The following is a 288,358-nucleotide window of genomic DNA, read 5'->3' as shown; positions in this document are numbered from 1 at the left end:
AGCTGAATAATGGATTAGTAATCAGGCAAGCATTCCCTTGCTTGCTTTCTCTCTTCCTTCTAAAAGACAGTGTAACCTCAGGGTTCCCCACCCTTCCCCCAACCTTCACAGCGATGCTGGCCGGTGCATTAGCAATCATTGCTGTCAGCATAAGGAACAACCCAAGCTGCGATGATGTTACACGAAGAAAACCGTCCTTGATTTGTCAGGCATGGACTGTTTTAACAAATTTGCCATTTAATGGCAGTTACAGAAAACACTTGCTCCTCCGTAGGGTTAGGATCCGGGTCTCCTAGCATCCTGGGCTGCCAATAAAAGCCGAGAGACACCTCGAACTGTCGGCGCAGAAGCAATCTGAAGGCTGTTCTGGGGTGAAGCACCGCCTCTTCCCCTGCAAGTACTATCCCAGATTTGCAAGGACCAATTAATGTGCAACATTATTCGTGTGCTTTAAAAATCATACTCCCAAAGAGCACATTACCCCACCGTGTAGACAAGCCCTAAGTCTCACTGCAAATCAACAGGATTTAGGCTCCTAAGTCACTCAGGCGATTCTGAAAGTTTTACCCTATGTTCAGTTCTAAATAGCTCAAGCCCTGGGGCTGCCCCTACTTCTCATTATTTATATTAAGGTAGCAGCTCGAGGCCCTACCGTGCTAGGTGCTGTACAAACGCATTGCAATAGACAGCTCCCACCTCAGAGTTTATAGTCTAGATTGACAAAGGGTGTAAGGGGAAATAGAGGCACAGAGAGAAGTGACTTGACAAGGCTAATCAACAGATCAGTGGTAAAGACGGGAACTGAACGCAGGTTTACTGGATCAGAGTCCAGGGCCCTGTCCACTAACCACATTCCTCTCATGTACTAGGAGACTCTTCTACACTCTAATAGATGTCACGGTCAGGATATTTTTCTTGCTCTTCAGCCTAATCTTTCTTTCTTTCTTAATTTCATCCCATTAATTCCAATTATTCTCCCCATGTAACACCTTAGTCAATTCCTCTCCTTCTTTGGTATTTGCACCCTTCAAATATCTGTAGATAGTCCTCTAGATTTAAAATATATGAAGCTGCTCTCACCTATAGGTTATTGGTTCAAATCTACCTTGTGTGACAGCTGGGTGGGATTTAAACACAACTGCAATTGGTAGCCTCCACAAAGGAGCCTAGGATTTCCTTTAACCCGGAGGCCTTGTCTACAGTCTACATTAGGTGGGTTTAGCTGGTACGGTTATACTGTTATTGTTACAGTGACAAAACCCGCTAGTGTGGACAAAGTTGTAGCAGTATAAAAGTGCTTATTTTTGGTTCCCTCACCTGGCGTAAGGCTACACTGGTATCACTGCCAGGCTTTTACTGGCATAGCTATGTTAGTAAAAACTCACATCCCTCACTTTTAAGTGTTGACCAGGCCAGAATACAATCAATATGGCATCATTGGCATGACAAGCCCTACAAGTGATAGCAAAGTATCAGAAAAAGACAGATTCCTTGAGTAGGTCATAAGGGGGCTCCATGCTGCGTTTGGGGATTGGTCCACCCGTGTCTATTCACCTGCCTGGCACACCCATCGCATGTCTACACTACGAGTGCTCTACCAGTGTAGGTAGATCACTGGCAAATCACTCCTAGTAAAGATGCAGCTATAGGCAAAGCTGCATTTTGGACCACTATAATAAAACCACCAGCACCACCCTGGCAGATATCTGTAATGTAGACATAGCCACAGGCTCTGCAGGCCCAGAGTTGGGTGGGGAGTGAGCAGTGAATGTGTAGACTGAGGCCTTATCCCCTAGTTCCCTTTCACAGATGGAAGCAGAATAAAAACCAGCAGGAGTCTTGAGTCTGTGTCTTTAAGCCTTGGCTCTCTCCAGCTGGTGAGCCATATTGCAGAGAGATAATAAAGGTCTTATCTGCAAATAGCACGTAGCAATAATTTTATCAATATGGCAGAGTGCCTCTCACTTTCCAATATTACAACTTGCTAGACTTGCTTGGATACTGAGGTGTGGAGAAATGTGAAAGCCAGAACTGCGAGGAGCTGGTACGGAATCACTGGAGTTGGTCTAGTCGACTTTACTGCAATCAGTGCAGAGAAACGTTTGGCTTTGTTGAGAATGAAGACATAGGACCTGGATGAATACATGCCATAGCTATGGCTAGGAGTCTTGTGCGTCCAGGCCCACTAGAATGAAATCAGGGAATGGAAGCAACATAACGTGCCAAACCACAGCTAAGCAATACAAAAAAAATATGAATACCTCTTTGACCATTATTTGTATTTCAGAAGTGCCTAGAGGGTCCAGCTGAGAATGGCGCCCCACTGTGCTGGGAACTGCACATATACAGAGTGATAAACAACTCCAACCTCAGAAAGCTCACATTCTAAATAAACAAGCCAGACATAGGTTGGGAGTGGAACAAGAGGTCCAAAAGAGGTGAAGTGAACTTGCCCAAGGTCACATGACAGGTCAGTGGCAGAGAAAAAACCTAGGTCTCCTAATTCCCAGGCAAGTGTCCTATTCACTAGACCATGCCAGTTCAACTGAGCATTGAATATGCCCAGTGAGCTATTCCCTATAGATCCATAAAGTGAAAACAAATTGTGTTCGCTCAATTTGCATCAGGAACAAATTGTGATAAGTGAGCAGATGTTACACATGTAGAAAAAGAGGCCAATTTGTCTAATAAATTATCTGTTGTCAATTATTCACTTAGCTCCTCAGGAAAGCTATTTCCTTTTGTCCTAGAACAGGTAAAAAAAAAAATCTATAAATAGCACAACATTCTCAAATTCAAACCTGGCAAAATGTTTGAGTTTAAAAAATAAATATCAGGACATCCAAAAATAAGCCCACAAAAACCACAATTCATCTTGGAGGATACCTGTGAATGGGCCCTGGAAGGATGATGAATACCCAGCGAGGCTTTGATGGATTGCTTCTGAGTATTTCTAATTACCTCTCATCAGACTTACAAAGCTCCTTTGTACACTCTTCACTAATTCAGTTTTCAGAGTAGCAGCCGTGTTAGTCTGTATTCGCAAAAAGAACAGGAGGACTTGTGGCACCTTAGAGATTAACAAATTTATTTGAGCATTAAGCTTTTGTGAGCTACAGCATCCAATGAAGTGAGCTCACGAAAGTTTATGCTCAAATAAATTTGTTAGTCTCTAAAGTGCCACAAGTCCTCCTTTTCTTTTCACTAATTCAGACTTTCTGGTTGTCTTTTTATTTCCCCCCTCCTAAGGACAGTTCCCAAGATTTCACTCACACATGACTTCCTGTGCCAGCGAGAGAGAATGAGCCTGGCGAAGAGACAAGATAAATTAAAACCAAGATCAAAAGAAGAAGGATTTGCCAGTGTCTTGTTCTCATTATTCACTAAGGGCCAAACACCTAGGCAAATGTTCGGCCTGACTATCTCCACAACCAGATGAGTTGAAAGAAATCTTCCCTGTTATGCTATTGAGCTTGTCTGGAGTTGTCTAACAGAGGGACTCTACATGGGGCTTAAGTCAACCTGCGACTCGAGATGAGTGCATGATGGGGTGGCCTGCTTGGCAGATAGTCAGATGCTCTTCGCCAAGAGCACGTGGCATCTATGCTTTGAGATCTGCACTGGCTGCCTCTTATTCCCAAGTGGACTTTAAGGCATCAATTTTTAACCTATAAAACCCTGATTGGATTAGGTTCTGCTTTGTTAAAAATCTGACTCTCTCCCCTGTGCAAGACTGCCTCAGGCATGGTTAGCAGGCAAGCCGGGGCTGCACCCCCCTTTCTATAATCAAGAGAGAGCGGCCGGCCAGGCATTCTCTGCAAGAGGCCCTCAGCTTTGGAACCGACTCCCCTGCCCAGTTAACCTGAAAGCTGTTGGCTTTCAGAGCTCTCCCCAGGCCTCTCTCTTCTCCCATGTTTCTGGGGAGGGAGGCCTTGTGATGAGGGCTGGTGTTTGTGATAATGGGAGGGACTGGATGGGTTTTGATTCTCTCTTTGGTTTAATATTTTCTGGTTTGGGGAAAGGAGCAGGCTGCTGCTTCAGCCTCTTTAATGGGATTTGTTTTAATGTATGGCAAAGATGCCTAGAGCCCAGGATCACTGCCCTTGGAGCGGTGGGGCAGGGGGCAAGAACAAAGAGGAATAGTGTACCAGCCTAAGTTATGTGATGTGGGCCTTGGAAATTAACAACAGAAGGTCTTCACAATACTGAATGCCTAGTTCCTGCCCATCCCTGGAGCACTGCTGCAGAGTGGTGGTACACACCATGTCAGTGGCTGCACACACACCCCATCGCCCCCCCTCCCCCCTTCAATTCTGGTTCCTTGCACAACCAAGCTACACAGATTCTACTGCCAGCAATGCAGGAATGCAGCCAATGGCCAGGGCCTTCTGAGCTGTGCATGCATGCAATTGCATGTGTGTGTGTGTACATTTTAACATGTGCAGTTCTGAAAATCTTGACCCTAACCTATTCCTAACTGGGAAAGTCTTCAGGTATGCAGCCTGGATGCCATTGCCAGTTGCACTACTTTGAACTTCAGCGAGCTCAGTGAATACAAAGACAAAACTATAAACTGATCTTCATGGCAGAATGTATCCACTGCAACCAAAGACACCGGCCTAATAATGGGCTATTGATTTCTTGCTCTGCAGAGTTCTTGTGAACAGAAGCTCACTCCAAGGATTTGTGTTTCTACCTCCAAGAAGTCAGCAATAGGGTGAGGGTGTGAAATAGAAACAGATATGATTTGTGCCTGTCCCTGGCCCAACACCCACACACCTCTGTATTGTAATCTGTGACCCACACTCCTAAATGAGAGAGACAAATTAACATTTCAGACAAATCCATGAGAGAACTGCACTCATGGCTGATTTTGTGGTATGTAGAAGGATGAGTTCTAGTTACTTTTGCCTTTCTAATGCAGCTGATGAGGATTGAGATAAAGAGCATTTATCACACTTGTTTACACTCCAGAGCTAAAATCCAGCAAAAATGAGTGACATAGAAGCAGAATAGAGGAAACGCAAACACAGTTACATCACACCCTTCCTTTAGGTTTTTAAAGTATACGGTGCATTAGCTGAGTGACTCCCATTAAAATCAACAGAGGTTGGGCATCTAAAACCTTGCAGATTTTGTGCATATTTAACCACTTATGAAAAGAAAACCAACAAACCCTTGCTCTTTGAATGCATCCACATAGATGGGCATGAACGATTTTGCTCCCTCTGAATTTCATAACACGTAAATCCAACTCTTTGGAAGATATGCGTAAGATAAATATAGAGAAGAGAGCATCTCAGCTAATTAAACTCTTGGCAAGGTGAACTGCTGAAAGTTTAATTAGCTGACTTCTGTGCATCTCTCTGGATGTGCCTGCTACAAGGGGATTTAATAGAAAATCAGCTTGAACTGGATCTAATTTTTTGATATGTAGAAATCCAATGAAATTACCAGTCTTCCCCCTTTTACTAGGAAAGGCACATGGGCACAAGCAGCGAAAGAGATAATGTGGTTGTTCTCTCAGGACTCGGGGTGGAGGAAAGAATTCTGAGTATGCGTGATTTTACATAACAGATACCAGGTTAAACCCTGGAGCTGGTTTCATAGGTCATCCAGGAATGGTCAGCCGAGCAATCCAAGTGCTCAGTTAGCTCCAGATTCTAATGCCAGTTTAATGGAGAGCTTGGCTTGTATGGCGATAATAATGGACGGGTCCATTAGTAGTGACCCTAAATAAAACAAATACACATGAATAAAATAAAACAAAGCCCAAACAGATTTTGCTTGGGGCACGTTGAACTTCTCTGGCTCGTGTTATGAAGGAGGTCAGACTAGATGAGGTAAGGGTCCTTTCTTTGCTTAAAAGCTGCGAATCCATGAACAGGAGCGCCAAAGGTTGACTTATAATAAGAAGTTGAGCAGGATACAATTTTCAGCACTGGATTCTAATTGTGCGTGCTCACTTTTCAGCAAGCACAGGCATTGCTGTGCTAATTTTGAGGGAATAAACGGGCCCAAACAGTCAAAGTATTAACATGGCTCTCACTGTACATTAAACAGTTCTAAAAGTACAGTTTAACACCATTCAGCCTGCTAATACCACAGCAAACACACTATTAAAAATCCTTTTTAAACCCTTTATTAATGATTCAGAAAAAGAAGGAAAAACAGTTTAAAGCATTTGAAATACAAAGTACTAAACAAGGCTTTCATTTTAACAATCTCTCTTTAGCTGGAGAGATTCTATAGAAGAACAATGCCCCTGCCTGACAGTCTTGGAGGTGGAATTAAAGATGGTAATAACTGTCCTTTGGAGAAAAAGAGAAGAAGTTAATTGAGAGTGGCTGAAGCTGTTGTTACAGTCCAATCCCATTTCCTGAAAGACAAAACATGACACAAACACACGCAAGAGGGGAGAGAAAAGAACAAAATGCAGCTTCTGTCTCTGGTGTTGACTCTCACTTGCAGCCTCAGTGCTGGAGAAATACTGGCACGATACATGGTCTTACCAGCCACTCCAAGACCTGGCAAACATGTGCCAGCGTGGGGCTGTTTAGGGCATTACCTTTAGCTGCCTCTTTGGTCACAGGCTCCTGGCACTTTTGCAAAATATATAGTCCTGGCTAGCTAAGCCAGACTCTTATTAGACAGAAGACAAAAGGAAATGGGTAGGAAAAAGAAGGAATAAGGTGGGGAAGGCAAAGGGCACATGGTGGCAGAGGCAGGTGACAGCAGGAACCAAAGGCTCACATCCAAGATGGTGTTCAGGATTTAGCCAGAGCTGATGGAGATGAGGTCCTCTTTTTGGCCCGGAGCAGTCAGGATGTCCCTTGGGATCAAGATGACAAAGGCCCAGTGGTGTCCTGCTGAATCCTGGAGTCCCAGGAGGTGGTGGGAGCAGCAGCAGCCAGGATGGTGAAGCTCGCTCTTTCCAATCCACCTGTCTCCCCGCCAGGAGTTGTTCTCAGACAGCTCCATTCTCCCCATAGAGTCTGTTCTTTTAAGGCCTCCAAAAGGGAGTGATGGGTGGAATAGCCCATCCCCTCATATTTTGTTCACCAATTAGGCCTAATTTCCAACACACCGATTTTGGCTCATTGATTTCCAAACCCACACGTCTCCTGTTTACCAAATATGATTTTAGCACAGTCCTTGAGTTATATCAGCAGGCCCAGTTATCACGGTGGCATGGGGGTCAGGCACTGGACTGGGCCTCAGGAGACCAGGATTCTCTTCTCAGCTCTCACGCAGACCCACTGTGTCACATAACTGGTCTGTGCCTCAGTTCCACCTCTGTGAAATGAGTATAATACTACTTCCCTACAACACAGAATGAGTCGTGAGCACAGATTCACTAATGTTTGCAAGGTGCTCAGGTGCTGTGATGTGGGGCCATCTAAGTACCTAGACAGACATGCATGTGCAAATGCTTGTGTCTACAAAACTGGGGACTACATGCATTTGGCACACACCACACTAATGGCCCTTCTCCCTGTGCACCTAAGGCAGTTGGGCATTCATGTCCCCAGTATGCATGTGCTTGGCTACCTCTGCAGGTACACTTTGTTTGCATATGCAAAGGTGAGCACACAGCAGCAGGAGACCTGCTCGACTGTGGCTGGAAATAGAATTCTCCCAGGGCAAAGACTGGATTTTTTTTATTTATTTGTTTATTTTAAGATCTACTCTAGTTCAAAAGGAATTATTTGGGGGAAGCTCTCTGGCCTGTGTTAAACACAAGGTCAGAGCAGATGAGCACAATGGTCCTTTCTAGACTTGGAACCTACGGCTCAAAGAGGGAACGTGTTGGCTTCAGGGCTGTTTGGTTCCCCCAGGAATATGGTTGAGATTTTTTTCCTTGGAAAACAAGTTATGTGAGAGCAGATGAAAAGGAAAGCAGCTTGTTTTCCCCCAGTGATGGCCATGCATTGTGTATTTCAGCCCAGTCGGCAGGGGAGATGTACCCATGAGGGGGATGAGTTCAAAAGCACCACGCATTATAGGCTCAATCCTACAGAGGTGCTAAGCCTGCTCAACTCCCACTGGCTTCCCTGGACCCGGGAGGGTGCTCAGCAATACGCAGGATCAGGCCATTTCGGCACAAAAGCACATTTAGGGAGGTGATGCAGAAAGGGAAAATGTGTGAAGCGGGAGCAACACAGAGGGAGGGGCCTGTGTGACACTGACATCACAGTAATTGGCCTGTAACAAGAGGGGGCTGCTGCTGAAGCTTAAGGGACAGAAAATTGCAAACTCATTCCAAACACACACAAAAAGGTTTGCTTTCTGTCCAGCAGGAGCTTCCCCTAATGAAATTTTAAACAGGAGACAGATTAGAGTTTAGCCAGCAGAGAGAGAAATCTGAGGCAGACATGAAGGACCCTCAGTGGCCCTCTGCCCTTCCTCGGCACATTCACCTGGCTGGCATTAAGCGTGCTCTGTACGTTGACCAAGCATGGGGCCTCGCTCTGAGTGCTGGAATGGCAAAGTGTACTGTATAGCAAGGTTCCTGGGGTGGGAATTTAGTCGAGACAAAACGAAAAGACCTTTTCTTAAGCATTCATTTCCCAAGCACTAATCTTAATCCTCTCAGGGTTTGGGTTTTTTTTTATTAGTAGTATTATTCTTAAATCTTGAAACTGACAGATATTTTAATGAGGTAGAAAGAAACGCTTATGAGAATCAATTGAAGAATGTCTAGAGCTTCAGAGAATGGGAGTAATCGAATGTATTAACAAATATTACAACTATAAATACTTGCCAGTTAGGTTCTTCCCTTGCTGTGCAATGAACCTCCCCTTTTATAGGTTTAAATCTTTCTTTCAGAGTGGGATATAAATTTAAGCCAACAATTTCAAAGTTGGGTGTAGGCTCCTAAATCCAGATTTAAGGCTGCTAAATAAAAAGGATGTGATTTTTTTTAAAGTGGAGAAATGCACCAGAAGCTCCTACCAACATCTTTGGCTTCCAGTGACTTCTTGCCCTGGGGTGGGGGGGGGGGGGGGGGAGAGGGAGTCCACATTTAGGTACTCACCTGCAAAAATGTTGGCCTAGATTTCCAAGCAGGTGAGACTCAATCTCCCTGGCTGTAGACACAATTTGGCCCAGATTTACAACAGTACATAGGTGCCTAAAGAAGCAGGTAGGTGTCTACAGACCTTTGTGAATCTGGCCCTTTGGGCCTATTCAAAATGCCCCTGTGTTTATGCTAAACTGGGTGCAAGCACAAATGTTCACATACTTACCTGGCTACCTGCTGGATCTTCTCCAGCGAGTTCAGGTGTATGTGAAATTGGTAAGCTTGATTTACCCCTGCAGGTTCTGGCAGGTGAAAAAAAGTATGTAGTTATGTGCATTGTGTGCAGCTCAGATTATACCTTGTTTCATCCGCAAAGTCCATCTGGGGCTCACCCAGGTGGAGAGAAGGGTGTTTGCACAAGGTGAAGGTGTGGAATGGACATTAACAGCTGATTCTAGATATGGTAGAAATGAGGTTGTGAAGCCACATCTTGCATGTGGAATGTCTCCCTGCCCTGTGAAACCATTGGAAAGGAGAAGTCCTAGGTCAAAGCATCTCCCTTTCCCCTTCCGGTGTCTAGAGTAGGCAATATGGTCCAGATCCTCAAAGGTATTTAGGGGCCTAATTCTCATTGCTTTAAATGGGAGTTAAGCACCTAATTATCTTTCAGGATCTGGTGTCTGTGAGCTCCCAAGAGAGATCTGAGGTTGGGCATGGGGGGAAGGGTTGAGGGTAAATTAAGGAGAGAGAAACTTGAGCAGAGGCTTTTAGGAAGAAGAAAGGGAGGGCAGAGACATCCTGTAGGTGGGAGACATGCAGGGGTAGACAAGTCAATTGGACTGGAAAATCAAGGTGGTTAGAGATCTAACTTGTTAGCCTTGCACTCTAATGAATGGACTAAAGAAGCAAAACTGACATCTCTTTGATGAAGTAATCACCATGTAATCCATTACACTGCTTCAGCACAGAACTGCTAAACTGAAGCTTTTCCGGATCAGTGTTTGCACCATAGGCTGAAGGAACCCAAATTCTCTTTCCATCGGTCCTTCACATTAGAGGCTCGCAAGCCCATACCCCCATGTCCCCGGGCACCACCAGATTCTTCAGCTATGGACAGGCTTTGGCTGCATGCATTGGTTTATCAGCATCATGAAATCAAATGATGAGAATATTGTATTTTACTACAACCCCTTACTTCCAGTTACCACAGTTACATCCCCTCAGTATCAGAAACTGTTGCAAAATCTCATCAGTAAGATATCCTATTCTTTTTTTTTCATCATTTTCTTTATAATTTAGCAGAATGTGGGATGCTCTTAAAAATGACAGACGAGTAGAACATGTCACATTTTGAAGAACTGTATGGTCCTTTGGAGATATGGATAAATATCCTCAATGAACAAAGATGAGAAACCACAAAACAGAGTTCATTTGTGATGTAGCAAGGTAAAGTAAACACAGAACAGGATGTACATGGAATATAGTCATTAAAAAAAAATCCCCATACCATTTCCTCGTGGGGAGAAGAAACGAGAAAGAAAGAATGACGTGACAGGCACAGGTCAGGTGACTTAAAGCACTTCTGGAAGATGCTCAGATCCTACAGTGATAACGGCTGTATAAGCATTTGAACAAAACATCAAGTCGTTTCAGTTTATGTAATTTACACAGTTGCTCAGCTAGTGCTTTACTGTTACTGTGGTGAAAGGAGGGGGGAAGCAATTTACAGTTTATGCAGAATGCAAATAGAAAAATAGCTCCAGGATTATCGTTTTCTTAAAAGTCCAAGTTGTGAATAAATAAAAATTACATCAGCGTAACGTTTTCTCCAGGATGAGACATGAAAGCTAGCACAGGAAACAGGTTAAATAAACATAACTTAGTGTAGTTTGAAATATTATACTTTCATTCCTCAAGATTTTCTCACAGGCTGTCGGAAATCTTTGGAGCACGTCTCTAAAAAATGACACAGGCTGTTTTTGCTCATTTAGTAGATCTCACAGTGCCCATGCAATGGGGAACAGCGAGAGGAAACTTCAAAGGGAGCAGAGTGGGAGAGGAGAAGGCAATTATGGAACCACAGTTCCAAAATCCAATGAAAATAACAATCTAAACTCACAAGCCTCCTGCAATTGCTCATGCATATCAGGTAACTGTACGCCCAGATATTTGTACATGCACCTTGATTTGTGCTGGGATTTTAAATTTGGCCTCATTAATCTGGCCGCTGATCCAGGATACTGACAAAGAGACACACCAAATCTAACCGTGTAATCCAGGGGTTCTCAAACTGGAGGTCAGGACCGCTCAGGGGGTCGCAAGGTTATTACATGGGGGGTCACGAGCTGTTAGCCTCCACCCCAAACCCCACTTTGCCTCCAGCATTTATAATGGTGTTAAATATATAAAAAAGTGTTTTTAATGTATAAGGGGGGGTCGCACTCAGAGGCTTGCTGTGTGAAAGGGGTCACCAGTACAAAAGTCTGAGAACCCCTGGTGTAATCCTATATCCAGGTGGCTGACGCTCAGCTTTAGCCAATTGGTTATGATCTCAACCAGGCAAACCTGTGGGGCTTAGGAGTTACTTTTTACGTGAGGAGGGGAACATGGAGATACATGGTGAATTCGCTCGGAATCAGGGGCCAAAATTTTAAGCAAGTTCAGCATTCCATCACAGGGGCGCATGCCATGCACCATGTATGTGTAAAGAGCTAAGTAGGTGCATTTTCCTGAGCTGCCATGCAGTTTACACCCATGTTCATAGTAATTGATTTCCAGGGGCAAATTAAGTGGGCTGCAGATTTCTGCGGGGAGGCTGTTGTGTATGAAACTCAGTCAAACAAGGCAGTTTCTATATCATAGATACACCCTAGGTATACTGGCAATGCACTATATAAGAAGAGCGCAGATACATTAGTGCCAAAGGCTTACTCATTGTAATAATTCAATAGTTTTATTAGGTGCCAACGGGGCTCTTTCTTGTATTTTTATATTCCTCAAAGTGAAGCAGAAAATGACACTGAGGTTCAGTTTGCCCTCGGCCATATTGATTAAAAAAAATCACTTGCCCAGATCTCCTGGTTTCTAGTTCCAGTTTGTGGCTACCAATTCGACCTTTGGTAGCACAGTCAGCCTGTGTTTTAAATATCTGCACGTTGGAAGGCACAGTAGCTTGCTAGTGAGACGCTTCTCTATCTGGATCTATAACAATTTATAGCTCGCTCTGCTTTTTTATTTGGTCTTCTGAGTAAGCAGCAGACTCTCTTTTGGGCTTTGGTCTAGTATTTTGAGATAACGTCCATCTACAAACAAGGCTGTTTGTAGTTTAGGTCTAGATATTAGTTCTGGTGAGATTATAGGCCAAACTCAGCATCATTTATCTTAATGTAATGCCGCACCTTAGGGATTTGAATTAACCGGGATTCAGATCTGGACTACTCCAGTGTTGGATTATCAAAACAGTTTCCCCCCCCTACATGATGTCTCCCCTCCTCCAAGCAGATTTTGGGGCCTTGCATGCCAGCTTCCCAATGGAGGAGAAACCTGGAAACTGGGGATTTTCTTAGTGTAACTTGTTTTATGTACACCAGTCCTTGCCCAGAAGCACTGACAAACAGCACTTCCAGTAACTTCAGCCCTAGTGCAGAGGCCCCAGGATGCAACTCTGCTCCAGGAGTTGACTAGTCAAGGATGTTAAAGTGCTTCAAAGTCTCCTGCCTTAACAGCAACTCTCCTCCACTTCCCCAAAACTAACGACAATAAAGCGTTTTTTCAAGACTGAACAATGCTCATGTGCTAAGAACTTGAAGGACTGTGTGGAACAGCACTGTCTGGTGACTCCTACTGCCTCTCTATTTGCAACCTGGAAGAGATGCCATGTAGAAATGGAGTGGAGCTTCAAGGCCAAAATCTGCTTTCAGTCACATTGGTGTCTATCTGGTAACTCTGTTAAAATGCGTGGCATTACTTTGGATTGACACTGGTGTAACTGAGCAGAATTTGGCACTCACTGCCCTTGGACCTACAAAGTCTTGTGCCTATAAATCCTTATTTAAAAAAAAAACCAAAAACTTAAATTGAGACTTCTGCTTGCTAGTAATTAGAAGTTAGAGACTGATTCTGTATTAATTACAAAGCAAGCAATCATTATATGCTCAGAAATAGCTCAATCAGAGGGTTTTTTTCCTCCCATAGATTCTAAAGCTAGAAGAGACCATTATAATAATTTAGCCTGACCTTCTGTAAAACACAGGCCATAGTAATTCATTCAAAACGTTCAAAATACATGGCAGCGTTTTCATCCAATAGCTCCCCACTTATGTATGCACAAAATACTGCACACATTCTTTAAACTCTCATACTTCCACTTACTGCAGTGAATTTAGCAGCCGCTAGCGTGACTGGGTATTGGCTTAGGGTCCTCCAGAGTTAAAATCATGAGTCTCTACAGCTTGAGCTAAAGAGCCAGACTCTAGCTGGGAACTGTAACACACTCACATCTTCTGTGGATCAGGCACAGAGGGGGACCGGTTCCACAAGCATTTGCATCCACACAGGTGTCAGATTATTTAAAGATGCAGGTGCAATTGTTAGACCATATGTGTGCTGAGCAGAGGCTATGAAGAGGCTTGGCTGAAAACTGATCCCACCACCTTATTTTTTAAAGAGGGTTTATTTTTTCCTTATTACAGGTTATTTTGCATTATGTTGGCACCTACTGGCAAACTGAAATCATGGCCACTTGGTGCTAGGTGCTGCACATATAGTAACAGTTTAGATTCATAGATTATAAAGCCAGGAGGGACCAATGTGATCATCTAGTTTGACCTTCTGCAGAACACGGGCTGCCATAGGACTTCTGTGAATTAATTATGTTTGAAGTACAGCAGATCTTTTAGAAAAACATCCAGTCTTGGATTAAAAACGGTCAGTGATGGAGAATCCACCAACACCCTCGATAAATTGTTCCAGTGATTAATTACCCTCACTATTAAAAATGTACACCTTATTTCCAAGCTGAATTTGTTGAGCTTGAGTTTACAGTAATTGGATCTTGTTAAACCTTTATCAGCTAGAGTGAAGAACCCTCTCTTCTCACATTTCTGTTCTCTCAGACTGTGAAATAAGTATTATTAGCCCCACTTTTCAGGTGGAATAACAGACACAAAGTGGTTAATGACTTGTCCAAGGCCACAAAGAGAATCAGTGGCAGAGTCAGAATAAGACTTCAGGGGTTCCTGGCTTCCAGGCACTCTCAACCGAGCCTTGGAAGAGACTTCAGTCTAACATCTCATTTGAAGAAATGGATCCCAAAACAAGTTAAAAGTGGTGTGGGAGGGGGAGGGAGGAAAGAGAGAGACTATACTGTTATTTGAAACCCTTCCCAAAGATCTGTGCTTAATTGATAGATTTAAGTGAAAGGTCTGATGGCTTCTTGATGGCTCTGTGTTACGTTTATCTGAAAAGCTGGGAAGGCTGTGCTTGCCAGGTGGATGGCGTTTGTCAGCCAGCATCCCGGGTGCAGGTGTGGCATGAAGATAACCACCATCTTTTGCTTTGCTCCTTTTCTCCCAAACAAAAGTCTCGACAAATGATGTAGATAAAATAAAACCATGTAACGTGCACTGGCCCTCTGTGCTAGGGTAGATTTTGGAACATCCCCATGTAAATATACATAGCCGAGTACAAAGGCATCATCCATCAGCATCATGCTCTTCAGAGCTATTGTTGCTACAGTCTGGGCATTAAACTGTGTTACCATTGTCTAGCTGTTTGCTGTGAATTAGGAAGCAATAAGATCGGTAGTACAGCCAGAAATCTCAAAAAGGTTCAGGAACCCACCATAGGGGCGATATCCTCAAACTTGCTCAGCATATTAGGTGCTGAAGTCTTTGGAAAATCTGGTCCCAATCTCTGGTACTAAGCACCTGAAAATTTGGCCCTGAGTTCCTCAGAAATTCTAGCCCCTGAATTTCAGTCAATAACCAATGCAAGATTCGGGTGGATCAGTTGATCTTCTCTGAAGGGGACTTCCAATACTGGAAACACTGGGGGTTAGTGCAGGATGGAAAGGACACCTCCTCCCACACAATAAATAATATAAACAGGCTTGAACCCTTCTCCCCTCAGGTTTGGGTGGACATAGGCTTCATGTCCCTGGTGATTGTCCACCACCAATATTACACTGTCGTGAGCTTTTGTGCATTATCCGCAAAATAAATGTTTATTAAATACGACTTCTTTTGAGGACTAAGAGCTGTGCAATACTGAGATGAACAGCGGACTCTAAATGGAATGTGACCCACCTCTCAGCAGATGACATCTGCCCTCTCAGAATTCTAAGGCCACGGAGGGGGTTGTGGTCCACAGGTGGTTAAAGGAGGTGGGTCGCGGTCCACAGGTGCTCAGATGTGACAGTGATGCAGGCCCTATGCACATATAGGGTACATCTACACTGCAGCTGGGAGGTGTGATTCCCAGCTCAGGTAGACATGCATGCGGCTGGCTTTGATTGAGCTAGCACACAAAGCATAGCAGTGTAGTCGCAGCAGCTCAAGCAGCAGCTTGGGCTAGCCGCCTGACTCTACTCCCAGGGTCCTCCTGAGCAGGTTCATACTCTGGCAGCTAGGCTGAGCCACTACTTGTGTGGCCACAATTACACTGCTATTTTTAGCATGCTCGCTCAATCAAAGCTAGCGCTTGTATGTCTGTCTGTGCTGGGAACCACACCTCCCAGCTGCACTGTGGACGTACCCAGAGAGAGCGAGAAAGGGGCCAGCCGTGGAGGGTTTACAAATGTCATAGCTGGGTGACCCACCTCAACTCATTTTCACAGCGTGACGTACATCTCAAACCCAGGCTGTGTCTGAATGAATAATAATTAAAATGCTTGGTACAGCATTTAGACTAAACCAGATGCAGCCCTAGCAAAGGGAATCCTACCTCCAAATGGAAATAGGGAGTGCTGTTTAAGGTGTTGATATTGCCCATAAAGCTCTAAGTGACTTAGGTTCTTCCTATCTAGAGATCGCTTCTCCCAGTGACCCATTGCCATGGTGGAAATCACCAGGACCCCTTTGGTATCAAGCAGATGAGGAAGCTGGCAGGGCATTCTCTGCTAAGGGCCACTTTCCTCTGGAATGTGCTCCCCTGCACCATTGGTCCCAAACATCCTACATCTGCCAACCTTCTGGGCAAGCTGCGAGGCCCATCTTCTTGCAAGGGTAGCAAATATTTTCAGGGATGATGTGCAGTGGGAGACGGGCATTTGTGGTTTCCTTTCCATGCTGCCAGGTGATTGACTATTATTGTATGTTATGGAGCTGCGATTTCTCTTTCGGTTTATTGTGTTTGTTGGTTAACTGGCACATTCGGAGAGGCACCTGTTGCTTTATAAATCGAAATTATAAAATAATAATCTGTGTTCAGATTCAATCAGGTAAATATTCATCCACACTCAGCAGAAAGCATATAAAAGGGTCTCTATACTGCCCAGTGTCATGTCTTAATCTCACTGGCAGCAGGGCCTAGTGATCAGCCTTTGGCAGCCTCACATGGGAGGTCTGGGTCTGATTCCTTTTCATCTCCTGCTCCTTAAGGTAGACATGGCTACAGACATTTGAGAAGGGGGAGGAATACCTTATTCTCTTCAGCAACCAGTCACCCCTCTGTGTGTAAATACAGGACTTCTTTATCCTCTGTTCTTTGTTTAAAATCCCATATTTTTCCCTTCTTGACAACTGACTCGTGTTAAACATCTCGCTTGAAAGGGAAAAATGCTCAAGATCATTCAGTAAAGCAGCTTGCCAAGGTTCGTTTAACACTGTCACCTGCAATTGGGACCAGCCTCTCTGGTTAATCACCTGTAATTCTCTGAGAGTCTCTCCTACTGATCAATGCAAACAGGGCTGTGCTGCTGTTTGACAGTTTTGAGGAATCTTGTGCCAGACGCCTTCTAGGACCTCATTGGCTTCCAGTCTGGAGTTAAAATGATTTTTTAAATAAGTAGCACTAAATGGTCGGCAGGTCTTTTCTTGTGGGTGGGTGGGGTGGATCGTGACAAGCTGATGCTTGGGGGGAGAGATAGCTCAGTGGTTTGAGCATTGGCCTACTAAACCCAGGATTGTGAGTTCAATCCTTGAGGGGGCCACTTAGGGATGTGGGGCAAAAATTGGGGATTGGTCCTGCTTTGAGCAAGGGGTTGGACTAGATGACCTCCTCAGGTCCCTTCCAACCCTGATATTTTATGATGCAGCAGAGAGTTTGTTATTTTACTTATACGATGCATTGCCTGCCTCAGAAAAATCACCTAGAGATTCCCTGAATGTTCACAGGAGCCTTTCTTAGAGCAAGAGGATTCCTCAGGAAGGGTGAACAACAGGGATCTTTGAAAAGGGTGAGAAAAAGCCGAGTGTCATATTCTTGCACACGATACACACATATATACGGGGGGGGAAGCTTGCTCAATAGGATTTTATTATTTCTGGTGTGGGGTTTAGAAGTGGAACAAATCAATGTGTTGTTAAAGCAAATACTAACATATGCATGGGAGGGGAAATCAATTAGACCGTATCTCCACCTAGCTCTGTTGGTACACATCCCATTATTGGGTTGCAGCTGTGCAGTCCCAACAGTAGACGCACTAACATAGCCTGACTTCGGGGGGTTTTACTGCCGTGTCGTCCAGTGTTGCTCAGAGGAGGCCTAGAGAGGGCAGTGGTATCAAAGGCTTGTGGGCAGCCTGCACTGACGTACCTTGCTAACTGCACAGAGCAGTGGGAGGCACATTTCCCCAAACAGCCCAATATACACAAGCCTCCAATGCCTGTCTGTGTGGCGTTGTGTCTGCTAATTTCTTAAAGGGTGTAGCACAATGTGTGACTACCTTCCTCATGAGCAGTAAAGGAAGAACATGATAGAAGCTGATACTTACCAGCTGGAAAAGAGGAAGATCCAGCAGCTAGCTGCAAAATGGCTACTTTAGGGCTGAAGGAGCTGCTAAATTTAAAGGGCCAGTCACAGAGAGGCATGCTGGGAAAGAAGGTTATATAAGTAGGCAGCCTTGCAGCAGAGTGTAATAATATAGGCTAGGTATTCACAAAGCGAGGGGGTTTCTCCATAAAGGGCTGCTTGTGTGTGTTTTAGGGCATTGCTACCTTATAAGTCAAACACAGGTATCTTAGGGCTGGGTGTACTTGCTTTTCCTACATTCTAATTCTACTGGACATCAGGAGCTTAGAAATTTAAACTGAACTTTCCAAGATGTTTTGTTTTGATTATGAGATTGGGAGAGAAGAGAGCAAAGCAAAAATGGAAGGAGACAAAAAATCTTGCTACCCTGAAAAAGGTGATTAGTGAGAGTAAGAAGGGAGGGTGTAAAAAAGAAGTAGACATTCTGTACGTTAGCCCTCTGCTTGTGCTAGTCTGGCTTAGGAGGAACCCTTATGTCCACTATACAGCCCCTTTAGCTCAAACACTAATTTTATTCCCCCTAAAGAAATATGATGAGTTTAGACACACAGATAGGGGTTGGAATGAACCGTAGGGATCATCTAATCTGACCTCCTTTGTAACACAGGTTATAGACTTTTTCATCCCAGTCCCTGCTTCAAATCCCCTAATGTGGGCTTTAACTAGAGCACATCTTTTAAAAAGTTTAACCGATAGAAAGAACAGTTTGCAAAACCTCAGATTCCACAAGCTTCAGTCTGAATTAGCTTAATTATCCAGCAGATTATCCATCCCAGGGAGTTGAACAGTGGCTCTCCCACTGGTCATGCCTCAGTGGATCTTCAGAATTAATGAATATGTCTGACCTTGAACTGGGATCCCTACAAATAAGAGGTTGCATCAGTATAGGCTAGAGCAGAGTGGCCAATTGAAAATGAATGATTTATTCATTGACTCAGACGATAGCTCTTTCTCTGTTTACCCCTTGTCCACAAACAGAATGGGATATTCTAGACTTTATCTGTTCTTTGAAATTATTTCCTGGATAACTTTTATGAATGATTCTTGGTGTGTAGGATACAGTTTATTGAGAGTATCCATTGCTTTAAATGAACTGTTTCAACTGGAGACATAGATCGCATGATCTTTCTCTTCCCAGATTGGATGTGTCACTCATTAATAAGCTTCCTATGTGAAAAATCACTATGAAGAATTTGAGAATTGTTTTTTATGTGACTATTGTGCAATAATTACTTGAAATTCACTGTTTGGGAAAATAGTGCTCCCCGTAAATTAATTCACTAGAATATTTGAGGAAAGGGAATACAAAAGAGATGTGAAGTCAGTCCGAGTAAATTCATTTAAATATCTGAACTCATGTTCATGGACACTTTTTCTATTTTACTCGCCAGCTTTTGCAGAGATTGGGGAATGAGGGACATTCTGATGCACAGAAGTGTTTTTTCCTCCACCCTTGGTCTCCCAACTGTCATTTTTAAGATCAATACAAAGCTCGCTTTCAGGGTAGAAATTTATGTATCAGAATCTCATCATCCCAGTCTCCAATGACAATGTAACCGAGCCCTTTTGCGAGAGTTCAACTCCCTCCTCAAGCCGTGTTGACTTTGTTCACTTGCTCACATATATTATTTTCCCTAAAAGATATGCTCTAGTTCAAACAAATTTAATTCGGAGAAGTCATATGGCCTGTGTCATGTAGGAGGTCAGACTGGGTGACCACAATGATCCCTTCTGGCTTTATAAGCTATGAATCTATTATAATAAAGAGAGGCATTTGCATTTTCAGGACATTAGGACAGCAAGAGATTCCTGGTGTCGCACCAGAGGTGGGATTATTCCACGTAAATTGGAGAGTGGTTTATTAATTATTATTTATTTAAAGAAAAAAGGCAAATCATCTGAGTGATATGGTTTCTAGAGCTAGGTCCACCCAGCCAAGAATCTAGATCTGAATTCCAGCCAAATTTGGGAGATTTTGGATCCAGAGTTTTGGCCTGAGCTCATTTCAAGCCATTTGAAATGGGCTCAAGTAAGCACATAACAAAAGTGTGGGGAAAACTGAAAAATCTACTAGTTTGAAGGGGCTGGTTTGTACGGACGACATTCTTGATAAGACACGAAGCACACTATATGTAGATTAATCCATTCACTGCTGTTGCAAAGAGATTGTGCTCAGAAACAACACTGCTGATTTTACAAAACCAGTCGGACAAAGAAAAAATGATGGTTTGCTCCAGTTCATGCTGAATAGATTTGGAATGAATATGTTTTTATGCAGCAAAAATAAAATCACAAGTGACTAACATTTTCAGCGCCAGGGGATCTTCTCGTACCACCCCAAAATTCTACAGAACTCAGGCATGTAGGGACTGCAACAACAGGGGCCTACAGACACTCCTTTAATGGTCACTGTGCAGCATGCCAGATACCCACAGAGAAGGGATGAATTAAATTAAAGTGATTCCATACATAGTAGGATAATCAGCTAGAGAAACCAGCTGAATATTGCAGAAATAATGATCACACAGCTCCCAAATATGAAATCGCTCATGTCCAGGATCAGCCACTTAAGAAATCTGTGCTTTTTCAATGCATGGGGCTTTACGCATACAATTCTCTTCCTGTCACAATGAGACTAATTAGTCCTTTTGATCAGACCCTACAAAAGTGAGAAGTTCTTGCTTGGCAGTTACTTCCTCTCTACATTTTGCATATATTTATTTTGGTTCTTGGCACTCAAGAAGTATGTGTTTCCTAGCACTGGCTGCATATGTTTCCACTGCGGGACGGCGTTATACAAGACCCGTTGCACTGTTCTGTCATTACATCTTAATTGTGACCTACACCACCCCCTGATTGATTCACTCCTGGGCAGACACTTCCAATCAGTCTAAGGCAATCATGTCAATTTCCAAAGTGATTTGGTGCAAGGGACAAACATCTGTGAGAGACTTGATCGAAGGAGGCGTCATGCTCATTTCACCTGGCACTTTATCAATATTTGGGTCCAAAGGTCAGCTTTATCAGAGGAGGTAATGAGCATGTCTCTTGGGTTCCTAGAGTTGCTACTCACTGTGCCACTTATTGATGGAGCAATTAAGCTTTGTAAACAGAGAACAAGGAATCACTTATGCATGTGTTCATTCTTCTCAATTTAAAAACTGTTCCCCACCCCTTCTTATAAATTTGTGGTGAATTTTTTGAATTAATTCATGCAGCAAGGACTGATTTGCCATATAGAAATTCCGATTCCTATTCAAGTCATGCTGGCCGAATGAAGAAGGATGCCCAGGTACCTCCCACTTCTGATTTCCTGAGCCCAGGCTCTGCCTTGAAACTGTATGTGGCATTTTCACAAGATACAGAGTCATGGTAATTCTAGTGGTTCTTCTAGCCACCACCTTCCACACACCCCCAGTGTTGTTTGTTGTTTATTTCTACACTTTCTACATTTGTTGTTTATTTCTATACTTCAGCATTAGTCAGTGGATTGGTGTCAGGTGATAATGTAGCACTGAGGCAGTGTTTTTCCCCATGCATTGTCTTTTCAGAACAATTGCAAACATCTGTAGAGCACTCAGCAAGAGCTTCCCCACATGCCAATCTGTACAACTTGCCTGCCCTTGTCCTGGGATAGATAGGGTCAGGTTTTTGGAGGAGATGAAGTCAGTTGGAGTTGTAACTACTCAGCAACTCTGGAAATCAGGTCCTTACACTGCTGGCTGCCAGATTACCATGATAGATCTATTACACGACACCTCATCTGCATGGATGCTCCACCATGCTAAACTGGAGACAACATGTATAATCAGCCTAGCGTATTGGCTCATGTGAGCAGAGTACTCAGCAATGTGAATCCCCAAGAGGTAGGAGAAGGCTCTGAAGAGAGCTCACAGAGACACAGGCCCGTGAAGGAGGGGAAGTTGAGAAGGGGGAGTTGCCTGGAGGAGGGAAAGTGAGTTGACACCTAGTAATAGTCGAAATAGAGAGCAGCTGTTTCTCACCTGTTGCCATACAGTGTGGAAATTTCTTGTCTGATGATTCTGGAACAAGGAGAGAGAGTCCGGAGTCAGAGGCTAAAGCAGGGTCCTACCAAATAACATGCTAGTAAAACCTAGCAGAGATTTGAAAAGATAGAATAGACTCCTAGACTCAGCCATTGTCAGGACCATTCCCATTGTTGCCTTGACTCTCAAATGTCAGGACTGAGACATCTTAATACTGACATCCATCAAAACCGGTGGATACCGAAGAGATGAATCCAAAGAGATCCAACAAGATGAATCTCTGGTGAAATCACTCATTTTCCATTTTTCTCTCCTTTCTTCCCTGTTTCCCCATCACATCACCAGGAGTATTTGCCAGCAGCCGTTAAGACAAATTTTACAGGATTATTGAAATAGTCCATCCCCTGTACCACAGGATGTTGTACAAGTGATAGAACCAAACTTCCTGCACAGAAGAAGAGGCAATCTCATGGTGTGGATGGCACACACCCCTCCTCCTCCCCTCCCCACCCCACATTCTCTCCCTCCAGCTTTTGAAAGGATAATAAAGTGACCCTTGCAAATGTCGTTAGTACTGACTCCAGACATTAATATCATCACAGCTTTGCTGTGTAGAGTCTAAGAGATCCTCACGCAGCCGATGGGTTGGCTGCAGACGATCATTGAATGGAGCTATGGCAGCAGAGGATGTGCTCCTAAGATCCACCGTCATAAATCCTCATTTTCAGAGATTTACAGTAGGACTCGAAAAATCCAAAATCATTAGTTTCCTCTTCCTCCTTTTCTTTCTCTTCATGTATTAATTTCAATTTCTGAAAGGAGACGGCACCTAATCCAAAGCTCTAGGAGCCCTGTTGTTGCTAAAAATCACTCACAGAATTGTACATATTTTGTTGCTTCTTTCTCAAGAAGCTAAATTAATCTTCTAATTAAATTAACTACTCATGGGGGAACTTCAACTGAAAAATCAGGGCCCTAATTGAATGTGTTCCTACATCACTGCCTGAGGGGCCAGCTTTATTGAAAAACCTCGTTCTATTTATCATCACTTGTCTGATTTTTTGGTAAGTTCCCCCCCACCTTTTGACCATGTTTCTATTCCACTGCTCCCTTTCACCTCTCAGGCTTGGACACATTTCCTTTCCCATTGGCGTGTTTATCTCTGTTCCCTTTCCTGCAGCCTGCATTATCGTCAATTCACATCTACGTATGCCTATCTCTTATCCGATCTCTTAAAGGCCTGGTTTACCTTCTGGTTCTCTGCAACTCTGTGTCTCTCAGGTCTCTCCCCTTACTATTCACAACTACCCCTTATATAACAGTTCCCCGGGTTCTCTTCTCCCTATACATTTATATTTCTGTAGCAAAAATAAGGCTTTGCAGACAACGAATCTTGCTTTCTATACCCCGTGTGCATTTTGTTTACCTTTTTCGACATGCATACTCAAAGGCACCCATCATCTGGTTCTGCAAACCGAATGTGCTGGAGTGAGGTTTAAATGCCGTTGTGCACACTCCAACACTTAAATGGCCTCCATGAGCTTTGCTGTGTGTATGGAGTTGGAATTTTCCCCTAGAGGCGGAGGTTGGTGTGGTGTATTGAGGTGTGTGTTGGAATTACAAGGTGGGGAAGGTTTCCTGATTGCAGGCTAGGGGGTTCTATAGGGAAGTGTACTGTCAGTCTGGTATTGTATGTTTTTGTCTAACTTCTTTGTGTGTATCCTGTGAACACAACAGCTGGGAACATAACGACTGGTGGTGGACAAATAGCATGGCCTCTTGAACTCCGAACGTATTGGTGCCATTGTATTATCCGTATGATGACGTTTTCTTGTAAGGTCCACAGAAGTAACAACTAACCGGAAGGGGGAAAAGATAAAGAAGGCAAGCTGGCACTGCAATCTCTTTCCGCTTTTCCTGAAATTCTGCACTGACATGGAAAAACTGTGAGACGGTTTTTGAACACAGGACAGATTGAGTTGTACAAATGATAGGTGGGGCTGTGTTGAGTCGCAGGGATTCATCCTGTTACAATTGGAGCCGGGTGATGAAATGTGTTAGAAGGGTCGGAGAAGGGAAGAATAGGAGAGAGGGACCGAGGAGGTCCAGGCATCTCGGGGTCCAAGAAAGGGATGGGATGCGACAAGGAAAGTAGGTAACATTTCGACAATGTGTTTCCAGGCAGGCGAAGAATAACCTCAGAATCCTGTGTCTGCAAGGCAGCACAGTGCTTGGATGGGGGCAGAAGGCTTGCTTAGCACAAACTGAAAATTAATATTGTTGTTACATCTCTTCAAAGTGACAAATACCAGCCCACAGTTGAGTGGCATCATCAAAAGGATCGAGTCAAGTATGCTGATTGCCCTGACAGTCCTCTCCACATTTTGGTTGTGTTTACTTAAGGGATAATAACTCCTTGTCAGGACTAATTTTTTAAACGGTGTGACAACCATTTATCAGATGATTGGTGTCATCTGCTGTTGCTCACATCCACACCGTGCTCCTTTGTATACAAAATTACTTCAAATTATGCTATGTTTTCTTGGAAGATTTGGAGGAAGGCATGTGGTGGAAATACGGCAGGTCATGTATTTCTAAACCTTCCTGAGATAACTTGGATAAGTGGCAAGTTACTAGAAAAAGATTAAAATAAAATCCAATATTGTGGGTGGGGAAATAAAAGAGGTTGACCATATGTTCTATGGATGGGCAAAGAAGCAATTTATGGTCCAAATTCTGCCCTTAGCTAAAATGTGTAATACCAATGCAATCAGTGAAGTTATTCTGAATTTACCCTAGTGTAACTGAGTGCAGAATATGTCTAGATCTCTGTTTACCTGGCCATTCCCCATTCTTGGAGTCCCACCTATCCATAAAACATCTGTCCTGTGTAAAATGGGGGAAGTAGGTTAAGTCTATTTCTCTACAGTTCTTGTGTTTTTCTTTTTCTTTTCCTTTTTGGGAGACAGAAAGCAGTGAAATGCCCACGGGTATTTACAATTTGTCCAGATTTCCCCACGTAATGATCACTTACATGAAAAGGCACCTTGAACTGTGGGTCTCAAATCCCTAGACGATACCCCCTTTACATTTACAAGGGACCTACGACATCTTCAATGAGCTGCCAATCTGTGGGACCCAATACCAGTTCAGTTGTAAATTTTCTTGCAAAGCTAGTATGGATTCCCCCTTCCAACTCATTTTATGCTCAAATGGCCTTGCCTGTCCTTGGAGGATGTGATTCATTATGCAGGCAGAACGTCATTGAATTCACTGCCTACGATGGATCAGTCTGATTGGGATTAGCTGAGTAATCTTTAATATATAGTTCTTTATATGTGGCGTAATTAGGTCTCATGCAAGGAAGCACCCTCTCCATTAATGAAGGGGGATGGAAGACCGTTGTGGTTAAGCCCACTTCAAACACACTTCTCTACTGACAGCTAAAAAGTTGATGCTGTGAAATGACTTGCCCCTTTGGTCAAATATTCATTACTTATCATTATTCATCTTGCAAAATAAAGACTCTCATAACTCTATTGCATTGGTGTCTGAATGGCCAGCAACGTTTTGCCATAACAAGACCTTGACCTTGATCAAGGACAAATCAAATAGAGTGGCATAGCAAGTTAGACAGGTTGCTATTCTACTAGAGAATACGTATTTGCTTTTCATCTATCTAAAGTTCAGTGGACTAGATGCTCAGCTGGTGTACATCAGCCTTGCTGCTTTTACTTTGAAGGAGTGACTCTGATTTGATCTAAGCTGGACCTGTGTATGCTCTTTCATAGCTCATGTTGTCAGCACGTTAGCAAGATTTACTTTCCTCTGGACAGAATGAAACCATTGTGGGGGGCAAAGCAAACTGCCAGACTGCAGTATGCCTACTAGACCAAGCATGGAATCATGTCACTCTAATTACAGGAAACACTTACAGTATTTTGTCATCTCATTCATATCTGATTGTTGGATGCCAAGTTAAAATGCAGCAGAATGAGGGAATTTGGTTGTTTTCTGACCTTGGGTGTCGAATGGTATTAATAGTGTGTGCCTGTGTCATTTGTCAAGCAGCTCATTTGCTCTGACAACTTTTCAGGATTTCTTTTCCTGAGTTAGATGGGTCCTTAAAATAACTGATTTCAACATCTACCCTGCAATATGCTTGAAATAGAGAAGAGTGAAACTGGGGGAAAATGATTAATCATATTTAATGGTATAAAATCTGTGCGCATAGGAGCAATTATATTGACCTGCCAAAACAAGTCCTGAGAGTATGTGAGGGGATCTCATTACCTCCATAAAGTTGTGGACATTTATTCTGTAAATTGTCTATGGTACACCTGGCCTGATCTTCAGACACTTGAGGATAGGGCTTCCATGATGTATGTTTGACCCATTTGCATACACAATTAGTGCAAATGGTTTCTACTGCAGTTCTCCTCATGGAGGGCTTGCAAGGTTAGATTTAACGTGTATAGACACATGTTAGAGGAACACATTTCAAAACCAAATATATGAACTCTGGGCTTGGCAGGTAAGAAAAGAAGGAATGGCTTTTCCAGTTGTCAGATGAAAGTTAATGTGAACTTGTGAAGCACTGAGTGTAAACCATTGAAGAAGGAACATGAGCTACTATCCAGGGTTCTAGTTGTCACTTAGCAATAATAATTTATGGGGCTAACATGCCAGGGATGACAATCAAAAAAGTGCATGGATAAAGACTTCAGGGCAAATCTTTCTTGAGATTGGAAAGAAAAGTCCTAAGGATGCTAAATGTGAGGTCTGAGTCATTGTGAATGTTGAAATACCTGACAGACAGGCAGGAAGTTCATGAAAGTGTAATGATGGATTATTAAAGCTGTCTCCACTGTTGAGAGAAGAGCTGTCCATGTGCTGAAAAGAGAAATGTCCAGGTGCCAGAGGGAATTAGGCCTCTGATTTGTGACCATGGAGCCATGCTGGAGACTGCATTTAGGTCAGAGATGGGGGGCGGGGGGAAAGGCAAACTGGACTATACAATCTCCTGGATGGAAATTGAGTCTCACCTTGGAGGCAGTGAATTAGCCTTGGGAAGCACAGAGCTTTCACTGACCCTTGTCCCTTAATAAATAAGTTAATAATAATAAAAATTCTTACCTTTGAAATGTATTTTGTTAGATGATCTGAGAAAAGGTATCTAACAACACTTTTGATGTTATTTTCCCTAATTTGCATTACAGTGTAACACAAACTCCGAGGCAGAAGTAAATTCTACTACATGTATTTAGACATGCATAATGAAGCCCGCAGAGAGAGTCATTTTTTATTTGTATCATGGTAGCACCAAGAAGACAGGGCCTCATTGTGCCAAGAACAGTACAAACAGATCAGAAAAATATCTCCCCTGACCAAAAGAATTTCCAGTCCAAACTAATCTCATCTCATTGATCTTTGAAAGGAAGAAGTTTCATTTAATCAAAAACTGTGGTCTTCTAATCCCCCACCCAACTGCTGGAAAGCAGATGTTGATTCAGAGATATAGTCTGACAGATTTTAACTGAGGGGACAATCTGTTTTTAATGCCCATTTTGATCTTCAAACGTAGCATCCCACACATGGATAGAGAGAGCTTCTTCTACAGCTTCATATGACATCACTATTGACGTCCCTAAAGATCTTGCCCCAAGGCCCTCCAGCAAAAAGAGGGATGGGTGGGGAAATTATTTCTAATCTTTTTAAAGTAGAAAAAGTGTGTGCTTTTTTTTTTTTTTTTTTTGGAATACTGAGGCTACCTTTATTCACAAGAGAGAAGAAATCATAAAAAGGGAGGGGAGTAATTTTCCCTTCACAGGTCACTTGGCACTTCTACAGAACTATGTGTCTTAAAAACAGAATCCACATCACCTGAATCCCAGCACTGTGCCTATTCAAGAAGTGCAAGTGGGCAGGGAACGAATGGGTGGAGACTGTTTCACCTCCTGCCCAGTGCAAAATATTTCCCTGTTTGTGTGTGTGGGGGGGGGGGGGCAAAAAGCACATAACTGTGTGCCCAGAACCTCACTAAACTCAAGGGGCCCATGCCTGCAGTCAGTGTCAGCTCTTCTGGTGCAGTGACTGTTAGGTCCAGCATATCTCTGTAACAACCTCAGAATGACACATTCCTTTGCCTGATTGGTCTTCTGTCTGTCTTTCCTCTGCCACCTTTGTCCTCTCCCACTTCTCTTCCTTCCTCTCTCTCTCACTCTCTCATCCTTCCTCCTGCTCCCTTCTTCTTTTCATCCCCCCTTTTCTCTTTTCCCTGACTTCCTTCCCACATCCTCACTCTCCCTCCCCTCTGTCCTTTCTCTGCCCCTCTTTTTCCCCCTCCCACTTCTTCCACTTCCAGATCATCGTAAATCCTTTTTGACATCTCAGTTTTTGTCTCCCTCCTTTCCGCCCCTGCTGGGACTTTACGCTACCTTTCTGTTTACACTCATGTCTATACAAATGCCGCATCTGCTAAACCCAAGAAAAATGCCCCGCTGAGACCAGTTTGCTTTTTGCAGAGCAGACTGTCCTTTTTGACACAACAATGAGTCAGCACCCCCAGGGGAGAAGGACCAGATTTATTCAGAGGGATGGCTTACGGGTTTCCAGAGCAGATGAGTGGCACCGGCTTTTGAATGACACCCTCTTGTAGAAATTAGCTGATGCCAGTCAAGGAAAAGTACAATTAGGCTTCCCTGGGAATAGGAGTGGGATAAGGAAAAGGACCGAACATTTAGTGCAAAATGAATTTTGCTTTGCTTCTGCTCTGCAGTAAGGAACCATATCTCCCCCAACCCCAATGCACTACTTAGAGACTGGCCTGAGGACAGGTTGAGTGTGGCCTTGGACTTCTCAGTTCTCCAGAATCGGGCCCAGAATGACTCTGGGGTCAGAGCAAGGCTTTTATTGTACCACTGGGCACCTCAGAGGGACCTGGGATCTCACCCCGGTGCAAATGAGTCACGGTTCCATTGAAGGCAATGGAGCTATACTGGTGTGTGTGAGATCAAAACGGGGCCCCTGTAATGTCACTCATTCTTTATGAGGCCTTCACTCTGACACCAGAGGTCAGTGCCTTTATTAAAGATATTGGGCCAGACCCTAGCCTCTGATCCAGGAGGAACAGCAGGTAGAAGCCCAGCTTCACTGGCCAGTCAGGGACTTCCCACGCTATTCGGATCCCGACGTGTCATCAACCTAGCTACTGTGCATTATCCCACTGTTGGGGCTCTGATGTAGGGGGCAGGACCAAATGGAGCGCCACGGCAATCTTGAGGGATTGCTGCTGGGTACAAGTTAGAGCAGCCCTGATCCCTTATAGCCACATTTGACCCCTCCTTTGGATTATGCAGCACATGGATGCAGGTTATGAACATATGCAAGTGTCCATAAATAACAGATGAAAAGGCTACATCTCCCATGATAAAACTGTTACTATGGAATGTTCCATTACTATATAGGATCCTGTCCCTATATAAATAAATGGGAATCTTAAGTTAATCACATGGAATTTTGGTGTCATTTGTGGGTCTGTTCATCTTTTTGGCATGTGCCAACCTATATTTTTCTTATTCTGCCTATCTCTGCCGCTTACCTGTGTCTATGCATTTCAGTATTACCCACTTTGTAATCCACCATCAATTTCTCTCTGACTCACTGCATCTCATCTTAAGCAAAAGAAGAAAAATTTAGCAGATCCTTTTTCCCCCCTCTTTGCACAGAGCTAATAAAATTCCTCTTTGCATTTTTTCCACAAGTCACCAAATTGTCCCCTTCACGTCCCACCTAGAGCAAGGAGAGAAATTTTAATGAGTTACCAGCTTCCTAGTCCCAGTTACTTTTTATTATTTAGCTGCATTCTCACCCACTCTGTAGGGGCTGGGGGGGGCGGGAGTTTGCAATTGCATCTTTTGTCAGTTGGCTTCTTATTTTACTTCTGCTAATATTCATTCTAGCCCAGATCCTGTTGTCGTCAGTCTGGTTTAATTTTATTCCTATGGTATCTTCTCTGCTCTTAGTACCTTTGGAAGATGGGTTTGCCCTAATCCCTTTTTGTCCTGGTGGTATAAGTGGAAAGGCTAAGCTAGGATTTCCCAGTAATGTAGCATGAGGACACTACTGTGAAAATAGCGATTTCACCAATACAAGATAAGTATGTGGTAGAGGTGATTAGTAGAACAGATTCATAATGAATCCTCCTGAGTCTATAATTTTGTCCATTGTCATACTAGCAGCACTGAAATGCCTAAGCACAAGAGAGAGAGACTTGCGTGAAGGGAGCTATGGAAGCCATACCTCAAAATTTCCATGTTTTCTGGGTTTATCCCAATCTTACTGACCCTTTCATTTTAATATCATGGGTTCAGATTTAATGTATAGTACTGGGTTTGGAAATGGCTTTGGAAATGGATAATCTCTGCTTATGGTATTTTGATTCAGTTTCTATAGAGATTAAAATAAGTTGTCCCCGAGACTCTCCGACCATGTCTGAGGATGATTATCTCCCCACCTCCCCCAGGACCCCATAAGCTCACCTTGCTTCCACAAAGCCACCTCTCCAGATTTTAATACAGGCTGGATATCGGGCAAGGCACAGGATATTCTCCTGTGGAACGCAATGTGGGATAGCAGCACAATAACAGAAGGAGTAGTTTTAAAAAAAAAAAAAGCAAAAGCACAGAGCCATATCTCTGAGTCCGGCTGACTAGCTCTAAGCCACCTTTCCACTCTCAGGACCCTCAGCCCTCAAAGGCTGAACCAGCTCCTGACATAACTAAGGGCAGCCTTAGAGCTGCTCCAAGTTACACTGGCTGGACCTCTAGTGATCATTCTGCCAACCTGAGAATCAGAGGGGGCTCTGCCCCCTCACATCTTCAGCTTGCCCAGAAGTATCCTCTGTGCTGGGGAGGTGGGGTTGGAGGGGTGGGTACAATAGAACAAGGGGAGGTTGCCGGTGCAGAGAGGTACCACTGAGTATACTGAGGGAATTAATAGTGAACTCTATGTCTGTCTAATCGCACATATATATATATATATATATACATATATATATATACTCAGGGAATTAATAGTGAACTCTATGTCTGTCTAATCGCACATATATATATAAAATAGTTGCTCCCAAAAGACAAATAAGCTTTACCTCCATAAACTGCTACTGCAGCTGGGCATGTCACAGCTGAATTTCATGCCTACATATTAATTTTCAGGTGCCTTTCTGTCTGTTTTTTCAAATACACAATATAAAGGTCATTCAGGTGTTTCCTCACGGGTAATGTTTTGAGTGCCCAGAATTCCTGCATTACCCTAACTTCGTATGCAAACTGAATCCGCAAACAAGGTCTAACAGTGTAGCTGGTAAGGTTTTCACAGCACTGGGAACACTAGGAAAACAAAAGATCATATTTAAATGCAAATCTCCTGAGTGCCCCAAAATATCAGTCAGAGCTATTGTCTTCAGAGTTACAAACCCATGTGCCAGAGAGATGCTTCAGTTTGAAACATGGGTTGTTGGATATAGAGAATGTCATAAAATGTCGGCCAAATGGAACCAGAAAGTTTGAACAGGCTGATGAAGGCAATGGGAAATTTCCCACCAAACTTCAAAATATTTCCTTTTCCCTATTTTCTTTCATCTTTGGTTCTCCCTCCCCTATCCCCACATATGAGGTCCTAGAGGGTAATTGTACATTTCATGGTTCATGGGGGCTACTTAAAAGTCTTAATTATACAAGAAAGGTCCTGGCCCTGAATTTGCAGAGCAGCCCTTTTTCAGTTTTGCTAAACCTCTGTCTTCACAGAGATTGCGCACTAGTATTAATTAGCATGTGGAAGAGGAGAAGAGGAGCTTTTAGCCTGCATTATTCATCTTTGATCTGACTCACTTCCTTTCATTCTGGAAGAAAAACAATTCAAAGACTACCAGGATGCTTGGTCTAATGGGATTGACCAGAGGCACTGTCAGTCTTACTCAAGAGGAGAAAATGCTGTGTTATTGGCAGTTATTCAGAAAGTCTATAATGCCCTTCTTAGTCAGCTAGCACTGATTAGACCCATTTTCAAATGAGGTTGTATGAGCTTTTCTCTAGGTGATTCCCATTTAGGATACCACAATGCCTTTCATCCCTGCAATATTGTTTAGCTTTTTAATCACTGAAAGACTTAAGGTTCACAGACTCTTAAATTAGGTTTAACAAGGCAGTCATCTGTATACATTTTAATAGAATAATAGATTTTTTAAAATAGCCATTATTTAATAAATGCACCCAGGATAAGCATGTCAATTTTAGCCTATGAATGGGGAATGAATTCTCCCTCCAAACCCACACATTTTGGAGGAGTAACTGACACAGTGAATAATGTTGGGAACCATTAGGAAACGGATAGATAATAAGACAGAAAATATCATAATGCCACTGTATAAATCCATGGTAAGCCCACATCTTGACTACTTCATGCAGATGTTGTTGCCCCATTTAAAAAAGATATATTGGAATTGGAAAAGGTTCAGAAAAGGGCAACAAAAATTATTAGGAGTATGAAACAGCTTCCCTCTGAGGAGAGAGTAATAAGACTGGGACTTTTCAGCTTGGAAAATAGGTGACTAAGGGGGGATATGATAGAGGACTATAAAATCATGACTGGTGTGGAGAAAGTAAATAAGGAAGTGTTATTTACTCCTTCTGGTAATATAAAAACAAGGGGTCCCCAAATAAAATTAATAGGCAGCAGGTTTAAAACAAACAAAAGGAAGTATTTCTTCACACAACACACAGTCAACCTGTGGAACTCCTTCCAGAGGATGTTGTGAAGGCCAATACTATCACAGGGTTCAAAAAAGAACTAGATAAGTTCATGGAGGATAGGTTAATTGATGGCTGTTAGCCAGGATGGGCTGGGATGGTGTCCATAGCCTCTGTTTGACAGAAGCTGGGAATGGGTGACAGGGGATGGATCACTTGATGATCACCTGTTCTGTTCATTCCCTCTGAAGCACCTGGCATTCGCCACTGTCGGAAGACAGGATACTGGGCTTGATGGATGTTTGATCCGACCCCGTATGGCCATTCTTATATTAGGACCTGGCTTTATGGCTTAGGTCACAAGTGGGGCTGAGTTTGATGGTCTCATCCCAGTCTCTGGTAAATGTCTGTCCACAGCACAATCACAAAACCACCATACAGTACAACTTGCATGGGATGGCCTTCCACTGACATTACTAGCAGGTTATGTTTGAATCAAAAGTATACATGCATTAGCCAACCAGCATGGGGGAAGACTGCACATTCCCTAGTGCCATCAGGTTGTCACTTTCCACAAAGGGAATTGCTCGGAACAAAAGGGTCATCAACTTTGCATCAAGCTAAGCAATGCTGGAGACTTTCATAGTCACTAACTATAGTATTTTGTTCTTTAGTTTGACGTGTATGATGGAAACTTAACAGGCTTGTGTTTCTGTTTCTTGGTGTTCATGTTTCATGCATCACTGCTTTAGTCATTCTGATGTCCTCCTATCCAGACTGGGTATATAACACGTTATTAACCTCCTCTTTCTGGGCACAAGCAATCAAAAATTAACAAACTCACAGCAAGTATTTCAGTTCAGCTAACTCATTTTGTCCTCTTTTTCCCAACCAGCATTGTCAATACAATGCATTTGTGGAGCTGCCAGAACCTCATTGCAGTGGAAGTGGAATTTTGCCATTAAGTAAAAGGAGGGAATTTTCAGTACAGATGCTTTATCAAAGTTATTACTCAATACTAAAAATACTTCTTTACCAGGAGGATGTCAAATCCTATCTGTCTAGTCAGGAAAATATGGACCTACATCTGAAGTTTTTATGGATCTTTTTTTTTAAAAAATCATCCGAGTATTAGATTCTTGCGTCCCTTTGTGTTCCATATTCTAAGCAGCCAGCTATGGTTCTCCATTCGACTCTCACAAGAGAAGATTAAATTTAAACTCTGCACCTCATCAGTAAATCTTACTCACCTAATTTTTCTCGGGACAATGCCTTGGCAAAAGACCATGTGTGGAATTTGCAAAAGCAGCATTGGCCTAGCTGTGCTCCTGTTCCATGCTAAAACTTGCACTGACTTGCCTGGGCGATGGATTGGGCTAATGCAGAGTGTTTGTGAAAATCTCACCCTGTGAGTGTCCTGGAAAGAAAACGGTCTGACAATTTATAAAACTTTCCCAGTCCTGCTTATCTCCTACCTTTCTCTGACCGTCAAAGCTCCTCTGAACAGAGGAGTTACACTCTCCCGATCAGGGAACAGAAACAATAACACATGGCATACATGACCAGTGATGACTAACCATCACAGCTTGAAGTGTGTGCCCTGGATACTTGCTGATCCATTCATACTGGCCAAAAAAACCCACCATCAAGTGCATTTGAAGAACAAGTAAATTGGGAATAGCTCCCACAGTCTGTGGGCAAGAAAAGACTACATGCTTCATTGTGACTAATTTATTCAACTCTAATTGCAGGGCACAAAAACAGAGACTGGGTTGAGGCCACATTAGAAATCTGGCCATGGATGTGCCAGCCAAATGCTGAACAGTTGTTCATTGCTAAATAACCTGATCCCTGATGGCAATAAAATCCATCTGCTGATGAGATTTAAAACCCGAAGGACAATTGTAAACTGGGCAGGATAAAAGAAGAATTATTTTGACTAATAAGTCACTGTGGAGATCCAGCTGTGCTGCAGCTGAATTACTGGTGGCTTATTTTTTTAAATGTTATAAAATTAACAACACATAACAGGGCTGGATTAAGGCAAGCCTGGGCCCCAGGCCACACTGCAATATGGAGTCCCTTGTGGCTCCATCCCCATGACTGTGCCCCTGCAACATGGTCCCCACTTTCCAATTTGGAGTGCCAGGGGAACCCCTATTCCTGTCCCAGAGATGCAGGGGCAGAAGCACTGAGGACCCTTCTCCTCCAGGAGCACCACTACAGGGCCACCTTCCCTTTGAGAATAGCAAAGGGAGCAGCAAAGATGATCTGCTCTCTGCCTGCTCCGTATGTCCACTTGAGTTAGTAGGCTGAGCCCTCTGCGGTCTCTTCCACATCCTCTGCTGGGGTGGAGTTGGCAGAGCCCCTCCCGCTCCCCCAAAAGCAGTGAACCTTGGAGTTAACCCCTCCAAGTTGGAGGCATGGAGGCATGTATAGGGCAGGTCACACCTCTCAACTCAATTGTCTCAGGCTCTCTGCAGACTCAAGCAGAGGCTCTGCAGACTCAGTTACATGCAGGTCACATTTTCAAGCTTTTCTGCATAACCATGAGGGCTTGAAACTCACTTTTTTTAATTAAAAAAGGAGCTTGAAATTTTGATGCAGTCATGTGAGTCCAGGAGCTGGGCCCCTAGGCATGGACCTATAATGTCTATGCCTTAATGAGGTGCTGCATAATAAAAACAATCAAAGAGGGACATGATAAAGGAATACCCATAATTCCTGTGTGTTTGAAGGCACTATGATTCTCCTGTCATGCCTTAATATCTGTGCATGAAAGTATACTGGCATAACCTCCCCAGGTTGTTTTATTACTCAGAGGTGACACAGAACAGAACTGCAGAGGGACTAGGATTCTGTCAATCAACTGATAGATAAGCCATAGCAGATGTGGTGATGTAACCAGAGAAAAAGGTTTAAACCAGCTAGTTAAGTCTCCTGTCCAGCAAAGCCCTCAAGCATGTGTTTAACTGAAGTAAATGGCTACTCATATGCTTAAAGTAACATATGCTTAAGGGCCTTGCTAAATGAATATAATTCCACATTGTAATTCTTCACTGTTTAACGCCAAAGAGCAGCTTCACCAATGACCCGCAGGTTGAGGGCTGGCCTTTAACATTTCTACCTCAAATGCCAGTTGAGGTCAGCAGCATTTCTGAGTTACTGTGACACGAGCGAGGGTGGAATTTCACAAGGCCGACTGAAATGGAGACTCCCGAAAGTAGAGCTGCGGGAGGAACAAGTAGAAGACATCCAAGGAAGGCAAATCAGGACAGGTCAGAACAAAGGAAGGTGGGAGATTTCCGCTTGGCCTGAAGAATCCTATGCACAAACTCTTATCCTGTGAGGGAATAAACCATTAGGCCTGCTCCTGCTCCCACTGCAATCAGTCAGGACCGGCTCTAGGCACTGGCAAAGCAAGCACCTGCTTGGGGCGGCACAATTCCAGGGGGGACATTCCGCCCCCCCCCTTTTTTTGCTTGGGCTGTTGTGCTCTCGGAGCTCGGGGCAGCAAAAGACTAGAGCCGGCCCTGCAATCAACGGTAACATCCCCATGATCATCATGCACTTTCCCAAGAGCTCATTGAATCCTATTTATAGGACTGCTCGGTTTGGAAGTGATATTTGAACACCATCTTAAGGACAGCTCAGGGCAAAATCTGCCTAGCACAGTGTACAAAAGCTAGAACATTTGAGAGGGTTTTCAGTAGAAGAACTCAACTTGTGTCTTCTGTTCCCTCTGATTCCTTCAATATCTGGCTGACAAATGCCATATTATAAAGCACGTATGAATAAGATATCATCTGAATATATTCATTCAACAGCTTAGGCCAGATTTCAGTTGTCTGACATTTTGAAGAATCATTAAACTGCATATCATGAAGAGATTGTACTGACCATCCAAAGGCCAATGTTACATGAATCAATTATCACTTTCAACAATAGCCTAATATTTGATTCACTCCCTGTTAATATGACCTAACATGTGGATAGATAGGGAAAGTAGCTGGAGAGTGGAAACTTAGAATAGCTCCAGTAGCAACAGACATTTTTCAACATGATATAAACAGATAATGAACAAGGAATTCTTGGGATTTTCTAACAGAGACATAAGAAAATTTGTATATAGAAATTAATAAATTGGGGTGAGTTTCTGTTAGCAGGGCTGACAGCTACAATTTAGTGGCAGATAGATTCTGGGTTTGTAATAAGGAGATAATTGGTAAAGGGAAATATTTATCCTTGAAGAGTTGCCTCAAGAAAGGGGAACTTCATCTTCTGAAATTGACATGTTGGCATACGCAGCACTTTCACATCGGTGCACAGCAAAGGCAAAATTTTGTAACTCAAACTGACTGGCAAACAGGGGACAAGAGAATTCCCAACCATTATGGAGGGGGAAGCTATAGGGGATAAAAGAGGGGACAAATTATTCATGAAAATAGGTGGGGAAGAAATACAAATACTGATTTCCTTCAGTTTGTTTTCCCACCTAAAGAAGGTTTCTGGTTGTGGGATTTTTTTGGTAGGTCATTCCAGAGGGAGTGCGATCTGGTGGCTGAATGGACCAAGGACTGCTGAATTTAACCAAAATCATACTTCTCTATCTAAATTCTATGGTTGTCTCCCTTTGGAATGAATCCTGCTCACCTGAATCATGTAATTCGTCCTATTGAAGTCAATGGGGCTACTCACTGGAGTAAGACCAGCAGGTTTGTACCCCTTACCTTATTGCAGCAACTCTTCTGCATATTGAGCTAGTAACACACCTTTGTCCCAGTTCTGCACCTGACTCTCTGAAGTTCAGCAGTTCTCTCTTCATCAGAACATGCCTCTCTCACCTTCCTGTACCTCACTAATTCTCATTTCAGGATGAGCTCACCTCTGTTATTTTTGGTTTCTCCAAATTCCTTGAATGGTTGTTTTGATCACACCATGAACTCGGATTCATTCCTTAGCACGCTGGGGAAAATAGGGGGCTGGATCTTCCAGGTGGCGTAAATCAGCATAGCTCCATGAAAGATGATGAAACAATGCTGATTTATACTAGCTGGAGCATCTGGCCCAGTATGTCTTGCTGGAACCAAATAAGGTTTTGATACACCTTACACTGTCAGTGTCATGATGACTCAGGATACATGGAGGTGGAAATAACAGTTTGGTTGTAGAAAAAACAATTATTATTATTATTTTAGAAGAAAAGAAAATGATGGGAAAACATTATTCAATGATTTTTCTTTGCATCCCCTCTCACAGTCCATGAAAAGGTGTTTTTCTGGAGGATTAGAAGCTAAGCCTTGTTTGTCTTTAAAATGCCAATCAAGCCAATTTCATCTAATTGTCATGAAAACCTCTATCCTCTGAAAAAAGAAAAGGAGGACTTGTGGCACCTTAGAGACTAACAAATTTATTTGAGCATAAGCTTTTGTGAGCTACAGCTCACTTCATCAGATGCTCACGAAAGCTTATGCTCAAATAAATTTGTTAGTCTCTAAGGTGCCACAAGTCCTCCTTTTCTTTTTGCGGATACAGACTAACATGGCTGCTACTCTGAAATCTATCCTCTGAGTCGATCTAGCAATCTTCCCTCCCCCTTTGTCTTTTTGTACAGTTTGGTCAGTAATACAAATTAAATGGGAGTTTAGGACTCCCATCATCTGCCGTTCATGATGAAAATGAAACGGCAAGAAGAAAGCGAGGAAGCATATTTAAAATTCATAAAGGAGGAAGCAGGGTTAGTAGATGGACCATGTCTTCAGGGGAAAAGCTGGTCCAGTAGCTCAGGATTTGGCAGTACAAAGAGGTGTTGGATAAGCAGTAAAGGCTGAATTAATCCCTAGTGTAACCTCACTGACTTCACAGGAGTTACTCAAGGGTTGTAATTGGACCTTGATGTTTGTTTCAGTCAAGGCAGAATCTCAATTCCACTTTAAATAGGATTTAGAATCACTCAGTGCTGGCTTGGAGTGCAGAAACAGCAAAGCCAGTTTGACTGCACTAATCCAGTGCCACTTACCTTTTAAGTGTTCTGTGAATATAATCTTGTTTTTCCAGACTCTTATCTACCTCCTTATAAACTAAGGATTGGTAAACATTTCAACTCAGCCCAGTAAGTGGGAGGTGTGAGGGGAAGAATAATACATTTATCTTTCAGTTCTAGGATCAATCCCACCTGCGTTATGTGTTTTCAGTGATCAAGTTTGGATCTTTGTAGGAGAACTACTTTACCAGTTCATTGAGTGAATATCACGGCATGGTTTTTCAGAGCACTGTGCAAATATTATCTCATGTAATTAACGCTCACAACACTCCAATGAGGAGTTGCACATAGGCATTGTTTTCCCTAGATTTATAGATGGGGAAACTGAGGTAGACAGGTTAGGTGAATTGGATTTTCATGGAGAGCTTGTAGGATAAATGGGTCAAAAAGTGACTTGTCCAAAATCAATCAATAGAAGAGATGGGGTTATAACCCATTATCTAGGAGCATGGGAATTTCCAGACTGGATCAGACCCAAGGTCCAGTTAGTTCAGCATCCTGTCTTCATCAGTGGCCTGCACCAGATGTTTCCGGGGAAGGTGAAAGGGCTCTCCCCTGAGAATGTCCTGCTCTCAGCCGCCTCCAAGTTTCACTTAGGCCATCTCCATCTTCTCTGTCCCCATTGCTTGTAGCTCCCCTGATGGAAGCAGAAACCTTGACTGTCTAATTTGGGATTTGGAAGATACCTTCATCAGAACACTGTCTTTTTGGGGGTGCAGTCTGGGCTTTCTGAAGTTAACCTGGTTAAACTGAAGCTCTCTATAATGGAATGCAGCTCAAGGTACAGTACCCCTATGATAAGGAACAGGAGACTTCTATAGTATGGGTGGACTGTTCTTTTCTGACGAGATGTTAGCAGCTCCAAACCTGAGCACTGGGCAAGCTGATGCTCAGGAGCTTAGCAAATGCAAAAGAAAGCTGCCGTATTTCTCCCAGCAGGATTCACACAGCTAATAAAAGCCAGCCCTTAGTGGCTGTTTTTGTTTTAAAGGAAAAGGGTAAATCCTCTGATGTCAGCTGTGTGTCCCTGGGCAGTAAATGCCCCTACACCTCAGCCCAGGCAAAGAACTTGCTGCAATGTCTGTTTCCCAGGGCTCAGCCAATTGTTCTTTCCTTTAATGGCATTGGATGTGCCAAGGGCTCTGAAAAAGCAATTGTAAATTCAAATCAGCCATTTCCATCAAGTTGCTAAAAAAAAAGACATCTGCACCAGGGTGTAAACATGCAGGTGTCTGAAAGAGTGGAGGGGGGTGGGGATAGAAAGACAGAAGTGGCTGACTGTAGACAGGGCCTGGAGTCTTGAGATAATGGAACCCCATTTGGGGAGGCATTATTGATGATAATTTGTCAATGGCTTGAGCCTCGATCAGAGAGATCAAGAGCTCTCTCTCCAAATAGAGGGAGAAATATGCACAAAGACCCAGGCCTAGTCAGGAGCAGCCTGCCTGCAATAGATAACTGTTCTGCTAGATTGCTTTGCGTGACCAGCCACGGCTTAAAGGATAAATGTAGAGGCCCTGTATCCATGTAACTTAATGCACTTTTAGAAACAGAGACAGCAGTGATGTCAACCCGCGACTTTCTCTGAGTTTGCACTGCAGACATTTCCACATGGGGTTGTTATTTTTTCTTTAGCAAAATAAAATTTTGGTGCAGGTGCAGAAGGGAGAAGATTCTGTTTCTTGCTACAGAAAGTAACTGGTCCCTGCACAGACAATCTATCTAAGGCCACGTCTACACTACCCGCTGGATCGGCGGGTAGTGATCGCTCTATCGGGGATCGATTTATCGTGTCTAGTGTAAACGTGATAAATCGATCCCTGATCGCTCTGCTGTCGACTCCGGAACTCCACCAGGGCGAGAGGCGGAAGCGGAGTCGACGGAGGAGCAGCGACTGTCGATCCCACGCTGCGAGGACGCGAAGTAAGTGATTCTAAGTTGATCTAAGATACGTTGACTTCAGCTACGCTATTCTCGTAGCTGAAGTTGCGTATCTTAAATCGATCCCCCATCCCCCCGCCAGTGTAGACCAGGCCTGAGGTACTTACATTGCCCATACTACTGTTGTAGCTGAGCGTCAACACCCCTGGAGGCAGGGCCATGTTGTTATCCCCATTTTACAAATAGGGAACCGAGGTGCAGAAAAGCTATGTGATTTGCTCAAGAACACACAGGAAGTCTTTGAGAGTGGGGACTTAATCAGGTGTCCCAAGTCCCAAACTAGCAACCCTTCACCATCCTTCATCTTAATGCCTTCTTGGGTCTAGAAATCAGATTAATTCATGTTCAATACAGTATTAAGCCCTTTAGTATATTCTATTTCTGCACAGTTTGGGGTGTTTCAGATCTAAGGTTTTGCTTTCAATTTTGGATCCTGATTTGAATTTCCCATAGTTGGAGAGAGTTTGGATCTGGGGTTTGGTTTGACCTCGTTCAACTGATAATTCAAAAAAAATCATCCCTCAAAAAAACCCCTAAAGAACTGATAGGTCAGACTGCAACAAGCTAAGCATTGTAGGCCAGGTCCTCAGCTAGGGGAAATTGATGCGACTCCATTCACTTTAGTGGCAAATTAACTCAAAAAATATAGAGACTATAATAGCCGTTATCTTCAGGCAGTTTTGAGCACTTCTTGTTTTTGTTACATTCAAATGGGATCCGCATTCCCTATGCCCTTTTATATCTCTAGACCAACAGTCTGTCAAGAAAGCAGCTATTTGATTGCTAACTGTTGTTTATTTTACTTGAATCAAGACACTTGGAATCTTTTAGTGATTTAAGACCTTTAAAGCCAATGGAACAATTCCCCTTGACTGGAATGAAGGTTGGATCAGGACCCATGTCGATATGTTAATTCAACCTGGCATGGGTTATTATTTACGGAGCACCTTGGATGTACGTAGTGGTTTACAGAACAAAGGAGGACACAATAGTTCATGGAATAAGGACCTCATCCTGCAGCCATTTGCTACCGTGCGTATTCGATGGTACACACAGTGGGGCAGACCCTCAGCTGGTATCGATTGTCACAGCTCCACTGAAATGCAGTGAGTGGCGTGCCAGACAGTAAGTGGTTCTAGGAATAAGCCTTAAATTAGCATGAGAACAATAGCCTTTCCTCTAATTGTTTAGGAGTGAAAGGACAGTCTTGTGGTTAAGGCGCTTCTCTAGGAATCAGGAGATCTAGTTTCAAGTCCCGGTTTTGTCACTCAGCCCCAGTCTGACTTGGACAAGTCATTTATTGCTTTGTGCTTCAGTTTCTCCATCTGTAAAATGGGAATAATGCTGCTTTCTTTCTCCAATCCTATGTCTCTCTTGCCTATTTGGGATGGTGTTCAGATCAGGGACTGTGTCTTATATGTATGTACAGCCTCTAGCACAATGGGGACTGATATTGGTTGAGACCTCTAGGCACTAATATCTAAAGGAGATGATAATAAAGGGAGGGAATGGGAAAGGCTAGGACGAGGAGCTGAACAATAAGATGATCTGGTTACTGGGGATGTTAGTGCATGCCAGTTTTACTGCATTAAGCCGTTGACACTTTTAAGTGTTCTTTGAATATTAGGTTTTTCCTGACTCTTATCTATTATTACTATTATTGACAAAGATAATTTGTATTGTCGTATCCCCTAGAAGCACCAGTCATGGATGGACCCAATCGTGCTACAGTGCTGTACATCCAGAGAGCAAAAAGATGGTCCCTGCCGCAGAGATCTTACAATCTAAGAATAACACAAGAGACAACAAATGGATACCAACAGACAGACAGGGAAGCACAAAGAAACCATGAGACAATATTGATTAGTGCATCTATTAAAAACAAAGGCTTGACAAACACTTTAACTCAATCTAGGTCTTGGTGGTCTGTTCTTTTCTGTTTTCGTTTATGATTAGAAAATACGTTATGTTTTGATGCAATTTTCCTTTACAGGAGGTTTAAGCCAGCACTTGGTATCAGCATGTTAATGTAGGTGGAGATTTTAGGATTAAAGTTCATTTCGATTGAATTGTTTACAGAAGTTTTTCTCCAAGTGGCATTTGGGATGAGTATACCTGACCGGGTTGTGTGAAAGCCTTGCTGGTTTCTGGGGTGCTGGGAAGCATGATGGACAGCCACTGATGGCTCTATGCTCCTTAGATGTTCCAGACAAGTGTTTGGCTCATTGTTCCGGACCAGCAAATCTCACTTGTCCATGTGATTTCCAGCTGCATGAAAGGATGGGGAAGGGACTGACAGGTTTCATTAGCTGTGGCTTTCTGAACACTCAGTTCCTCCCAGGAAGCCTCATTGATCCCAGCAGCCAGTGTAGGCAAGGCTGTGACGCTAATACACTGGTGACCCTAGGAACTTTTAGGAAAAGACTTTTCAAGCTAAGCTTCTAGTCTGTCAAACTTGCTTCCCAGATCACTCATTGTATTTGCACATCTTGTCTGGTCTCTGTCCCCTGGGGTTCCCACAGAGACCATATCTGTCAGACAGAGTGCCAGAAAGCTTTGAATTCTGTCACTTAGGGTGTGAGAAAATAACTGCACACATCAGCAGAGTTTGAAGTCACACCACATTATGTTGCTGGGGACAGTTAAAAATATTTTTCTACTAGCTGTATGGCTACATTATATGACTTGTGGCCAACCTACTCTCATACTGTGTCAGATTGCACTGCCCCTTACCAGAAATCCTTGCACTAAGCATATACACGTGCTCTTTACTGTACTCAGAATATCTATTGCCCATGTTTCTGTAAACAGGCTAGCAATTATTTTCAAGATTACACTTATAAGTCTGGGGAATTTTGGATCAAATATCTCTTGTCCTTTAGAGTAGACACAGAGGAGGAAATGGATGAAAGCTTTGACTTGTTGTGGTAATCATAACTGCAGACAACACCTGGCGTGAAGTTGGTCCAGTGTTCCAAAATCAAAGGAACTGAACTGTCTGTGACAATATACCTGAGGCCTCTGAACATATGCCCTCTTGGTCTGATGAGAACAGCCATTGTGTGGCTGAATGGCTAGCTCAACTTTGAGACAATCAATATATATCTCAGTTGCATACGGTCCCTGGATGTTACGTTCTGTGTTGAGAGAAGAAAGTGGGGTGTGTGTTCTTCCAGATCAATGTTCATTTCAGCACTGGAATGGTCCACTTTTATAAAGAAGGGCGTTTGTAAATTACAGTGCCAGGAAAGTTACCAAAGCATGAAATTCCTTCTTCACCGTAAGTATATTCAAACTGATTCATTGTCATGGGAAATGTGTTCACTCTTGCTCCTACGTCCTTTTTCTTCTGTTTCAATCAGCACCAAACACCTACATGTAAGAATTGTTTTTCTCTGAGTAAATTGAAACTTTGGCATCCATTCCTACTGCAGCATTGTAGTGACACAGGAATTTCACAGGAAACAGGAGATCCTGCAAGAACACTTCCTTATGAAATGGAGCCACAAAATACTCCTTAGAATTTTGACTCCTTGATTTGCATAACACTGGGCCACATTTTGCAAAGTGTCTCCCACTTTGTACTTGCAAACTTGTGCGCACAACCTTTTGTCCACCTCCAAAAACACAGACTTTGCACAATCACATCTCATTTTCCCTCGCAGATCATATTACCTGTGTGAGCAAATGATGGTTTGAACAAATGTAGAGCTGGATTGCTCTTTAAAAAATTGTCCCTAAGGGCTTTCCTATCCCTTATTGCATCACATGGTAGTTATTATTAGTGTTTATTTGTATTTCCATAGCACCTAGTCAGGGACCAGAATCCCATTGTGCTTGGTGCTATACGAAGACAAAACCAAAAGGCCGTCCCTGCCCCAGAGCATCCTGTCTCTTTGTTTTGTCTGGTTTGATTTGAGCAAAAATCCCAGTGGGAATCATGCTGTCATGCAGAAACAAATTTAGGAATATTGGCTGTTAGTAGCATCCTCCATAGCTAATAGTCTGGATTTTATTATAATCTTGAATTCTTTTTTAATATGAACCTGAGTCAGAGAAAACACAAAATCTCTTTGTTTATCCTTGTTGTGTCTTATTTCACAGCTCTGGAGACTGAATAGGGTTGATCTCTTATGACACACCGTGCCCTGCCAGTAGCAGCCTATGCTGGATGGGAATTGGGCCAATCTCATTGCACATACACCTTTCAGAACAGGAGCCAGATGCCATAAGTGTTTGGGTGCTTCAGACAACCAGAAAACTAAGGATGAACCTGCCCCCAAACCCCAGGCCCAAATACCCCTGAATCTGGGGGCTATTTAGAGTGTGGAACCAGATGGATGCACAAGGGGTGCAAAGAACATTTTGGAGGGTGCCACTTCCATAATGGGGGCAATGCAGAGCTTCCCTCTTCCTCAAGGAGTTCAAGAAGCACGTTCCCTCCCTGAGTTAACGGCATGCAGAGGTGGTGTCGAGCCTTCACCATCCGTTGGTCCTATATGCACTCTACCCATTCCTGCCTTCTTTGGAAAGCTCTGCCCCCTGGAGGAGAATGGGGGAGCTGCTTCTTTGCTTCCCTCAGCTCAGGACCCTCAAATGGTGCTGGCTGTTATTTTAGGGTTGCCACCTAGCCAGTTTTTGACTAACCTGGCCAGTTTTTCTAGTGCCTTGCTAGTTGCCGGTCAGAAGAAGTAATTTGCCGGGGCGGGGGGGAGGGGTTGCTGCACACGCAGTGTCTTAACTACCAGATGCACACATCATGGCTGGTAACATGCTGCAGCCACCTAGTCAGCACTCAGGTCCCACTCTGCATGCATGCAGCTTGCCGGGGCAGACACCAGCCAATGGGGAAGTGGCATCCGAGGCCTGCCCCCAACCCTCTCCTAGTCTTGCATAACTTTCTGAGAGCTGAGCCCCCTCCCCATGGTTCCCCCCAGGCCTGGGACCTGGCTCTGCCCACAGACTGGCCCCCCACCCCTGGAACTTGACCAGCCCGCCCCCAGAAAGGCCAGTTTTCCAGTGCCTTGGAGATGGTAGGCCCTACTTGTTATGAGGTGTAGAAGGTTTTTCCTGCAACTTTCCACTCTGTGCATCGATGAGAGGGCCAGCGACAACCTGGCTCTGAGGGTGTCCCTGAAACATTCCAGATCCGGTGTATTGCAGACAGGATGGAGTTAATGGAAATAATTTCAAATGCAAATGTCAAGACAACAGTTTGCACTGAAAATCATCAGCAGCTGAATGTCAACGAATGAGTTCTATAAACGGCATCAGTCTCCACACGTGTCCACATGTGGGCAGAGCTGCTATTTCTGGAGCCCTGTGCTGGAAAGACACAGGTTGGCCACAGCTCAGGAACAATCGGAGAAAGGAGCTCAGCCTGTTTGCACTGGGGGGGCCCAGAATTGGGAAGTTCTCAGACCTCTCGAAAGTGGCATGGACGAGCAGCCCAGAAGAGTGTCAAATGATGAGATTGCGAGGGACAGGGTTACCTGGGAGACGGCTCCCAATGAGAAAGAAGCTATCACAAGCTTATTGACATCTTCCCCCTCCAAACCCTAGTGCTGGCCCTTGGGGCATCAGCCCTACAAAAAACCAAGAAAACAGTCAGTCACCAAGTCCCAGGATCATAGGATTATAGCAACCGGATGGCCTATTGGGATAGATGTGGCTGCACAGGGGACATCTCAATCTGTGACCCCCTGTCAGGCTGAGTCAAGAACTATGCTACAGACTCCCGGGAGAACTGGTTTCCTGTGATGAAATCCTGGAAGACTCTGGGGAAGGAGAGAAGGATTGAATCAAAGGAATGAAAGAGGCACTGGATAAAAATGAAAACTGGCCCAAGCACAATAGAGCTGGAAGCTTGGTGAATTTCTCAAAGTGGGGAAGTTTCAAAAATCTTGTTCAAGTTTGCAATCCAACCAACCCTCGCACCGTATATTGTCCACTCTCCTTTTTTCTTTTTTTTTTTGCGCAAGAGAGATTCAGTTTCAAAGGAAAAATGTGATTTTCTAACAAAACAAATGCAGATGCTACTGCGTATATTTGGATCCACCTCTCCTTGAATGCTGATCTGGCACAAGTAGGTCCTATCCACATGGTGTGTATATCCATGCAATTCTATCCATGTGATCCACTTTCTGTATACACGGAGAAGAAGGCTGGTCTTATGATTAGCATGCAGCACTCTATTAGCATGCAGGGACTCGAACACCCAGGTTCAATGTCCAGCTCTGCTACAGATGTCTTGTGTGACCTTGGACAAGTCACTTATCTCTCTGTACCTCAGTTCCCCCATCTGTCAAATGGGAATAATAATCCCATGTCTTCCCACCCTTGTCTGTTTAAATTATAAACTCTTTTGGGGAGGGAATGCTTCTTAGTATGTGTACGTACAGCATCTACCCTAATGGGGGTGACTCGAGACACTACCATAATAAAACCAATTGTAATATTAAAAATACAAACATTGACTAGGGCCTTCTAATTTATATGGAGAAGTCCGAAAGTTGCATTGTCCATAACATAGAGCTTTAACCAGTTTGCCAGTAATAACCTTCTGATGCAATACAAAAGGCACTTCAAGACGCATGTATAATTTTCAGCTCTAAGGGCCTAATCCAAAAACCACTGACATTTTTCCATTGGCTTCAATAGGCTTTGGACAAGGCCATAAGGCAGCAGATAGGACAGATTGTCACCCATCTGATTTCAGGCTGTCAGCAAGAGAAGAGCAAACTTCTCCACCGAGCAGACGAAGAGTGTAGCATGTTTTGTTTCCTCTCTGCTACCCTCTCCTGTGTTTAGCTTCATTGCAAACAAGTGGCTGTCTCTCTTGGTTGGACGCTGTAGAATTAAACTTCCAAGGGGAGGTGATAACTCTGCTGCCACCACCCAACGGAAAGGACCCAAAGTTCATTTGAAGAAATAAGTCCGAGTGTGTGTCTTTTTCTGATGATTGCTTCCCATCGGTCAAATCTCTTCAGTAAAGCCTTGTGCTGGGGAAGAACTTTGCCATTTGCAGAGAACACCTACAGAGCTTATTAGCAGGAAGTACGACAGACTGTCCGTGCGAAAGCGGTCTATTTATTATTGTGATGGCACCTGTGCCTATCACATGCTCACAGAGCATCTTGCAAGTTAGAAATGTTGTGTCAGGTCCTTAGCTGAGGTGAAGTAGCATGGTGCCATTCCCTTTGATTTACACCAGCTAAGGCTCCCACAGACTTGTGTCAAAATATATCAACAAACCTTTAAGCAAATGCAACAATCCAGACTAACTAAAAATTTCCCTAGCCGCAGAATGACTACCCATCCCAACCTTTGTCTTTCCTATACTCAGCTGTCCTCCCATGCCATAAAAGCCAGTGTTAAACTAGCACCAAATTATATGTCCAGATATCCTGGGGGTTAAATCTGTTGATTTGGTTAGTTAATTGCATCCCTTTTCACTGGAAAGAGACAGTGCAATAATTTGAGAATCAAAATAAACTGCAAATTATTAATTTATCACCCATATTTTCTCTATCCAGTGTGGTGTCTGAAAACTATACTAGACAAGAGAGGACAAGTACTAGCAGAGCGGATATAAAAGAGAACAGGGCAAAGGTCACAGATACAAGATCATGATTTAGCTTTGGTGGTTCTGAATGCAACTCGTTGCTTCCATTTCTTTTAATGCAATTTTTTAAAATTACTGATACAAGAGTTCATGCTTGTACTGTTTGTAACACAGTGGGCAAGTTTTTCTAAAGCACTTATGTGACTTAGGTTCCTAAGACCCATTTCCAAAAGTGACTTAGGCCAGATTTTTAAAAGTATTTCAATGGGAATTAGGAGCCCAAATATCTTTTAAAAATCTAGACCTTAAGGACTTAAGCTCCTAGATGTCCTAAGGGCCAGACATTTTAAATTATTTGGGCACCTGCCGAGTGAGACATCAAAAGCACTTAAGCAACTACTTCCCTTAGATGGGAGTCACACACCTAGACCCTTCTGAAAATCCCACCAGTTACATGATTTATACTGAGGAAAAGCTAGAGACGCTGGATAACCTTTGCTTAAAATTGTTCTGTAAAAGAACCAAATATCCAGGAGCTCATCACCAGAGCAGATGTTAGATCAAAATCCAAACCAATTATTTTTTAAATTGGCTTTTGATTGACTTATCTGAATGCAAAACTTATTATCATGAGAAATCCACGTAGCCCTGCACTGAGTATGTTGTAGCCATCTAATTACTTAGTTAGATGTCTATAACTGATTATGGGTATGCAACAAAGCTATCTGACTGTTTTGGCAAGTAATGGTATGACAATGACCCAGTGAGACTGTTTTCAACTAGACTGCGTCTTCAACTTCACAGGAGTGGGTCTCTAAGGTCTCTCATAATATGGTAAACTTATTGCATTACAGCTAAGGGCTAGACTACCTGGGGCGATTGATCAGCATAGCTATGCCTGGTTTTCTGCAGATGCTTGCTGAGGCAGAGTGCAATTGTATAGGAACTATCGGAAGACACAGAGGTATTTAAATATATTGTATACATAGATCTACAGCTGCAGACGAATAGGTATGTTGGGGAGTGAATGGGAAAATTCTCTGTATTTTAATCAATCAAAGGGAAAAGTGCTTTGACCCTAAGAAACACAATCAAGCCAAGCCAGTATGATGCCTTTCTTTTCTTTTTTTTTTCTTTTTTTTGTATTGTTTGCTGTAGGTTTCTGCACAGAAAATTAATTAAATGCTTTGAAAACCCCCTTTAATGTGAGCAGCATTTTATAACCTCTAGAACCAAGAAAAAACATTTTATACATAAGGGGAAGCAAATGGATTTTTAGCTTTTTCAAAAACACTATGGCTTTCTGAACAGATCTCCCCACAAAAAACAAAGATTGAGCTGCCTTTTTTGTTTTTTTGCCATTGTTATTTAGCACATTTTGGCCAAAGGCAAGAGAACAGAACATTTTTCCCCTCCCTAGAAATTGCTTTTTTTGTTTTGCTTTGCCAGAATGAAGCATTGCACAGAAATGGAAGCTCATGCAACTGTGAATTCTCAGTGCTGTGATAGGAATCACATCAAACATCATGGCACGGCTATATATTTGACACACATGGGAATCTCTTTGACTGCATCACAAGCACTTACACGACTAACTTCATGATTTTAGGACCCGATCCAAAGCCAGCTGAATAGGAGTCTTTACATTGACTTCAGTGGACTCTTGATGGATCAGGCTCCTTGATCGGAAGTTCTACCAAAGCATTACTATGTCCAGTGGTTTACTTCAGTTCTCCCTCCCATACACAAAACCTCTGACGCACCCCAAGTACTGGAGAACATGCAGGACATGTGTTTACTGGCAGGGGCGTGAATGACACTTAAGAATCTATTCATTTAAATGAAAGTGCTCTCCCAGAAGCATGATCCATGAACATGGTGTATTAGGTGTAGTGAGTTTGTCGGGCCTGATAGGAGTTGCTGTTACAGAATAGTGAACCCTTTGCCAGATGGTACTGAGGAGTCCTGAGGGTCATAAGAACAGCACCTGTTACTTTGATTCTCTTATCTATTGCATGTCATTTTAAACTGTCTCATTGTTTCCTTGTATTGTCAGCCTCTCTGTAGCTATTTGCTGCCTCTTGTGTTAAACTGAGATTGTAAAGTCTTTGGGGCGGGGACCATCTTTTTGTTCTGCGTTTGTACAGCGCCTAGCACATTGGGATCCTGCTCCATGACTAGAGCTCCCAGGTGCTATGGTAATACAATAACGGTCGTAAAGGATTATTTTCCTAGAGGGTGACAGAATTGGACACAGAGAAGCACGTATTTCCATGGTTCTGCTGCATTTTACTGGGGTCCTCTGTGCCAATGATGAATTTACCCCTACTGAAATTGTTGGAAACTTCTGGGGTTTTTCCTTGTAACCATATCAGCCATTCACAGGGTTTGTAAAAATCCATTCACGACTTGCTGGAAAATAAAATCACTAAATGGTACCACGATGCCATGCCTGAGATCTGGTGGTTGGCATCTTTCCCACTACTCAGCTGACATTGATAAATCTCTACTTTAGCATGTCTCATTCCTCTTTAGCTCGGGAAAGAGAATGACATGCTGCCAAATCTGAAGTACTGACGCAGCAAGGTACTCGGGTTTCCCTTGAGGGTATCTGTTTTTATGGACTAGCTCCTTAAGTTACCTTTCTTTCTGGGTAAAGAAAACGAATGCTGTGACAAACTGCTATGATTTCATTACTGACTCACCAACCAGTTATTGTGCACAGGGGCATCCATTTCTTTCCTATGGTTAGGGCCCTACCAAATTCATGGTCCATTTTGGTCAATGTCATGGTTATAGGATTTTTAAAATAAAACATTTCATGATTTCAGCTATTTAAATCTGAAATTTCTCGGTGTTGTCCTTCTAGGCGTCCTGACCCAAAAAGGAGTTGTGGGGGTGTCACAACGTTGTTGTAGGGGCGTTGCGGTATGGCTACCCTCACTTCTGGCAGCGGCGCTGCCTTCAGAGCTGGGTGCCCAGCCAACAGCCGCCGCTCTCCGGCCACCCAACGCTGAAGTCATCACAGAAGTAATGGTGATAATACCATGGCTCCCCTAAAATAACCTTGTGACCACCCTGAAAACTCCCTTTTGGGTCAGGACCCCTCATCTGAGAAACGCTGGTTTCCCCCATTAAATCTGTATAGGGTAAAAGTGCAAAAAAGATCAGATTTCACGGCGGGAGACCAGATTTCATGGTCAGTGATGCATTTTTCATGGCTGTGAATTTAGTAGGGGCTTACCTATGGTGTCATGGCTCATCCTTCTGCAGCTGTTTCACTCTGGGCTGTGTGATCATATCCAATTTCACAAGATGGCCTGGGTGTGTGAGATCTCCAAGGGAAGCCCAAGGTGTTACAGGAAGTGATGCCACTATTTTAGCAAGTAGTGCTCTACACTGAGGCCATATTGAACCAACTTACCAACATGATGTCTTGGAGCTCTGCGTTGTTGGAAGTGTCTGTTTCAGATGCAACATAAGACAGCTTCTCTCCACAAGTGGTCACTAAAGATCCACAGCTGCTTTTTGCAGGAGCAAGGGTGTCAGCCCCCATGTCCCTGTGTCACTTACATTCTCCTGGAGTTTTAGCTGGACAAAACATTCTCCTGCACATCTTGTCCTAAATAATTGCACATTGCTGATGTACACAAACTTACTCATCCTCACCCTAGCCACCCCCTTTCTCCAAAGATAAATCATCAGTTTAACGCAACCCTCATAAATTAATAACATCTCCCCTACAGACCATCTCAAATCCACCAAACCCCTTTCCATTATCCAGAGACCAAGAAAACAGATGAGCCTTTCAGCATGCCCTACAGGTCATCAAGTCCAACATCAGCTGGACATGTGACATTACGTTGGAATGTTGCGTCATGTGGTTGCAATGTAGAGTAATCATACTAAGAGCTTACAAAGTGCTTTGCAGCCTCAAGGATCTCTTTGTGCATTAGCTAAATGGCACCATTTATTACAAGTAGGGGGAAAGATCTTTGTTGTGTGCTCTGCAGATTGCCTGCCTGTACCAAAGTTGAGTTGGTCTCGAAGTTTCTTTCATATCCTGCCAAACAGGGTTGCAAGTCTTGGAAGGCAAACAAGGAAATTGGGACTGTCCTGAGTTTGTTTTTCAGGACCAGAGGCAAGCAGCTGCAGCAGAAATAGGGCTTTGGTTAAGTGTAACCCTACTAAATAACATTACCATGCCAAGTGAGACTCTACTGAAACCCTAAAATTATGTGACAGCTCCCCCTCCTGGTGGAGGGATTTACACACATCCATTATCTGTGATATATTTTTACCTTATATGTATAAAAAGGGGATAATTGTTACCCTTAGAGGGAGGCGGTGAGGCTTTGACTATTCATGTTAATAATGTTCTTTGGGATCCCTGGAAGCAGGTTATAATGGAGAGATAAAGTACCATGTACCATCATATATTTGACATACATTTGGAAAACCTCCCCTTGACAGTTTTGCTCCATGAAGACCGCATTCAAATATGGTTTTAAATTAAATGCTTCAAGAGATCCACTTTAAATGGCACTTTAGAGCAGTGGTTCTCAAACTAGGGCGGCCGCTTGTTCAGGAAAAGCCCCGGGCGTGCCAGGCCGGTTTGTTTACCTGCTGCGCCCGCAGGGTCAGCTGATTACGGCTCCCACTGGCCACAGTTCGCTGCTTCAGGCCAACGAGGCCCGCAGGAAGTGACGTGGGCCAAGGGATATGCTGGCCACCGCTTCCCGCAGCCCCCATTGGCCTGGCGTAGCGAACTGCAGCCAGTGGGAGCCGCGATCGGCCGAACCTGCGGACGCAGCAGGTAAACAAATTGGCCCGGCCTGCCAGGGGCTTTCCCTGAACGAGCGTCAGCCCTAGTTTGAGAACCACTGACTTAGAGGAATATACAGAGTACCCTTAAAAAAAAAAAACCCTCACCCTCTGATAAAGGCAACAAGGGTCCAATTACATTTTGTTTTTAAGGTAGGCGCACTCGAAAATAAAGAGCAAAGGTTGGAACCAGCATGGTGAAACAGCAAATCACCAGGCATGCTGCAAAGACTAAAACCTCGAGTAGATTTTTAGAGCTTTCCCAAGACTTTTTTGCTGTCCGTTCCCCTGCTGACTTGAATGACAGTCATGTGGCTTTGTGTCACTTCAAAATGGGGATTAAGCATCCCAGATAAACAGAAGGGAGAAGCATCCAGACAGAAGGAGAATCTATTCCCTGTTTACTCGCAGACCAGTAATCCTTTTATATCCCCCTGGCTTTAAAGGGAGAGGTTCATCACCTCAACAACTTTTGAAGAAATCTCTCATCTGAGGGTTTGCCTGGAGCAGTGTTATTTACAGACTCAGTCATCCATCCTTTACGTGGCTGGTGTCTCGTACACGACATTAAAGAGCACTAAGTAAAGGGTCGGGAGACAGGAGCTGAGGGAAACTCAAAAGTTTCAACCCCTCCCTGAAGCTTTTGCCAGGCAATCTCATCCTGCTTTACTCCTCCTCTTTTTTTCCAAGCTGGCTCTGGGGACACAGGAGCCCAGATTTCCCCCTTCTTTTCTCTTCTTGAGCTTCCCAGCACAGGGGCAGCACATATGGGTCTGTCTGGAACTAACAGTGTGAAGCGCATGGTTTGATTTTCAGCTCTGGGCCTACACCTGTGCACTCGCACGAACATCTACACACACATTTGCTCAGATCAAAGATTTGGGTATTGTGTGTGCAAATGCTGACAGCCACATACACAAGTGCTGGGGTCACTCAGACATGCACAAACGTGTGCGTGTGTGTGTGTGCACGCAGAATTATCCAAGCAGAAACAGAGTCTGGTTGTGGCTTCACTGAAAATCAGGCCCTAAACACGATTAAAACCAAATCCCTTCATTAAAAGTCTTGCCACACTCTTAATGAAAAATCTTGGAAGGCTCTGCACGGTTCCCTGGGAATAAGAAAGCAGCTTCTAAAGCCTGTATCTGAAAAGGATCTATTGCAAGCTTAATTCCTTATGATCTAGTTAAATAAAGACACACTTATCTGATTAACTGTGCCCTGAAGCCCTATGGTGCATCTATCTCAGCACACAAAAACAAGACCCTGGAGATTTAAAAATTGGGCTAGGGAGCAGATTGTCAGCGGGGGAGAGGTCTGACTTGCTAATAACTTCCCAAGGCTCAGACTGATTGTGTCCTAAAGCAGTGGAGCTCCGAGTTCCTTTCCGCAGTGAGATAACTGTGACCAAGCAGCCCGATGGGATCAAATGAAAAACATCAGGTAGGAACTTTCAATCTATTCCTCCCCTCAGGGGAACAGGTCTTGCCATGACCCATCAGAATGCGCCTCGCACAAGATGTATGGTTTATGTGCTAAGAACACGGCTCCCATCATGTAAGCAATTGTGACAGCTGCCACAGGGAAATCATTGAATCACCCATGGGAGGGATGGTGCCCTTTATGCTATGTATGGAAAGGCAAGTGGGGCCATGCACAGTTGTCCATTAAGAGCCAGGAGGTGAGCCAGGTTTTCAGAAAGTTCCCAAAGTTGGAGGAAAGGGGCAGGTGAGAGTGGGCTCAATGCACAATAATAATAATAACTTTGCTTTTAATCTGTAGGTTTCAAAATGCTTTACAAAGGTCAGCGTTGTTATTCCCAGTTATCAGATGGGGAAACTGAGGCACAGAGAAGGGCAGTGACTTGCCAAGTCACCCAGCAGGTCGATGGCAGAGCCAGCACTAGAATTCAGACCTCTTGAGTCCTAGTCCAGTACTTTCTCCACTAGGCCACATTGTCCGTCTTGCTGTTGTTACTTTCCTACAGGAGGGCTCTTTCCAGCCAACATGCCTAATTCACATTGTGCCATTTGTGGTTTTGAATGGAGTAAACCAACGGAGTTACAGCAGCCTGAAGCTCACGTCACCCCCTGGTGAATGAGAGCTAGTCGCTAACACAAATCTGCAGAGAATTGCTCCTGCATTTAAGAGATGTTCAAGGGTGAAGTGTGACAGCCTGAAAGTGACAGAGGTATAAAGGCATTTAAAGTGAAATCAGGTTTGGTTCCCACCCCCTTTCTCCGTCTGCGTGGAACTGGAAAGCAGGTCGCCGCGGTTCAAGAGGAGGCTTTAAATAATACAGCATGCACTATAAATAAATCCTCAAATAAAAGCAAAATGGTGTTTGTCTCCCTCCGCTATCCTTGGTTTGAAGGGAGAGAGGTCAGGCGGGCAGGGCTGGAGGAGCTGAAAAGAGGGCGAGGCCTTTTTCCCACTGCAGAGAACATGCAGGAAACAGATTAAATTAGTTTGTTTGGCTAGCACTTTTAGGGAGTTGCGAAGTGTGTGTATGTGTGTCTCTTAATTCCTGGCACCATGACAAGTCTGCACCCAGTTAGCTGAACACTCTAGTGTGGGAGCTGCATTGTTCAGAGGTATGTTGTTATAAATCTGATAAATATTATCATCCTTGGTAGGGAGCATTTCATGTGCCAACTGTCTGAGAGGGTCATGTGTGGCTAGAGCTGGTAGTTCCTCCCGCCAGCCCTCCTCCCATTGGAGGATGGGGATGCAATTAAAGCAGGGAGCATGCAGGTTGCAGGAGATGGCCCCTGCTGCTGTTGAGCTCAGGGCAGCAGGGTCAGGCCCAGGGAACAGCCTGCCTGCATCGCTGCTATGTATGAGCATGCAACATGCTGCACGCCAGGATCAGCCAGCACCCAAAGGGAAGGAGGTGCCCTGATTGGTAACTCAGGCACGGATGTTGGGGGGGCACTTGGACTGTTTTCATGTGAATTTCTAGGTGAATTCCTGCCTCCCCAAAGGCTGTAGGGCAAGGCACAGGGTAGGAATTTGGGACTAGCCCCACCACATTTGCTATAGCACCTAGAGGCTGTAGGCAGGGGTCATGGCGCCATAGTTCTAGGTGCTATACAGACACTCATCAATGCAAAGTTGGCCCCTGCCCCAAAGAGCTGGTAATCGAATGAAAGTAAAAGACTTAGAGCCATTGCTCCCCTTCCTCCCAGGCAAGGGAAATCATCAGGGGGGTGATAGGAAACCCCAGGCATATGGGAAATGCCCTTCTTTTCTGACTGGCTCCCACAAAATGCAGCCCCTCTTTGACCCTGAGTAACTGAACACACCTGGCTTCTGCTGAGCCTCCTGACCGCAAAGGGTGGGCTCAGCCAATCAGGACACGGGAAGAAATGCCACTTGATTCCAACAATTGACCTCAGGCCATGGAAATAACCCCACATTGAAAGTGCACGGGAAAAAAAAACCAAATATGGGCCCCACTGGAGTAACCACTTGGCCGATGCAAAGCATTTGTCTGCAAGATGGCCTGTGGGTATAAGCTCTGCAACTCCCCCAACGGGCCACAGGAGTCTGTTTTACATTTGGCACTGACTAGCTTGTGACCCTGCCTTGTTGTTGTAATCTGGGGCTCCGCACAGCTGTGTAGAATCCCACATTCCCAGCCTACAAGACTCCTGTCCATCCAGCCGTCCCGAGCTCAGGTTTGCTTCCATTCCATAGCATGGGGTGGTTTTAAGAGGACAAATGAGCAACCACACAGAGACAGCCAGACATGACCTCAGCGGGATTGGAACCCCAATCTCTGGAAAGGCAAGGTCCAGGATTTAAACCTGGGAGCAACCTCGCATCCTTGAGGGAGTATTGATTGTTTTTAATGAAAAAAACTGCATTCCTTTTAGGGAATCAGGTTTTTTTCTCTATCTGTTCATTTTTGCCAGGTTAGGGCTGTTTTTCTGAATGTGTAAGTTACAAAGGAGTAACAGTGTATAGTTACATACAGCAGATGTTTTTGATGTTTACTGGTAATTCAAAGCAAGAATATAGTGAATTCCCTCGCAGCATTTATATCAAGGCAAAAAATCATAGTTTAAACCACTGCTTACTTTGCATGAAGCTGATATCTCTTTGAAAAACCTCCTATTTAAATCCAGCCCATTGATGTAAATGAGAAATCAGCATCAGAGACTATCTTTTGCTTCCTCCTTTGTTGAAAATGCTGCATTTGTGAAATTCAGGTTCTTGGCTCCTTAAGGATTCATCTGTTCCTGCAATTTATGTGCAATCTGAATTCATGAGTAATCCTCTCTTTATGATCTCGTCAATATCTCCTACACAAACATTAATTCTAAGGTACGAGTGGGCTGTGTAATTCCCAAGGAAATCCAATTGAGTTTGGAAATTTGGTCATTTAATTTAAATTATTGAGCAGGGCTAGGTGGCTTTCTGGATTCCTCTGAGCTGATAAAAATAAAAATCAGAAGAGAAAGCAAATGTTTTCAGTTCCTGAGTTTGCATGCTAGTGGTGTTCTGACTTTGCCATAAAAATTCCCTCCATCCCCAAACAGGGAAGGAAAGCCCCTGGAGATAGCGCAAATGGCCATTTAACTGCAAAGGAATGGCTTGATTTTGTTGCCGGTGGACTATGTTAAAACAAATAAAACAGGATATTTTTTTTTTATTATTTAATCAATCGGCTTTTGAAGCCCCAGCTCCTGTAAACTGCGCAAGGCCAAAAGCATGGCTCTGTCCAGCAGCACAAGAGACTTCTGTCTCTTGCACCAGCGTTCCCTCTGAGGCGTGTTAGCTCTGCCATCTAGAGGGCATTCTTGGTGGCTGACTCTTGCAGCTTTAGAATGTGTCGAATGGTATAGGGTTTTTTTAGGAAGGGCTAAGCTAATTTGGGCTTTGATTAACTGTGGAGGAAGGATAGAGAGAGAGTGTGAAGCATTTTTATTATTATTATTTATTTGTATTACTGTGGCACTTAGGTTCCCTGATGATAAACAAGGACCACGTGGTGCTAGGCACTGTATAAACCCAGAACAAAATTATTTAATTACGGCTGGATAATAAGAGGCAAGGGTGATGGGGCTGTTCCATTTATGATATAATGTACGTGATTTAAAGTGGCATCCTGGTGTCCACAGCTTTACAGAGGAAGGGTGCCTTGTTATTTTAGAGAACAAAATGTTGCCAACTCCTGTGTCTTTATAGCGAGCCTTATGATATTTAGGGGTTTGCAAAAAGCTCTAGCTCCTAGATTCATGTGATAATTAGGGGGAAGGGGACGCAAGCCAAAATATAGGGAAAGAACAGATTAACGAATATTTAGATAAGTTTGATGTATTCAGCTCATCAGGGCCTGCTGAAATTCATCACAGGGTACTTAAACATAGATCTGAAGCCATCTTGGAACTGTTAACAATTACCTTTTGAGAATGCATGGAGGACAGGTGAGATCCCAGGCAACTGGAGAAGTGAAAAAATAATCCCTACCTCTAAAAAGCGGAACAAAGAGAACACAGGGAATTATAGGCCTGTCAACCTCACTTCGATACCTGGAAAGATACTGGAACAAATGATAAATAATCCATTTGTAAGCACCTAGAGGATAATAGGGTTATCAGGAACAGCCAGCATGGATTTGTCAAGGATAAATCATGCCAAACCAACCTTCTTTCTTTCTTTCACAAGGTTACTGGCCTAGTAGATGAGGGGAAAACAGTAGATGTGATATATCTTGCTTTTAATAAACCTGTTGACATAGTCCCACATGATATTCTCATAAGCAAACTAGGGGAAAAGACAGTTACCTTTTCTGTAACTGGTGTTCTTCAAGATGTGTTGCTCATGTCCATTCAACTTAGGGGTGTGTGCTCACCACATGCACCAGTGCTGGAAGTTTTTCCCTCAGTAGTATCTGTAGGGGACCGGCTCTGGCGCCCCCTGGAATGGTGCGCACATGCCGCGGTATATAGGGTGCCGCCAGATCCCCCACCCTCAGTTCCTTCTTGCCGGAAACTCTGACAGTGGGGAAGGAGGGCGGGTTGTGGAATGGACATGAGCAACACATCTCGAAGAACACCAGTTACGAAAAAGGTAACTGTCTTTTCTTCTTCGAGTGATTGCTCGTGTCCATTCAACTTAGATGACTCCCATGCAGTACCCATGGAGGTGGGTAGGAGTTCATGGACGGGTAGATTGCAACACAGTTCTGCCAAACCCAGTGTCATCCCTAGACTGCTGGGTGTTGGCATCATGAGCCATGAACATGTGCACCAAGGACCACGTCGTGGCTCGACAGATGTCCTGGATCGGGAAGGGTGCCAGGAAGGCAATCGGTGGCGGAGGAACTCCCGCTAACTTGTAGCAGGTCCGAATGCAAGAGGTGATCCCGTTAGAAATCCTCTGTGTGGACACTGGGAGGGCCTTCATCCTATCAGCTGTAGCGATAAAAGCTGAGTCGACTTACAGAAAGGTTTTGTCCGATCTAGGTAGAAAGTCAGAGGCCTTCTTACGTCCAAAGCGTAAAGGCGCCTCTCTTCACTAGTCTCATGCAGCTTAGGGCAAATGACTGGAAGGAAGATGTCCTGGCTCATGTGGAAAATGGACACCACCTTGGGAAGGAAGGCTGGGTGGAGCCAGAGCTAGACCTTGTCCTTATAGAAGACCATGTACGGTGTGGTTCTGAGGTCAGGGCTCGTAGCTCGGAGACTTGCCTTGCCGATGTCACCGCCACCAGGAAAGCTACCTTCCATGATAGGTGAAATGGAGCACGAGGCCTAAGGCTCAAAGGGTGAGCCTGTGAGCCTGGACAGAACCAAGTTGAGATCCCACTGAGGGGCTGGGTACTTGAGGAAAGAGTCTCTCGAGGCCTCTAAGGAACGTGACCGTCATGTCATAGGAGAACACAGTCTGCCCCAGGAAGGGTGGATGAAAGGCCAAAATGGCCGCCAGATGCACCCTGATAGGAATGTGCCAGACCCTGGTTCCTCAAATGAAGCAGGTAGTCTAAGATCGACTGCACCAAAGAATGCAAAGGTGGCCACCCAGTGGGAGAACCTCGTCCACTTTGCCAGGTAGGTCTGCCTAGTCGAGAACTTTCTACTCTCGAGGAGGACATTCTGGACCCCTTCCAAACAGGCCCGTTCGTTTGGGTTCAGCCACGCAACATCCACACCGTGATGTAGAAGGACGCATGGTTGGGGTGCAAGAGTCGTCTGTGATCCTGTGACAGCAGGTCCAGTCAGTTTGGCAGGGGCCAGGGTGGGATCGCTGACAAGCTTGTTAGCGTCCCGAACCAGTGCTGGCAAGGCCACACCAGGGCGATCATGATAACCTGCACCTTGTCCCTCTTAATTTTCACTAGGACCTTGCTGAGGAGTGGAATCAGAGGGAACACATACATCAGGCTTCCTGCCCCCAGCAGGAGGAAGGCATTGGATAGGAAACTCTTGCCCAGACCCCGTCTGGAGCAAAACCTGCAGCACCTCCTGTTCTGCCTGGTGGTGAAAAAATCCACTTGGGGAATTCCCCACCTCAGGAAGATCATGCCGGCTACCTCCAGGTGGAGCACCCACTGGTGGTGAGAGGAGAAGTCCCTGCTTAGGTGATTTGCTAGTGTGATCCTGGCACCCGGAAGGTGACACACCTCTAGATGTATTCTGTGGTTGATGCAGAAGTCCCAGAGACAGAGTGCCTCTTGGCAGAGGGCCAGATTTTTTTGTTGTTCACCAACAGGTCGAGGTGATGGCAGGTGGCTAACAGCATCGCAATATCCCTTTGGACAAGGGACCTTGCTCTGACCTTGACTAGCGAGTTGTCGAGGTGCAGGTAGATCTGGACATCCCAACGTCTGAGGTAGGCAGCCACCACCGACATGCACTTGGTAAATACCCATGGTGCTGTCGCTAGGCCAAACGGGAGGACTGCAGACTGACAGTGGTTGCATCTGTGTCCTTTGAAGATGGTGATGTGAAAGTACACATCTTTCAGATTGAGAGTGGCATACCAGTCTCCTGGATCCAAGGAAGGGATGATGGAGGCCAGGGAGACCATGCAGAACTTCAGCTTTGCTAGGAAGTGGTTCAGGTCTCGCAGGTCTAGGATAGTTCGTAGACTGCTGTTGGCCTTAAAAAGTAGCAGGAATAGAACCCTTTGTTCTTGAACTCTGGAGGACCGATCTCCACCACACCTAACTGCAGTAACCCCTCTACCTCCTGCATGAGGAGACTCTTGTGAGAAGGTTCCCTGAAGAGGGACGGAGGGGGTGGGTGGGAAGGAGGGGTAGAAAACAACTGAAGGGTGTAACCCCGCACCACCATACTGAGGACCTATCAGTCCAATGTTATAGATGCCCACCAAGGCAGGAAAGGAGAAAGGCAGTTGGCAAAAATAAGTAATCTATAAACACTAATAGAAAACTATACAGTGTATACAGACGATAACTAGTTCGTACGAACGAGCAGCTACAGCATTAACTGAGGCAGCAACAGTTTCAGCACCATTGCTGGTAGCAAGAAGGAACTGAGGGTGGGGGGAACCGGCGGCGCCCTATATACCGCAGCATGTGCATGCCACTGCAGGGGGCGCCAGAGCCAGTCCCCTACGGTTACTGCTGAGGGGAAAACTTCCAGCTCCGATGCATGTGGCGAACACACACACCTAAGTTGAATGGATGTGAGCAATCACTCGAAGAATGTGGTCTTAATGACTGTCAGGTGGGTGCAATGAGTGATTATCAATGGTTCACTGTCAAACTGGGAGTGTTGGGAAAATATTTGTAGCCAAGTGTGCTGCTTTTACTATAGGTATAGTCATTATTTTATATTTTAAATAGATTAAACAGGAAATTAACAAAAAGAATCAAACAGATAACACGGCTGTTCTTTGTTAATTCTGATAGTGCCATTGTCAACAAGGAGACAAAGACTCTATTAACTACTTGAATTGATACCCATTTTATCTACCTGAGACTTGGAGGAGTAAACTGTGTCAATGCATCTAAAAAGATCTGTTAAATAAATAGTCAGTGAATGTATAATTAACTGATGTAGACAATGGGGAATTGCTATTGATTCTGCTGGGACTGGGACTAACTTAATTGAAGCTGAAAAATTCCTGATCTTCAAAAGATGCTCCAAAAGATTTTTGTATAGTTTTTTTAAAATTTCCTTGGCACCAAATCAGTGGTTAAAAGCATAACTCAGTTAGTATACTGCTTACATTTAAAAAATATTCTGTATGCATTCCCTGCTTTTTACTGTAAGAACAATGTTGTATCAAGGGCAAGAGGTTCCAGGAGCTTGTGGGTGACTTCCATTTTTGTCAGGGAGTGTGGTAATTTCATGTTCTATGACTCAGTAAATCTTTTATTTGTGCAAGGTTATGTAAGTCTCTAAATTGTCTTTTGAATAGCCTCTGACTCTGGCAATAACCTCCATCATATCTACGAGAAATGTATGCACTATGATTCATATGCCCATTCCTAATCTCAAAACTACACATAGAAGAAACTGTAATATAGGAAAGCACTTAAGCACATGCTTTGCTTTAAGATCACACTTAAATCCCATTGATTTAAGTCTGTGCTTTTCTGAATAGAGAGATGTTTTCCCAAATCAGAACTTAGATGCTAAAGTCTATGTTATCTCAACAGTTTTTGGTCGGTGAACCTGATTTGAACTTTCAGAAACTGATTTTGTGCACAGCTAATTTGCTCTTGGGATTGTTGTGGCTGTATATGGGAACTAAGTAACTGCAAATGGGGCTAGTTACTGTACCTATTTTTGCCTACAGTTACCTACTTTGTGTGTGAAATCATAGTAAATTCATGCATAAGATAGCTGGGCATTTTGTGTGCATAAGTGCAGACCTAACTAGTTTGAAAATCTCACCTTAACGCTATCTTATTCTCAGAAGCCAGCACCTTATTTTCAGTTAGCATTACGTGCAGTTCCACCCACTGATGGGGAGCAGTCAGTCTTTCTGCCTTGTCCTCCCACTGGAGAGCAATGGGACTCTTGAGGAAACTGACAAGAAACTGCAATATTTACATTAGTCAGCCATGCATAGTCTCACCTTTGGCTTTCTGACCATGCTAGCTTCAGCAAAGTTACCAGGTGTGGTGATTTCCAGGAAACAAACTGGCTTTTAAAAACTAAATACTCATGCCCTGCAATGTAAGTTACCTGGGAAAAGCCTGCAGAAGGGTGTAATTAGAACTGGTTGAAGGGTAACTTCCCCTCCATGTACTTGAAGTATGAATATGCTTTGCTGCCCTCTGCTGGTATGAACAGTACCTGGATAACAGTTCTTTAGCTTTCTGGGTAGAATTCTGTGCTTCTGGCACCTCAGCTGGAATCTTCAGTGTATAGAGCTGCCCGGGATGTCTATATTGATGTGCACAGAGGATTGGATCTCCAGGTATGCCAGAGCAGTGCTCAGTAGATCTGAAGGGGGAGGCCAGCCCAGGTGACTTTCTACCACTGTGGCCCATTGCAAGTTAGAGCTTGAAGGCTGCTCTAACTTGCACCAATGGATAATAGGCCCCCTAGACACAGATCCATCGACCGGAATCCCCATAGTGTATTGCACTCTGAACCTACGGGGTGAATTCCTGACCCCATTGTAATCAACAGCTTTGCCACTGACTTCAATGGAGCCCCCACCCACCTTCTCCTGGTCCTGAATCAGCCTAGCCTACGCCAGAATTTTTTTCAATTACAGACACTGTAACTAAGAACTCTGAATTTCACGTCTACTGCTTGAGTATACATACAGCATTGAGTAAGCTTCCACAATACTGTCCCAGAATGCACTGGACTCAATGCCAAATTTGGAAAGAATTCATTGGGGACTGTCTCTTTTGTTGTTCTAAAGTTCTGGATGGGATAGGCCCAGGGCATTACATTGCTGCCATGTAAATGGACATAATATTTACCTACTAGATCATGTATGCAAAGCTCTACGCGATTCTGTGATGGATGGTGCTAGAGAAGGATAGCCTGTTATGTTGTTAAAGGTAGTCTTTAGACTTAAAATTAAAAGCTGCTAAAAATAGTACACTGAAATATTCTGCCTGGATCAAGCCGCAGGATCTGTTGTTAAGCATTTTTCAAGCCTTTGCAGTCCTTTTTGCAGCTTGGTGTTCGGTCTCTCACCACCCCAGTAACTGGCCTCTCTTCTGCGTCACTTGTTAATAATACACGTTTGTCCACATAGTGGTTTTAACTAAAACAAACAAAGTGAACTGCAGGAGAAGTGCAAAGAACAATAAATGTGTATTTCATCTCACAAAGGTTAAGTCTCTGGCATATTTACTGGATGCAAGTTGTCCATTCTGATACTTTGAGACCATTTTTTTTAAACTTTCCTCCATTTCCCTTAAGATTGCAACGATTTTTTTTTTAATTTCACACATATACATTTTCTTAGCTGTCACTCATCCATTTGAATTCTTAATTATTTTTCCCAGTTTAAGCCAGTATTTACCAGCACTCTTTTGTAAACTAGTTTTCCCCCCAGGAAACTGCCAACTCTGCATCTCATCCTGTAAGGTAGTCAGCCAGGCCCAGATACACATTGTTTCATGCTCAATGTTTCCATGTAAAAGTCTGTGCTACTTAGCTTGTCAGTGGTAATCGTGTAAAACCATCTGTGATTGTATAATTTAATATCGTAGCTATTCTAATAGAAGACTGTAGGTCACTCCCTTGGAATCTATCCCTATAAAATGTACAGTGCACAAAATCCATGATTCAAATGTACAGAGGAAATTACACATTCACACAAAAAGTCAATTTGCTATATTACAAGAGAAGTGTTTACCATTCAATACATACAAAATGTTTAAAATTGTACATATGTACGAAAGGCATTATGAAATATTCTTTGGAGCTGGAACAAAAGTGCAAAAAAGCCAAGGCAACAGAGCAAATTAAAGGAAGCAAAGTAGCTGTCTTTGCTTTCTAAAGGACAACCAAACTTTAATGCTTAGTTGAGTGTCTGTGGAATTTTATAAACATGCTTGAGAGGGAATACACTATCACCCAGTCAAAACTCTGCGGTAAGGTGAAATTCATCTCGTTGCAGAGAACCAGCACAAAGTATATGTGCTATCTATCTTCCAATTAAACCCTACTCAGACAGATCCTCTGCTGGTGTAAACTGTCATAGCTTTACAATGGAACTATGGCAATCTACATGAGCAAAGTCATCTGCCCCTAGGTTGAGGACGTATGTGGGACTTCAGTAGTACCTAAGTCTGCTGCAAACCCTCTGCTGAGACAGATTTCATGCCAAAGAAGAAATCCAATCACAATTCATTCAGATATGTCTTATGTTGGAAATCTTAATTATTCTTCTTCAGGTATTTTGTTTTTTACTTTAAGTCTTTGAAAGAAAGACAAATACTACATGGGCCAAGAGTGTTGGCAACACTTTAAAAGATTAATAAAACCACAGGGGCTGATTATTATATGTACTGAGACATGACAGCTTCTATGGATTCAGACTGGAGGCCAGGGTGCCGAGCCACCTGGAAAATCAGGTCCTTAATTGCTCAATATTCATTGTTGTATTCATCTCAGCCTTCAGAGACTGAGTGGTGTTTGTGCAGTTACTAGGGCAAGGTTTTAAAAAATGGGTGCTTAAATTTAGGCACTGAAGTTCATATGTAGAAACCAAAATTAAGGTCAAGATTCATGGCCCATTGAAGTCAATGGGAGTCAAGATTCATGGCCCATTGAAGTCAATGGGAGTCAACTGCTGAGATCCATGGGGACATACAACATTTTTCTCATGAATCTCAGAAACTCACACTTTGTTTTAGTAAAGATTGAGCCCATATCAAGTTTTGCCCATGTAGACAGATATGTCTGAAATTGGCACTCTCTAAGGGATGTTCTAGTCCCACTGGAATCAATGGAAGGTTGGCTATTGACCTTGGTTGTGGCAAGTTTTGGATGCAGAATTGGTACTGGCCCATTGAATAGATTTGCTTTTAAAAAAACAAAACCAAATCAGTTAAACAATTGTGTTTTTTAAATTTCTAAATGGGCTGTGATTCCTTTCTAATTGGACTTCCTAGTTGGGATATGAATCTGTGTCAGTCCTGTTACAAATCAGAATGGTTTTCCATTTTGATATAAATGTTATCAAAATTGTCTTTCCTTTTGGTTTGACTTATTTACTCAGATGAGAAAATAACGTATTTTCTTTTCATCTTATATGCATTTTTCTGCTTCAAAGCATGCAGTGTATATGTCTATGCACACACATAAATATATGTACATGTGTGTCCAAACACACACACACCACCTTTTGCAGCCAAAGCTATGTTGTCCTTTTATCTTGCAGTTCATGACTGAGATACTTTATACATCATTCTCTCTGTACAGTATTTATAGCTCAGATGAATAACAATGAAGAATATATAGAAATACAGTATTTTAAGTATTTCAAAAAATTAACACTCCAGAAACAGTTTCACTTATTTTTGCTTTCTGGTAAAATATGTTTAGAAGCATTCAAATACAGGGTATCCCTTAACAAATGAGGATTTCCCCCCCCTCCCCCCGCCCCGGTACTTTGAGTGACATCACAAAATAGGCAGGTAACACTTTATATCTGGTGTCTATGGAATGCATACAGGCTAAATTACATGTAACAATATCTATCAGCAATTGGCATGTAATGTGCAGTTCTTGTGTGCTTCAGGAAGTTACTCTGCCAAAGTGACACTAACAAGAAATCTCATAAATACAATGTTCCAGAGTAACAGCCGTGTTAGTCTGTATTCGCAAAAAGAAAAGGAGTACTTGTGGCACCTTAGAGACTGGTTAGTCTCTAAGGTGCCACAAGTACTCCTTTTCTTTTCATAAATACAATGCCTTTACTGATGACACAGGAGTATAGTTTTCGTATATGGGGCATTCCTGTTAAAGTACAGTGAAGTCCGCATATTTGAATTACTGGTAAAAGAATGAAACATTTATAAGAATAATTTATTTCATCTCCCAAACAATTTTATACATGCCTTAGTCATGGCAACTATTTAAAAACCTGCTGTTAGATCAAAACAAGGAACATAATAACCCCCCCTGTAAATGATCAGTTTTACTTTTTTTTCTGAAAACTTCAGATTCTCCACCCAGTGCTTGACTTTGGAAGCTGTGTAACTAGCACAAAATGTTCTGCTTAAATCTTGGGAAGAGGGTAAGGTAGTTGTTAGCGTAACCAGCATGGAATATTCCACATTCTGGTCCTAGAACAGAGGATCTCAATCTCCAGAACAGATGCTAAGCCAGCGAAAGGGACAGTGCTTGCTCATTGGTTGGCACAAAAGAGCCCAAACACCAGGAGGAGTTGTAATGACCATCATCACCAGGGATTGAACTGAAGCATCCAGAGCTACAGCTTGAACTAAAGGACAAAGCCTTCCAGCTGGCAGCTATAGCAGATTGGTATTCTGCATGGATCAGGCATAGATGGAGATAGGTTACGCACACCAAATGGTGGGTTAGTCAGTGTATTTGTCAATTTTAAAATACTACAGTAAAACAACTACTTACACTGAAATAGAAAGTGTCCACTGCATGCTAGAGTGGGGAGAAATTAGCCAGGCTGGGTTCAGACAGTGTGCCCACCTCTCCTTGTTCGGTGGGTGGAAGGAGAGATTGTCCCCCAAGTTTCAACTTAATTTCAAATGTACCTTAATTTCCAAGTGAAACTCAGCTGCTACCACCATGTTTTCACCTGGTTTCAGATCAGAACCATCCAAACTGTAGAGATCAGCTTGGTTTCTACCCGAAACCGTCAGCCCTGCCCCAGCACCTGAAAAACAGGCCCAGTTTGGCATGAAACTCTGCCTGAGCTTTGCATTGAATCATATCGCAGCTAGCTCTGGTTTCACCGGGAATGAGGGGAGACGTCACAACTGCAAGGAGACCAGTTCTCACATTGTTTTATCATGATCTGCTATTGACGTGATACCAGCAGCATGTTGGGTGCTGAAGAGATGGGCAAAATGGGTTCAATCTAAACAAACGAGGGACATTTTGGACCTACAGATGGCTCCATGGGGTGAAAAAGCAATAGTGGATGAAAAGCAAACACCGATCCATGAACTGATATATACGAGATTGTAGGGGTGACTGTGGGGTGTAGTCATGTGAAAAAACACAAGAATAGGGTTGCAGCCCTGCCAAGGCAGTAGCTTCCCCTGTATATGGTCTGGACTAGCAACACGGACGACAAGGGACCTGGTGGGCACAAACAGGTACTAGATTATTAGAATCTAGCAAAAAAATAATGCAGCAGGGACTGAGAATTAAGGAGCATGATAAAATTTTAAGGACAGTCTCTGGAAGGGGTACTGTGATGCTCTGTGGGAACTAGCATCAAGACGTTTAGTGGGCGTTGAGGGTGTTCAGCACCTCACAAGACCAGGTAGAAAAATGATCAACTACACGGTAGAAACAGTTGGGTAACTTTTCAAAGGGTGGCCTCTCTTCCCATGGGTCTAATTTTTATTCAAAAAGTTTGTACTCTCATTTTTGCACCCACAATTGAACTGCAGGCACAAGGGTATAAATACCTGCGGTCCCCGTTACCCAGTTGGAAGTGTCAATGAGATCACAGTGAAATTAGAATGCTCTCATCTCCTCCCGCAGTGAATTGGACAGGCAAGAAGTGTGCATTTGCCAGTTCAGTGGTTTCAAGTTGCATCCACTAAAGTGGAGCCCTTCAACAGATGTACCCCAGTATCCCTCCTCCTCAACGCTTTCTGTAGCCCTCCGGATAGGGTATTCCCCTACTCCCCCTCTAGCATGCTCCTGTTATCGCTGCCTGCATGAAATGCACAAGATTTCATGCATAGCCAACCACCATTCTTTTTTCCATATGCATATTTCTACAGACCTCTTCACCAGTGGGTGCACATGACACATGTATGCACCCCTCAGAGTCACATGTAGTAAAACCAGAATTGATGCGTGTCAGACCAGACATCAATAAATTAATCACAGTATCAGAGACACATGGTATATTAATGTTACCTAAAAAACCCATTGGGTTGTTAATGAACTTTGACACCCTATACAATATATAACTGACAGCATGTTTGGTTTTTAAAAGAAAGGTTTTGCAATTACTTTTTAAATTCTATTTCAGATACAGATATAAGGGTATCAATTTCTACTCATCTCAGATAGCATGCACTAGCAGGCAAAATCGAGAGTACAGTATGTGACCGTCTGGAAAGCACATTCATATGTTGAAAATGAACTCTCTGCCCCTCCTTGGTTCATCTGATAGGAGGGGGGCCACAAGTGACTCTGGCTGATATCTAAAATCTGAGCTTGGTTACTATTGTATCAAAATATTGTATATGGCCTTTCCCTCTAAACATAATGTAAGGCAAGCAGTATAGTGCCAGTGGAGAATCAAACACTAGATACACTAAAGATTCCTATGTATTTATATTAATTCTTCTTTTAAAAAAACAATCACTAGCCCACACCCTGACATTTTAAATAATGTGCAGGTTGTGATATGAAGTGGAGAAGTCAGGGACTGTAAAGGGAGAAGTTCTCCTTTCTCAACATTGAGTAATAAAATTACCCCCACAAGAACAGGACAAGATGTAGAGGAGTTGGTTTCCATTTGAACATCCATCACATTATCGTTATGTCTCTGCCTCCCTTCCAACCCTGATATTCTATGATTCTAAGAGGTTTTGTATCTGATTTCCTTGTTTCATTTTTGTTAAATGATGTGTATAAAATGAAAGCTATTGACCCGAGAGAGAACGCAAAGGGAGAGTAATATGGCTCTGGCTTTAACTGGCAGCCACTACAACCCAGGTACAGTGGCAAGTCAATTTGGGGAGGATTGCTGAGGTTATGCTCAAAAGTGGGAGGTGCTGGATGGAGAAGGTGGTGTGGCCAGCACACTCTGAAGACATGTGCTCGCTCAGTGCATTCCTTGGGCAACTCCGCAGGCAAGGCTGATGGGAACACTATGCAGAAGTCCTATAGGGTTTAATAGAACAAGCTAGCCTAGCTATAGGGTTTTAGACCTTTGTCAGAATGTAGTAGAGAATTTACATCCTTGCTATGGAACTTTATAGGATGGTTAAAAAACAAAACAAAGAAACCTATAGGAAGGACAGAATTCTTTGTTACATTCTATAGGACTTTGTCCAAAGGAAAGTACCAGCTGAAAGCTAAAGCTGCCCTTCTTTGCAAAGAGCACCCGCTTTTTCCTAAGAATGAATATCCCATTTGGGGTACAATAACTCCAGCTGCCGCAGGGCCCACAGTTTACACGCCCTGCTCCAAGAGCACTGAATTGAGCTGTTCCGATATAACGCATGCTTCAGCCTGTAAGGGAAAGGGGAGAGGGAAAATCCAAATCTTTCAAAACTGCATGAGACTGCAGAAGCTTGAATAAATCAGCAGCTTGCAGAGCACAGAAGCCTGGCACTGTTTTTGCAAACCCTTAGGTAGTTTTTTTTTTTAAGAACATTTATTTTATAGCTGACAAATGAGAATTATATGTATGGATCTGGGGTTTTGCACTTACTGAGCATAATGTGCTGTAAGGGTCCGTTCCAGGCCTTTGTTAAGAACAGAACTGAACAGTAGCTGTATTAACATGTAGGCTCTGTATATGGTACCTGTCAAACCATGATCTCACTAGAATAAGATGATGCCAATGTACTAACTCTCGCTATAATTACATATATATTTATAAGGGCTTGATTTTACATTGTACAGTTCATTGCTATTATTTATTTTAAATATGCAGTAGGAGAATTCCTAGTCTGCCAGGCACCTTATACTGTCCCACACATGCCGTTTCCGTGCTCAACTGGAGCAGTCTCTGGGCTGCCTCATGCTTCCTAAGTACAACCACCCCGATGGACAGTGTTTGAATGTAGTGGTTGACAGAGAATGAGTTGGAACCTTTGTGGGGGGGAATGTGCACATTCTACCCCAATAACTTTTTTTGGATGTGCCTGATGTTTGGCAAATTCCAAAGAAAAACTATTCCCCTCCCCCCCACAAGAAATACCTTGACGAACCCAAAACGAAAGTCACTGCTGGTAGGATTGGGTATAATGGTATCTAGAGAGGGACAAAACCAATGACAGCAGGATTCCAAGGGAGGAAACGGTCGGAAATGGACCACTCTCATTACCACTTCAAAAGTTATTTTTCCTCCCTTGGTATCCTGCTGTCAATTGAATTATCTCGTTAGACTGACCTCACACTTGATAAGGCAAATCACAACTTTTCATGTATTTATACCTGCTCCTGTATTTTCCACTCCATGCATCTGACGAAGTGAGTTCTAGCCCATGAAAGTTTATGCCCAAATAAATTTGTTAGTCTCTAAGGTGCCACAAGGACTCCGTGTTGTTTTTGCTGATACAGACTAACACGGCTACAACTCTGAAACCTGGCATCACAGAAAGGGACAAACTCTCTGAGATAGGGATCCCCACCTCACCACTTGCACTTTCATAGAATAGATCCCTGGAGCTCCAATTGACGACCTGCTTTGACTCCTAGATCTTGTCTGTGATCACCAGGAAGTAGTGGGGGCAAGAAGCCTAACTGGTTCTAAGCTGGAGCTTGATATGTTTATGAAAGCAATTATATTATGTGGTTGTCTGCAGTGATGGGGACTGGACTTCATTACCCTGGAGATCCCTTCCAGTCCTTTATGATGGTCTTATCTGGGACAGCAGAGATTGGGTAGTATCTCTGCAAGGTAGGGCACTCAACTTCTTTGTGGGGTGTCAGGAACAGCTGACATTTCTGAACAGCACCATCTCTGCTTAGTTCAGGAAGATCACTAATGTTGGTTGGACAACTGAAAATACAGGGATCAGGGAGTGTAAACACCACAAATAATTCAAAAATCTTCATTCAGGGATGTAAGAAAGATGTGGAGCAACTTTCTTCTCTCTTGGATAAATATTATACTTCTTACATTTCAATTAGCATATTTAAATAGTTTAAGTATTATGACTCTCAAGAAATTTTGTTGATCTTTTCCCAACAAAATTCTAACTAAACAAAACAACATGCTCAAGTTAAAAGCTTTGTTTAAATGACATTAGGTTTCTGATCAAACTAAAAGCCAAGTCATTCAAAATCGTAGGGCCAAATTCTATCTTCGAAGCATGTGTTTATTTGTCACTGCCTTTTCTTGGTATACATCTCAGGGCAGACTCTGGCTCACCGGTCTTGACTGCATTGGGAATTTACCCTGATCCCAGCCACTGAACCTGAAGTGTAGACATGAAGAGCCATGACTTACACTGGCATGGTTTCCCATTGTTGGAAGCATGGCTAAAATCAGGGCAAATTCTTGCTGTAGGCAAGACCATAGCTGCTACCGAGTCATTCCAGCAGGGTGTAAAACTGATGTTTCAGCCCTGACTTTAGATTTCCCCATTTGTTCCAATTATGCCTGATTACCCTGCAAATAGAAATGACTCTACTGAAGATACCTGAATCCCTGAAGCTGCTTTAAAAATATTTTTTTACATACCTGATTCATTACGTGGTTTGCCTCAGGACATGCAATGGCTCTCTGGGTCAAACAATACGTTTTTCATTAATTTCTTTTATATTTTTTGTTTGCTTAGAAATTAATGTTAAGAAAATGAATCAGCAAGGAAATTCACATACAAAATCTACATTTAAATAACATTAAAGTTCTTTCCCAAACGTTGGGAAATTCAAGCTGGGACTGGTGGCTCTGCTCTTATGACTCAGGGCCATAGTCTCCAAAGGCCTTCTCTGGACCGAGCTTGTGTTGTCTGCAACCTCAGTTCTTTGTGAGATGTGCACAAACTGCGAAATTTGCATTCTAACTTGGACTTTGAACATCCCCAAATTCAGTATGGTTTCATACCCAGTTTTTGAGCTGGCCCATTACAAAGATGGGGGCCATTTGCAACATTCAAAGCAAGATCTGGAACCAGATTTTGAAATCTTTCAAAGTTTCCTGGGGTTTAGATCCTGGGTTTTGTTTTAAGGACACTTCTTCTTCTGCATGCATGTGGACACAAACACAGCTTCTTTATGTCCAAACAGACACAGTTACAAATACCAAAGGTGCAGGTAAGAAGGCCCATTGAAAATTTGGCTCACAGCTTGTCTGGAACAGTGTCATTCACTTTGAATTTCCTAGCTTTTCTTGGGCTTGTGTCACAACTTAGCAGCTCCTAAAACTAGTTTCTGTGTTTGAGTGTACAGATTATATAGCTAGAAACACAGAGGTGCAACAGATGCTACAGACAGGCTAAGCAGCAGTGAGGCAGAGGGGAGAAAGTTTCCTTTGCATTTCTCATTAAACATCCTTATTGGAGGACATTTATGAGCCAAAAATCAAACCTTCTCTCCAGAAAATTAATGTTTCTCAACCATCAAACTGAGAAACTCAGAAAACGTTGCATTACTGGCTCTCCAGCAACTGCATATGCAATGGGAGTGTGGGAAGGAATGGAGACAGAAGGATTATGTGAGGAGTCATGGGGAGGATTAGACTGGAATTTGCAATGAGAAAAACTATGTAGGTGGATGAGCAACAAAACCATCCATTAGGTCCAAATTCTGTTCTGAGTTACACCAGTGCAAATCTAGAGGAAACCCACTGAAACCCAGCCGTGAGTTTTTCTTTGCTGTGTAGACGTACCCTAGGTTTACTTGCATGTGCAAAAGCACGTGTTCCTCGAATTGGGTAATTGTTTACAGTGAGCAGTCAGCTATGCAAATGCAGATTTTTGCATAAGTAAATGGAATTACCTGCAAATATCATGGGTGCATTTTTAGTGGCCCATTAGAAGATGCATCTTTGTGGGCCCCATTGGAGTTTGCCAGCATTTTTGTGCCCACCTATATATACCCTTTTTTTGTACATGCTTAAATACAGCTACATGGGCAAAAGCCAGACTTACACATTCATGTGCAGCAATTTTCCATGTAAATGTAGCCTGTGGGCCACATCTTATGAAAGTCAGGCCAGGTGAGTTTAGAGAGAGTGTGGAAATAAGCTGCCCTTTATAAATATGGATTTTAATGTATGATAGTTCCAAATTCAAAGCAAACACTCTTATTGAGGTTAGGTGTATCATACACTAATTACTTTTAGTTAGATACATCACAGGAGCTACTCCAGATTAGGAATTCTAGAGCCAAAAGAAGGCTCCAGGCAGCTTGAGTGGGGAAGAAAGAATTGCAGAATATGGCAGGAATGGGGAGGAAGCTCTGGACGTGCAAAGGTCTCTCCTCTCTATCCTTGGAGACATAGATGCACAGGACCCCCCTAAAAAGAGTAGGTTTTCTCCCTTTCACTCATATATTGAGGCTAATTGGATTTGAAGATTATATATCATTTCACCCCACCACTCCCAGGCAAGTGCTGCATGTTGGCCCTGACTAGATGTATAAAAGAATTGTTTTATTTTCCCTCCAGAAACCAAAAAGACCCACCTGTTCAGCAGGGGATTTCCTGCCCTCGTGGGTGAATCTCACAGACTCATAGACATTAAGGCCAGAAAAGACCATCGTGATCATCTTGTCTGACCTCCTTCTCCCTGCAGGCCATAAAACCTCCTCCACCCACTCCTGCAATAGGTAACCTCTCACTGAGTTACTGAAGTCCTCAAATCTCGTTTTAAAGACTTCATGTTCTAGAGAATCTCATGGAATCACATTGAGTTCCGGGACAAGAGCTGTATGTGTCCCTCTAGGTGGTGTTTTATGGCTGCCAGATTGTGTGCACCCCCCGATACCACTGAATTGCAGTGTGTTATTCCTAAATTTGTCTTTTTCCTCCTTAGCTTCCCAGGCTGCTTCTCCTAATGACCAGAAGGAACGAATACACCAGGTTTCTCCTCTCACCACCAGCAGGTCAACCTTTCAAAATGGAGGGATCACACCTGTATTAGGTGCAGCAAGGCCTAAGGGACATGGGGGCATGTCATATATTTGAAATATCATGAAAACTGGCCATTGACATTGGCAGGGGGGCGGGGGAGGAGAGATGGACACAAATAGCTGGCACAGTCCTGACTCCACTGCAGTTTATCCCTTTCAGAAAACACACAAGGTGTAGGGCTTCAGTTAAATGGGTGGATTCAGTGGGCATGGCAATGGCTCCTGTGTAGCAGCCCTGGCTGTTGATCCAGATTCCTATGACCCATCCCCTTGAGTGACCCTTGTCGCACTGGGACAGTAAAGGATCACTTTGTGACTTTGTTTTGGTCCTGAAAGAAACCTCCTGCATCATCAGTTTTCCCCCGGCTTCATGTGCCAATAACAGTGACATGATCTTTACCTGGCTTTTCAAGAAAGTGAGCTGTAGCTCACGAAAGCTCATGCTCAAATAAATTGGTTAGTCTCTAAGGTGCCACAAGTACTCCTTTTCTTTTTAGAGAAAAAATAGAAAGACTTCCACTGCCAGCCCTTGTGGATAAATACAGGTCACAGATGTATAAAAGAAATCAGGAGGAAACAAGGAAGCACCTCGTGACTCAGCATGAAGGATCTAAACAAAACAATGGAGAAGTCCGAAGGACAGCTTTGTGATCCAGGATCGGGTAGTGGAGGAAAGGAGGAAGGAACTTTGCTGCAAAAGCATCCAGGCATAATGCGAATGGTGTACGAAATGGGCAATATTTTGAGTTACAGGGCTCAGGCGCTGCTGGTGCTCTCGTTCCTTGCCTTGCAACAGCAGAGGGGTCACAGTATCTCGAGGAACATCCCTCTCCCCATAGCTGTGTCTCTTGTGGCTGTAAGTTCACCACAGTGCTGCTGGCAATATCAAAAATTACGACAGCAACTTCAAGTTACTACAACCCCGTAGGTGGAATTATGGCTTCCCGTTCTGTAAATTTTGGCGGGTACACTATTAAATATAATACATGGTTTAAATGTAAAGTGCCTTATCCCATGTCCTTTGTGGTGTTCCTCTTTGCCTTCAAAGACAGATTTTGTGTCTTTGACCTTCCTCCTCCACCTAAGCCATGTAGCAAATTTAATTTGAAAATCATTCTGGTTCCAAATGATGCCTGCTAACATTCTACCTCGACTCATCCTGACAGCATACGTCTTTCTTAGGGCAATACTGTAACGTGAAAGTAAACATCCCAATTTGTCAAGAGCCAACTGGGCTTCCATGAATTGTATGGTAATCACACTACGTTCCCGAATGGTTAATGGAGGATCACGTTCCGTAAATTCAAAAGTAATCATCGTGTAACCTGGAATGTTTTACAAGACAGAAATAATCATGTAATCGCGTTGCACCTCTAAAGTATTTGACTGTAATCACCCAGTATCATGGTATGGTAATTACCATGTAAAAGATATGTTCAGTCACCAGTTAACCCCCTTCCCCCCAAAAAAAACCCTTGCAGGTGATATTTGTTCCCTTTACCCTAAAGGATTACCAAGAAATGTGGTTGCCTACCCTGTACTGTGATATCGTTTCACCTAATTATCTTAGAAAGATAGTATGAAAGAAATCGAGACACTTCAAGGCTCCGAATTATTCACCACAGTGGCCTCTTTCTACTGAATGCTGGCTCAGCGTCTGTCCCCAGAGTAAGCTGTAAGAAAATATCCACAAGCTAAGTATGTTCTGGATTCATAAAACCTTAGCTGTAGATCTCCTCAAGAAGTTCGACATGGGGATGGCATGAATGGGTGGCTGGCCAGTGCTCTGACTTGGCTCAATAGATGTCAAGATGCTTCACTGTCTAGGGGCTGACCAGCCCATGTCACTGAAAGGTCCTTCACCTGTGGCTGATCTGGGAGGCGGGCCACAAGGTGTGCAGAGGTCAGAATCAGTGTCTGACTCTCCTTCTGCAATGTAGGGTCTGATTTTGGCACAGGGAGCCACTGCTGCATAGCAACCGTTGTTAAGGATGTCCAAATTGTCTTTGGACTGGGAAATGCTAAATCCACTAAAGGAGCGTTCCAGTTCCTCGTGATCGACTGACGGAATGGAAATGGACGTGTCACTGTCTCTCAAGGCGCTGTCATGGTGTTTAGCTGTAATGTCTTCGTTCCTCAGGCACTCAGCACTGGCCCTCTTCCCGCTACTGTAAGCGGACAAGGAGCGCTCATGTGAAGGTGGGGGCGGGATTCTTACCAAAGAGCCAGGATCTCCAACTGGGGAGGATCCATGGCTATGCCGCTGGTATGGCTGGTGCTGCCAGGACGTTGAAGGGGGACATGTGTTGGTTGGCATTGTTGGGGCTGGTGGTGCAGAGAAATTCTTTTGTCCCATTGAACTGGTAGACCTGACGATCTTGATGATGCAGCCATTTTTGTCCATGTGCTCCCGGCTGTCTTCTGGACTGTGGTAGGGTGGCGCCGGGTCTGGTTCTTTGGACCCAAAATAGGCTTCTGCTTCCGTTGATGGGATACCCATCCTCTGCATGTAAATGTTCACCAGAAAGTCCAGCTTCTTCTCCATGGACAGAACCTGCAAAATGCCACACAGTTCCCCGTGCTGGGTGATATCTATGGACCAATACCCTGTATCCAAAGAGCTCTACTCCAGTCCATGCTCAAATGGGGATCTGAATTTCATAGATAACCCCTTCCTACACTGGCACAAACTGGACTTCCTTGAACTTTTGAGAGAGAGCTGGGATCCAAATCCAGTCTGAACTTTGGCAAGGACCTCTCTCCTTTTATGGAAGATGGATTTTTAAAAATATTTTTAAGTTATTGTACCCAAAACCCGCCATTTAGAGCATTCACTTGTTTCTGCAATGGCCTTTGTGTTTTCTTTAAGCAAGCATAAATGCTTGTGAAATGTGACAGATTTCAATAGGACTGGAGAACACTCAGCACCAGGCCAGAGGTGCTCAGCACTTCATTGGGTCAGGCCGTTACAGTGTGTGTATGGGGACTTTGAGTGGGCCTTGTGCTCTGGAGTGAATTTCACCTTGAACGAGGCATGGATCCTGTGGCAATAAAAATCACACCAACGGCTTTACTTGAACTTGTTTAGGTTAGAAAGGGAACATTTCAAAGGCACCTAAGTCACTTTGGAACTAACGTTCTGTTTTCAAAAGGGACTTCGAGACTTAGGCTCCTAAGGACCTATGACTTTCAGTGTGTCTTAGGCACTTAAGGCTTAGATCCTCAAAGGTATTTTGGTGCCTAACTCCCATACCTTTGAGTCTCTGGGCTTTAAGTACCTAAGTCACTTTTATAAATAGGGTTTAAGCTGCCAAGTTATTTAGGCACATTTGAAAATTTTATCCAAATCTTTCCTCTATTCTTAATCTTAACTACTTTTAAAATCTCAACACACAACATGAACTTTTTCCTTATAAGTAACATCTGCCCCCATACCTGCTTTTCAACTTTTCCAAGCCTGCCCATCATGCTTGGGTCTTCTGGAAGCTCCCCCTCCGCTGGCCCTTTTGTTCGATCCTTGTCTGTCATTGATGTCCCTCGTCCAACAATCTGGTCAACTCTACCAGGAACAGAAACAACCCCCCCACCCAGAAAAGGCCGTTGAGTTAGTCAGATACGTCAAGGAAACAGGACTCTGCTAGCTGCTGGCTCTTTGTGGACAAAGCAACAACCTCTCTCCCAACTACCCCTCAAAATTACTTACACAAACAGGGAGAGGCAGCTGAGTGTTATCTTTGATGTAAATAAGTCGCTATATTTTCACAGTAGTATTAGCAGAGTTTGAAATCTATCAATACTGTTTCTATAGATATAATCTGGCACGTTATGCTCAGTAAATTTGCCCACTGGGAGGAATTTCACTCTAAGCAAGGTTTCTACCACATTCATTAGCATTGTATTTGTTACCCGTGATAATTTTGCTGTGGATAAAGTTGTGTGCCTACTTGGTCTAGATGAAATTCATGTTTTTCCACATCTTTACAGCCGAATCTTCTGCCTCTCTCCTACATACTCATGTCCATCGAGATAAGAGTCTTTAGTTCAGCACTGGAATGGTTACATCCCTTATTTATAATCCCTTTTTCCCTGTCTAAGAATTTAAGGCTCCACGTGGAAGTCAGAGGAGTCCACATAGAACAGGGGTGGCCAACCTGGGGCTCCGGAGCCATGTGGCTCTCAGACGTTAACATGCGGCTCCTTGTATAGGCACTGACTCCGAGATACAGGCGCCAACTTTCCAATGTGCCAAGGGGTGCTCACTGCTCAACCCCTGGCTCTGCCACAGGCCCTGCCCCCCACTGCAACCCTTCCCACCCCCTCCCCGAGCCTGCTGTGCCCTCGCTCCTCTCCCCCCCACCCAGAGGCTGCTGCACACCACAAAACAGCTGATCGGGGAGGGAGGGGGAAGTGCTGATTGGCAGGGCTGCTGGTGGGCAGGAGGCGCTGGGAGGGAGGGATGGGGGGAGTTGATGGGGGCTGCTGACGTATTACTGTGGCTCTTTGGCAATGTACATTGGTAAATTCTGGCTCCTTCTCAGGCTCAGGTTGGCCACCTCTGATATAGGAAGTCACAAGCTAATTATGTTTAATGCATCAAACCTAAATTTGCTCTATAGGTAACTAAACACGGGCATCTTCTGATCTAATAAAAACCAATAAGACATCTCTGAGCTGGGACATATTCTTAATCTTAACCCGATTTATAGCTATCTCCCTAAGCATAATCCTCACAAACTTTACTCATGCATAATGTGCCAGAACTGTAGGTGACAAAAAACAGATTAATTAATCTGGTTGAAACCAAGTTAGTTGTCTTGAGCGGAAATAAAAAATGCTTCTTATGCAATTCTGCAGTGTGGGTAATGGATCCATGCACCAGTATGAGACAAAGAATGGGCTGAACGCAGACAGACAAAGGAAGATTAACAAACAAAACACAAGGAAAGGGATGAGACACAAGGCCATTTCCAACAACAGCGCCATCTAGTTGGCTTTGCTTTTGTGTGTGGAGGGGGGCTTAGTTTCTTATACTTTCTTTTTTTTAAACAGAGGGTGAGATCATCCGTTGATATGCCGTAGCACAGCTCCCTGGACTATATTAGAGAGACAGCAGTTTACACACGCTGAGTATCTGGCTCGGGAGATAGGGCAGATGAGCACATCATAGCTAAGGTAGCAAATATATAATAAGCAAAAATTATTTAATCCAGGTGAACTGACTTAGGTAATACTTTATTTGAGCAGAAATTTTCGGTACTACTACTTCACCTACAAAGTAATGTTTGACCATTTACTTACATGGTGAGTACCATGTGCTATAATTACAAGGGTAAGTAACATACATGCCTTATCTCTGTGTTGTATGCAAAGTGCACATTATTTACATTCATGAAGACTACCAAGTGGTCAGCAGAAACATGTAATTATCTACATGGTAAAATCCTACAAAAATGTTGTAACCTTGTAAGCAAAGAGACATTTAACAGGAAAACTGGGGCTATCTTGATTTGGAATCAGAGGCCATGGTGTAGTAAAGTCATACTCTGATCTCCTTTCCTGCATATTTAAACATGTAGATCCAGTAAAACAATGGTAGGGGCATGTGTTTAAAGAAGCCAAAAGTCTAATCAATCCTGATTATTTGGAGAGGCCAAGGAAAGAAGTTGCTTTCTTGTCCTAGTGTAACATCCTGCTGTAGTCATTGTACTGGAAGAGCTTTAGTATTCTATTTGAAACCAAAACCAAAATGTCCTTTAGTAATAACTGCCAACTAAGGAAACAAGAGAGAACAATTTGTAGTATGGAGGAAATTAAGGCAGCCCCACTGGGGTGCCTCAGAGCATGCGCCGACCCTAGAAATACTCTTTTGCTCTTATAACCTTGCTCCAGAATTCACTGATGACAATGTAAGACTCCTATTGACTTTGAGGCAAGTGACTTAGTGATCCAACTATTCAAAGGAGGGAGGGAGTGGAAAGCCTGAGCAATGGGTGCCTTCCTGCAACTTTCTCCAAAACCAGCAGTTGCCTACACCAGCTTACAAAAACTGGCTTAATACACAAGCAAATGAATGCACCACTTCCCAGCTGGTGGGCACAAATATTTGTCCTCCCCAGTGGTATTTTTGTATGTGCATTGTTTGTGCATACAAGTGAGCCTCAGCTTTTTTTTTTTTTAAAAAAAGTGGCCCTTACAGCTGAACATTGCTGACGAAAGGGAAAATAGAGAATTATTTTATAGCCCTTGTGTTTCGTTTCCATTTTAGAAACATTGTTTGGCTGCATTTGGTGAATTTGGTTACTAATGGCCATCAGAGACTTTTAGCATTGGTTATCAACAGGTATTTTGCAGGCTGGCTGCTGTGCAAATTTCCCAAATACACCTTTGCCTACATGTACATCCTTGGCCTACAGCACCCTTTACTGGTCTAGTCTTAGGCTCTCGCAGGGCACAGATTGTTAACTCTCCCATTGCATGGTGTTTTCACTGGAATGTAACTGAGACTGACCATAGTAATTTCTGTGTAATGCTTTCTCACCCAGATTTCTAGCAATGGAAGTTAGTGTTAGGATAGGATTTCTAAAGGGGCATATAAGGAAATTAGGCAGCCAATTCCCACTGACTTTCAGTGGGAGTTAGTCCCCAGTGCTTAAGGCATTGTTGAAAATCCCTTCACTTGCAGTACCACTAAGCCCCTTTTTCATCATTTTGTACTGTTTTTTTTTTCAGTTCAACCCCATAGTGTCCATAAAGTTTCAATGATAAACCAGCACACTTGGTCTTCTTATAAGCATGTGGCCATAAAATGAAATCAAAGGCATCAATTCTTAAAGCCAGCGCTTCAAAGGCAGGTGCCAGAGTTGTGCCCCAAAGCCTTGTGTGCCAAGCTTTTGTGTGCCCCACTTCCAGCAAATGAGCATTTCAGCACCTAAGTCAGGTAATGATGTACCTAGCAATCCAGCTGTCTGGGCAAATGCTGGGTTTGCAAGCAAAAGGCCTTGTGTGTGTGAGTGTGAGCGTGGGTGTGTGCGTGCACTTAAGGGGGCCCCTTTCCCCCTCTTACATCCCTGTGCAGGAATGAGGCACAACTGCATCCCTGTGTTCATGTGAGTGAAGAAAAGGCTCCCTTGCCAGCATCCCTGGGGCACTAGCCACCCCACACAGGGCAAAAAGAGGAGCAAAGCAGGTCGAGAACATGTTACACTTTCCTAAAGGGTGGTGCAGGGTGAGCACTGTCACTGATACTGGGGGAGAATTGAGGAGGCCTCAGGCCTTCCCTAAGTTGCACATTGTCTGCTGGGAGTCCCCCTGGAGCAGTGTGCCTTTACAATAGCCACAGGAAAACAGCTTGTGCCATAAAGACACTATCTGGTCCCAAGTGGGTGCACTCACAAATTCCTGGGGATTCGTCTTAGGCATCAGCCTTTGAAAAATCTGTCCCTTGCTTTAGATTTGTGACGAAAGGGGATCAAAAGATTGCTGATGGTATGTGACCTACTATATCACCTACGACATTTGCCTGGTTCTGCTGCACCTTTAGTTTGAAAAAGCTTTATTGATTATTATTATATTATTTATTATTAAATTTTAAATAATATCTTTCCTTCTTTTGAATGATACAGAAAAATGTAAATTCTTGCATCAGCCATGGTGCAGTTTTTCTCATGCTTCATGCTTACAGTTCATGCAAAGAGGTGTGTTGAATGCCACCCTCCGGCCAGAAGCAGACATCAAAGGTCAAACGGCTCAAATGAGGAAAAAATGAAAAGTCTGTAAATATTTATTCAGTTTCTTTTTTTTTTTTTTTTACATAACCCAGGCACAGACACCAAACCCCCTTCATCCATGTCACATGACTGGCTACTTCTCTTCTGATTGGTTAATAGTATTTGTACGAGACATATTTAATCTAATAATACCAACTACTCATGTCTATGCTGCTCAAAAACATAGCTGGGGCTACCTGGATTTTAAAGTGATTGTATCTTGAATCAGCTGAGCATTCGAAGTTCATGAGCATACAATATGTGCTATACACTATAGGCTACATTCTGCCATCAGCTATACATTAGCAGTCCGTTGTCTTCACTGTAAACTATGTACATGTATCTGAAGGCAGCATGTGATCTTACACACCCTTGGGCTGCCAAATATAATCCAATTTGTTGAGAGGGTTCATGTGACTTCCAATTGTTTGGCACCATTGTTCTTCTAGCTCATCAACAGGTGATTTTTATTTTATTTCATGTTTTTTTAAATTGTCTGGCCATCAATTGGCTGAAATGAGGACATGTGATGTAAAACAGAAGAAGCTCAATGCAGGGTAGCTCTGCTGTTGTAGCATATTTAGGGCAAAACCACCTCAGAGCTGGGATGATTATCTTATCACCCATTTAGGGCCAAATCTGGGAGCTCTTACTCAGCTATAATGTTTGCTGTAGTTTTGCCTGAATAAGAATGTCTGGATTTGGGGCTTGAATCCTGCAGGGTGCTGAAAACTCTGGCCCCGATCCATCAAAGCACTCAAGCAGGCGCTTAACTTTAAGCATCTGAGCAGTCTCCATCCACATAAATGGGGCTATTCATGTCAAAGTTAAGCATGTGTTTAAGACAGGTTTCAGAGTAGCAGCCGTGTTAGTCTGTATTCGCAAAAAGAAAAGGAGTCCTTGTGGCACCTTAGAGACTAACCAATTTATTTGAGCATAAGCTTTCGTGAGCTACAGCTCACTTCATCGGATGCATACTGTGGAAAGTGTAGAAGATCTTTTTATATACACACAAAGCATGAAAAAATACCTCCTCCTACCCCACTCTCCTGCTGCTAATAGTTTATCTAAAGTCATCACTCTCGGAAAGTGATCACTTTAGACTTTAGATAAGCTATTAGCAGCAGGAGAGTGGGGTGGGAGGAGGTATTTTTTCATGCTTTGTGTGTATATAAAAAGATCTTCTACACTTTCCACAGTATGCATCACTTTAGACTTTAGATAAGCTATTAGCAGCAGGAGAGTGGGGTGGGAGGAGGTATTTTTTCATGTTTTGTGTGTATATAAAAAGATCTTCTACACTTTCCACAGTATGCATCCGATGAAGTGAGCTGTAGCTCACAAAAGTTTATGCTCAAATAAACTGGTTAGTCTCTAAGGTACCACAAGTACTCCTTTTCTTCATGTGTTTAAGAGTTATGCTGGATTGGGGGCAGAGTGCTCAGTACCCTTCAGGATTGAACTCTTGGTCCTAGGGTCCATTTTGGGGCTCCTCTGCTGCCTGCACCCTAGTAAACAAAAACAATTGGGAAAATTAAATGAAAATGGGGCAATAAATACAAAATACCCCTAGGAGCCCCAGAGGTTAAAGCCCAATAATACTGCAGGTAAGAATGGGATTATTTTCTGGTGCTAAGGGTCAGGAATTGTTTATATAGCAGGGAAAAAAGTCACCCCAAACAGTGACTTAATTTTAGCTCTGCAGTCAACTGAGGGAGGGTCAAAGTTCCCTGAAAGCTAAAAATGGAAGCAAGTTATAAAAAAAAAATATTTCCCAAGGGGTTATAATAGCGTTATGCATACAAACATGCTGTTTTCGATTGTGGGAGTTATATGCTTGTGAAGGAGCAGTATTAGGCTAATACAAAATAGAATTTTTAACATATGGGAGATAATATTATGCCTTGGGTTGAATGAGTGATAATATAAATACCCTCAGTTTGGCATTTTGGGCATCCTTTCGCATTGCTGGTCATTTTTTCAATCTGCAAGGTAGTAATTTTAGTGTATAAATCTCCACTCTAGCCAAGATGTTTTGTACATTGTACATAATATGTAGGTACAACTATATACAATCTGCCCATTTTTTAAAGCGCATTTCAAAATATTGTTATGGCTGAGGAAACAATTTCATGTTTAAAACCTGTTTTCAGGTCCTGAACTTTCAGAAACAACTGTTACCTTTTGGGTTGAAATTTCTCAAGCTAGACCTAAGTTCAAAGTGGGAGGTTTCTACAAGGTGCAATCCAACTGGGTTTTTTTCCATCTTCGAGTTAACAGGGTGTGAATAAATAGGTTTGAAAAAAAAAATTCACACACGTTTCTCAGGCACAGATAACTCAAAACAGCTTATATGGAAAACTACAGATCTGTCATGAATCCATGTACTTAGTTCTAAGTGAGGGCAAGCATATTTGGAAAAATATTTTGAAGGAATAACATAGTTATGTTTGAAATCACCTTCTACCTGTGCACCTAATATGACTTTCTACCAAATATATACATATGCGTTCAGGTGTGATGCTCTATATAAATGGGGAATATTTTGGTCAAAATGCTTGTCCCCATTTTTGAACCCACTGTTCATCTGTGAGTGTAAATCTGAGTAGTTACTTTGAATGATCTCGTTGGGTTAACTACTCGTGTTTGCGCTTGCAACACAGTTGGGCAGTGAAAGCTCACAGACACGTAGGCGAGACCTCCCTCCAGCTGATGTGCATATAACTGAGAACACACTGTTGTTTATTTCACTGATAAGACATGCAGGAGTAAAATTTTCAAAATAACTTGGTGCTTCTGAATATTTTACCCAGAGTGAATCCACAGCAATGTCAATGGTAAAATTCCCATTGATTTAAATGAGGCAAGGATTTGACACAGCATTTATTTCTGCACACAAAATTAAGGATTCTTTTGAACACTTGGCCCAGCGTATGTGACATTTTTAGTGATGCTATACATTTACTCTGGTCAATAGAGTTGGACCAGGGGTGAAAATGGTTCTGTGCATTTATTCATTTCCTTCCCTATAAATATGAAACGCGTTTGATTCAAATGTTGCCCACTGGAAAAAAAACAAGGAATATGTTCATTTCAATGAATATAGGTGTGTAGATGCAAGCGTATATTTGCACCTGCTTGTCTACACACACAGAGTGAGAAGTTTTCCATTCTGTAGTTAATCTTACCTCTTCTTCTAGATGAAAATAACAAATCTTGTTGCTCTTGAAGATATTTCTGTAGTCTTTTATATTGGCTGCAATATCATAACAAATGATGATTTGGCCATCCCAAACAACTAGTTGAGGATGACTGAAATATGCTCACAGGAGAAATCAATGGTTGTATAATTTTTTTGCCTTAGACTTGGCTTAGTGTGAAAAGCCATCGCCAAAAGTAAATCCAAGCGATTTTGAGGTATATGTGTCAGCGAGCTGCCTTATTAAGTGATGCATGCCGTCATATACCTGGCATGAAAGGGGTTTGACATTAAGCAAATGAAAAATCCAGAGAAAGCGGCATTTTGGTGAATCCTAACCTAGGAGAGTATTGGGGTGACTCTTTGGAAGAGAGCATGGGTCCTTTGGTTGAATACTTCTTATGCCGGGGAGTTGAAGGGGGCGGGGGACCCACAATCATATCTATCCTGGCAAAGTAAATAAGAAAAAAGACACCAGCAAAATGCATAATGAAGCAACACGTAGAAAGAACTTGGTCGGAAAGTTGCAGAAACATAAAGAACAACTAAAAAAATTAAAAATAAAAGACAGAGAGAGAGAGAGAGAAAATTGGAAAATATATTCCGCTCGAAACAGAATGCAGCATTATATTGCCTGATCGTTCATGGTTAATGCCAAATCTTATCTGGCCAAACATAAGATTCACGGAACTGGGCATCAAAAGAACGTCACTGCTGCTTAAAATGGGAGTCACTCTGCATATAATAGGCAACATACTGTACACACTGGAATATATTTGCATATATGTGGCAATGTCCCATTGGAAATGTCAGATATAAGACAATATATATTCTCATTTCTATTACAATGATAGAGAAAACATCCTCAGCAAGGTGTAAATGAGGTACACTGTGGAATTGTACACTCAGTGAATGAAATGCATCCATGGTTGGAAAGATGTTGGAAAGGGATGTAAGCCAGGGACAGAATACCAAAAAGAACCAATTACAGACATGTCACATGAGCAGTGACAGAGAGTTATGAATGATTCAAGAGAAAAGTGCACGTGAACACTCCCACAAGTTTGCCTGAATAAAGCTTTAACCCAGCAAAACACTGGCCACAGAGAGCTAACAATAAAGATCATCACAAATGCTGACCATCACAAACTCTCTCTCTCTCTCTCTCTCTCAGAGAGAGAACGTATTGCCTTGGTCCTTCATTGCTCTACACCAGCAGCAAATTGCATTGCCCCACTTCCCTCCCCTCTGTACCAGCTCCACTGTGCTGATCAGCATGTTGTGGGGCGCACACAAGTCTTGTCCTCTTCCCCATCCATACCCTGCTCATTCTCCACCAACCTGTTCTGGGGACGGGGGAGTAAGTGAGAGAACAATGTCCTGCGTGCATGAGATGAAGGTCTAGGTAGCCTACCTGGGGCTCTAGGAGATAGTTTTACTCCTTCCTTCCTTCCTTCCCAGGATAGAAGGAAGTATAGTCTACGTCACAACCTACCCCAATGATTACTGCATTCCACTGCACGGATGGATCCGAGAGGAGCATTTGGCCTTCTCTTTCAGAACAGCCACTCCCGGTTCCACCCAAAAAATCAACCAGCCAAACAACTTTCTCTTTGGAACACATAATCTCAGAACAAGAAAAATGCAGGCAGGACTGGAGAACCTTACCGAGGACAAGGTTCAGCTGAAGACCCCAAAAAGTACGGGTGCCCATCTAGATCTTCCCTAACCTAGACAGACTACTTTACTGTGCACACCTCAGCTGGAAATCTCAAAGGGAGAGATTTTACTCAAGTGATTTCATACTCTTACAGCTAAACCGGGGCTTCAGTGCTTTGCTTGACACAGTGGGTTTGTGACAGAAAGCTCAGTCCTGCTCTTTGAACAACTCTCACAATGACATGACAAATCCAGAATTAACTGGGAATATAGGTAATACACAGTATTCTGGAAACACAAGTACTTTTATGGGGAATATGAGGTAACAGACATTGATTTATCTCCAATCGTGGCTCCATCATTTAGATTTTGAAATTAAAGAGCCAAAGACAATGTTCACTGTTTCCTGTCATATGCCTTATCCGTGCAAAGGACCCAATCTAACTCCTTGTGAAGTCAATGGAAAAATTTCCATTGGCTTCAATGGGGCTTGGAGAAAGACCCTTTTAGGCTGGAGAGTCATGTCCACTTGAACACCCATTTTGCATTTACAAGTTTGCAGAGGCAAATATTTATATGACATTACTTGGTTGCCTCTGCCTGACACACAGGCACAAGCAGTGAGTTAGGCATATAAGTGACATTCACTTTGACTGAAAGTAATTTAAGGTGCAAAGACATGCCTTGAGTTACATGTATCTACATGTTGTAGGCCGCAAAGGGCAGATTTTCTTAATTGACACGATTGAGGGTTATTTGTAAGGAGAGAGGGTACTGTTTTTACCGTCAATGGCTTGTCTCTCATCCACGGCTCATAGGTTTGAATTCAAACTTTTTCTGAGGTAAAATAATTTGGGCGTTGGAAAGGAAGGGTGGAGTTTAAAGTATCTCTCTCTCTCTCTCTCTCCCTCCTTTTATACTCTTCCTAATGCTTCCTCTTCCATACTGTTTAAACACAAGGAGCTCGATCCTGTCCTGTGTTAAATCCCCTTTATGCACTCCCTCGCCTATAAAACCAACTCACTACCCACGGATAGTTATACAGCCGATGTAGTTTAGTTCCTGTTCCACTGAGGCTACCCAGCCAGGCTGACAGGTGAGACTCCCATATTTTTAAGATATTCTTCCCTCATTCCCACCCAATCCAAACAGAGTTCAGACTCCTCCCACTTCCTAGGGCAAAAGATGTCAAATATTTACAAAAGTCTCTCATACTGGGGCCATTTTTCTAATAGCTCCTTTATTCTTAACAAGAGGGCCAAAAATGGTACTTTCAAAGTAGCTCCTTTATTTTATTTTGCCACTGGTAAGGACACCCGATATGCCACCCAGCCCCCGAATGGCGATGTCAAATCGTAAGTATCCAACAGCAAAGCACTGAGACATATGTCCCAAAATGTTTCTGAAAGATTTACATACACCCTGCTCCGCTCTTTGACCACATGCTGTGCCACAGGGAGGGAGGCTCTTAACATACTCTCTGTGGGAGGGTGAAATGTGAACAACCAACTTGTGTGTGTGGAGTGGGATGGGGTGGAGGGAAGAGAAGGATCCTTCAGTAAGGATTCTCTGGTGGTGCCATGGCATGGGAGGTAACACGGCTTTATGGGCACAAAGAGATGAAACCGGGTTTGCTTCTGTTTCATAACAGAGCCTGAGGCTGTTTCCGGAGCCTGTCTAGCACCCTTACCCAGAATGCCCAGCTCCCTCCCCTAGACTGGACACTTACTTGCCCTTATTCCCAATGGAAATAATGGGAACTGTAAAACTAATCTGCCCTCCAGCCACTCTGTGCCAAAAATTCACCCCTTGTGGCCAACTCACAACCAGGAGTTATTCAGAAATCCATTGTTTTCCATTAGGCTTTTTCTTAGAAAGAAAAATAAGATGTGGGTGTTTTAAAAAAAAGGGACTTTATCTTGACCCTCTCACTCCTACCACCCACCCCTGGGGTGCAATCACAACCAACAGTGGAGTCTCTTGCCTGGACTGGAGATTTTTAATCCGGGAGAGCATATCCAAGTGACCGGCTGAATACTGCTCGATGACATCCATCACATCGTAAGGCCGAAGGCTCTCCTTGAACTTCCGTTTGGAAACAAGAAATTTCATGATGCTAGGGGAGAGAGAAAGGAAAAAATGCGATTCCTCATGCTGGAGCCATGTACTGTAGAGTGATAGCGATTCCCATGCTGCAGAGAGCGACCTGGGAACCAGAGCGGAACAAGACATTTGAAAAGCTAACACCATCTGAGGCTACTTTAGATAAAGCAGAGAGAACCAAGGCTCAAAATGTAGGGCTCCGTACGCTTTCGGGGCTGCTGATCTCACTAGCCAGCTTGGTGGAAAGTCTTCCAGGTAGGGGAGGAGCCTCAGTAATGCACAGCATCCACAACCCCCAGCTTGCCCCACTGGAGATCTTGCGGGCAGACTGGACCAACCCAGCTGACCACGGGATAGGGTTTGAAGGTGCTGATTCAGTGCCTCTCCTAGGTGGCCTTCTGTGGAGTCCCACAACAATTCAAAGCTGCTCCCCTTGGCAGAAGCCCTGGGGAGGGTAGTGGCAGTTAACAACCCCCCATCCCCCAGCCCAGAGGTGTGCAAACGGCAATCCCCAATGCCTCAAAGTTGTAATTGCTATCTGTGCGTTAAGGCATCTAGGATGGGGAAAGGGCAGCATTTTCTTAGGCTCTTTAATATCCTCCTTGTGCATTTCACGCTGATGCCAGCAGGAAGCATAGATCCAGCCAAAAAAAAAGTTAATCGTTGGAAAATATTCTCTGGTGGGTGTGTATTTTTTCCTGCTTTGATCCGCATGCTGGGCAGCAACGCATTTACTGAGGGGGCGAAAACAGCATCTATAAATCCCTGCCTCCCCGAGGATTGAAGCACAACTCCCCAACAAAGCAATGGGCCCACCCATAATCCAAGCAGTACAGAAGGGCAAAGCCCTTGGAATTTGGATGGTGCATGTTAGGTGGGGGTTCCCATTATCTGAATACTGTCTGGATCTCAGCTAGGAGCCGAATAAGAATAACAGGCCACCCCTTAGCCACAGGACATTTCTCTCCTAACAACGAGCCCTGTGCTTCTCTCTCTCTGCTTCCGTTTAGCCATTTTCTGAGGAAAGACTGATTTTTCAGACCCTCCCAGAAAATTCTTAGGGAAAATGGCTCCTCCTTTAAGACAATGGAGAGGAGTGGGACAGACAGCTACTAGGTTTCTATCAATAAATGGCTGAAAATAATAGAGCAACCTGGGCCTGGGTGGGGTGGGAGTGGCAGGGGCTCTGGGAAAGGAAGGGAATGGCTATCCTCTGCTGACCAGGATTGCTTTCCTCAGCCTCTGATGGAAGCCTCCCGTAATGACATGATACAGTGACAAAGGGTGCCAGATGGTTAGGACATGAGCTCCAGTGGTTCCCCGTGGTCAGAAAAAACTTCCTGAGCTGGAGGGCATGTATTATACTGGGTGATCTTGTCTGAGTGTGCATGCATACCCCACTGATCTCTAGGTGCCAGAGGACTAGAGGCTATACATCTTAATATTGTTAATACTACAGCTAATAGAGATGATCATTTAGGGCGAGTCAGAGGAGTCCATGGTTTTGACGCCCAAGGGCCTGCGTCCCCTCCCCAGATCGGCATGTGTGTGGTGTAGATGATGACTCGTATGTCTATATCTGTGCACCTATGGATTTGTTACAGTGGCCCATTTGCAATATGGTGGGTGAATTCCAATGTTTTCACTTCTTTAGCCTTGCCACTCTTGAGGTGCCCCCAAGGCGCTGGTCTAAAGCTACTCCCACAGGCCTTCCAACAGGAGGAGGCTGGGTCTAAGAATAAGACCTGGATCCTCTAGGTGGCAATTCTATTTGCTAGGGCTTAGGTCACTGGACAGGCATCCTGACTGAACAACACAGGAGAGGAGTGGAGATGAACACCGGTTCTAGCACCCATGCCCCAAACACTAAGTTTGGCTCTGGATCCAGAGCTGCATCTGAATCCTCCAGCTCTGTACGGAGCAGGAATACCAGTGCTAGACACTGCCAGATTTTTGGGACGTTCAGTCTTGGATCCAAATCCAAAGTGTGTGGCTTGTAGAGAGGGGCAGGCCAGCTGGACCCACCAATGTGAGTGGGGAAGAAGTGGGGATTTAGGTAGGGATTTTGTGTCAATACTTCTGGCAGCAAAAAAAAGGACATCCTAGCCCCAGTATCCTTCGGGTCCGTCAGCCTTGTGTGTCTTCTCTCCATCTGGTTTTGTAAATGTCAGCATTTAACCACGAAGTGAGCGATATGGTTTGGATGTATGCATCCAATGAAGTGAGCTGTAGCTCACGAAAGCTTATGCTCAAATAAATTGGTTAGTCTCTAAGGTGCCACAAGTACTCCTTTACTTTTAGAGCGTTTTCCCATTTCTCCCTTTACTCCTCCTCCAAGCAAAAACTGTTTTTCCCCGCTTAGCTTTATACAAAGGAAAACAGAGCACCTGGGGGGGATCCAGCCAGCAGTGATGGGATATGTGCGTTATGCAATGCTGCTTGGTTTACAAATACCCTTATTATTTATTTTCCTTTAACATTTCACCATGTAAGGAGGTCTCTCCATCTTCCTTCATCCCCCTCCTCCTTTTCCTTTCTTACCACACTGCCCTGATGCTGACTTTAAGTCCTGGCGTTAAATCTTCCGTCACAAACTCGCAGTTGCAGCTTTTGTTATCATCCGGAATGTCTTCTCCAGGGAGACTTGCTTCTGGTTTTAAAAAAAAGAAAGAAAAAGAGAATTCACAGCTAATTAGAGAGCCCTTGCAGCAGGAGGAATGGGAGCGTCAGACTCCCAGAAGAGAGCACATGGAAGACATAAATGGCATGTTACCTTTGCATCTTAACAAAAGCTTTCTCTCCCTCTGAGCTAGGCTAAGATGACATCTGATACCACTAGTTTTAGTCCCTATCTGTCTTTAAGGGCATCATATAACTGAATGAAGCTCTCTTTTTTTTTGCTCCCACCCCAGCATCCTCATGTAAATAAAACCATACCTTATGTGCTAATAAGGGAGAGAATGAAACAGTTCAGTAAGTCTAGACGGTTCAAATCACCTTCACCTCCTCCAAACCAGCTGGGCCAGGAAGGATCCTGTTTAAATGAACTGCCTATTATTAAAATCTTTAAGGCATAGAATGAGTAAGAATCACTGGGTATAGATTCTCCAACTTCCCTTGCTACTGGGTAATCAGTATCTGATCCCCTTTGTGGTGGCACATAGATGGTTGGAGACAAAGAGATATGCACAGAATATCCAAAAACAATTCTTGATCAAATTAGTCTGAGAAGCCTAAATATGTAAATCAAAAGGTAAATAATTTAAGGATCAAACACCCAATATTTCCTATGTGAAGCTGATTGCCTTATACTGTACCAAGCAATGGAGATGTCCTTACTGACTATCTGCAGGATTCACTCCTGCAAGCAAAATTCCTGTTGTGGTAGCACCATGCAGATCTTCCATCCAAGCGCTGACCCGGTCTGACCCCACTTAGCTTGGGAGGAAACCAACAGGATGGCAGTCCATGGTGACAAGGCAAAATGGCTGCCCTCAGAAGCTCTCACCTTCAGAGTTCTGTCGAGACGCAGCTCCCTTGATCCGGAATGCTTGCCGGGCTCGGCTCCGGTCTCCGAAGCTCCAGCTTTTGGGCACCTTGCTCGGGCTATCTTCAATGCTCTGATCAGCGCTGGGGGATCTCCGGAGGCTCTGAGCCTGTGGAGAGCTTTTCCCTTTAGTTCCAGAACCTCGGGGACTGGAGAAGACACGGTCTTTCAAACTGACCTTCTGACTATTCATGGAAACAAATTGAAACAAAGACAAAAAGGAGACAGCAGGAGGAGTCACTCTGGAAACCGAACGTCCCTTCCCCTTCAGTCCTTAGAAAGCCATGGCATTACAAAGCAGCAGTGAGATGTGTCCAGTTTTCATTTTTTTAGAGCATTTCAGAATGGTTTCCATCATCATGAATGAAAAGTGAGGGGTTGTTAATTGGGAAAAAATAATGGAAGTTTAAACAGAAACCCCTCCTATTATTAGAGGGCAAGCTGAACAGAATGGCATGAAACAATGATGCTGATGATTCCTTAAATAATTTATTAGTTCCTATCAAGAGTTATGATGCTTTTTTCCACAGTTTCCCTCAAAAATCCTTTTTCAATAAGAAAATATTAACAAAAGTTTACCAAAAATGTTTCAAAGTAAAATTAAAAAGCTATTTATGTCTTTTCAGGCCAGTCACCTGTTCCTTTTCCCCTACCGCTCCCACCATCTTTCTACCGACTGAAAAAGTTCTCAACCCATTTTCTATCTTCAGGTTAAAATAAAAATCTTTTTTCTATACGTGTAATGAATGTTAACTACACAGTTGTGAATTAAAATCCTAATAAGGATTTGAGGTTAAAAAGCGCTTGCATATTTACTAGGGCTGCTCAAATATTTGCAGCAAAATTGGAACACTTCAAAATCTGAGACGTTTGCATTTAATTGCAATTTCTTTTAAATGATCCAATTTTATTGCAAAATATTCTGTTTTTTGCTCGAAAACCATCCTGTTTTTGAAGTAAAGATGATTCCCACTGATAAACAGTCTTATTGTGGAGCCAAACCTCTCTATTTTCAAATTTCTGAATTCTGAAATTTCAAATGAAGATGATGAATTTTCACATGAAACTTGCAAAAAATGATTTTGTGAAACTTTATGAAAGGGGCAAAAATTGATAATTGCAACATTCCCAGGAACAAAACTGAAAATATTTTTAGTTTTGCTTAGACCTAATATTTACCAAATATGACCTGATTATTAACAGAAGATATTTATTGAGAATAGATAACTACTACAAAGCACTTCCTTGTTTATCCAATATTTTATATGAATGTAAATAAGTAAAATTCAGATGTAATTTTGAAGTGGTTTCTACCACAATAACAGTTAAAATTCTGCATTGGAACATCTTACAAATTCAGCAACAGAGGTGCACATGAACTGACTGAATCAAGCAGCTGATTATGCTTAGGAAGGTGAATCAGAGAGAAGGGTATTGTGGGAACCTATCCTATCTGAATGACTTCTAGGTCAAACTTGCTTAGTTAAAGTAGCGAAGATTTATTTTTTTTAGCTGTCAGTGCCGCCACCTCAGATCTAAAAATTAAGCTGCCTCTTATTTCATCATTAATAATAAAGATTCTGCAGTTACAATATAGCTGTGGATATGCGAGACAGCTTTATCGGCTGTGCTGCGCTACGCTGCCAGGAGTGAGCATTTGGTTTTGTCATTAAAGGAACCAGACACGCAGGGGGCTGAACCCTTGTGCTATTTTTATACAGTCGCTTTATATTGTGAAACCTCATTGTACAGACTGATCCAAATGCTTAACTACAACTCTAATTCTAAGAGCAAAACACAAGTGCCATAAATTAGAAGCACAGATAAGGCTACTTTTTAAAGCTGGTCCTAAATGAAGGGTGTTCTTGGAGCCTATTCATTTGGAAGGCTCATTTGTGTTGCATGTACAGTTCGAATTTCTTTATTCTACAAGGTCTGTTTAAATGTTTTATCTGACGAAGTCTGCCGAAAGCTAAAATCCAGACTTCAACCCTATCTCTTAGCGCTTCATCCTGAGAGGTGCTGCTGCATGCCCGAATTAGTTTGCTTGAGAATTGTGCATGCTCAGCATGTAAAGATTGTTTATCCATAAGAACAGCAATACTGGATCAAAGGCCCAACTAGCCCAGTATCCTGTCTTCCAACAGTGGCCAATGCCAGGTGCCCCAAAGAGAATGAACAGAACAGGGAATCATCAAGTGATCCATCCTCTGTCGCCCGTTCCCAGCTTCTGGCAAACAGAGGCTAGGGACCCCATCCCTGACAATCCTGGCTAATAGCCATTGATGGACCTATCCTCCATGAACTTATCCAGTTCTTTTTTGAACCCTGTTATAGCCTTGGCCAGGGGTCGGCAACCTTTGGCACCTGGCCCATCAGGGTAAAGCTGCTGGCAGGCCGGGCCAGTTTGTTTATCTGGAGCGTCCGCAGGCATGGAGCCCCGCAGCTCCCACTGGCCGTGGATCGCCGTTCCCGGCCAATGGGAGCTGCAGGAAGCAATGTGGACCAAGGGACGTGCTAGCCACTGCTTCCCACAGCTCCCATTGGCCAGGAACGGCAAACCACAGCCACACCACGGGGCTCCGTGCCTGCGGACGCTCCAGATAAACAAACTGGCCCGGCCTGCCAGAGGCTTTACCCTGATGGGCCGAGTGCCAAAGGTTGCCGACCCCTGGTCTTGGCCTTCACAACAACCTCTGGTAAGGAGTTCCACAGGTTGACTGCACTTTGTGTGAAAAAATACTTCCTTTCGTTTGTTTTAAACCTGCTGCCTATTAATTTCATTTGGTGACCTCTAGTTCTGGTGTTATGAGAAGGAGTAAATAACACTTCCTTATTTACTTTCTCCACACCATGGAAAATCACCAGTCATGATTTTATAGACCTCAATCATATCGCCCCTTAGTTGCCTCTTTTCCAAGCTGAAAAGTCCCAGTCTTATTAATCTCTCCTCATATGGAAGCTGTTCCATACCCCTATAATTTTTGTTGCCCTTTTCTGAACCTTTTCCAATTCCAAGATATCTTTTTTGAGAGGGGGAACCACATCCGCATACAGTATTCAAGATGTGGGCATACCATGGATTTATAGAGAGGCAACAGAATATTTTCTGTCTTATTATCTATCCCTTTCTTAATGATTCCCAACATTCTGTCTGATTTTTTGACTGCCACTGCAAATTGAGGGGATGTTTTCAGAGAACTATCCACAATGACTCCAAGATCTCTTTTTTGAATGGTAACAGCTAATTTAGACCCCATCATTTTATATGTTTCCCAATGTGCATTACTTTGCATTTATCAACACTGAATTTCATCTGCCATTTTATTGCCCAGTTGCCCTGTTTTGAGAGAGTCTTTTGTAGCTCTTCGCAGCCTGCCTGGGACTTAATTATCCATCACTGAATAAACTGGGACCTTATTCTGGTGGCTCCAATCCCATTTCCCAAGTAAATATGTTGCAAAAGTTTCCATGAACTAAGGATGGCAAATCAAAAAGCACTGAATTTCCTACAGATCATGAGAGAGAGGAATTTCATATTAGGACATCACAAGGTGAAATATTTTACTCATTAAAAATATCACTCATGAATCTGAGGAACATTTAAAATCCATTCAGGTCTGATCCCTGAGTACTCAAACTCTCGACATTTGGATGCCTCCAACATTCCTTTGTATTAAACAAACAAACATTAACAATAAAGACAACATTGGTAATCTATTAAGGTTTTCCTTCTGCCATGCAATTTTTTCAGTGTAAAAGCTGACTACAATCCGCATGCAGACACAGGCCCTGCAGTGGAAAATGCAGGTGAGAGGCGGCCGGAGCTGGGGAGGGAAGAATGCAAAAGAAAAGCAAATGCTTTCAGCAAATCTAAGATCATGTCCTCATCCAACCAGAACATCATGCAAGGAGAGGTGCAGTGTGTCAGAGAAGTGATACTTAGATGCCAACCACGCAGATGGTAGATGGACATTATTTGGTTGTACAGTATGTGCGCTGAGTGGAAGGGGGAAGGGAATGGTTATCCTGACACACACAACTGCAAGAAAGGAGGCTTGTAACTGTGACTCTTGCATGAACTGAGGGAGAATGGGACATTCATTCTGCCTGTTCTAAGGGCAAGGGAGGAAAAAGCGAATCACAAGGTTTTGTAACCTGTACCAAAATCTATGGGAAATACTAATAGAATCAGATGGTCTGGCCGGTTCCTGTATCAAAATGAGATAGCTACTCTTGGTTAATATTTGTTTCAAGCCCATTTTTTTATTATTATTAAAAAAAGAACCCTACAGCATTACTGCACAGACTTAAATGAGAATTTGCTCAGCATTTAACCTGAAGCCAGTGAAGTGTGGAAACGTATAATTTACCTTTTCTCTGTTACTGAAATGTTCTTTTACTTTCTAACGCAGGTTCCTAGCAAATATCTATGCCAATAAATGAAAGTCCATACTTGACTAGCGCACTAAGGGGCCTAATCCAAATTCCAGTGAAGTTAATGGAAAGACTCCCACTGACTTCATTGGGCTTTGGATTGGGACCATCTGGCATGTGATGATTACAGCAGTCACCAGAAAAGTGGTTAAGAACTAACCCTCTGTGTACATACACAACACAGAACAGTTGGTTGACACACAATGTGCTTATGGATATTGATGGTTTAACTTCTTGTTGGAAATCTCCTGGGTTTTGTGGGTTCGTTTCATAGCCTTAGCAATCTCCTGATGTTCTGTTTTTGCATTCCCTTACTCTTTGAGGATTTCCTGCATTCACAGTAATTTTGGATTAATAAAAATGACTACCTACAGTTTTTGTCATGTATTTGAAATTACATTCTTCCAGCTGCTTCATTTTCTCCTTTTGCCTACATATAGCAAAATACTAGCCAGACTGATCAATACCATCCAGTATGCAGTGTTGTAGCCATGTTGGCCCCAGGATATTAGAGAGACAGGATGGGTGAGGTAGTATCTTTTATTGGACCAACTTCTGTTTGGTGAGAGAGACACAGAAGTTGGTCCAATAAAAGATCGCTCGCCCGCCTTGTCTCTCCAATACCATCCTGGACTAAATAGTCATTTATATGCGAACTCAGCTGGCAATAATACATGTTCTACTGAACAGTATATCCAGGAGAGGGAGAGAGAGAGAGAGGAAAATTACGTTCTGTTGGAAATGGGGCCGTTGTTCAAACCACAGTGTGTGCCGAGTTCATGGCTTGTCAGAACACTTTGTTAAAGATAGGCAGAACTGCTGAGATTGAAATAATAGCCATTGTTGACCACTAGGTTTCTGGTGTGAATAACGGGTAGAAGCCAACTGCTGACAAGATCAAGGAAAGAAAATGTGGGTACACAATGCTTGCCGTGGCTGGCTTAGAATTCAAAAGAGGACAAAAATTCATGCCTGGTGTATCTCCACTGGCTTCCACTGAGTTAGAGCAGGGGTGAATATAGCCCATGGAACAGAGGAGAAAGCAGGGCTCACCGAGTAAAAATTCCAAGTACAATGTGGTGGGAAACCACCATTTCCCCTGCTATAACCTGAGTGGGCCGCAGTGCTCGTACTGGGGTGACTATCTTCCTACCTTCCGCGTTGAGTTTGAAATAACTGAAAATGCTCAAGCTGCATTGGTGCCCGAGGCCCAAATATTGGAAGGTATTTGGGCATTGCTGCGCTCAGTGCCAGAAGGCCTCACTGATTTAGGAGCCTAGATCTAATTTCCAAAAGGGATTTAGGCACTTAGGAGCTAAAATCCCACCGAGAGTCACTACAATGCTACCTAAGCCCTTGAGACCGGACTGAGCAGGGAAGCCAGGGAAGAAACACCTCAGAAATGCATCTGGCTCCTGTAGTGAAGCAGGAAACCTATTTCACCCTGTGGTTAGGTATTTTTAAATTATTGCTGACCTTTTGCGCTGTTTTCCGCCTCGGCTGTTTCTAGCACAAAGCTTTTGTCCCCTGTGTTTTTTCAGCAGATAGAACTAGTATTATGGGAGAACATTCTAGAACGCACTATGGCATGACTGAGAATCTTCTAGAAAGTCCTGACACCATCTGCTCTTTCCAATTAAGCCAGCTTTGTGCCTGTTTTGCATTGCTGGAACGGTGCTAAGCCTGCAGAGCACATCAGCAAATCTCACCTATTCTTTACTCAACCAGAATCACCTAAACTACTGTATAGAAACATCCTACATTCCATTTCAGGCATCCCACCATCCCCATTCCTGACCCCATGCTACCCCACTGTTCTGCAAACACCCCTTGTCCACACATCATTTCCTCCTATGATTGGTAAGAACATCTTTCTTGCTCCACTCTGTCTGGGTAGACTCCAAATACGTCTTCTCCTTCTACAAAACAAAATATGGCATCAATGATTGATGCAAATAATAAAAGAGATCTAGCTATACCAAAGACCAAGATTCCTTTATGGCTCTAAGTCCCCAATGCTTAGAGACTCCCTCTTGAGATCTTGTATAGATTTGGAAGGATCCTTAGTTAATGAATTGGTTCCTTTCCTCCTCCAGCAGAAGTCAAGAAGGGGGAAATAAAAGAAAAAGCCGAGTGGGAAGGAAGGAGTTAGATTTCTTCTAAAGAAATCTAAGTGATTTATACTGCCTTTGCATATAAGAAAGTATCCATCCCTAGGAAGTAATACAAATTCACTTGGCCACTGATACCAATGTCAGAAGACAAACAAGTGAAGATCAGAGCTTCCAGTTTTCCAGGAGGTGTACTGTGTAATGACAAGCAAGAAAGAAGTGTTATTAATATCATTCATAAGTGCCAAAAAGAGCCCTAAAATTAAACAGCTGGCACTATCAATGTGCAGGAGGGAGGAGCCTTCACCAACTAGAAGCATACACCTCCAAGGATAGAAAAGTCTGCACTGGTAGATGGGAACATGGAAGATAAGATAAGATAAAATTTAAATGTTCTGAATGAAAAAATATAGTAATGACAGCTCTAATTTGAAGCAGACTTTTTGTGAGTTATGTAAGTAATCTCTATGTAACTAACCATGCGCCAATGATATTGAAGTCAGACGTTCCTAATATAAACTCCAAGGGAGCCACAGCATGGTCAGAACATACAACAGGAGACCATATGAAGATTCTGGCTATTAGTTAAGCTACAGAAGAATCTCACTATGGAGAATTGGTTACTGTGAACCTTCCTCTTTGTCACCCATTAAGACATGGGATTTACCTCTGATTCTGAACTTCTGGTATATAAAAATATTCCAAGATAAACTAGAAGCTATCCATTCATGGCAGGTATATATATTTATATATATATTAAAAAAAAACAATAGCAATCAAGGAAAAAAATACACAGGGTGGAATAATTCATTGAGAAAACCAGAGAGATTTCTTTAAAACTCTACTTTAGCTGCTTTCTAACAAAGAGACAAAGACTCGTGATCTTGAGGATTAAAATGGATTCCAAAAAGAGCATGCATAAATCCCATGTCACAATCATGCTGCATCACTCAGCTCCCTGCTGCCCCTGTGCTTGTGATCCTGCACTCAATGCAAGAAATAAATGGGAATTCACTGTCACCATTCCAAGCATGCAAATGCTGGGGATTAATTATTCAACCACAAGGCGCTTGTTGGCTGCCTGTAAATTCAGTGCTGGGGAGGGGAGCACTTGAATCTAATGTGAGCAGGAGAATAACGGACATATTTATATGTCAAGAAAAGAAAAAGGACACTGGAAATTCCTTATGATCCTCAGACAGTGTGTCAAGGAACACAAGTTTGGGAGAAGTCTTTGAAGATGGTTAACAGTCATGTTGTCAACTTGATAAAAGACACTGTATCAGACTCTAAAGTCTATCTATTTATTCCCCACTCGACCTATATGCAGGATCACTTTTAATGCAAATAGGAGATATGCCCACAATAGGAGAGACAATATATCCCCTATGTCGATTACAATAGGTTGAAGATTAGTCCTTGTCTAGCTGCGTAGTAGAGGTGCTAGATAGGCAAGCCATTCTTCCAAATGCCACAAGATTAGGAAAGGCCCATTCATAGGTATTCAGAGAGCCAAACGAACAATGTTTAGCGGAGGTGGAGAGCTGGTGATTTTTCTGTTACTAAATTTGTATTGCTTTATAATATACAATTAACTGTGCAAGGGTTCCCTGTAGCGTAGGGTGGGGTAGAGAGATGATGAATGGTTTTTTTTTTTAAAATGTTCTATTTTCCATCATTGTTTAAGCTTAGTTCTTGGCCTCCTTCATTGCTACCAGTCTCTGGCGTGCTAGCCCATATCCAGTGTCAGCATTACACATTTCCCCAGCTTCTGTTGATTCTTGTGTGCTGCATTATTGGAAAACGAGAGAGCCTCTGATTTCAGAGAAGGACATGAGGAGGCTCTTAAATTTGTTTTACTCATCTAGTACCTCTATTAAGCAGGGAAGTGATCAGAACGGGTGGTAGCAGGGTAGAGAGAGAATGAGCCGTGCAGCTTTAGATTAGTTCCGTGCGACGCATTTCCCGTGGTACCTAGAGTTTCCTGAGCAGCATCCACATAGTGACTCTCTGCATGGTTTGCTTTTACTGGAAATGAGGGGAGAGTAAAGATTAGACCCGGAAGCAAATGCCAAACAGGAAACTTTGATGATCGTTTCTAGGTTTAAAAGACAGGCTTTTTTGATGGCTGCGTTTGTGATGGGATATTAACATTTGACCATTTAAGAAAAAAAAAGGGTTTTATTTGTTGCAGTGAGATTCATGAAAGGAATTGCTCTGTAGTAACTTAGGAATGACCCGCTATTAGGAATGACCCCTTTTGCACTCAGTTGGTTGCATTACTTCACCAACTGTTGACTTTACTAACAAAATGAGTCCACCAGGTAGATCCTACCACCTGCTTGGAAAAAAAGCAGTCCCTCCTTAATTTCTTGTAAATAAATTTAATCGCTGATTTTTCAGTTCCCCGAGCATGTGGAGCCCACGTTAATGTCCTAGGATAAAAACAGTTTCCTCCAAAGCCATTCAAAGGGTTTATTTCTCTTCTTTCGAGTATTTTGTTATTAATAGTTTGCTCCTTCTCTGCTTGCCACAGTGCTATGTGAAATTAGGTGTTAAAAACCCACATCAATGGTACGTGGCAAATCCCCCCGTGCTAAGGACTTGGCATTTCAAAATTCACAAAATCCATTTTTTGTAACACTTGCAAATCAGGATCTAAAAAAGTGTGCGTGGGGGGGGAGGCAGTTATGGACTTGTTAATGAATCTATAAAGTTCCCATGAATCTGACCCGAGTCACCCTCTTTTCTGTGCTCAGGGACTCGCATACTGTTAGCCATTCACCAAGACAGGGTTCCCCTGACACAAAGCTGCCTTCTCTTTGCAAAAAGGTTATGGGATAGCCCACTGACATAACCTGAAAATGCTTCAGACAGCTGTGCTCAAGTATTACTAGACGACTTTGCAGTTATATTTAAATTTCAGAAGGGGGGGAACCCTATTTGGCTTTCCCCACGTTTTCTTAAATTTGAACTTGGCAACCTGAAGGGCTCGTGTTTAGTAACAGAAGGAATATGTAAAATTCTTTCTGCTCTGTAGCAGCCAGTGCAAGTTCAAATGGAATCCACCCTCTCTTTCTTTAGGACTCCAAAGGCCTCTGCAACAAGTTTAGTGCAGACAGAGCCTGCACCCACATAGAGCCCAAGTGACAGGTTAGCGGCCTGGATAGCCATACAGCTGGGCTCTATAGATAACATCATAGACAGAGAATATTCAGCATGCACAGATTTGGAGAGACACATTGGTTACTTGGTTTCTTAATCTCTTTTTCAGTCTCTAAAGAAAGTAGCAGTCCCTTCTTTTCAAATAATCAGTCCCCATTATGGCAACTGATTATTCCCAGATTACACACAGTCACAGCATGAATATCTGACACCATTTTAATAACAGTATCATTTTAATAATAATATAATATATATAGATATATACACACATATATTTTTTAAAATAATATATTCCAATGGGACCCAATCCTGCACCCATTTAAGTTAATGGTAAAACTCCCTCTGATTTCAATGGAAGTGGGATGGGGAACCACAATCTACAACTTGAAGATGACCTTTTAAACTGGTTGCTAGGCTTATTTACACAATTCCAGGTGACCCTAACTCATGCTGGAGCATGTAATCTGCTTCTTCTAACTCTACAGTTCCCTAGAATTCTCCTGTTTCTTTGCACTCTGATTTTTTTTTCATTTTGCCTGATCCTGTCCTGAAAAATACAAAAGGAAGGGTATAAATCTCATCACAGATGCCTACAGATGTTCAACAAACCATTTTTAAAGAACATCGGACACATATTTCACATAGAAATCTCCGCAGACCTAGCTAAGCCACACATGTGCCCCTTAATACTTTGGTCAGAAGACAAAATAAGCAGAGACAACCTGCCACACTGAATTTTCAGCCTGATTAGTACGTGAATAATCACATCCCATTACCCTATCTGAATAGTAGGCCTTGCTTAGTAGGAGTAGTGAGAAAAGTCACACCCCCTCCCTTCTGCTTCCCCTGAGGCTAACAGACAGGGCAGCCAGCCGGCCATACTTTCATCTCCACCTTGAGAGAGACACAAGAGAAGTGTGTTCTTTTATTAGAGGGAGTGATCATAGCTAGCTGCACTGTATAGGTCAGCCATCAGGACGTGAAGAGTTCTGCTCCCCCACCCCTGTCATAAGCCGATTGCGATGCAGATGGACAGACAGCACCCAAAGCACTTTGCAACAGAGCAGACTTTATGAGGAGTTAAAAAAAATGTAGCCAAATACCAACATGGTTTGTGTCCATCACAACCTGCACTGCGGGTCACAGAGAAATGAGCTTATGGTTCTTAATAGCTGATCAGCATACAACTTCACAGTGCTTGGTAACGGGATGAATGCAGACAAGTTTGAGCGTAAAACATAACAGAAAAATGGCAAAGACGAAACCCATCTCCAAGCTGCAATGCCTAATTCAAATCCAAGGCAAAATAAACACCTCCCTTGGTAATTAAAAAAAAATACTAAAGTGTTATACAGTAATAGGGTAACCCCAAATTGGGTAACTGCATTATGTGTAAAGGGGCATTGACTTTCAGTTCTGTACAGCCCCGAGCGTACTGGGCTCTGATGCATGATTGGAGCCCCTATACCAAAATACAAATAATAAATAAATTAATAGTTGAATCCCTGTGGGTTTAAGGGCACTGCATGTGAAATTAGGGGTATGGTCTTCCAGAGTATACTCTGGCTTCTATGAGACCTTCCAGTGCTACTCAATGTAAGCGTATTGGGGTCTGTTCCTAAAGGGTCCAGACATCTATTTGAGTAAAAAGAGTTTCTTTATGGGCACTGAGAATGTTGGCAATCTCAACCCTCACACGGGAAGGTGTGCTGATCTTTGTAAAATGCCTTCATCAGTTCTGCAGCTGTGTCAGAATAATGGGGTGGAAGGAAGGATTATTGCGCTAGCAAAATATTGGGGGAAAATTGGTTTGGCTGCGCTAAGGAGGCTATTGAGAACAATACGGAAAATATTTTAATGCCATTATAAAAGTAAACAGCACACCCTCAGCTTTGAGTACTCCTGTGTAGCCACTTTCCTAGAAGAGCAACAAAAATGATTTGAAGCATGAGGGGAATATTATAAGGACTAAGAAAACTTAGTTTGAAAAGGAGTCAAGTGAGGAAGTTATAGAAAATAATGAATAGGAAAGAAAAGACCAATCATGCCACTTCCATTTACCCTCTCCCCCAACGTAAGAACAAAAGGGTGCTGGATACAATTAAAAGGGAAAAAATTAAAACCACTAAAAAAATATTATTTTAACATGTGTATTAACCTGTGGCGCTTACTGCTGCAGGATGTTAGTGAGATGAAAAGAAAAATGCTTCTACGATTGAGGACAGCATCTGTTGTTACAGTTACACAGGCTAACATAAAGTCACAAAGGGCTATCAATCCTCAGACTTCGGGGTCTAAACAGAACCTTGGCTGAGACCAAGTAGAGATTCTTCCGCATGGCACAACTAGGTGCAGTCTGGGGAGTTTAATTTTTCCTCTGAAGCGTACAAAATACGCCACTGGCAGAGACAGGATACCAGATTAGCCAGATTCTTGGGATGACATCCTGGCTCCACTGGCCTCAATGGTACTGGGGCCAATATTTCACGCTTGGTCTCTTCCAGGAAGGCACTCGCTGTGTTGTTTTCCTTGCTGATGATATCTGAAGTGGAATGGAGGACGGGAGGCTACATTCCTTCTCACTGCACAAGGTTAGGCCTCAAAGCAGGAGGAAATAAGGTCTGACTTGTGAAAACGTGATGTTGGTGATTAGATTTATTTGGCAGCTTGTGGATGGAGCACTCTGGAGATCCTACATGCACAGAAAAGCTCAGATGAGTGACAGGAAGGAGATAAAGTGGAAATAACAGTAAAGCTGGGCACTTAATCCTCTTAGCCGGCACCTTATCTACTTAAATATCCTTTACTGGATTTTGTGCCATGGAAAAGTTAACTTGTTTCTAGCCCCTGAGATTGAAAGGTGCAGCAGACCTTTACATCCAGTACAGGAACACCATCCTTAGACTAACATCTGTCTTGTTATATTTACAATGTTAGTGAACCGCAAGAAGTGTTTAGATCCAACAGTATTTCCTTCTTAACATATTTAGGTCATAAACTAAGTTGGGTGGGGTGGAGGGTTAAAAACATCCAGTTCGAAATTCAACCTGAAATTACTGCCAAGAACAACTAACCGATGGGATACTGACATGCAATTAACTAGGTTGAGCTGGATGGAAAATGAGGAACATTTGTCTCAAAAATTGTCATCAGCATTTCCCTCTCTCCCGTTTTCCACTGGAAAATCTGTGTAAGCTAAAACTTTCCAGCAGCTCTAGTTGACCGTTCGCATGCAAAAACATTGGTCGCATACATTATTCAGCAAGTTCTAAGGCAGGGAGATCTGTGATCCCATGAGGTGTACCCTACTTTAGATGATTCCTCAGTTCCAGTACCTGCTGTCAATCATGCTAGTGGCATCCTCTGTATCTTGCAGTGATGGTTTGAAACAGGCATAAAATATTATGCCCGTGCTCTTTAATTATATTGGACCAAATCTTGAAGCTTTCCTTATTCATGCAAAACTCCACCTGAAGTTAGTGAGTAAAGACTATGTGATTGAGTCCAAAGAGTATAGTCAGTTATTGCACAACGGGTTTGGCAAGAAGGGGTAGCAGGGGAGTGCTGGGAGGTGTTTGGAGCTGTTGACGTACAAAGCGATTGAATGGCATGGAGGGCCAGTGGACGTAGGCAATGCTCCATTTCTCCTAAACCCATGGCCTGGGAGAGTTCTGAGAGTGTCTGGCTGAACTCGCTTTGGTTTTTTGGTACAGGGACTGAAGGAAAGGCAGAGCCAGGGTTGGGCTCAGTCATGGGACGTGTGGTGGCAGGGGAACAGAACATGAAGTGTTAAAATTGTGTCTACATTGTTATTTCAGCTCCCAGATTCTGGAAACAGGCAGAGGAAAGAGAGGCATAAAACAGTCCCCTTTTCCCATGTACTCTGGACACTCATCTGCCAAAAACTCAGAAGACATCAGCCTGTCACAAAACATTTCTGAGGGCAAATTTGACACGCCTCAAACCTCATCTGCTGCCAGCACAACCCTCATAGACACTATCCACATAGCTACAAAATATAGCCAAGGTATACTGCAAAGAAGGAAAATCTGATTTAAGGCCCAGCATTACATATATGTATGACACACAGTGACATGTCCCACAGCTCAGAACAAGCGCGACAACCTGCTATGCTGGTTTTAATGGCACTCAGCTCCTTGTTGGTACAGGCATACGTGGCGTGCACACTCTCACATACATGTAAAGCATGGGAATGGCATGTTGGCAGTGATACAGACCTGGGTGATGGCTCAGGCTGCTGCTCTTTCCTTTAAACAGAAGCAATAGGACATTATCAGTGGTGTCAGGAGCGAAGGATGCAGCTGCATTCACTGTTCAAACATAACGAAAGGACAGTACCAAACAGTACAACTAAGCGAGGTGGATGCAAGGGAGGGCATGGAGCACTTACTCCTGGGGCTTCCGGGCTGGAGAGAAGATAGCCGCAGACTCACACAACCTTGGGAGGAGACACACGAGACGTACAGGGTCAAAAAGTCACAAAACCCACCTCTTTGTGCACACAGATTACTATGGAGCCCCGTGGTTACACCACTCACATGAGCAAACGAGGGACAGCGAATGGTCAAGCTACTTTGAAAATTTGAGTTTGTTTCTGAGCAACTCCCCAGGACTTTCACAGACCTTTCATAAACTTTCCTTTCAGCTCTTAGGCATAGAACTGACAGTCATGAGGTGTACCAGGCATTTGCTGCCCCCTACCAGAGGCCCCGCCCAACCTTTGCACACCCCTCTCTACAAAGTGGTCCTTTTCGAAATGATTAAAAGTGAGTCTGGACCACCAGGAATGATCTACAGAGATCTGCCAGGATCAGCTACCGGTGGAACCAATGAGACTTGGTCTTCCTGCAGCTAGAAGGGCTGGGAGCTGGCAGAGGCCAATCAGGGTTCAGCAAGCAAGATAAAAAGAATTGGCTGCTTCTTTCAAGGGCCAGTTCTGGGTGAAGCTGTGACAGCAGGCTCTCCCTCTCCTAAACTTAAGAAACCTGGCCTATCAGGGACCTAGCTCTAACACCATTTTGCTTGGCTCAGCAAAGGGCTGGTTATTTTATGTTATGATCTTTAATATCCAGGTGGCCATTTTGAGTTGTGTTAATTTATTTTTTCTGTAAAATTAAGGCAAGTCTGCTCTGCGGGATGCCCTGGCTCAGGCGGGCCTGTTACACTAACTCTAGGAGATGTTGTTTCATCGATGCATCTGCCCCATGCAGTGGCTCAGTAGTGCAGAAGTTTTGTTGTTGTTGTTGGGTTTTTTGTGTGTGTGTGTGGGGGGGGGGGTCGGCTGGAAGGTGCACACCACTCTTTTTCCAGCTCCTGCAGGAGCCTCAGCTGCGGCTAAAGGCTCCATATGAAAAATTATCTTTGGCAACTGCTCATTGAGAGAGAGAGACACGAGCCATGTTTTCAAACTCTGGCAATTTGGGTATGCAGTTGCTGCATGTCATTTAGATGTCTAAATACCTGATTGGCCCAGTAAATCCAGGGCATAGAAGACAAAGTGAACTAAATGGCGCCTCTACAATTTCCGGCACAAAACCAGAGGCCAAGTTAAGGCCAGGCTGAAAATCTCACCCAAGGTTCATATACGATTCAAGAACTTCTCTCTCCCAACAAAAAAAAATGATGAAAAATGGCCTGGTGGCCTAGTGAAAGTTCTTTGCATTTCCACCTAGGAGAGCTGCATTTGATTTCTGGCCACCATCTCCCATTCTCCAAGCTGGCAGGAATTGAGAATGCTGCAGAGGCAGCTCACTTGGTCCTTGGTAGAGAGGGAGTGACACTTGTCCCCCAGTGAGTAGGGATTTGCCTGAGCCAGAACACCAGATCACTCTGGGGAAGTTCAGATGCAAATCCAGGGACCAAATTCCTAAAACTCTAGTGGACATACAAATGCAGATCTCCTGGGCCTGGCTCTACTCAGCAGTGACCATTTTAGGTAGTAAAAAAACGTGGTATTGATGAGCTCTGAAGAGAGTCCCATCCAAATTCCCTTGAGCAGAAGAAGAGAAGCCATGCTACAGGGCCTGGGGGAACATAACACAGATGCCATTTACAAATAAGCCAGGAGCCATGCCCAATCCTGGGATTAAATATACAAATTGTAAGTCCTTTAGTCAGGCATGTTAAGCTCCTGATGCGTTAACAATTTTTCTGAAACATGAGATAACTCCAGAGGTCTTAAAAAGCCCCAACCCCCTTCAGCACTTTGCTCAGACTGGCCAGGTAGCCTCATGACATATTACTTTCTGTTGTCAGCTGAACACCCAGGGAATGTTTAATAGAAGATGATGTAGGAAAGGGTCTAGCAAAGGAATTTACAAGCATCACCTGGGGAGAGGGATGGGAGCCAACGCACCATATATAACCCATTATATGGCAGCATCCAGGTACACAGAATTATCCAGGGCTGTGCACATACCAGGGAAGGAAGGAAGGAAGGAAGGAAGGAAGGAAATTGGTTTGCCAGTTGGGTGTTTTCTGAGCTCTCCCAGCTCTGTTGCTAACCTGAAAGTCAGTCCCGATTTGCTCTTCAGGTTCCTGAGGAGTTCCAGCTGGTTCAGAGGCGGAATGAGTCTAAAGTGAGAAAATGAGAGACAATTACATTCAGGCAGAGACAATATCACAACTTCCTGTCACGGGAACTACCCCACCCACCTACTTTCAACCAATCTGAGCTTTGTGTCGTGGTTTGCAAACACTGGATAGCTTGGGGAGAATGAACAGGGATCGGACTGCTAAGGCCACTTTTCAAAGTGCCCGAAGGTAGGTGCAGGAGAGACAGATAGCAAGGCAGTGAGAGAAAGAGAGAGAGAGAAATTTCATCTGCATTCTTGTATCTCTAAACTCTCCGAAGTTGAGCAGTGGCCAGTACAGTACTGTTACATTTGGCAAGGCAGGTGTTTACAGCATGTTGTTTAGCAGTTGGCCCTACTTTGTTAGAGGTGTCATGCAGGTCCCAGAGACTAGGGCTGGCAGAAGAACTCAAAGTACACTGTAGTGTGATCCTGTTGCCAGAGGCAGAACTCCAGAAACTGGGGGTATCCTGGAGGAAGAGGCAGAACCTTACAGTGTGAGGAGGGACAGACTTCCAGAGGCTGCGACTATCCAAGGAAACTGGCAGCAGTGTTTAAAACTTATAACAAATGTTCGGTCCAGCTTTGAATTTGGTTGAATGTTTGATTCATACTTCATGTGTCCGGTCCTGGTGAAGACAAAATAAATGGATGATATGCCTTGTATCTTAGGGTAGAACGGATGTTCCCTCCTCATCTGTGATCTGAAACTTACAGAAAAAGAAACTCACCCTACCACTCTGATCATCCATTGGTTCATGAAAAATTCTGCCTATCTGGCTTTATCTTTCTAACAACATAAAACCTACTGAGTTGCAATGCACGGCAGGTATTAACTATGCTGCCCACCTGTATGTCAGCTGGCAGAAGTGAAGGAGAGACGTTTATGTAAAGGGCAGAAAGAGTGCTACTGTGAGTCCACGAAACCTTTATGGATCTGAGGATGGCTCTATAAATATTTTACATTGATATTCACGGTCGAGTTCTCAACTGCGAGAGAAGCAGACTGGAAATGTTGGGAGACGGGATTCATCTCCGTAAAAGACTCACTTCGCTGGAAAGAGCAGCATCCACTCAAGCGTCTGCTCAGGGACTCTGTGCGCAGGGTCAGGGGCTGATGGGACAAATCCAGATGATTGTTGAGACTTCCTTGGCACAACCCTGGTGTGTCTTTGCCGATATCCGAAACTCCTCCTTCCAGCATGTCTTCCCAGAGGGCATGAAATCAGCACAGATAACCCTCCGGCCTGCCTGTGGCAAGTCTCAAAATATTTACACTCTTGCCTGAAGTAAATGCGCCCAGATACTAGCTAGCTTACCTTGGAATGGGTGTAAGCGTTTGTCTTCACTATCACGCTACATTGGTGCAGCTGCACCGACGTAGCACATCTGGTGAAGACGCCCTATGTCGCTGGGAGAGAGCTCTCCTGTTGGCCTAATTACTCCACCTCAACGAGAGGCGGAAGCTATGTTGGCAGGCGTTCACACCCCTGAACGACATAACTTACATTGGCTTACGTGGTCGTGTAGACAAGCCCTAGCTAGCCAGACCCCTGTGCAGCTCTTGGCATCCTAAGGCAGCACATCAAGGAATTTATGCTAATTCAAAGGAGAGTCACCCATCCTGGACTGCTGCCTCCTCCTTCTCAACATACACAGCACCTCCTACATGGCAGCTGTCTGGGTTCCTTACAAATGTGTCACTCACACCATGCAGGGAGGGCAGTCCTTAACATCGGAATCTCAGTGCACAGTTAGCAACTAAGGAGGGCAGAGCATCGAAGCAAGCTGCTCTTTCCCCCACCATGTTCTGTCAGATGACCACTTCTGTGACGCATCCAGACTACTGGCGAAAAGAGCGAGAACCATGAGGTGTCTCCTGTATGGGCAGGATCTCTTTGCTCAGCTATGACCCAGCTGTTCAGATCTAAAACTGGGCTCTACACCTCAAGTAAAGGAGATTCTGCATTAGCTGTCAGCAGTCGCAGGACTGATATCTAGTCATTACAGGGCAAGAAGCATTCCCGAACTTAGATGTTCCCTATGGATTGGATGCACCTGTCCGTCCCAGATAAGCTATCACACTGGTCATAGTCATTGGTCCACATTTCTTATACACCTGCTCAGTCAATCTTGGAACAAAGCAGGGCATAATTATGGACATGTTCTTCAGCAGCTTTAAATTATAAGGGAAGCATTTTCAGTGGTCTTGCTTAACTGACCACACGATTACAAGAGCACGTGTGCTGCATGTACAAAACTCACATTTAAAAGCACAATTATCCATTCAGTGAATGTAATGGTTGGGTTTTTGTGTGCCCAAAATGGAGGTAATCAAAAAGTTCCTAAAGAGGTTGACAAAAATAGGGCCTCAAAATTTGGCCTGGCTTCTTTCCAGAGCAGTACAGCCACATTCCTCTTACATCTCTCAGCCAGAGTTTTGTTTCCCCCTAAAGGATAACACATACTGAAGCCAGCCATCCTGATGAATTAATGATCCTACCAGGGAGACCCTGATCTCGCTGCAGTGGAGTGATGCATGAAGCACTTCATCATTATGTTCATTCAGGGCCACTGGCTGTTTTTTGTAGATTCCTTGCAGGGCATTATCTGAGCCGATGTGTGCACAAAATCAAGCACAAAATGCCACTGATTTTTACTGGAAGTTGTGCACCTAATTCCTTTTTGTGGATTACTTTTTTCATCTCCAGTAAAACATCTGGTGATGGCCCAGCTTTTCTGCACTAGGGTGAGCAAACTAGGAGTCCAAATGGCCTGTCCAGTGTGACCCGGCAAGTCAGTAACTCAATCAGAGCTAGGTCACAAGATCTTTCTGTTTGCTCCCAGTCACTTGCTCCGACCACGGGAACAAACGCATTAGGCTCACATGATGCTGAAAATGGCTGCCTCTCCGTAGAACAGGTTCAGCCATGTGGCTTCCAAACGCCAGCAGCTGAATGCAGCACTGAAGCCAAAGGAACGAAAGGGAGTTCGCAAATGCAGATGCTACATTTTAATGGTGGAGTCTGTGTGTTTGCGGAGCAAAAGAAGGAAGGTTGACGAGTCTTCTGGCGATCATCACTGGAGACAGGAGCAAACCTGAACATGCTGAACCCAAAACCTAGATGCGAGTACTGCCGCTCGGCCTCCTCTCTAGCTATCATACCAGTTCAGGAACCAGTTACTGAGCTGCTCTGCCAGTGAGGCACACTGTGGCTTTTATGTCTTCATACACCTCATATGAAGGGAAATGGAGGGCTCAGGTTTTGCTGAGTTTCGTTCCAAACTGTTGGATCTTGACATCTTTGTGCCTCTAAGGGTACATCTACACAGCAGGTGGGAGTATGCCTCCCAGCTCAGCTAGACAGACACGCACTAGCTCTGCTCAAGCTAGCATGCTAAAAATAGCTGAGTGGCCGTTGTGGCCTGGGCGATGGCCCAAGCTAGCCACCCAAGTATGTTCCCAGGGGGTCAGGCGGGCTTGTACTCTGGCTGCTTGGCCGTGCTGCCAGCAGGGCCGCAAAGTCCACATTGCTATTTTTAGTGCACAGCTCAAGCTGAGCGAGAGTGGGTCTGTCCCCCCAGGCTGGGAGGCACCCTCACAGCTGCAGTATAGAAGTACCCTGAATGTGCACGGGTGGAAGAGAACTGTGTGCGAAGTAGGGTGTTGTCGTGTTTTGCGCTAGGATGTGGAAAAGAACCTGAGATTGTGGTGTTTGACATTTTCTCTCTCTCGTCCCAGCATTCGTTTCACTTGCTTCAAGGGTGCATGTTTCAAGACCAGCAAGGCAAGAGGATGCACACACCAAGGTACAGTACGACACACAGCTCACGCTACCCAACTCAGCAACGGGTTAGACTTTCCTGCTCGCTGCACAGGCTCTCCTGCTTTGTACTTGTGGCTCCAGAAGTGAATCATCTCCTCTCTCTCTCATTAAATTGACCGCCCTGCTCTTGTTGATACATCACAAGAAACACAACACTAACATCAGGCATTCCCTGCCCACGGCACAAAATTACTGTTGCTGGGAGCACAAATATTCAAGCATAACAGAGCCGGGGCCGTGGGGTTCTCATGCCTCAAAGCCCGCCGCAAAAAAAACACGATACCATCACAAACCACAACAGGGGGAAAACAGCTGGACGGGGCAGTGTACACGCACACACACAGAACCGACAGTCATTATTCCATAAGGCAGCCCCAGGGAGTGAGGGAGGAAGACGGAACAACAAAGCGATGAGAAGGAGTGGATGTCAGAGCTGGGTGGACAGCATGGTACCGTGAGAGGCCCAAGATGCAGCAAGTCCTGTCTCTGAGAAGAACCAAGTGCCCACACTCGCAATGAACCTCCTTTGCATTGTGGTTTTGTCTTTATGGACCGAGACACCACAAAACTGATAATGAGGAACCCCGTCTTACAGCTTTTACTCACACAAGCAGTCTCATTGACTTCAACAGAATTACTCATGTGTGTAAGGCTTGCAGAATTGGGCCTTATGGGCCAGATCTTTGTTGGCGTCAATGGAGCTATGCTGATTTACACCAGCTGAGGATCTGGCATTGTATGCATATGAATTTTGAATGCATATGAATTTTCAGCTGCAGTCCCTGATTTTTGCATGCCCATGTTTACATATGCAATTGATTCTGCTTGCAAAAATGCATAGACTCATTCTGCACTTAAATATGGGTACGGGGGGCACTGTTGTCAGGGTAGGCAAATGTGCACACACAAAAATTGAAGGCCAATTTGAGGCTAGCAGAAGTTTGGGCCCAGTAACTTGCATAGGGTTTTCTTCTCTAAATCCCATTTTCGCTACCGTACATAACAATTTTGCAGAGAATATCTGGAACCTGATCCTTATTCCAATGAAGTCAATAGCCTATATGGCATTCAGGACAGAAATAACCATGCAGTTGCTTTGTAATTGTAGAATAGTAAGTCTGTACACAAATGGCTAAAATATAAAAATTGAGGTGAAGTATGTGTCCTGTAAAATTAACGATTTTCTGAAGTATGACTTTGTGGCTCTGACCTGAACAACTCTTCATAAATTTTCCAACTTCTGGAAGTTTGTAAATACCTTTATTTTATGGACTGCAAACAAGAGGCCATTTTTTTATCTCAGTTATACCAGAGTAAAGGCCTGCTTTTCAAACCGAGCTTCCATTCTGTGCCACAGTGAAGTATATCCACAACTCTGTCCCTGCAGTGCATTGTTGCTTTTTTCCTGTAAATTAACTGCAGGGACAAAAATGTGACTGCAACTCACTGTGGCTGTAAAACGTACAACTGCAAAATCTGAGACGGGTTTGGAAAAACAGGCCTGAAATCAGATTGACATCAATGGAGTGTATGTGGATTTACACTGGTTTAACGGAGAACAAGATCAGGCCTGCAATTTTGAAATGCAAAGCAGCAAATAGGTGATCACTGTTCTCCTTCTTAAAATAAGTATTTACTTTCCTTTGGGATTTCCTTCATGTCTAACATATCCCTGTGATTTGAAAATCCACTTTTAGTAGCCACTGAGATAATATTTATTCATAATAAATCTTTTACATGTATCATACATATAGATCCTTTCAACCTGAAAGACTCCAAAAGGTTAGACTCACTGAATGAAATATTCACTGCAAACAGTTCGCTCAGCTCTGAATTGCCAGTAACTCTCATAAACCTTATTGAGGTTAAACTGCCCCTTCGAAAGCTAGCACAGGCTGTCAAGTGAGGTCAAAACCAGCCATTTCGGTTTAACGTATCTTCACTGGTAGCTAGTGGCCACAGCTGTGACAACCAAGAGTGGATTGGGATAAGAGAGGGCTGCAGAGGAGAAAAAAGGGGTGAAGGAGAGGAAAAGTTGAGAGATGGAAATACGAAAAAAAAGGATGAGAAAAGGGCAGAAGAGAATGGGGAGTTTTCTTATTAACTGTCCTATGAATCTGAAGGTGTTCATAACTTCCACTTAGAAAACCAAGCTCACTGAGAAATCTCCTGTTCTCCTTCCTGACATTGCCACGTAGATGTACAGTTTCCCAACGCTTGTACAAACCACCAGCTAGACTATTGATGAAGATGCATGGAATTAGCCTACAGACAGTTGAGCGGGGAGGTTGATTTTGGAGCTTTTTTTAAAAAAAACAGGGTTTTGGTTGTATTACAGGCTTAGCATGTTACGGTCCCAGACAAAGAAGGAGTGACATAACACATGGTTTTAGATTCACATGCACTTCATACCTGGAGGCACCATACGTTTGCGTTTGCGAGCTTTTCGAGTGTTTTCACCAAAAGAAAACAAAAGGGGCCAGAGAAAGAAAAACAGCAAAAGGGGTGGAAGGAGGGAGAAAAGAAACAGAAGAAAGAAAATTAGCATGTGAGCTACCTGTATTTCAATGAGCAGATGTACTGTGAACCGGGCTTACAGGTGGCTGGCAAATCTGAATTGGCTCCAGCTTTCCCAACCTCAGTAGGACTACAAATTGCTGCAGATCCGTATCGCACTTCAATAATGGCTAGTCTGGGGTTTGCTCAAAAAACAAAGGTGGGCAAAAGAGATTGAGGGGAAAATGTAGAAACCTCCAAGCAACCTTTTGCAGACATTCCCTGGGGGAATCATTACATTTGGAGGTTCTGTCAGCTGGGGCCTCCTCCTAGAATCACATGAGCTCCCACTCTGAAATGCTAACTAATGAGGTACCTCTCCAGAAGCATAGCTCCTGGGTTCAACGTGTCCAAGAATGAGGTTCAGAAGATCTACACTAATTCCATACCATAAGCATATCTCTAGTGGCCATTGATTTATACCCTATGACTGCCAATACACAGAGAGAGCATTCACATCAGGGACAGTAATGTAGTCGAGAGCTGGGTATTGTTAGAACTGGTGGTGATGAAGGACAGAGTCCTTTTAAGCAAATCTGGTTACAAATGTACACAAAAATTTCTGATGTCTTGGTGTATAAGTATGTACATGCATAAATGCCCATTACAATGTGCTTTTCTATGCAGATTCAATCCATATGTTTCACGTTTTATTTATTTGAACTTTGGTACTGATGTACTTTGAGTGTAAGGGTTCAATTTTAGATTTTCTTTGGGAATAAAATATCCTCCCAAAAGAAGTGGGTCTAACTCTACTGCAGTAGGTCATTGCAATGAGGTTCTGGAAATCTGATGTTCCCGCAAGGCGTATGTAATAATTTTCCAGTGTGAAACAATCCATTCTTTGTGGGAGCAACATTGAGAAAACATGTAAGCCCATGTCACAGGGCTCCTGCTGACAGCTACTTAATGAGGAATAAGCAGTACAATGTGAGCAAAAGATGCATCAATGCCAACCTACCAGCTTTGGGCCAAGATACCAGTCACCACATCTTACTTATCTCACGGAGGAAATACCCACTTCCCCATACCCCCTTCCAAAACAGACTTATTCATCTGCTAGATTACAGCAGAGGTAACCCACGGCAGGGCTGTCCTGTGTCATTTCGAGCCATGTGGCATTCCATCAGTGACTTATATTGCTTATTTCATTCAACAATTTGGAATAACATGAATTCCTTAGGGAAGTGGGTAGAAGAAGGCAGAATGGACACTGTGCCTCTGTGTGTGATGAAAGCTACAGCCAGAATATAAAGTTAACCCCCCACTTCCTTTTTTTTAATGGGGGGGGGACTACTTGTACTGAGCTTCGCCTGACAGATTTCAAGGGCTATTGACATGGGAGGTGATACATTATAGAGTGAACCCCATACATTAAATCATTCACTGTGAGAGGCTACTGGTGTTTCTGTGCAGCATCCAGGAGAATTTCAGAGGATGCACCACGTTGCATGACTGACATTGGCACTCAGTGCTCAATTCCTAATGAAAGAGGTGCCAGGGCACAAGCCATTTTTTTAACTTTAATAACTAACGTGGCAAGAGGGGCCGGGGCTAGGAACTGCCCAGCCTAGAGGTGCCGGGGCTCAGCCCTTGCTCAAATGAAGCACTGCCGACACCATGTTTTATCCAGTGTGTCGGGCACCTTATGCAGCAGCCCGCGGGTGGTTCATTTATATCACGGTAATTTTGGTTCAATGGCACACCTTGGCACGTCAATTTAGCAACTGTAATAAGAGGATCTCCGATGGTTTACAAACATTTATTAATACTCCCGACACCCATCTGAGGCCAGGTTTATTATCCCCATTTACAGTCAGGGAGATTTTGTTATAAAGAAGTTACAGTAAGTGACTTTTCCAAGATCAAACCACAAGTCAGTGACAGCGCTGAGAACAGATCTCTGCCGTCCTGGCTCCTAGTTCCATGTCTACAACCTCCCGATCATACATACTCCCCTTACTCCATAGTAAGGACAGTATTGCTACATTTAGAAACTGTAGTACAGGGGTTCTCAAACTGGGGGTCTGGACTCCTCAGGGGGTCGTGAGGTTATTATATGGGGGGGTCACGAGCTGTCAGCCTCCACCTCAAACCCCGCTTTGCATCCAGCATTTATAATGGTGTTAAATATATAATATAAAAAAGTCTTTTTAATTTATAAGGGGGATCACACTCAGAGGCTTGCTGTGTGAAAGGGGTCACCAGTGCAAAAGTTTTAGAACCACTGCTGTAGTACAATCGAAACCTGTTAAGCATTAACAGGGTGCAAACCAAATTCCTAGACATGCAGACCTGCCATTTGGGGAAGTTCATCAGATCTTTTTCCACATTCAGATCTGTCTCCAAACTATGTGGCTTACGCCATATTTAACATATTGGTGTGACATGGTTTTCTTTTGACCTTGTGGGTGACATTCACTGTACCTGCATACAGCACAATAATCAGGGTTTATGCAGGTGAAATTCGGTGGGAAAGGAATGTGAATTGGAGACAAAATCTACCCTCCCCAACCCAGGGAAAGTGCATTGGGCTTCAGCCCCAGGGGATAGAATAATGGCCATCATTTGTGAGGGGTGTTATGGCCAGTGAACCCACATATTCAAATGTCCCCAACCCTTAGTCACCTCCAGCTCCACCCTCTGGGCCAGCCTGTGCAGAACTAGTGGTAATACCTCCTCCAAGGACCACAGGTCATGCAGTTGTTCCTCAAACAGAGATTAATTGCCTTGCATCAGCCCCTCACCCCCTCCCACCATGAGTAACTCATCCTTGAGGGGGTTTTAGTTAAGATGGCTCTACTCTTTCATAGGCTAAATTTCAATTCAACGCATCCAAAAGGTCTTCATTTACCTGACCAGATTAGCTTTCCACCTGAATTTTAGCTTTTGGGCCACGTGATGCAACGATTTTAACGGGCTAATTGCTTTAGCAAATAGTCATTGAAAAGGATTTCACTGTCCAGAAGCTTATTCTTTCAAACACCCTCAAGGCCTGATCCATGGCCCACTGAAATCAATGGCTGGGCTGCCACGGACCACAACAGACTTTGGAGCAGATCCAGTGCTCTCACCCTCGCTGAGAGCTGACTTCAGTAGGAATTATTTAACCTCAATTAAAGGCAAGGAGAAGGGAGGGAGAGACTCACTGAATGAGTGTAATGCTATTGGGAAACAGGCTTTTTAAATAAAACACTGAAGGTGGTTCATAAATGTCTTCAGCTAAAAGAAATAAACATAGGGAATGGATCCCGTGCAAAATGCACTGATCATAATAGTAATGTGAGTTCCAGTGGACTTTGAAAATGGATTAACAGACTGGCCGCAGGGTTTCTGACAGGCCCACCCACTCAAGGAAACATATTCTGATTGTCTGCTAGGATTCCAACACGCACCAATAATCAGGGAGAACAGAAACAGATTTTGATTTCTAATAGACAGCTCTTCTGTCTGACAGTTCCTCCCAGGGGTAACAGACCTACCGTTCCAATACTGTACCATGCTATTCTCTAGTGGGGTAAATAAGAAATCCGTGGGCTGTCTCAATGACCAGACAATGAGAATGACCAAACAATGGCCGGCACCTTCAGTCAATTCCTACTGTGGAACTAACCCGGTTGATTCATTCATCATCACAGACCGTCCTGTGTAGCTCCATGTATGCACATTAAAACGACAGGGATGCACAATGCTGCCTGGCGATGCATTGCACGTTAAGCCTTTGGTGTGTAAAATGACACTCACTGCTATTTTTAGCATCAAGGGAAATCCGTAAAACCCCCACATCTTGGCATTGCCATATTGTCGAGCCTGCCTGTGGGGGCCGGGGAGCACAGTCTGTTTCGCCACATGCAGAGGACAGAGAGGGGCTGCTGAAAAGGATCCGTGCTTTTGTGAACGTCTCTTCAGGGCATCATGCCCCATCCTGGGGATTTCCTAGGGAATTTCAGTGCATCTGCAAGTCCCACCCTGAAGGGAATGCCACTCTCCAGCTATCCCTACTCTAACTGGGGTCATTTAAGCTTCAAGTGCTGCCTTAGTATTAGCAAGAGGTCATTCCATTTAAACCATGCCAAATTGACACGGATGCCACTCAAATGTGGCAGCTGCCCTGCGGCCAAGCAAATCAGATTTATTTCTTGCAGCTCTTCAGTCTTTCCATTTGCGTGGAGCTGCTCCTGATGGGCGGGAAGGGCAGCGCACCTGGAATCTGAATTTTCCCCCTTTGGGAGAAACTGCAAGTGACATGAGTTGCGGGGAGAGGGATCTGGCCCATGTGCTGCCTGGCCGTGGGGCAGGGGTGCAGCTGGCTTTCTGGGGATTGAGGATCAGTGGATCAGCTGGGGGCCGCATAGAGGATGGCTGGTGGGTAGGTGCTGAGAGCTGTATGGGAAGTGACAGCGTCTGGGGATTGTGAGGGGAAGGATGGGGGCTGAGGGCTGTTTGGAGGTGGGGTAGGGAAGAGGGCTGTGTGGGGACTGGCGGGTGGCTCAGGAGTGGGCGGGGTGCTGTGTGGGGTTCAGGCCTGGATTAGAGGTGAGGGCTGACAGCTGTAGGAGGAGTGACTGGGGGGCTCACTGGGGACAGATGGAGGCTGGGAGTTGCCTGGAGAGTGAGGGGGGGTAGGTGGGGGCTAGCTGGGAGAGCATGGTGACACTCCTTGAGCCCCTCCCCTTCAGTCCCTGCTGATTGCCTCCTCCTTCTCCTCCTCCTGGATTCAGCAGGGGCAGCAGAGAGGCTGCCTGGATAGCAGGCACCACAGCAGCTCCCAACTGCCGGGAGAAGCATTTGCAGCCCTGCCCGATGTGGTTGGGCATCCCGATGGGCTGTGTGACAGCACGACGGCACTGCCAGGTGTGTATGTGAGTCACACAAGATGCTGGGCTCTTGGCAGCCCTGGGTTGCCCCCCTACCCAGGGTGAGCCGCAGAGGCAGTTCAGGCTGCAGGCAGAGCTGTTACATACACAAGCAGTTGCTCCTATAGGTCTGATACCGGCAAAGCTGGGAGGTCAAACTTATCCACAGGCATCTGATAGGATGGGTCAAGCCTCAGGTCTTAAATAAGCTGAATACCCCCTGGCGTAAGAGCTATGGAAGATGCCTGGGCATCCAAACCAGTTGTTTGGAAACAAACTTTTCTGCTGCTCTCCTCCTGAAGACGCAGGAAAACTCTGTGGCAGTCCTGCCTACTGACATGTCTTTGCTATCAGCCTGAGAGACGCTGTTATCCGATGTCACAAAGGCAAGCATGGATTTCAGGCTGGGAGCAGTGTGTCCTTGGTGCCATGACTGCCAGAAAGTGTCCACTTGCAGGGACGGCAGTTGTGACTATTCTTTTCATCAACATCTACCTTGGGTTGCCATTTAGGATTTCTCTCCTATTGAAAGCAATTGCCCGGTCTCAATATTTGAAGAAATATAGAAGAGGAGGCTTTGCCTCATTCAAACCCCCAGAGAGAGACATGTGCTCTGTTTAATTTCTGACTCTGAGAACCATTACAATATAAATCAACGTCACTGCCCCAGGGCCTCATCCTCTCTGTATCCCACCAGCCTAGGTGGAATCAGAGGAGGCTGCAGACCCTATAAATGCCAATTACAACTCAAGGAAGCAGTGAACAAAGTGCTGTACTCTGGGAGAATGTCAGGACCAGTCAAGGGATGGGAGCAGAAGTTTGCTGAAAGGCAGAAGAACCATTAGAATCTGGTTACAATGACATGACCACACAACTCAGAACTAAGATCTGCGTGGCAAGGCAAAGGACGCATTTACCTAGTTTCCAAGGCTGCTCTGGAGGAAGTCTTCACACTGCCGTAGCAACTGTCACAACACAATGCAACTACCAATGGATACAGAGAAATAAAGGTGAAAACAACAACACGCACACAAAAGTAAATTAATATCATGGACATTAAAATAAAGCAAAAAAAAATAAGAAGAAACTTAAAATTACACCAGCTCTTGCAAGCTTTTCAAATCAAATTTTAAAAATGTATTTAATTAATATAAAAAATGAATGGGCTGGATGGAGTCATTGGCATCATGAAACAGGAACCTGTAAGAAGGTGTTTAAAGTCGGTACCTGTACATGGGAACGGTGACTGTGCGTTCATAGTACTCCCAGGTAGAGTGCAGGTCAGTTCGAGAGAGGTTGGTGGCATAGAACCTCCAAGCAGCCTGTGGAGGAGAAGGGAGCTGTACATGTGAGTGAAAAACAGCTATAATCGTCCTTCCCACCCTAACCCTCCAATCCACAGCAAGAGAAATATGATCAGCAGATTCAGAGGACAAGAGTGCTAGCCAGCTGCGAACGGAAGGGTTCTTCTGTTGATTCAGACCAGAATTTCTAAAAGAGATGACCAGATCTCTATGCAGTAGATGAGCCTATGAAAATACAAAGTAACGATTTGCACTGCTGCTCAGTAAACAGTTTAAAATTGAAGATCTATCCCTGCCTCATGGCACTCGCCTCCGAAAATGCTGCCCTCGCTTTCTGGCTGGTTATGTTAAAAACAACATAAGCAAGGCCCACAAACAAGGCTTAGAACCTGACTGTTAGAAGCACCGCTGCTTACAACCCCAGCTGAGTCAAGGGGAGCTGGGGGTGCTCAGCATCTCTGAAAATCTGACCCTTCAATCTGACCCTTCTCAGAGAACACATCCTGATAGTCAATATCCATTCAGCTGGAACACACATCAAAGTTTTCAAGTCAAAGGATTACATGGCTCACAAGTAGCTCAGTCTAGTAGCTTTCCGCTTCCTTAACCCAACGATTCAGTCTGTCACAGATCCACTCTTTGGGTCTGATTCTGATCTTAAATTAGTGCATCTCCACCGACTCTCACAGCGCTGCTACACCTGATCTGTGCGAGTCTGACTGAGATCTGAATCACACCCTCTGCCTTGAGCCAGCAGCTCCCATTGCGTTCCTGCTCTGCTGGGTTTTATTGATAAAGAACAGGGTCTTTCTGTAGACTGGAAGACCTGACAGTCTATGCCTTTCCTGCTGCAATAGCAGACTATTACTTAGATTACAATAGTGCCTTATGCACAGACATCGGTTTCCATCAAAAAATGCTCCCAATCGCAGCATCACATTCATATAAATTTTCTTTTTGCATAAAACCAATTTGCGGGAAACAAGCTGAATTAATTAATTGTCTGCATCATGTATTAACTAAATCTTCTTGGATTTTGTCTTTTCTCCTCTCAGACTGGCTGACAGCATCTGCTGTCATCCTGTGGATGATTTCCTTGCATTTATTTTCAGGGCTGCTATCTAGCACCTTTTGAGCTGCCTCAAAATGCCACCTTCCCTCCTCCTCCAGAGAGTCTCAAAGAATAATGAATCGGAAACAATTTGTCTGAGACAGTTTAATATAAAGGTTCCTTGCTTGAGTCCCAGATGTTGCTCCCTTAGGTTCATTTCCCACCTGTAACATTCTTAAAACCTCTCACTTGCACTGTTTCATGGCTTAACGGTATTCTTCAGTGCAAGAATAGAGGGTACGTCTACACTGCAACACCCGCACCCCTCCCCCGCACCAGCGAGATGGAGAGCCTGGATCAACTGATTTGAGCTCACATGGTTTGCACAACAGGGCTAAAAATTGCAGTGTAGATACTTGAGCTCAGGGTTGCTGGGTTTCAGAGCCCAGGCTCCAGCCCAAGCCAGAACGTCTACATGGCTATTTTGAGACCAGCAGCCCAAGCCCTGAGAGCCCTTCAGTTGACCCGAGCTCGGAGACTCGCTGCCACGGGTCTATTTTCGCAGTGTAGATGTACTCTGTGTGTCCATTCCTAGGAGGCTGGTTAGAATGAGGGTTAGGGTCTGTTCCACAGCTCAAGGAAGTCCATGGGAAGCCTCCCATCGATTTTGATGGGAATTAGGCAAGGCTCACAATGAAGAAGACCTTATAAGGAGAGGGAAGTGCACCTGAAGCTCTTTACTTTGCACTAGGATGACTTTCAAATACTCCACCTAGAAACAGCGTCTGTACCTGCAGGGGGCAAAGTGGGCTTTTTTTTTTTTTAACACTGGTCTTTCTACACTGAAGACATGGGGCTATAGACCATCAGCTGAGTTGAGGGGGGTGAAGAAGAGGTGGCTTTAAGCCATTTTTCTGTTTCCCAATTCTGGACTGGCTGGGGGGGGGTGCAAAATGGCCCCATAGGGACCACTGCACCAGCTGGAGGCCAGGCAGAGCTCCAGTCACTTCACCCCAGCCATGGCACGGCCCCTCCCTGCCCCCTATGTGTAGGTGATGTGAAGCCTCTTTGCCAGCAGGAATCTTCAGCTGTCCCATTAGGGGAGGTTGCTGCCTGAGGCTGTGGAAAGCAGCTAGAGCAGGGACCGAAGACCTGACTCCAGGAGGGTAGGTGGAGATGCAGTGACAGAGCTAGGTGGAGAGATCTCCTTTGTGTCAGTTCATTCCTAGCCAGCTATTGTTACCAATACAGAAATGTAACACACAGAAATCCCAGCCACCCCTGGACAGTCATCTCTGGGCCAGAATGTCTGCTGAGACAGAGCAGCTGCTGGCATCAGGGGAGTTCATGCAGCACATTTCTGTCTTCAGGATCGGGGCACTGCTTGCTAACCTGAATCAGGCCAGCTGCAGGGTTTCGCCTCTTCTCAAAGTGCTTTTGCCGATGCTGTTCTTGAACCTTCAGGGCAAAGCCAGAACCTAAAATGCCCTGGTAGAAAGAAAGAGACAATTTGCTCTAAAAGGTTGTGTTTGTAATAGCCCTACTGACAGCTCACTCTCTCCTCTGATTTGTTTTCTTCTCATTTTCTGTCCCATTGAGATCATCTTGTACTTCCCCTCTCCCTAAGCTAATAATTTCCACCCACTGTCAAATGCTATGACTGCACAATATGGAGTCTGGGGGTAAATGTTTTACTTCTCTCAGGTGTTGCAGTAAAGTGTAAACTGTTCACCCAGTGCTGCAGTTCCATCAAGAAAAAAGGAATTTTCCGCAATGAACTCCCAACCTTTGCAAAAATGATTGTGGTAGCTTAATAAAATCTCCCCAGTGGCCCAGGAGCAAGAAATGACACTATCACTGGCTTGTGGGGATTGTGACTATTTGGGGACAAAAACAAGGCCAATGGTTTCCGTTGCCCAAATATTTTTATTTGTTTTGCAGCACACAATCCATAAAATTTATCCTGTCCTATAATTCCCACCATGCACTTTATTCAGTCATATCTCAGGAAGCCAGTGATTGCATGAAGTACGAATATACAAGTGTGTCTCTCTCGTGTTGTCTCTCTATTCTGATTCAAAGGAGTATGTGTAGCCAGAAGACAGACATGCATGGAAGTAGAATGGAACATATTATGCTATTGTTACTTAGTTGTTTTTCTGTGATCAGTTCCAGTCTACACAGATGTAAGCCCAAATAGTCTTCAGTATTATGTGGTTGTTTTCTTGCTCCTTGAAATGCCATGTTTGGTGGCAGGAAACAAGAAACCAAACACAGGACCAAACTTTCATAAATGTGCAGCCCCCACAATTGGGACCAGGTTTTCAAGAGAGCTCGGCACATTTAAAAAAAAACTTGCAGTTTGTGGGAGCTGAGAGCTTTTGGAAAGTCTGGTTCTAACTGAGGAGTTGAAATGGGAGCTGAGGATGTTGGAAAATCTGGCTCCAGTTATGGGTGCTGGGCACTTGAAAGCTAATTTGAAGGGCTTTGGTGCAACTAATCATGAAAGTGCTCACCAAGGGGAAAGGGTTGCTCAATCAAACCCTTTGTGTTTCTCTCTCATAAATAAAGATTAATTACAAAAACTCCTTTCATGCAAAAGCCTTGGAACAGATCCTTTGCTGCTGTAAACCAACATGGCTACACTGATTTACACCAGCTCAGAATCTGGCCTAGGTATCTTATTTATGCAAAAGATGGAGCTGTTCTAATCTTTTAATTAAGAGGACTAAATCCTGAGAGGCACCAAGCAGCCACAATGCTCACTACAGTCCCTGGGCATCTCAGGTGTCCTGCCCCTCTTAGTCAGTGTTGCCAACTGTCATGATTTTATCACAAGTCTCACAATATTTGATATTTTTCCTTAAAACCCCAGCTCCTGGACTCATGTGATTATGTGTGAGTCTCAGATTTTATTTAAAACAAAAATAAGTTTGTCACCTTCATGATTGCAGAGAAAAGCTCAAAAATGTACATCCTAAAAGTTAAAAAACCAGAAAGCAAATCAAAATGAATCCCAAAATGTGTCCTTTTATTTACTATTTTTTTCAATCTCATGACTCCATAAGGCAGCCTCAGGACCTTCTGGGGCCTGACTCATTAATTTTGAACACTGGGTTCTGGCAGTACTGGGATTTGTCCATTGAGCTGAAATCCTTTTGCTGCAATAAGTAATTAAATGTCTGCAAAGTTAACAACATCATCAAAAAAATCTGGAGAGAGCCGTATAGGCAAGACGGCAGCCGCAGTGAATGTAAGCGGGACTGTGTACAGAAAAATTCATGTCCTGTTTTCACGGTAATGTTTGGGTGCTTACTTACAGCAGGGAGGGCGAAAAAGGAGACCCCAATGAGGGTGAAAGTTGCAGCCAGGAGACGCCCATTCCAGGTCTGTGGATACTTGTCCCCATAGCCAATGGTGGTGAGTGTAATCTAAGGAAAGAGAGAGGCAAAGCCTGTTCACTCCAGTGCCTTTTGGCTGGCCCCATATTGAAAACTGAAACAACAGCTGAATGCAATTCTCTCTTCAGCATAATCTCCCCCTTCCCTGGTTATTCTTATGCCAGATCCCAGGATTTTATCCTGTAGGGTACTTCACTGGCATATTCATCACAGTGGCTATTTCAATAGAAATACATATGCGCAGAGGGGTGTTGGAGCCCCATAGAGAAGGTTACGGGATCTTTTATGTTCTCTAGAGCAACGGAGCCATGTTACTGAGTACTTAGTGTGTTCCTGTTACAGAGGCAGTGCAAAGTTCCTCGGCTTGCTATATCTTTTCACAATAGAAACTGGTTTACAAGAATTGAAAAACTGATCTGTTTAGTCTAGAGAACAGAAGGCTCAGTGGGGACATAACAGTCTTCAAATATGTAAAATAGGACAGTGACCAATTGTTCTCCAGGTCCGTCAAGGGCAGGACAAGAAGTAATCGGCTTTGCAGCCAGGGAGACTTAGGTTAGATATTAGGAAAAACTTTCTAATTATAAGCTCTGGGTTAGGTTACCTAGCTGGTTGCGGAATCCCCACCCCTGGAGGTGTTTCAGAACAGGTTAGATAAATTTCTGTCAGAGATTATCTAGGTATACTTAATCCTGCCTCAGTGTGTGCTGGACCCCATGGCACCTCGAGGTTCCCTTCCAGCCCGGCGTTTCTACAGTTCACTCACAGCACTGTCACAGATTCTTTCTTTCTTGTGCCTACGTATCTGCCCTTAGCACAATGGCTGCCACCAGCAGCAGCCACAGAAACAGCCGGCTACAATCAACAACGTATTGCCACAGACACTCTGCCTACCGGGGGGAAACGGCATCTTGCCAGGGCAACGTCAGAGGTGTTCTAGCCATCTGTCTCGGCACGTACAGCATCCCCATCACCCGAGTATCTCAGCCCCTCCCAAAGATTTGTGGATGTATCCTTAGGCACCCCATATATTGCCATCCCCATTTCACAGTGGGGAAAGCTGAGGCTCAGAAGACCAGATTTAACCCTTCCTTGGTGCCAGGAGGCAGCTTGTATCTCTGCTACTATGGGGCTTCCCTAGTGCCATTGGCAGGGCACACATCTCCCAGGCACATGATCACCCCAGCCATGCCTCCTCCCGTCCCGCTCTCTCCCTTCATTCTCTGGACCACCCCAGCTGGTCCCAGACCACCTCTGCAGTAGGAGGGAGGGGTTCCAAAGAGATGCTGTGGAGTTTACACAAGTCCTAGGGCCCCATTCTACAGCTTATCTTGCCTACTTTCACCAGGGAATCTGTGGCAGAGCTAAGCAATGCACCCAGAGCCTCTGATTGCCAGTCCAGTGCGATAACACCAGGCCATCCTTCCTGCACGCTGTGCAGAGGGGTACGAGCTTTTACATCCGTCCCTCAGAATGGGCAGCTTTTTTCATTAAACAGGCGTATACACATCACTGCCTTCTGGGGAGAAGGCTTATGCGTTTTAGTCCAAAGCGTCCATGCAGGAGATGGAATGGCTCCTTCAGGACTGAGAAAAATAACCAGGATTCCCCAAACTCACATCAAGCATTTCAGCTGTGGCTCTTTCAAATGAAGCAGAGTTATTTCCACGCATAAAGGTCTGAAACTGTTTATTCCTAATCTTTCCAAAAGTGCCTATTAACGGGCTTCCCTTCCAATTTCAAAACGGCACAGTACCCTGAAGGTACAAATTACTGCTGCTTAATACAGCCTGATTCACGACTGTGAATATATTACTGATTATATTGCTATAATACTCCAAGCAGGGGTTGGGATGTTGGCATGTATGTGTGTTGTGGGAGATTTGCAAAGATACCCTTGACCTCTAGAATGCAGGAGAAGAGACAGGTATAGCTTTACTGCCATGATTCTGCTGGCAAAGGATGGAGAAACTTAGGCTTGTAGCAGGGTCACAGCGTGCTACAACCCTGCTTCCCTTGGTGGTCCAGCACAGCCCACGAAGTGGGTGGAGCAAGCCAGGATGGGGTGAAGCAGGCAGGGATGTGGTGATTCAGAACATCTTCCAGGCAGCCTCTACAAGCAGCACTCCTATGTATCCCTCTCCAGAACTGAAACTGCCCCTCCTCTACAACTGCGTTGGCCACAGCTGCCTCTGAGGGTTCAAACTGCACCCCAGCCCTGCACCTATGGGGTTAATTAAACCTACTACACATTAACTTAAAACAAACTCATTTTTATATGAAGAAAAATATAATCAGTGGCTTTCCCTAAAGCATTTTATAGACATAAGCACTACAAAATCTTTCCATTAGATGCCATTTAGACAAAATATGTAGCAAAAAGCATCTTAATGATTGTTCTATACTGAAACATATCTTGGAAACAGCTTTATTCTATATTCACTGAGAGGTTACTACACAGATTTCAGCAGGGAGTTATCTAGGCCAGAGCCACTAAGTGCAGATCCAGAAAAGGATCCAAACATTCCCAAAATATGGGGGGGCGCTTGCATTTGGAGTTTGAATTCAGACCTACCTCTTTGTTGCTATTGATTTTTGTACTGAAGTAATGTGTACAGGCCAGACCCCCTTGTGCTAGGCACTGTATAAATATATAACAAAGAGCCAGCCCCCCGCCCTGAAGAGCTCGCAATCTAAGCAATGTGTGATCAATCTCTCCTCCATTAAAGAAAGTGTTGCTACAGACATAAAAACAAATCCAATCCTGTAAGGAAGGATTGAACTTAGATACAAACTCGTCTTAGGTAGTTCTTCTGCCCTATACCATTCACCTTCAGTTCCAGGGCCACTGATCAGTATTTCAGGACCACGGTCAGTGGCCAGAACATTCGAAGTTAAGATTTGTTCTTACCCTAAGACGAATCTAATTTGCAAAATTTGAAACTTTGGTGATATCCTGACCCCACTGACGTCAATGACAAAACTCCCATTGATTTCAATGAGGCTAGCAGGTCACCCCTGGATTTCAACCCCCCTGTGGCTGTCTGTTCCCTGACTTCCAGCAACCAGAGAGTTAAATTTCTATTTAGACCTCACACAAAGTGAAATATGGAAGCAGGGTTGGGAGTGATGGCTCGATAAGGCTCTCAAGAGGAATACCAGAAGCTGTACGAGCGGTTATTTGATAGTACAACTTTTCCAAATTTTCAATGGAAATTTTCAGAGCAATTTTGAATATCAATGAACAAAAACCTACAGGAAAAATATTTAAGGAAGTGTTTGCAATATTTTCCCCATTTTTGAGCAGCTCCATTTGACAGATAAAAAAGATAGCTCCAAGTCTAGCTGTCTTGGAGGGGAGGGGAGGGTAGTTAACTTGGCTTTGAATTTTTCTCATTGTTTGTTTTCTAGTTACTTCAAACCACACTTTGTTTTCCTAACTGTAACCAATGTGCTTGAAAACCTTGATGAGCAATTTACTAACAACAGTCTTCCCATTGTTGGATCAGCTGATTCCTCCCAAAGCTTGGAGCTGTTAAGATCTCGGATTTTGGTTGGGGGCCCATGTGTAGGTTTTAACAAGCTCTGTACTGAAGCCGAGATTGGCTTCCAGAAGTGTTGGAGCAGGAGAACAATAGACAAAGTAGATTAGAACCTCGTTAATTCTCCCTTTGTTAATCTGCTAATCCAATAATTCACACATACACACACACACATAGAGAAAAACTAAACAGCAGTGTCCTCTGCACTTGTCGGCAAAGATTTAATAGCAGAGTGACTTCACGACTGAAAGCATTCTATTACTAAGACCTCATTCTTTTACAAAATATGCTTCAGTGCATTTAACAGCACCTTATGATGTATTATTATGAATAATTAAAAGCAAACAGCACTTGTCAAAATACATGATCAAAATGCATTTAGTAATTCAGTATCTCTGTTAGATATGGCTCAACTGTTCTGGTGCAACCAAGTCCATGGTAGGAGGTGATATTGAGTTGTAATATCCTAGTGGGAGGTCCTGGAAGCATTGTGCCTCTGGTATTCCCAGTGACCCCACACAACACAAGTGTTGTACCAACCTTGAAAGCCATGGTCCTGACCGCTTTGAAAAGATTGGTATGAGGAGCATTTCCTCCAGGAAGCCTGGGAGATGTTCGCCAACTAACACAGACTTGGCTGCAGCACATTTAAGGATTGAGGCTATTTAGTGCTTGCTAAGTAAATATTTCGGTTGATTATGTGCTTTATCCCTTTCTACCAGCCCTTTGGAAGAAGCCTATTGTCTTAGCCGCTCCACTGTTCAGGTATGGAACTTGGGTGGGATTCTCCAAAATGCTAAAGCCCAATGGGACTTGTGTTGCTAAGTTACTTAGATCTTGTCTGCATGTGTAGGGCACATGTGGCTACATGCTGCAGCACGGGTACTGGAACAATGTGTACAGTGGGGGTGCTGAGAGCCATTGAACCACACTGTAAACCCTGGATATGAGGGAAACCACTTCACGCCAGGGGGTGAGGCAGCACCCTCAGCACCCCTAGTTCCAGCGCCTAGGCGCTGCAGTGAAAAGCAGGATGCATCCCCACTGTCTGCGGTGTCTTGCAACACGCAGCAGTGAAAGGCTCTGGCAGAGTAAAGCCTTTCCCCGCTTCCAGAGTCTGTCTTTGAGATGGGGAAAGGAGCCAGGAGGCGGGGGGACACTACAATGCTAAAAATAGCAGTTTAGATGGGGCAGGCACTGCCTTGGCCTGCAGAGAGCCATGTAGGGTGTATACCTGAGGGTTCAGGCACATACGGCACTCGACTTGCCGAAGAAGTGCCTCACCATCTACACTGCTATTTATACCCGTGCTAGTTGGGCATGCAGTGTCTGTAGGCTACACGCCACCGTAAGTGTCAACCTGCCCTTAGGCACCTTTGAAAATCCCATTCTTTGTCTATGGTCAGTATCTAGCACTTTTTGGATGCCAGTGGACTAACAACAGCAGAACTTGCCTCAGACAGCTCTTGAACTCCCAGCGTTTAAAGACTACGATTGTGTCCAGCTTGTATGAAGCTTGAGTAGGAAGGCCAGTGAACTCCTCCTCCATCTTATGTGCCTGCTTAAGCGCAGAGCTCACTCTGGTCCACATTGTTTGTTGCTTATTCACTAGGAGTCTACTCCAAAGCCCATTGAAGCCAATGGGAATCTTTCCACTGGCCAAATTCCATCACCACGCCAAGTCCCCTAGTCATTAGCATGAATTAATTAGGTTCTGCTGAACTGCTCTCATTGCAGAAGACCAAAGCTTGAACACAGGTCACATCCCAACAAGGCTGCCTAAAGAATAACTCCAGTTTCATGGGAATTGCCTGAGGCATAAGGGGCCCTTATAAGTGAGGAAAATTAATTGAGGGAGGATCCAGAGAAAGACTGACAAGCCCCCTTGTGGCCACAATCCCAGAAGAAACGTGGGTAGTAATACTTAGCACCTCTAGGTAGCCTGAAGTATTCAAAGCACTTTACAAAAAATGAGTCAAATTCTCCTCTCTGTTGCCCTCAGGTAAGAGGAGAATTAGTTAACTAATCCTGGTCGTCCCTCTGTGAAGTAGGAGAGCATCATTATTCCTATCTTACAGGTGGGAAAGCTGAGGTACAGAGAAGTTAAGCGACATGCCCAAGGCCACACGATATGCTGTAGCAGAGCTTAGATCAGAAGGCAGGAGTTCCTGGCTCTTTGATCAGCTCAAGCCACTAGACAATGCTGGTAGTTTCATATCCCAGTGGTGCAAGGCTGGCATAAGGCAAGTCTGAATTGATTGCCATTCCACTCCATGATTTTCAAGTACAGTAGAACATTGTTTAGTGTTTGATTCTTCTTCTCCTTTCCTGATTTTGCTCACACTTCCTCCCTTTCTTTCCACTCCCCCGCCCCCCTCATGATGCTAAGCTTCCTGGAACTCTACAGAACTGATGTCCAAGATCAACCCACCCCTCTCCAGACACACACCTACACGGTGACATCTCCGAGGTGCTCACGTGGGGGGAGCTGCTGAGTGACACCTCCTATAGACCAAGCTTCGTTTTACCCTGGTTAACCTCCCGCCTGCAGAGCTGAACACAGCTCCCTTCAGAACCTCATTAAAACAGTCACTTTTTGGTCAGCTGGTGCCAAGTTGCAATGGCCAGACTGTCCTTCCCTAGTCCTGGGAGCAGAGGGTGCCTCTCCTGTAGCTGTCTATGATCTGGCTAACTCAAGGAATGAGAGAGTGTAGCATTCCCTAAGGGGAATATTTGTGAAAAGTACTTAACTGAATAGCTGGAAACCATTTAATAATAATGCTAACTAAACATGCATCAGTCAACTTCTCACATAAGTGATAAAGGATGGGAGGGTTAATGGCCATTTCATTTTAATAACCGGCAGCTGCTGTTTTGTGGAAATTACTCACCAGGCCCCACCAGAGCGCATCTGCGTATGTATCAAAGTGCTCATTTTCTCCTTTCTCGGCCAAGTACACCAGGAAAGAGGCCAGAATGAGGCACAGAAAGCCAATATACCAGGCAGTAATCAGCTCCTGCAAGATAGTTAAGGAACAGAATAGAACAATGTGTTTCCATACCATGCCTTTCATACTCAGGGTATCCCCGAATGCAGAGCCGGGGTTCAAAGCTCAACTTTCCCAAAGTTTGTGGGTGTTCAGCTCTGGGGTTTGGTTTCAAGACTATTAGTAGAAGTAATATTACAGTAGTGTTCAGACACTCCACATGGGCAGGGCCCCGTTGTGCTAGGAGCAGTATATACACATAAAGTAGGGACAGCCCCTGCCCTGAAGCACTGACCACCTGAATAGATAAGACAAGGTGGGAGACAGGAGGTATTATTATCCCCATTTGAAAGATGAGGAACTGAGACAGAGAGTCATTAAGGCCCAGATCCCAAAAGTATTTAGGTGCCTAACTCCAATGGATTTCTAAGTACCTTTGAGGATGCAGGCCAGAGAGACTTGCCCGAGGTCACATGCAGAGTCTGTGTTAGAGTTGAGAACTGATCTTCTGGGTCCCAGTCCAGTGGTCTAAGCACATCGGTCTCATGATGGAGACCACCTACAAAGTTTGAATATGCATCTGGATCTTATCCCCACATTTCAGGGGTGTTTGGATCCCAGGATTTGAGTGTGGGCTTACCCCTGCTAGAAACTTTATAACAGTGAATTATATACTGAACTGGCAAGCTCATGGCTGTTAGGCAGCTGGAGTAGAGATTTTAAGCTGAGCAGCAGAAGCCACATAACCTTATTGGAACTTTCATGATTTCCTACTTCTTTAGGAAAAACACCACAACTTGGATAACCATCAGTGTTTGACACAAGAGAGCGTGGTCTAACGAAAGCTGTATGGTTTTGGCTTTAGTTCACATAGCTTCATGTGAACGTTTCCTTTGGTTTGGATTTGAGTGGGGTTTGTAACCCTGGAGTTTTGTGTAAAGGTTCACACCCAAGTGAAGCAAATGCACTGGGAAACATCAAGTTTCATTCACCAAAACAAAAAGCCCTGATTGGCTTTAAATCTTCTAATGGAACCTGGATGAATTTTGTAACACATCAGGAAACTGCTAGGTATAGTATTGTCTCTGGTTTCCTTGGGAACACTTTGCACAGCTCCTGGTTTAATATTTCACCTGAATGGCAAAGCATCTAATGGTGCAGAATCAGAGGATACCACCCAATCTTTCTCTCTCATTTTTCCACTGAAGTCATACAATGTCAGAATGATCACATACTTGATCCACACCTAGGGAAAAGGTTTCAATAACCAAAGTTGCTAAATCAAATACTGAGGTATCTCTTCATCACATTAAACTGCAGATGCAATAGGATGATTCATGCTTTCCCATTTCCCCAGCCTCAGAACCACAAAATGATTCTTTAAGAAACCTTATTAGTTTGTTGAGACGCACTATATCCACATTTCAGCAAATTGTAGAAAAAAGGTCGCATTCACTACATAGGAAAGTATGTCAGAGGTAAATTATGCATCTTCAAACTGTCACATTCTTGGACAAAGCTAATACAAGAGCAGATGAAGGAAACCTGGTAGACTGTAGTTTTCTGATATTTTTTACTAAGCTTCTGATAAATTTACTAAGGCTCTTAAGGAAAACAAATAAACCTCAAGATAAGGGACAAAATATTGTCATAGATTAAGTGATAGGAAACAAAATGTTGTGAATGAATGCTCCTCAAACTGCTGGAAGGTGAATAATGGAATACGCTAGGGATCAGTTCTGGGCCTGGGACTAGTTAATACATTTATTAATGATTAGGAGGAGGACATGGTCAAGATGGCGCTATCTGCAAATGGATGACCCCAAGGGGTAAATTTTCAGACATGCAGCCTCTTTGAAATACATGCTTTATATAAAGCATTTGCAACATCATCAGCATTTAATCACATATATATTGGCTGCTGCCAGATGCAGTTTAACCAGCCTCCCAGCTCCTTCATGGCTGTGGGTTTGTGCAGGCTAATTACTAACCCACATTGCTTCTGAAAATAGCCACTGCAGCCACCTTCAAGGTACTTCCCACAAATGATAATCACCCAGGCATCAAAATATTAGGGGGCGGGGGGAACCAAAGTAGTGTTCTTTGTGAGGAAAAATGTGTAAGGAGCTGATCAGTCCAGTTATCCAGGTCTCACTCACCTTGCTATGGGCATAGACCACAGACCCCAGAAGCTTCCAGGTACCACCTCTACGGTCCATTCGTATCATGCGCAATATCTGCAGGAACCGCAAACTCCTGAGAGCCGAGGTGGCAAAGACATTCCCTTGGGATCCTGCTGCCAGCACGGCAATGGACGCAATCAGCACCATGATGTCTGCAAGGAAGCAGAGCGTAAGAGGAAGGATTTCATGGACCTCGCACACCAACCATCACCTCCCCTGGATGGGCTTTTACAAACGGACTCCTTCGTCTTTCCTACCTCTGTGGGTGATGAGACATCAGGCTGGCACTACTCTAGGGTGAGCCCCTTGCCTTTGGTCTGGAAAGGACCCCTCACTCATCACCTCTGTTCTCACCTTCCATTATTAGCTGGAGTCAGTTTGGTGGAAAGAAATAAAACAGTTTTGGTACCATCAGCCAGGGTTGGCGGTGACTCTGCTATTGACTGATCATGCCAGTTTAGGGATGGATGCTTCTTCCTCAGGCTAAACCCTAGAACAGCATCTTTTATCCACACAGGCCCCGCATCTCAGATACCCCACTTCACTGCTCAGTCTTGGGCAGCCACATCCCCCAGCTGGCCTCCTGAGCACTTCTCCCTCTTCCTCGTCTTTCCTATCCAGGTTTTCAGGGTATTACACTGCACCTATCTCCATGGTATCTGAGCTCCTAACTCTGCAGAGCTGGAGAAAAGATAACTCTGCAGAGCTGGAGAAAAGATAACATACCACCTCAAAGATTCCGACACGTATAAACCGCTGCTAAGCCCATTGGGAATAGGGGTAGGTGCGCGCGTGTGTGTGTCTGTTATAAAAATGAGTGATGTGTCTGTCACATCCTATGGAGGAAGCACATGGCCACGTACAACTAATATTAACCCACGCTGTGTGATTCACTGCACGGTTTAATGAAATTCACATTCCTCTTCTCCTCACACCTCCTCCACCAGGAGAAAGGTTGCCAAGACTCTAAAGATTGAATTCTGGCTTGATGCAAAATGCAACATTTCTAGCCTGGAATAAGCCTCTGCAAAGTGCATCAGCAGAGGTGCACGATCTTCTTTAGCCAGTGTACTGCTGTTTCTAAGGTCCACCTTGACATGGGAGTCTCACTGCCCAACGCATTCAGGAAAACCTAAAGGGCTGTGTTTTAGGAAGGCCTGTTTCTGCCACTGATGGAGGAAAGGTGGGTGCGTGGGAGTACTAAAAGCACCCACCTTTGCCCAAAGCAAAAGCCTAGGTCTCAATACCTCAGGGCTTTCAGGGATCTGAAAACCATCATTCAGATCACTACGTGAATTTTGTAGATGCCTCTGGTTTTATAATGGGCTAAACCAAAACCCTGCATAAAGCATCCCCAGCTCTGTGATGGTCAAATCAGGGTCCAGATCCAAATGTGGTGGCTTAAGCCCATCTCTAGAAAGCACTGAGAACAAATGCATCCCTTCTCTTCCTCTCCCTGCCCACTTCTGACACCACCTCACCCTGTTAAAAGTAACTGCTTTGCACAGAGACAGCCCCTTCCACCACAGAATCTCAAAGAACTTTACACCCAATAATTAATTAAGGTTTATAACTCCCTTGTGAGGCAGATAATTACTGTAATATCAGTCTTATGGAAAGGCAAATGGAGATACAGAGTGACTTGTCAGACACAGAACCCCATACCCTAGCTCCCATCCCCATGTTCTAACAGTTAGATCACTTCTCCTCTCAAAGGAGACACAAAGGGCCTGATTCTGAACTACACTTATATTATTGCATCCTTCTCACAGCCATGTTGGCACAGAGGGAAGAAAACAACCTCTTCCATCCCGCTCTGTCATTAGCTGCTGCTTCCATCTGCTCCAGGGTATTGAGATCAGCTGTTCTGCCCTCCCTGTTAAGATTTCTCTCAGGCTCCCTGTTTCCTCACACCAGTTGGTTTTCACTTGACAGCTTCGTGGAGGAGTCCGTGCATCCGGAGTACATGCCCCAGATATGGCCAGTGCTTCCTTCTAAGTCTAGCGGAGACCAGCTGCAAGTTGATGAGTTCTCGGATCTCTTTGTGGGTGGTGAAGTCTCTCCACCCTATGCCCTGAATCTTTCCTAAGCGCTTGTTTTCAAAGGGATCTAGGTTTCTAGCTAACACTTTAATAAATCTTCAGCTCTCACAGCCATATGTTGGCTCTGAGGTTACATTTGAGTGGAAAATCCTCCCTTTTGTTTTGGTGCCATTTAGCTTTGATTTCCATACATTGCTGAGTTACTTGAATGCTGCGGATGCCTTTCCTATCCTTGATGTCACTTCTTTCTTGACGTTTCTGCTGGCTAGTACGGTGCTGACCAGCTAACTGAGCTGTTCTACTTCCTGGATCTTTTTGCCCTCTGATACAATGTTACTGCTTGACATCTGGGTTTCAAAAATATTTGTTTTGGTGTAACTGATTTTGAGCCCTGCTTGGCCTGCTGTTTTTGCTAAAGATTCTATCTCTGTCGCTTTTGAGGGGTATTGCTCAAGCGCATGACATCAACAGCAAAGCCGAGATCTTCTAGGTGTTTGCCATCTACCCAGGCTATGTCAGTGTTTGTGCTGCTAATAATCCTTCATTATCTAGTCTGTGGCAATGCCAAACAACAGCAGAGATCGAACGCAGCCCTGCTTCACGCCAGCCTCCACACTGAACCACTCTACTATCTGGTTATTCACCCTTCCAGTGCTCTTTACATTGATGATGTTGATGACGTCAGCTGGAATTCTGTAAGACTAAAGAATATTGCACAACGTATGTCTATGCAGGCTGTCAAATGCCTTTTGAAAGTCAATGGCATTGATAATATGTTCTATGCATTGTTCTATCACAGGCCTTCGTGTGAATATCTGATCTACCCAGGATCATTTGGGCCTGTATCCAGCCTCCTCTTCTCTAAGCTTTGCATCCACCACCTCTTTCATCCTGTATAGCATCTTACTACAAAGGGTATGAGGGGTCAGCAGCATTCTCTGCTGAGCAGCCATAGTTACTGGAATGGCAGCCTGGTTTTGTTTCTATAACCATGGAGTTTGGGCTTGGTTGGTTGTTTTTTATGAGGCTAGGTGGCTGGCCTTGCACTAAACTCTCCCCACTTTATCTGGGCATAGGAGCGGCAGCCACATCAAAGGTCACTTTATGCCATTCTGAAGCTGCTCTAACTTTATCTGGGACTGGGCAGGGCCCTGCACAGGTCCAGGACACGAAGAACACAAAGGTGGGTTGCAACCACCTTTGCCCCGTCTTCCATCCCTGCTCCAACCATGAGAATGGAGTAGCTCAGAATCAGGCCCAGGCCTACAATAAGCCCGAATCCTCCATGACAGGCTCACTGTCCTCTAGCTCCCTGTAGGACCTCTACACCAATACTATGCATTCCTCCCAGGGAGGCCTTGGGCCCACTAAGCAAACCAGACAGCTCCCCTTGACCCAAAGTACAGCAAATTCAGCGGTCATCCTGAGCACAGCCCACAAGGCCCTTATCCCATTCATTGTGCACTCTCAGCAGTAGCTGCTGCCATCCATCAAACCCACTGCTGGGCAGCAGTTCTTACCAATGACACAGAAGGGTTTGCGGGCAAATTTTAATCTTCCCCTCCAGCCCCGGTATCGACAGCAGCAACCGGCAGCCCAGATTCTCACGAAGTATTCCACACCAAACACCACGATGGTGACTATTTCCTGCATGGGAGACAATGCAATTAGTCCAAGAAGAAGGCACAGGGAAGAAAGTGTTGCAGATTCAATGTGGAGGGCTGAAACAGCATCTACTAATAAAGCTCATTTTGTTCCTCACTGTTACAGTCCTTTCTGAGGAGAATTGTGACTCTGACCAAAAAATGGAATCAAGCCACAAAACTGAGATCTGGATTCTAACAGTTCCAAAGAGATGAGACTGTGATGCAAGATAAAGATAGAGACTAATTGCTAGAGTCAGGTTAAGATCCAGATTCAGCTTTCAAATTCCTCCAAAATTTGGTGGAGGGGTTGTTATTTAGCATGGGATGCTGTGTTCAAGTCCATCCCTATTTTGAAACCTTCTCCCTCATTACAAAGTTGATCTTTCCCTTGGCAAGACAGTTTTAGCTCTGTAGGGAGACAAAAGTTTAGCTCTGGCCCAGAACTGACCGTTTCCTATTTTTGTCACCCGAGGGAGGTGATGGGGGAAAGAGAATTATGAGCCAGATTTTTAAAAGAGCTCAATCCATTGGGCAGTGATCAATTCTGAAAAATCTGAAGACAAGGGTCACAACAGGAGCAGCTGGAGGGTAAGCACCTTATATCGGTGTCTAAGTGGGACCTGAGATCTTCTGAAAATCTGGCCCAATTATCAGTGCTGAGCAATTGAAAGTCTGGTCCCAAGCCCCTTGGAAAGTCTGGGCCTGTGTTCTTCTGTGTCTAAGTATATATACTGTATATATATATATATATTGGTTTCTGAACTCTAATGGGTTAACCCAAACTACCTGAAAATCCACACCAGTCTCGACTGAGTTCCTACCCTGTTCCAACAGCCTTCTGCCTCGCCAGTTGAGACACTTCACTATTGACCTGCCGTTTGTGCCAACACACAGTTACTTTTCTCCCCACAAACAAAGATACAGAGGGAATGAGCCCACAGTGCTACAAAGCTCCGCTCGCTGTCAGTATGTTACGTTCTCTGATTTCTTCACTCATGGTGTTTACCTCACGTGGGCTGACGCTGAGTAGTACAGGACTCTCATTAAGCTTTCACTAGCTTCTGGTATCTGGTTGATGTGCGGAGTGGGAGTGGAGGACGGGAAAGGCAAAGACCGGGAGATGCGATGAATTCTGGGAGCCCTATGAAGTAAGCATCTGTGCCAACAGGAATTCTGCTACCTATCACTCAGCATGTTACCGGAAGCCAAATTGTCAGCGGAAGGCATGCCAAGCTGTTTAAGTAGTAAAACCATTCGGCTTTATGTCAGCTCAGATAAATGCAGAAATGTATAGCATGGGGAATGGAGGCAACTCACCTAGGCTGATTCCTCTGTGGTACAATGTCAGCTTAGCCATTTAAGGCCACAGTTTTAAACGGGCATCAAACCAGCTTCTAAATGCAGGCCCACAATACTGCAGGATTTTGCAATTGCAGAGAAACACACACACACACACACACACACACACACACACACACACATATTGAACATGCACCAGTTCAGATTTTTAAAGTCATCCTTGACACTGTGAGTCACATTCTTTCCTCGTTTACATTGGGGCAAATCCAGATGACTTCAGATTTACACTCAGTGTAAATAATAATTGATTTTGGCCCTGTGAGTGCAGGCTAAATGCAGTATTATTGCTACCCAGACCTGAAACAGAGACAAGAAAAATTAAAGATGATTCAAAATGAACCAGGTGGCACCAGGAGCTAATACACCAGCTTAGATTTGGAGTCATATTTGTCTTTCACCTTAAGAGAAAGTGGGTATTGTTGGATCTTTAGGATTTTTACAGGTTAATACAAGCGCTCCCCATTCCTTCCAAGGGGTCTTACTCTTCAGTGCTTGCTTTTAAAGATTTACACGGCTTGGGGTTGGAAAGCATGTCAAATCCAGACAAATGTTTGTATAGAGAAAAAATGCTTATCCCTCACTTAGAAGGCTGAATCTCTTCATGCCCCAGTGATGTCTCAGCCATAGCCTCTGCCCCATCCATCCTGAACACCACAGCTCAAATGCGTGCCATGTTTGAAAAGGCCAACATTGTTTGTTTCTTGCTCGTGCTCTGTCTTATGTTTGCAACTCCCAACTTACCAGGATGTAGAGGGCCCCTTCTGAGCTGTTCTGATACTCATCGATGGTTGAAAAGACGGATAGTACCAGGCAGGAGAAAACTAGGAGAAAACTGGATGACACAAAGAAAAGGAGAGAAAAAATAATGCCAGTCTTTAGAGTGTACATTTTGAGTAGTTCATCGAGCTATTTAACCTATATCACACTTTCAAATATTCCAGACAATGCTATTTTAGCAGCACTGTCCCTCTTTATAAAAGTGGTCTCTAACAGATCGTCACTGGAATATTTGACCTGTGCTCCCCAGACATTCTTAAATGGGTAAGTCATTGATGAAATCCCGCAGTTTGTTGCAAGCATGCAACCTGAGCCGAATGTGGCTCCACAAAATATGATCCAAGTTCTCATTTAACGGCTATTAGAAAAGTGTGTGCACTGGGTAATTCCCCAGTTACCTCACTTTACTTGACCAAATGAAATTGTTGCAAGTTTTGATAGCAATTGCATGGGAAGTAACTGTGAAATAAGTGCATATCACCACTGTATATGCCAGGCAAATACATTTCCATATATATTCCCATGGCAATTATGTACTCCTGCACAATTTCTCAGTTATTATATTACTCACAAATTAATTCAAAATGTCTGCCACGTCACACGTTTTTAGCTCTTCAGAAAGAACTTTGGTTTAGGAAACAAAACAAAAAGACCTCTGATTAACCTCTGATTAATTTTTTAAGGCCAAATAGGCCTGTGCAAAAGGGCAAATTTGGCTATTAAAATTCAATTCTGTTCTCAGGTATGCCAGTATAGACCAAGTTTCATCCCACCGAAGTGAACAGAATAACTCCAGATTCACACCAGCCTCAGTGAGAGCAGACTGTGGCCCTCAACCTATCCCTACGGAGCTCAGTATTACAGCCTGGGGTAAACTGGTTTGGGTGGGACTGGAGAATGAACAGTCAAAATTTTCACTTATCCCTTGAACTGAATTCAAATCTTTTCCCCCATGTTTGAACAGCAGCCAAAAGCAAACAAATGTTAGAATGCACAAAATACTACTGAAAATATTATGATGCCATTACATAATTGAATTGTACACCCTCATTGAGATTACTGTGTTCAGGTCTGGGGCACCTCATTCCAAATGAGGTACAGCAGAAACGGCATGAAAAGATTTCCAGTGACTGAAAAAGATTAGGGCTGCTTAGACAGGAGGCTAATAGGGAGGGCTGACATGATAAAGGTATACAATATAAACACTCTAGAGAAGGTAAATCAGGTGTTCCTATTTACCCTTTTTCAGGTCACCAATAGAAGTGGATATGCAATTAAACTGAATTGCAACAAATGTAATATGATGCAAATTTAACCTGTGGAATTCACTGCCACAGGATATTAGGATAAAAAATGGAAGGGATATCAATCCTCACGGATCAGGGCATAAGCAAATCAGTAATTGTGAGAGTCACAAAGAAATTTCCCTAGGACAGGTTATCTTACACTTGTCCATTACTCTGGATTCTGAAACATCTGGTCTTGGCCACCATCAGAGACAGACTGTTCTATCTATAAGGAGGAGTCCTTGTGGCACCTTAGAGACTAACAAATTTATTTGGGCATAAGCTCCATCAGACGCATGAAGTGAAAATACAGGAGCTGAAACCTATTCTATATTAGGGTTCTCTACTGCTAATAGTATCTGAGCGCCTACTGCTCTGATATGGGATGGCAGTTCCTTTGTTCCTATGGTGGAAAAAGATCCAGCTTTCCTCTCTTCCAAAAGAGATGCTTCTCCTCCTTCACAGCCTTCCAGTAACATTAAAGGGAACCATGTGGCTAAATCCTTGCATCTCGCACTGCATATTTAACACTGAATCTTACTTTCGCACACTTCTCTGTCCTGTTTGCTTTTCACTGGGGAGTGAACTTTCTCTCTGTGAGAATGAAGAATTAATCCCGCTGGCTGGCAGCAGGTTTGGTGCCATGCCTGGGGGAGGAGGGAGAGGAGAAAAGCAGTATGCTAATGATGGAGAAACCTTTCCCTAGAGGTTTCAGAGTAACAGCCGTGTTAGTCTGTATTCGCAAAAAGAAAAGGAGTACTTGTGGCACCTTAGAGACTAACCAATTTATTTGAGCATGAGCTTTCGTGAGCTACAGCTCACTTCATCGGATGCATCCGATGAATTGAGCTGTAGCTCACGAAAGCTCATGCTCAAATAAATTGGTTAGTCGCTAAGGTGCCACAAGTACTCCTTTTCTTCTTTCCCTAGAGGTGTCACAATTCATTAACCCCACTGATACAACCCCACAAACCCCAGGGAAACTAAAGGGATGGGAGAGTTAAAAGGCCAAAGGCACTGGGAGACTATGGGGGCAAGACACACAATCCACTTTCAGGCTAAAACATTAGCAAGCCACTAATAATTCAAAGGCGTTTAATGGCAACCTCATGCTTTGTACGGCCCATACATGTTGGCAAGTCAGCACCAATGGAGGTTACAAATACCCGCCAGTTTTTTGAAGAGATAATGTGGCCTGCAGGCGCACTGTATTATAGCTGGATAATGTATAATATATATTAGCTATCTACAGAAACTATTGATATTATTATGATTTATTTGTATTGCAACAGTGCCTAGGAACGTCAATCTCTGTGTATATAAATCTCCCCACTGTATTTTCCACTGAATGCATCCAATGAAGTGAGCTGTAGCTCACGAAAGCTTATGCTCCAATAAATTTGTTAGTCTCTAAGGTGCCACAAGTTCTCCTTTTCTTTTTGCAAATACAGACTAACATGGCTGCTACTCTGAAACCAATCACAGAGCAATGTCCCATTGTGCTAGGTGTTGTACAGGCATGTAACAAGGAAGACAGACCTTACCCTGGCCAGCTCGCAATCTGAATGACAGACTGGATTCAACAGGTGGATGAAAAAGACAAGCTGAGTGGGGGAAGATAAGGTGACAATAAAAATAACTGATCAGAAAAGATACCCCATGGTGCCTTTTTATATAGAGACTAGAAGTGAAAAACTAGGGTGAAAATACACCGTTCAAAATAATGTCAAGAGGATTTTTAAAAATGGTGAGGAATAGTTAATAAGAATATGACTCCGTAGAGTACAGCATCTTTCTCTGAAAGAGCTTAATTCATTTTACAAACATTGACGAATTAATCCTCCATGTGAGAGAAGGGTAGTGTTATTGCCAGTGTTCATGGGGTAAACTGAGGCACAAAGGAGTTATATCAGCGGTTCTCAGACTGGGGGTCAGGACCCCTCAGGGGGTCATGAGGTTATTACATTGGGGGCCGCGAGCTGTCAGCCTCCACCCCAAACCCCACATTGCATCCAGCATTTATAATGGGGTTAAATATATTTAAACGTGCTTTTAATTTATACGCGGGGGTCGCACTCAGGCTTGCTATGTGAAAGGGGTCACCAGTACAAAAGTTTGAGAACTACTGAGTTACATGGTTGTCACATATCAACCTCACTAGTGATACTACCCAGGAGTCCTGCCTCACAATCGATGTCTGTAACTACTAGAGACCATTTTCCCCTATAACATTAATTGAATATCTAGGTTTATCTGCAAAAACTAAAGACGATTACTCTGTATTTGTACAGTACCTAACACAATCTGGTGCCATTCTTGGTTGGCCCTTAGCCACTACCATAAGAAACATGATTAATTAATTAATTAACAAGTGTAAAAATAGCACTTTGGGCAAAGCCTACAAACGCTAAAACCCAAGGCAAAACTCCCATTTACTTCAATGAGACCTGGATTTGGTCTTTTGATACTCAGTTAGCCTCGCCAGTGAGATCTGGCAGGATTGTGGAATGTTCACGGGATGAGGTTAAGAACCTGCAGATACGGTGCTGTCAATAAAGCAGTTTCATGATTCCTGCTCCCCATCTCACACACACTGCAAATGAATGGAGGATCTTCATCATCCCTCCTGGAGAATGCAAAGATTAATAGGCCCAATGGAAGATCACAGCTGATGATGTCCTAGCTGGAGAAGATGGCTGCTATGTTTTCATTTGCACTGTGAAAGTGAGGGGCTGACTGCACTGGCTTTAGCAAGGCATATTACCAGCAGGCATTGTACTAGCTTCCTCCACAGTGCTGTCCAAAACTATGTCCTGACCTAGACCACAACCTGTTTAACCCAGTCCTACGCCTCCCCTGAGAAAAGAACGCTGGCCGCGCATAACTGAACAGTGGACCGCCAACCACTAGAGGCTTGGACAAGAACGCTAGTAAACTCATCCCTGGGGTAACCTCATTGACTTCACTGGCCTACTTGCTTTTTAAAGGTGTTCAGAATGTGGATGCAGATCTCTCAGTTAAGAGGCTCTGTGGACCAGCCCTGTGTACCACTTCATCCAGCATCTCTGTTGCTTTCCATGAAAATTATGAGTGAGGTTTTCAAAAACACCTAAATGATGTAAGAGAACATGGATGGCCCAGTGGTTGGGGCCCTGGCCTAAGTCTTGAGAGACCTGGGTTTTAGTCCCTGCTCTGCCACAGATTTCCTATGTGACCTTGACTAAGTCCCTTAGCCTTTCTGTGCCTCAGTTCCCCTCCTGGAAAATGGGGGCAATCGCATCACTCTACATCCCAAGGGCATCATGTGGATCAATACATTAAAGACTGTGAGGGGCTCTGGTGAGGGGGGGCATGTGACTATCTGAAATCGACAGACATCCCATTGGCTTCCACTGGGACTCGTGTTCTTAATGCAATTAAGCACTTCTGAAAATCCTGCCCCATCTGGATTCTCTGAGATGGGTAGTGAGATGAGGAGCATTTTACCACTCAGCCTCCAGTTTAGATCCAGCCCACAGGAGCGAGAAGTATTATCAAGTGAGCAGTATTACCATCCAGTGGCTCTTTGGTGGCCTAGGGGAAACAAGGTGGTCTCCGTCTAATTCCTAGTGGTCAAACACCTACAAATCCAAAATCCACTCTTTGGATTGGCATCCTCACGAGCACTCTCAGCAGAGAAATGCCAGGGATGAACAGGGCCCTGGTTCCAGCAATCTTGTCACCCAGGGATCTGTGAATCAAGGCAGGACTTCTGTCTCCGAGGCTGTCTGTTTTGTACTTTTTTCAAGTACTAGGTGCACTAAAACCAATTAAAAGACAGAAAGAGAATGACCCTGACTCTATTGCCTGAGCACATAATGAAATCTCAGGCTATTCGGACTCCTTGTTAAGAAGATATGTGGCATCAAATCACGAACCAAACGGGTATCAGTCAGTCAGCAGCAACAAGAACTGGCTCAAACAAGATGAGTGAAATTAATTTACTGACAATATATTTAAAATACACTAAAGGACGCCGGCTCGGAGAGAAACGAAAAGCCTGCACTTTGTAAAAACATTCAATAATTCATCCCGCTGGCTCCGCTTGATGCCGCTGCAAATTGAATTTTGACTATTTCTAAGACTATGTTTGTTTGGGGGTTGGCGTTATCTTATGCTACAAAGAAAATGTGTTTTGTTCCACAGAACTCAACCGATGCCACAGATCTCTAGCCACGCATTGGCCATAAACATGACAGCAACAAGTCCAGGTGGGACAGAATTACAGTATTTATTTGAACCCTGGTATACGACGAAAACTTGCGGCCTCCTGTAGGGTGAAAGCCATCCAGAGAAACCTCAATAATGCTGCATTTTCGTGAACACAGGCCCTATCCCGGCAGATGTCGTGCAGTGACTGTGAAGACATGGACAGGATCCAATATATGCTTGTTCACTATGGAATCCTTTCTATGACATCATGTTCAGCGCACAAAGCCTGAGACAATGAGGGTGAGTAACTGACTAGCCGTTCTCTCCTTATAGGCTAGAGCTTTTATACATCTCCCATATGGCCCGCAGGGGCCTGTCTAAACAGTGGCTCTTGGCAACCACAGCTAACACACCTGTGACTTCCATGTCACTCAGCAGGAGCTTCAGGTGTGCAGCACCTCTCAGGGTCTGATCCCAAGTATTTTCTCCTAGTTTATGTATCTTTGGGAGTGCTCAGCATTGGAGCCCTGAGTTCAAATTCTGAGCTCAGTCACAAGTGAAAGTAACAACAGTTCCATCTTAGCGCCTGTCCCCATCGAAAAAGCATCATGTCACTAAGCACAGCTGGGAGATGGTGCTGCAGATCAGGAAGGATGCCCCAGCCTCTGCCCCTAGTGCTCTGAGCAGCAAGGGCGTGCTTAACCACAACCTCGCCTTGGGTGGAGAGTGAGGTTTAAGGTAAGAACCTTTAGTGCCAAAAGCATGAGCCTCCATCACTTCAGCTAAAGAACTAAAACTATTAGCTGGAAACATCAAATAATCCTGTCAACACAGGGACCAGCCTCTGGAGAAGGAGAAGAACCAGACTCACACCTTATATTTCTAGGAACTCTGCTTATCTTTGCTGCTAGCTCTGGCAGATGGGCACAGCCAAGCGTGGCTCCCTGCGATGGAGGCAGATGCAGATAACCAATCAAATAAATCAGAAAGGACGATGCAAGCTTCTTATAGACGTGCATGTTCACCAGATTATCCAAAATCCTGGGCTGCAGAACTCAGGGTGTCTGTATGAGGAAGAGCCAGCCCCAGTGTCTCTCTTCCCGGGTAGTCTCTTTAAACCTAACTCACCATTGTGACTCATCCCTTGGGCTACCCATGGCTACAGCACAGAGGGGAGTCCTCCGGGCACCACGCACCAAGAAAGCAGTGTCCTTGGCCAGTAACATACGAGGCTCATGGGAAGTTGATGGGGTCCAGTCACAGGATTCATCTCCACAGTGAATCAACCCAGGCGGGTAGGCAGCTGTGCTCTGAGGCCATCCCTCTCTTTCTACAGTGGAGAGAGGGTGGGAGGATCTGACTGGGTGTCTGGGGGATCCGTCTGAGAGCTGCTCCCCCCGACCGTCTCCTGCCCAATTCCCATCTCTCTCTCCTCTTCCAGCTCAGCATATTTTGGGCAGGCGTTGGGGTGGAGATGAGGCTTAGGACCCTCACCCCACTGAGCAAGCTGCATTGCTCGAAGGTAGCCAGCTAGCTCTCGTTCCTAAATGGAGCTATAGAGCAGGCCTGCACGGCCACACTGGGGAGGTCGGCTACAGTTCTGGCCAGCAGGCCCAGTGGGATCGACAATCAAACCCGTCACCCCCACTGACCACACTCCACATGGCCAGGACAGCAGCACGAGGTGTTTAGCCACTGCCGTTACAAACACAAATGGTGTAAGAATCAGTACGGAAGACACCCACAGCGGAATGGGGGACAATGGAAGGAGCACTCGGCGCTATGCTTTCCCCGTCCAGTAGGCGTGTGCGGATGCTCTTTAGCCGCACATGAAATGTTCCAGCCACTGGTGAGCCCGGGGTAGAACGTCACTGTGGAGTGAGACCTGCTCCCCGGAGGGACTTGCTGCTGACCTTTGCTACGGCTGCTAAACCCAATCCAGGGCCCTTTGCCCCTCTGTGTTTTACAGCGAATCCTCCACAGAAGAGGCCACTGATTTGCAGCAGAGGTAGCCACAGTTTTACTGGGGGACCACATATGAGTTAGCCATCCTGCCAGCATGCTGAATGGCACCTGGTAGAGCACTCAGGTCCACAGCCCGGTCTCTCCGTAGCCAGTCTAGCAGGCAAGCAGGCAGCCACCTGAGTCCACTTGCTCTTGATTTCCCCCCCTTGACACAGCAGAAATAACGGAGCAATTCAGCCTATGAGGGAGAGTGGGAAGGGAACCACAGTGGGCTGAGACACAAAGAGCAAGTGGCCTGTGGCTGCATGATGCATCAGCAGGAGGGAAGCTGAAAGAAGCAGCAATCTGGAGTAGCCGCAGCTCCGAGTTGCAATCAATAGATGTGGTGCTGCTACCCATGTGTCAAAGAGCTTTGACCCTTTGGATCTCAGAGTCTCAGCATTTGGAAACAAGGCTCCAGCCCCCAGGCCTTCAGCTTGCCAAACTCAAGCAGCTTCTGGTTATTAGGCTCGATTCTCTCGTGCCTTGCCAGGTGTGCCATCAGTTACAGCTGTGCAAAGTAGGTGTAAAATGCTACCATTCTGATTTTGCAGGATCGGGCCCAGGGTGTCCCTAAGATGTTTTCTCTTCCGCAGTGGATATTGATTCCCGGATCAGCTCACCGTTGTTGAGATGAACTGCTCTGGCCTCAAGTGACTCACCCTGCTGCACAAATGCTCCTGGAGTAAAACTGTTTCCTGACTGCACAAAGCCAGGTTATTCCCGGTTCGTGCAAGGAACTCCACAGGAGTAGGGATACTCGACTAGCACATCTCCAACCCACAGGAAAGGAATCAGAGTACAGCACATCCCCTCCGTGACTACTGCCTCTCCATAAACCCCTGCGTAATGTATTGGGGCCACTGGAATATCCCCTGACCTGCCCAGGGTCCACCCCAACTGACCTGTACATCCCTGTCTATTCAAGGATACTCAAAGCCCTGCTTCATGCCTTAAGTGGGGCCTAAGGGGTATGAAAGGCTTTGTATGGAGGCTCCATACTTGGTGAATTTCTCCCTTTGAGACTAGCTGCTAGAGAGAAAGAAGAGCTCAGGTCCCACAGTGGAGGAGAAATGAAGGTGCAAACATACAGACAGGCCAGGACTTCAGTGCTAAGGACAACACTCAGAGGAAAGGCTGTATTACCATTCAGAGTCAGGAACTAGGGGCCAGTAGTTGCTGGTGGTGGATTTCATCTTCACCCAAAGCTTAAAGTAGGAAAACAAAAGTAACGTTGCAAAGCTAGGAAGCATCACTGGGTAACATATGAGGTTCAGCACAGCGGGACAGTTTCTGAGTTAAAGGGACATTGGCAAGACAGGCCTGAATTGGACACCCCAGCTGCGCTTTGGTTTTCAGGAACGCAATTCACATAACCCCAGTGCTTTCCCTGTGCACAAAGATGGGGCAAACCGGTAGAGTAAAGGGGTGACGTGTAAGAAGCACACGCTGAACTGGAGAGGAACTTAGTATCCTGGGCTTGTCATTGGCGAGTCAGTTGGATTTTAACTTCTGCAGCAACTTAATTACAGTCGCTGCACCAGTTCCATTAAGGGCACTGGAAACAAGCAGCCCCATGAAACTCTGGGTAAAAGGGACACCAGCAGGCTCATTTGTCTCAAAAAATCCTACAGAAATGCACTATTCATGGTAAGTCCTTGTAAAGTTTCCAACAGATGGTGCTCGTTGGCACTGACTACGGCTTCCATTATGAACCACTCTGATATTCTTTCCTTCGCTATTAACCACTGGTGTTGGCCCCTGGCCCTGCTCCAAATAAGGGTAGGAAATCAATCAGATTTCCCCACCCCTCTGTAAGCCTCCTGGGCTAATGGCACTTCACTGGACAAGCAAACAAAGCTCCAAGTGTACATAGGAATGCACTGCCCAAGTGAGGAGGGAGTGTCCAGAGGACCACGACCAAACCCATGGCTTTAAAAAAAAGCAGGTGAGATGAACACACTCTAAGTCACATTCCATATCCTGATGCAAATCACATCTGACCTTGGCTATGAAGCTTGGTGGCTTGCAACAAGTGAAACTCCTCAGGCCCCAAGAGGTTCTTTTCATCCCTAAGGGAGCCCTCTCAGCGCTGGCAGAAGCATTGTGAGAGAGAGTTGCCCAGCACTGATTCTTTAGAGGCTGATTAAGGAGTAGAAGCATGGGCAGACTATGAGGAAGAGCTGTACGATCCTCCCTAGCCAGAAAAACTCCACACTAGTTTTTTTCCCCCCAAAACTTGCCATGGAGCCGACCCAAGAGCAGAGCCAGAGTAATTCCTCAGCAGGTAATAGCTTCCCGCAGTACTTGAGCTATTTCCAAAGATTTGGAGTCTGCCAGGAGATTTATAGCTATTCATCTCATGTACATGGAACAACCCCCTTGAAGTGACAGATTGTAACAGAGAAGCCAATCAAGCATTACAGAGTGAAAGAAATCAATCAGTCTGGCTCAGCCAACCCTATTTGTGGCCTGGCCTAGATTTTGTTGCAAAGACCTACTTTGGAGAAAGAAAGAAAGAAAGAAAGAAAGAAAGAAAGAAAGAAAGAACTTACAGGGCCTGGTTAGTGAACAAGGAGGTGGGTTACATTTTTGATAGCTTTATTGATAACATGATACGAACACACACACAAACCATTTCGCCCACCTAAGGCCGCCACCTCTGCTGGATCTAGGAAGATGGCAGCTGTTTTAACGACAAGCCCCAGGGAGAAAAGAATGCTGTGGCCTGTTGCAATAGCATTTTTGTCAGTTATATTTGTCATCTGCAATTGTTCCCTGCTAGGCATGGAAAAAAAGGAAGACCTGTATCTGTACAAGTACCAAGGGGCTGAGTTGTAAATATAATTCAGTGTGCGCCATTACTGGACAGGAGGCACAAAGAAGACACAGCCCATGTGTACAGAAACGACAAGTGATCTTTCCTTTGCGCCTGCAAAGCGGATGTGCAAATGAGGTGCCTTGCTGTAGGGGTGTTGCTGAGTGCTGGTGATGGTGCAGCCGTGTGGGCGAGGGCAGCTGCCATGGGACACCGGTACTGAAGGGTGCTGGGGCTGGTTGAGGCTGGTGCAGGAGGCGAGGCTGGGTAGAGAGGGTTCCTTTTCCTCCACCCTCTCCTCCACCACTCAGCCTCTTGAAGAGGTGCGGAGTGTGGCATCAGCAGGGGAGGGAAGGGAGCGTAAGGAGCTGCAACCGAGCATGATTAGGGTAGAAGTGAGGCAGGGAGTGAGAGGAGCTGGGGCAGCAGCAGGAAGAGGGAGGGAGCGAGTAGTTTCTTTCATCCCCTTCACTGACACCTCCTGAGACCTCCCCTCCATGGGAGTTTGCTGCTTTTCTTTTTTTTCTTTTCTCCACCCATGGGGTGCTGCAAACCAGCCCAGCCCCTGTGCATCCGGCCCCAGAGTGGAGATGTCTCAGGCCTATCTTTCCCCTTTGGATGCATGGGTACAGAATGCAGCATGCATTCCTTTACACGACAAAAGGAAATATGCAGAACTGCTGCCGTTCCCATCAGTCCCCAGCTGCGTCTCTGACATCCGAAGACGAGAGTGAGATGGGAGCAGTGACATGTGATTACTCTGCTCGCTGACAGTGAACAGTCTCCTTAGTGTTATAATTGATGTGAGCTATAGACACAGGTGCTTGCTGGTAAGCGTTCCCCTGGGCTCCGGTTGCCATGGAGCCCAATTAAGAACTGATGCTGATGACACTACCAGGTCCAACATTAATTACAGCATTGCCACGTCTCTGCACTATGTGGAAGGCTGCAGGAAAGACACTGGCAGTCTGATGGCCAGGCTACTTCCTGTTCTCAGCTCCATCGGTTCTATTCATCGCTGAAGTTCCACAAGCAAAATTCCCTCGCATGGACCAGAAACCATAAACCCCAGAAATACAGGGTCCACCAGGAACAAGAGCAAGACACAGTAGCTCATGATTGGTACGATTGTTAGCAGCAAGGCTGAATAGTTGTGCCATCAAGGAAATGGCTTTCTTTCTTTCTTTCTTTCTTTCTTTCTTTCTTTCTTTCTTTCTTTCTTTCAGAGGCTGTAACAGAAGAGCTGGCCCTTTAAAGGCAAAGTGCCACCATCTCCTCCATTAAAGGGTCTTTTAAGGGATTCTGAGAACATGCTGACTGAGAGACAGGCCTGCAGGGATACAAAAGAGGCAGCCTTTCCCTCAGGGAGAGAGATTGTCTCTCCAATGGGACCATAAAGAGCTGGCAGAAGGGGTGGAAGAGGGGCTATAACCAGAAACTGGTGAGCAGCACAAGGGCAGCCTGAAAAGGGCAATGCAGGCCCTTGCAGGCAAGGGACGATGGAACTCTCTGCAAACCACAGGGCTGTGGGAAGAAGGGTTATTTGCAGTCCCTAGGGAGAGAGTGGTGAGTGGAACGACTACTAAGCCCTGTAGTGGTAGGAAATGCTAGAACGCCTGTGCAGCCTTAATTCAGCCCTCTTTGTGTAGGCTTTACTATCCACCCTTTAATTCCATAATCTCCCTTTTTTCCCCCACAGGACCCCTGCCTCATTCAGTGTGCACAGGCTGGCCCTGCTCTGGAGATGCATCAGGGTTGTGTAGTGAAGGAGAGTGTTGTCTGTAGGACCCCTTCCTTATTCGCTATAGAAGTTGGAAGGTTTGTAGTGGGAAGGCAGGAAGAGAAAGGACGGTCGCATGGTTAAGGCAAACTGCCACCCTGGAGGATTGGATTCTATCCCTATCTCTGCTACCGAGTTCCTACAGGATATGCTGAGCAAGCCACTTAAGTCAAACTTTTCACGGGTTCCTCATTTCCTGGGGGCCCAACTTAAGGCCCTTGGGATCTGATTTGTAGAGGCTCTGGCCACTCACAGCTTCATCTACGTTCAATACATTATTAATAAGCACCAAAACACAGCACTGTCTGCATAAGAGAATGTCAATGAGCGGGTGTCCTGACTTTCCAAAAGCAATGCCCTAATATAAAATAGTCCTCAAAATACCATCCTGGACTAGGGCTTCTAAGCATTAGCACTGCACAATTAAGAATAATATAATCCTTACTGGATTTAACAGGCAACCACCAAGTATAACTTAACTGCCATGGAATGATGCTGATCTCACCAGATGGAGGATAAAAAGTGCCTCCCCAATATGGTAGAGGGGAGAAACAGCTCTTAGGAGGACTCCATTTCTAAGCATTAAGATGGTTCTGTTCCCACTCCACTCACACAGATAGAAAATCTGGAGAACCATAATTTTTGAGCCTGGTTTAATTTTGCCTAACCCACCATGACAATACAGGAAAGGGCAAAGGACAGAAATGGATAGCTAGGGAAAGGGAACTGAACCAGCAAAGGGTGTGGAGATTGGAAAGAAATCTAATTTTTAAAGCAATACATCAAATCAGAGCCAATTATCTCTGCAGCCCTGACTCTGGGTAACGTTAACATGCAACAAGGAACGTTAATTTGAAATTCATTGGAGGGGGCCTCATTAAAGGTGCCAGTTCTGGTTAGAATTATGGAGAAGACAGTATCCTTCTCCAGAACAGGGGGTCGCAAGGCCCTGCAGGATGTTATCAATGGAGGTAGCAGTATTGGCTTGCTCTCACATGCAGAGATGAATATTTATCAGCAGGGCTATATAAGAGAGAGGTATTATTTATTTATTATTATTATTATTATTGCTACTTGTAGAACTAAAGCTGCTTGTAGGATGCAAAGCTCAGATCTGGTGAAACTCTCTGCAGCGCAGGGGTACTCCGATATGGGGTCATGGTTTTGAACCTATTTTTAAGGCAAGTGTGGACTGGTGGGTTAGAACGCTGGCCTGGAAGTAAGGAGATCTGGGTTCCATTGCTGGCTCTGCTGTGTAACACTGGGCAAACGGTTTCACCTCTCTGTGCCTTGCTCTACCCATTGTCTGTCTTCTCTGCTCAGACTGTAACTTCTTCAAGACAAGGTACATCTCCTGCTGCAGTTGTACAGTGCCAGGCACCATGAAGCCCCAACTTAGATGGGTCCTCTAGGTGTTCCTGTCACAGAAATAACTAATAATAATGACAACTCCAAAGTCCGCTGAAATCAATGCATGTCTGTCCAAGAGAGATCCACATGCTATGTTAAAACAATGTTGCAAACTGACAATTGACCAGCCCTGGCACAAAATCTGCTTGCCACTCTGATTCATGATGATTAATGATAATGAAACATACGTTGTATTTAATGTACCCTCTCTGGAAAAAATAAATAAAATAAAGCTACTTGCCCCCGAGATGAGTGAAAAGATTTTTCCAAGGCTATATTAATGAATCACTGAAAAGCGAAAAAACAGACCTGCTTCTAAAGAGGTATGTACTTGTGACGCCTCTGAATCTAAACACCTCTTTTTCACAACAATAAAAAGTCCATCAATTTTGTTGCTGAACTAATTTTTTCATAAATAACCACTGTTAGCATAGGTCCTACAGAAATGCGGTACCATGCACCTGTGCTCCCTGTGGTGATGCACCCACCATATCATTTTTACCATATAGTTATAAAATAAATCAGTTGGAATATAAATATTGTACTTACATTTCTGTGTATAGTATATAGAGCAGTATAAACAAATCATTGTATGACATTTTAGTTTGTACTGTCTTCGTTAGTGCTTTTTATGTAGCCTGTTGTAAAACTAGACAAATATCTAGCTGAGTTGATGTAACCCCTGGAAGACCTCTGCGTCCCCCCAAGGATATGTGTACCCCTGCTTGAGAACCACTGACTTTAAACAACAGGAGAAGAGAAAACTGGAAGGGAAAAAGCATTTTGTTTTATGGCATTTTAGAGCCATACAATAGAGAATAAAAATAAATTTCAAAATATTTTTAAAGGACTTGACAATGGTCTTTGGGGAAATAAACTAAACACTAACTGTTGTACTACAATAAAACTAAAATGATTACTGGCAATGTGCCAGTAATTCTGTGCTGTGATCTCTGGAAACTGCTGACTTTAAAGGAATTCAGGATGTAGTGTAAACTGAAGGCCATGCAAATGCACCCCTGACAATAAACCAAGGTGAAATGGCATTTACATTTAAGGTGACCAGAGCTTGTAAAACCCCATTTAATACCCGGAAAGCCTCATTACAAGTACCAAGTACCAGAGGCATTTACAGCTACATTTTAATCATCTGGAGCTCTGATGAGAACCCTGAAGATGGTATGATTTTACGCAAAGAGGTCGAGTTTTTCACCTATTTCCTGCAATTCTTTAGCCGCAGGAGTAGTCCAAATTCACATGAGTAATCTCAGCATCCCTTAAAATCTGGCCACTTAATTTAGATGCACAAACATGAATTTAAGTGCCAGATTTTAGGCTCCCATGTTTGAAAATTCAGGAAGCACCTGAATTTCTGGGAGCTCTGGAGGTCTTTCTAAAAGCTTCTCTCTAGCTCAACCATGGGTCACTGGACCTGATGAAGAAATCACTGGGGAATGTTCTAACGCCTGTGTTAGGCAAGAGGTTGAGCTAGATGATCTCAGTCATCCCTTCTATGACTCTAAACCCAAACCCAACTCCAAACCCTATGAGATCCACGTATCACCAGTAATGGATGGAAGGAAAGCAAGAGGATTATGGATGAAACTAATAAAAAATAGCTTAAACCTTTATCTATCCCCCAAACAAAGCCTACTTCTCCAGCTTTGCACAAGGCCAAAAAAGGATCCATTCCCTTTTCCCAACACCCACCATGACTGTGGCCTCCTTCTCCCTCCATCCATTAAGACTCAGATCTTTCTTGCCTTCCCTTTCGCCCTCCAGAACGACCCCGATCTTCCTCCTTTCCAACCTGCGGTCTTCTAAGCAGTAATAAGAGCCACCTGTGTCAATGACCTAGGAAGTGGCAGGGAACAGACTTGCTTGTTTGGACAGGTCCAGTTACCTTGTTGAACTAATGCACTTAGAGTAAGTTGAGTCCTGCTGAAAGTTACCGAAGCGCCAAACAAATACAGCTTCTGTGGCAAGAAGAGCTGGCAAGACGAAAGAATGATTTTCATGGTTTATAAACTTTTAAATAGCTAAATCTGTAAGCAGAAGCCTGCTTGGATTAATGTTCGCATTTTCGCATTTTTCTGTTCCATCCGAGCATATTTCATATCCTGTCAGCTGACAGCCTCAGATAAAAGGTGGTCTGTAAATGCAAAGCCCTGAGTATTATGAATGACAGCGCATAAAGTGGGAAGTGTAATATCTACAGAGTCCTATAAAAGGGACAACTTCTGGTCACAGCCTGAACATCTGGGCTGTGCTCTGGGGAAGTACATAAGGGGGAGGTTGGGCTGGAAATCTCCAAGTTGCAGAGGGGAATCCCTGCACAGCGCAAGCAATATGGCTGCCCTATGGATGGTCCTCTGGATACTGCTGGGTGGGGCAGCAACCATTCCCCTTGGACACAATGGAATCATGTTGCAACAGTGGAAGCAGACTGCAGTCAGTGCTGTCCGCAGATCCAGAGAGAACATGGGTAGGATTTGCTCCATAGAGCATGTCCTAATTTTCAGAGACAAGTCGAGATGAATGACGACACCCTGAAATTAACCTTTCATCTATTTCCGTCATACTACAGGAGGCTACTACGGGAGTCTCACCAGGGCACTGGGGGTTGAAAACGGACAACGTTATCATTAGGTCTCCCTATAACAAGTCAACAAGCAGGAAGATAACTTAATCGGGCCCTTTGCTGAAGACACAGAAAGAGGTGCTGGAAAGGTTAGATGGAGCCGCTCGGCATTTCTTTTGAGCTGCGGGGGAGGGGAAGAACGGGCCATTCTGAGTAGACTGAGGCTTGTTAGGAAGGAATTTTGAAGAATATTTGGTTCTCTAGGGCTTTCTGTGAACACAAGGATACTGGTGGAAAAGTGACTCTTTAAACACAGCACTGGTTTCACACACCGCTGTGTCTCCTCTTGTCTATCTAGATACGTCTCCATATTTACTTCCCACGACCATTTGTGTGAATGAGGTTTTGACTGCACCAATTTTAAGGGTGAGGCTCGTTTTCATGTTTGTGCAGGTACAGGTATCCGCAGCTCAGTGGCCCGCATGGTTGTCTTAGACTGGCACTGAGGAAACAGAGCAAATGGGGCATAAAAACAAGTGGCCACAACCTTCAGAAAGACGGTCTGTAGTTGTACACACACACACGCACATACACAGTAGCCTTGGTATGGACGAAAGAAGAATAAACTGAATGGAAATTCTGCTGGAAAAGACCACTACTACCAAGAGCTCATATCCCTCTCTCCTTCTCAGAGAGGAAAGGACTGGATATTTTAAAATCTGAGTCCCATGTATTTAACCAGTAATGCTTGTTTTAAGGAAAATTCCCTGCCCCTTAGAGAATCAATTTCCCCTCCTCAATCCCAAGACCTACAGCAAGCATGTCTACACTACAGTCACACTGCTGCAGTGCCATAGAGTACACACTTTCTGCATTGACAGAAGGGAAATTTCCACAGATTTAGGTAATCCACCTCGCCAAGCAGCAGTAGCTAGGTGATGGAAGAATTCTTCCATCAACCTAGCTGTGTGTGCACTGGGGGTTAGGTCAGCTTACCTATGACCAGGGTTTACTAGGCCTTTTCCTCCTGTTTATAAATTATAGCCACCCAACCAAAGTATAGGAACCATGCCACATGGCTTTGTTTCCCAGTCATACAGCTCAAAAATTGAACAACAGCTACTGAGAAGTTGTATATTAGTGGCTCAGTCCATGAGCAACTCCTTGGCTGAAATATTTTTTTGCACAGCGGATCTGGAGCCCAGCCCAGCAAAGCATTAAGCATAGGCATACCTGGAATGCATGTGGTTAGGTGTTTTGCTAGATTGGAGCCTTGTAAAATAAATACAAAGAAAGAAAGAAAAATGAAAACCAAGCTCTATTTGTGGAAAATCCACAAGTACGGGGTGGAGGAAAGAGTTCAATTTGAGAACTGAAGTGTTAAGAAAAGTTTACCTGGCGCTAATCATTTGACTTACTTGGGGCATCTGATCATGGAATAAAAACCTTATTAATAAAAATCCATGCAGGCAAAGTTCCAGCCTCATTTGTTTCTCTTTGTCCTAATCTAACATGAATTATTTGGTAACGCTCATCCGCATATTCGCTTTGCACTGTGCAGACAGCCACAGAAGAGACAGATGTCTGGAGAAAAACCCTCAGTATTAATCAAGACAGTGCAGCTGTCATGAGGGTCTGTGCTGTGCTACAATGCAGCTCCGGAGTGCACTGCTGGGCTGAGAGATCTTTTTATAAACTGTATTCAATTGACCAACTGGTATGTATGAGAGAATTGGACAATTCCAGCACCTTATGAAGGTAAGTACACATAAGTCCGTTTATGTTTAGCACACGTTGTTTGGCATTTAACCCATTTCAAAGCAGGCTGTGTAGACGTTTATTCTGAGCCCATCCTCTGAATTTAATATGAGTTACAAGGCTCAAACCCCATGCAATACTCTACAAATGTCATTCACCCTGAAATATGAGTGCAACCTTTGATTCTACAGCGCACTCCGAAAAGGGTGTCTCCTCTTCCCCGACCCCTTCTGAGAAACGATCAGTCCCTGCACCAGAGTTCTCTTCTTGCATAAACAAACCAAACCCCTTTGCTCCTCAGGTGTCAGTCCCTGCTCTGCCTTGGTCTCTGGTTTCTCATCAGAAATACACAGTAACACAGAACAAAGTTAAGAAAAATGCCGTGTGATCTAATGGCTCAAGCATGTGAAGCATAAGGGATCCTCCTGCATTCTTCTCCTCCTGCTGAGGTCATGCTTCTCTGAGTGACTTCAGGCAAGTCATTTGACCTGAGCTAACTCACCTGTAAAACTGGGTGAAAAGCAAAATTTCGGTGAAGAGCCAGATGTTGCATCTGGTCTAAACTTTCCTTGGGGGAAAATGAAATATACAAAAATAGGACTCTCTAAATCATGGAATATCAGGGTTGGAAGGGACCTCAGGAGGTCATCTAGTCCAACCCCCCGCTCGAAGCAGGACCAATCCCCAATTTTTGCCCCAGATCCCTAAATGGCCTCCTCAAGGATTGAACTCACAACCCTGGGTTTAGCAGGCCAATGCTCAAACCACTAGCTATCCCTCCCCCCTAACTGCAGGCAGGAGGACTGTCTCAAAATGCACACTTACTGCACACAGGAATTGTAGTAGTCCTGCCCCAGGACGTGAGATTCAGCTTGCACCTATAGTTTCCGCCATATGAAGGACAAGATCTCTGCCTCTCAGCACACCTAGGCTTGATTGTGTTCTGCTTGGCTGCGTGTGTGAGAGAATCACAGATTAAAATGCCTTGGAAACAAGCACCAGACTCTGAAAGCTTACGCAGGGGATATTTAGGGTTGCCAACCTTCCAGGATTGGCCTGGAGTCTCCTGGAATTGGCATCAATCTCCCGGTGAGTATTGGAAGCAATCGGGAGATTTTAATAGGATATTTTAAGTAAATGACATTTATGTCATGTTGGGGGAAAAAATCTCCCGGAATAGCTTCAGTCAGAGTTGGCAACCTTAGGGATATTGCAACACAACTTGCATTCGCTTCAGAAGGAATGGAATGACTAAAATGGCTCTGCCTATAGGTCCCTGGTCCTGGCCTGCCCCTAGTTAATGCTTTATTCAAGGAAAATCATCAAGTCAGCATCCACAGAACTGTGGTCCCAGGTGCACTCCATGAGAGGATCAAGCTAAATGAGGAGGCAGTGTGGCCTAATAGATAGAGCAATAGACTGGGACTCAGGAAACCAGGGTCTATTCCCAGCTTTGCCTCTGGCCTCCTGCATGACCTTGGGCAACTTCTGTCCTGGCTCAGTGCCTCAATTTCCCCACCTGTAAGATGGAGATAATGACACTGACCTCCTTTTCCAAGTGCTTTGAGATCTCCTGATAAAAAGAGATGTATAAGAGCTAGATATTATTATTAAATGAACAATTAACACCAAGTAAGAATTATTTACGGTGCCTGCATGATCATTTTGATGGTCCATAGGAGGGTTTAACAGTTCAAAGAAGCCTGTGCTCCATTGTAACGTAAAGGCATTCCCTTCTTAAGGAACAAGTGGGATTCAGGCCCCAGCACTGTGACTAGCAGCAAATTATAGCAATTATTTGCAATATTGGGAGTCAGGAGACCTGGATTCTGTTCCTGACTTGGGCAAGTCACTTCATTTCCCTGTGATTCTCTCTCCCTGCTTTCATTTTGCCTGACTTGTCTAGTTAGATTGTAAACTCTCCAGGGCAGGGATTGTCTGTTACAATGGGTGTGTACATCACCTAGCACTATGGAGTCTCGAGCTCCATTGGGGCTTTTAGGCACTGCCATACACACAAGAACAACCATTTTTATATGGAATATCTGCCCCGCTTGTTCAAGTCATTTGCCAGCTGTCTTGTTCCTCGCACTGCCTGGATAATGCAAGAAAATAAGAAATGGGTGTCTCAGAGCCAGAGGCTAATGAGCAGCGCAGATCTGGGAGGAGGGACACTTCATAACCACAATTAATTTCATTTGCTCTTCAGCTAATTTATTTAATTAACTGAGTTCGGGGTGGGGGTGGGATATTTTCAGGCATCTAATGTGCCTTATACTTGGTAATTCCGTTGTCTGTTTAATTGTATTTTCTTCTGTCTCACTTAGGGATGAAAAGAAACTGAGTGCCAAAAGCCAGTAGCTCTGATTCCTGGTATTTTTCTCATTTGCTCTCCAGAGGCTGGAGAACCCGGAAACGGGCGTGAGGAGGAATGTACACAATATAAAGAATAATGGGTGGGGGCTGTGGAGCGGGGAATCACATTCCCTCTAGGGGTTCGGCAACATGAAAATCCACAAGACCAGAGCGAATGAGTCTGATTCTCCTCTCATTCATCCCAGCATTAATCAGGAGTAGCTCCACTGAAGTCAACGGAGACGCAGTGAAACAAGAGGAGAACCGGACTGACTGTCACCAGAACGCAGTGACATGGTATTTATTCCCTACGCCTTGCTGCAAGGCCAGTTCAAACAATTAAAATGCTAATGCTCGCAGCTTGTAGAAATGATTGGAACTATTAAAAAGGGCCCTGGATTAGAGGGTGCTTAGTTGAAGTTTGTGAATGAATTGAGGCCAATGGGAATTTTGCAGGGATGAGTCTGATAAGAATAAAAGGGGAAGTACGGAAGTCGCTTTCAGACTCGGTGTTCTAGCTGCCTATTTATTCCGGACCAGATTCTGCAGCCTTTACTCACATTGGCAGACGCCCTACTTCTCGTGAATGTGGGTGGTGGCATCTAGCCCTTAGTGCATTATATGAGCAAAACTAGGTTTCTGTCAGGACCAGAACATTTCCCATCAATTCCCCACAGGGATGAGTGCATTAGAAACGCAGACAGGCTGAGCAGCTAGGGGCACCAATAAAGAAGGGCTGCAGAGTGAGCTGAGATCCCTAAAGAGCTCTGAACAACAGGGCAGGACCTCTGGCCCCAGAAAAATACCTGCAGCAGTGAGTAAGGCTCCTGGAAGTTGCGGGGGGGGCAGAAAGCTGAGGAGTACAGTATAAACGTAAGTGGCTGTGAAATTGTGTTCAACTCCTCCTGCATTACGATTGTTTTAGTTCTTCAAGGAATGCAGATGTTCTTTACAGCTCTCCTCCCTTGAATTTTGGATGGATGATATTTGGGCAGGCGATAAAACTGCTTCTTCGTCCTCCCTTGAAGGAGGTAGCGAAGTCTCCACGGGTTTTTTGTTTTTGTTTTTTTTTTTTTGACTGGACTAATATTGCAGTTATACAGGACTGCTACTCTTCCAGGCACTTTACAGACGCAAATTACACTTCGCGGCAGTCCTCTGAGAGAGACAAGTGAGCGGTGTTAATTATTATTATGCCCTGCGTACACACAGCACATGTGAGGAAGAAAGATTCCGCTCACACACTCAAAAATGGCCTCTGAGTTTGGATGTCTCCATGTTCATGGGGCTCTTCTTTGAGGGGCTGTGTAGTTACAGCTCCCAAGGCTTTCCCTTCGAGTTGTGGGTGCTCAGCACCTCTGCCAATCAGGCGCTAGATGTTTTAAATGTAAGATTAGGGCATCTAAAATTAGAAGCCACTTTGAAAATCTGGCCCTAAAGTGAGGTGCGTGAGACCAGAGGAGTCAGAATCAGAGCTGGGAGTGGAAGCGAGCAGTTCCTGGCTCCCAGTCCTGAACATTTTCACAAAGCACAAACCCCTCCCACATCTTGCTTGCAGCACCCAGCCGCCTTGCTCACCACAGACCTTCTGACCGAAGCTCCAAGAAATCTGCACCGGTGCAAAGAGAACAAAGGCAGACCTACCATCGCGAGGCAGCGCCCTTTCTTTGCAAAGCAGCTTGAATTAATCCCCAGTGTCAGCCGGGGATTAATCACTTCTATTATCTCAGACTTCTTCCCTGGCATAACTCAAACACAGCAAGCAGGTGAGAGGAGGGGTTGGGCTGGGTGCTAATTGGAGAATCAGCCTGCATCATGCATCACCTGACCATCTGGAGAGTGAGGGAGAGAGGAGACTATGCCTGGCTGAGAGGTTTAAGGCAGTCAGTAGCTTGATTTATGACTTACACTGAATTAGGAGTTAGAGAGCAGGCCGGAGGGTTCCTCTGTTCTTGCAAACCTGGGATCTTCATGTGAAGCAAAGAGATTCTTTTCCCCAAGAATTAGGCAGGCACAGACAATCTTAACTCTTGCCTAACACTCAGAATGCAGGGATCTCCTGTATTTAGTAACTAGGACATGCCCATTTTTAAAGCCTTCTGAGTTATAGTCAGTTGTTGTTTTTTTAAAATTACTCCAAGGCTCAGTTGTACCATGCCATTTAGTGACAGCCCATCGTGAAAGGCACTGCAGAGCTGCTCAATTCTAGGACATGCATGGGGGGCATTCTTGCGCGATGCCTTCAGAAGCTCCCTGGCAGATACAGGACACAGCTTACTACCATTGGCCTATCTCCTCTCCGACATCAGTGGATTAGGGAGGGAACAGTCCCTGTATTCCCCAGGGTAAAATTCATTAAAGTGTGGAGAGCTAGAATGAGGCCTACATGCCACTTAGACCCATATTTAGTAGATTTTAATGGATGCCTAGGTCTTGTGCTAGCTCTCTAACAGCTCAATGTCACATGTGCACCCAGCCCGGAGCTCGAGGGCTGGAAATCTTGTGCGAGCAAATTACATGCACAGTTGTTCAGGAAAGCTGAGACTTGGTTAATGGTGTGAACTAGGCTCTTCCGCTATTTTTAGCATTCTGTTTTTATTACAGTGTGACAGTTAACGCCATATTAAATGTAAAGTGGCAGCAGAACGAAGAGGGTGTTGAAAAGAAGGCACAAGCTCAGAAAAGTATTAAAATAAGGAGATGAGAAAATAAACAAGCCTGATTATTTATCATCCTCCTCTTATAATGGTTTCAGCTGACTAAATGGGATGGGGACCTGGAGACATTTCCTAGCCCATGTGGCAGATGTATCTGCTGCTTCTCGGCTCTATTTAACCCTGTATAACTCACCACATCATCCAGAGCATTAAAACACAGTGCTCATTCCTGAGCTAGGTGTTCGTCCTTCCTATGCACTGCCTGACCTATTCCATCTTTATGAGAGAGCCTCTGTGAGGAAAAACCTCTCCACTATCCAACCTAACGGCCAATACCTGCACACTGTGTTCACAGGTAGCTGCTGTTGACCTCAATGGGAACCCTGCGAACACATCCAAGGGTGGAATTTCACCCTAAAAGTACCCTGATTTAGTGCTAATGAGCACATATCTGTCCTGATAATGGGTCTGATCCAGCAAATCCTGGCACGTGTCATCCTTATACAAACAGTCCCACATGACGAGGCTCTTCAAAATAAGTCAATGGGCCTGCTTATGAGAAGGAAGACTACTCTCAGGAGTCAGTCTTGGCAGAATCAGATCCAAGGACTTGTTATGATCCCCAGGCCCAAGAAGAGAGCAATAAAACTAAAGAGAAATGATCTAATTTCCACTTGTTAAAGTCATACAAATGAAGATACAGAGGAGCAGCATGAGCCTCTGGAAAGCTATCCTTTTTGTTACTTAGGAAACATTCTTTCCATTTAAAATGGCAGGACAAGGCTTGGCAAAAAGAGTAACTTTAGCTCCATCATATTTTTGCAACTAAGGAGGGGTTGTGGACAAAGGAGAACATATTTGCACACGTTGTGTCCATGAATTAGGAAATTAGACAATCTGAAGGAAGTTATTAAAGAGATTCATCTTATGACAAAATGCCAGCTTCTTCGAGGTCTGCTGAACTGCTGACTTAATGCTCCAGTAAAAGATTGACATTTTAAACAGAACGACAAACAAATTTATTTTCTGTTGTTAGCAGCTAGACGCTGTCTTGCACATTATTGGAAAAGCGTGCCCCCTCCTCCTACGGAATTGTGGTACAGTCAAATATGGACTCTGCTGGAAATGGACAAGCTGTCATACCAAGAACATACACAAAAGAAGCACCAAAAAGAGGACAGGTACATTATTAATGTCTAGAAAACATGACCTATGAGGGAAGATTGAAAAAATTGGGTTTGTTTAGTCAGGAGAAGAGAAAACTGAACAGGGACATGATAATTTTCAAGTACCTAAAAGGTTGTTACAAGGAGGAAGGATAAAAATTGTTCTCCTTAAGCTCTGAGGATAGACAAGAAGCAATGGGCTTAAATTGCAGCAAGGTCGGTTTAAATTGGATATGAGGGGAAAAAATCCTAGCTGTCAGAGTATTTAAACACTGGAATAAATTGCCTGGGGAGGTTGTGGAATCTCCATCATTGGAGATTTTTAAGAGGAGGTTAGACAAACACCTGTCAGAGATGGTCTAGATAATACTTAGTCCTGCCGTAAGTGCAGGGAACTGGACTAGATGACCTCTTGAGGTCCCTTCCAGTTCTATGATTCTATGAAATTTGGTCACCCTTTCTAGCATACCCAGAGGGGAAGAGCTCCCCAGCCAGCTAGCCAGAATCTTTAGCCAGGTTCTTTGAATATTAACCTGATCCTGAATAAGTAATACACAATGTAGAATGTTAGAGTTTTATTGTAGTTTTGCCTTAATGAAAAGGGATTTTTTTAAAGGGTAACATTATCATTGCTTAAAGCTGACGTTTCCTACTTAACTCAGGTGTTGAGTGGATTTTACCTATAGCTGGTCAAACTGTTGGCTACCAAAGTTTGTTACAAATGTGTAATCCCTTTCTGGTTAGTGAACAGTTCTCAGGCCCAATTCCTTTGAATGTGAGAAATCTGTGAGAAATTGCCAGAATATTTGCATTGATAACTTTCAGATTATGGGTTGTTTACAAGCTGTTCATAGCTTCAGTGTTGGCTATTCGTTAATTGCATTAATTTGCCTAGGACATGTGTTGTTGTCTCTGCTTCCAGATTGGCTGAGTTAAATTTATTAAACAGGAGAACAGTGAATAATGCAACTCTTGTCTGGATTATTCCTGCTAAAATCCGTGCACTTCTGCAACTACACAGCTGCACTCTGATTTCTCACAAATAATAAAAATATGACCCCATGAATTATAGCAAGCTGAACTTGGCATTTTTATTTGTGAAAACGTCATACATCAAATCTTTTACTATATCACCTCTAGTCTTCACCTGCATACAAGAGCCCTTTCATTTGTACTTTCTAACTCTAAAATAACAACCATTTTAGACTGGAAGTCCATATTTTGCTTATGTAAGGGGACTGTTGCCCCCTTACTAACATTCAGTGGGGGTGTTTTAGTTGCTAGCTCCCCGTACTAAAAGGCGAAGGGTCGATGAGGAATCAGGACCCTGAGACTGATAGTCCACAGGAACAATGGGGAGAGGCCAATGCTCCAGGTCAGCCTGAATGACAGGGCAGGCAGGCTAATCAGGGAGTCAGGAGGCCAGGGAGGTCCCGTTCTCCGTGTGAGCTGGCATTGCCTGGGTCAGACAGAGTGGGGCCGAGCTAAGGAGAAAGCAGGGGCTCAAGCTGAGCTGGGGAGCAGAATTGGGCCAGGTCCAGAGAGAGCAGACCCTGTCCTGGGAGCAGAGCTGCAGCCCCAAAGCCAGAGGCACAGCCCAGAGAGAGCAGACTTGCCCTGGGAGCACAGCTGCAGCAACCAGAGCCAGAGGGGCCAGAAAAGCAGCCCAGGAAGCAGGTCAGTGCTGGGAGCAGAGTCACAGAAGCAGCCTGCAGAGCAGACCTGTCCTGGGAGCAGAGCTGCAGCAACCAGAGGCAGAGGGGCCAAAGAAGCAGCCCACGGAGCTGGAGGCAGAGCAGCAGCGGGCAGAGTGGTGGAGCTGGGGCTGGAGCAGTCCGGAGCTGGGTGCGGTGAGCAGCTTGGGAGGCCGAGGGGGACCCTGGGCAGCGGGCCCAGCACAGGGAGACATCTCAGCCAAGAGGCTCTGCAGGCCAGGCTTGGATCGTAACCCCAACAGGGCGGGGGCAACACTGGGAAGAAGGGTCCTACCACTTAGAGCCTGAGAGCGATTGGCCACCACCAGAGCGAGTGTCCAACCCACAGCATCCCTACAGCACAGCCAGGGCCTGCGAAGGGGCCTGGGACTTAGAAGGAACAGACTGTGAACTGCCCTGACATTCCAGAGACACAGTTTGTGATGTTCCCTGCCACAGAGCAGGGTGATGTGTTTCCTTTAACCTTTCCCATTTTTCCTTATTCTTTTTAAAATTAATTGTTGATTAAATGATTTGCATTTGCTTTAAATTGTATGTAATGGTCAGTGGGTCAGAGAAGTGCCCAGTGAAGAGAGAGTAACCCTAGCCCCTGTCCTAGGTGACCACAGCAGGGTTGGGGGTCGAGCCCCCAAGAATCCTGGGCCCAGCCTTGTTGGGTAAAGGAAGTGGGAGCGAGGACTCAGATCCTTTCGCTAGCCCACTTCACCGGGGTAGTGCAGAAGCCAGAAAAGTTCCCCACAATAGCGGGACTATTCCCCCGCTTACACTTATTGTGTAGGAGAAAACAAAAGTACAGAAACACAAACCAAACCACCCTTGTCCCCCCTTGGACAATATTCTAGTCTGGATTTGTCACTGGTGCTGTCTGCAGAACACAGACAACACCCCCCAGTTACTAACAGGAAATGTTGGGCACCTAGAATTCCCAGAGCACAATGGTGGGAATTTATCTCTGTAAATCTGGCATCTTAGAACTTAGAACATCAAACACTCTGCAGCCTAATTACCATCACAAATTCCAATTCAGAATGTTTCACCATAGCAATTGTTGCCAAGGAGATCTGCTTCTTGAGCTACAGGTCCAGGCACCTTCAGACACAGAAACAGCTGAGACAGCCTGCACAGACACTGTTAAACGCCATGCTGTTCACCCCCAGTGATATGCTGCTTGCTCTGAGTCCATCCTGGGTCCATCATTTATTTTCCATGAGATATTCAAGGCATTATCACTCAGGGGCAGTGAAGTAAAAAGGAGTCGTGAGTGAATTTTAGGATGCTATCAGGAGGGAATGCTTAGATACAATAGAGATGGTTTCTCCATAAATCAAGCAGACACTGTTGACAGATAAACCCAATAATTTTATCTGTTATTTTTTTAAGTTAAAGGAAACAGGCAAGAAACTTTTTCCCACAGATTCCGCATACACTGAAAGCCTAACCACTCTCTTTGCACAGTCCCCTCACATTATCTCTTTACTTTAAATATCCATCATTACAGATCAGATTAATTTTTTTTAATTCCATTCATTGTACATCCCAGAGGCAGATGAAGCTGTATGTTTGCTGTGGTCACGGGTTGTTTAGTTAGGAAAAGGGGAGATCTTCCATGCTGAGAACTAGCTGTTTCATAACAGCTTTAATAATGGAGCTCAAAGTACTTATTTACTAATTAGAGGTCTGGGAAGGCCTTGGACAAGAGATACGTTTTGGCCAGTGTTCTAATCTCAGTGGAGATTAGTATTGTCATCAGAGGATGGATGATCTTGTGGTTAGAGCATGGGACTCAGGACAGGGTCAGTTCCTGGCTCTGCCACAGATTTCCTGAGTGACCTTGGGCAAGGCACTTAGTCGCTCTGTGCCTCAGATAATGGGGATAATAATGTTTCCCTCCCACATGGAGTTGCGGGTTGAGGCTAAATCCATAAATACCTGGGAAGCGCTGACCTCCCACCGTGAGGAGGGCCCTCTGTGTATGTTTGCCCTGCCGCTGGGAGCGAGCCCCCCTGCCCGGGTCGAGAGGCTCCCACCAGCTCCTGAACCTTGTGCTAGTGGAGCCTGAGCTAGTGCTTGGAAAATGTCAACGTGGATGTTGCAGCTCTGCAGCCTCTGGGGTCAGGTGGGCTGGAGAGTCCGAGCTTCCGCCTGGGCGGGAACGTCCACATTGCCAGTTATAGCGAGCTCACTACCGCCCTGCCAGCATGAGTCTGTCTACCTGGCCTGGGAGATTCGCTCCCAGCTGCAGAGTAACAGACCCAGACAGGTCACACTGAAATAGCTACCTAAAGCATAGCATGTGTAGACACTGAAGTGCACCAACACTTGCCACTGATGCAGACCGCTGCCAGGGTCTGACCATAGTGCACAACGCTGTTGTGTGACAGGAGCACACGCCCACATCCGGCACTGCCACCTGGATCACGCTGCACCCGCATCAGACACGTGGCCTTCTCTTTGCTATTGACTTGCTGGCAATGGCTCAGACTTTGCACATCTCATTTACCCAAAATATAAGAAACCCATTCGAAAATAAAATGTTTCAGTTTTTGTAGCACAGCCCTCTGCTGAGGCATCCTGATTCTTTGCTCCCAACTAAGCCGGTGAGTCACCTTCACTTTGTAGCATCTTAGAGAGGTCTCCTTGGCGGCTCAACAGCAGACTCCTAGATATGCTCAGCCTGTCTGGGAATTCTGTCCCCTAGCATGACAAATATCACACAGATATTTTATAATCGCTCGCTCTCTCTCATTCCTTTTCCTTCTCCTAGCAGGGAGCTATTTTGACCTCACTGGGAATCTGTATGTGCTATAAATTAAGGATGACAATAGTGCTAAAAAGCAATGAACAAAGAACAGCTGTGCATTGTTCTGATGGATGGAATCATCAGCCTGCCTCTCCCCAGATTGTAAAGCTACTCTCAATAGCTGCTTATCAAGTGTTGCCCATGGTATATTTCCCATAAATAAGGGGTCGCTACCTTGCACTGCCATGAGGAGCAAATTCTGTTTCCATTGCACTAATGAGAGGGGCTGTGCAGTTTCTTTTCCTCTGTATCCCATTAAGTTAATTCCTTTCCCTCCCCGCTCCACACCAGCTAGAAATAGCAGAGTGGGGAAAATTTAGCTTCCATTAAACTTCATTTAATTTCTGCAAGGCCTTCAGCAAATGAGAAATCACTGAACCACCCAGCCAGGTTCAAGCTGGCTTGGCTTCTTCCTGGGCCAGCTTTCTGCTGACTCACTGTCTTTCGCCTTCCCAAGATCCAGCTCCACATGGAGGCTTGCAGAGCGGCCCGCAGCTCATGAGATGCTGGTTAACGCATTGCAGGGGAAGGCTCCTCTCCAGCTGCTGGTGTATGCTTACGCCACATTGGGATTTGGGTCCTGCCAATAGGCCACTTCGGATTTGGAGGGGAAATGACATTCCATTCGCGTAATGAATTTCTCCACGGTAGTTTAAAGAACTGCCTGTTCTCCCTGCAAGAGGTGGGCCCGAATCAAAGCTCCAGCTATGGAAAGCAGATCAGGAGGCACCTGGGTATTGGCCAGATTGAATGGAACTATGGGTAAATCTGAGAAGACTGCATTCTCTCTGCAGAGAGTTTGCAAAGTGGCAAAATTCACTGAATAAATTACTCCTTTGGAATTGTCTCCCCTGCACCAGCTATAACACACTGGGGCAGCCTGGTAAAGAGCTACTGTCATGTCTCTTAAACGTGTCACTTCACACAGGTCACATGCAGGCCACTGAGAGATCTCTGGGAACCTGGGGGGCGGGAGGGGCGGGGAAGGCTTGGTGAGCAGGGCAGGACCAGCTGTTCATATTCAAGACATTATCTCGCCAAGGTGCACTTGGAAATTGGCCAGTGAATTCAGAGGCAGGCAGCCAGCACGGGGCTCTGAAGTTGGAGATAGTGGCAACGTCCCACACTGATCCAAGAGTGAGTGAGCACCACCACAGCTCCCCAGGCTGGAAAACGGGGTGGAAAATCATATTTCAGGCATCTACGTGTTAAACTCTCTCTGGCTCAGGCTTGGGACACAGGAATTCACAGGCTAAGGTTCATTAGTTCATTCTGGATCACTCATCGTAACTTGTGAAACATCAGCCTTCTGCAAATGTGACTCTTAGCTCATTAGGGGAACGCAGACCGGGTGTCCTAGAGGGGCAGGCAAGAGGAGACGTCAAATCATATCTCTTTTCCATTGTACAAAGAATGCTGTTTTCTAGAACTCTCCTTCCCTTCCCTCCATTAGCAAATTGCAATATGCTAAGAGTCAAGCTAACAAATGGTGGAGTACCATTAAAACACCCAGCTGTTAGCACTGGGCCGGATCCTAGCCACACTTAATGGAAACATGAGCACATGATTTCAGGACTGGGCCCTTTGATTTTTGTGGTCTCTTGTGAACTACTCAGAATGAATAAACAAACAAAGGGTTAATTTCTCCATGCAGCAAGCACAGGGTCCCATCTGCACCTCTGCCTCCTGGTGCATCAAACTCCCCATGTTGCACACTGAGAAGTTTCCCACACCCACCACATCCATGTATATACCACAACATGGTGCCTGTACTCCAACCCTCCCAGTCTCTGCCCCAGCCTCTCCCAAGACCCTGACTAAGAAAGGCAGCTTTCAACACCTGGGAAAGGCAGCAGACACCCCTTCCCCTGTGCGCCTCAGGAACGGCTCCCTGTGGTGTCTCTGTCTTGTATCACATGGACTGGTCCCTTCAAAAGCATCTCTGTTCCTGTTTCCATGACGCTGCTGGAGGGAGGCTGAGATGGCTTCCCTTCAAAGCAGTTACAAGCTACAATACTCAGCAGAAAGGTAAAGAGAGCTATTTTTCCTCATCAAGTTGCATTTTCATGACTTAGCACCTCACAGCTAAAAAAAACCTTGGTGTCAATGATTTTCTGGATGGTGCTAATTTGCTACCTCGCTGTCAGCCCCTCCACAGCAATGTGAACCCAATCTCCCAAGAAAAGAACCCAGCGGAAGAGGTCCCAGTATCATATCCAGAAGGTGCTGCACATCATGGAGTGAAACTCTGTTTTTAAAGGGTGATGGGCAAGACTGTGAGTTCAGAGACTGGTCTCTAGCCAGACCACTCCGCTCCAGTCCTTGGGGTGGCTCTGGATTTATACCAGTAAGCCTGAGATCAGAATCTAGGGCTAGATCATGCCCATACACCGGGACACCCTTTGGGTACTGATTCCCCCAAATAGTGCAAAAGGGAGAGGTGCCCAGGTGTCTCCAAAGTACTATCCTTCCCCCCTTTTTAGGACCAGTGAAGCCCTCTTGGTGGGGGGAGATGCAGCCCCACACTGAGTGGGATTGGGGTCAGGGAAACATTGTCCCCCAGCCAGAAAAGGTAAGACAGCCTAAGGTGTTTTTGATAGTACAGCTTAATTGAATCACGGGGGAAGGCCAGCTGGGGCATAAAGTCAACGTGGGAGGTCAGGTAGCCCTGACTTTCTACAGAAGCTCCCTGGGGATCCTCCAAGGGATGGACCCTGCAGCTCCTTCCCTGGGGACAAACTCAGTCCCCCCGCAATGGAATAACCAAGGATCCACAAAAGGCTCTTCATGGGGTTTTTACCCTTAACCTCCTCCCATGGATTTTACTGCAAGAGGGTGTGTTCCAGCTCCCAACCCTAGCTCTCTATTTGTGTTCCAGTCAGATCAGTTAACTGTCAGACTTTGCAATGACCCGAGGCTAGTAAAACTGTTCACTTAAAAGTGTATTTATCTGGATATGTGATCATCTGAATCTCACACCACCTATTGACTCTGATAATTGATGTGAGATGTCAGTGTGCCATTGCTTACAGTTCTTTTTATTTATTAGAAAAGGGAAAACCAAGGAAATCCAATGCAAAGACCTCTGGGAATGCAATTTCTGATGGAGAATTTAAATGCAAAGAGGTCAGAAAATAGTATGTCTTTATCTAGGTTTTTATATTGTGCTCCTCCCCAAAGTAACTGAGCATCTCTTCAGAGATAGAACAACAATGATATTGGTATCTGTCCGATTGTCATAGTAACCAGAGCCTGACTGCATTGCATATACAGAGACACACGTTCTACACAATGGTCCCTAATATAAGATAATGGACATGTGCAAAAGAGAGTGAGATCCCAGCCGCTGGGGGAAGCACAATGTGTGTCTGACTCCTCAACCATAAGGTCACATTAACAAAGTTTGTTTTGCACAGATTATTAAATTCCTCAGTCCCCCAGGCTTCCGCTGTGCAGCCCACATGAAGACTAGCAATTTAGTTTTAAGACATAATAATACGAGGACTCTCCCAGCTGGCTCAGAAGGAAATGCCTAATTGGGTATGAATGCAGCTTTAGGATGAACACTCACTGCCATTAGCTAAAAAAGGGCCTCACTTCCTGATGGAAGCTGGATATGCTGCAGGTATTTGGGAATCCAGTACATGGATGTAGGGTGACCAGATGTCCCGATTTTATAGGGGCAGTCCCGATATTTGGGGCTGTGTCTTATATAGGTGCCTATTACCTCCCTACCCCCTGTCCCGATTTTTCACACTTCCTGTCTGGTCACTCTACATGGACGAGACCATTTCTTGCTCTTCCAAACTCTGAACTGCAGTTCCACGGGGTCAGACACATCGAAACAAGAAGGATTTATGAAAGGAAAGCAAAACAATGACCTACCAGCTCAACAGCTACATCAGCCTGATACTCCCACCTGCTCCAACGGCCCTAGCTTTTCTACTGTGACACTTTGGTCCTCGTTACTTAGCACAGGTTCTGTAACTGCAACACATGTACGGTTTGGCTGGATCAGGGTGTTAGACATCAATTGCACTACTAATTTCACTGTGTACTTTGGTTGGGCAAATTCGAAAGCACACCTAGCTGCAGAATCCATCGTAAAACAGCAGCACAAAACAGAACTGGTGGTTTTGTTTCACTTCTCTTACCCTTCCCTTTATTAAACGCTGAGCCATCAATATCATGCTCGCATTTCTAAACGGGCAAGAGCAATAAATAAAATGAATCCGTGATTAAAAAAAACCTTTCTTCTTCTGAGCCTACCTTCAGGTATTTGCATTAATTATTATTATGACTATTTATTATTTGTATGGAAGTAGCTCCTAGGAGCCCATTGTCATAAGCTCTGTACAAACCCACAAAAAGCGTACGTGCACACATCGCATTTATTCGAATTGCAGAGACCGGACCAATCTCACCACACGCACAGGTCCACTGCTAAAGCCAGATAAGATCAGTCGATGTTTTGTTACTGGAGTATTGTTATTCTACATTGCACCAGCCCAACATAAATAGGAGTTTCTGCTGGGACACATCACTACAAAAACTAATTTCCCCCTGCTGATACTCACACCTTCTTGTCAATTGTTTGAAATGGGCCACCTTATTTACATTGGCCTCATTAGCACTACAAAAGTGATTTCCACCCCTTCTTGTCAACTGTTGAGAATAGCCCACTTCCCCCTTAATTGAATTGGCTCGTTAGCACTGACCCCCCCCCCACACACACACACTTGGTAAGGCACCTCCCATCTTTTCGTATGCTGTGTATTTATACCTCCCTACTGTATTTACCACTCCATGCATCTGATGAAGTGGGTTTTAGCCCACAAAACTTATGCCCAGATAAATTTGTTAGTCTCTAAGGTGCCACAAGGACTCCCCATTCTTTATGACTACGTTATTCCTGAGCAGGATGTTCAGGATCATCATCAGCAATCATCACCAATTTCCTATTGGGTTGTCTTTACCATTCCACATTCCTATTAGCTTCTTCTTTACCATTCCACATTCCTATTAGCTCCCCTCCTCCTGCCTTCTCCTCCCCCGACCTCAGCTGCAAGAACTCAGAAATTCTTTTGCAAACCCCACAAACCAAAACAGAAAAAAAACAAAACAGAAATAACATCGAAAGGTAGAGTGGAACTAAGATGATGTTTGGGCAGAAACCATCCTGATAGCTGTCTGCTGCAGCCCTTTCTCCTGTCTTTCATCTGTCTTGTCTTTTTGATACTGTAAGCTCTTTGGGTGCTGGACGGTCGCTACGATGTGTATGAGCAGCACCACAACGGAGCTCTTGTTTCAGTTGGGGACACTGTTAGCATAATAAATATGGATTATCATTACTTTTTACTACAGATTAAGTTAATTAATCTTTTCTTTGACTTTTATGTTGTCCTGTTGCATTGGGTATTGAAATTACCCTTCAGCTGCACTGAACGGATATCGCAATAAAGAGATGGGCTGGGTGTCTACTAGGAAACAAGCTCCCATGTTTACTGGTTCTTGAAATATGAGACGGGGTAGTTTCTGTACATGTGAGTCACCTTATATGTCAGTATTTTATGGTAATGTTTTTCCCCTGTGTGTGGTAATAACTTCATAGGGATTGACAGCCCATCAGCAGAAACTGTGTTCTTATCTACTGCCCTACTGCTGTAAGCTGTTGCAGTACACAGCAATAACTTCAGCTATCTCAGCTGTATTTCGCCATGATTTTGTCACCTCCCTAGGTGGCAAAGTTATAAGAAGAGAGCAGCATAAAACAAAGATTTCAGGAAAGCAGGAGTCCGTTTACAAACGAGGCATCCGGAAATCCACTGGCCTGAAAGTTCATAACTAAGAGGGTCTCCTCCTTTCAAACTACTGGCCAGTCCACACACACTCAGAAGGGAAAATAAACCTCAGTTCTCCAAGAGACAAAGTGCCGAATGTCTCATGATTCACTTGATCCTGCAACCAATTCCTCTTAGTACAATGGTTAGTAAGCAGGCAGGCTGTGACTGCTCCTTACTTTATCACTGTAACCTTGTCCTTCCCCTCATTTCTCTATCCATCTCCAACTGTTGTCTCTCATCACGTGTTTAGAGAGTAAGGTCTTTGAGACTGTCTCTTTGCTACATATTTGTACCGCACCCAGAACAATGGGGCCTTGATTGAGGGTTATTAAGCGCTATAGTGATTAATAAATTAATAACAAAATAATAATAACTCATAATACATAGTAGTTCCATAGAAATTGATTCCTTATCACACGTTCCCACATTTCTGTACTCCTGCATTCTCTCCCACATTTTTATTGGGGTCTGTTGTAAAGTTCCCTTTGTCCAGAACACCTCATGCACTGAGCTGAGCAGCACCAGTGGTTGGTTTGGTTTCTCAAAACCTCATCAGCTGGGTTTAGGCTTTGAAAATCAAAGCCTGGGGAGGCCCAGCTCTAGATCTCATGTTGCCTGAATGTCAGGGAGTTTGGAACAATGGCTCTGTATCGAACCCACGTCTAGTTTCTATAGAGATGGACCAAACCTGGGCTGGGGCTAGGTTTGGCAAAGTCTTGTCAGTCTGGTTTTTAGTTTGCATATCAAAATCAGATTCTGTTTTCGATTCCTGTTCCATTTCAGTTCTTCTACCGTCCTCACCCCCGGAGTATCTGAGCACCACGGGCCCTCTGACTGCATCCTTTTTAAGATGCATGATCCACACAGGACATATTGGTACTCTGCTTTGGGGCACCTGTTGACACACTGTCTGAGTTGAAACAACTGAGTATCTCACTGACACTATTAATCTGTTTTTAGCTCATCAAAACAGCAGCTTCTCTGAGTGACTTGTCTTCTGTAATCCAGCTCGAACTCTAACAGCAAAGCAAAGGGCATCAGTCTCAGCAGGTTTTGACTGAGCACATGCCATGCAAGTGCATAGCTGCAACACATCAAGGTTGCTAACCAGTTCCACTCCACGAGAGCCTGTAGAACCATCTGTCATGGGTCTAACAGAACACTCAAGACAGGGCTCTTTAAGGTTCAGACTATATCCAAGGCTGTATGTCAACTAAGCTTCATACACATCATTCGTGGTGTATCTTCCAAACACTCTCAGAGAAGCACAGCAACGAGAGAGAAAAAAAGAACTATGAGACCATCTAATCCATTCCCCACCGCCGGAGTAAGACTATCCCTTACAAGACATTATCTTTCTATAGAGGGCATGAGTTAGATTGGTCCCTACAAGACATAACCTCCCGTGGAATCCAAGGAAATTTTAAATGTCTCAAGAAATAGGGATCCCACCCATTCACATGGGGAGTGATTCTGTAGTCAGTTAATTTTAGGGTGACCAGATAGCAAGTGCGAAAAACTGGGACAGGGGATGGGGGGTAATAGGTGCCTATATAAGAGAGAGCCCCAAATATCGGGACTGTCCTATAAAATCGGGACATCTGGTCATCCTAGTTAATTTCATGGTATTCAGCCCTTTCTTAAATTCATTTGATTGCTTCTTACCCCCATGTGACATCCTAAGGGTCCATTTCTCTTCCACACACCAGAGAGCACTTACCCCTAGGAGTAGTCCCATTGTAAATGCTTAAAAACACGGGGGTTACACAGCCAACCTTGAAATAATGGATTTCATCCTGACTGCCCTTTCTCTTCCTTTAAATCTTAAAGGGATACTATATCCTTAACATTCCCCATCCCTGCCCGCAACCTCTTCCCCCTGCAAACCCTGTTTCCCCACCAGGTGTCTGTTACAGCGCAAAACGACATGGATCTACGGGGTTTGCTGCTTTTTGCATTATTTCTTTGCGCATGTGCCACAGCCATCAAGAATGTCAGCAAATTTCTGGGACTTCGATTAGTTAGTGAGCTTGGGCTCCCTCTGAAAGAACTTCTGGGGCTTCCACTGTGCAGAGCAGGGGTGGCCAACCTGAGCCTCAGAAGGAGCCAGAATTTACTAATGTACATTGCCAAAGAGTCACAGTAATATGTCACCAGCAGCTTCCCCTCCAACCCCCCTCCCAGTGCTTCCCGACCACCGGCAGCCCCGCTGATCAGCACCTTCCCGTCCCTTCCCGCACCTCCCGACCAGCTGTTTCGTGGTGTGCAAGAGGTCCTGGGGGGTGGGGGAGCGAGGGCACGGCAGGCTCAGGGGAGAGGGTGGGAAGGGGTGGAGTGGGGGCAGGGCCCATGGCAGAGCCAGGGGTTGAGCAGTGACCACCCCCCGGCACACTGGAAAGTTGACGCCTCTAGCTCCAGCCCCAGAGTCGGTGCCTAGACAAGGAGCCGCATGTTAACTTCTGAAGAGCCACATGTGGCTCCAGAGCCCCAGGTTGGCCACCCCCGGTGCAGAGTGTACACAATACTCCACATGAATTGCTGATTATAACATTTGTTAGAAGAGTCTCTTTTTTTTTTTTTGTGGTTTAGGGTTTTTGGAGGGGGGGAAGTCAGAAAAATAACTTTAAAAAGTTGGTCAGCAAGCGACCCTAGTTATAACCAAAGAGTTGGCTTTAGGGGAGAAAGGTTCTAAGATGCCAACAGCACCTTAGAAACACTGAAGCCAGACAGAGCTGGTGGACAGAATCACAGAATCATAGAATATCAGGGTTGGAAGGGACCTCAGGAGGTCATCTACTCCAACCCCCTGCTCAAAGCAGGACCAATCCCCAGCTAAATCATCCCAGCCAGGGCTTTGTCAAGCCTGACCTTAAAAACCTCTAAGGAAGGAGATTCCACCACCTCCCTAGGTAACACATTCCAGTGCTTCACCACCCTCCTAGTGAAAAAGTTTTTCCTAATATCCAACCTAAACCTCCCCCACTGCAACTTGAAACCGTTACTCCTTGTTCTGTCATCTGCTACCACTGAGAACAGTCAAGTTCCACCCTCTTTGGAACCCCCTTTCAGATAGTTGAAAGCAGCTATCAAATCCCCCCTCATTCTTCTCTTCCACAGACTAAACAATCTCAGTTCCCTCAGCCTCTCCTCATAAGTCATGTGTTCCAGTCCCCTAATCATTTTTGTTGCCCTCCGCTGGGCGCTTTCCAATTTTTCCACATCCTTCTTGTAGTGCGGGGCCCAAAACTGGACACAGTACTCCAGATGAGGCCTCACCAATGTCGAATAGAGGGGAACGATCATGTCCCCTGATCTGCTGGCAATGCCCCTACTTATACAGCCCAAAGTGCCGTTAGCCTTCTTGGCAAGAAGGGCACACTTAGGTGGAAAAACTGCTTAGTTTAGCTCCCTATTGGCTGTTATGCAATTTAAAAAGCCCAAAAGCTATGATAAAGCAATCTCCTCTCTACACCAGCTCATGACTTCTGCTTGAGATATTTCCCACCAAGCAGTCCACAATTTTCTATTTTGGTGCTATATAATAAATGGATATGATCCCCCAGCTTCTTCAAGTTATATTTTATAGGATGTCGTACTCCGGTTGGCCACGATAGAGCTGATGAAATTGTGTGGGGGGCTGAAGTCACTTGGCATGTTCAGTGAGGCGAGGACATGGCATCATTCATTTCCATTGTGGAAGAATGACTCCTGCCCTGCACTCTGGATGGAAAGGAAAGACAATTGAGGGTCCGCATTTAAAGAAAAAGTACTTCTCTGCAATCTCAAGGGTCCATTCTTCTCCATGGGGTAACTGTCAGTGCAGCTCAATTATTTTTACTTTGAATCTAGTTAGTGTCCCTTTAAATAACTGAAGTTGTGGAAATGGAAGATTTAACAGCACTGGGTTGAGCCAGATACAGGGCTGGCAAGACCCCCAATATACAATATGCCTCTGTGCCAATCTGTGATACCTTTATATAGCAGCAGTGAGGTCGCCAATCATCCCCCTAGTAATGTAGGTCTGTTATAACTAGGTAACAATGTCTATTGTAACTATGTTAGGGAGACCACGTTAAGGTCACCAGAATAATTTGCTTATTTTCATTTGAGACTTAGGCCATTTTTTACCCTTGAGTACCAGAAGCCATAAGTGAGGTCAATAACTTGTAACTGTGCAAAATACTATGTGATGAAGGGCCTGATCCTGCCAGGCACTGAGTGGAATCAGCTCACATTGATTTGATGGGAATTACGAGAATTCAACACCAACAGAAATGAGTCCACGTTTTTGTAGGAAAGACACTCCAAAACCAAAGTCACATTATTTGATATGGCTTCACTGAACCAACCTAACCCTGTTCTCTCACAAACACTGTAGTGGAGCAAAACATGGACGTATTAAACATGTGTGTAATTTTTTTTAACATGGGTAAAACAATGTATTTTCCCCAACCTTGTTCTGAGAAATGGATGAACGATTTTGGCTGAAATTAAAAAAAAAAAAAAAAATCCACCTGAGGCACATAGTGATGTGATACATTTACTAGTAATAAGTCGCCAGGACCAGATGGGATTCACCCAAGAGTTCTGAAGGAACTCAAATATGAAATTGCAGAACTACTAACTGTAGTACGTAAATGAACTTCTGTACCAGACGACTGGAGAATAGCTAATGTAATGCCAATTTTTAAAAAAGACTCCAGAGGTGATCCTGGCAATTACAGACCGATAAGCCTAACTTCAGCATCTGGCAAACTGTTTGAAACTATAGTGAAGAACAGAATCATCAGACCAGAAAGAAAACAATATGTTGGGGAAGAGTCAATGAGGCTTTTGTAAAGGAAAATCATGCCTCAGTATTCTATTAGAATTTTTTGAGGGTGTCAACAAGCATGTGTACTAGAGTGTACTTGGACTTTCAGAAAGCCTATGACAAAGCCCCTCACCATAGGCTCTTAAGCAAAGTAAGTAGTCCATGGATTAAGAGGGAAGGTCCTCTCATGGATCGGTAACTGGTTAAAAGACAGGAAACAAGGGGTAGGAATAAATGATCGATTTTTACAGTGGAGAGAGGTAAATAGCGGGGATCTGTACTGGGACCAGTGTTGTTCAACATATTCACAAATGATCTGGAAAAGGGGGTAAACAATGAGGTGGCAAAGCTTGCAGACGATACAAAATTACTCAAGGTAGTTAAGTCCAAAGCTAACTGCGAAGAGTTACAAAGGGATCTCACAAAACTGGATGACTGGTCAACAATATGGCAGATGAAATTCAATCTTGATAAATGCAAAGTAATGCACATTGGAAAACAGAATCCCAACTATACCTATAAAATGATAAGGTCTAAATTAGCTGTTACCACTCAAGAATGAGATCTTTCTCTGAAAACATCTGTTCAATGTACAATGGCAGTCAAAGAAACAAAGAGAATGTTACGAACCATTAGGAAAGGGATAGATAATGCGACACAAAATATCATAATGCCACTATATAAATTCATGGCACGCCCACTTATTCAGCTTGGAAAAGAGATGATTAAGGTGGGGTATGATAGAGATCTATAAAATCATGAATAGTGTGAAAAAGTGAATAAGGAAGTGTTATTTACCCCTTCACATAACCCAGGAACCAGGGCTCCCAATGAAATTAATAAGCACAGGTTTAAAACAAACAAAAGGAAGCACTTCTTCACACAATGCACAGTCAACATGTGGAACTCATTGCCAGGGGATGTTGTGAAGGCCAAAAGTATAACTGGATTGAGAAGAGAATTAGATAAGTTCATGGAGGACAGGTCCATCCATGGCTATTACCCAAGACGTTCAGAGGCACAACCCCATGCTCTGAGTGTCCCTAAATTTCTGACTGCCAGAAGCTGGGAATGAACGACAGGGGATGGATCACTCGATAACTGCCCTGTTCTGTTCATTCCCTCTGAAGCATTTGGCACCAGCCACTGTCAGAAGACAGGATACTAGATATTGCATCCTGTGAACAGATTACAGTGAGCAAGATAGAGGAATTTGAAGAAATATGTGAAATAGGCAAAAGTGAAAGACAACCTCAAGCCAGACTGCCAGCCACCCACACACCTCTGTGCAGAGAGCCAATTCAAGGCCTATGCACCAGCTATCTCCCAGGAAAAGCCTATGTTGGTACTTAAGTGGGGCTTCACATAAGCATTATCAGGCCACATTCTGCTTAGGTCAGACTCTGACAGGAGAAGCAGAGGTGGCAGGAGAGAAATAATCCAATGAAAATCAGAGATACAATGGGACTGATTTTCAGTCGGGGCAGAACCCAACCTTTACTCCAGCAGACACCGTTTTGCACATGAAAATTCTGTCCACTGCATGCTCAGCTGTTAGTGCATGAAAGAGCTTGTGCAAAATTGTGTGTTTACAAGTGAAGGCCAAGGTCAGAAAATTAGGCCCATTATATATCCCATGAACAGGCCACCCCTTGTGTTAGCCTGGGGAAGGTGTCAAAAAATCAATCACAATATAGAGACACAAAATTGTGTGTGTTTTTGCCCCCAAACTGGCACAAAGGGGCAACAGCACATGTCCAGAGGGAAGTAGACCCGTTGGCATCTCACCTGGATTCCTGTGGTGAGCTAATCATCAGCTGTGAAAACTGATCACCAGCACTGGGAAGCCTATCTGCTCACCTCTCCAAGCGGAAATTCAGGGGATCTGACCTTTTGAAGCCAAAGTACCAGCCACCCACACAAAGTCAAGAGAACGCCAGCACGCTGCTGTGGGTTGCCACATCCCATAATTCATCCCTGAAAGAAGACCAGGTCCAACAAGAGCATGCAGAGCTAGCATTGGCTGACAAAGCACCGCTATGCCCCAGGATGCCATTACAGCTCGGGGAGTGGAACAGAAAATAATGGCACAAAGGACAAAGCAGATTAGACCCAATTGTTATATGGCTGCTGTGCCATAACTATTAGGCTTTCATATAGTTAACCACAATACTGTTTTAACTACATTTTTGGACTGAATTTCCTTTGTTTTTTTTTTTAAACAATCATCATAGTGTGAGATGTGAGGGTCAAAACCGAGGAAAAACAAGAAAAATCCTGGCTGAGACCTGCCTATGTAAATGGACATACCATGCACATAGATGTACAATAGTTGACTTCACTGTGTGATGTCAGACTCTAAAATGTGGTGCCCCAGATGTACTTGTTACAGAGTTGCCTATGCAAATGCATCTATCTGCATTTAAAACAGAATCCATGTGCATTTTTTCAATGTAGGAAACAAACGTGTTATGACGTTTCACTGTAAGGAGACAATATTTGAGAGTCTAATCGCTGACCCAAACACACCTGCCTTCATTGCAGCGGGTGAAGCGCTCACTACCTGCACTATGGCGCATGAAAACTCCCCAGAGCTCCACCCCAGTGGAAACTGAGTCAAATACTGCACATGTGCATCGCAGATGAAAATCACCCCTGTGCAAAAGGCCTATGCACCACTTGTGCTCCCAAAACAGGGTTCAACTGACGGGTGAGGTAGCAAGGTCTAGTGGCTAGGGCACCGCACTGGGAGTCAGGAGACCTGGATTCTGAGCCCAGCTCTGCCACTGACCTGCTGTGTGATCTTGAGCAAGTCATTTCACCTGCCTGTGCCTCTACCCTCTCACCCTTTGTCTGCTTTGCCTACTTAGACAGTAGCCTCTTTGTAGCAAGGACTGTCTCTCACTACACGTAGGTACGGCACCTAGCCCTATGGGACTAGTGTTCTTTGGGCTCTCTAGGCACTAATGTAATACAAATAAATAATTATAAAAACAAATGGGGCATAACTGGTGCATAGGCTTTCATTCATCTATATGTGAATTATGTTCTTTACATCTGTAAATGAGCAACGTACCCGGGCTCTCTCTGGTACATGTATGGCCCAAAAGACTAGAATGATAGCCAGCTTCCCTGTACTGTGTAACACGCATCTGAAGCATCATAACATGTAGGCCCATGAAATGATCACTGGTCCAGCAGCTGAATGCTGTATACGCTTAGACCGCATTTTCCTGATTGATGCTTGAGGGGAAACAGTTTTGGGGCAGAGATTTAAAAAACAAAATGCCTGGAGGTTTGCAATGCTCTGAAATGTTCCTGAGAGAGAGGAATAGGTGGGAAAAGTTCAGGAGAGGTGGTCAATGGTACGTCACATGGTTGTGGAAATAAAGACATTTATTCCCTCGATATGGGGCCCACCTCTGGAGCATACAGGGTGAAATTCAGACACTTACCACAAGGTCTAACTACCGCTTAAGCCCTGTTTTGAGGATTTCAGTAGTACAAGTCTTGTGATGGTCCCCTGAATGGGGCTGGATTTCACCTCTGGGGAAGGTCCGTGAGAGATGATGTAAAGTTTGTAGCTGCATGAATCTGAGATGTTTCCATTACTCCCTCATGAATAGCAAGTGACATTACAAAGCTTTGTTTCTGAAAAGGGCCCTGAGGAGATAAATTCAGGACTGTGTGTCTGTCTGGATTAATCACACAGGTCAGGAGTCAGACAGGTTAGCTACACTATCCTCTTTGTACTAAAAAAGCTTCTTTGCATGGGGTTAACCTGCCATGTGCCATTTTGCTTTCATCCCATTCCACTTTTGTCATCTTTATCTTGACCCCTGCAATCACACTGGCCATTGCAGCTACAGAGTCAGCCCCTAAGGATTGATTTTGCCTTTATGTGTAGTTAACAATCAAGTACCCTGTGCACACATACACAGGGCTTGTTCACAAAGTACAAGCTTGATTTTCGGAAGTGCTGAGCACTTGGAAGCTCATGAGAGCCGAAGGTGCTTGGCAGCTCTGAACATTGGGTAACATGTATTCTAATTGTAGACCAAATGGAGAAATTGAGATATATTGGCATGATTTGCTTCTCACTCAGTTATGATCTCTCTGGGAGAAACCTGGGCCCCACCGAAGTGAACACCCATGCTCCCATGTATGTCAGGGGAGCCAGAATTTCATTGTCTAAGTTTACTCAGCAATAAGATCTCTCTGAGATGCTTCCACCTACAAAATGGCTGAGCACCTGAATGCACCTCCCAACGCCTTTTGGTACCATCGCCATCACGTAAAGGGAAAAACTTTGAAAACCAGGGTCAGGAGGAGGCAAACCCTCAATTCAAAACAAACCCAAAACCTACCACAACAAAAGGACAAGCCAGACATATGCCTCCGCCTTACAGCAGGTGTGGAGAAGAGCCTGGTGAGGACCACGGAAACTCCCAGAGGGAAGGGAGCGGCAGTAACAGAGCAGGACGTCATGCAGCTTGGCATCCCCTTTATATTCCCACAAACAACAGGAGCTCAACTGCGCTTACGTCCAACTGATCGGTGGGATACAAACATTCCTTGCTAATAAAGGGCATCTGAGTGCAAACGCCTGCCTTGGGACTGCTCCTTTGTCTACCACTCCCTCTCTCTGCTGTCAGGAATCAGACACTGATCAGCCTTTCTTCCCTGGTGCAGCTCTACTTTAGCAGCTGCCCGTGAATATCTTCCAGTCCACAGGCCAAAACGGTGCCAGACACAGATCAATCAAAGCCGGGGATAGAGGAAGGGGAGAACTGTGGGGTAGAGAAGGGAGACCCAGCACAGACAGCAGCGCCTGGGTCAGATTTTTTGTTCCTTGCTGCTAACAGCATTGCTCGGCTGATTCCCAGCTGGACCAAAAAAACCAGCCACTGCTCCATCTAAACCAGAGCCTAGTGATTAATGAGCACAGCCTGTCCCACAGCACATTGTGATCAGAGAGAGGAGGCAAGCCCCCAGATACACGAGCGAAGGAGCCAGGCGAGTGTATTCACCTAAGAACCAGACGGGTTTGTATTGCATCTGGTTCAGGGCTGGGAAATGTGCATCATCGCAATCACACTTCCTGGGGTCAGCGACCCTCCAATTTTGCAGGGCTGCTTGTTTGATTTTTTTTTTAGGTGGTCCCCCCCCCTTCCTTCTTAATAATTGCACCGTGCATTGGGGCAGCCAGGGCTCAGGAAGGGAAGGCACAAAACCGGCTGGCTCCGCGGGTGTTTCCGAGCTGCAAGATGCAGACAGGCCAGCGTGGAGGAAAAATAAAGGCAGCTTAAACCCTGCCACCCTGCAGCTCGCCCCTCCTCCTCTGCTCACATCGCCTCTCCCCCTGCAGCTCGGCTTCAGCCACCCGGGGGATGAGCTGCCAGGCATCGGCTCCCGCCCGGGCTGCCCCGTGCTTGGCCCCTGTCCACCCACCTCCAGCCTCCGGCCCCGGGGCAGGCTGCGCAAAGGCGCCCGCACTGGCTACTCACACGTAGGCGTGGTAAATGAAGGCCCAGCCGCGGGGTCTCTCCAGCACGTTGTAGAGGAAATTCTGCAGCTTGCGGTAAAAGGCATTCCTCTTGGGGGGCTTCCCCGTCCCGGAGATCCCGGAGCGGGGCTTGCTCAGGATGCTGCCCCGCTTGGTGCTCTCCGAGCCGGCGATCAGCAGCGCCCCATCCCGGTTGGAATCCGGGGCGCCGGGATCCAGCCCCACGAACCCCACTTTCAGCTTCTTCTCTCCGGTCGCACCCGGGTACACGCCTCCGTTGCGGGATTTCTGCACCATCCTCTCCCCGGGGCTCGGTCGTTAGCCCGGGCTGGGGTGGGGGAGGGGACCGATCCTGGCTGGCTTTCAGAGGGGGCGTAGGGTGAGGGGCGGCGGGCAGGGCAGCAGCCCGGGGCCGGAGAGCGGCATGGCAGGGCCGGGGGGAGGCAGCCGGGCAAGGAGCGCGGAGATTCGAGCAGGAAAAGCCGCAAGGGCGCTCTGCAGCCTGGCCAGCCCCCGTCGCCGCCTGCCTGCTGCAGCTCCGCCCGCCCTGCGCGCGTTCCCTGCCTCTCCAGGGTGGGGCTGGAGGGGGGAGCCGGGCGGGGGGGGGCACCTCCGCCCCCGGCTTTGCAAAAGATCCCCCCCCCCCCCGGCCTTCCATGCATGCTCCTTTGGGGAAGCCCGCGGATGAAAAGGGCCTGGGGATAGATTTATTGGTGTTCAGTGTCATCCTCCTCCTCCTTTCCCCGTTGCGCTTTGCAACTAAAGAAAGAAAATCCAGGCGGCTATACACAGGGCTTAATTTGTGCCAGGGCTGAGCCCCGGCACCTCTGGGCCTGGCAATTCCTAGCCCCCCCACCCCCCCAGCACCTCTGGGCTTGGCAGTTCCTAGCCCCCCCCCCCCCCAGCATCTCTGGGCTTGGCAGTTCCTAACCCTAGCCCCCCCCAGCATCTCTGGGCTTGGCAGTTCCTAGCCCCACCCCCCCCAGCATCTCTGGGCTTGGCAGTTCCTACCCCCCCCCCCGCAGCATCTCTGGGCTTGGCAGTTCCTAGCCCCCCCCCCCCCCAGCATCTCTGGGCTTGGCAGTTCCTAGCCCCCCCAGCATCTCTGGGCTTGGCAGTTCCTAGCCCCCCCGCAGCATCTCTGGGCTTGGCAGTTCCTAGCCCCCCCCCCCCCCAGCATCTCTGGGCTTGGCAGTTCCTAGCCCCCCCAGCATCTCTGGGCTTGGCAGTTCCTAGCCGCCGCCCCCCCCCGCCGCAGCATCTCTGGGCTTGGCAGTTCCTAGCCCCCCCCCCCCCCCCCCGCAGCATCTCTGGGCTTGGCAGTTCCTACCCCCCCCCCCCGCAGCATCTCTGGGCTTGGCAGTTCATAGCCCTGCCACCTTTGGGCTTGCCCCGTCAGTTATGAAAGTGAAAAAATGGCACGAGCCCATCCCCTCGTTCATTACAAATTAAGCAGTGGCTGTATACCGTCCAAAGGTGTAGTCGACTCACCTGTGGGGAGTGCATGCCCTCCCCTGCTCATTAGCCATCAGCCCCCCCTCCCCAACATGCACAACTGTATCCCCTCCCAAGCCAGGAAGCCAGCCCCCTATTCCCCCCACACACACACACACACACACTCCAGGTCCAGAGTGACTCCCCTCCGTCATGCAGACACACAAATGGCTCCCCTCCCCAGGCCCAAATGGATCCTCTTCCCCCAGTTCTTTCCTGCCAGACCCTGATTCTTTGGGAAACAGCCAAACGAAAGCCCCTGCCACTGGAGGCACTTCTCCCCCCCCCCCATCCCTCTGTTGAAGGCAGAGAGCAGGGGCCACCCCCACTCTTCCACAGGGGATGAGGCCAGGAACCACTGTCTCTCACTTTGCTCTTCTCTGCAGGAAAAGGGAAAAGGTTATCCTGGGTGGGAGGGCTGGGCTGCTGGTTGTCTCTGTCATTCTTGTGCCTTGCTCCTTTCCCCTCTAGATAGGTGATGTGGGAGGAGTGGCACCCAGTGCAGGGCGCTCCTCTGCCAGAGTCCTGGCAGAACTTCAGGACTTCAGTGCAGCAATCCTGCTAAGGGCATCAGGGCAGAACCAGGTCTGCCTAATAAGTCACGTGTCACCTTGATTTTTAAGCCAAGTTTCAGGGAGACACCACACAAAACCTTGCAGAGCATGTATCCCCAGGGCTGGCTCTGACTTTAGGGTCCTCTATCTACCTACCATTGGGTTTTGTACAATCTCACATCACTGTAATATTTCGACACCTCCCAGGAGAAGTTGACTTAGCAAAGTGAAGTCCCTAGCGGACTAGAGGAGCTCTGGAACTGGAACCCTCATTGTCTGCTCTTCTGATTCTGCCATGTGTGGTTCAGAAATGAGTTAGTTTGGGACAGCCATACAGTAATGCGCACAAAGGGGAACCCCTCTAATGTCCCTCCAACACAGGTCAGAAAGAGAAATCATCCTGTGCAAGTCATTCAGAAAGCAAGAGCAAGAGCTAGTTGAATGATGGAAAGACTGATGTGCAAGTATATCCATGAAGAAATTACTCAAACTCAGTGTACGGTCATGCTGTTCCCTGTTTGTGAATTTTTGTGAATAGTTACAAAATTACTCGTGTTCTTTAAAGATTTGTGCCCAGAGTGCACGCCAGCAGAGTGCAGAAACCATACTATGCGAGCAATCCCATGCCATGAAAAGCGAATGACCTAGCTGAAGTGAGCAGTTTGAAAAATTATTTGTCCAAACTATTGGGCAAGTGTTTACAAACTACATACACAAGAGTTTGCGAATGTTTTGTGAGCCCAGAAGTAGCACTTACATTCATTGCATCCTACTTGCCCAGCTGCCCTGCTCATTATTTTGTGTCGTACTCCAGTGGTCCTCAGAATGCCACCTATGCCTGAACGACAGGGATAGAGCCCATGGTCAGAGGAGGCCGGGGCAGAGCCACAAGTGAGAGACAAGGAGGCCCACACCTGCATGCTGGCAGCTGGCCGTTCTTGTTGCCTTACATGGGAGGAAGTTCCGGAGTGAGTGGAAAACAGGAGCCGACTGGAACTGAGAACAAGAGTTGGTGAGGGAGATGACATTTTGGATGAAGCCCTAATATAACAGAGCTGCCCCTCCCCAACCCAACTAACTCTGCCTGGGAATCTAAGTGCATCCCCACCTCCTCCTTCGAGGATTTCCTACAGATTGTATTTTGTGGCACTGTGTCGACCGTCACGGTTCTGCATCTTGAGAGGTAGCATGATTTAGTGGGTTAGGACGTCAAGAGAGCTAAGTTCTATTCTTGGCTCTGCCACCAACTGCTGTGTGACCTTGAGCAAGTCACTTCCCTTCTGTTTCCCTTCCCGCTCTTTGTCTGTCCTGTCTGTTTAGACTGGGAGCTCTTTGGCTTAGGGAGTCTCTCAGTCTGTGTTTGCCCAGCGTAACAGGGTCCTGATCTCCCCCTGCAGCCCTTAGGTGTGACTGCTATACAGACCGGAATAAATCAGAGAAGTGCTAGATCTGTGTAGAGCAAGATCATTTCACAGAGTACTTCCGCTTGTGCTAAGATATTTTTGCTAGGGGCACAGAAAGCAAAAGGTTTTGTTAAAACTCTGTGGTTTAACTAGGCGTGTGTAAGACACACTGGGAATGGGCTTTGATCTGCTCCAAGGATGTTAAGACCCACAAACAAATAACTAGAAATATGAAATCAGCCCCTTATTTTCAGTATTACTGATTGCTTTAAAAAGAATGGTGTGGTGTTGCCCATTCTGTGAAATGGATCTTTCAGACTTGCTAGATAGTTGGAATATATAGACTAACTAATATACCAACTATTTATTAATTAGTCTTAATTAATTATTTGCCTCTTGGTAATCCTTCTTTTTATTACAGGTGAAATGTGGTGAAATATGTAGAATGACGGCACTGTTATATTTAGCAGTTAGCCCAAACCAAACCTTTTGTCCAAGTCTGCAGTGGTTGGCATGAATTGGTACCCAGGTCTGAGCTTTCCTTGGGTTTGGTCATGCAAAACCAAAATTCAACTTGGGACATGCAGTTTAGCCAACTTGGTGCAAAGTTGACAAAGTATTTTGTGTGAAAATATGGTTAGAGATGGGCCAAAGAGGCCAGCTTTTGGTTTTGAAAATAGTTCATATCAACATTCCACTCATCATCCCTCTTCTCGGGCTCAGTTACTTCCCTTTCACCACCCACAACCCACATATATGTACACTCTTATCCTGAACAAGCAGCAGGACCCCTTGAAGGCCAATCATGTTGATTGCTTATATGCTGATGTGTTGTGATGATTAACAGAGGCTGTCGTGGCTGCTGTACGTTACATGACTACTTTTTTTTAATCTAATTTCAAATGTGGCCTATATCTAAGATGTTCAGAATGTGCTTGTGTGCATGAAGTTTGGCATTTGCAGAGTTTAGCTAGAGGAACCCAAAGATCTATGGTAAACAGTGCAGGATTTCCAAAAAGCAGCATTTAAAAATATTTCCTCTACAAAGGTTAGAAAATATTTAATTGTGCCAAATCTTGAGACTAAATCCTACCATTAAAGCATGACACAGGGGGGTTTTAGTCATGTTTTACATGCAGATCTCAGTGCAACCTGAACTATGAGTGCATCCGATGAAGCGAGCTGTAGCTCACGAAAGCTTATGCTCAAATAAATTGGTTAGTCTCTAAGGTGCCACAAGTCCTCCTTTTCTTTTTGCAAATACAGACTAACACGGCTGCTACTCTGAAACCTGAACTATGAGGTCACTCCTGAGGCCTCCATAACTATATAGGTGAAACACAGTCATTTTTATCAGAGTCTTTCTCTCAGCCTGTCTATCAGTAGTGCTGATGATTAGGTGTAACAAATATCAGATCATTTTTGGTTTTGAGACCAGAAACCCTGCATTAAAAGAGAGCACTGTTCATACGAAGGAACTCATCCTCGAAAGAGCTATAGCTTTAGGGTTTGAGTCCACAAAGGAAAATCCTCTACAATTTAGGAAGGTACCTTTGCCATTGGCCAACATCCCAAACCTACGAAGGAAGGTCTGTCCACCGGTAAAGATGTCAGTACTGTTCATTGTATTACAGATGACAACAGCAAGCCGGGTGTATGCATGTTTCCATTGCTTGGGTATATTGTATTAACCAGAGCGTTGTATTGTCCATAAGCTTCAGTGTAGTAGCTGTGATGAGAGGAGACAGAGAAGCATGTCTTGTGCCACGACAATGCAAAGAAGAAGTCACTAACATCTACAAATATAAACCACCCAGTTGTCTATTGGACTATGGAAGAGCCCGTATCAGGGATTTTTGCCTCTTCTTGATGAAACAGTTTGTGAGCTTAGGTTACCTCTGTAACGGTGCAGATCAAAATTAGTGCCAAGACTACATATTTGTTATTATTTATTTGTATAACAGCCTAGGACCCTAGTCATGGACCATGATCAAATTGTGCTAGGCGCTGTACAAACACAGAAAAAGATGGTCATACGTTGAGTTAATGTAAGTGTAAATGATGGGAAAGTGAGAATAATGATGGACCCAGGGGCAGCAGGATCTGGGATTCCTGAGGGAATGTGAATGCCAGTACTTCGTCAGATAGAAAGGATAGGCATGGATGCAATTGCACAAAAGTCATGGTATAAAGGAGAGGTACGAATTAAAATGTCAACGTCACTGTAAATTGTGTCAGAAGGGAATGGGCTTTCACTGATCAGCAGAAATTGGCCGAACAACTTTAAATTGGATTGGAGATCTGGGCACTATTTGTCGAATTGGGGAGAGGATTAAAAAACAAATTGGAAATTTGTATTGGATGCAGACATGAGGCTAATGAAAGGTGCATTGCCATAGTCCCATGCCATAGTCTGAAACACCATTCACAAACTTCCTAAAGGCTTGTCCTGGCACCTTAGGCTTTATAGGAATCCGTAGAAGGGCAGAAGGACTGCAAAACCAGGGGATCATTTCTCCTGTAGAGCTGAGTGGGCTCCACCAAATGAGTGTGATACCTCAAAAAGATGGAAAAGTGCAAAGTCCAGGGGGGGGAAGAACTGCAGAATCACCAGAAGTCCCCTAGTAGTAGGTGACCCTCAAAAAGGGACTGGAGGAAGACACATGCCAAAAGCCTGTTCTTGACAGGCATCTTCAACCACAACATGAGCACAGATCTCCCTCCATATTAAAAATAAAAAGGACAGGAGGGTAGAGTGGTATATGCAGCTTATTATGCCTTTTACTGCAGCTTTAATGGGACACTGGCAATTTAAAAAATAGATGGTAAGCTGTTTGGGTCAGGGACCATGACTTCCTATAGATATGTACAGCTCCTGGCACAGGAGGTCCTGATCCCTGATTGGGACCTCTGAGCATTACTGTAATAAAAACAGTCAAGGATTTTTAAAGGAACCTAGGGAAGTTCGGTGCCTGGGATAATGGTACTGATAAATAAATCATCAGCAACACTTCCGTCTAAATATGTTCTGTCTGCTACTGTTAGGAGTAATACCTAAGATGACTATAAATGAAAGACTTTTCCTCTGTTCCCCCCCTCCCCGTTGGCCATTTGTCAGCACTTTGTGTCGAGTCAGTTTCACATTTCATCTATTAATCACCAGCTGGCAATTCAGATTCCCTTGTTGTTTGTCTGGATCTGTCACATGAAAACATGGCAGAGAAAAATGTTTTTAAAAATAGGAAAAATGTGATTGTAAAACCCATATATTAGCAGGGGCTAATACCTAAAACTACATTGTAAGCTGTTTGGGGCAGGGACCATCTTTTTATTCCGTGTTTGCACAGTGCCTGGCACAATGGACTCCTGGACCATGCCTGGGGCTCCTATGTACTACCAGACTACAAAGACATTCATGATGATCCCTTCTGGCCTTAAAGTCAAGGAGTCTATAATAAATAATAAGATTGACTCGATTTCAAATGGATGTGTCTCTTTCAATTGGGAGAAGTCTCCTTCCATGCTGCAAAAGTAGCTGCTGTTTTGCATTTCAGTAGAACATGCTGCAGAGGAGAGAGACACGTGGAGACACGTTTCTCATATGGAAACCTTACTGTAGTTGTCCTCTTAATATAAAGTTAAAATCACTCAGACTTAAGAATCAGGTTGTCGTCTGTGCCAAGCAATAAAGTCATTTGAAGTAATAGCTGCCTGACTGAACATGTGAAATAGGGAACAATAGAGAACAAAATGACGCTGGATTTTTGTTAAAGAGATTAAGTGCGTGTCTTTGTGGTCTAAACATTGTCTGGCTATCTGCCCATAAGCTCAGATAACTTCCTGTAGCATCCAATTGTTAGCGATGACTATCTTAGCTAATTTGCCAACATAAATATTAAGGGCTAAATTCACGTGCATGCCACTGAGGTCAGTAGGATTGAACCCTCTTGCATCAGGGTAAATTTGGCACTAAGGGCCAAATCCCAATCCTTGCCTAAATGCTCTTTACACCTGTAGCAGCCAAGGATTTCCGTGTGACAGGGGCAATCTGAGGAATCTGTCTGGTGGGGAGAGTCAGAGCAAGATGCATATGATCCTGGCCAGCAGAGCAATCCCTTGGAAGTTGCTGGGGCAACCTTGAAGATGCTGTTGCTCATACCAGGGCGTGGTTTCCATCCGAGCAGCACTCACGATGAGGGAAGGGCAATAGAGAGCCACTTACGTCCCTGACCACCATCCCAGGAGTGCCACGCTCTGCTGTGGCATCCATGAAAATGAAGCCCAAAATATTGCTGCTAAAAAATCCCACATGTCCTTGCACTGGGTGTTTAATAACAAGAACGGGGGGGTGTTTGTGGTGCTGGGCTTACAGTTGGGTGCAGTGCGTTTGATGGAGTTCTCCCTGAATACTGTATGTGACTAGCCTGCAGACGATGTCACCAGAGAACCAGAAGGGACCCCCCCCCGCATACCCCATCCCTCCCAGTGGCAGCTAATCTGATGTCTCTTGTGCCGGATCAACCCTTGCCTCATTCACCCCTCATCTAACCAGTTCTTGAGCAGCTGCAGTGTTAGTAGCTCGCCCGGCTCTCTTGACAGCCTGTTCCACTGCCCAGTTACCCTCAGTTAAGGACTTTTTGTCCTAATCTCTAGCTTAAACTTTTCCTTCTTTACCATCCAGCTATTGCTCCTTGTCCTACTTTCCTCTGAGGCCATGAACAATTGCCTTCCTTCATTTATATTGTTACCTTGAAGGTATTTTTAGCCCATGTGACCCTGAGTCTTCCTTTTCCCAGACTCTATAAATTTAGCTCCATTAGTCACTCTTTGTGTCCTCACGGGCAACACTCGCATCGTTTCCATTGACCTTCTTGTGTTTCTACACCCACGGGGACACAAACAGCACATAGGCTGGGTTCAGATCAGCGTATTATCTCTGCACTTTTATGTGACACCCTTGAAAAGAATGCTGCTTCCCCTCACCCCAGCCATCTCCTTATTTAGTTAGCGGCCTTTTAGCCTTCATTGGATTTGAACAGTTCCAGTTAGCTGTCCCCCTCCAGTTTGTTTTCATTGGTTACTTTCTCTGTAGATGGATGGCATTATAGTTATAGAAACTATTTCCCCTTGTTTATTCCCCCCCCACACACACACACACACACTGTTCCTCAGACGTTCTTGTTAACTCCTGGAAATGTGCTGGAAATGGCCCACCTTGATTATCACTTCAAAAGGTTTTCTCTCCCCCCGTCCCACTCTCCTGCTGGTAATAGCTCATCTTAAGTGATCACTCTCCTTACAATGTGTATGATAAATACCCATTTTTTCATGGTCTGTGTGTATATAAATCTCCTCATTGTATTTTCCACTTTATGCATCCGATGAAGTGAGCTGTAGCTCACAAAAGCTTACGCTCAAATAAATTGGTTAATCTCTAAGGTGCCACAAGTACTCCTTTTCCTTTTGGTGTTATAGTCGCGGATCAAATCTTGTTTTGTCGGGCCTCTGAGCTAACCCCTGCAAGCCTCTCAAAGTTTGGGTCCATCTTATGACCTGATTCTGCTCCCAAAGAAGTCAGTGGCAAAACAACCACACTGACTTCAGTGGGAGCCAAACTTGGCAGTTCACTGAGATCTGGATGATCGGGGTTAGAGACCATCATAACAGGCACCCCCACCGCTAAAACATTGGATTTCTTGTGTTTATTCTGTCACTCCACATGGAAAGTAGCATGTTCCCAGCATTGCCCCAGCAACAGTGTCATAGGGTGGGATGGCCCTGGAAGGGAGCTGGGACTAGCTTTTGTCTGTGAGCTAAAAGGCCAACAAGTAGCTCACTTATGGGGTGCAGAACTGCAGGGACAAGGGAAGTTCCTGCAGGAGGATAGTAGCCTCACTGTAGCCCTGGGTCAGGGAATGGTCCTGGAAGGGGACTTGCCACACCACTTAAGTGAAAGACCTGGCTGGGGATCCCTGGTATGTAGACAGAGGCTGAGGTCTTAGGATGGGCCAGGTGCAGGACCTGGTTTGATTGGTGATGAACGGTGTTCGCATTTGAACAATAAATGCATCCCTGAGGGAAGGGATGGAAATACTGACACTGTTGGAAGCATTACTAATGTAGCAGACTAGTGAGTCAGCTAACTGTTTTACATGGGTGTAGGGAAACTGAGGCACAGACAGGGTCTGATGCTGGGTTTGGAGAGACAGGGCAGGAATCTGGCTGAAAGCTGTCACTGACTGGCACAGTGCTGGAATAGTGGGAAGGCAGGTAGAAAGGGATGCAGGATTCCTGTGGGGGAACAAAGCCATACAAATATACCAGTAGGAAGGTAGGGACATGACAAAAGGACAGATCCAGAGCTTATGTATATGGGTTCCATTTATTACAAAGGATGCCAGTTTACACCCCTTTTGCATCTGGCCCCACAAATATGGAATAATAGAGGCACTGCGAGTGGTCTCCAATTGTTGCCATATTCCTTGAATGTCTGTTCAAGTTACTTATCCACATGTCACACGGGGAAGTCGGGCTTTTGAAGGAATTACCTGCAACTTGATGCCAATTTGTGTTTTATTCCTATAGTGGGGTTTCCCTATGGGTTTATTTCAGACCTTCCCCTCTTTGGACCCTCAGGACCCTCTCATTCAGGGAGCAGGAAGATGCAGAGAATTGTGATGGTTTTCTTTATTAATTTACTCTGGCCTCATGCAGGAGAGAATGCTGCCAGCCAAGCTCTATAATGCCTAGCTCCAGTGCCGGCATCATTCCATATTCATGGGGCCAGTAATTCCCCTGCAAGGTGCAGAGCATTTCTGAGAGGTGCTGAGTGCGTGCACCTCCCATGCTGTTGTTAAACATCCTGCAGAATTTGGCCCACCGGTCTGGGTCTCAGTGAAAAGGGCTGACTCTGCTTTCATGGAATATGATTTTCTTTGCAGGATGGTCCCAATTCTCAGGGCCCCCTTTAGCCCAATCTCCCTTTTTGTTCTTGTAATTTTGCAGCGCAAACCACTACAGCAGCAATTTATATTCTTTAGGCGTACAAAACAAGTGATTGCTCAAACAAATACTGGCTCAGTTACCCAATCTGCATTGTCAAATGTACGGTTTGCAGAGGCTGCTACCTATTCCAGTGTGCATGCTGATTCTGCCCCCTCCTTTGAATCATGCCCCCAGCCCCACATTTCTCTTTTATGGTCCACACACAGACTGACATCAACAGGATATATCCTAGTGCATGAAAACGCTATGTACGTAATGCATAACAACGGCACTGCTTTCTGTAGCAGCAGCTATAATGGGGTACCGCTATGCTGTCTAATCACAACTGCCTCCTACTCCGCTGCACTGGATATGCCCGTTCTTCACAGCGATCTGTCCCATGAGAAAATTCCACAATGAGTCCTTGAAACTGGCGAGCATCAACACCATTGATCATTTCTCTCTCCCTTCCATGTCATTACTATTGTTGCTCTATCAGATGAGTGCTGGCGGTGATCTGGGCACAGCAACATAAACACAGTCCCCTGCCCCAAAGAGATTACATTCTACAAAGCAGGGCTATCAGAAAAGTGCAGCACGCACGAGATAACGGCAGTCACATTATTCTATGGACCTGTCAGTTGGTGAGTAGACCTTGAGCTCAGCTGGAGAGTATGGGGAGGTGGGTGGGTTGAGCTGTGACTTCCCCATGCCCACTTGCACTGTGATGGTAGGAAAGGCACCAGGACCTCAGTTCAAGCCTGGATAGTACTCCACTGCCATTTCCAGCATTCCCTGTCCCTGTATCTTATGGACTGTCCATGTGCTATCTTCCCTCTCACCCTCTATGTACCAGAAGCCACCTACAGGCTCAGATATTCTGGCTTTGTTAAATTTTGTTAGTCTCTAAGGTGCCACAAGTCCTCCTTTTCTTTTTGCGGATACAGACTAACATGGCTGCTACTCTGAAACTGTATTCTGGCTTGACATTAATCCTTCATCTTCCAAGTGCCCTGCTCCACTCTCTGATCCTTTTCTGAACAACTCAGCATAGCATGGAATGTGCCCACCAGCTGGCCTGTGGCTACCTGGCCAGAGAAGCATACCAGAGTATCAGAGAACCTCTGGCATTCAAGGTGAGGACTACGGGTTATTAATAGGAGAGTACTTGGAAGCTAACATACCTCCTAGCCACGGCACCATACCATACAACTCTATTCTTTCTTTCGTACAAACAGTATCCCCAAATGTCCTACTAATACAGCACAAGAGTAAAACAACGGACGGAGAAGGAAATTCATCAGCGCACCTAGCTCCGGTCAGTGCTACTAGCTCTTTACTTTCCTAAGCACTGACATGCATCAGATTCCCTCACACAATGCAGAAGTAAAAAGAAAGAAATTAGCTAAAAAGCATCTGCCAAGCTCATCGGTTTCATCCTCCCACAGCAATGTATACAGTGCCTACATTTCGCTAGTCTGCAGAGTTGGACTCTCCTAAGCCGGTTATGAAACACTGCGGTGTATAAAGTTTGCCTTCCCCAATTTCAAACATTTCAGACTAATGATCCCCAGCAGATGGCTTCTAATCGTGGCTGGGATCACACCGCTGCTGTGCTGACGCTGACTCAAGATGGCATTCTCCGAGCAAGTGTGGGAGATGCACTTTGTTAAAGGGCCTGTAACAAAGGCAAAGGGAGGAGCTTTGGAGAGTCCAACTTGGCAGACTCAACAGGCTCTGACTGGATTTTTCTCTGTCTGTCTCTATCGCTCTTCTTCTTTCCTTCCTCTCTCTCCTGTAATCCATTCAATGAGGCAGAGCCATCCTCAGGATCTCACGAAGCCGGTAGCCTCTGGCCTCCCCAACTCAGAGAAGTTACCATTGAAATGTGGGGCCTCAGCATTCCTTAAAAAACGAGTGGACAGTCCCTAAGGCTGAAGGGAACAAACGGCTGGGTTCAGCTGCTGCAGCCCGAGGCTGGCCACAGAATTTTGGAAAAGCTCTAAATAGTATTGAGACATGGTAGGTGAGGTCATAAGTTTTGTTGGACCAATGTCTGTTGGTGGAAGGGACCAGCTTTCAAGCAACATAGAGCTCCTCTTCAGGTCTGGGGAAGGTAACCAGGGTGTCTGGGCTAAATACAAGATTGTTAAGCATAAGGGGTTCACACGTGCTAGAGGTCGGAGACCACTTAAAATAAAGGGGCATTCTGAGGGAGAGCTCTGTGTCCTGTCCACCACCAGAAGTTGGTCCAATACAATGGCTACCTCCCCCACCTTGCCTCTCTCACATCCTGGGACCAGCATGGCTAACAACAGCACTGCACACTGAATATTGTTATCAGGAGCGGGACCCTCTTGTGCTAGGCGCTGCACAAGCAATGGAGGTGGCCAGACAGGGCCCCCCCAACCGATTCCAGGCTAAGGGCTAGACGGGGACTTTGCAATCTGCCCTGCTGCAGCATAGCATCCTCCTGCCTCCCTTCTCCCTTGATGTCATTCTTCATGGAGGGACGCCCCACCAGCCCTTCGCTCGGGCACCATACGCCCCGCCACGCACCAGCTCACTTGTGTAGCCCAGCGCTTTGGTGGGGCGGGGCAGCATGAGCTCCGCCCACTCCTCACCCTTGCCCGCCCTCGTCCCTGCCCGCTTGCACGTGCGCAGGGATGGTAGCATCACCGTAGCGGCTCATCCTCACGCTGGGACCCACGAGGCAGGCAGCCTGTGCAGGGCCGTAAGTAGGCCAGCTCACAACACAGCCCTATGGAATCCTCAGAAAGGGTCCTCCCCCCTCCGCCCCCCGCTTCCGTGAAATACCTGAGGTACCCGCCACCCTCCCGCTGGGACCAAACCAGTGTATTAACTTCCAGCCCCTTTGTCGTTCTTTTAAATTCTCTTGACATGTTTTGACAGATCGCTGGAATTGCATCCTCTCAGCAGGCTGCGGCATTGCAGCCAAAGACTATAACTGCCCATAATTGGGGGCCATCTGGAAAACTACCAGCCAGTGAAAATGCTTTGCTAGCTGGCACTTGCCGCGTGCTCTAACATCGTCAGAGGGTACATCTGCACTGCACGAGAGGGGAGTGGGCTTTAGAGACTGAGCTCCCTCCCGAGCCGCCACGCCACTGTACTGCCTGTTTTCACAGCACGAGCATGAGCCCCGTAAGCCCGAGTCTGCAGACCTGGGCTGGGAAGCTCCGTGCCGACGTACCCAGAGAAAGCGATCAAGAAGCATGGCCCAAACGACCAAGAGATTGGACCGTGAAGCCTGCCCACCCCCTCAAAGGTCTCTGAGACACCAGCCTCGTGCTGTGTTACTGTCACTCCTATCGCTGCCATATAGCCGCAAGGAGTGGTTCAGTGGAAGGCTCCATTAGTCAGTGGAGGCAGGACCTGCTAGCGTGTCATAAGAGCTATGTCCCAGGGAGGCACTATTGTTATTCTTAGTCATGTTTACTCTGGGAGAGCCTAAGGGCCTACCCACTGTGCCGGGCTCTGTATAGCGTCACTGACAGTCCCTGTCCTGAGGAGCTTACAGTCTAAGAGAGAAGCCAGACACAGGAAGGGGGAAGCGGTAAAACACGCTAACAGAGTGAACAATGGTGTGACAACTGGCATGTTAGTTCTAGGAGTCTTTGGGGGAGGTTTAAATTCAGAGGGGAGCAGCAAAACGGGAAGGGAAGGGGGGTGAAAGGGGTGGCAGGGGAGAAGAGGGTAAGAGAGGCAGGTATAAAGTCAAGCTGTGCGAGCACGAGGGCTGGAGCAAATAGCTGATCAGCACAGGGCAGAGAAAGTCCACGCACGCTATAGGAAGTTATCCAAACATCCAGAGGTTCCTTCTCCAGCTGCTTCTGCTCCTACCAGCTGCAGCCTCTGGCTAGTTCCTCTCTGCAGTTTTCCCACATGGCAGGTAGAGGGAGCGCCCGTAGAAATCAATAGCAACATTTCCACTGACTTCCATGGGAACAAGATTGGGCCCCAAGCAGGGTGGGCTCTCCATCCATCCGGCTCTCACAGAGGCTTGCTTTGAGGCTGCAGGCTTGAAGGACGCTGAATGTGGCTGAGATATTCAGCCGGTTGGAAGGGATGGTTTTGGTTAAGAAGCACGAGGAGGCTCTCATTTGACAGAACATGGGCTAGTAATGCTCAGCAAGGAGCACCTGGAGGAGCTGTAAAGTACACGGGCAGGTCTGGGGAACCTCCCTGCGACTCAGCAAATTTGCGGATGATACTAAACTGGGAGGAGTGGTAGATACGCTGGAGGGGAGGGATAGGATACAGAAGGACCTAGACAAATTGGAGGATTGGGCCAAAAGAAATCTGATGAGGTTCAATAAGGATAAGTGCAGGGTCCTGCACTTAGGATGGAAGAATCCAATGCACCGCTACAGACTAGGGACCGAATGGCTAGGCAGCAGTTCTGCGGAAAAGGACCTAGGGGTGACAGTGGACGAGAAGCTGGATATGAGTCAGCAGTGTGCCCTTGTTGCCAAGAAGGCCAATGGCATTTTGGGTTGTATAAGTAGGGGCATAGCAAGCAGATCGAGGGACGTGATCGTTCCCCTCTATTCGACATTGGTGAGGCCTCATCTGGAGTACTGTGTCCAGTTTTGGGCCCCACACTACAAGAAGGATGTGGATAAATTGGAGAGAGTCCAGCGAAGGGCAACAAAAATGATTAGGGGTCTAGAACACATGACTTATGAGGAGAGGCTGAGGGAGCTGGGATTGTTTAGCCTGCAGAAGAGAAGAATGAGGGGGGATTTGATCGCTGCTTTCAACTACCTGAAAGGGGGTTCCAAAGAGGATGGCTCTAGACTGTTCTCAATGGTAGCAGATGACAGAACGAGGAGTAATGGTCTCAAGTTGCAGTGGGGGAGGTTTAGATTGGATATTAGGAAAAACTTTTTCACTAGGAGGGTGGTGAAACGCTGGAATGCGTTACCTAGGGAGGTGGTAGAATCTCCTTCCTTAGAGGTTTTTAAGGTCAGGCTTGACAAAGCCCTGGCTGGGATGATTTAACTGGGAATTGGTCCTGCTTCGAGCAGGGGGTTGGACTAGATGACCTTCAGGGGTCCCTTCCAACCCTGATATTCTATGATTCTATGATTCTATGACTGGAATCTGTCGGCTGCATGTGGGGCTCTCAGCTCAGCCTGCGGTGGGGGAATGGTACGAGACACATACAGCTGAAGTCACCCAGCTCCCTCATCGTCACCCGTCCCGGAGCACCTTCATCTCCATCCCCAGCACATCTGACTTCCCCCCGCTGGACCGAGATCTTTTCTGGGACTGTGGCACAGAGCCCCTCTCGCAGCCCTTGTCTTCAAAGGAGGCAGTTCCTCTTGCCAGCTCTTCAGAGCCACTGCTCGATCTTTACACAGAGAAACGGCCACCCCGGTAATGTAACCCACCTCCTTCAGAGGGAAGAGTTGCAGGGAGTTACCAGGCTGCTTTCTGCTGAGGCGGACTTGGGTCCGGTGGGGATTTCGCTGCTCTTGCTTCTGCATTAACCTGCCTCCACCCATGGAAGGGCAGCAGGTGGATCAGATTCACCCAGCTCAGCATTTGCAGCACAGATACCTTCACAGCCGGTCAAACTCCTTATGAATTTTTTAGAGAAGCCCAAAGTGCCTGCTGAGTCTGCCAATCAGCTACAGTAGATTAATGAAACTTAGTTTAAATTATTAAAGCACGGCCGGGCATTAGGCTGAGGTAGGGAGTTGGGGGGGGGCAAGTGGAGAGTGGGAGTTGCTAATTTCCCAGAGAGAACTGAAAGAATTAAGTGCCAAGTGCCCAATGTAGAAGACATTGCCATAGGTCAGGCCCCAGGTCAGAGAGCCTTCCAGGAAGAGATTACCTAATGCATTAGGGGAATGGCCAACCCTCTGCTTGGCACCCGCTCAGTTGTTTTGCTGGGTAGAAGCTCCAAGGACTCCACCAGTCCCATATTATCCAGGGGGTGAGCATGTGCACTTTGCAGAACAAGAGCTGGATCCAAGATTTGTCTATCTGTAAAAAGGGGACAAAGAACTGTAAATGTAAACTGATAATGTAAAGCCCTTTGAGATCTACAACTCAAAAGCACTATAGATCAATCTATTGATCTCCACGCACCCATACTGTCCATCCACGTGTCTGTCTGTCTATGCACTCCCTCTCCATCACTATCTAGAGAGATGGACACTGAGAGAAGTTCGTGTTGTTTGATTCACTCACGTCCTTGTGTCCTTTAGCCATCATCACCTGCCTCCTGCTGCATACCCCCAGCCTTGCCTGAAAGGAACATGCAGGACTGGAGCAGCTGCAGGCAATCTCGTGGCGCCTGACAGTCAGGCTTTGCTCTTCTTCGTCAGAGCCGCTGTCCTCTTGGTACTGTTCGTTCAGAAGCTGGTCATCTTGACATGGGCCTGGTGCCTTAGTAAACAGCTGCCCTTGTCCCTGATATCTGGGCTATTTGTGGTCTCAGCCCAGCTGGTATCAGAGTAGATTCTTAACTTGGTGCAATGAGCAATGATGGTGCAGAGAGGTGGAGTGTGGGGATCAGCAGACCGGGGGGGAGGGGGCACTTTCATGTATGCTGACGGTGTGATGTCCTTGTTCACACCCACAGTGTGCGGTCACATTGGCTCTAAATAGCTTCTGTTAAAGAAGAGAACACCCGAACCAGGGCACGTACTATGTAAATACCAGTCCCAAAGAGTTAGGTAATGACTGGAAGATGATCCAATAAATCCCAAGGTTAATTGCTGTGTTATTACCTGAGTGCTCAGGGCCTGTTAGCCTCTTCGGAAGAAAGAGATACACACCGTGTGTAAATATTTAGTTCATTTATTTTAATTGGCACATTCTAAAGCCAACATCTTGATCCCCCAGCCAAGGTCATGGAGCAGCAGAGGGATCTTTCCCTGACTCCCACAGCTGCGTGACTCCTCTTCTCTCCATCCAAAGGGTTGCGGAATGAGCAGTCTGAAGGGGGTTTAGCCAGTGGATGCACTGCCCTGCCACCTCCCTCCCTCCTTTTGGCCAAATCCCGCAGTAAATACTCCAGCTCACCTGCTATTGAAGCCAGTTAGGAGTTTTCCCTGACTAATGACTGCAGGAGAGACCCCTTGAGAATTCATGACCCCTCGGGATAGACGTGGATCTGAGGTTCAAATCAAGATCCAGACCCTAAATTCTCTGAAGGGTAGTAGAGAGCTTGGCAATGGTTAGGCAGCTGGTGGGCTGAGACCACAGTCTGTCAGGCTGACCAGTGTAGTCTGTTTCCTTATACCTTCCCATCTGGCTGCATCCATCCATCTGTTGTCTCTTGTCTTATACTTCGATTGTCAGCTCTTCGGGGGCAGGAACTGTCTTTTGTTCTGGGTTTGTACAGCGCCTAGCGCAACAGGGTCCCGGTTGCTCCAGTAATACCGCTGCTATTACTACTTCTAAATGCTTGGAGTTGGGTGGTTGGTTTGGGCCAATCCCCGATTTCTTACTGCGAGTTCATAGTGAATTTTAAACTCAAAGAATCAATCTGAGTCAATAGAAGGGCTGAGAGAGCAGCTGAGTGTGTTTCTTCTAGATCTTTCGTGTGCAATGATGATAAGATACCCCCTAGAACACACACAAATGCACACACACGAGCCTGGGAGGTTTTGGGAAGCTGCCCACAATATTCTGGCAGCACTTGCACTTACTGGCATCCACAATCAGCCTTTTGAAAAGCTGGGGCATATGGAGGAGGGGATACGCTGTCACTGAAAAATAAAATCCTCCCTCGGTCTCCATGTAGACCTTGTCACAGCTGAGCTGAAGTTTCAGTTTGACCACACTGTGTCAGTAAATCAATATCTCTGGCAATAGCTGGCAAAGTGATAACAAGAAAATCTGGTCATTATATTTAATAGCAGCCTGCATTTTAAACGTTCAATATGTCTTGGCTCTACACCACCCTTCCCCTGATCCAAAGTAGCACCTTAAGCAAATAGGTATACACACTAGACAGCTAGTTGGATCAGAAGCTCAGACTTCAGAAGCTGTCAGCTGTAGCTTCTCTCTCACTCTCATATCTCAGATTCAGCTGACAGATTCTGAACTCTCAGCCCCTGGTTTAGAAGTAGAATCATAGGACTGGAAGGGACCTCAAGAGGTCATCCAGTCCAGTCCCCTGCACTCATGGCAGGACTAAGTATTATCTAGACCAGTGGTTCTCAAACTAGGGCTGCCGCATGTTCAGAGAAAGCCCCTGACGGGCCGGACCAGTTTGTTTACCAGCCGCGTCCACAGGTTCAGCCGATTGCGGCTCCCACTGGCCGCGGTTCACCGCTCCAGGCCCATGGGGGCTGGCCGCCTTTCCTGAAGCCCACATTGTCCTGGAGCAGTGAACCGCAGCCAGTGGGAGCTGCAATCGGCCAAACCTGCGGACGTGGCAGGTAAACAAAGCTGCCCGGCCCACCGGGGCTTTCCCTGAACAAGTAGCGGCCCTAGTTTGAGAACCACTGATCTGGACCATCCCTGACAGGTGTTTGTCTAGCCTGCTCTTAAAAATCTCTAATGAAGGAGATTCCACAACTTCCCTAGGCGATGTATTCCAATGCTTAACCACCCTGACAGTTAGTAATGATGACCAGAGCTCTAAAAATTTTTCAAAGCATTGAATTTCATGCAACATATTCAAGTTTGCAAACTGTGTTCCCCATAATTTAAACTATCATTCGCTCAAGGAAATATAATAAGCACTTTGCATGCTTTTGGAGCTACATCCTCCTCCTTATTATTCCTACCACTGCTTCTACCATACGGTTGGGTATATTTTAATTTAATTCATTTTCTCCTTGCTGATGCCCAGAGCCATACACCAGCAGTTACAGATCGGGTGGCATGCAGCCAGTGTTTTGTTTTGGATCCTAGAATGTAGATAGCTCTGTCGTTCCAAATAATCTGCGGTTCGTTTGTCCAGGCTCATGAAAGAAGAACTCCAGAGATGGTTGAGTTGAGGATGAGTCATGGCTGGCACAGTAAGAAGCAGCACTGTAACTTTTCTTGGAATCATTTCTCTACAGTCACAGATGCAGAGCAGCTGCCTATCCGTGATGCCGTGCAAACTGGAGAGAGCTGTTTTACTTTGCTGTACATACATGGAGAATACCCTTCACCTGGCTGTGATCAGCAAGCGAGTTCTAGGTGGCAGCACTGAGATTAATGCTGAGAATTGCAGTAGTGACCAAGTTTGCAACTGAGACAGGAAACGTACATATATGCACTATGCAATGTGGGCAAAGAAGACAGCAGGATTCACACAGCCGCATCCATCCTGAATAGCCCCGAAAAAGATCAGGGAGAGCTTGGCTGTGCTGTCCCAGAAACACATAACTGTCCTAGGAATGTCCCATGCCATTATGGACGTTCAACCGTGCAATGAGAGCATATTCCCTTCTCTCACTGGCTCAACTCATCCCAGCCTTCTAACTCTAATAGTAAGCTCCAGCCTTCAGAATCAAAGCAAGCCTGCTATATAATCGAGGCCCTGTATGTTATGTGGGAAGCTGCACCTAAACCGTGCAGCATGAAGGGTAAAAACATACTTTAAAAAAAAGAAAGCCGAGACTCCAGAGTACCCTTCCATTTCAAGGCGAGGATTCTGCAGAAACCTGGGAATTTTAAAAGGTGTCCGCAGCTGCAACCAGCAGTGCCAAGTGCAATGTTTGCCACAGAGCACTCTCCCCGTTTTCACAATCCGTCTCCCAGTTTTCAGCTTGGCCCCAGCTCACTGAGAGGTTTACAACAAACCCTGACCCAGTCTGGAATGATCTTGGATCTATTTATGGTTTTGCAGGAAGCTGGAAAGGGTCCAAGCCATAAACTGTGGATCCAAATCTGGATTTACAGACACCTTGCTATTTGGGTGAGAACTATATTTTGGGATGTTCCGATCCAAGGTTCTGGTCTGGGAACAGTCCATGCTTTCATGTAATTTTGATGTGAAGCCCTACAAAATTGAGTTTGAGATGCAAACAAAACAAAGAGCTCTGCATGAAATTCACTCAACATGACAAACCAACACTAATGGGATGTGAATCCCAAGTGGATCCAGATCTGAATTTCTCCACTCATCATGTCCCTATGCTGGGCCAAACCTGAACTTTGAGGAAGTTCTGATTCCAGATCAAAAATTCACAATGTAGGACCCATCTCAAATTCTAAGGCACAAATTGCATTAGAATCATGCTGACTACATAGAACCAGCTATGAGTCATCAGCGCTTTTGGATCAAATCCTTAGAGTTTTTAATTTCTCTTTCTCTGAAACCACATTGTTAATTACTCCACCACGTGTAGAATGCTCCCAATGCATCATCTGCGGTTTCTCTAGCAGCTTTCTGTGGAACCGTAATTGGGATTGTCAAACTTGCCTTTGCTTAAGAACTGATAACAGTGACCTTCAAAGGGGATGCTGAGTTGGTGCCTTGCTTAGTTTCCTTCTAATCTATAAAGAAGGTCTGAGAGATTTTGTTGTAAGAAAACCTTATGGTTCTTCCTTGATTTTGCTGGAGTTCTCACTGGAGTACCAGTAAAGTGGAGTTGGAGCCTTCTCAGCTCTTAATTAAATCGTTATTTTTCTCTCAATTGTTTGTTCATCATTTGAGTTAAATGGGTATTAAACAAAAAACAAAAGAAAACAATTGTCTACCAGAAATCCTTGTCCTCTTTCAACTGCTCCAGTTTCACTTCCTTGATACTAGTGATCTCAAACTAGGTGTCCAATCACCCAGAGAGTCTTTCAAGAAAAAGAGGGCAAACAAGCACTGCATCTCAGCTGTATAAAAAGTTTGATTGAAAAAATAGTCAGCCCTTTTAAACATTCTTTAATTATCATAAAGAAACAAAATAGGGCCACAAATGTACTTTCCCCCTTTTCTCGGGTCACTTATAAGGAAAAATAGTGGGTAGAAAATGCAAACTAAAAATTCAAAAGCAAGGGCAAAATTCTGCCCTTGGATGCACAGCGCTGAGACGTGCCAATACGGTGATAAGACCCGCAATGCAACAGGCTACTAAATCCAAATGTGGATGAATGAAGAAGAGACGCACACACTAACGTCTGCCAGCTTTGCACATTCAACCACTTTAAATCTCAGCTGTCGGCCAGTGGGGCTTTTTATCTCATTTGGAAATGGTGCAGGTATGTCTGGAATATCATGGGCCTGACTTTAAACAGCTTCCAGTTTTCCAGGTAGTTTTATAGGCACCAGTGATTGTGGTAAATGCACCAGTTACTTAATTGTTGCAGCAAAATCAGAGACTGAATCGAGGCCTGTAACGGGGTCAGCACCCGCCTCTCATGCGTGCCCCCTTTTCTCTGGCTGATAGTGCCTGCAAACACAGTTCTTTAAACAGGGGGCACCCACCTCTCGTGGATGGCCCCCTTTCTCTCAGGTGTGAGCCTGCTTTTCTTTTTTGGTCTTACATCAGGGTGGCACCTGCCTCTCGTGAGTATCCCCCGGCCACTGGTCTTCTCGGCTGGTCTTTGGCAGCTCAGCCCTCCGGCCGAGCCACACCCGCTGTCCCCCCTTCTGGGGTATACAGTCTCAAGTTCTTATCATGGCCCTGGTATGGGGCCATAGCCCTAAAGCTTCTTCCCCAAAGCACTGCCTTCTTCAACCACCCAGCCGGAGCCCATCTTGGTACCCTCAGCTGGTGTCCTTTTCCGCAGCCATCCCTGGGCTCAGTCTGCAACCAGACCAGCAGGACCCCTTGCCTGGTCTGGCCAAGTCCTGGCTCAGTCCCTTGGCCTCAGCTGCCTGCACTGACCTTTTCATGGTCCTGCTGCTGCTCTATCCAGCCAGCCAGGCACCTGGTCTTTGGCAGCCTTCCCTGGGCTCAGTTCTGCCTGGTGAGCTGCCCGTGGCCTGGGCTCCTCTAGCCAGCATTTCACGTACAGAGTTTGCAAGAGTGGGGACCTGGTTTGCAGCAATTGTCCTGCTTTGTGTTCTGCTTCCACGGACATCTCAGAGCAGAATTTGGCCCTCAGATGGACCCCAATGAGTGGGTCACAAGCGAATAGCAATCTGGAAAGTCGGCCTTATAGATGTTTACACAGCAAAAATATATATTATATATATATTTTAAATGCAGTAGCGAGTCTCAGAGCCTGGGTCAACTGACTTGGGCTCATGGGGCTCACGCTATGGGGCTAAAAATAGCAGTGTAGATGTTTGAGCTGGGGCTGGAGCTTGGATTCTGTTGCCCTCCCCCCTTGCTGGGTTTCAGAGCCCAGGCTTCCGCCTAAGCCAGAACGTCTCCGTGGCTATTTTTAGCCCCAGAGCGTGAGCCTCAGTCAGTTGACCTAGGCTCTGCGACTCACGGCTGCAGATTTTTTTCCCCCATGTGACCACATACAAAGACAAACTGGGCACCCACCACTTACTAGGGGGCATAGTTTGCTTGTCATGATTAGTTGTTACGAGGAATTGTCATTACATGTGGGAGTTCCATGGGAGACAGTGTTGTCTAGTAGTTAAAAGCCAGGTCTCCAGACTCCCAGGAATGGTGCTCCATTTTGCTTTGCATTGTAAGACAGGCTCTACCCAGGCCTGTTCTATTTCCAGCTGAGCCACTGACTTGCTGTCTGATCTTGGGAGTCATGAATACTCAGAAGCACTGAAAATCAGGCCCTTAAATGCTCTGTGCCTCAGTTTTCCCAGATGTAAAATGGGGATACTAGTGCTTCCCCATCATTGGAAAGCACTGGGAGGACCCTCAGATACCAGTGTTTGTTCATTTTAACATTCCTTGTTTGTCATTCTGTGCAATTCTCTTCTCCTGAGGGGCGTCCATGCCTCTGGGGCTGATTAACTTTATGATGCATCTTCCCTACCTTACAATGTATTTGAATCAGCCGGAATAACACTCTCCTGCTTGGCCATGTTGCAGCTCTAATTGCACAGAGGGGATTTTGGTGCCTTCATAAGCAAGGAGCACGAAGCTCGTGACAGGGTTATGAAAAAGTGATTATTTTCCCAGTTCCCATTATTGTTCAGTGACTGATGTCAATGCTGAGACAGGGACGCCTGGCAGGTACACAGTGACAATGTTCTTCGGCACGGTTTGGAGATATACAGGACTTTGGAGATGAAATGCGAGGCTGCGGGGAGAGAAGAGAAGCACAAAGATGGCAGGAGGGGGTATAGAAATACAAGAATGAGGGGACAAGAGAAACATACATATGGGGAAATAGCATTTCAAGCTCTGCCTAAAGCGGAACATGAACATAAACTGAGGCATTAATTCCATGTGGAGGCTCCGGCATCTTAAGCTTCACTCTTGTGGTTTATAAAATCACTTAAGACCCCGGATGGAATTGCAGCTTTGTTATCCACAGCACACTCACATATTAAAAACTAGAAAGCAAAGGAAAACCAAAAAGCTGAGATGTGGAGCTATTTCCTAACTGGAGATGGAGCACCATGCTGTCTTCTTACTTCACGGGCTGCTTTATGCGGTTACCCGTTGTATCATCCCTGTTGTTTATTCACTGCATGGGAAGCAGTGAGGTCTAATGGTCTGGGAACAAGACTGGGCGCCGGTTCTATTCCTGTGGGGCTTTTGGCTTGTGTTGTTTATTTAGATGGTAAGCCCCTCGGCGGTGGGGAATGACTTTTCTTGTAAGAAAGCAATTATATCTGGTGCAAAGGAGAAAAAAGGCAGGGGACACGTGAATGGTAAGAACGTCTCTTACTATAATTAAGCTTATTGTAAGCTCTTAGGGGCAGGGACTGTCTGTGTATGGACAGCACTTAGGTCACTGGGGCTCAGAACTTAGGTAGGAGCGCCTATAATACGATATTAGCTGTCTCTGTCTCTCTTGGAGGACTCAAACAGTCCTGATCAGCTGTTCAGATGAAGGCAGGGCACGAGCGCCTATGCATGTCAGCTTTTGGGATCATATCCTTTCGAGTAAGGCCTGGGTTCTCAGAACAAAAATAACACTTGTGAACGCTATTCCGATTGGCTGTGCAATGTGTCTTTAACCAGGAAACGCTCCTCTAGCCCCAGAGCTGCGTGGCTGGTGGGAGAAGATGCTAGCCACATCTACATCTCCCAGGAAATGAACAGAAAAAATAAGCTTTCAGGCCCACATCTGAAGTGTGCCCAAACTCCTTTTCCCCAGGCCTGGCTAAGGTCTGTGTGCTGGGAACGTGGGTGAACATCCTCTTTGCCTTTCCCAGGGCTCCTGTCACAGCGACATTCCTTAACCTGGGAAGGCGGGATGGGACTTCATGGGTGCTGCACCTGACTCTGCCAGGGGAGGCCCTCTCACCCATGGACAGGCTGGGCATGCTTTCTCTGCAGGCACTTGGGGAGATTATGGTGTTTAGCATTAAGATCCAGGCCTCTGAATGAACATATTCAAGGAAACAGAAACCTCGCTATCGACACTGCCTGCTTATTGCCTAGATTAGAAAACTGTGCATGGAAAGTTCTCTGGCATCTGAAGCCTTGTTATCAGAAAGCAAACAGCATTCGCCCCTTCCAGCTGTAGCCAATTAGTTCATTTTAATCATTTAATTGTGTTATTGTTGTGATTAACTCATGTTATTTCATAGGTAATCAACATGTAATGAATAGATTTATGGTGTAGGTATAGGAATAGCTATAATTAGGCTAGGATCATAGGAGTATAAGTGACAAGTATTTATGAGTGATGAGTGTGTAGAAGCAAGGTACGGCAAGGCCTACAGGCTAAGGCCTGTAATATTTCAGCTTAGCCATATAGACCTCAGGCATAAGGAGGCTTGACATAAGTAGGTGACCGAGGAATCACCCTGTACCAGTGAAGTTACAAGATGACGGGAAAGAATGTGCCAGTAGGTGAGGTTTGGGAAAATACGCCACAATGTGCCTGTCTAGACCTTGCAACACCTGACTGTAACATCGTGGAAAGTTTTGCTCTTACTGCAGGTTACCATGGGAACATGTTTCCCTAGATGGTAATGATATGCTAATAAGAATAAAGGAAACTAAGAGAACAACCTATGAAAAGAAGGGCACCCCAACCTTTATGGGGTATGGAAATACAGATAAGGAACAGGGGGTTGGAACCCTCGTGCATAGGCGTAAGGTGATAGACACAGTCATGACACAGGCTAAAAGGGGTTCTCTGGTAACATTATAGAGGGAACAAGCAAGTCAGGAAAACCCCATCAGGAAACACCCCCTTCTATCGATGACAGCCTGTCGAGAGCTCCATCCGACACTATGATATATGAGAGTATGAATACAGCAGTGGCCGTCACATGGGCTCTCTCAGGGTTCAGGTATGTATTTGTGATTTTAACACTGATTATCTGCTTGGTGAAACTTATAATACAGACAAAATTTAGAACATAAGAACGGCCATACTGGGTCGAACCAAAGGTACATCAAGCCCAGTATCCTGTCCTCAGACAGTGGCCAATGGTAGGTGCCCCAGTTTCTTTCTTGTGACTGTGTGTGCGGTCGCTGTATTCATTCTTTGTGAACGCCTAGTCACCCTGGATGACTCAGCCTGCGGATCTTAAAACTGTGGCAACATAGGCTGGTCTCCCTCACTAGGCACACTGGGCTTTAACACAGAACTATCAGTTCAATTTAAATCAAGGCTACACAGCCACCAGGTGGAGCATAGTCATCTTGTCGGTGCTGAGGAGCTAATTCAATGGGTGACGCTACTGGAAGGCCTCCCTCAAGGCAAAGCCTTTGTTAATGTTGGGGAGAATTTTGCCTGAGGTAACAAACTGGATACACAGGCAGTCTCTCTTTGCTAGATCGGTACCTTTTCTCACTGTAATGTAAGAGTTAATACCAGTGGAATAGATTGAAAACTGATGTTTCTTTTTAAAGCCAGGAGACACTGTTAGTCTCTAAATTGCCACAAGTCCTCCTTTTCTTTTTGCGAATACAGGCTAGCACGGCTGCAACTCTGATCCTGTGATGTTCTGCTCTGGTGGCTTGATTTCTGATAGATCAGATGGCGCGTGTACTTAGAGGGACAACCAATGCTGTCGCAGAGAGAGGCACAGTGTTATGGCATAGCGATAGTCTGCATTATTTGGCCTATTTTTTCAAAGCCTCTGAAAATGCATCCTCAGCATCTGCTTACAAGTGCATCCCTCCATATTTGATGCACCAAGTGGATTATTGCACGGCAAAGTGCCCAGCTGGCTTGCTCAAATACAGGTTTTTGTGCGTATCCTTGGGTTTGCCCGCTAATATTGAGGGTGTCATTGCGGATGCCTTTTAGAAATCTGGCTCACTGCATGTTCCAGCCAATCGGAGAATAGATTTACCCCCCTGTTAAGAGACAGGGATTTGGAGAGCCCACATTACCTTTACGTACAAGCTGTTACTGCACAGGGGGTTGCAGATCAAGTTGGAGGTCCACTGGCACAGCTGCGTTGGGAAGCTTGCAAATCACCCACTAATATATTACTTGACTTCAGCCAGTGCTCTCAGTCACTCCCTTTTGCAAGCACTGGCTGAGGTCAAGTAATATATTAGTGGGTGATCTGCAAGCTTCCCCACGCAGCTGTGCCATTTTAGGGCCCATTATTAAATTAGTTCCCAGGCTGTGCAGTCCTGGGCACCTGATTCCCAGAATCCTTGCTGGAATTCAGTTTCTCTGGCATGCCTCCTGCTTTGTTCCCCACGCATGCATCAGCCCTGGCAGGCCAAAGGGGCCCATTTGTTGGTGTCAGTCAGATGCTAGCTCCAAAATAACCACAAGCATATTTCCCTGTCAGTGCCAACCGCTTCTCTGCAGAGGTTTCCTAAACCTGACAAGGCTGCAGACCAGTTCTGATTCATACTTTGTCCAGATGAGCACCAGCCAGTCCTATTGCCTGGCATCAGAACGGCTCCCTTTTATTTTACACCTTCAGTGACACTGTGTCACATCTGTAAATGTGCCACCCACATGCGCCTAATGTTCTTGCTACACTGGGTCCCCCTGCTTTGCACATGCCTGTGAGCCATGATCAATCTAGCGGCTGGGTTTCACCAGCTCCCTGGATTCGAGCATCCCTTGTCCTTTGGAGCGTTCAAAAAAAAAAAAAAATCCGATTCCAGGTCTGAATTTTACAAATGGGCCAAACCAACATCCCACCGTAAAACACGCTGAATTTGGGGGCAAACAGACCCAGTGTCCAGATCGGAATTCCGTAGCTTGAGCCCTTCGTTCCTGTGATGCCATTGGACAGGGTTGGTGTTTTGAGTGTCATGATATTTTCCCCCATGCCAGACATTCTGCAAATAAGTGCCTCGTGCCCACAGACAAGACACGCTGTGGCCGCTTCTCCAGAATATCGCAAGGTTATTATTAAGCATCCTTCTGGAAGCATGTGACAAGCTCTTATTTTCTCTTGGCAAATGAAACATTTAAAAAAATGTTAAGTCAAGCTTTAGTGTTCATGTGAAGTGTCACGGTGCAGGGACTGACTGTCTACGTGCTAGGTAGGGCAATAAAATGGTGCAGAACATAAACAGCTTCTACATTAGTCATAACCGTTGGGACTGTCTTTTTGGTCCGTTTGTACAGCGCCAAGCACCCTGGACCATAACTAGGGCTCCAACGTGCTACAATAATAATGGACCAAGTGGTGAGGGGCTCTTACTCAGGTAAAAACTCTCACTGGGCCAAACCCTGCTCTCCTTCCCTGAGCAGTGCCACTGAAATCAGTCAAGTCTCACTGTAGCCAGACGAGGTCTGTAAATCAATGGAGCTACTCGTAGGAATGATTTTAGCCCAATTCAGTCCATGAAAATTTGGCCTGTCTCAAAGTGGGAGAGATTTACAAAGGCGCCTCCTAACTAACCCCAGCTGAGTCAGCAGGGCAGGATTTACGTAAGCACTTCTCTTCAAGAATGCATGGAGGGCGTGTGATGTCCCAGAAGACCAGAGAAGGGCAAACCTAGGACCATCTTTCAAAAGAAGATCTGGGAATTATAGACCAGTCAGTCTAACTTCAATGTCTGGAAAGATACTGGAACAAATGATGAAGCAATCAGTTAGTAAGCACCTTGCAGATAACAGGGAATAGCCAACAAATCACACCAAACCAACTTAATTTCTGTCTTTGACAGGCTACTGGCCTAGTGGTTGGGAGGAAGCGCTAGACATGACGTGATATCTCTTGATTTTAGAGAGGCTTTTGACACAATCCCGTATGACATTCTCATAAGCAAACTAGAGCAATGTGGTGTAGGGAAAATTACTATAAGGTGGGTGCAAGACTGGTTGAAAGGCCATCCTCTGAGAGGAATTATCAATGGGCGTATCTAGTAGGGTTCCACAGGGGTCACTCCTTGATCTCTGACTCTTCAATATTTTTATTAATGACTTAGATAATGGAGTGGAGATTATGCTTATAAAATTCATGGCTGACACAAAGCTGGAAGGGGTTGCAAGCACTTTGGAAGAGAGGATTTGAATGCAAGATGACCTTGACAAATTGGAGAAATCAGTTTGAAATCAATCAGATGAAATTCAATAAAGACAAGTGTAAGTACTTCACCTAGGAAGGAAAAAATCAAATGCAAAACTACAAAATGGGAAATAACTGGCTAGATGGTAGCACTACTAAAAAAGATCTGGGAGTCATCGTGGATCATTGACTAGGAGTCAACAATATGATGCTGTTGCGAAAAAGGTTAATTTAATTCTGGGCTGTATTAACTGGAGTGTGGTATGTAAGACACGGGAGGTCATTGTCCTGCTCTGCTCTGTGCTGATGGGGCCTCAGGCTGGAGTAGTGTCCAGTTTTGGGCACTGCACTTTAGCAAAGATGCGGATAAACTGGACAGAGTCCAAAGGAGAGCAACAAAAATTATGACAGGTTTAGAAAAATCTGACCTCTGAGGAAATTTAAAAAAAAACTGGGTATGCGGAGTCTTGAGAAAAGACAACAGATTTATAATCAGGTCCCCCCAAAGTTAAGGGCTGTTATAAGGGAATGGTGATCAAGTGTTCTCCATGTCCACTGAAGGTAGGACAAGTAGTAATGGGCTTAATCTCCAGCAAGGGAGATTTAGGTTAGATATTAGGAAACGCTTTCAAACTATAGGATAGTTAACCTCATGTGGAAGCCTATTCCAGAGCTTACGGAATCTTTATCGTTGTAGGTTTTTAAGGACAGGTTGGACACACAACTGGCTGGGATGTTCTAAGTCCATGGTTCTCAACCAGGGGTACATGTACCCCTAAGGTACACGGAGGTCTTCCTGGAGGTACATCAACTCAGCTAGCTATTTGCCTAGTTTTACAACAGGCTACATAAAAAGCACTAGCGAAGTCAATACAAACTTAAATTTCATACAAACAATGACTTCTGTATACTGCTTTATACACACTATACACCAAAATGGAAGTACAATATTTATATTCCCATTGATTTTATAATTATATGGTTAAAAATGAGAAAGTCAGCAATCGTTCAGTACTAGTATGCTATGACACTTGTCTTTTGATGTCTGATTTTGTAAGCAAGTCAGTTTTAAGTGAGCTGAAACTGGGGGTACGCAAGACAAATCAGATTCCTGAAAGGGATACATTGGTTGGAAAGGCTGAGAGCCACTGTTCTAAGTTTACTTGGTCCTGCCTCAGTACAGCAGGCTGGACTTGGGGATGTCCCAAGTTCCCTTCCAGCCCTACATTTCAATGATTTTGCAGTTACTTGGATGCAGCTAGCCACTTTCCGTGAGCAATCTCCTCTATGCAGACACAAGTGCAGGGTTGTGTGCATGCAAACACCAGTCCAGTGGCTCCTTCAAAAATCAAGCCCTGGTTTAAATAATAAAGTGCTTCTGCTCGTAAATCAGACTGGGAGCTAGGTCAGGGCCTGACACTGGGGGCCTGAATTGCCAGTGTCACAGATGCTGTTGCCTTTCAAGATGGCCAGCAAAGTTTGTCGAGCAGTTAGAAGACTTGCTTAGGCCTGGGGAGTCCTGGGCTCAAATCCCTGCTCTGCTACAGATTTCCCATGAGACCCTGGGCAAGTCACAATCAATTATTTGAAATCAATAGGCATTAGGTGCCTAAATACCTCTGAGGCTCTGGGAATGGGATCTTCGTTGCCCAGCCGTACAATGGGAATAACAGACACACACTCGTGGACACACACTGTCACTGTGGATGTTGCACCAGTTTATTGGTAAAATTAACATGAAGCCTCACAAACGCTGGAACATGCTTTTCCTTTTAAAGAATTTCCACTGGACCTTAATGGTTAGCATCCAGTCGTTGACATATAAACTCTTACAAGCTGATGTGCACACATGCGCCTCAGGGAGAAGATGACAGCATCCTGGTGACGGGGATGGTTTCTGCGCAATGCACGGGGAGCCTACAATTCATTTGCCAGCCTTCTGGGCCTTCTGCGCCGACTTGGTGACCTTGCCAGCACCACCGCTCTTCTTCTCCACGTTCTTGATGACGCCGACAGCCACGGTCTGCCGCATGTCGCGCACGGCAAAGCGTCCTGCAGGGGGGAGGGAAATGGAGAGGAAGGAGATGGTGTGAGAACAACAGGAGCATGTTGCTGTCTCTAAACACTTGTAGGGCCCCATTTCAGACTAGACCTAGAGACCCCTTCTGACCAGTCCATGCCCAGAGCAGGCAACGGACTTTACCAGGCAGACAGTGGTCAGACTAGAACAGAGGAGGAAGGATAGCTCAGTGGTTAAGGCACTAGCCCAGGACAGGGGAGACCTGCATTCAATTCCCTGCTCTAACACAGATTTTGTGTACGATCAAGTCACTAAACATCTCCAGGCCTCTGTTTCTCTCTGTAAAATGGGGACAATAGTCCTGCTTACCTCACAGGGAGTATGTCTGTTAACATGTCTGAGGTGCTCAGACACCACATAACGAGGGCCTGATAAGTACCTAAGACAAATAGACCTGCAGTAAGGAGGGACAGTGGGCTGCCCTAGAGGGACAAGGCATCTTGTTCCTCCAACCAGCAGGAACTGGGCGTGTTGCACTCTGCCCCCCAGGGACGCTATGAAGAGATCCTCATATGTAAGGATGGCAGTTCCAGGCTAATGCCTCATTCAGAGCCCTGCACCTCCAAAGGAGCCCTGGGCTGCATAGGGATGCCCCCTGTGCTCTGAGATTTGTTTGCCAGCTCCTCCCTCTCACTCTGACAGACAACCTCACCTAGTAGCTCCTTCACTATCCCCCAGGCTTGGCCAATTCAGACCCCTTCAAAACTTAAGGCATCTCCTGAGCAAATATAGTGAAAGGAAGAGCAAGTCAAGGACAGCATGACCTCGGTGCAGGTGCCTATCGCAGACCTCATGCAGTTCCTCCTTTGTTCCATGTAACCCTATTTCCTTAGGGTTTGGTGTGGCTGATTGAGAACTGGCCAAACAAACGTCAATGAAATTGAGAAAAACAGTTGATATTCCTGTCCATTCTGCAATCAATTCCAGATACTAAGCACCACACATGTGGGCCACGTGAGTCCTGCAATGCGATCCCACGGCTGCTCTCCTCTCAGATTTGGCTGAGACTACAGATCCCAACATGCAATTCTCCCTCTACACTCTAGTGCGGCTGTGTGAGGTGTGCACAGATTGCACCTTGCTATTAGCCGTATGAGCAGGTGCACTAAACTCTGTTCTAGGCAAAGAAGCAAGGCCTGCAAGTTGCTACAGAGCTGCCAATCAGGCACTCAATTGGGAAAGGGACATAATAACAATGAGTTTACATTATTTAGCCCAGCAACAATTCCCGAATAACCTTCATTCCTTGCTTAGAAGTACCAATAATAGGGTAAGTGTTCAGTAAAGTGGTATTTATCAAGCTAGCCTTCGCACTGCTGCTCAGTGAACTGAAGATTTTGTAATCACCCCGTTATTAAAAGGTTACTAGAGAGTTGTGCTGTACAAGTTCAAGCATTGCCACATAAATACACCTTGGTGCACGACAGCATCCAAAGGGATCTGCTTTAACACATTCCCCCTTTGCAGGAGCTGGGATTCCTTGCCCCAAAAAGATCCATCCCATTTTGTGCAGTAGCCTGTTCGCAGATGACATGCTTGGTTAGCTGCCAGGATTTGATTTAGACTAGAGAACCCAAAAAATTCACAGTCCGCATCATAAATGCTATGTCATCGGACTCTGAGAGACTCTTAGTAGCTCAAGGACCTTTCCAATTAGGAACCTCCTCACCCTGATGTGACATGTGGTTTCCGGGAAGTAACAACTGACCACGGCCTGGGAAATAACCAGCCTTAAGCCCCCCTTTTGTGGGCATGTGTAGTAGGAACGGGAGGTAAACAATGAACCTGTTGTCTCACCAAGGGGTGGGTACTGGGAGAAGCTCTCCACGCACATCGGCTTCCCAGGGATCATCTCCACAATGGCAGCATCTCCGGATTTCAAGGATTTGGGGTTGTCCTCCAGCTTCTTGCCGGAGCGTCGGTCGATCTTCTCCTTCAGCTCGGCGAACTTGCAAGCGATATGCGCAGTGTGGCAGTCGATGACAGGGGAGTAGCCAGCGCTGATCTGGCCGGGATGGTTCAGAATGATCACCTGGAACACAGAACAAGGAGCTCGCCAGGGTACGTGGAGGCAAAAACCGTGAAGGAAACCCCACGCAGCTCAAGTACCCAATATGTTGTGGGGGAGGGGAGTGAAAAGGATACTGCCATCTAGTGGCTGGCACTCAGTGAAAAGAAGACACTGACTTTCATTACCAGCTCTCAGAGTTCACCCTTAGCTTAGCTGTGTTGCTGTGCACTGTTCAACAGCTGCTGTGTTCTACCCCAGAGGTGGCTACATTTCAGAAGCGGGGAAAGCGATTCTTATATGTGCAGGTACACAGCTTGAACACCAGGTAGTTAAGAGCTCTGGGATATTTCTGGGAGAAAGGCACTACATAATTATAAAGCCTTCACCTCGAGCTGGCTGTGATATTCTCTACTAGCCTGGGGCAGCCCTTCTTGAGATGATCTTATCCATCCCGGCAACCTGATGTGCTAATAGGCAAGCCACGGGTTTGTTCCGTACCTGTGACCAGAAAGTCCCCAGCTTGTCCATGCATGCGCTGATGGACGTGACTCTTACAGATCCCCGTTACCTGGTCACCGTTCCGTGCTGCTGACCTGAGACGTGAACTGAGCTGCCTCCTGCGGCGGGTCCGACTTGCTGTCCCCGCAGACGTTCCCGCGGCGGATGTCTTTGACGGAGACGTTCTTCACGTTGAAGCCGACGTTGTCTCCTGGCAGGGCCTCGCTCAGAGCCTCGTGGTGCATCTCCACCGACTTCACCTCAGTGGTGATGTTCACTGGGGCAAAAGTCACCACCATGCCAGGCCGGAGGATCCCCGTCTCCACGCGGCCCACTGGGACGGTGCCGATACCTGCCGGGGAGGAGAGAGGCGGGGACATGAAGACAGCAGAGCACAAAGCAGTCAACTTATCATATTCCCAGAGACTGTGGGCCAGACCATCAGCTGTGGAAAGCACGGAGGTCAGTGAAGCTATGTCAGTTTACACCAGAGGAAGATGTGGGACTATTTGCTTATTTACAGCCTAATCTAGAACCAAGGCGGGCAAGATCAGCTACCAGGGCCCCTAGCAATGCCTTGCTCTGTGCCTGATAAATGATACCCATTCAATGCTTTGAGAAACCCTCTATAGCTCAAAGAAGTGGCCTCAGAGCCAGGACTAGCTGTGTAGCCCCATGTCATGTGAAAGCTGTTCCATTCCACCAGTGTAAAGCCTCTTGATTTAAATTCATAGGGACAGGAAAGCAATCTCCTGGCCTGAATATTGCTAAGCGTTTTCACACTGGCCCTGAAAACGCACCTGATACTTGCTCAGAATTAGCGCCTAGCTCCAGGGAGTGACAGAATGAGAGAGGGTATTAACCCAAGGGAGGCCTTTTACCAACTTGCTCCCTCTCAAGAGTTTGGAAAACTCCATGAGTTACGTAAGAAACACCAAGAGAAATGACCTTGCAAAGAGGCCAGGAAGCCTGGCTGGATCCATCCTCTCCCTGGAGTCTGCTCTTGTACTCCCTGTGGTATCATTTTCCGCCAAATACTCGTCTTACTCCATGGGAAAACCCTCTGTATCTGTTGCTCATGTGCCCTTGACTGGGACCCACTAACTAATGACCATGTGATCTGCTGTGGCAGGCTAACGATTAAAAGACCAGGCCGCAGCAATGCGCTTCAGGGGAGCAAAATTCAATCCATGCCTGACATCCACACTGAGCAAGTCCTAGCAAGGGTGAGGGGAGGGGCTGTAAATTGATTGTGTGAGATTCAGCAGACATTGCCTTGTGCCCTAAGCAGGAGGGACTCCTGCAAAATATTTATATCCACTGAGACATCAGTTCACCAGGGCAAAGGAGACAGTCTGGCTTAAATATCCCACACAGTTTGCTGGACAGGCTAGCTAACGAGGTGTTACTGATTGACACAGGCAACTGGAAGGCTCCCGACTCTGGTGGGGGGGACCAGGTGCCAACAGGGCAGAGAAGGATCTCTCAAGGGCACAGGCTATTGGCTTGCTGATCTGACTTTCTTCAGTGAATTTTAGTGCTTGTGTGGCAGACAGTGCTGGTGACACCAGGGCATAGCACGAGCAGCCACTGAGCAAACTTCCTCCCCCCCCGAGAGCTAAGCCTCAGCACCTACCTCAGAGCCTCCTTGCTGTCCTGATCCTGGCCTCTAGCACAGTTTTGCCAGGAATCATAAACACGCATTTCCTTTTGGGCCTTAGACCAAATTTCAGCAGACCTCTGTTTCCAGGCACAATCTTTCATCCACGATATTCATGCTCAGAAAATTAATTCTGGGAGCAGGTTGTGCCCCCAAAAGCAACATTCTGCAAATGCCTCCCTAAATCTCCAGCCGTGTAAAACTAGCCCGTGATGGGTCTCTTTGCAACGGTCCTAACTCAATGTTACCTTTTGCTTCCTCTGCTCCAACCCTTATAGGTCTGATCTTGGGTGGAGTTTGCAAAGTCCAACTAACAGCCCAATTAGATCTGGAAAATGCAGACAACTATGGGGAAAAAAGTCTCTGCTCCAACCACCAGAGAGCGCTGTGCTGAGGGAGGGAAGACAGCAATAGCTTTGCTCACCGCCGATCTTGTAGACGTCCTGAAGGGGCAGACGCAGAGGTTTGTCTGTAGGGCGGGTGGGAGGCAGGATGGTATCCAGAGCTTCCAGCAGCGACACTCCACTAGCATTTCCTTCCTTACGTTCTACCTTCCAGCCTTTGAACCACGGCATCTAGAGAACAAAAAGGGGCAGAAGCATGCCAGTCCTCTGCAGTAGAACCTTTCAAACCCAAAGTCCCCTAGAAATGTTCCAGCAGGAGAGGAGCATGCTAGAAGCCCCGTATCCACACTGATAATGGGGCAGCCATTCAGCCACTGAATCTGAACCCTGTTTTCACACAGAGAGGCTCATTTCTCTCCAGGAGAACAGAAAGCTCTTTATATGAGCTGGGGTTGCAGTCACCTGCTGACCTGTTCACCCAGTCTTAATCTGGTTTGACTCATTTAGCAAGGAGCAATCCTTCTGCTATATCATCCCGTGCGTTAATCTAGATCTGCCTGCCTTAATTCACCATCTGCTCCAGCAAGGCCTCCCAGCCCCCATTCTCTCCTCTCATTAGGAGCAGCATACACCATATGTTAGCACAAGTAATCCAGTGACACAGCCTGCTGGGAGGGAAGGAGGGACAGTGCATATGCTGGTCTTTTAATTCCCTTTGCATGCTGGGATATGCATGGATACACTGTTCCCTCCACCCACAAATCTGTCCCCATTCACCTTTGCTCTGATGACTCACTAAACCTCAGCTAAGGGCAGATCCAAGCCTGCAGCCTGCTGGACGCTCTAGGGAGGGATGTCCCCTATTTTGTGACAAACGCAACGAGTTCATCTACGGGCAGAGTTACAGTGGCTTAAACTAGGGGTGCATCTTAAAATCGACATCATTAAACCAAAGCAAATGTCTGCACGGATCCTCTGAAAATTGATATCAACCTGATGTCTGCTGATCAGGAACAGGGTTAAGATAAGTCACTCTTAAACTGAATAAAATGCATTCACACAGGGGTCTGCTCGGTCTCACTGAACTGGTTTAAAACTAAGTTAAACTTGTGCAACTCCAGTGTGTAGAGAAGGCCAGAGAGGGGCATGCATGGGAGGAGAGAGGGAGAAAATGGTGAGATGGGCCATTGAGAGGAAAGTTTCTCAAGTTAGAGGGAGAAAGAAAGACAGATGGAAGGGAGTGCTAAAGAGAGGAGGAAAAGCAAGACAGGCGACCTCAGGACAGGGTGGGCTGACGCTGAGCTGAATGTTTAAGATTCCTTCAAGTCTTGCCAGTCTCTAAAGTACGAGTCCACTCAAAGCAGCAGGTGTCTGACTGTTTAACTGCCTGATTTAATTGGCAGCTTGCTCTGGGCACTGCAGCTAAGCTCCCCCCAGACTTGAATGCCATTATCGTCCCAAATCCTAGCAACCCGTGGTGGGCACCATGCCAGGAAACTCCAGCTCATGTTTGCAATGCAAATCAAGACTGTGGCTGGCTTCTGGCAGCAAGCGGCACATTCCCTGACCTCCCTTCGCGTTTGGCTCCGCGGCCACCGACACAGAGACAGTGTGGCCACCTGCCGACCGTGCGGGACAGAAATCCCAACAATGTGGGACAGAATTCCCAACAGTCAGCTCTAGAAAACAAAACTCTTCCAGGTGAGCTGCAGCAGCAACCCTCAGCTCAGCCAGCAGAGGGAGCTGAACCTTCGCGCAAGCCTGACACAGTCCATCCAATAGACAGCGGTGACACAGGTGACCATCAGGTTCCTTTAACCCTGACCCTAGGGGTAACCGGGAAAACCCAGCGAGGGGAGCCCAGGTCTCCCGGTGCATTCTGAGTGCTGGACTTCCTACCCTCCAGAGGTGACAGCACAGCCCTGCATCTCCCACTGGCCACCTAAGGAAAAGCGTCTGCAGAGTGGATTTTTTTAGCGTAGCAAGCAGAGGGCTGTAATTTTATTATTTGCATTACAGGAGCAAACAAAATCAGCCGCACTGTGCCAGGCGTTGTACAAACAGGGGAGAGGCAGCCCGTGCCCCGAACAGCTTACCATCTGAAGGGACAACAGGTAGGAGGAGAAACAGAGGCATGGAGAGGGGATGTGATTTGCCCAAGGTCACCCAGCCGCTCAGCGGCAGAGCCAGGAATGGACCCAGGCCTGCTGACTCTGAGCCCAGTGCCCTCAGAAAAGAGCCCATGCCCTCAGCTGGGAGTCACAAAGGAGAGAGACAGGAGAAGTGGGGACAAGGAGTCACAGAGCTGCATTGCCAAGACCTCATCCACCCCACTCTGGAGAGGTGTCTAGTGACAGGCTCCTGATTCAGAGCCAATGGCCACTCTAGGTGGGTGTTGACCCATGTGAATGTCAAAGCCGTGCCAGCTGGCAGTTTGCTTCCCCTGTCACTTGGGAGGTCTCTGGGAGCTTCCACTCTCACTTTCCTGATGGCTTTGGGCGGGTGGAACAGCCCTCCGCAGCTCCCCATTGCAGAGCTCAGTGCACGACATGCCGGGGGAGGAAGGACGTGAACTGGAGCCATTCCTGGCCTGCTTTAGCGCACACTGGGGACTGGTCTGTCTCCTGGAGGCTCTGGAATCTGGGAGGTGCAAAGGTAGCAAGCAGGCACCTTCCTTCCCTCCACACCCCCACCCACGCTGCTCCAAGTCAGCCCAGCCACATCCCAGGAGCTCTTAGTAAAATAAAACTAGCGGTAGGATGCTCTAGGGGATGGGAGCCAAGAGTGGCACCCGGAGCTCCCAAATTCAATTCCCCTCTGCCGCTGACTTGGGCATGCCACACGGGGCCTGATACCCAGATGTCCTGAGCACTCCTAGTCCCCACTGACTTCAACTGTGCGCAGGACTACTGAACACTTGGTGAACGTCTCTGGACTTCTCTACACTAGGAAAATTAGTACCAATAGGTTATAGCAATGGCCCTCAGAGATGCAGCCCCACCAAGGGTAGCAACAGCATAGGCCCTAGTGTAGACAGTGCTCCATTTCATATGCTTATCGCTGTACACTGGTCCAGTTGTACTCTTGATATATTACAGGCACTCCATGTTCTAGTGTGATGCACCTTCTGTCAGAGGTTCCCTATCCATAAGAGGGCGTCCCCTCCTCCCAACAGTCTTAGGTCTGTAAAGTGCTTTGAGGATGTAGTTTTCAGGGCAGGGACTGTCTTGTTGTTCTCGGTTTTCATAGTGCCAAGTAAAATGGGGCTCTGATCCCTGACTGGAGTCCCTAAGGCTACTGGAATACAAATATTAAAGCACTGTAGCTAAGCACTAAGTCTATATTTCACACTATCTTGGCCTGCTATGCCAGTTTCCCCTCATGTTACTTTTAATTTACACTGGGGTAAGTGAGAGAAGAACCAGGCTCCCTGTGCTGTTGCCAGCTCTGATAGCTGGCGTTTTTCGTAAAGCCCCAGTGCTTGGAGTCAGGTGATTCCATGAGAATCTCAGCAGGGTTTGTTTTTGTTAAGTAAGTTTCCAGCAACTACACACCACACCACAGAACACCACACCACACCACTAACCCAGGAACCAATCCCTGTAACAAACCCCGTTGCCCACTCTGTGCCCATAACTACTCTAGCAACACCACCAGAGGACCCAACCACATGAACCGCACCATCAGGGGCTCATTCCACCTGCACGTCTACCAATGCGATAGATGCCATTGTGTGCCAGCAATGCCCCTCTGCCATGTACATTGGCCAAACTGGACAGTCCCTACGTAAAACAATACATGGACGCAAGTCAGACACCAGGAATGGTAACATACAAAAGCTAGTAGGAGAACACTTCAATCTCCCTGGACATTCTATAACAGATTTAAAAGTAGCCATCCTTCAACAACAACAACTTCAAAAACAAACTTCAAGAAGAAACTGCAGAGCTAAAATTCATTTGCAAATTTACCACCATTAATTTGGGCTTGAATAGGGACTGGCTGGCTCACAACAAAAGCAATTTTCCCTCTCTTGGTATTGACACCTCCTCATCAGTTATTGGGAGTGGACCACATCCACCCGGATTGAATTGGCCCTGTCAACACTGGTTCTCCACTTGTGAGGTAACTCCCTTCTCTTCCTGTGTCAGTATATTTATGCCTGCATCTGTAATTTTCACTCCAGGCATCTGAAGAAGTGGGGTTTTTGACCCACAAAAGCTTATGCCCAAATAAATCGGTTAGTCTTTAAGGTGCCACTGGACTCCTCGTTGTTTTTGTGGATACAGACTAAGATGGCTCTGCCCCCCCCCCCCCCGATTCTTTCCAGCCCTGGTTGTTCCACAGAAAAGCCTGAAAAAGTGACTCCTCAAGGCTCAAAACCAAGAAGCAAATAAAAGAGGGATTATTTCCAAGCCAATCGCACAATTTGGGGGGGGGGGGCCTGCCGGGTGAGTTTTGCACCCTGCGGGTTGGCGGTGCTGCCTTGGGGCCCTGCTAGGGTTTTCCTCAGCACCTCTGCCCTTTCAGCACCTCAGGGCCGATAAATGAGTGAACCTTCCTCCGCATCAAAGCATGGGACTTTGCGCCACCCAGGCCACAGAAACCTTTGGCGGAGACTGTGTGAGGCAACATCACCATCTGGTGGACAGTCTCCTTCATTGCCATCACTGACATGCTCTCTGGAGATGCTACATTTGCATTCCTCCCTGACAGTGACAACACCCCGTAGATCATGGGGCACCAGAAAGCACAGAACTGTCTACAGGGACATTTCTGCCTGGGTCCCTCATTGCTAGCCCCTCTGGAGTTTCCTGCCCAGAACATTTCTGGTATTTAGGAGGCAGTTCAGTATCAGAATCCATTAGCTACTCCTCTAGGGGCTAGGACTGGGAGCCATCAGCAAGCAAAATGTCCCTTTATCTAAACAGAGACGGATTTAGGAAACTCTCCTATTTTCCCCAATCTTTACCCCTGTCCACGTCCCATCACAGACACACTTGTCTCTATGCACTATAGACGTGGGCTTGATTCTCTGCTGCCAGACACAGTCACATACAGCTGGGGGTATCCAATGCTGCCCCTCTGATCCAGAACCATTTCACACCCTCTTCCCACAGGTGTCAATGGCAACACAAGTGTGAGGCAGCAGAGAAACTGGCTCTCCAGGTGATGTTTCCCACCCGGTGCCTTCAGCCAGGGAAACACTCACAGTGCAGGCCTGGCTCTGAAGTCAGCTAACCTGGATCTCCTTATGAATAGTCTCAGCTGTGGGGCTCTCTCCTGAGAGAGATGTATTCAGGCAAGGCAGAGGCATGGGATGAGAGGAGCTATACCATGGGAGAGACCCTGGAAAGAATTTGGGTGACTCATCCTGGAATGCTTACACTCTATCAAGTCCTCCACTGCCTTCTCAAGGATGCAGCATGAGGACTCCCACTATCTCCGCTTGGAGGGCCTCTTGCTGTTCCACCAGGCCCCTCTGCTTGCTTCCAGGTACCTAACCCCCACTGAGGTACCAGCAAGGAGCATTGACTGCTCTCCATGAGGACATGGCATAGCTCCATCTCCCATCCCCAGTGCATTCAAGCCATATATATTGTGACGGACTCAGACCAGAAGGATATAAGGGTAGTGGAAGGCAGGTATATCAGCCTCAGAATGAGCAGGTCCCTGTTCCCTGGATAGCCAAACAAAGGCTACTCCAGGCCAATCAAGGCACCTGATGTCAATTTAACCAATTAAGGTTGTTAGGCTAATGCGGGCACCTTACCTCAATTAACTGGCAAAGGGTTAGTTAAGGCCCTTAGGCTAATGGACACAGCTGGAACCAATTAAGGTCCTACTCATACTGCTTAAAAGCTCTCCTTTCCAGCTCTTCTCTAGAGAGAAGCGTTGCTGAAGTCTGAGGTAAGGGTGAAGCTTGGGAAAAGGGGACCATGGGGAAGCGGCCCAGGGAATTGAAGCAGCATCATTGGTGAAGGGAAAAAATGCTGCTACCATTAGGGTCCCTGGGCTGGAACCTGGATTAGAGGGTGGGCCCAGGTTCTCCGCTTCCCCCATGCTCTACAGAGATCCCTTTGAGAGGGGAAGCAGACTTTGGCTCAGGCAGGAGGCCAAGCTGAGCCTACCAAACTCTAAGGAGCAACAGAGACACTGGGTATTCCACCTTCCATACTGGCCTGTGATGAAAGTAGCTCAATAAGTGGTGACCCTTGCTGTTATACTGGGAAAGGGAGGTCCTATTGAGGGTCTTGGTGAGCTTCTGAGGCCACTGAATCTGCCTGGAGGCGTGGGACCCACAATACGGGTTTGGAGCTTTGTCACTATCTACACACACACACTTTTACTTGGCCTTATTTGAGGGCCAAGGTTGGCAGGTGAGAATGGAATCCACTCCTGGTGGGCAATGTCCAGGCAGGGATGGGTTAAAAACTAGAGCGTAGAAGCTAGAGCCTATGCAGGTACAAAGCTGCTAACTGGAGACTATGCCCAGGCTGGAGTTTAATTTGCTGGAGAGAGATGACTGAGCAGCTGAAATCAAGACCAGCCAAGCTGCATTTCTCTGTGCTGCACCCTTTGTGGCCTGGGTCTATAGGGCCAGAAGGGGCTGGTAGACCTGACCTCCTGGCTGCAGGGGCTTGGCCTTTGTGGCTCTGGTAGACAGAGGGTACAATAACCACACTAAGGAAGAGGCAGAGGACTGCTACTGTTGATTAAAATGGCTCAGCCTCTCCAGCAAACTGCATTGCTCCCAAGCCCCCTCTGCTCTGGCAAGTGACTGTGCATGGAAGAGCGTCTCCTTCTGTGTGGCTGAAAAGGTTAAAACTGCAGTGGTTGGCAGCCAGCCCTGCACCTGCCTCCTCCTCCAGCCGGTGCAAGAGAGAACGGGCATCAGTTTCCAGATTGAGTTTCATGCCTTTGTCGGAACTACTGACTGGGACGGAGAGAGCAATAGCCCGGCAGCCTTGAGTCGAGGACTCTGCGTGATCACGGGCCCTTCCCAGGAGTCACTCACTCCCACCCAGAAATTCAGGGAAGAAGCCCTAGATCCTTTAGCAGCTCATTCGGCAGAACTGCTCAGAAAGTATTTCTAAAGGAGAGGACCCTGGGGTGGACGGGGGAGTGTGGAGACACTGCCTGACCCGGCGCCTCTTTCATTACAGCCCTGAAGGCAGTGTTTAATTTGTATCAGGGAACCAATCTTTAAAGAGACCTGTTGCTTGTCAGCTCGGCCCACAAGTGGTGAGCCTGATACCGGATTGCCAGCCACAGGGCCTCTGCTCGGTGGAGACACCTTCCCTGAAATAGGCTTCCAAGCAACAGAAAGCTGCAAGGGGAAGGGAAAAGCCAAGTTTGCCTGCCCACTGAAATCCATGGACACTTCTCTACTAACTTCAGGGAGCTGTAGATCGGTCCCCATGGTGTATAATCAACATAGGCCTAGGAATTGATGGTTCAGTGGAATGCATTATATTTAACCCTTAAACTGCAGGCAATCCACTGGCCTGTTCCAGAAGCGTCAGTCTGACAGCATGAGCTGTTAAACAAGGTCTTAATGGAAGTGGGGTGCCAAGACAATGGAGAGCGTAGCACAGAATCTTCTGCTGGCCAATGTCTGTTACTTTCGATATACTCACTGCTTTCAAAGCAACAACTGGGGACTAGTCCAAAATGACTGTTTCACAAAGATCTCCTGCAGCAAGTGTAGCCAGGCTGTATCCTTTCTTATTTGGGTGAGACCAATACATGGCATGGAGGAGAACGAAGCTGCCACGGGTTCTAGCAGTTTCTTGGAATTCTAATCGCACAGGGGCTGCTGAGCATGTGACTACCTTGTGCTTTAATGGAACCAAGCCAGAAAATGGGGGTGAAAATAAAGACTTTACTGTAAGGGGGTGGAACGCAGATGCTGCTTCTCACTAGAACCCTCCTAGGAGAAGTGGCGGTAGGGGGTGCTAGTCTCATCTTTTGGGTAAGATGTAAGACTGATGTCCTGGTCATTTGCCTGATCCTGCAAATTGCTGTGGTCACGGGCTGCAATCCGACAAAGCCAGCAAGCAAGACTGAAGTCAATGGCATTATTCATACACTTAAAATTCAGCATGGGCTTAAGTGCTTTTTGGACCAGAGCGCTCGGCACCTTGCAACAGCTCGTTACTCAGCCTGATTGAGCCAGTGCTAAGGGTCTTGTGGTGCGTTCATGAGCGTAGGAGTGTTAAAATTCTACCCACCCAAGCTCCTGCTGCAATTTCGATTGTCTGGGGCATTCTAATGTGCTGTTCAAACAGCTGCCGGCCGCCCACCCCAGAGACAGCTGCCTCTGTCTGGCATGGGAAAGCTATTTCTGCACATAAGCTTTGCACAACCAAGGAGTAGTGTTTAGAAAATGCTATTAGGATGAATGGGGCCAGCTCACTCACAAGTTTAAAAAAAAATTTCCCTGCACGCCACAGCCTCACTCTGCACCTCCACTGCCCAACCTATTAATAGGAGGGTTGCTCAATATCATCTTCCCAACCCAGCAACTGGTGACATTTGGAAGCCTAACTTGAGTGTAGTCAAGAACCCTGGTACTTTCCTCATAGTGACCAAGACAGACCTTACCCTAGCTTCACGGAGCATAGGAAGAGAACCTCTAAAGTCTAGGGGACAAAATACTTTCTTCTAAGTTAAGCCTGGTCTTTTGACCAGTTTGTCCTATGGAGGTTCAATGATTGAATAAAGTTTCATCGTTGTTAGGTATAATTACAGCACAGCCCTCCTTTAACCGAGGAATAATGTATTTGAGTACCTCAGTCTTTATTTTCATAGCAACCCTGTTTGGAAAGAGTGCTATTATCCACCCTGTTATAGGTGGGGAACAGACCCACAGAGAAGCTAAATGGCATGGCCAAGGTAACCTGGGGAGTCTGTGCCAGACCAGGGAATTGAACCTGGATCTTACAGGGGCCAGGCCACCAGCCTAACCACTGGACCCTTCTCCCCCTTGGGTTCTGGTTAGTTTTTTCCAACCCAAAAATACTTCACTATATGAATGTCACTATAGTAGGAGCCAGGCTGTCTGGCAAAGGAGTACTGACAACTGCAGGAGGTCCCGGCAAAGCCCTATTGTCACACCTGTTGGAGAACAGCTGTTGCAAGATTAAGAGCTTAGCTCTTTCTCTTTATCATGGGAAATGGCAACCTCTCTTCTCCTCCCATCTCAGCTGAGCAGAGGGGGAGGTGAAGTTAATTTTCATATTTTGATTTCGCCAAGCCAAAAAAAACCACACAACTGTGGCCCTCAAGACATGCCCTGGGGCATGTCTGAGGAAACCAAGAAGCGGCCCTGCCATGTGGCAGCAGACAGAACTGTCTCACTGCTAGGTCATATGCCTTATAGGGAAAGGAGCTGCTTCGGGTACGATAAACCGTCCCTGAAATAGCTCATTCCATTCTAGGTACCACATCATCAGAAAGGTATGGATAAAGCAGGTCGGAGGAGATCAGTGGGATGGAGGGCTGATTTAGGAAGGAAGAGTGAACGAGCTAAATCTGCACAGCTTGGGGAAGTGAGGGCTAAGGTGGGAATAGGAGAACAATGTAGCAATATGTCCAGGGTGTACCTGCTGAGGAAGGAGAGGGATTCTCTAGCATAGTACATGGCATATCACTAGGAGGAATGGGAACAAAATTTAGACAGAAAGGGACTTTTAGAATTAATGTCAGGAAATTCTTCCTCAGTTGGTCTCTGAATGGTTTCAGACAGGGAGTGGTGAAGCGCTACTTTTTGGGTCATTTAAAAGCAGAGTGGGCATAACCCTCGGTAATGTCCTGTGGGGAACAATCCTGGATGATGTGATGGACCATCACTTCCATGGCTAACTTCTTGGAGAGTCTTGGGTTGCCTGAGTAAAGAGACTTACCCAGAGACACATACACACACAGTGAATCTATGTCTCACACACACACACCCCCCCACACAAAATCAATGTGTGGCTGCTGTATTGACAGACACTTCTGGGAGAATTTCCCAATGCCGGATAGGCAGAAACTAGATTGAATAAAGGGAGCCATTCCAAGGGCATGACCTAGTTTGTGTTATTTCACTGAACAAACAGTGCACAAAAACAGGTTATGCTCCCCCCGGGTTTGACAACCACTTTGGATGGATCTGGTTACTAGGAACCAAAGGCCTTCAAATTAAATCCCTAAGGAGAAGTTACTCAAACCAATTCCTGCAGCTGTTTACCCTTATCTGCCATGGTATCAGTCCAACACAGGATGATAATCAGGGCCCTGAACACTAGGCCCATTTACATTTGGTCAGCTTGATTAAAGCTGTGGGACAAAGATCTATTTTTGCAACACAGGTAGTTCTGCAGCGTAGGGGTGCATGCAATCTGCGTTCATTTTGCACAGCACAAAGGTCAACCTCAGCCTGGATTTGAGCAGCTTTGAGGTGGCAAATCTAGCATCGCACCCATGCACACTTACATTGGGAGATGGCTCCAGCATGTTGTCCCCATGCCACCCAGAGATGGGCACAAAGGGGACCGTGGCAGGGTTGTAGCCGATCTTCTTGATGTAGGCGCTGACCTCCTTGACGATCTCATCGTAACGTTTCTCGCTATATGGCGGCTCTGTGGAATCCATCTTGTTGATGCCCACAATGAGCTGCTTGACGCCCAGTGTGTAGGCCAGGAGGGCATGCTCACGGGTCTGCCCATTCTTGGAGATGCCAGCTTCAAATTCACCTACGCCAGCGGCAACAATCAGCACAGCACAGTCAGCCTGGGAGCAAGAAAGACAAAGCAGATTAGGTGTTGATGCCAGCCCAAAGGAGATCTGTCCTCTGCTGCTTTGTCCCTGGTTCCTCTTGAGCGAGAAGGTTCAGAACCTCTCCAGGTCAGGGAGGGAACCTGCATGAGTGCTCCCTCTATTCTTATGTGATAAGTAACAGCTTCCTCAGCTTGAAAGCAAGCCTCCTCTTTCCCATCCTGCTGACCCAGCTCTGCCCTATTAGGAAATTTGCTATTGTACTAGGATGGTCTTGTGGTGAAGGCCGTAGCCTGGTACTTGAGACTTAAGGTATGGTCCTGCTTTTGCCACAGGTGATCTTCAGCAAGTCATTTATTCTTTTGTGCCTCAGTTCCCTATGTGTAAAATGGGGCTAATAATACTTTCCTACCTCACAAGGGTGTTGTGAGGGCAAGTTCATTAATGCATGTGCAGTGCTCACCTGCTAGTGCCTGGGGGCCACCTAGGAACCTAAACCACTTCTCAGACCCTACTGATCCTTTCAATCTCTCGTTGCTTGTGGGTGGCTGCCCAATGCACACTGGAATAGAGTGAGCCTGCTCCTATTCAACACTTCTCTCTGCAGTGCTTGTTGAGGATTAAATACTGCTCCTAATTACATCAGTGTGAGTATTGGCCCTGATTTTAACAGGCCCAAAAGGAGTACTCCCAAGTCTCTCGAGACAGGCAATGTCTGAGCAGGTGCTATTGAAACTTCACCCCACACAACTCTTGGGTGCCAATTGTGCTATGCTAGACTGCCAGTTGAGCTTGGTCTTATGATGTGAGCTGGGAACCAGGACAAGACCATCCAACCTGAGTTGGATCTAAAGCCCATGGAAGCCAATGGACCTCAATGGACTTTGGATCAAACCCCATGTGCACAAGCCCAGCATACTATTATCTATCCCCTCTCCCAGGCAGGAGTTCTCTCATGACCACATTCCCTCCTCAGCTACATATAGGGACTACAACTGAAGCTGCCTGCAAGAGAAGGCAGTACATGACCCCAGCTGCGCATCAGGACATGAATTTCACAGGACATAGGTTATCTAACTCCCCACTGTCATTTACGGCTCATCCATCTCCCACTGAAATCTATAGAACGATCCCGGTCGTCTAAAATGGGACCCAGACGTGTTCTGTAGGCCAAGCAGCAGAATGGGAGAAGCTAGAGCACATTTAAAGTGTTAGGGATCAAGGACTAATTTGACTTAACTGCACTGGGTCGCTATGTGAGACCGAGAAGCCGCCAATAAGTCCCATTTAGTCCAACAGAGGCCATGCATTTCATGTCATGTGACAAAGTGTTGCCAGCCAACATTTCCCGCTCGCAGGTGGACCGCAACGACAGCTATATTTTGTCACAGCGATCTAGTAAAGTAGCTCCAGGGCCTGAACTGGAGAGCTGCCAACCACAGCAGGAGTTTGCAGCTGCTCCGAAGCAGGCCTGTGGGAGGGACTGCAAGGTGGGGTGTGCCACGCCTGGGATTCCCACGGCACCACAGTCCAGTTTAGCTCAGGGGGCGCTGCTCGCTTTGCGTGGTAGAATGCATGGAATATTCATCCTTCTCAGGCCAGGCTAAAGACTGGTGAATGGTCCCATCCCCAATACCACCTGAACCCTCGCTCTCCGCGGCTATTCCTAAACAGCCTGAGCTGTCTGCACTTCTACATCTCAGACAGCGTATCAGCAGCATCCCGAAAATGAACTGCAGCTGGCTCGTGCTCAACAGGGGCCCCTGTATCTCTGTCCGATGCCTCCTGTCTACATCACCAATGAGCATTCATCGTGACAGGCCAACAGGAGTCCAGGGTTTCTGCGTTCTGGTGTTTTTGCAGGGGTGTTGCTTGCTCAGACTGACAGTTCTGGGGCTAGTGCAATGCACCAATGAATGGGGAGACCCAGGTTCAAAGTTACCACCTTGCTTTCATGCCTCTGTTCTGGCAGCAGCGGATGGTGATAAGGGGAAAGCTACCACCAGCCTCCTGGAAGGCAAGTGAGGAGGGCCATTCTGCACTGACCTAGAGACCTCCACCCCCCCTAATGGCTATCTTAAGAGTAGCTGCTAGAAGTCTCAAAGGAGGCCTCTAGCCTTGTCAGCTATATGGTCAGGTCCCGCCTGGTGGCTGTGGCAACATGAGGTGCAGGTCAAGGAAAAGCCCTCCCTCACTGGGAGCCCCAAATTTCATGACACCTTCCCCCCCCACAACAAAAACTATACACAAACCCATCTGCTTCTAACTGAGGGAAGCTGGGATTAAGAATTTTCCTCCTTGCATTTTGGACAGCCAAGGGAACTGAGGACACATCATGATGCCACTCCTGCTTCCAGGCTGCTCCCGCTACTTTGCTAGACCCCAGCCCATTCTCACCCCAAAGGGGAGAGTGTACCGGGCCCATGCTATGTTCTCAAATGCCATTGGCCATTTGATTATAGAGGGGTGACTCAAGCAGGGGATTGGGAGCCAGGACTCCTGGGTTCTGCCCTTCGCTCTGTTGCTGACCCTGCTCTGGGATGCTACGCAAGCTACTTGGTCACTGTTACCAGCATATCTGCCTCTGAAACAAGGCTAATGGCATTATGCGTCGCTTGGCAGCATAGTGAGGGTTAATTAATAAAACTTTGCATTTCATTAGCACCTTCATCCGAGGATTTTAAAGCACTTTACTGACCTGAATTAGGACCATGGGATTCCCTCTCCTCTTGCCCCTTCCCACCCTCTGGCTGCAGAGAGTTCTGTAACAGCTGTCAGCCATGGAGGGACAGTTAGCTCAAACTGGGAGGAAATCAAAGGGGGGGCAGAGGGGCTTTGAGATTAGTGGGTGGGCCTTGCCAGACACAGAGAGGCCCCATGCACATTGGTTATCGGTGGGTGTTTCTACAGCACACTGTACTGCCACCATGGGAAGGAAGTTACTGGGCTCGATATGGGGGTAACGGCATGAAATTTAATGGCCTGTGATATACAGGTCCGATCTATTGGTCCTTCTGGCCTTAAACTCTACGAAACATTAAGTTGCAGCTGGGGCTGCACCGCCATTACTGCCCCTGCAACGTTCCAAATACGGGAGGAAGGTTGTGGGTGTGGTGTTTCCGGATTGTAAAAACCGGTGCAGCGTGATGTACAGATGAAAGAGCTTCAAGTTTGTTTCAATCTGCATCTGCTGGATTCTGAAATGAAGTCTGGTAGAAAAAACCCTCCCCCCCCAAGTTAGGGTTTCAAAAATATGCATGGGCACCACCCATCCCCCCCCTGCACCCCAGGGTGTCACCCAGCTGCCCTGTCCCCTTCCCAGGTGCCACCCACTAGCAGGGCACACTTTTACTTTCAAGTCCTTCTGCTCCTCCTCTCCTTGCTCTCACCTGTGAGGTCCCTGTGATCATGTTCTTGATGAAGTCTCTGTGGCCCGGGGCATCAATGATGGTGATGTAGTACTTGGTGGTCTCAAACTTCCACAGGGAGATGTCAATAGTGATACCACGCTCACGCTCAGCCTTCAGCTTGTCCAGCACCCAGGCATATTTAAAGGAGCCTTTCCCCATCTAGCAGGTGATATTTTTAAAAAAAAAAAGAGGAGAGCACCTGATGAGAAGAAACCTGAGCCCAAAAACAGGGTCAACTGATGTGGCATCCCAGTAACCTGCCTTCACGAGCTCAGATACCCAACTAGGGAGTTGTTGGTTGCAAACATTAATGACAAAACCCTACTGAATTCAATGGCAGCAGGCCCAGGTCCTTAATCTGTACTGAAGGAAATATGCTCTTCTTTTGGGCAAACAGGACATGATAGTAAATACTAGAAAAATCCCTGACCCCATGTTGCTGGCTATTAGGTGAAACTGGGCCCTATTGCTGGCTAACCGAAAATGCTGTTTCTCAGTCCAGAAGCCCAGGCATCGGTGTAGCCAGCCAATAGTTGAAATGACGACCACCACCACAGTATAATGCTGGATAGATTAAATCAATAAAATGCTGGGATATTGTTGGCTGCTGCCTAAAAGAGCAACGTGATGTTGTTAAGCGGTGGATGAATTCCCGGGCAAAAACTATGCTAGGATATTGCTGACTAATATGAAGTCATGGCCAGCAGTATCCAATGCATAAAATGCTGCATGGGGCTAATCAAAGTAAATACCATCATGGTGTGACAGGCCTTGCTCATAGGTAAAATCATACTTTTTTTTTAAGCTAATGAGTAAAATCGTGTTTTCTTTGTTGTATTGCGTGTCAATTTAGGATTATCCCCACATATTAGTTCACTACCTGTGTCTTCCCCCTTATGTCTCAATCTACACATTCATATAGCTGGGGAAGCCACTAAATTAGGTTTTGCCATGTATTGGGTCCATCTTCCTCGCTCTGGCCTTTTCTGATGACAAATCTTGATCAGAACTCACACCAGTAGGGGGAGCTGCTCTTTCCCCTCCTGGATTGGAGTTGTGTGTATCCCTCCCCAAGTGTGAGCCTTCTACCAATGAAAATGAAGCCTCAGAGAGGAGTGGGATGGGGGAAACTATCTTGCAATAGGCTCTCTGAGATGCGCTGTACTTACTTGGCTGTTGCCTGGCAATGCTTGCAGAAATAAAGGTGTTAATGCTCATACACATTCCAGTCTTTAAAAACACCTGAAATATTCTAAATTGGGAAAAAAAATAGACCTTATCTAGAGAATTAGGTCATTTGCCATGGCATGCTTCTCCACTTCCTATGCGGTTCTCAAGAACATAGCAAATGCCCTAGCAGATTCATCTAGTCCAATACCCTGTTTACAGTAATAATTAGTACAAGATGCTTCAAAGAAAGGTGCAACAAACTTCATAAGGGGCAATTATGGATGATCTATCCCCAGTGGAAGTTTCTTCCTAACCACAGGCTGTTAGTAGCTGCTTGTGTCCTGAGATATGAGCGTTAATATTGCTGCATAAAAGTTTCTCCTCTCTAATTTAACTGTGGATATTCTGCTACTGTGTTCTGTTCGGTCCATTGCCATCAGAGTCAATGGAAAGACTCCTGTTAGACAGCTGCCATGTTCCATCCCAGAGGTGGTGATGTGATTTCCCCTGTGCACGGTTTGTGGAGTACAAATTATTAATGGAGTGCAGACTTCTTACACAGATTTATATCGGGAATGACTTTGCATCTGGCTACTGAGGGTGATGGGCATAGTCCTAAAATGGTTGAAAAACCTTCTCCTTGCTACATGGAAATAAACAGCCACGCCGAGCAAACAGAGCCTACATCTTCTGATTAGATAGGAATGAGTTTCCATGCATTTCTAAAGGTGCATCCTCACATGTCCTTAGGTATAGGTTGGTGGCACTGGCAAAAGCTATACAAAGAAAGCAAGATCCCAAGCAGTCCCTGTGTCCTTACAGCTAATCTAAAAGAAATACAGATTATAATCAGGATCTGAGCAAGTGCTAACAGATTAACCCTTTTTCAAGTTTACATACTTATTTGTCTAGCACATTATTACAAATGGAAAAGGACAGGGCTTAGTCTTCCTGCAAATAATTACGTTTTGAAATAGTGTGGCTATATCAGAGGAACTGCTTTAGCTAGTGGAATTGATTAACAATACATAGTTCTGATATAGCACTTTTCATACAAAGTGCTTTGCAAGAGATGGTATCAACAGCCCCATTTTATAGATGAACAAACGGAGGCAGAATGTGAGGAAGGTCACAGGTGGAGCTAAGAGACGGGACTCCAGGTCTCTAGGCTCACAGCCCACTGCTCTGCTTGCTTAACCATGCTGCCTGACAAACTGTATCTTCCCAGAAAAGCAGACTGGGATTTGAATCTAGTCTGAACATATTTGGGATGGTTCTTACCCTCATCTCTGTAGGCCATACCTTCAACATACAACTGTGCCTTCTTGATACCTCACAACGTTCCTCCTCACTCAGAAAAACAGATCTTTGAGAATTATCAAAGAGAGGGTTATTTGCTTATCCCTCCCCCCACCCCCCAGAAGGGGTGGGGGGGCCCTGGTCCTTCCACATAAGTGCTGAATTACACTAAAATTTGCAATGTCATGCATAGCTTGAGGACAAATGTGAGCCTTTATTTAACAAACAGATTCCCCCCCTCCCCCAGGTCCCTTTCACTGGGTATATTCAATTACCCAGAACTGGTGTGGGAAAAAACCTGTATTATCTAGCTTTGCACAATAACTCCACTGTTAAATACCAGAAACTGCCTGATATTTCTCGATTAAGCTAAGCATCAAGGACAGTTATGTTCTGAGATCAAAAATAATGAATAAAGAAACCTTCCAAGCTACTACAACGTCTGTGCTCTAGTGAAATAATTCTCTCCTTTTATCTTTTCTCCTTTAAAAAACACAACAGGACCGGGAAAGGGAGGGGGTGGGTGGAGCAGTGGTGGTTGTCGTTTTGTTTTTTTATTCATGCAGGCCTCCATTTCCTCCTAATGCAACTTAGTGAAAGAAAAACCCCTCCACAGCCCTGCATCAGAAAATGGAGTCTGGAAGCTCAGTCAATAGGCTATTAATAGCAGCTTCTAGCCCCTGCATATTCTGGCAAGTCAGTGAAAGTGTCCGTTCAATTAAAGTGGCTGCAGTCACATCTAGAACAACCTAATTATACTGAGTCTCACTCATCGGTACAGGACAAAAATATCTACGAAAACAGCACAGTCCATTTTGAAACAGAGTTTAGACACAGGACGCAGCTCTTGCTGAGAGAGCTGCAAAGGGAACGGACGACAAGGTACAGGGAAAAGGTGGTTTATCCTGGGTGTTATTCCGTAAATGCAAAGGGTTAAGAGGCAATCAGCAAAATGTCTATTCAAGACTGGCAGCTCTAAGAATGCTGCCATTTTTGTATACTACACATATTGAATTTTAGAAAGAAAAATCGAAGTATATATGCATTAAAGACACAGATTTATGATGGCCACAGCCCTTTTGAAACAATGCATCAGGGCTCCTAATGGTTCATTTCACTAGAATTTACCATTGCCACGTTCTGAGCTCTTTTAATTTAAAAATGTCATTCTGCAATGGTATTTCTTCCCTTTTACTCCTATGTATTTGCCCTTGTTATATGCTTTGGTTTGCATGTACTATGCTGAAAGCCAGATAAATGCATTTATTATGCTGCTATTATTTTTGTCTTTATAAAAGAGAAATCATACAATTAAATGAAGTGCACATATTTCAGACCAGGTTTTCTACTTTGACAGCTACTGTCAAAACTACACACAAGAGCCCAAACCCAAGAACGTAAATCAGTTTTACCAGACTGGATCAGACCATCTGCCCAGTATCTAGTATCCAACAATGGCCAATACCAGCTGATTCAGAGTACAATGCAAGAAATCCTAGAGCAGGCAACAATGGAATAATCTCTTCCTAAGGAAGAATTCCTTCTAGCTCCCAGTATTTAGATGTTGGCTTATGTCCTAAAGCACAAGCATTTATCTTGCTTCCAGAATCTTTATTCTTTACCGTTATAATTTGTTATCCTTGTAAATCTCCCATATGGCTTTCAAATCATGCTCGACTCTTACCCGCATTGATATAATGTGGCAATGAGTTCCACAGCCAACTAGAAGACCCAGAGTACAGGGTGCAAATGCCAAAATGTCCTCTTTTACCAAGGCCAGAAGAGTTGGAATGGCCCTGAGGTGAAGGGATATTGAGAAAATAGGAACAAAGGAGGGCAGAGGAATGGAGGGAAGGTTGAGGAGGGGCACAGGAAGAATGGAGGAAATGTAGGGAACAATCCTGCACTGGCAGAGGATGGATTTGATGATTTACAGAGCTTGCCCCTCACTCACTTGCTGAGGAGGGGACAAAGGGGAAGGCACGGGAAGGGTCCGAGGTCTCACCTCAGCAGCTTCCTTCTCAAATTTCTCAATGGTCCTTTTGTCAATGCCCCCGCATTTGTAGATGAGGTGCCCAGTGGTGGTGGATTTCCCAGAGTCCACATGTCCAATGACGACAATGTTGATATGTGTCTTCTCCTTCCCCATCCTCTCGGGTTATATTGGAAAGGGCCGACGCTAGCAAAGGAGCGGAAGCAAAGCTGCGTTTTTTTTGTGGAGGCTGGGAGAGACAAACAAGAACATCAAAAGAGTCTGACAGCAACACGACCCACGGCAAACAGACATTCCCAGTAGTTTCACCCAGGCTGAGTCTGACGACCACGACAATACTGTTTAGCTATTTAGACATATTACCTTTTGCCTCCTGAATTAAGGCACTCTCTCTCCCCGGATCCCAGCAAGCGAGATGTAGGCCAGACATAGTCAGGTTTGTCTGTCCGCCTCCCTTTTTTGTAGCAGTGATGGGGCCCGCCTGCCTCTGGAGTTGCTGTGGCTGATGCTAACCCCGTTCATCTTCTATTTCTGTATTCTGTATAAACCCTTCCAAGCCCCGTGCAAGTCGCCATCTTTTCAGCCTTTGCAAGGAAGCCAAAGATAGGGGAGGAGACCGCTCGTTCAAAGTGACACGTCATAAGGGCCCCAAACATATCATCCTAGTTAGACCCTTGAAACCCTGCCAAACCAACAGCTCCCCCCTCTGTCTCACTTACAGGGGGTTGTTACTGATTTATTCTTGGTGCTTCTTTGTCAAAGATTCCAGTGATTTTTAGGCACTGCCTCCATTTCATGCACTGTTCTGCTCTCAGAGGAGCTCTCGGGCATCCATTCTTGCCTAGACTTGTCTCCATAGAGGTCCTATAAGATACTCAATTCCTTTCTGTTTGCACCATGGACTGAAATCTCCCAAGAGCTCATGGTTAGGATGACAATATGGTGCCCACAAAGGGGAACAGACAAAAATAACTCATGGTCAGCCCTCTCCCCCTAAAGCTGAACTGGAAGCAGCCTGGGCGCTTGCAGGAACCTCAGCAATGGCATCAGAGCACGCAGTAGTGTGTTTTCTTCCACGCATCAAGAGAAAATTGAAGAAGAGGTATAAAAAGAAGGTATAAAAGCAATACATCCAGCTATCTGCCTCAGCATCTCAAAGGACCCTGTAGCACGCTGCACCTGCTACAGTAACTGTGCAGAACAGGAGCCTAGGTTGTTGCCTAATAAAATCTAATTTCTTGTATCCACCCTTAAAGTTAAAAGAGCTCAGGGAAAGTTTGCTGGTGTAATACAGATTCCATCATGCACTCGGTTATAGCCCCTGAGAGCAGCCTTCCAGGATGGGAGCAAACCCCTCCACTTTTTTCACCCTTCATGGACCTGGCTCAGATCATTAAATCAGTTATGCTAATGAACATTATAAGCCAACACAAATGAATGCAGCGCTTTCAAGTCTGTGCATCCCACATCCTCTAGCTGCAACCCATTCAAGATAAGCAACCTCCAATCGTTTCAGAAACCTCTCCACCATCTTTTTTTTCCAGGGTTAAAGATGCTAAGTGCCTTTATTTTCAAGTGGGGAGGAGGGTCAGGCATCTTGGGCTGGAACATCTAGTTCTGGGCAAGCTCTGCGAACGGTCAAACCCCCCTACATACAGCACCTGCTGGAGTCTGGTGACACAGCCTCCCCTTCTCTGCCCCTCCCTCTGGGTTATTTTTAAACCCTGCTGGCCCCAGACTGGGCTAGTTCAAAGCAGTTAGGGACTAATATTCCCTTTCCTAGCACCCCAAATGCTGATTTCTACCCAAAATTTTCCAACCCGGCCACCTTTTCCGACCGATCTGCGAAGCCCCAAATGTATGCATGTCTTCCCTACCTTTCCTTGGGGGTGTCACCACAAGGTCAAACCCAGCCGCTGCTGCCCCGGCCTGATTTCCTTCTCTCTCCCCACTCCCCCCCACCCCCAGACCACCCCCAGCCTGGGAGCCGTTCCCACGCGCTGCAAAGACCCTGGCGTGGCGAGCGAAGAGGAGACGCACTCGCCAGCCGCCGCAATGACACTGTCCCGACCGAGCAGCTTAAGAGCGGCGTATGCCTCGACCAGACAGGACCGGCTCCTGCTCTCGGCTCCGGGCCGGCTGTCGCCCCGCTTTTTTGAGCCCCTTTTATTCTCCATCGCCGGCGACCACGGCTCGCCCTTCATCGCTGCACGGGCATCACTCGCTGCAGCGCCGCCTCCTCCTCCTCCCACCCGCGGCTGCAGCCCCCCACTTTGCAGGCGGCCCCGGCCGCGAACTCCCGCCCCGACGCTGTAGCCCCGGGTTCGAGCCGGCCCCGGGGCGCCCGGTTCCCGCAGCAAGCGGCGGCGGCTGGGCGCTCTTACCGGTGGCGGCGCCGGGCTCAGACAGCAGAGGCTGCCAGCTTCGGCTCCGGCGGCTTTATCTCCCTGGGAGGGGGTCCCCCTATTGCCGGTGCCGGCGCAATGCAGTGACCCCCTGCGCTACAGCAATGCGGTACCGAGCGGGGCGGGGCCGGCGGAGGGGGAGGGCGCCTGGGAACAGCGGGGAGGGGAGGGGAAGAGAAAAATAGAGGAGAGGAGAGGGCAGGGTGGGGAGGAGGAACTAGAGAGGGGGGGAGATAGGGGATGGAGGGGGTGGGGAGGGGGAGATAGGGGAAGGGAATGAGGAGATGGGGGAGTGGGGAGATAGGGGGAGGCGGGGGGAGGACGGGGAGATAGAGGGAAGGGAACGAGGAGGGGCAGATGGAGGGGAAATGGGGGGGGAGGAGGGGGAGAGAGAGAGGGAAGGGAATGAGGAGCTGCGGGGGATGGGGAGTGGGGAGAGGAGGGGGAATGAGGAAATGTGGGGAGGGAGAGATGGGGGAAGCGGGAGTGGGGAGAAGATGGGGATGGGGGAGGGGAGATAGCAGGAATGGGAGGAAGAGGGGGAGATGGAGGAGGAATGAGGAGATGGGGGAGGGGGAGATAGGGGGAATGCGAAGGGAGGGAAGGGAATGAGAAGGGGAGAGAGAGGGGGCAGGAGGGGGAATGAGGAGATGGGAGGAGGGGGAGATGGGGGAAGGGAATGAGGAGGGGGAGATGGGGAGGAAGAGGGGGAGATGGAGGAGGAATGAGGAGATGGGAGGAGGGGGAGATGGGGGAAGGGAATGAGGAGTGGGGAGATGGGGAGGAAGAGGGGGAGATGGAGGAGGAATGAGGAGATGGGAGGAGGGGGAGATGGGGGAAGGGAATGAGGAGTGGGGAGATGGGGAGGAAGAGGGGGAGATGGAGGAGGAATGAGGAGATGGGGGAGGGGGAGATAGAGGGAAGGGAATGAGAAGGGGAGAGAGAGGGGGCAGGAGGGGGAATGAGGAGATGGGAGGAGGGGGAGATGGGGGAAGGGAATGAGGAGTGGGGAGATGGAGAGGAATTAGGAGATGTGGCGAGGGGGAGAGAGGGGAAAGCGGGAATGGAGGAGGAGATAGGGGAAGTGGGAATGAGGAGCTGGGGGAGTGGGCGGAGGAGGGGAAGATAAAACGGGATGGCAGGAGAACAGGGGTCAGAGGAAGGGCTGGGGATCCAAGGGATGTGTCTTGCAATAGGGCAGCAGAGGGATGTGGGCAGGAGGTGAGGCTCAAGGTCCTGTCCAGCCGCAGGCTGGGCAGAGTCAGGCCTAGAGGGGATATTTGCACCGTGTGGCACTGTCAGCACTAGGCAGCTGGCTGAGGTCAGCCGCGACTGACCGCTGCTACCATCCGAAGGCTGCGGGCTGTCCCGTGTGATACGAGCTGGTGGGCTCCCGGATGCGGGGTGTCCCGTGTGATACGAGCTGATGGGCTCAGAACAGTGTAGGGGACAAGCATCCACGTTGCTGAAACCAGCCATAACAACAGCAGCAGCGAGGCCGAGGGCTGAGTGGGCCCTGGAGAGAGAACTTCTCACCAGCCCCCCAGTCAGGATTGAGGCACATGGCTGGGGCCATGTAAGGAAGCTTTCACTTCCGGCCTCTGTGCTGGACCTGTTCTCTGGCTCTGAACGTGACTGCCTTTGCAAACCTTAAATTCACAAAAGAAAGAGAGGGTTGCTCTTGTGTGGCATCATTTATCATTCCCCGGTGTAGCTGCAGGCTGGATTGCTGAAACACGGATGTCCCTGGGCCCTTTTAGAGCAGGCTGCATTTGCCCCCAAAGCCTGTGGGACATAGCGAGCTGCCTAGAGCTGAAGGCCTAGTTAAGCATTAGCAGTGATTGATATTCACCACCTAGGAGAGGCTATTGCCATTACAAATTGAATTCTGGCAGTAATCATAAGGCTATCAATTCAGTCCCTCTCCCAACTCATTTTAGTCCATCCATTACTTTGGAGAAGACACCAAGGCTGGCCTGACCTGATTAGATTGCAAATTCACCTCAATGGCTAGGATGTAGGCTTAAAAGCTACCACTCCACATTTTGTTAGTGGTGAAGGGAACTGTGTGCAGGACAGGGACAGTAGATACCAGCAAAGAAATGCTGTAGGATAGGGAGACTTTTACAATGGAATACTTCAGAGGAAGGGAAAACTAGAATTGTAACTACTAACATAGAGAGGCGTTCGGAGCTCTGATGCATGTTCACAGAGGGAAAGGCATGTTCAGGTCTGCCTGGCCTGTTTGGAAGTGGAAAGAAAAGGCTTCTTTCTAGATTTGCACAACAGGGTTTCACCATGGCTTATAAGTAATAATAATCATACCTAGCTCTTTTATATAGCGCTTTTCACTAGTAGGTCTCAAAGCAATTCACAATCTTTAGTGTATTTATCCTCACAACAGCCCTGGGAGGTAGGGAAGTGCTATTGTCCCCATTGTACAGACGGGGAACTGAGGCACAGAGAGACCTAGGTAACTTGCCCAGGCAGCACGCATAAGATTTTGGATTTGTCAAATGTCAGTGTGTCTAGTATTTAAAGCAGGGGACTGTGAGTTAGGACTCTTGGAGTCTATCCCAGTCTCTGCTATTGATTAGCTGTGTGACTTTGGGCAAGTCACTTAACTTCCCTGTGCCTCAGTTTGCCTATCCTTAAAATGGGGCTAATGATTATCTTGCTCACAAAACTGCTTTGGGGATAATTAAATCCTTCTATAGCTCTCCCAGACCTTCAGTGAAAAGTCTAATTATTAGATTCAAACCTGTCATTTAAAAATGACATCAACATACATTATTACAGCAGGAAACACCATGGTTTATCAGCAAATATACAAATGAACAAATAAAGCAAAATATGCATGTATGCCCTATGCTGATTCAGCTGATGTGCATACTGATTTACCAAGAATCAGAGGCTTATTAACATCATTTTGTTTGATATGATAAATCTATGAGAAGTGGTTGAGGCTCTAATGGCACAAATATCTCGTAAGTACTCTCTTCTTGTGAAGTAAATTGATATTGTACTTGCCTGAGAAATACCATGTGGTTGCCAGAATATTTACGGACTTTGTGAGTCACGCAATTGTAAGACTAATGTAGGAGATTTCTATCTTCTAAAACTAGATGACAGGTTAAAAGATCATTAGTTTTGACCTAAACAAAGGATGAGCCAAGCAGGATTTTTAGGATATGGACCCATCTTTTTGTTCTGTTTTTGTACAGCACCTAGCACCGTGGGGTCCTGGTCCATGACTGGAGCTCCTAGGTGCTAGCACAATAAATAATAATAAATCAATTAATTAAGTACATAACAGCAAATATACCACATTTTACCAGCTGAATCCGACACATTTACCTGTGTCATTAAAGGGTTAAATAATATCTGTACCAGGTAACTTACAGTGGTCCTAACCTACAATTATTTATTGAATAGGAGTTATATTAATGGAATACCAGTTAAAATATAATAGAAACATAATATTTTAGTACTATATAACATAAAATTATATATGAGATGGGGCCATTTATTTTTACGTATCATTCCCTGTATAAAATATAACACAGTGAGACTCAAATGTAAACCAGAAAAGATGCCTTTAAGGCAAGATTTAAAAGGCCCAATTCAGACCAGTGTTTTCCTGATGGAGTTACATCTGGTCTGAATTTGGCCCAGTGAGTGTAAATTATATAGTTTGTTCACAGGGGATTATAATAAAGACACAACTGAGTAAAGAGGACACAACACCGTAGACTTTAGTGCCAGTGATGAATTTGGCCCATTGAGTGAAATCCTGACCCCACTTAAGTCAATGGCAAAACTACTGACTTAAATGGAACCAGAATTTCTGCCATTATGTGCAGTAGCTGGAAGAATAAACTAAACGTCAGGCGTACTTTCTCGTCTGAGTAGAAGTATGTTTTGCGTGTACCTGAAGCCCCTTTGTTCCCACCATCTGTGCCTTGCTGCCTGTGTATTGCAGGGACATACTCTATGCCCTCTTTTACTCCTTTATGCCAGCTAACCAGGGAATAACCCTAAATGGGACATGATCTGAAGTTTGTTAATAGATTCATCTTCACTGGCTGAAAGTTCCATCCTGGAGCTCACATGGGTGAATGGGTCCAATGTCCATGCTCTATGCAGGACCACTCCAGAAGACAGACAGGAAAGGAGAGCAGATAACAGCCCTCATTTTATCCTCTACTTTCTCTAGCAAGGTTAGGCTAAATTCAGTGTTTGCCCCTACTCAGCTTAAGGCCTACAACTCTCAGGGAAGAAGGGTAAAGGACCGTGTATATCAGAAACTATACTTAAAATAATGTGGCACATAATCATTCAGTCCCCACATAGCCAAGTTCAAGCAGGAGAGTCACTAGGGGATTTGCTCACATTGCAGTGCAAAGTGTTGTCTGAATTTTAATATGTTGTTTGTATCACCAAATTCTGCTCTCAGTTACACCCATGCTGCCCCATTGACCTGGAGCCACACGGCATAAGACAGGGCAGTCTGGTGCATAGCAATCATCTTATTTTAACAGTGAAACCCAGTCTGACTCCTTTGCTGTGGCTATTTTCACACCAGAATGGGACTGGTTTCCCCCAGCTTTTGAGTAAAAGCTTTTGGATCAAGAGCCATACAATGGAGACAGGTTTCAGAGTAACAGCCGTGTTAGTCTGTATTCGCAGAAAGAAAAGGAGTACTTGTGGCACCTTAGAGACTAACGAATTTATTTGAGCATGAGCTTTCGTGAGCTACAGCTCACTTCATCAGATGCATACCGTGGAAAACAGTTTCCACGGTATGCATCTGATGAAGTGAGCTGTAGCTCACGAAAGCTCATGCTCAAATAAATTCGTTAGTCTCTAAGGTGCCACAAGTACTCCTTTTCTTTCTACAATGGAGACAATTGCAAAATACTACACTGAGGAAGGAAAAATTAAATGCATAACTACAATATGGGGAATAACTGGCTAGGCAGTAAGCAAATAGGATATGTGGGTTATAGTGGATCACAAATTGAATACAAGCCACCAATGTGATGCAGCTGAAAAAAAGACTAATATCATTCTGGGGTGTATTAACAGAAATGTTGAATGTCAGAGAGGGAAGGTAATTGTCCTGCTCTACTCAGCACTGGTGAGGTCTCAGTGAGAGTACTGTGTCCAGTTTTGGGCACTGTACTTTAAGAAAGATGTGGACAAACTGGAGAGTCCAGAGGAGATCAACAAAAATGATAAAAGTTTTAGAAACCAGCCTATGAGAAAATGTTAAAAGAACTATGTTTAGTCTTGAGAAAAGAATACTGATTGGGGATCTGATAACAGTCTTCAAATATGATAACGGCTGTTATAAAGAGGATGATGATCTATTGTTTTCCATGCCCACTGAAGGTAGAACAAGAAGCAATCAGCTTAATTTGCAGCAAGAGAGATTTAGGTTTGAAACTTTCTAACTATAAGGACACTTAAACTCTGGAATAGGCTTCCAAGGGAGGTTGTGGAATCCCCGTCATTGGAGGTTTCTAAAAACAGGTTAGACAAACACTTGTCAAGGATGGTGTAGGTTTACTTGTTTCTGCCTCAGTTCAGGGGGCTGGACTAGATGACCTCCCAAGGTCCCTTCCAGCCCTACATTTCTATGATTCTATGAAAAGTGATTTTGTAAAAACACATTTAAATGTTCAGGAATACAAATCCCATGACTTCCAGTAGCAGGGTGAATGCTCTAGCTTTTCCCGTCTAGATACCTGCGTTCAGAACGTATTTGGATTTCAGGTGACACTACTTTGTTAGGTTTCAGAGTAGCAGCCGTGTTAGTCATTATCTGCAAAAAGAAAAAGAGGACTTGTGGCACCTTAGAGACTAACAAATTTATTTGAGCATAAGCTTTCGTGAGCTACAGCTCACTTCATCGGATGCATTCAGTGGAAAATACTTTGTTAGTTTCCATGTACTCTCTAGTGGGCACTTATCTGTATCACAAAACCATCACCACACAGTTCAGGATCATTCAAGACAACTTACAGTCTCCAGTCAAGGAAAGTCCGGGACTGACGTATTCTATCTGGAGTTCAGAGTAACAGCCGTGTTAGTCTGTATTCGCAAAAAGAAAAGGAGTACTTGTGGCACCTTAGAGACTAACCAATTTATTTGAGCATGAGCTTTCGTGAGCTACAGCTCACTTCATCGGATGCATACCGTGGAAACTGCAGCAGACTTTATATATACACAGAGAATATGAAACAATACCTCCTCCCACCCCACTGTCCTGCTGGTAATAGCTTATCTAAAGTAATCGTCAGGTTAGGCCATTTCCAGCACAAATGGAAATGGGGGGTGGAGGGTGAGAAAACCTGGATTTGTGCTGGAAATGGCCTAACCTGACGATTACTTTAGATAAGCTATTACCAGCAGGACAGTGGGGTGGGAGGAGGTATTGTTTCATATTCTCTGTGTATATATAAAGTCTGCTGCAGTTTCCACGGTATGCATCCGATGAAGTGAGCTGTAGCTCACGAAAGCTCATGCTCAAATAAATTGGTTAGTCTCTAAGGTGCCACAAGTACTCCTTTTCTATCTGGAGTGCTATACATGAGGATTGAGATGCAGTGAAAGAACATATGCCTGCAGTGCCAGGATCTGCCCAGAGGCAGGGCCTCATGCTACCTTCTGCAACTCAACGTGGAGGGTAGCAATAGGCACCTGCAAGTCCCCCCAAGCCTATGTGTAGGGACAGTAGCTATTCCTCTATCCTCCCCACTGGTCCCAGATGCTACAATGCCTCCACTGATGCCGGTCTGTGCAGAAAGGGGCTCCCTAGAACTCAGGGAGCAGGGTGAATGAGAAGCTGTGTAGTAGCTGCTCTCTAGAGCATCTTCCCCTCACATCTGAGTTATATTGATACCTCATCATGAAATGCTGAATGCTTACCTCCCAGGTACACCACCTTACAGAAAGGGCAAATTCTGTTTCACTCTATGCATGCTATGTCTCGCTCATTATGACAGCTCAAGAGTAGCATAGTCATTCATGATGCTAAAAGGCCTTTGCCTTCTTGTTACTATAGCCCCTCTAGATAAATTATAATTAGGGACTGGTTTTGAGAGTATTAACCGTAAAATATTGCTGGGAAGGGGTAGAAAATACACTGAAATTGCATTATACACCTAAACCCAATATTCAGCTTGGCTAGTGACACACAAAGTTGGTCACATACAGAGCAGGTCTAGCCCTGAGCCGAATCACTGGAAAGGATGTGGTTATGAGGAATACACACACACACAACACCAACCCAGATCCTATCCTGGACTGAGCAACCCCTCCAGGCTCAGCTCAGTACCCGCCTGGTCTCCAGGCAAGAAACAGCAACCACAATGAACTACCCTTGGAAGCTCATGGAGCCAGACAACTTCCAAAACATCCTTGCAGGTAACTCCTCTTCACTAGAACATTGAGAGGCCATTGAATAGAACAAGGACTCTCAGCCCGAGGATTCCCATCTTAGTGGGACAGGGATCCTTACTACATGAAGTGATCCTGGAATGCAAAAACAGGTGCTAGGATAGAAACAGTTGAAAACCACTGGAGTAGAAGATCTACTAAGCTCATTAGCCACAGCCATTGACACTCTGGCACTGAAGGGTCCAATCCTAGTACCTCCTGCAGATCTCCATGGATCTTTGATCACCTGTAGCAAAAAAACTGGGAGGGAAGAAATCTTGAGCCTCAGTTGTGGAAAACCCAACTGGACACAGACAGGCTCCAGAAGGAATTCTTTAATGGACACCATTAAAAACACCAGCATTTACTGTTTGCTGTAGATAAATGCACTGTGTGTTTGAGGTAATTCCCGTCTGAACAAACAGAATATAACAAATCCCTAGACCAGTGCTCCAACCCACTATATCCTCCTCATGAAAATTCTCTCCTAGAAGCTCAGTTCTTCATTCTGCTCTATTCTACCCAGGCCTCTATACCATCCTCCTCACTGTAGTGTCTGCGTGCCTTCAATGATGCCCACACAAAGTGAATTTATAATTAAATGTAAGCAGAGTCAGGATGAGCTCCACCCTGACATCTGGTGGTGAGGTGTGGCAAGTTGTGGAAAAGAACTTCAGGGGCCGATCTCATTTGCATAGGCACACCCACCCCACCTAGAATGAGGCCATAGCTGCCCAAATGGTCACTTTGGCTGCTGTGGGACCCCAGTGTCTCTGTTATTGGGGCAGGAAGAATAAATTGTTATTACCCTGATTATGGGAACTGTGCTTGGAACTGTACTTGGCCTTTTGTTATGATGGAGGGACTCACCATCAACTAAGTAGCACTCGCTAGGCAAGGGTCATGGGTTCCAAAACTCTGTGAATGGAGAGAGGCTTGAGACAGGTATTAGTACCTGGTGGTGTGGGCCTGAAATGCCAATTGCACCTCTGTCTCTCTCCACTGTGGAATGTCAGAGTTAATTTTGGGTCTATTAAGAGTCTTGCTACAGGTACTGTGCTGAATTCACTTTGGCCTTATGGTGCACCAGCACTAAGGCTCCCACTACTATGAGCTGAAACCACTGAGAGCTGAAATCACTGAGCACTGTGTCAAGTAGTGGGGAGCCGGAAGCTCTAGAGTGCAGTGATGCTGTTCATGGATAGGCTGGCGGAGCATTCATGAGACGGCGAGCTGTGCAGAGCGGAGCTGTTCGTAAGACAGCGAGCTGTGCAGAGTGGAACCATTCGTGAGATGGCGGGGCGGGGTGGAGCGGAGCAGAGCCGAGCCCTGTGGGGCAGTCAGCTTCAGGACACGTAAGGTGCCCCTTACCTCTTTCCCCCACACACAGGCACATTTTAGCCAGACTGGGGAGTAACACTCTGCAGATGAACTTTTGAACTCTGGGGCTGGACTTTTTGGACTTTGGGTGATTTGTGGATTGCTGGACTCAAGAGACATTTGGGTTCTGGGACTCAAGAACCTGAGGGAAAGGATGTGGCCCAATTTGCTGGGGTGGGTCTTTGCTCATGGTTTGGTTAATGAACACTAGTTGTGGTGTTTCCCCAATTTAATGCTGATGTCGTTTACCTCATGTTATTAAAGATTCTCTGCTACACCGAGACTCTGTGCTTGCGAGAGCGGAAGTATTGCCTCTTTGAGGCACCCACGGGGTGTGTAAGATTTTCCCAGGTCACTGGGTGGGGGCTCGAGCCAGTTTTGCATTTGCCTTGATGAGAGGGAACCCCTGTGTACTGAACCCGGCCCTTGCTGCTATCAACTTGGCCTGGCAGAAGGGTTACATAAATAATTATAATAATGATGAGGATGATCTCTGTTCTCCCTTCTATTGATTTCCCAGTGCATGTCCTTCTAATGGTCTGTCTTTTAGATTATAAGCTCTTTGGGGCAAGGACTGCCTTTATTTTGTGTCTTGTACTGCACTGAACAAGTAGTAAATAATAAATGTATTAGAGCTAAATGAATAATGATGGATCATCAATAATCCAGCAAATGGAAATAGTGTTGTATGGTAAACGGGTGGGAGTGTCCAATTCATACCAAACAGGTGGAGGGTTCATAAAGCCCTTTAAGAGGCCAGTCCAACAACTCTTCCAAACCATTTCAGTTTGTACAGGCATTTCAGTATGGAGGGAGTGGGGGGTGAAATGAGGGGCAAACAGAGAAAGGGAGAAAAGGAGGGGAGAATTATGGAATATTTTGAATGGCTGAAATCATTGCATGCTGTTGATACCAGCAAACTTGAGCCAGGAATTTAAAAATAAACTTCTGACGTGAAAACAAGATCTTAAAAAACGCCAGCAGCCCAGCCAGCTGGACTCTATATCCAATGCCAACTCTTCTTCGCCGACAGTTATACTGCCAGTTATAACTCCTGTGCACTTCAGCACATGCCATCTCTGTTCAGCGCAGGGATACTGCTGTGATGCCAAGTACATAGATTGGGTACTACTGTACCCCATTAGCTAGTACCCGACCCCCCGATTCATTGTTTCTGAAACGCGTGCAGGCCAATCATTGACAAAGCAAAGAGCGCATGACAAGAGTGAGGATAATGACATCTCTGTAAAAGAGGATACACCTGAATAAAACACAGTGTGTGATTCCTCCAGCAGAGACAATATTCAGTGCTTGGTGCAGGCCTCATGCAGGTTTACAACCCAACGTGGTTTCATTCATGTCATGGAGCAGCCCTTCTGGAGACAGCATAAATATTCAATCCTTCTTATTACAGGAGTGCTCTTGGGACAGCTTTTTGCATGTTTTTAGGCCCCCATCTGAAACTTTAGACCTCTAAATCTTTAACCGCATTTCAGGAGTTGATCCAGGAGCCAGGTGGAACAGAAGGTTGAATTTCTAAGATATATATGCAATTTTGACTGAAAAAGATTTTAAGAAAACAACCCTGATGAAAATATAGTACAGAGATTTGGAGAAAGGTCTGGATGAGTGGGTTTCTACATGGGAAAGAGGATATACATCTTCAATTTGTATAGCTCATACAAAAAAATTGTATAAATTATTGTAGAGAGGGCATTTGACTCCAGTTAAGATCCATATTTTGGCTACTAGGGAGGTGCTCCATTGGAGGGGTTTCAGGTAAAGGAACATACTTGCATATATGGTGGTTATGTCCAAGAACCAGACGATTTTGGATGGAAATTATCAAAGGAATTCAACTTATGACAAAATGCCAACTTCCTAGAGATCCCCTGACCTGCTTACTTAACGGTCCAGTAAAAGGATCTGCATTTTAAACAGAACAATAAATTTATTTATGTATTTATCTATTTATTATTGTTAGCAGCAAGACTTTGAATTGCACATTGTGTGACTTCTCCTCCTATGGTGTTGTGGTATAATAAAATATGGACAGTCCTTGTAATGGAAAAGCTTTCACCTCAAGTATGCACACAACAGAAGTGCCAAAAAGAGGACAGGTATTTAGAAATTTAGTCACCCTTTCAAGCATAATCAAAGGAGGAGGGCTTCCCAGCCAGCAAGCCAGAATCATTAGCCCGGTTCTTTGAATATTAACCTGATCCTGAATAAGTAATACACGATATAGTATGTTACATTTTTCATTGTAACTTTGCCTTAATGAAAAGTTTTTTTTTTTAAAGAAAACCAATAAACTGGCGTCATTGGGGGCAGGACTCTGGACTGCTAGCTCCAAAGACAAAGGACTTTCCCTTAGGAGCTAAAGGATCGTCTCTGTTAACTGAGGGAGCATTAGAGTTTCCACCTTCTCTAGGCCAGTCACAGGCCACATACACTTGGGCAGGTCTGATCTTCTTCCTCCAGAGGGCAGTATAAAACATTACATACTTTGGCCCTGACCCTGGGGCTCTGCAGAGGTCACTATGTTAGCAGATCATGGGTCCTCTACCAGTACATTCAATGATGCACCCGCTTTCTCTGCTGAACAAAGGGCTGAGGATTGTACCTCTCCAGTGCCGATGGACATGACTCCTATGTCCTGGTGGTGCCATCCATCTCAAAGGGTGTCCTATAGAACCCACTGCCCAAGAAGACATGAAAGGATTAACACCATTGCTGAGAAGCAAGGAAGGGGAACATTTCTCTTCCTAAACAGATCCATTTGAGAAGCACTCACTGTAAATATAATTTCCCCTGGGATCAGGCTAGCAGGAATATGTGCTCAGAGTCCAGTTCCTGAGCTTGGACCATCACGTCTCATGCCATTAAGGCCTGTAGAGGGCACTGTAGAGCAGCCCCACCCCAGGGAGAACTCAAGGCAGTGCAGCTGTTATGCAACGCCATAGGACTGTGTAACACATGCTAACTTGCAGAGCTCACCAGCTCTGCTGATGAGGCTGAGAAGGGGCAAGGACATGGCCCTACCTCCTCTGGCCTTTTTGGAGAGGCCAGTGGCTGCAGGAGCACAAGGACAGGAGTCCCCATCCTTCTTGTACAACAGGACAGGGGCTGACCATAACCGGGCCCTTAAGGGCAGAAGAGAAGAGACACAAAGGATAGGTGGACAGGAGACAGAGAGAAGAGTTGGGGTGAGAGGGGATGTTCAGTGTATGCACAGCAAGCAGGTTTAATCATTTAGGATAAAGTAGACGTAAAATCCCACCAGATGATTTGAAGTATGCTTTATCACTCCATATATTCTCAGTCTTTTGGAACTGCCTTCCCTGGTTCAGTCAGAGGAGTGGAGGAAGGCGCAGCAAGAATTTCATCTCCTTCTGTCTCCAGGCAATGCTTGTGCTTTCACAGGACAATGTAATCTACAAGCAAATCCAGCTAAAATTAAACTTTATCATGAAATGTCTCAAGAACACTGGATACGAATGCCGCTCTCTGGTTGGCTGCCAGTGAGGTTGTCTCTATGTGTATGTAGAAGTAATGACCTTTTCATTTTAATAACTTCCATTTTCTAATAACAAGTTGAATGCTCCAGGCAGCCAGCGCGTTTCTGGGGATTATTTGCTCTTCTTTCAATGGAAGTTGGGTGGCTTGAATAATCCCTTCATCATTTACCATACAAAGATCACACCGGGGGGAAGAGGTGGTGTTTTGAGGACTTAGCAGTTGGTGTCGTTAAAAAATAAATGTTTCTAGGGAGGAGAGGGTGTTCACCACCCTCATCCACTGCAGCAGGAACATGTGGTTTAAAAGGCAGTGCAGATGATGCAATCTGTACACTGATTCAATGAATCCCCTTGGGGAAGGGAGAGAGACTTGAGTAAATTGGTTCTGTATCATCCAAGGAGAATCGAAGCCTTTGGGAGCTTTGGCAGATCTTTCTAAACCTCTTCCATCCCTCAGGGCCCAGAATTCTGTAGGCCTTGGCAGCAAAGCAATGCAAAGGTTTGTAAAATCAGAATGAGCTTCAGGACAGTAGGGTAGAGAATCACATCCATGCTGGGAGTTTTAAGGATGGAGATGCCCTGGCAGGACTGGTGCTGATCTCTCAACAAGAGACTGCTCATCTGTATTCAGACAGGAGACCGCTCTCTTACATGCTCCTTAGCACACGGCACAGAAAACAGAGGAATTCATTGATGGGAGAGAGTCGGTAGGAGACAGATCCTTGGCTTCCCTGAAACAGGTTTGCCAGCAGAGACTCATTGACTCTTTAACCTATTGTTTGTCATTATTATCATCATCATCATCCTAGCACAGCAGGAGCCTGGGTTTACTCTGTCCCCTTTCCAGGGGGAAGAGAAAAAAATTCTGTCTCTAGACACCAAATTACCACCCCGAAGGGCAGACATGGAGGGTGAGTGATGCCTGCTCCGCTCTCATGAAATGCTGGCAATTTATGACACTCAAAAGCCCTCAGCAAGCAAACGCCTTCTGGGCCGAGATGTCAGCAGCCCACCTGAGACAACCAGGGGACCATGCAACTTCAATCCAGCTCCCCACAGGCGGTTCCTAGAGAAGAGAGAGCAACGAAGGCGGAAGCTGGTTGCCATGGTGATGCTGTGTAGCATCAACAATCGGCATCCACGCCAAGTACCACATTCATGGAACGGGTGCGCCTGCATTTTACATCAGCGGCTCTTACAGACTCTGGGGAGGTGGGGATCCTCGATCTGCCGCTCCAACACACTGAGTGTGTGTGGGGGGCCTTTCCTTGTTTAAATTCCACCTGCCCAAGTGCCCATCCTTTCCTTTGTGGCTGCGGACTGCAGAGAGGAAGGGTTTTCACTGACTGTCTAAAAATAGAGCTCTGTGTATCTGACCAGCAAAGCAGCATCTGAGTAGACAATTCACCTGTGCAGCCCCTGAAGGATATGAGGCCCTTGCTGTGCTGAGCTGTGCTCCTAAGGAAATCCTGTAATGCTCAGAAACAGGGAGGGATGATGGCTAGACATCTTCCACTGATGGATGGCTAGACTCCCTGGTGGGAGGGCTTATGCTGAAATGGACAAAGGATTTAAGGGGGAGGAAAATATTCCATGAGAAGGCTGTCCGGACAGTGCTGCCTGAAACCTGAAGAGTGAAATCCACAGCTATGTTGAGGCTGGGAAAAACCCCTAAAGATGCCAGCATCTGGTTAGGTGACCTAGATGATCCTGCTTTAATCTGCCATTGCTGTTAAAGAATCTATGGGGGGTGGGGGGAGGAGTACAACATCTGTGTGTATGATCAATCCATGGATAAACGGATAAGCCCAAATTCAGCATAGCGGGAAGTGGGGGCTGTCAGGGAGCCAGCTCCCTGATTCTCAGTCTAGATCTGCACCACTCAGGAGCGCCATGTAAGTGGAGCAGCCTGGGGTCTGCTCTATATTACATTAGCTCGCAACAGTCCCCATATGCCAGCTGGGGCATAACCAGAGCATAGCATGTGCCAAATATGTCCCCTATATATGCCTACCGTGCTGGAGCTGCTGGGATGGTGGTGGCTCAGGAGGGTGGCTATATTAGCTCTGTGCTGGCCAATGGCTTCCCCATGCTGGGGCAATTCTTAGCTGGCTGGATCCAGTTCCTTCCTGGTCTCTTTGTGTCTCAACAGAGAATCTGACCCATAGGATGACAGAAGCTGGGAACGCATGATGACACGGAGGGGCATAAAAGCTTTATTGGCATGCGTTTGTGATGGCTGCATGATAGAGCTCACCTCGTCTGAGCAGCAATCCCGGCTTCATACCACCCAGGCCATTGCATATTCCCTGCACCACTTGCTTTATAGAAAACTGTGGTCGATATCTCTTTAGGGAATGGGTTTTTAACAAATGCATTGGGTATGTTTCTCATACTCCTCTGCTTACAAAGTCAGCCACTTGGGAGGGAGAAAATAAAACCAGTGGATGTGAACACCTCAAAAAATGACCTAAAATAACTTTTTCAGATATTAAAATGTCACATTTTTAAATCGCTTGGGCCCTTCAAGGCCTAGAAGGAAATGCTGTGTGGTCTATTGGGAATCTTCCCTTGCCAGTGGTATAAAACTCCAGAGCCCAGAGAGCCAGGTGATATCAAGCCTTAAAATGACATGGGTGTAGGGCTGAATATTGCCCATCTTGAACCTCAGGCCAGCATATTTTTTTTCCAGGGAGTGGGGAGGAGAAAGTGGGAAAATTCACATGTGGGAGAAAGAAAGACCCCTTTTTTTTAGTAGCAGGTTGATTTTTTTAAGGCAGGGGTTTGGGATGTTAGACTAAGTCTCAGGGAAAACAATGGGGATGGTGGCCGGAGTGCAAGTGAGGTGGTCAAAACTGTATGATGGATGAGTTGGGTTTGACAGATGGCTCCCTGATTTCCCCAGGGATGTGCAATTGACCAAATGACTATCTCTACTACAGCCCCCTTAAAACATAACCATAATACTCCTGTCTTGCAACTCCATTGACTCCCCCATCATTTCAAGATGCAATTCAAAATTGCCCTTCCAGCCTCTAGCCTCCCCACCTAATGGTGCTTGCCTTTGTCTTTCTCTCTATTCCCCACCCTGCTCCATTTGCTCATCTAGCACTGGCTAGTTTATCAGATACTCACAACTCTGTTGGTGCCAATTACCTTCTCCTCTGCAGCTTCTGCCATTCAGAGCAGACTTCCCATAGCAAAATAGAACAACTCTTCACCTATATTCAGATCTCCTCTGAAAATCTAATGCTTGTCTCCTTAATTTCTCGCTTCCTTTGCTATTATTATATTGCTACCTTATTCCTTAACTCCCTAAAGCCTTTTGAGATACACTTGATGTGAAAGAGGCCGTACAGAATAAAGTTGCACGGTACAATCGGATGCGGTATCAATCCAAGAAGCAGCCAACGCAGATGTTTCTATATCCAGTGCAATCTTTTTAATTCGAGGAGAGGAGGATAACAGAGAGATGTGAAAATTCATTTTGTTAGGGACATTCTTGAAGCACAGGGGAGCTGTGTGCATAACGCCCGATACTGCCAACGCAAGCTCCTCAGGTAACTCTTACCCCACACTCAGAAGAGGATAGAGTCCCCTCTTGATTCCTGAAGTAGGTCAAGTTGGAGAGAGAATGGGATATATCAATGCAGTACTGCCTCAATGCTGTTTACAGCATGTTTGACATCTATCAGGATGGATTGTTTATACAACAGTAAATGTCCAGCACTATCAGGAAACTGCATTAGATTTTATTTGGCAGCTGTGCACATATGCGAGTTGGCAAAAGCCAACGCTTTGTTTATGAATCCATGGGTGCTGAGTTAAAAGAACTCTGGCTGGACATATCTTCTAACCACCTCAACTGAAGACCTACTAAAGGAATGACCGGGTTAAAAAAAAGAATAAACTTTTAGGGCATTCAAAGGGAGATCACTACAACACTGATCTGTTAGAAGTACAGGTCAGTGAAATGGATGAGCCAAAATTCATCCCTGAGTAACCCCTACTAAAGCCAATGGTGTCACACTAGTGATTAATTTGATGCAATATATTTTCTATTCATCCAAATGTGTTAAAATTCTATCTGGTGACCACTGATCCTGCCAGAGGGCCAGATGAGTTAGTCAATATGGTCAGTGGTTTGCTGAGACGAGAGATGTCCTGAGAGCATCCTGCCTCTACAAGACCATTTGCGAGTTTGCCAAGAAGAACACAGTGCTTTTTTGATTAAAGATGTGCTACAAGCAATTCCTGTCTCTGCATTTTCCTTTACAAAAGACTTTGAAAGGAAGGCTGGCTAAGGGAATAGACAGATCAAAGTTATGGCTGGCAAAATTATGAGCTAAATCTTCAGACCTAATTTACATAAAGCTTCCTTAGTTATAACTAGTCTTACTACTCAGCCTCATTATTATACTTAGCACTTGTATTCATCCATACAGCTCAAAGAACTTTACAAAGCTGACTACATATTATTATTCCCATTTTACAGATATTTGTACCTCAGATTCACTAAGTAACTTGACCAAGTCACACACTGAGCCACTGGATGAGTAAGGACCAGAACACAGGTTGCTGACTCCCAGTTCTAGAACACATTGTCTCTCTTAACTGCAGCCCCAAAACGAAAGGAACATTGTGTATATTGAAATCAAGTAGTTAGGTATGTAATTATCTTTATCTTCTTTACACGTACCTGTACTTATTTGCCTATGCAAATCAGACTCTTGCCCTCACTAAAGATACACAGGCAATTGTTGCAGGTGAAATTTAAACAAACCCTTTGAAAATTTGGCCCTGAAAGTAGACTTCTAGACTAGAACTGCAAACGCAAAATACATGTGGGATTCACAGAGCCACTCATGACCCCCTGAAAGGGGCAGTGAAAATGGCTGTGGTAAAAGCTTTGTGCTTTATATTACAATGACAGAGCATGCAATCACATTAATTAATTAAGGGGTCTGGAACACATGACTTATGAGGAGAGGCTGAGGGAACTGGGATTGTTTAGTCTGCAGAAGAGAAGAATGAGGGGGGATTTGATAGCTGCTTTCAACTACCTGAGAGGTGGTTCCAGAGAGGATGGTTCTAGACTATTCTCAGTGGTGGAAGAGGACAGGACAAGGAGTAATGGTCTCAAGTTGCAGTGGGGGAGGTTTAGGTTGGATATTAGGAAAAACTTTTTCACTAGGAGGGTGGTGAAACACTGGAATGCGTTGCCTAGGGAGGTGGTGGAATCTCCTTCCTTAGAAGTTTTTAAGGTCAGGCTTGACAAAGCCCTGGCTGGGATGATTTAATTGGGGATTGGTCCTGCTTTTGAGCAGGGGGTTGGACTAGATGACCTCCTGAGGTCCCTTCCAACTCTGATATTCTATGATTCTAATTCTGCATGCATATTCTGCAGGCCGCTATTCTGAATATCTATCCCATATTCTTCTGTCAAGGAGGACACATTTAAGACCATTTCAGTGCTCGAATGAGACAGCTTTCAGTGCAGGAACAACACAAATCTGTGTAGACAACAGGTTTAACTCTTTAAGGGGTTTTGCTATTTTTTATATCTCACCTCTTTGTAGGATTATCTCAACTTCTGGTGTGGTGCATCTTACTGCTTAGAGCTGTGCCTAAAGGCACATGTAGCCCTTAGATTAAGGTCCCATCCATAGGCCCCATGAAGTGTGGTTAATTGTTAATACCTTTTCCTGTGAAGTTTTCCATGAAGAGCGCTTTGCAGCCTGCTTCTGATATGCATAAACTATGAAAAGTGTTCTTGTGACCCACCAGTTCCACAATTAAACAATGTTCCAGAAACAGTGTGAATTGGTGAACCTTGCAAAGATGTAGTGGCAACATAACCTCTCCAAAATCCTGTCCACTTCTATCTAGATGCCCCTCTTCAAATGGTTTTAGGATGCCCATTTGCTGCCAGCGTCCTGAAAATACACAGCAGGGCTGCCTTCCTCATGCTAACACTCTACTCACCTGATTAGACATTGGTAGCCCATAGCCTAGCAGCAGTGAAGGAGTCAACTGCTATAATATTCAATTATGCTTTGCACTCCGTTTTTGTGGTTTTGCAACATTACAGCTACATTTGGCAGACTAAGTCTATTAGTGTCTGTTGGTGTCATTTTCCTTAGAGGTATATTTTTCAGCTTGAAATGTTGGAAGCTGCTTTAATGAATAGGCCATTTCGAATTCTTCTGCTCTTGCATTTTTACACCATGTCTGCTTCTGCTTCCAGCGACGTGAAGATCTGCTTATTTTCAGGCCTATGGTTATTCCTGCTACGATCCCCCTGATACTAGAAGGGGTCTTGATAGAGCAGCCTTCAAATAAAGTAATAGAGCTAGAATGGCATTTGGGAAAGAAGGTTAAGGCTAATATTTATCCATAGGTGGCAGCAGCTCCCCACAGCGGGCTACAGCTGATTGACATTTGAGCCTATCACGGAGCTGCTCTGTCTGAACTGTGGGAAATTTCAGAGACGTGGGGGTAGGTCCTCAGCTGGTGTGAATTGGCAGAGCGCCAGTCTCAGTGAGCTCCAAGTCAGACCAGCTGAAGATCCGCCCCAGATAGTTTTCCCCGCTGCTCAACTCCAGATACTTACCTGGAACGTGAACCAACTCACACCATTGTTTTTGCTTCTCAAACACTAACATCAAACCTTTCCAATTCCTTCTACTGGGCATTTGGATGGTCTTTAGTTTTGACACCATAAGGCCTGACACCCCTTCTCCCTTCAAACTCATTATTATCCTCACAATGAGGTTCTCTTTCATTGGATGTTTCATTGATTATTTTTATGAATAAGACAAAAGACATATTGACAAAATCCTCCCTCGCGAAACTTACCTGAAGTCACTTGCAAGTGCAACGGCTCTGTGCTCCAAGTATGGTCCTATTTAGCATGAGGAAGAGGGGCAAAAAAATTGCTCTCTGGAGTAGAATCTGTGAAGTATAGTCATTGGAGGTTTCAGAGAGCAGCCGTGTTAGTCTGTATCAGCAAAAAGAACAGCAGTACTTGTGGCACCTTAGAGACTAACAAATTTATTAGAGCATAAGCTTTCGTGGGCTACAGCCCACTTCATCAGATGCATAGAATGGAACATATAGTAAGAAGTTATATATATACATACAGAGAAGGTGGAAGTTGCCATACAAACTGTAAGAGGCTAATTAATTAAGATGAGCTACTGTCAGCAGGAGAAAAAAACTTTTGTAGTGATAATCAAGACAACCCACTGAGACAGTTGACAAGAAGGTGTGAGGATACTTAACTTAGGGAAATAGATTCAATATGTGTAATGACCCAGCCACTCCCAGTCTCTATTCAAACCCAAGTTAATGGTATCTAGTTTGCATATTAATTCAAGCTCAGCAGTTTCTCATTGGAGTCTGTTTTTGAAGCTTTTCTGTTGCAAAATTGCCACCCTTAAATCTTTTACTGCGTGGCCAGAGAGGTTGAAGTGTTCTCCTACCGGTTTTTGAATGTTATGATTCCTGATGTCAGATTTGTGTCCATTTATTCTTTTGCGTAGAGACTGTCTGGTTTGGCCAATGTACATGGCAGAGGGGCATTGCTGGCACAGGATGGCATATATCACATTGCTAAATGTGCAGGTGAACGAACCCCTGATGGCGTAGCTAATGTGATTAGGTCCTATGATGGTGTCACTTGAATAAATATGTGGACAGAGTTGGCATCGGGCTTTGTTGCAAGGATAGGTTCCTGGGTTAGTGTTTTTGTTGTGTGGTGTGTGGTTGCTGGTGAGTATTTGCTTCAGGTTGGGGGGCTGTCTGTAAGTGAGGACTGGTCTGTTTCCCAAGATCTGTGAGAGTGAGGGATCATTTTTCAGTATAGGTTACAGCCTTTCATTGAAAGGTACTAATCAGAGTGTGAAAAGGTGACACAATTGGGCCTCTTGAGTTCACTAAGGCCCTGACTTGGTCCCATTGGGTTTAACAGTGCAGCATCAGGCCCTATAGCTTTAGCAGAGCAACTAACTACGAGTTTCCTCTGCACTGAAAGGTTAATCAATAGCCAGTGCTACCTCTTTCCCAGCCGCCTCTATTGCTCGGTGCTCTGGAGCAATCTGATTCCAACAGGACTGGCGGTACCTCAGCTGGGTCGGGAGGAGGAGCTAAGTTATCGTTGTTCTCTGTGTGGAACATTCCACTCCTGCTCCACCAGGGGGTGTCATCTCCTTAAAGGAAAAGCAGCAGCTTCTTTAGCTGACCTATTTTGAGTGGTAAAACCTTCAGGCAATGTCTGGGGGCTAGGGAGTGCTTTGGGCCATCAGGGTGCACATACACGCTGCCCCAGCCATTGTGGACCAGCACAACCTCCCCAGCTTTGGGTCCCAGGTGCACTACTCCCCTCCCCCCCCCCCAATTTTGCACCTGCACAAGGGTGAGCTGGGTGGAGACCTGGCTGAAAATGGACCCCATGAGGTTCATTTCCCTTCCTCCTATCACCTGTTTAGTACTAATAGGAGTGCACTCTGGAGTACCATTCTCTGCATAGAGCACCGGGCTCCTGGAGACAGGGCAGCATCCTGGAACGAGCTGCATCTCATGTCATCATGTGACTGTTGCCTGGGCTACAGGCCTCTCATACTGCCCATGGTACCCCTGTCCGTTGCCAGAAAAGAGCTGACACCATTCCAGTGTCCACTGAGCTCTCCTAAAAGGCAGTGTCTAGGAACAGAAGTAGTCATAGGAAATGCTCAAAGGGCCTCTTACTTCATGGCCCTGAAATCCACACTGCCCTGCAGCAGCTCAGGAAAAGGTCGTCCCTCAGGGAAGCACTGTCCCTCCCTGAAATCCCTAGCCTTTTTGGGGGATGGCGCCTGGCCCCCTCGTCCTCCCACTCCCACCCTGTGGGTCAGTGCAGAGAATACAGTGCTGCCAGCTCTTGGGATTTTGTTGCTGACCTCTCCATATTTAATGCATTATTTAAAGCGCTGGACCCAAGTGATTCCAATGGGACTCTCAGCTTGCTTTCTTCTCTTTTTTTTTTTTTTTTTGAAGAAGAGTAAGTTTCTAGCCCTTGTGGTTGCAGAGGGACACTCAGAAAACATGGCCCAAATGCCTTTCAAAGGCTCAGAAACCAGAAGGGAAACAAAAAGAATCAATATAGTGAGGGGGTTTGTGTGTAAAGTCTCATGATGTTTAAGCTGCTCTCATGATTGGGAGGGGGCTGACTCATGATTTTTGAACATTTAAGTTCAGCAACAGTGAGCATCAGTGGGGTCATGCCCTTACATCCCCTTAGCCACCTATCCATCACCTTGGAGATCATGCCTGCCCCCCCGGGGGTCGGGGGGGGAACATGGAAGGGGGCCATCCCTGCACTCTCCACAGCACAGATGGTGCAATTGTCCTTGGCCCCTTGCTCTGGGAACATGGGGAAGTGCAGATAAGATGCTCCCTGTGCACTCTTCCCCTTGCGCAATGGCACAGTGGTGACCATGGACAGTCTGGCCTCACAAGTTCACTGGACAAGTTTGGATAAATATCCTGGACTTCAGGAAAAAGCCTCTTATTTTGTTGCTGCTCTGTTTGGGCCACATTTCCAGGCACTGGCCTCCATTATTATGCGTGCAAACAGGCGCTTAGGCACCAACAGGACCCAAACTGGGAACGCACATAATCGTGTGCAGCAACTCTCTGAAGGCAATACGCTGGTTACAGAGAAGGGATAACGCTGCTACCAATGAAAAGGCCCATTGCTTTTTGGCACAGATGCTTTGTACTAGTTATTTCCTGGTCTAAGCTCAGACTCTAGGGTGTACGAGCTGTTGGGAAATGTTGACTTCTTTAGTGGCCCTCCCAGCAGGTTGTGTTCGTTGGGGAGAGGGAGGTGATTTTTCCATATGCTGCAAGAGACAATGCAACATGTCTGCAGTATTTCACCAGGCTATTGCACTGTCTTCCCAAAGGAATGATGTACAGGGCTATTGTTTCCTTTCCGAATGGAGTATTTACAACAGGCTGATAAAACGACATAAGTGCATATGAAAATGCTCCAAGTTTTCCAATGCCCATGCAGAAAGGAAAGATACGTTTTGAGCATTGCCAACACCAAGCATTCAAAAATCCTAAGATTGGCTTTAAAATCATGAGATCAAAGATATACATCTGTGGTTCTTTCTGTTTGCCTTACAGTTTCTGAGCTTTTAGGATGTGCTTTGGGCATGTTCCCAAGCTTTTCTTTGCAACTGGAGGACTAGAACTTTTGTTTTGTTGTTGTTTTAATGAAAGCAGAGATTCTTACACAAGCTCATGACTCCAGGAGTTGGGGCTTTAAGAAAAGCACCAGGGGATGGATCACTTGATGATTACCTGTTCTGTTCATTCCCTCTGAAGTATCTGGGCATTGGCCACTGTTGGAAGACAGGATACTGGGCTAGATGGACCATTGGTCTGACCCAGTGTGGCCGTTCTTATGTGTTTATGTTCTATTGCCAGACTCATGATGATATTGCAAGAGTTGGCAACATTGTTTTGTAAGGAAGAGAGATTTTTGGATGTGCTTCATGTGTGCATGGAATGTAAGGTAGGAAGGGAGTTGTTTTTGTTACAGTTCATGTATGAGTCACACAAACCCAGCATATCAAACATGACATGGTAGCCGTGTATATTCTGTTTTCCACAGTAAGCTGCAGGCAGTGTGAAATGTCATGCTGGTGCTCGTGGAGCATCACTGTAAACTCATATTGCTGTCCCTAAGGTTGAAGTAGCCGCAGTCGAGGAGATATGGCAGGAGATTTTGACCCCACACATTGATGCAATTCTCCCTGTCACGCACCCTGGTTACGTGGCTTGTGCACTGATCAGAAATGATCTCCAGTTTCTAAATATTATGGGCCAGATTTTCCCCTGCACCTGAGCTCTGCTCATGGCACACAAGTGGAGAGAATGTTAGGGAGCTGCCTCTGGCTCTCTGATCCTGTGGACCAGTGCAGGCCCCAGTCCCAGTGTTAGTTAGAGCAGCCTATGCTGCTGCTGAAACATATGCCACAGGTGTATAGTCTATATAGGACCTTAGTCCAGTAAATGATCCGTGTAGGAGACCAGATCCTTTCCCTCCTCTGATATGCCCCAATGCCAGGATGGGTTTGGCTGGTGGAGAAGCCCACTCTACCAGCTTTATGCCAGTGGGAAGTTCCCTTTAACCAAGAGATTTCTCCACTTGCTGTCTGTGGCTAGTATCCAGCCCTGTTTTTTTTTAAATCACCAGTTTAACAACAAACAACTCCCTCCCACCAATTAACATAAAGAAACAACAGTCATAGTTCTTGTAGGCACTACACAAAAAACAAAGTTTGATGCTCTTATGATCCCCTAGCTCTGAAGCAGCCAGAGCCTAATCAAAACTATTCCCCGAGTTTTCCTGCAACCTAATCATTAGAAATGCTGGTACAAACACAAGGAAGTGGAGAGTTACTCCATTCTCAAGCACCCACACAGTTCAATGGTTGTGTGTGCCTCTTGAGATGTAACTTTCCTGTTTGGCAAATAACAAGGTGTGCCAGATAGTAAAGGTAAAACTCAGAAGAGGAAATATATCCATTTGTAGACTTCTAAGAAGTTAGGAGTAAAGGAAATGGTACACTGTATTTTGAGTGGGGGGAGGGGAAACAGATAGTGTTCCTTTATAATTCATTTAGAGCTTTATTAATGTACGCCTTCACGTCCTGGTGACTATGACAGAGATCAGAGGCCAGCTGCTCCAATCAGCTCTGCAGAGTTGGTTTATTCCGATGTGTTTGCCAAGTACATTAAGTTGCATGAAAGGCTTTATCTCCCGAATATTCACAACGCAGAGTAGGGACAAAAGCCAGCTGCCAGATTCAGCATTGCCTTTCACACCCAATATGGAATTCGGAGACGGCCTGGGTGAAAAGCACAGCGCTGAATGAAAACAGCTGCAGGAGAAGAAGAGGCTCACGGTAGATAGGAATTGGCTGGGGTTTCTCTCTGATTCCCGACTTCTGTTCTGGATTTTAAATGCCTGAGTTTCACTCCTAGTAAACAGTAAAATTCCCTTTCTCCACCCCCAACACACTCAGCCTGCATAGAGAGGCCTTGTGGTGGTGTGATGCAGCTGGGAGTGGGGAGTATTGACCTGGAAGTGTTGCAGGAGAGTTTCACAGGGATTGGGGATGCATTGGGGATGGGAAACTTCCCTTGAGGGAAGATACCTGAGCCTGTAACCTGAGCCAGGAGGGGGGTTGGGGCCACCTTCTGCTCCCGGAAACTGGACAAAGGCTGGAGGAGGAGCTGAGAGGAGGCTGGGTGAGACGGCTGGAGGGGGTTTCAGATTTGGAGGTGCCTGGGGAAGAGGAGGGAGCCTCAGGGCTGGGGTCTAAGCTCCCTGCCCCCCTAGAGGGACCTGACTGAGGGGTCCTGTCTGTGCCTACAAGCTCTGGTTTGGACTGTGTTCCTGTTGTCTCTAATAAACCTTCTGTTCTACTGTCTGGCTGAGAGTCACGGTGAATTGCAGGACGTGGGGGTGCAGGGCCCTGACTCCCCCTCAAGCTGTGACAGGTGGGAAGCTGCATGGGGTTCTCACCCCCAATCCCACTAGCCATCTATTATTGCTACTCTAGTCCCTCATCTGGAAGTGCCCACAATGACTCTCCCACTAGGGCCGTGTAATGGAGGACCCACTGGCTTTCCCATACCTCTCCCACAACCTGCCTCCGAGCCCTCTTTATCCCCCCTATTTGGAGACCTGCTCTACAGTGTGCAAGTGTGTGGCGCTCCCCTGTGTACCAGAACTGCAGCCACCCACTCCCCAAGCAGCAAAACCATGGCTGTTCCACAACCTTGAGGCCTCTGCTGCATGAATTTCACCACAAGTGACTCTTTCTGAGACTGAAGTAATGTAATCCCAGGACACACTGCCTTTTTATAGGTACTGGCTTGACTTGTACATGTGTATATGTGATGCAGAAAAACAAAACATAACTGGCTAAAAATACATTTGCATCTAAAGCTACCAAAGGATTATTTAAACAGTCATGTGTTTAGCATTTCTATATTCAAAGTCCATTACAGTATTTAACTAATCCCTCACAACATCCCTGGAAGATAGGTCAGTTTTATTATCCCTATTTAATTGATGGGTAAACTGAGGCCAGAGTAGAATTCAGTACTTTCTAATTCCTAATCCCTTGCTGATTCTGCCAGACCTCGCACGGAAAATATGAAAAAGACCCAAATTCATGTATTGTCACTGACTTCTAGGCAGATTTCAATGAGGAATTTTGCTTAAAAATCAATGACAGGATATGTCCCCTAGAAAGTGTCCTTTAAAAATAATTAGTGTGCTGCATACAGAGAGATGACAAAGTGAAAGATTGCTTCTTTTGTTACTGATATTGCAGTTCGATCCACACAGGTGAGCTCATGAAGAGAAGAGTGCAAAATCTGGGCCTTTAAGCACAACTTGTGCTGTTTTGTTGAATTTACCCAGATGTTATTATGATGGACTGAATCTTTGTTTCAAAGGGAGTTTAAATTGCCAGAGAAAGGTCCTTTGCTTTCTTTTTGCCCAGGAACATCCTGTACTATGCTTCAATCAGTTCTTCACTCTTGGCTCAACAACACTAAAGTGAGAAAGAAATATATACCTAATCCCAGATGCTTCCTTCACTTTTGTAAGAAAGAGTTGATGGGCATTCATATCTTGCTGTCTTTCCATAACCCAAAGTCCCACCGAATGGGAATATTCTGTGAGGGCTGCAGGATCAGAGACTTGAAATAAGCAATTGCTTTGCTGTGTTGATTTACGTCATAGTATGGAATTGCATTTATGCTTTACTGTATATGGACTCGAACCTGCAAATGCTGAAGAACATTCATAACTTAACTACGTGAGTAGTCCCACTTACAGCTATGGAACTAGTCACCTGAGTAAAGTTATGTAGTGGCTTGAGTGCATATAACATAAGTGTGGACTAGTGGATAGGGAACCAGACTGGCAGCCCTGTTCAGGTCTTGGGTCACCATCAGCCATAGCCTTCCTGTGTAACCTCAGGCCTGTCACTCAGTTCCACGTCTGTATAACAGAGATGATAGCCTCCTACCTCAAAGGGATGTTGTGGGAATAAAATCCATTAATGATTCTGAGGTCCTCAGATACTATGGTGATAAGGGGTCATATAGGAGATTACATTGACCAAAGCATTTGTAGGATTGAGGCATATGCTCCCAATCCTGCAGGGAGATCTGGGCAGGTGAACCCCTAAACTCATTGCAAGGACCTCAATTTCCCCTTTCTAATCCTTACATTTTGTATTAATTTATTTACATGGATGAGTGTAAAAGCCAGAACAAAACAAAATATTACATTTCTAATTACATTAATAAACCGAAAAGAACAGGAGTACTTGTGGGACCTTAGAGAGAAACAAATTTGTTCAGACTAACAGCTGCTACTCTGAAACCTACCATTAATAAACCAGATTCATCCCTGGGTGTAACACCCTTCACTTAAGCAGAGTTGCATCCAGGGGTGATTTCCCCCTATTAATTTAATCATTATTATAATTGACTCCCGGGGTAGGGGCATGGCTGTCTGCAAAATGTTGCCTGTTATTTTTCCAACAGGAGGCAGGTTTTGATCCGCAAGGTGACCCCCTCCGAATCATTTCACTCCCTTTTCCTGCTTGCTCCAGCAGTGTGAACTCGGGATTTGCAATGTGCACAAGGCACCGAACAACACCGAGAGTTTGTGCAATAGACCGTGGGGCTGACACGTTCCGATCCCAGCGCCGACAAGACGTCCCAGCAGCCTCTAAACCCAGAGGGCCCTTACCCCCAAGTTAGGGGGTGGAAACCTCCTGGCTCCCTCCCTCCCTTCTCCCCTCCCATTGGGGGCGTTCCCAGCGCGTACACAAGCGGTGACGAGCCTTGGGCTCCGGGCTATATAAACCCTTGCTGCGGCCACGCTGCCTCTGAAATCGCTGAGACCCTGGCCGTGTTTTGTGGACGTGGAGTGCACTCCCAGTATCTCCTTTGCAAATGGGTTCTGTAGCCTAGCGTTTACTCCCCTGAGCCTCGCCACCTGTGATCGCAAGCCGTGAGGGCGCTGCTGGGAGCAGCGCTGAAAAGAAACAAGGTAAAACAACAGCAACCACCCCCCCCCCCCAAAAAAAAACAACACCAGTAGGGCTGGGGCTTCCGAGAATAGCTGCGCGAAGGGAAAACTTTGAGCAAGTGGTCGGTGGGGTGAACTAGGGATGCCTCCAAGAGGGGTAGCGGGTGACTGTAGGTCAAGCGATCTGTGCGACTGCCGCTTTGTTAAACCGAATATTGTGTTGATGTGGGGAAGGGCTGACTGCTGTGTTTTCTCCGCTTCCAGACACCCTGCCAAGCCTTGCTTGCTGGCCCCCGATCTCCCTTTTAAAGACTCTGCTAAGTGCGCTCCCCTCATTTGGAGGGATTTCTGCCCGCCCCGGTCCCTTTTGCTCTGCGTTGTAACGAAAGACGCCATCTCCCTCGGTGAAACTGTCCCAGGATTGACAGGGCCTTTCCAGCTCACCCCCTTACAGACCGTCTAGGTGCGGGGCAAGGGGCTGTGGGTGAAGATTTTACGCTAAAGGGGGTGGGGGGGAGGGTTTCTCCGTGACTCCCCGAAACAGGAGCGAAGTGGGCTTCCGGTGGCTTTGTCTGTTGCATTGTAAGTGACAAGGATGGAGTTTACTTGTTACTAGTATCTGGGTCGGGGCCCGTGTTCCGGGGCCCGTGTCCCGACGTTCCGGGGCCCGTGTCCCGACGTTCCATGGCTCACCTGGGCTGGCACCAGTGGGTCAGAACTGCGGTCACCCTAGGGAGAATTGCCCTGAGTTCGTTCGGGGTGTTGGCAACAGTTTCCTTTCCGGAGAGGACGCTTAAACACCCCACCCCCCAAGTGCAGGGTCTGCTGATCTGTCTTTGTCTTGTGGTTTCCCTCGCACACGACTAGGGAATCTTTTAACCCAAGCCGGTTGCTGTGCAGCCTCCGGACACCGCTTTGCTCTGGTGGTGTTACCGCAGCTCCCCTTGGCAGACCGTAGAGCTGAGAGGGGGCATTGCTCCCCTGCTCGGTGCATGGCTTTGTTATCCTGGATTGTGTGGCCCCAAGCACATGCTTGCTTTGCTGGTGCCTAGAGTCGGTCCTGATCCTAGGATATGAGACTGAACATCCGGACACCCCTCCACCCCCCAAATCCTTGACATGCTTTTCCCCTCTACCGCTCCCTCCCCTCCCCCCCAACAAGACTTGAGACGTGCTGAGCAAGCTGGTGGAATCAAGATCGTGGCTGTAGCGAAGTACAGGACTAGAAGCGAGGCTAGGGGGATGGGATGGGGCTCTCTGTGGGTTGCTGCGAGCCAGTTCAGTCTGGTTTTTTCAGCTTGTGTGTTCTAGCGGAGTTCCCCACCCTCAGCTGCAGGCAAGTAAAGAACTCTCTAAAAGCGAGAGGAGAGACAAAAGACATGGCCACTTCCTCCCACCCTGTAAATCAAGCAACATGTTTTAATGATTTCCCTTCAGTTTACATAATCCTAGTCTCTGACTCCCTTCCCCCCACAACCCACACAGCTTTCTAAAAATGTTACACCCCACATGTGTAGTAGAGGCTTATAGGCCAGTTAATATGCAGCGATTACCCTTTCCATCAAACCAGAGGAATTTCAGTCATTCTTGATCACAGAATGAAAGTGAATTCTGATGAGGCACTTACTGTCCACAGCCTGGTGCACTGGATACACCAGAGAAAATCAGTCCCATCTGTCAGCAGAACTGCTTTCATGCAGCAACATGCCTGAATGCTGATAACTTTATTAAGTGTGTTGTTCTATAAGCTTGCAATAGAGATTCTTTATTGGTTCACGTACCAGCTTCTTAAATTATTGTGAAATAAACTGATAGAAAATATCAAGCTGATGTACCGCCCACAGTTTGGGGAGCACTGTTTTGAGTGGAGTGACTAAAAGCAGAAACTACCTTTTCAAACACTAGAGATTAAGGACAAGTTCTAAGCACATGTGCTCCTGCCACAGAAATGCCTATATGAGAAATAAATCTGTCAGTATGTTACTCTGCCCATCAGAGGCTTGAGTGTGGCTTTACACTATATTTTGGTTTGTCCTTGTCTGCTAAATTCTTAGTTTTTTTTCTCTCTCAATAAACTCTGACCTGAAGACCCTGCACCTTCATCATATTATGGGTGTTGCTTAAAATGTGGGACATGAAGTGACCTGCATCTGGCTGAAATTAGGATGTGATTTGTTTTTAATGGAGTCTATTAAAAGCAGAATAGGAAATAAAATAAACTTTAACCTCCAATTTGAGGCAGCACCCTTCACTGGCAGTTGAGGTTCCGGTTGGTTCTTTCATACTGGTCATGTTCGTACATCTGGTTTTGCTTTTTTCAAAATTGAGATTGGCATAAATCTGCCTTTTCACATGTGGTGAGTAAATGGTGAAGAATGTGAAAAGCCATTTGCCCATACACCTGTAGTGATCAGGTGAGTTGTTTGCTACACAAATGAGCTCTCTTCTCATCCCCTTTCAGCATCCTAAGATGCTGAGAGAGAGCACGAACATGGGTCTTCCAAATCCCAGGCTAAATTACCTGTTCTGCCACAGGTCTCCTAGGTGACCCTGGGCAAGTCACTTAATCTGTGCTTCCGTTCCCCATCTGTATATAGGGGATAACACTTCCTTTTTCACAGAGATGATGTGAGGACAAACACACTGAAGGCCATGAGGTGTTTAGATACTATGGTAAGGTGAGGGACGTGGAAATACAAAGATATGTATTTAGTAGCAAGATGGAGCATGACCAGTTTTATATAATACACAGCTACCATTTCAGTAATCTCTTGCTTTAGTAGCTGAAGGTCAAAATTAAGCCCTGCCCCTCAATTCATTCTTCCCTCCATTGAAAGGTGGTGGATTATAGAGACTCTGCTTGGTTGGGAATAGTTGGTCCTTGTCAGTGGTCCTGTTTGTTAGGACATGAGGTCTCTCCCAAGGCTCCCTGCTTCTGTAGCTCTATTGCCATGAAGAGTACTAAATTCCTCAGAGCTGTTACTAGGCCAGACCAACTTACTAGTTCATAACCTGTCCCTCATGTCTGCTCCTCTTCTGTATTCTACATGCTCACTTCAACATTAGATAACTATTCACACTGTAAAAAAACAAATGAGGAGTACTAGTGGCACCTTAGAGACTAACAAATTTATTTGGGCATAAGCTTTCGTGGGCTAAAACCCACTTCATCAGATGCATGGAGTGGAAAATAGAGTGGGAAGATATATGTAACAGTACATGAGAAGAAGAGAGTTGCCTTACCAAGTTGGTGGGGGGGGGGGGGGTCCAAGACAATTCAATTAAAGTGGGCTATTATCAACAGGACGAAAAATCACTTTAGTGGTAATCAGGGTGGCTCATTTCAAACAGTTGACAAGAAGGTGTGAGTAACAGTAGGGGAAAATTAGTTCTTGTAGTGACTCATCCACTCCCAGTCTTTATTCAGGCCTAATCCGATGGTTTCTAGTTTGCAGAACTGGAATTTAATTTGCAGTTTCTCATTGGAGTCTGTTCTGAAGATTTTTTTTGTTGAAGCATTGCCACTTTTAAGTCTGATTGTCCAGGGAGGTTGAGGTGTTCACCAACTTGTTTTTGAATGTTCTAATTCTTGACATCTGATATGTGTCCATTTATTCTTTTGCATAAAGACTGTCTGGTTTGGCCAATGTACATGGCAGAGGGGCATTGCTGGCACGGGATGGCATATATCACATTGGTTGATGTGCAAGTGAATGAGTCCCTGATGGTGTAGCTGATGTCCCTTGAATAGATATGCAGACAGAGCTGGCAACGGGGTTTGTTGCAAGGGATAGGTTCCTGGGTTAGTGTTTTTGTTGTGTGGTGTGTGGTTGCTGGTGAGTATTTGCTTCAGGTTGGGGGGCTGTCTGTAAACTAGGACTGGCCTGTCTCCCCAGAGCAGTGAGTGAGGGATTGTCCTTCAGGATAGTTTGTAGATCCTTGATGTTTTTTGTTTTTGCTGATAAAGACTAACAGGGCTAACACTCTGAAACCTATTCGCACTGTGCTTCCCCAGTAATTTGTTAAACCGAAAAGTGAACAGACAGTGTGTTGGCCAAAGGAAGGAGAGTCTTGTACTCTGCCTGGAAGACTAACGAACTCTACCTCTGGCTTGCCTGAACAGTGAGGGCTTCCACAGTGGGGGACCATCTGGGAACATTTTGCCTCCAGGTCTCCATGTCTGGGGACTGCATCTTAGCAGCCATGACGGCAAATAGGAAGCGGTAGTTCCTTAGGTAGCCAGATTGAAAAACTCCTTGACTTTTGCCTGGAAACAGACAGATGCTAGATTAGTGTGTGAGGAAGAGGTGTAATGTGACTGTGTAGAAACGCTCCATTAAGCCAGTGGGCTGTGGCTTACAAGTGACACTGTTGCAGTAGCCTAGTTTGCCAGATGTGTCCCTTCCAAAGTGCACATCTGGAAGGAAAGGCTGCCACACCCTAGCTAACTTTGGATGGCAGCTTTGTCTTTTCTAAGTAGCACTCATCAGCCCGTACAGGATGTTTTGATAACTACCCAATGCTCTTTGAGGGCCATGGTCTGCCTTCGGCTCTAACTTTCTACCACTCTCCAGAGCTGGCTGGAGCTTTGATCAAAAAACTTCTTTTCCCCAGCCAGCTGTACTTTACTCTCAGGTCAGCAGAAGTCTGATGTCAGCAGTGCTGACATTGTGTCCAGAGTATGGGCCTGTAGTCCAGCTACATTAATACTTTCACACCCTGTTTTTCTCGGCTAATGGTGAATAATAGCCTATATTAAGAGGTGCTGCTTATAATTAGCTGACTGTTCTGTTTACAGGAAGGAGTAAACTGTCACTTTGAAGATGGTGCAGAGAACTCTGAGTGATTGAAGTAAATGGGCATGTTTGTTTCCTTCATTATTTCTACTTATGATAGCCTGGCTGTGTGTGTCGGATGAGGAAGAGCAGTGGAAACTGAGCACCATAAAATTTATTTTTTTAATAAAGTAGCCCGTCCAGGTTACAACAGGGAGTGGAAGCCCCACTATGCTGGATGCTGCACATGTCCCTGCCTCAGAGAGCTTGCAATGTAAATAAATGGGATAAAGGAAATACTGTCCCCATTTTACAGATGAGAAATTGAGGCACAGTGACTCACCTGAGGTTACCCAGAAGTCTGTGGTAGAGCTAGAAACTGAACCAAGATCCCATGAGTCCTGTTCCAGTGCTTTATCTCTGTACCATTGTGTGGGGTGTACTGATTTGGAAGGATGGGAGTGATTTCAAGTGAGCCATTTTTCCTGCATTTATTTCTGTAAGTGTTTGTAAACACATCTACTTGGCTGAGGAGACAGACATACACCATACTGCCATCTGTTCTGTATGAAATTTGTCTGGGTGGTGACTGCTCTGGAGATGTGACTATAGCTTGCTTTCACAGGTTGTCCAAACATTAAATGTACTGTAGCATTTTTTAAAAACATGATTATTGGAAAGTCCTATCCACTAATTTGTAGGGGTGAGAACTATCAACAAGTAATTTATCCATGAGCTTTGTCCTTCTGTTAAAGGACATCTTGTGTAGGGTAATTTCTTCACATGTTAGAAGTTAAACAATGAGCTGATCAAACAACTTTGTAGTCTGCAGATGTCCACTGTTAGAGCAGTGATGTCTGACTGTGATTTGCTATGAATCACATAGTGTCTAGTTGAATGAGTGCACAAGCATTTCTGCTACTAATATACAAATCATAGGGATGAAAACAAAACAGATCATGACACCATTGTTGTGTTCCTCAACCTCCCTCTTGTGTCATTCACACATACTTCATTAGCTCTTCAGGGCAAGGGGCCAGGACTTTGTGTGTGTGATCACCCCTAGTTTAGCACCTGTGTTCACAGTAATGGTAATACGTACTAGCAAGGATGGTCTCATTTTGAATGGAAAAGTTGTGCTCATGATGGTTCCTCCTGTGACTTATTGAAGAGCTTCTGTTTAAGACTATACTTTAGTAGCTAAAAGTGTTAGTCCATGGTGATATGGGCTATAGGTATGTAATGCATACAGAGGAAAACAATTACCCTTAATACAATCTGAAGACCCAAGAAAGCAGAACATCAACAGTGAATTCTAACTAGCACGCTGTCAGAAATGTTGCAAGATAAACTTACTCAAATCCTGTATGTACATTAGGAATTTAAGTGACAGTTGAGATCCTGAATCTATTGCAGTAATCAAGGAACAGCCTGAATGATCTTAGAGACTAACCAATTTATTTGAGCTGTAGCTCACGAAAGCTTATGCTCAAATAAATTGGTTGGTCTCTAAGGTGCCACAAGTACTCCTTTTCTTTTTGCAAATACAGACTAACACGGCTGTTACTCCGAAACCAGCCTGAATGATGTCTCATGTAGCATGCGGGTTTGTTTTTTCTTATTTCCTCCTTGTTTGCATGTTGGGTTATCCCATGGTTTAGGCTTCTTGAGGATGGTAATAGAAGGTACTTTGAGTCTTGTGTCACATTTGTTTGCTCTCTGCAGGTATGCACAGTTGCCAACTTTCACATGGTAAATAAGCACCCTGACTTTCACAATAAGCCAAAAATCAAGCTAATCCCATTTCAAAACAAGGCCAAACCAAGCCACTCCTTATGAACCCCAACACTGTGACTAGATCTCCCCCCTCGCCCTCCCCTCCAGTGTGCAGTCTGGGACAGTGGTGGGCCTGCTGTGCAGCCCTGACTCTCTTCCTGCCTTGCCCCTGCTTGCTGGGAGCCAATCAAAAATAAATGAAGCAACAAGCTGCTACAGACAACAAGCTAAGCCAAAAACTAGCCAACAAGCAACTCACAAGCCAATTAAGCCAAAAACAAGCCCAATTTCCGCACTTTTTTTTGTGTGGGTTTGGCATGTCTGGTATGTGGTCATGGACACTCCCCATATTCTGAAGGCTCACTCCTTTGTCTTGCAGGGTTGATATCTGTACAAGAACTAAGATCAAGTAACATGGCAGCAATCCCATCAAGCGGCTCACTTGTGGCAACCCATGACTACTACAGAAGTAAGAACTGCTACGCTGTCCTTTAATGGGTGCAAAATGGAGTGCTCACAAACCGGACTACAGTCGTGTTGGTGGGTGGGGACTAGAGCTATCTAGTTCAAACCTTTTTCTGTAGAGTGGGTCTTTCTTGTGAAGATAAGTCGCTGAACTCTCCTCTTATCTTGGTTGAAGTTTGTAATGCCCATGTAGAACTGCTCAAAAACAGTCAAGTTTGCTTTCCAACCACAGTGTATTTATAGGCTCCTTGGAAATGCAAGTTAAAGAGGACCCTAAAGAAGTTGGGTGCTCATCCCTCACTGAATTTCAATGGGATTTGAGCATCTGAACTCCCTGAAATGCCAGCTTGAAAGATCTGTGCTTCAGATAAAATCTCCTATTCTTGCTTACTGTATGCCTATGCTAAAGCCATCGGCTTCTGCATCCTTTCTCAATACATAGCAAATGTACCATTTCTCTCGATTGTTTCTTTCAAAGAATCACCAACAGAACTCCTTATAGGACCCGAAGCGTGGATTAATTTAGAAGTAGCCACCAGTGGCTATGTCATGGCATTCCTGAAATAAACATGATCCATCCAGGCGCTAAACAGACACCTTTTTGTTCATGCAAAAAAATGCCTGACACTGCAGCATTTTTGTTGAAAAGAGGCTAAGAGCCAAGAATGGGGGTGAGTCTTATTTACTCAGCAGGGAGATAACAAGCCACACTCCCTTAACTGTGCCAGCATCCTATGTACTCAACCATATGACCTACCATACAAACAAAGGAACAATAAGTTCTCAATGCGTGGTTTAAGGGCTATTTTCCTCTTCTTGAAAGTGGCTGCCTCTAGAATTACCTTAAAGCTCCTGGGAGCAGTAGGGTGGGGGGTGACTAGCTAAACGCTGTGTAAAGTAAGCACTTCTGCAAAAGACAAAGTAAATAGAAAAGTACAGCCTGCCCACATGAGCCTATAGTACAGGGCCAGATCCTCAGGTGGTCTGAGCTACCATAGCTCCACTGCCCATAAAGCTTTACCAAACAGCACCAGCTGAGGATTAAGAACATGAGACCAGCCATGCTGGGTCAGACCAAAGGTCCGTCTAGCCCAGTATCCTGTCATCCAACGTGGCCAGTGCCAGGTGCTCCAGAGGGAATGAACAGGTAATCATCAAATGATCCATTCCCAGCTTCTGGCAAACAGAGGCTAGGGACACCATCCCTGCCCATCCTGGCCTAAGTTCCCTGTAAGCCACATGGCCATGCAGCAGCCTAGGCGCTTAGGGAACCCAACCAGGGACCTGCTGGGGGAGGGGCACCCCTTCCCCCAGCCCCAACTCACCCTGCAGCCTGGCCCCAGCCACAGCCAGATCAGGGCCGGGGCAGCATGGCTAGAGCGGCCTGGACCCAGGTGTGGCCAGGGCCAACCCAAGGTGCAGGCCTGCTGTGCTGGGGCTGGGGGAGGGGCACCTATCCAGCAGCCCCAGCCCCAGAGCTCCTGCAGCAGGGACAGGCTCCTCTTCTCTCCACCCCCACCCAGGTGCTGCTGTGGGGAGATAGCGCTGGGGGAGTCCTCTCTCTCCCCACAGTAGCCCTGGACCCTCCTGCACTCCCAACCCCTCTGCCCCAGCCCTGAGCCCCCTCTCACAAGAGCCCCACCGCCACCACATGCATTTTGTTATGTGCACCAATATGAAGGTGATGTGTGACACATCACCTCCATATTGGTGCACATAACAAAATTCATTCCGCACATGGGTGGTAAAAATGAGGGAACACTGATCCTGGAGAATAGGTCATCAATGGCTATTAGCCATGAATTTATCTGGTTCTCATTTGAACCCTGGTGTAGTCTTGGCCTTCACAACATCCTCTGGCAAGGAGTTCCACAGGTTGACTCTGCATTGTGCAAAAAAACCTTCCTTTTTTTGTTTAAACCTCCTGCCTATTAACTTCATTTGGTGGCCTCTAGTTCTTGTGTTATGAGAGGGAGTAGATAACACTTCCTTATTTACTTTCTCGACACCAGTCACGATTGTATAGACCTCTATCATATCCCCCCTTAGTTGTATCTTTTCCAAGCTAAAAAATCCCAGTCTTAATCATTTCTCCTCAGATGGAAGCCATTCCATTCCCCCTAATCATTTTTTCTTGTCCTTTCCTGAAACTTTTCCAATTCCAGTGTACCTCGTGGTGTTCTCCCCACACTCCTGTTAGAGATGCAGGATGGAGAAGGGGAAATTGTCTCATGAAGCACCCTCTATGTTCAGATCGTTGTTGCTCTCCAGCAAGCTCCTTTTGGCCAAGTGGCAACTGCTGTGACTTACCCTACGTCAGGCAAGTTCCTCCCATGCAGAAATGTCTATGCTATGGCAGCTGTAGTGCCGTAGGGTAGACGCTTCCCGCATTGGTTGACAGGAAAAACCCTTCCATGTAGGTAATGCCTCTCTGGGGCAGTAGCTCGGGTGATGGAAGAATCCATCCATTGACCTAGCTGTGTCTGTACTGGGGATTAGGTTGACCTAACCACGGTGCTCAGGGGGCAACATTTCTCACAGCTCTGAGCAAACTTAGCTGGGTTGACCTAAATTTTAGGCATAGACCAGGCCTCTGTCTCACCCACACTAGAAGGGGAGACTCCCAATGTGCATCAAACCAAAACCTTCCCCCACCCTCCATGACCAAGAATCCTACACAAGGATTACAGCGGTCTTGCAAGAAAGTGAGCATGGGTTAAGCTCGGTTACTTGTCTCCACTTGCTGAGTGAGAGTTACAAACCATTTGGAAAATTTGTTATGGAAGGTTATGTCCACGTAGCACCACCTTTGTTCCAACCTGTGGCATTAACCTGCTGCTGCTTGTAATTACCTAGTTTGCTGAGAAACCTGTTTGAGGTTATTCTTTGTCCTTTGGGTGTGAGAGAATCTATTCTTAAAACACCATGCCAGGAAATCTCGTAAAGGAGCACTTAAAAATATCTCCAAATGTGTGATGGCAGATTAACATGTCCTTCAGACATGCTTTTACTGTCTAGGGTAGATGCCATTAAAAGACTGGCACATACCAGCTGATCCTCAGAACAGGAAATTAGCTGGTATGGAAACTGGTACCTGAGCCTAAGAAGCAGTAATGTGGCAGATACTTTATCGTTAATGGCAAACCATGTACTAACTGCAGTGAAGATGTTCATTACAGCAGTAGATCTAATATTGGCAGAGGGGAATGTTGGTCTGATGGGATGCAATCTCATTCGCAGGGCGTCTGGGTTCCACTTCCAGCAACAGCTCCTGTGGAAGTGCTGAATACTCTGGGGAGGTTATTCCTCACCATCCGGGTAAGCACCTCTCCTACAGCCTGGACTCTCTCTGCCCCAGCCCCCTACAGAGGGGAACTCTTGTGCTCAAAACACGCTGTTTTAATACAAAACTAGCTACCTTCTCCATAGCTCTTCAGAGCATCAGTGTAGCTTCAAAAACATTCTCAGTGCTAACTAAGTACATTATCCATGGGTTATAATGGCAGAAAAATCCCTATAGAGACTCTGCATAGAAGAGAACTGAAGTTGTAGTAGCTGGCTTCTACTCCTTCGTGAGGCACCACTGCAGAGTGCCAGCTTCTTAATTTGCCCTCTTGCTTGCATGTGTAGCAAGACCATCATGGTAATCAGGGAAGTACCTATTTCTGCTGTACCTCCTCCTAATCAAGCTGCCTGTACCTAGCTGTCCTATTTCATAAGTATGTTTGCTTTTCAGGTCTTCCTAAGTCTGACCCCGGTCACTGGTGGGCTAGCTTCTTCTTTGGAAAGCCAACCCATCCTGTCATGACAACTGTGTCAGAATCCCCAGAGAAGTAAGTGGTCATTCGTTTTAGCTCACTTGGAATATGGTAATGGAGATAAACTAAGAAGCTTGAAGGGTGGCTTGGAATATTGGAATGGCGAGGACAAGGGAGGACTGTTGTGGAGGAATGCAAACTGTAACGTCTTATAATTCTGCTTCGTTGCATTCTGCACTGCATATCTAGAATACTTTCCAGTTGGTCTCTCCTGCAGTGCTTTGAATCTTCATGATCCAGCCAACAGCAAAGAGCTTACAGCAGCAAAAGGAATCCCCGTAGCTGGGGAACGGTAGCACTGTCCTCCATTATTATGAGGAGATACTAGACCTAAAAACTGAGGCCCATATCCTCCTCAGGTGCCTAACTTCCATGGTGATCTGGGCCTGTCTCTTCAGATGTTGTGGAAGGTGGAACATCTGTTTAACTGGGTGGAGCAGGGGAAGCTAATGGCTTGTTTGAACTAAACTGGCTTTGTGTGTAAAAGCCATCATGAACCCAATGACAAGGTGGGTGAGGGACCAACATCTGTTGGTGAGAGAGACAAGCTAGTTTCTCAGCTACAACAACACTGCATGTCCCAAACAAAGTCCTTCTCTGTCTGCTGAATTCTACTACAAGCTCCAGAGGAGGAAAGGATTTATTTTTCCTTTGTAGCCATTGAAAATTGGTACAATAAAAGGGCCCTCAAGGAAAGTGTCCTCAAGAGCTTAGTGGTCAGACCCAAGAAGGGCAGGAAAAGAGCCAGAGATTAAATGCTGGGGGTGGTGATTCAGGCCTAGCTTGCAGCAGCAGTAGAAACAGCAGGTGCAGATGTGGATTAACTAGTTTGTGCGCCCACATGGTTGCATGTGGCCCTGTGGATCTAGCAAGTCAAGGGAGCAGGGGAATAGCTCCAGCTCCCTTAGCCAGTAAACAATGGAGCTGTTGCTACCAATAAGACCCCGTTGTCAGCTAGCACAGCTCTTTGTTGCAGATGGTGCTCACTGTAGTCAGGAAGTGCTGCCCAATCTGGAGCAGTGATGGCTGAGTTTGGGTGCTTCCACCATCTCTCTGGACTCCAAGAATCTCACTAGAAGTCTGTCCTGGAATCATGCAGTAGGAACGTACGAGGAGCTCTGAGAGCAGGGAGCTGCAATTCACCAGCCTTGTATCCGAGGCAGCTGTGTCAAGATGGTTTGTTTATCTCGTTTTCCCTCACCCCGTGTCTCTTGTCTTCCAGTTCAGGAACTTTCCAGGTGGCCAACGGCGTGATCACTTGTGGCCTGGCTCAGGAAGTAATGAGGAAGCGCCACGCCAGTGAGCCCAGCAAACAGAGCGCTGGGCCATCTGCGTGAACAGGCTGGCACATCTTCCTGCTGCCTGCCTGGTTGCTGCTTCTGATCCAAATGCTAGGAGTCAGAGCCCATTTTCCACTCCCCCTCCCCATAGAGTAGACAGGCTGCATTAAGTATTTAGATGTAGGTTTTTAAAAAACAAAAAAAAAAACCAAACTCTACACTGCCTTAGTACTGTTTCATTAACTTGACTGCATTCTTTCCATACAGCCTTGGTAACGCTTTTTGTTTACTTGTTCAATGAAACTAATAAACTTAAGCAGCCTTTTAAATGCTGTGTGGCTTTAATGTTTTTTCTTTCCAGTATGAGCTCTGCCCTTTGCTGGGTGCTACTGCTCTGGCCTGGAGGGGCTGCTGCTATCATCATGCCTGGGAGTGTTTCACACATCAGACAGGGACCTGAACATGGGGACAAATCTCCTGGCTTCATGCTAAATGGAATTTCACCTTAGCTCAGTTTCCCTTAAATCTTGGTGACAAGGAGGGGAATTCTCTCATAACTATGGCTACTTACAGATAGACAGCATGCTTGACAAACTGCAGCTCCAGGGTAAGCAACCCCCTGAAAGTGCAGTCTCTTCCCTGGAATTGGGAACATGCTCAATTAAGGCTTTGAAACCCCTTCACTGCTTCTCATCAGAACGGGCAGGTAGCTCTGCAGCCTTCCCTAGTGGCCAGTCATGTCACTGAGTTGTCCTTTTTCCAGATGGTAGCCAACCCTCCAGGTGTACCTGGCATAGAACATCACTTGCCTTGCACAAGGCATAGGTAGGTGAAGATGAAGGCCCTGCCATCTGAGCAGGGGGTAGCATGATGTACTCCAGTCACTTTTCAAGCTCACTTAATTGTATTGAGGGAATATGAAGCTTTTTCTTCCTATTCAGTCATGATGAGGCAAAGAACAGAATAATTTCCTGATCATTTGGTTCTATCAGTAGCCTGTTCTCAGCATCTGACTCATTGCCAGTAGAGAGAGAGGTTAAAGCCCTGTTGTAAAATTCACTTAGGTTTTCTGCTGCTACCTTTTGAGTCTCGGCTGGAGGCCAAATAGCCCTTCTGGCTTTCAAGCACCCAGTTCTTAATGCAGGTACTGGAGGATCTCAGTAAACAAGCACTTCAAAAAGGAAACTACCCCTTCTGCAACAATTAAAATGAAGACTGACCTCTGCAGTTATGGATGTGTGTATTGACACCCAAATGCAGGCTGAAATGCAATGAAAGGTTGCTTAGTTGCTTGACAGGCTGCATCTATCATATACTACATGCATGGAGCCATAAGCCCATGATTTCTTAAAATGGCCTTTCTTTTAGTTCCTACCTTTCAGGCAAATAACAAAAGGCTTGTTCCATCAGCAGCTGTGCATACCACTGCTCCAGCAAGAGATGTTAGCACTTGCCTAGAATGTAAAAATTGTATGTTACAAATGCCCTAGAACCAAAGCGCTTGACCTACATTAATAGGAATTTTGTTTTTGTTGTTGCTTTTGAAATTGCTGTAGTAAACTCTTCTAAGACCACTATCGTGGCTGTTGTCTTCAGATAACTTTTAATATTTGTCCTGCTTAGTCTGCCTTTATCATAAGGGGTCCAGTTGAGGAGGAGCATGGAAGTTGATCCTACTGCAGCATTCCCTAATTGTCTAGTACAGTGCTTTCAGAGCAAATGAGGGGCTGGGCACTGTAGCGATTTAGGCCATGCAATGCATGGGCCAAATCTACTGTCTCAAGCACAGATCTTAAGGTCATATAGCACAGACCAATCTTATCAACTCCATGGTTGGAAACAATCAGTTGGTTTAAATTTTACAGAAAAATGCAGATTTTTTTTTTAAATAAATAAAAAAAGCTTAAGACCTAACTTTCAAATACTTCTGTCTGCTCTTGTTAGACAGTTAATGTCAAACTATTTCTGTGCAACATAGCCAATCACTTGTCTGCCTCTACAATTCAGTCAAGCTTGCCGATTGGGTGCACAGCTTTGAAAACCAGGTTTGTGCAGGCCCCTTTGGGACTGAATACTCACGTTCTAATGGCACCAATTTTCTCTGCAAGCAGTTATTTCTATCCCTAGTTAGAACAGGAAGACATTCTGAGCTATAAAAAGGCTTACTGGCAGATTTTAAACTAATTTGGCAACCTCTCCCAGAATTCTGAGCCAAACCAGCTCACACTGTTCTATTATAAGTGAAAGCAATCAACTTGTTGATGGGCCAAAAAGTCACAGCTCAATGACTTTTTTGGGAAAATACAAGCTGTGGAAAATGTCTTGCTCAGCTGACCTACCCCAAATAAACATTTCTCAGTCTCTTAGAATCTCAAAGTTACCGCTGTAATCAATCTCAAGGAAGGCAGGACTAGTGCACTCCTCATGCTGAGGCAGGATTAACTGGTCTACAGTCAAAGCAAAATATAGGTTATAAACAAAACCTTAAACTAATCTATGACTAATGATATCGGGACGGTCAATGTTTATGGGGAAGTGTCTTTGCTCAGTTCCTTGCTGGAAATGACGTCAGAACAGTTCCGTGATGCAGGGTTGCCTTAGTCTGTTTGGGCGAGTGTCTCTTTGGCGTTAGTGGAAAGTGTGTGCGAGTAAAAGCCAAAACCTCAACTACTGTAAGCAAGTGGAGAAAAGAAGAGAAACCAGCAGTCGGACCTTCACATGGCTTGTGTATGAAAATAGCTGATTACTGATTCACTAACACACGGGATAAGGTGTCCAAAAGGGCTTGTTTTACGCTAGAACCATTGTGTAATCCACAGTACGCCTAGAATAGTTACCAACAAGTGCTTATTTTTTTCTCTCTGTTTTGGAACACAAATCTTTCCTTAAAAATTACATACTCCTTATCAAGACCCAGTTGAAACAGAAAAGCGTCAGCCCTTTATAACTAAATCTGGTCTGACTTCCTGGTTTTGCATTTTCAATGAGGAAAAAAATGACCCTTTAATGTGGCTAATCCTAGACCATCCCACAAGTGCTTAGTTACAGAAAGGCTGAGGGGTTGGAAAGAGATGGCATATTCAACAGGGTTTATTCTCATATCTTACTGTTTAGGCTTATTCTTCACAGAGGAATGCTGCTCTTTGTGGAAGGACATGAAGCCTTTATTAAAAAGATTTAGAAATAAACGTTTAAGTGGAAGTGCACACTGTGTCAGATCCTCCACTGATGTGAATAGTGCTAGTGACTTAACCCAATAAATCAATACTCTGTTGGGATAGGAGGGAGTGAAAATTCAGGTCAGTTCCTGAGTTTTGTAAAGTGGAAGGCAATCAGGTGTGTGTTTCATAAGAATGTGTTTGACAGGGAAGTGTGTAACTGCTGCATTGGCCAATTCACTCTGCATTTAATGGGCTCCAGACATTCTTAAAGTGTTTGAGGGGAAAATAAAATTACTTCCTCGATCAGTCTGGAATCAGTGGAAAATGGTGGCCAGAGCAATACCCAACCATTCTCTTTACAGACTTTCACATCACCTGAGGCTGCTCTGAGCAAGCTTATGACCAGGGCCAGTATGAATTCAGGAGCAGGACCAAGGAGCCACAATTGGCTCCTTTGCAGCCCTCTCCCCCACTCCCCTTTTCCTCCTAATACCCAGCTGTTGCCAGCAAATATTGTGCACAGCTGAGGATCTAGGCCAAGTTGGAGTTCTGTTCCGAGTAGTGAATTTGGGGGGGTTCCACATGTGCTGTGCATTAATAATTTCCCATCAGTGTTTCTCCATTTCCAAATGAGCTGAGGGAGGGGTTGTCACTTGGTAATTGCCAGACCTGCACATTCAGCCTGTAGGAACACAGGACTGGAAGGAACCTCCTGGGTCAGAGTCCAACCCATCATATCATCCAGTTCATAAATTTGCTGTGCCTGACCTGCGAAGCAAATTGAAAAAGCCATTGAATGCCAGCTACTTTCCCTTCTTGACTGTATGGTATTGAGTGCTGGCTTCGTTGTTATGGTGGCAAACAGCAGGATATCCCTGCTCAGACTAGATTAGTTTACTGTATTACACGGACATAGCCTTCATTATGTCCAAATTTAAGTGGCGTGTCTGCAGCTGCTGATGAACTAGCCATTCAAATTAACTCTTTTCTCTCTCTTCCCCCCACCAGTCATTTAGGAGGAGTTTGGGTTATGCCCTAACTTCCTTGCAGAGGCTGATCCGCCTATGGAAGACAGACATTTTACCTGCAAGAGGGCTGTGCCTAATGCATGAAACATCATGCAGAATTTAATCGATTTCTAGTTTGGGTTGAAACAAACCCTATTAAAAGAGTTATCCATGTTCTGAGTGGGTGGAGGAAGTGGCAGTGATTATACCGTGCCCTATATGAGAACGTTTCCCTTCAGCTCAGGAAACAGCTGATATAGACCACCATGATTTTATGCCCCGTGCCTCACAAGTCCAGCCCTTGTGGGGCTGATCCTGTGAGGAGCTGACCCCTTGCAGCTCCCATTGGGGCCAGGAGGAGCAGCAGGTGCTCAGCAACTCCTGGGATCAGAAATAATAGGAGCCAAAGATGCTGAGCACCTTGCAGAAGCTGATCATTTGGATCAAACTGTGGATGAGGAACTCTGCTGACTGTCTGAACCCTCTTGGAATGGCTGGCTGGCAGACAGAGCAATGGGCTCTAAAAAAACGTAACCTTCCGTGAAGGGTTCCCTGCTTGCAAAGACTAAGCCCCAGTCCTGTGTGAAAATTATACCCACAGGGCACAGGTAACCTGAATTAAGGGCAGTTCAGAACATTGTATTTGTGGTTCTCAGCTTTGCGAACCAATGCCCATACTGTCAGCACCCCATGCTCGTAGTCTCACCCTGGGTAAATATGGCTGTAGGTGTTCCCTGGGTTTATTTTCCCAGAGCCCTGTGCCAAGGCAATGGAGTGAGGGCTGAGTTTCTACAGCTGCTTTAACCATTCTAACCTTGTTACATGTTGCTTTTGCTGCCCTCAGGAAAGGGCTCAATGACTCCAGTCCCACACATGATTACTGAGCTTTTAAACCAGAAACCTGCATGTTCTTTCTCTGTGGCTTGCTCAGAGGGACTGGAGATTTTCTTCTGGCCACTTCAAGCCTCCCCTCTGATGCAAAGCAGGCCTGAGTCTCTCATCCAGTGAAGGGGCAGGCCAGGCGCTAGCTCCTAAACCATCCACCTCCCTGTGGCAGCAGTAGGTGGCTGAGTGGGAGGCCAGGGGACATGGCTAGAGCTGCCCTGTGCTACTGTAACAGACCCCTGAGCCATTGGCAGCTGGTGCAAGCTAGAGCAGCTCCCAGTCGGCCCAAAGCATAGATTGGTCAAAACCAGTTTTGCACGCACCCCCCCCACCCCCGGCCGGGGTGCATCAGATGCTCCATGGTCTCAGTCACAGATTGGGGCCACTCTCCCAGGAGTAACTCTGGACTGTCACCAGGATCAGGATTTGCCCCTCAGCGCAGTTTGGTGCTGTCTCGTGGGGGTGGGAGCAGGAAGGAATTGGGAGCAAAATAAGGTCAGCTTTAATGTGAACAATGCAAAGCAGAAAAGGACCAGGGTTAGGCTTGACGATTTTTCCCTTATTTAAAATCCAGTCGTGCTGCCAGCTTTCTGCATCATCATCACATGCCCTAGCTCCAAGAGAGTACTCTTCCAGCTGCCCTGGCTGCCGGGCAAGCTGAGACTAAGGCTGGGGCTCTCCTGAGCTGTGGCAAAGGCAACGAGGGAAATTTGTGGACGTGATGAGCAAGGCCGTAGGCATCTTGCTGAAACACATGCCCCAAAATCCTTCCCACTCCCAGGGAGGGGCCGGAACGTCAAAACCAGCTTTCCTCTCTCCCTCTGTGCAAGGCTCCCATTGACTTCAACCAGCTTTGGAGCGGGCCGCAAGCAGGTCTGCTGTGGTTTCTTGTTTGTTGTGGACAGCCGTGGCTGTTGATATTACCAGGTGAGTTTATATCAGGTTCCTAGCAAAAGATGATAAAAGACACCCCCCCCGCCAAGTGACAATCCAGACTCCTAATGCGGAGAGAAATGCAAACAAAATGAAACCTGGTCTGACCCCTCTCCCCTTCCTGCTTGGCTGACCTTTAGCCCACTTTTCCATGTGGGCGAGCAGATGGCTTCCTTGGGGAGCAGGCAGGGGGAGAGGGGCAGGCATACAGTGGGGCAGGGGGAGAGAGACAGGCAAGGACTGCTGGGATCCTCTGCACTGGGATTACGCCTTAGGGATGTCAGGGGAACAGCTGCTGTGGGGAAAGGGGAATGACTTGCAGGGATCCAGTTACATTGCGGTACTAAGTTTGTCAGCGCTGATGTGTTTGTTTTAATAAGGGGGCTGTAGAGCAGACCCACTTCTGGAAGGGACAGGGAGTGCTTCCAAGA

The 288,358-nt window shown here is 45.5% G+C and overlaps 3 protein-coding genes across 10 annotated transcripts; 1 reads left to right on the top strand and 2 right to left on the bottom strand.

Moving 5' to 3' along the window:
* Window positions 1-76,873: 76,873 nt before the first annotated feature.
* Window positions 76,874-186,148, bottom strand: KCNQ2 (potassium voltage-gated channel subfamily Q member 2). 7 transcript variants are annotated; one of them, XM_077831957.1, is made up of 17 exons: window positions 185,853-186,148; window positions 141,133-141,223; window positions 138,907-139,033; window positions 135,321-135,496; window positions 133,066-133,191; window positions 126,552-126,662; window positions 124,624-124,719; window positions 122,104-122,198; window positions 115,877-115,906; window positions 109,570-109,638; window positions 107,283-107,312; window positions 101,854-101,907; window positions 93,293-93,516; window positions 92,326-92,434; window positions 89,666-89,797; window positions 78,493-78,616; window positions 76,874-77,611 (listed from the first exon to the last, which is right to left on the bottom strand). In XM_077831957.1, the coding sequence occupies exons 1-17, from the start codon at window positions 186,146-186,148 to the stop codon at window positions 76,874-76,876; spliced, it is 2,628 nt and encodes an 875-aa protein (XP_077688083.1). The 7 variants fall into 7 exon arrangements, with proteins under 7 accessions (XP_077688083.1, XP_077688082.1, XP_077688085.1 ...); XM_077831956.1 differs by lacking the exon at window positions 101,854-101,907 and adding an exon at window positions 86,362-86,469; XM_077831959.1 differs by lacking the exon at window positions 101,854-101,907.
* Window positions 186,149-216,654: 30,506 nt separating this feature from the next.
* Window positions 216,655-241,641, bottom strand: EEF1A2 (eukaryotic translation elongation factor 1 alpha 2). 2 transcript variants are annotated; one of them, XM_077832024.1, is made up of 8 exons: window positions 241,625-241,641; window positions 239,976-240,120; window positions 235,481-235,660; window positions 231,810-232,106; window positions 221,411-221,561; window positions 219,422-219,678; window positions 218,615-218,849; window positions 216,655-216,789 (listed from the first exon to the last, which is right to left on the bottom strand). In XM_077832024.1, the coding sequence occupies exons 2-8, from the start codon at window positions 240,117-240,119 to the stop codon at window positions 216,662-216,664; spliced, it is 1,392 nt and encodes a 463-aa protein (XP_077688150.1). In that variant the 5' UTR covers window position 240,120; window positions 241,625-241,641; the 3' UTR covers window positions 216,655-216,661. The 2 variants fall into 2 exon arrangements, with proteins under 2 accessions (XP_077688150.1, XP_077688149.1); XM_077832023.1 differs by lacking the exon at window positions 241,625-241,641 and having other exon boundaries at window positions 239,976-240,119.
* A 28,033-nt stretch (window positions 241,642-269,674) lies between these two features.
* On the top strand, window positions 269,675-282,270 carry PPDPF (pancreatic progenitor cell differentiation and proliferation factor). The gene is made up of 5 exons (XM_077832007.1): window positions 269,675-269,848; window positions 276,758-276,847; window positions 280,084-280,161; window positions 280,580-280,676; window positions 281,884-282,270. The coding sequence occupies exons 2-5, from the start codon at window positions 276,793-276,795 to the stop codon at window positions 281,996-281,998; spliced, it is 345 nt and encodes a 114-aa protein (XP_077688133.1). The 5' UTR covers window positions 269,675-269,848; window positions 276,758-276,792; the 3' UTR covers window positions 281,999-282,270.
* Window positions 282,271-288,358: the final 6,088 nt, after the last annotated feature.

This window comes from Eretmochelys imbricata, chromosome 13, assembly GCF_965152235.1.
Source record: "Eretmochelys imbricata isolate rEreImb1 chromosome 13, rEreImb1.hap1, whole genome shotgun sequence".
NCBI lineage: Eukaryota > Metazoa > Chordata > Testudines > Cheloniidae > Eretmochelys > Eretmochelys imbricata.
This window is presented reverse-complemented; position numbering and strand designations above follow the sequence as displayed.

Bases quoted from the DNA above. Each gene is read 5' to 3' on its own strand.
- KCNQ2 (XM_077831956.1), bottom strand. From the start codon at position 186,148: ATGGTGCAGAAATCCCGCAACGGAGGCGTGTACCCGGGTGCGACCGGA. The intron at 109,639-115,876 runs GTATGAAGTGCA...TTCTCACTTTAG, and splicing joins CAAACGTATGGTGCCTCCAG to ACTCATTCCGCCTCTGAACC. The intron at 86,470-89,665 runs GCAAGAGACTCC...TTACTTTGCCAG, and splicing joins ATTAAAAATCTCCAGTCCAG to GATAGATATGATTGTGGGTC.
- EEF1A2 (XM_077832024.1), bottom strand. From the start codon at position 240,119: ATGGGGAAGGAGAAGACACATATCAACATTGTCGTCATTGGACATGTG. The intron at 232,107-235,480 runs GTGAGAGCAAGG...TCTTGCTCCCAG, and splicing joins TGATCACAGGGACCTCACAG to GCTGACTGTGCTGTGCTGAT. The intron at 219,679-221,410 runs GTGAGCAAAGCT...CCTCCCCGGCAG, and splicing joins GGACGTCTACAAGATCGGCG to GTATCGGCACCGTCCCAGTG.
- PPDPF (XM_077832007.1), top strand. From the start codon at position 276,793: ATGGCAGCAATCCCATCAAGCGGCTCACTTGTGGCAACCCATGACTAC. The intron at 276,848-280,083 runs GTAAGAACTGCT...TCTCATTCGCAG, and splicing joins AACCCATGACTACTACAGAA to GGCGTCTGGGTTCCACTTCC. The intron at 280,162-280,579 runs GTAAGCACCTCT...TTTGCTTTTCAG, and splicing joins GGTTATTCCTCACCATCCGG to GTCTTCCTAAGTCTGACCCC.